Below are 209,518 nucleotides of genomic sequence, written 5' to 3'. Positions count from 1 at the left end.
CCTTGATGTTTTTTTTCTCCAAAATTTTTGTCCCGTTTTGTAAAATATTAATACAGTCTTGTATTCTAATCCTAAAATCACGTCAACTTGTGACACTATTCAGCTCGTCAATACAGCGTTTATGTGTCCAATGTCCGATGTTACTGTTGACAACTCAATTTCAGTCCGGCCTGGAATTCATTTGCCGACAAGAATATCGGACACTGTACCCACAATGCATCGTGTTTACAAGGTACATCATTTGCATATTAGCATATACTTCAGTCAGTTGAATCAAACAACATACCTGTGTTCTAGGACCAAAATGACAATAGCATGATCAAAATTTACAGCTATTTTGTCGGGGACAGACATTCGGACTCTCAAACTTTTACAATTCTCTTCTGATATACTACATGTGGGGGTTCATTTTAAAGCTCTTGGTGAAAGAAAACTTTACACCGGCTTAGTTTTTCCCCATAGAGTTAACACAGGGATGGCGGCCATTTCGAACTTCTAATATCGGTAAATCTTGGTTAAATTGTTTCTCTGGTACCAAAATTTGCACGATGACCCCTTATTTTTATTCTTGATTTTGAAAGAGAATGATTGAAAGATTCCTTGAGGAAATTTAGAGCAAAAGTTTAAGTCTTTCACCTTCGAGGTGCATACTACCTTAAATATAAAAGTCAATGCTGTATTTAGTATAAGGAAAATTTGCAATGGTTACGGTGAAATTCATGAACAAGAAATACAATATTTTGCATCAGGAGACGAAAAGTAATTGTAGCTTTCTGGAACAAAATAGGGAAAATATTTATCAAGTTACAAGTGTTGTCCCTTTAATCTGTGTGTGAGATGGTTCTTCAACGCAAACAGCGAAGAGTGTGTTTTTTTTGGTGCCTGGTTAACCCCGACCCAATTATCAAAGTCCAACCGACTATAGGAGTACATATACTGGCCCAGTAGAGTCAGCTTCAGCGAGCACTAGTGTTTACGTCGTTCACTTGATTGGGCTAAATTTGTTTGCACCTCAAGGTCAGTAATTTACTTGTTTACACTGAAACTTGTTTCTGTTTTCTGTCAAAGGCGTCCGTCACAAGTGCTAAGAGATGAGAAACACGAGATGCTATGTTTCTTCCCGTTTTTTCTGACTTATCGCCCGTTTGCTTTATTTTTGAACAATTTCACTGAGACTACTGTTTTACGAAGAATGAAATTTGACCAATCAAGAGAAGGCACGATCACTTCCCCCTCGGAGACTACCTTTTGTTCGGTTATCTGTTCTTGTATGCATTTTTGCCCCCGATAAACCCCTATCCCACCGCTCGTTCAAAATGTCAAACCCACCGGTTTCAGTTCCATCAACGTGCACTTCACATGACCCGCCACTGCACGGCGGAGAGGAGATCGAATACACTCTCTGAACTCCCTCACCAAAAAAATAGTGCAGGTGACAAAAGGAATGTGTCTGCGACACCCTAGAAGCAAGAACATGTATCTATTCGAGTGGGAAGGATGGAAGAAAATTTTCTCCGAAATAGGAGAAGTGAAAGCTAGTTACAAAATAAAGTATTATGCATTTAAACCAGTAAATGTCCGTTTTTCGTCCGCAGAAAGATGGACACAAAAATGTAGTGTTTTGCAATGTTTCAATTAAGCTTCCTCAAAACCACAAGTAGCCAAATACAACTATGTTTGTGGACATGTTTTGATTATTCTCTGCGAGGTGTTTACTCAACATCTAGTTTACCGCTGGCGGCGCTGTTGTTGTTGTTAGAAACCACTTGATTGATTATCAATGAAATATTTCTACTGAAATTACAGGTTGTAATTTTGAAATTCGGACTTCTGCTTCCCTGTCGAATTTTAACCAAGGATGAAATAAACTTCTCGCATAGAGGGGACAAGGACATGTAAACTGTGTGACCGCCTGCTAGCTTTATGGTACACCCTCCTATGGAGGTGATTCTACCATGCGTATGATTGACGTAGCACTAGTCCAGAGCGGTTAAAACTTCAAATTTGCTCTGAAATTGTGAAAAGAAATTTTGCAGCAATTAACATTAAAAGATTTACGGTAAAATGGAAAAACTGTCACAAATAGAATGAAGATAATTTACATCATTCCTGGTACAAATTCTTGAACAATGCTCGTTGCAATGGAAACGAGAAAAAATATGTTGTCGAATTTCAACAAGAATGAGTGAATGTAGGACTTCCTGTACTGTCGGTAAAATTAGCCCGGACAATTTAATGATTTAAATATTGCATAGAATAAACGACGATAATTAGGTTGACTTTATCATAGAAAAAAACGCGCTTCACTTGTCAACAAACTGATGAACTAGGCCCTAGGCCAACAAAGAACTGGTAGAATCTCGGTTACTCGGGCAGTGATAGCTTTTGCACGGAAAATCGATTCGAGACCTGATTGATAAAACTGCGAGAAGTTTACTTCCAAATGTTGTCGGCGATCTCTTGACCGCTATGCCCACTAACGCTGTTCGATGTCTTTGCCATTTTACATCATTTCAGTGGGACTGATTTCTGATGACGTCACAGTTTATGCCAGGGCAAAAATAAATATTTGGAAGGAAAATTCTGACGAGACTTTAGAAAGTTTACAGTAATGGCGAATGGGTGCTTATAGATCGATTTTATGATTGAAACTAAAGTGACATCTACAGGGTTTTGACAACTTTTACCAAACACACATGCGCAAAATGCCCCAATTTGTCCGAATATGATATCGCGCGTGATGCATGCTCTATAGTAACCACAGTAAAGCGCAGCATAGATGCCGTATAAATCGCCAGAAAAACAAAATCCCCACAAAGGCACCAAAGTCTGCGGCTACTTGTTTTACAGAAAGCTACCGGTACTCGCTCGTTCCACTTTTTTTTGTTTATTTTTTTGAAAAAAAAATCAATACAGTTAGTTTCGGATCTGTTGATTGGCTGCACCGATGAATGGAAGTGAGCATTAGACAGACAGGTTGCGAGAGCACGGACTGCTTGTGGCAAAATTTGGGCTTTCATCGTCGACATATATTGCGTTTTCGCGTATATTTTGCTTTCTTGTAAAGTGCATAGTATAATCGTTTTCTGTATTGTTGCAATGTTGTCGTCGGCGAGTTGTCGGCCAACTGGCGAAATCTGAACACGTTGGCCCCTGGCACACACATACACATGGCTTCTGCGATGTTATATTGACCCGCAAGTGTACATACAGTCGCCCGGGATGCTCACCTGTAAATTTATAGCCCGAAGGTCACTTTGAACTTATAGCCCGAAGTTCAAAGTGACCCAGTTCAAACGGAACAGTTATTTATATATAATGGGACATACATGTACTTCCACTCATTGTATACGGCTGCATTTGAATGCCTATGCTATTATAATAAACGGAGCCAAACTGCCCATTCGCAAGTAGCTGCATGTCTGGAATCGTACCCTAGATTGTCGACCGTCTAACCGTACCCAACCAGGCCAGGCCACCGTGCCTGGATTCACTCGGGGACAAGCCTGACACTGCACAGCGGACACGGTTGGATAGAAGAACCCACTTAAACTATCAAGCACGCAAGACTCTATTATTTGCTCGCAGCGCAATTTTGATGCTAATGTTGTTTGTTGGAAACAGCGACGTGCACTGCATGCCAACGGCGAACACAGCCCCTGACCCCGAACGAAAATAAAAAACCCACCCCGGCAGACAGGAACAACCGCAGTTTAGGTGACTCACACATTCTAATGATCGGGTACCACTCCACCAGTAGAACCATTTGCGAACGAGGTTATCTTGGGGGTATTTCGGGAGAATCAATGCTAAAACGACGGCGCGGAAGACACGTTTTTAGCATGGGGGAACTAATAACACGAATAGCAATACTGACACATCTAAAGAGAACTGAATGCTCTACGGTTGGGGACTTCCCCGAACGCAACCCGGAAGTCACGCGCCGGGTAATGGTACAGTGCGCCACCAACCACCAAGTGCTTGCTTTACAGCGGTCACATGTTGAATGGGCCGTGTATATAGTTTACGCCAAGTTTCACTTTTACCAATGCCTGAGTACCGCGCCTCTCCGATTTCGTTCCCATGCAAGAGCCGACGGTCGAAGTACCCGACGACACCCCCGGAACGACGACCCATGTTTCCCGAGAAACTCTCGTCTCCAGTCGCCCCGATAATTCACGGCCCTCCGCTGCTGCTGTCGCCCGGGCCACCGCCAACACCAACCGCTGAGCCGAACTCGTGAGTAAACAATAGCCATTGGATATACTTACAAACTCCTATGTTCATAAGCATCACGCTGTAACCTCATACAGACCTGAAGGGTCAATATACTGGCAGAAATGTTTTCCGCATATTATTTAATGTTACATCAGTTGGTTGAATTTTTTGAGTGGTCAAATTTTTATTTTAAACCATAGTTTCAGCGATTCGCACTGCATTTGGACACTTGCTACGGGCACCGTAAGGGGTCATTATAGGTGCATGAAATTTTACAAGGAACTTTGATACCGACACGAGGTCAGTTTTGAAATGTCTTTTAGTATCAATCTTACAACGGTCAACCCATGACAATGTGCGAATTTTGCCTTGTATCAGCGGTTTTGAGGACAACAAATTTCTGCGCAACATAAATCATGAACGTGGTCAGCGATTTTTTATTTCCGTGTACGGTTGGTGAACCCTGTACGTTTTTTCTGACCGGGCAAATAGGAGATCAAGTCAAAATTGGACTCTGTCAATGGTCACGGTATCCCCTGTGCGAAATCAAGGCTTGTTCGCCTAAAGTTGCTGCTTGACGATACGGGTGAATCTGTCGTCGCCGACGGCGTTGCGCGCCGCTTCTTTCGCAGGCTTACACATGCATATAGTTGAGTCGCGGCGAGAACCACTCTACAGGTGAAAGCGTCATTTTGCACGCACAGTAGGCCTACATGTCAGCGTTCTGTATACCTTAGTGGGCGTACCACTACCAGCCGAGTACTCAAGCGCGACAGTCGTGAAAATTAAAAAACAAGGCGAAAGAAAATGACAACAACGTAGAACAAAATCCACCGAGCACAAGGATATTTTGGCTCAATGACATCAACACTAGCCGGAATAGACGATTCAAAACTTACATCAGCGTGGTATCGGGGTTTCAGTTACATGGTCTCGTTGTTTGCGGAACTCACTCGCTCAAGCTGAACTTACGAAACGGGAATTGAAATTAATACCTTCCATACCGGAGAAAAGAAATGACACAATTTTCAGCGATTAAATAAATTAATAATTAAAGAGCATTGTTTACAGCGTGTGCGTCCCATATCTATGGGCTGCATGTCGTCTGCTGGGCGCGTGGCTGCGTCAAGGTCAAGTTTATATCCATTGAAGGCGTTTGAATTCGAGGGGAAAATCGGTTTTTAATCACCGTGTTTTTTTGCTTTTTTAAATATATTCCAGCAAAGTTTGTTCACATTAATTTTCAGTCACGTGATTCATGTGTGGGCTCAGCAGTGAAGACTTGTTATAGCGCAGACGACTACTGACCACAACCACGGTACAACAGACTTGTCGTCTGCGGTGAAATGCCCCTGCATACGTATCGGCTTTTTTTACCATATTGCTGAGTCACGCCCACTACTATCACTCACGCGGCAGAACTTCGCCGCTTTCGGGAACATCTGAAAACTTTTTCGACGACCTCGTCGTAAACTTTGCCTTCCGTCACAGTGCTGATATGTCGCTGATTTAAGTAAACCCCCTGCCGTGTCTTAAACGTTTATCGGGTTCACTGCGGGAAGTAAAGCGCATTTAATCTATGTGCGATCGTTTTTAATGATAGCAACAGTAAATGAAATATAATTGCCTCAATGATCCACCATATTTCGTCGAGTATCTCCTGCGCACACGTACCCTTTAATTCCGTGACGGGTTGTGTAGACGATGCGAGTATATTCAATTTCCTGTCCTCTCGATACGTATGGAAAGACAGTAGCGTACAGAAATACCTCGATCAGAGGAGTTGTTTTGTTTTCAGTCGCTATAGGATATGCGCCATCTCGAATGCTAAATCACAAACAAGTAAACAAATCAAATGCGTGATCACAAGTATTGCCCTTGAGTGAACCGAGAAAGATCCTTCAAACAGCGAAAGCACAGCAACGTTGATTGAATTTAATTTAAATATACGGTGCAGACTTTTCCAGATGATATATTCCTGTTTTAAACTCATCTAATCCTGTCAGTCCGACATTAAACTTCAAAAAAGTCTCCAACGTTTATTGTGCGTAAATTTGTTGGATATTTTTGCAGACCAAAAAAGAGTATCGGTTGAAAATGCATGCTGCCTTTTCAATCACTTTTCTCTTGTACGCCAGCCAACACATGCATGTTCTGATGAATGGCAGCCATCTTGTGACAAATTTGAGAAGTGTTGTTTTGTATTACAGGCACCGCAAAATACTTATTTATCGGTCATTAAAACTTATTTGGTTTTGTTTATTCATGCTGTACATTCTCCGATCGTAATATATCTAGTGAACCAGAGATATGAGTTGACGCGCTCGCGTCGAAAACGAAACTGTTTTACTTCTGCTTATACACTTTGCCCCCCTGCCCCCCAAAAACTAAAAAAAAAAAACACAAAAAACCCAAAAAACAAAAAAACCTTAAAACATATTCTCTTCACGGTCAAGGTTAAACCATCCGGGGACGCTATACAAAGTTTTTGATTATAGAAGCGAGTGTCACCAAATTTACTTGTATTTTGATTCGGGACGAGCTGTGCATGCTCTCTCCATGTTACATTTTTTGAAAAAGTTTTAAGTTTTCAAGAATAAGAATACACTTCAGTGTCTGTTTTTACCTCTACAATTTCAAAGCGAGTCCACTTATAATATAGTAAACCCAGAAAAGAATTTTAAACTTTTGACAGTCCGATTGTCTGTCTTCGAAACGCTTTTTTACCCACTACACCGGTATACGCGGTATGATCACAGCTCGAGTTTAACGTCGGCGTTCATGTCAGCCCAATCATTATATCATCCATGTGTTGATAGAAAATTTGTCAGATGACAGGAATAAATCAACTTAATGCAGAGGGAATGCTAATCCACTTCTGTTTTCAAACGGGGATGGGTGGGTTGGGGAGGTGGAGCCATTTTCTGAGACTTGCAACCGATAAATGAGAACATTCCGGTTCCCACGCGGAAAGAGTAAACATACCCCTCGGGTGTACGAGAAAGATAACCAGACGTAATGTCACGGTAGCGTCGTCTTCGCCACCTCACTCCTCACTGAAAAATCAAACAAATACGCTCACGGGAAAAATAACCCCAGACTGCTCTTTTGGACATCCGAAAAGCTTAAGTGGCCACTACAAGTACACATTTGATTCACTAATAATCACCTTTAGTCAATTTTAGAGCCCAAAATCAAAATTTCTATACTCGATGCCGAGGACTCCGAAGGACGGTGATCGGCGATTCGACCCACGCGGCGTGCTACCCGTATGGCTGGCCCCACAGATTCGCCTCAATACTGCGAGCGACCTTTCAGTCCCGTTGGAGCGTGATGTGATAGATTTGAAGACTAATTTTACTGTCAAAATAACAATGAGGCAATATTAAGTGTTAGGAATTGGCAATAAATCATAAACTGTCATTGTCAAGCGACGGTTCTCCAATCGCATAATTCTCTCTTCAGGAGTGCCCCAAATTTATCACTTATGACAACCCATTCCCACTATCACTAAGATGTCCCCGTCGCACAGAGATAAACTGTTTATATTATTTAGTTTCGATGGGCACAGCTTCCTGCCTAAGTTTTAATAATCAGACATCTATCGTAATTTTATGGAAGTTTCAATGATCTTTGATTACATGAGGTTTTAGAAAGTGAAACTTTTCAGAAAAGTAGTTGTAAGTGATCACCACCGTGACATCGACAGAATTTGATATTACGCTAGAATGCACCTCGGGGACAGATATTCAAAATCTAAATTTTGTACAATACATTTCTGATCTGCCACTTGTGGGGACTCATTTTAAACTTCTTTGAGTGAAATTTTTCTCACCCTATTGGTTTTTAGTTATTTCCAAAATCGATAATTTTATTCCCCCATTGATTTAACACAGGGATGGCGGCCATTTTGAATTTCAAATATCGGTAAACTTTGAGTAATTTGTTTCTCTAGTAGTAGTCTCATACTGTGCACGGTGACCCCTGACTTTTATCCTTGATGTGGTCAGAGGCTGAAAGTCTCACATAAGAAAATTTTGGCCAAAGTTTAAGTCTTTAACTTTGCAGGCCAATACTGCCTGAGCGGATGGTTCTCGCTGATTTACTGATGTGTAAAAATGCCACAAAAGGTTATAAACTTACGCAATAAAAAAGTGCGTGAAAGCTCCGATTTGATCCCATGCTGCCATTTTTGCGCAATATATAAGCCCCAAAAAACAGTGCCAAATAAATATTTGAAAATCAAAGAATTTTATTTAAGGTTGAACGCGCCTCAAAATTGAAAGATCTTCAACTATTGTTCAAACTTTCCGTAACCAAGAGTATAATTCCGGGGTCACCGTGCAAAAATTGGCGCTAGAGAAACAAATTACCCAATATTTACCGACACATGAAACTCACAACGGCCACCATCCCTGTGATGACTCTCCGGGGGTTGAAAATTTTCGATTTTCTCAAAAATAAGCCGGTGAACGCTGTATTAACTCCATGATCTTCAAAATGAGCCCAAACAAGTGGTAGACTGAAACAGTAAAACTTTGAGAGTCCGAATGCTCACCCCGAGAAGCATTTTACCTTAAGATCAAAAGAGACTTTGTTACCACATACAGCTGGAAACACATCAGCGCGCCTCTGGGACGCGCCGCCGACCCCAGAGTCTGCTCTCTGACTCAAAGGCACATTCAACACTCTTCATGCATTGGTTTAGAAATTACTCAAGTTAATTTCAAGAAAATCGTAAATTGACTCAAAAGAAGTCAACCTTCTTAAAGCTTAGAGGTGGGATTTACTGACAATATGGTCATAGTGCGAACGCATATCACTGGCCTTGCCTTGGAAATAAGAACATTCCAATGGTTGCCGGGTTCTGTAAAGCCAAGCTAGAGCTGTTTGATAATTTCTTATATCATTTAACGTAATGCAGAACCGAATAAACTGTAATGCGTTCCCTATAACACAACAGACAATAGATTATTTTGTGGAAGTGCCTTTTTCTTTTTTTTATAGTGCTTGAACCGAAACAGGGTTTGTTTACCACCACAAAATTTCTCATTGATTCAATTTTATGCGAATTGTTTATTAAACGACTTGCGCGGAACCAGTTCTAACTTTTGATGACCCTTTTTGACGTTTGGTTCCTTGTTAAATCCGCAGACTTTTTGATCTCGGGTCTGTAGAAAGCTCCCCACTCTCTCATCCAGTGAAGATAGCATGTATTTGTGAGGTTTGCAATGAAACTGTTGATAAACTGCTTCCCTTACATTCGGGACTTATTGGCATTCTGTAAATCCACCATACACTCAGATGTCGCATCATGGTAGGATGCGACCCTGTTTCAGATATGCGGACTGCCAAACCTGTACAATACGCGTTTGGTATACCATTTGTAGGGGCTCATTTTGAAGCTCATGGGGAAAAAGAAAGTTCTCACCGACTTATTTTTGTTAAAAATTGAAAATTCAATTTTCCCGAAAGGGTTAACCCAGGAATGACGGCCATTTTGAATCATGTCAAATCTCGTTAAATATTTGGCAATTTTTGTTCCCGCCTTTTATTCATGTGAAAGCGAATGCTTTAAAAGTTTTTTTACGGAAAAGTTTTAGTAAAGGTTTTTAAGTTCTTATATTTCGAGGAGAGTATTTCATTAATCGTTGATTATATTCTTTGTCGTAGCTATTTTTCGAACTTGGAAATGTAAATGAATAAGTAAATAAATAAATAAACGGCAGTAGACAGCTCACTGAAGGTATTTAGCGCTGGGAAGACTGGCAAGGAGTTAAGTAAAGAGCAAGCAATATATGTAAACGGAAATTGTGTATGAATAAAATAACTTTATGTTGAATCCCTCGCACGCAAAATTTCAGCAGAAAAAGTGCTAAGGGATTTGGCGATGTAAAATAAGCTCTTTCCAGTTTTCACTCGTAAAAAAGGAAACAAAAAAATGTAAGGGAATAATGGGATTTGACTCAACGGTTTCTGTGAAATCTTAATCTGGAGCGAAATGGTTTCCCAGGGTCCAAAAAGTTAACAGTTTGAGGAAGGAAGCTTGGTACTTATCGTCTGCTGGCAGAGATTTTTTTTGTTTTAAGTTTCAACTCTTGAGGCTAGGTCGGTCATTGTGAACTTCAAGCTCATTTCGCCAGTCATTCTCTAAATACAGTCTGGTCCAAATCAACCACACTGTCAGTGTTTCTTAGAAAAAAAAGAGATTTGCATGACATAAGGACGCTTTTGGCAGACACGAGAATTTCCGAGAATATACAAAAGCTTCGTTTCGCGCGCTTACAAAGTGTCAGGCGATCTTTCGTTTCTCAGAAAGATTGTAAATCTTCAGGGAGAGATTGCAATCTTTTGTGAAAGACTTGAGTTTCGTTTGCGTTTATGAACTGGACAGAGAAACCAAGTCTGTTAATTGATTGATTGATTGAAGTATGAAAACAGTGGAATCTTGTTCGGTTTACGGTTACTGTTCGAGTGTTTGGTTAAATTTACGCTGTCGTCCTGAACATAAAGCACAGTTTGTAGTGAGCGTTTTTTACTGCACATTGAAACTGTAAGCGCTATTTAATTTTTTAGTACAAAACCTCCCATTAGGCAGTGATTAAAGGCCCTTCACTTTCAGAGGGATTGTAAATAACAGCTTGCAAAAGTGTGATTCTCATGACCCCCAGTTATTAAGTTTTATTTTTATCGGTGAGCTCCATGGTTTTTCCGTCGGAGCTGCTGATCTGACAAGCTTGGTTCTGTTGGCTGTGAAATGCACAGAAACACTTTAGACATGGCGGTCTCTTCAGTTAATGTGTTTACAACGTTCAGGTATCCGGTTTTTACATCCGACTTCCGGGTCTGACACCGACATTTTAATATTTTACAGTATGCTAACTGCAGTGCAGGGGCGGGCAGGCATCTTCAAACCGCCAGGCTGGCAGTCTGAACCCGGACCCCTGTGACGTCACTGTCATTCGATGAATCGAAACCCACGCGTTAGGGACACCATTCAATAAAGGCTGTGAATTGTAAACAGCTAAGGAGGAACTCGTAAAACATTTTAAAACAGAGAAACGGAGACATGATAATAATCGTGTGGAAGTAGATTTCACAGTTGAAACTCCGGTAAACAAACAAAACGGCGAGAACTCTCTCATACAAATATACCATTTCAACATAGTTTACATAGTACATGCTTGAGTTTCATGGCGAATATTTCATTGCTCCAATTATATGTCTCGCTGTAATGAGGTCAGACAGAAGTTGGTCTAAATTTCAACACCATATTTCATTTTCATACAGACCTACTTTTGGACGCAGGATCTGTATGCACGTAGCTCAGACACGTACACGAAATTTATTTCGAAGCTGAAATATTGACGAATTGCAGTCTCCACCATTCTAAATGACTGAAATTGGAACTTGCAGTGCCATATTTTATGATAAGGTCGGGCAGTGTTTACAATACTTGTGGAGTGAACGAGCGAATCAAAGGTCAAAGTCGGCCAAACTGTCGAGATATTTGAACTTTGAACTTTTTTACACCAGCAGGGGTCACGATTCAGTGGTACAACCGCTGTGGTTGGAGCAATGTCAAAATTTTGGTCAAGTCTGTAAAATGGTAAATTTGTAGATTGTCCCCTGCTATATATGTCGTTTTGTGGCCAGTGTGTGGGAGAGTTAATTAGATATTTTGAATCGGATTGGCTATGGCCTTAATTAGAGAAGAGATTATTTTTCGGAGCAAAATTGTCGCGTTGGGATTTCTGTTGAAAGAATCCATTTTACGATGAATTATTACAGACTACTAGCGCACACACTTTTTTCGGCATTACAGTGTACCACTTCTATATCGCACACCCAGGCCATTCAAATCAGCGGCCATAGAGAGCACTGTTTTGAACGTGTGGTCGCTTTCTGATCTTTGCTCCCAATGGCAGACGATGATTGTTTTGCCGTATTTCTAGCTACACAAGTCAGAAATCCATTTAAACTCAGCAAATATGGCGATCACTCAGGTTCACTTCTCACTGGAACTGGTTCATAAATATCCCATAAATCCCATGATTGGGGATCTTTCCTCGTCAATAAGTACCCCCCAAATCATATATATGTGATTTAAAGATGTTGTGTTTAAGCGTCTGAAAGTAGAATTTGTAAAGTCGATGGGACAATTCGGTCAAATGTCGGTATACCTTTGCACAAGGGCGGTACCTTTTCCAAGGTTCAGAAGGACAACCCGAAAAATGATGATGAAAATTACTCCGGGTGGATATGTTCACGAGAGTTGGCTATGTGTCAAATAGGCGTCTTTTCAGTGTCATGGAGTAGCCTGTTTTTATCAGAAAAAAGAAAGGAGGCGATGGCTTTCAAATCAATGTTGATACTGTACAGCTTGTGTCTATAGAAGTAAATAGGCAACTTGACATGAAGGGTCGCAGACGACAACCGACCTGTCGTAGCATTGTCAACTGAAAATTGTAGTCCATTTTCTTCTCTTGACAACCCTCGACAGATTTGTATCTCGTGAAACGCCCCGTGCCTTATACGAAGTTAAAATATACAGAAGTACAAAATCCTTGAGTAGTTTTAAAAATTTGTTGTGGCTTGCTCCCGCCGAAACATGAGACTGAGGTTGTAACCTGACGCGCCCACCTGTTAGATTCACAATATGGCCGCGCGAGCTCCACAAATTTTTCTCAGACCATTGCAGGACGACTTACCTACAGATGCAAATGGAAAAAAAACACTCATAAAATGGACCCACATTTGGTCGCTTTTTATTCCATTTGCTTAATTTTGCAGTGCCAGTGTGACAAAAGCATGCAGCTACTAGAAATTTTCTCGATTTCTGGAAACGACAAGACGGAAAAGGGTAGACCAGTCAAGCATGCCTCAAGCTGTTACTGTGATGTAGGTAAACAGTAACTCGAGACAGAATTTACAGCGTGGAGAACAGATTATCGTAAATAAAACTCGCAGTCTACATAGTAATTCCATCAAATATTTCTAAAATCAAAGAATCAACAAGGAAAGGAACACGTGTACACACGTAAACACGAAATACCGTCCTCGTAAGTTGAGTCATATGGGCTCGTAGGCCAATCCCCACGGAGCTGGCTCACATTCTTTATTCGATCCGAAGGGGGATTCGAAACATTCCGCAGAACGAGAATCTATAGTTGCTGTAGAGCTCTTTTCACCGCAGTAAGTGTTACCAGCTACTGGATGCTGGGCCATCTACTTCAAACTTTTCGCATCGTCGCAACGTCAACGATTTCAAACAAGGCCGGTAGAAATGTGTGTGTTTGCAACATGTGTGCAAAAAGGCCGTAAGTTCCCGCCATATGGGTGGTGTGTTGCTTTCTTGACGTCTATGATATTCATTGGCGTTAAAGCAGAGCTTATAGTATATTAGGCAAGTTTACATCTCAGAACCATCTCAAAAACACATTTCTAAGGTTCGGGAACCGGCTATTCTGGCTTCCACCTTTGTGTAGGTAGCTATTCAGTCGAGTTGTTTACATCGACGACATCAATAATGAACATACTTCAGAACCCGACCTTATCGAATTTGAAGTCCGCCACACCTATCCCAAAGACGTGCCGGTTACCAGACAGTTTTGTTTGTGCGAATCATTTGATACCCCAATGTGGGTTCGCAGTAGCCTCGCTGCCGATACAATTACGCTACGCCCCTTTCATTTCGCTCTGAATTTTCGCGCCATTTGTTCAAGCTTTTCCCCGAAAAGAACCCGCCATTCCCCGCCAAAGTTACTGCAAGAAAATCTGAATATCTAAAAATCTGATTAAAATCACCTTTATAAAAGCAACGCACTTAAACCACATTTGCATTAGTATTTTATTCACATAAATTCCTCAATCATCCGTTTTTTCGGAGAAGTTTTATCCTGAAAATTTTGCGCGAAGCCCTTGACGCTTTAATGCTCTTACAATGAAATGGGTATAAAGTACTTTTTGACAAGTTGAACGATGTAAATTATACCCATGTAAGTTGATCAGATACGAGGACAAGAACGCCAAATTGGAGCTGACAAGGTAGCCTGGGGCATGAGATCTTGGGTTTGTAAACAACCAAAACTAATAGGCAGTTGTAAACCCCTCCGTGATGTTTACATTAAAGTATTGATCGATCTTTAGGTACATATAATTTTTACAGTGAGTCATTTTTAGCGATTTATACATTGGACTTTTCCAACTTTTGCTAACTGCTTACACTTGTCCGGTCCTTTTGCTACATTCTTAATTGTAAATGATAAAAAACGCGTTTTGAAACAGCAAAATGAGTGTTTACCGAGAATGATGAAAGATACATTTGATCATTTTATGACTCATTTTTCGATAACCAATCATGTATCTGATCATTGCTTGTCATGGAGGTTCCATGCAAGCTTTCGGTACAACTGTCACGTGCTTATCACCCGATATTCCGTTGTGACGCGTAATGATTTGAACTCAATGGTGGCGGTCCACACTCGTTGAAACGTGGAGCAAATCGTTCTCAGCCCTTTTACACGGACGCATCAGGCGGGAAAATAGAACTGCCTTTTCAGGGTTTTTTTGGGAGATGATGGTCTGAACTTTGTGAGTACAGGATTTTAACCACTTGTATTTTGGAATACTTCCAAATATTTGGCTCCGTTGTGACTGCCATACAATGGCGTGACGTCACTTGCTTGAAGAGGACACTGCTGACATTAGCTCATTGAGAATCCTCGCTGTTCGTGACGATGATGTCATTATGACCGTTCCGTGTATATGCTCGGACATTATCTATTCGCTACTTCCAAGTTCTGCTGTATAGTCCTTTTAAAAATCTCGTATTAATGGAACGCAAAATGCAAATTTCGGTGCAATTAAAGTATATAGCCAACCGTATTTCTACATCGAACGTAAGCGGTAAGGTTTGAATGGATTTTTAGTTCGGTTTGTCGACATTTCCCACAAAATGGGACATTGGATACCGATTCGTCGCAAAAAAGTTTGATCTATCCTGATGCGCGGTAACATAACATAACAGAAATGACAAGCAGCGCATCGCTTCATATTGTCCAATCAGCGCTGTTCAAACGATATCTGCAGATACTTGTTGGACACGACAAGGAAAGCTAACCTCTGCTGACTGACTGAGATATGTAAAGTGGTTCGCGTGACTGGCGTGGTTCGCTTGGCACGACCTCTTGGATACTTGGTATCTAGGGTAGGAGACATTCGGGAGGGGCTTTTGAAATGCTGAAAGTAAAATTCATGATAAATTAGCTTCTCGCCGATAAAATGTGAATTATGGGAGGGGAAACAGTGCTAAATTCGAAACAAGCACGAGATTGTTACTCAACTCTAGGCATCTCGTGTAATCATACCGAGGATAATAGATACTGATTGTCTCGGTGAACGGCGCGGTATGTGATGAGCGGCACGCAACAGATCGTTCTGTCAACTTACGCCTTTGCGCAGTCTCAGAAAAGTCAGCGAAAGTAATGGATGGTGTCGACAGTCCGGAATGCAGACAAATAGAGCACTCAAGAGCTCAGGTAAACTCTCTTCGGCAGAGATGGTTTGGATAGATGCAGATAAAATGGACGGCCAAGTAGCTTCAGACATACCGCCGCACACACAAAAAGACACACATACGCAGACAAATAACGACAGAGCAGAGAGAATAAAATACAAATATAGATCATGATGAATATTGTAATATAATTGTTTTGTAATATAATTAACACCAATGGGACAAGTGCTTTTTAATCAGTTATTCTGACGAGTCACTTTGACTGTCAAGTTCACAGAGGTAAACTGCATCTTTCGTACAGCTCGGTCCTGATGAGTAGCTTTGACTGATGGATGGTAAGCCAGTCTATTTTCTGTCAACTATTCATTCACCTGAGTCGGAGGACAATGGTGTGCCAGTGACTGTATATATCAGTATGAGATGACATATTGGGACCATGTAGATGCTCCTGTTTTTTGTCTCTGGGAGTATGAGAAAACTATGAACATTTTTTCCCATTTTTAAACGAGCAATATCTGTACATAGACGTGTGATAATTGATATAGATCTACTTGGTAAGAATAGAGTGGTTACAAGTACACATGGGTACAAGAAATTTGAATTAAGAATTTCACCAAAAATGTTGGCACACTATAGATGTAAGCCTATGAGAAAACAATGAACATTGTTTTTCCAATATAATACTGGCAACATCTATGCATTTATGATTGATATAAATGTACTTGGTAAGAATAGTGTGGTTACAAATGCATATATATACAAGAAATTTGATTTAGGAATTACATTGAAATGTTGATTCACTATACATTGTATTGTATGAGGAAACTATGAACAATATTTTTCCAACATAATATAACACTAGGTAAATCTGTGTAATTTTTAGATGCTTGATTATTGATCGTAATGTACTTGATAAGACTAGCGTGGTTACAAGTACGTGTGTGCAAGAAATTTGATTTTGGAATTTCGCCGAAATGTTGATTCACATTTTAGTCTATGAGGAAACTATTAATAATTTTTTAGCAACACAAAACTAGCTAAATGTTTGACAATAAATATCAATGTACATGATGAGAATAGGGTATTTAAAAGAGCAGATGTGAATAACAAATGAGATATTGGAATTTTACTCGTGGTTATTTGTAATAATCAAAAAGTATTCTTTGAAAATTCAAAGGTCACATGAGAAATTATTTTTCAATTAAGATGTTATTGATATGGACTCTGACAAGCAGGGGGAGGGTCACTGTTTTTTGCGAATGAAAATTGGAGAGGGGTCAGTCACTCTATTTATTGCAAACACTTTTGAAAGGTCACTAGTTTTCACCCCGGGGCCTAAGAGTGCGAAGGGTTAATCAATCAAATCAGATGAAAATTTGGGGTTCACATCTTACGATTGATGAAAGGGAGGGGGTGTCAAATTTTAGCAATTTAGTTTGGAGGGGGTTGCTCTTTGCATTTCATTTGCAGCTTCAATTCCACCCTCCCCGTATAAGACGATTGCTCCCTAAAAGGGGTGTCGTCTGTTTTTCGTGAAAACGAGAACACAGAAAATGCAGTGATGTTATATATATCAACTTTAATTGGACGCAAATGGATTCGCTTTAATCTCTGTCTTAAGTATTGAATAAAGTAAAAAGGGCAGACGTTATTAGAATGTGAAGGCCCTCAAGTAAGGGGAACACTACTTGTCTAAGTTGGGACGATAATTGCTTTGAGAATGTGACTAAAGGCAAACCGTTTAGGCCTAAATGGCGACTTTGCGACACTCGTTTTCGACCGAGGTCGAAGTATTACTTTTAGCCGCGGGACAAGTGGACAATAAACATTTGTGACTTTGTCACCAAGATTGGTGACACATAAAAAGAGGAAAGTATAGTACATTGCTGTCAAGAGGTCACATCAATTTGTTGTAAGTCATTGTGTTGTTAAAGCATTATGGGATGCGGAGCTGTACACGTCAAAGTTCACACGGCGCGCATCTTCCTTGTATGCATCAATGTACTGTCGTCAAACGCTGGTACCCCGGATGTACCGAAAACGATGAAATCATCCCAGGCAATTGATTTGTATTTTGTCCCAGATTTCTCACAAAAATGTCGTGGTGGCGTCATTTGTTCTGTTATTTTAAGTTTTTAGCTCTAAAGATACAACAACGAACTTTAAAAAAGGAACAGGAATGTTTACGCACAGGGGTCATTCTCAGACAGGCAGCAAGTTGGCGCCGATAAGTTCATAACTGAACGACGGCACGGTGCGCATACGTCTGAGTGAACCTACGATAGTGACACGCACGTCTTCAGCTGTGCGCTGCGCACTGCCAGTTTTTCGTTTATTTTTTTTCTCGACTTGTGCGAGCGTCAGCAAAACCCTTTTCACTTTTTACCTTCATACGGATTCTGAGCGTGAACGTTGCCTATGTAGTTACAAATCAGTGACAGTGGTACTAGGTACGGAGTGAGTCACACACATCACTGACCAGGGCATGCGGGCAGTCGTGTATCATGGACAAGAAAAGGAACATAGGTCACGCCGGTGGTATAGAAAAAAATCAGTCCCACAGATACCAGGAATTACATTCTCCATAGCAGGCTGTATTGTCTCGTTTTGTGAAGGGTCGCGTTGATCCGTCATATATCTACCAAAACAGTTATTTTCGAGTTAAGGTCGACCTCTGACCTCAAGGGAACACCTTATGGCCTCCTCTACTACCAAGACTCGAATTCTATTGTATGGTTGTTTTTCTCTACAGAATGGTGATTCTGTTAGAGCTCAGACCAGATAATGAGCTAGGGTTGGACCATTTCACTCGTCGGGGTGTGTGTGTGTGTGTGTGTGAACGCTCCTTCTGAAAGTAGTAACAGAGCCATTAGAGACTTGTATGGGAGGCTGTCGCTAAACACGAATGTGTTTTCAATGGAAAGGTTTAGAAATGTGTGAAACATGGGACGAAAAGAGTCTTTGTGTAGAACAGAAATTTTCGATGGGAATACGCCATGTCAGAAGATTGGAGGTGTCGAAAGCTTAGCGGGAGAAAAATTCAAGGAAATTCATTTAGCTCTGACGCTTTGAGCAGCAGGTTATTTTTCTCTCTCGACTAATGAGTCTGTCACCCATGACGTCATAGAGGCGTGGCGTCGTAGTATTGTTGGGTGAACACTTCATCTGCGAGATGATTCATTTCATATTTGACACCTGGATTTTACTAAGCCGATATAATTGGCCATTTCTTCTCGGTGGTTCCGGAGGAAGGCAGTAAAGACTTAAGCTATTATTTCCTTGTTCTGATATTTTTAAAACTAAATTGTCAAAGAATATTCTCGGCAAGTTCGAGAGAGGCGAGAATGGCCCTCGCACGTTGCAATAACGATAACTGAGATAACTGATGTAACTTCTGATAGATATTTTTCATTATTTTTTCTAGAAAATAAAGGCATTCTTATTTTTCCACCCTCATTTGGCATCAGCCGTGTGTGCTCAACATTGCGAATTCTTGTCCGAATTAAAGGTATACAGTCACCTGTAATCTAAATATGCCCGTATATGTTCAAAATGCCCATGTGAGGGCGCTGTTTTTAAAAAGCGGCCACCCGCTTAAAATCTGATTGGTTAGATTTTCTCTTTCCATGGTAACTGTGGCAAAGTTGGAACAGGTGACAGTATACGTATACCTTTATATATATCTGGTCAGCACTAACACCGTGCATTACATGCAATTTCCGCGTGAATTTAGCAGTAGGACAAGAAAGTATTTTTCACAAACAAACAAAAAACCCAAAGTGAATGCATCAAAATTCAAAGCATTGAACGAAAATGTTTCAAATTAAACTCCCGCCAAAAATATTGTAGTGACGCTATATCCTTTCTGTATAAACGTGCACAATTATTCGATTATCGATTATTTGGTTGACAGGAAGACGCATGTCCACTCTCGCGCGAGGGGAACTTTCTTTCACGAAACATATAATGCCTTCTTTTGCGCTTTGACACTGTAAAAGGACTCGTCTTTCACGTCAATAAAAGAGAAATCACAACTTAATCAGGCATGTCAAACTTCGCCTAACGGTTACCTGAAATTTCATCTTACAGGGGTCAAAGGTCGCAACTTGCCACATGAATTTTTGGGGACTATAAAACAAGGCAGACGACTGGTATTGGGTACTGACAAGTACTATCAAAATTCTAACCACGTGACCTGTCGCATGTATTCGTTACCGCTCGACCACAATCGTGTGGTGGAATGCTGCGTGTTTCATCGAGCCGACATTTATATTGACCCTAATCTAACACCAGTACCGTAAAATATGAGGAAACAGTTGGTGTCCCCAACTTCCAACAATCGACAATCTATAAGGTCGACCAAACCAAACAACAACATGACCTATCAGAACAAAATGTGCAGATACTGATGAGTAGTCATGCAATATTTTCTTCAAAAACGAAACGATTAGACAAAAAGTAACAAGGCGAAATACATTTTATGCACAGATTTCTCCTAGTGATATGTTTACCAGGGCTATTAGGAAGAGAGCAATTTCCAAAGATATGGCAGTAAATTTTAGCACTAATCGGTCAAGCTGGTATTTATACCGCTTGTTTTGGGAGAACTATGTCGAGAGGAGCTTCAACTAATCGTACCACGCACAGGATATCCAATACAATATGTTGAAAATTTTAAATATAGTTTTCCGATTTCCTTGTGAGCATAGTTCTGATTCAAGAGTCGTGTTGAGACTCAGAAAATGTGTCGTTAGCATCAATCTCAAGCTCAAAATGCAAATGGTGCACACTGGCTGACGCACAGAAACACGCTCACGATCACGGCACAGTCGACCGTCAAGTCCCATCTGGCGCAAACTGCCTCCAACAATAACAATTTTACGGCCTCGCGGAGTTCATAGTACATAACAGTATCTACCTTTAGATCTGACATTTTGATTTTGGATTAAGGAAATTCCTGATTCGAAATGATTCAGTGCTATTTATGCTGCCGCAGAACTGCGCTTCAAACATTGGTATTCTGGTCACATTATGTTGGGTCTTTGAATCTTCGTTTCCTCCCTTTTATAAAACATGCGTTAAACTCATTGTACCACACACCAGTTACTGTTGTTACCTATGATTGGACAAAATTGAACAAAATTGAACGCAAAACCCCCAAATAAACAAATAAAACAGACAAAAAATGAGCTATAAAGGCATCTTGAAAAAGGGGAATGGCCGCTACATGCAGTCACTTATTGGTAATTTCAAAACAAAGACCCGCAATGATATTGCAGAACGTAGAATTTTGTTTACGGACAGAGCGAAAGAACGAAACCTGGACATTGCCAGTGGCACTTCTATGGCCTTGATGCAAGTTAAGCCCTTGAGTGCTTAATTGTTCCCGCCAAAATTTTAGTGCAACATTTTTAGCAATTTTTATGAATTTTCCTGTATATTTTCTAAAGATGACGAAAATTTACTTTGGTGCTCAAAGGGTTAAAATGAAACGGCAACGTTGGGAACTCGTGGGGCGGTATTTCACGTTGCGATTACGTGCAGATTGTGAGCAATCTGGGCTAAACAATGGAGTCTTTCGTAGGAAAAATTTGTCATGCGTAGAGTCCAGGGAAGTTTTATTTCAGAAGAACGTTTGTTACCAAGTACCTCGATCTCGAACTTGGATAGGGTGCCTGGACGTGTCCGAACCACTCACAAGGTCTTTCCGAATCTGTGAAAGGAGCAAAAAAAAACCACACAAACCCGCTAACAAATAAAATAGTGACGAATTTGCTGATTCTAGCGGAACAAGAACCAGGAAGAAATATGAATGATTGATTTATTTTCCAAAGTGACACATTTGTTATTGGTTTCTTTCCGGGCCGAAAGGCATTTTTATAAACTTTCCTGTACATTCACAGATATACCTGGGCTTTAGGACCTTATAAATTTCTCATCTCAGAGAACTGTCTTTTCATCTGCTGGTGCATAAATACACTTTCATATACTTTCATATAGATGTCCTTTAACGTACATGCCAAGAAAATAGAAACAATATTTGAAGTCATGTTTCTCAAATTTCAACCAAAACTGTGGAAGATTATCATTGTAAACCGTAATCAAGTCGCCTTTAATTACCACTTCGATGATATATTGTTACGGGTACCACAAGGAAATTTGCACTGGAACGCCCTCCAGACGTAGTGACTCACTTTTCCCTTTTTCATGGAAAGGTCTTTGTCCTTGGAAGTATTTTCCATTATGCTTCCCAGTTTCCGCTGTGTGAAAATTGACCAACTTCCCTGATTAGCCAGCAGCGTTAGCACCATGGGCCATTGACTGGGTGCAGCGTATACCAAGGTCACTCAAGGTCATACGTGGTTGAGTCATGCTTATGAAGTTACATATTCTGAGATCGAGACAACACAAAGAAATCTGTGGAGCTTAGTTCTCCTTTTGTCAATATCTGCTAGATCGCTGAAAGTTGTCGTTTGCGGGCTAATATTTCTTGCACGTAGCCAAACAATAAATTTGCGAAAAAAACAAGCATAAATTCTGTGACAAGTTTCGATGGGGAAGAAATGCCGAATTCCAAACATTGTTCATCTCCTTTGTCAAGGAAAAGGAGAAATTATTACGACCCCGGAACAAACTTCCTTGTATGGAATTCAATTTGCACATCTTGCTAGGTCCTGTACAATTCATTTAAACACAGATCAACTCGTATCACTGTAGTCCATATAGATTTTAAAGGGCCAGGAATATACCTAAACCCATGGTTTTAGTATAATCTGCTTTCGCCGTAAGGATACTCATTCTCGCCGATCCCCAATATGAATTACTGGAGTAAACAGTGCCGTAAACAAATACATGATGCATGTCTTCGTCCTGCGCATTGCTGATAACGATGATTACATCAACATCTACCAAGTTCTTCGAAACTTGACATTGTCATGTATGAAATTAATGGTTCCTGTTATCTTCGAACAAATGAGTAGGCCCTCAAACGAAGGTATAAATAGTATAGACACGCACCGAAACGGCATAAAAACAGCCTTCCCGCCCAGACGACAGCGTTAAGACTGCGGCTGGTATTTTCCCGGCCCAAATAACAAAATTCTGTCTCCGGACGAAGGGGAAAGACTCGTTGCAATGTATTGATGTGTTTTTAAATTAGAGCGTTGTGAATCAGTCGACGAACGAGTCGGAAATCTGAGCCACCAAATCTGAAATTAACCGATTTTTTGGGTTAGCGATTAAAAATAAGAGGGAAGTGTAATGATTTCCCACGAATAAAACTTCGAATTGTCTGGCGGGCCTAGTGAGATACCAGCTCATCGACTCCGTTGAACAAGGAAGTGACGCGAAGACACGACTTTTGGCTGACTTACCGTCAATGCTATCCATTCGACATTGAGTCTGGACAAAACATCGCGAAGGCAAAACGAAATTGACTGCCAGTGACTCTTTTTGATGCCATCCGAAAATACGCCATGGGCAAAGGAAAAACACAAGGAACTGTCAATATAAAGGTTTAATCATGTAAATTTACCTAAGTTCAGAAGACCTGCAGAGAGAAAAGGTTCAGACGTTAAAAATGTCAAGAATTTAATTTTTCAATAGAGTCTGCTTGCGTTTACTTATCCGATGTTATTGTTTACAACTGCATTAACAACGGGACAAGAATTTATTCGTGAACAGTAAGGCTGCATTCACAAACACCACTGGAGGGGGAGGGAGTGGGGGAGATTCCAAAAAAGAGTTCTCAGATTTTTTCAAATACCCCTCCTAACAAACTCGCAATGTGTTCAAGTCCCCCTTCTGACTTGCTACAATTTTGAAGCCCCCTTAAAGGAAGGCAAAATGTGGCCGATATAGTGCCTCGCCCAAAAATATCAAATCGTAAAACATAGGAGTCTATCGGGCAAACTACTAACATTTTCCCCATAACAACACGCTATATCTCTACATTTATATGTGTGTGATCATTCATGTAAATGTACTTTGCTTGAAATTGTGGGTAAAAAGTGAATGTGTGTAAAAAAATTGGATTTTCGGATTTCCTCGATAATGTTGATTCACTATACATGGTAGTCTATGATGAAACTATGAACGTGCTTTTTCCGATCTAAAACTAGCAAAATCTATTCATCTATAGACCTTTAATAAAGAAATAACGGGCGACGCGCAAGCCGAGCCCGTTAATTCTGGCTTTCCTCGAGCCCGCGCCCATAAATAAACGTTAATGGTCAGAGCGGAGTCTGTTATTTCCATTATATTATCAACGAATCCAAGAAAACCGTCAAAATTTGGGAAAATTTCCATAGCGAACGACACCTGGGCCCCGAACTGAGCAATATGCGACGCAATGTCACTCGCGCTGTAAAAATTTGGCAAATCAGGAGATGTTTTCAGAAAAAAGTATCTCAACTTGGCGCACAAGTGCTCCATTTTATTTTGTGATTGATTATGATTTACGTTTCAGCTGTAAAGTTACGATACTTTGAGTTGTTAATCTTATTATTCATATTCACGGGCATGTAAACAAACCATTAATGTGTATTTGTGGTCAGTCTTGTGGTTCAGCTCGACCAATCAAAATGCGACCGGCAGGGCATCGTAATATCATAACTGATATAAATGTATCTGATTAGTATGGGTTGTTCACAACTGCACATGTGTACAAGAAATTTTATTTTGGAATCTCGCCGAACATGTTGATCCAAAATGACAAAACTGTGAATAATTTTTTCCCAATTTAAAACTTGCAATATTTGTGCATATATGGACCCTGAATAATTGACATAATTGTATTTGATTAGAAGAAAGTAGTTACATGAGCATATGTGTGCAAGGAAGTTGATTTTGGAATTTCCCCGAAAATGTTGATCCACTATAATATGATTGGGAGTCTATCACAAAACTAAGAATTATTTTTTTACAATACAAAACTCGGTAAATATGTGTATTTATGTATGCTTGATTATTGATATTAATTGATATTGATATTATTGATTAGACTAGGGTAGTTACAAGTCCATGTGTGTGCATGAAATTTTATTTTGAAATTTCACCGAAATGTTGATCCACTATTGAAGTCTATGAGGAAACTATGGATATTTTTTACGATACAAAACTAGCTTAATCTTTGTATTTACAGACGTTTGATATTTGATATTAATGCACTCGATTAGAATAAGGTGGTTACAAATGCATGTGTGTACAAGAAATTTGATTTTGGAATTTCACTGATAATGTCGATTCACTATACATTGTAGGCTATGAGGAAACTACAAATAACACATAGGTTATCATCTCCCAAATTGTTATTCAAAGGTTGTTTGACCTGAAGCTTCCAGTTGTTATTGATGACACTATGCACTATTCTAAATATTTTTTATTCTATACCTCAAACAAACAGAAATGTACATACGGCGACATGAACGTTTGACATTGACCAAGATCCAGTGTATTGTCAAATTGAGAATGTTATCAAATAAGTTATCTCCCAAATTGCTATTGAAAGGTAAAGTTGAAATGTGTAGTCATTATAGAAGAAAGTTTTTCACAACCGAGGAGATAGGTAAGTAGAAACCATGACAACCTAAATCCTTTGCCTCAAGGTGGCTGTTTGGATCATCAATAAATAGTTTAACATATCCTAAAACTTGCGCCCAAAGGGCGCGCCAAAAATGGAAATATCAGGAACGAAAGTGTGCCAGAAGGTATTTGAAAAGGAATTTGATATTCAATAAATTTTCAAGTCCTCCATTTGTAATGTCAGTTTCTTTTCCAGATCGCCCTGGTATGCTGTAATTTTTTTCAAGCCCCCCCCCCCTCTGAAATCTCCCCCTCCAAAGGCGTTTGTGAATGCAGCCTAACATTGCAAATTTTGTTGACAATGAATCGTGTTGGCAAAGCGAATACTGTTTGTATTTCAACATACTAAGTATTCGTTACGCAGAACAAAAATTGAAAATATCATTAAAAGTTCAAGCCATCATTTCCGTTTATAAACCCAGAATCATATTCATAGTTGACCAATATGAGGCAGAATCCTCACCATTTTCTTTAATTGACGAACAAAAATTATGGACAAACTTAAGCTTATTAGGTTTTCCTTTGCACGGCAGTTGTCTGTCTTGTGAGTGAGATATTTTGATATGTCAGCGTCAAATCGTATTTCGAAGAATAATATACATGTAGTCTTAAAGGAACAATAGCTGCAACTCCCGATAATATCTTCATTATTTTTGACCTGGAAAGCAAAGGAATTTTGCTCCACGTCTTCCCAAAGTATGAACTTCTCCGAAAAAACTACAAACACAGCGAATTGTATTCGATATGCAATGTCACTTTTAGCAATCTAAATTTAGTCCGGACAGTGTCATCGAGTATTACAGACATTCAGGTTGTATAGTTTTAAAGACATTTTGACAAAACGCTGTATTTCACAAGCAGAACAAAGTTAATGGAAACTATGTCAAAAGTTACAACCAATGAATCTTTAAGAAACAGTGAAAGTGATGACGTCATAACCGTTTGCGCGGGACGATGGTCCTATTACCTGGTGTCACCTATTGTCACAGAAAGAAAAAGTTCCAAAGGTTTTGAACCAGGAACTAGAGCCGGACGTCTTTTTATGTCAAAACAAGTACAAAGAAGACCACGGCTTCTCTATTTCCTTGTTCGGATCACCGGTTTTTTGACCTGAAATAGGTGCATTACAAGGATTTGCATAACTAATTGGGCTGCTTGGTTGGAAAAAAGCAGAAGGCGCCAGAAACTCCGCGAAGTCTTTTTTTTGTTAAAATTACTCGAAATTGACAAGCGGGAAGAAGATATCGGCAGATGCCACACGATATCATTGTCACGATGGTTTATTTTTACCTGTTGACGTGGAAGTTGGAGAACACTTCTGAGGTGAATTGCTATCGTGACTCGAGTACTCGACACCACTGACCTCGGACGAACGCAATAATAATTATTATTTAAATTAGTTTTTATAAACGATCACCACGTGAGCTGCACGTAACGAGTACAGAAGTGGAACAAAGTAGAAAAAAAAATGAATTAAGATACGAAAACATGCAAATTTCAGCTAAACAGACACAACACAACTCGGCTGCGAACGAGTTTATATAAACGATACAAAAAAGTGAGGGTCGAAGATACCGCAATGGCCTGTGGGAACCTGAATGACCGCTAGCCTTACGTAATATACACCTTGAAGACGGATGTTTAAAAGACAAATTCCTCTGCTTTGTATCATTTCTGCCATATTTAAACTCTTAGGGCTGCATTCGAAAATGTAAAGGAACAAAGATGGGCCGACCACGAACACCGATTTTCGGCCATCTTGAATTTCAATCCAAGAGTTAAGTTAAATCTTATCCAAAACTTTTGCATGGCTACCCCTCATTTGGGACATGATAGCACAGCACACTCTCCTTCATAGAACTTAGCAGTGTAACATTTACCCTCAGAGAGCTCAGGGGTCGTGGGTTTGTAAAACAACAGCATTGCACCCATTGCGCTTGACCTCGCACTCAACCTCCTCCCCTGTAGTGAACGCCAAAAGTTTGAAAGTGCGAAAGAATCCTATGAAAAAATGACGATTTTAACTCCCCATTTTTTCAGTATCGTGAACAAGGCAGGCGACCGAAACAAAAAGGGACAGTGCCAGCGACACGCATGTGCTGTTCAACAAACGTAGCGGCTTACCACATGCAGTTTCAAGGCGGCCCGCTTGGACCAGCTATCACGTGATTCCTCGCAGCCATTTTGTGGAAGCCACTCGCAGACAACACCGAGTAATATATCAACAGTGGACAATATTGATTTGTGCAATGTCAAAGATCATCATTTCATTATCTCTCAATAAAAGAGTCAATATGTACTACAACAAATATGGGAAGTCCTTCTTTCCCCACATCACGATATTCGCTGCGTTGCTATTTTCGTAATTGTTCGCCTATTCAACGCTCAAGATGGTTTCAATGATAGGAGACAGCTTGTGATTTTATAATGAGCTGTTCGGTGGAACTAAACGTCAAAATTCTATGAACCGTGGAACAACCTGACATGTTTTATTTGCTGCTATTGATAAATCATGAACTGGTCCAATAAAGACACCAACTTCACTATTTTCAAAAGCTAAAAATATCAGTGACGACGCGTCCGATTTGCAGGTATCAAAGCACTAATAAATTATACGGATAGTTAATTTTAAATTTGTTGTGAAATAATATCAAAATTTTCTTCGGAATCACTGCTGACCCGGACATACACAGAAACGTATGTATATATGATAACGCAGCAGCTTGGGTTTTCGTTGGTGTTGTATTTATCGAATTGTGAGTGACTGTGACGCTATTTTGACAAGGCGAAGAACCGTGCTGGATGGTTGTAGCGGCTAATGCATCAACACTTTTTCGGAAAGAGTACTCGTTTAAGAAGAGACAGCGATGGCAAGCTCTTACTAAATTGTTTCAAACACAAATGTTCGGGCGAAATGCACGTGACACAAGCTCACGAGTCCCGTGACTACAATCGCGCTCGGCTTCAATGATGGCTATGGCCAACTCGGCCATACCAAGTTGTTTTTATTTCTGCTTTTTTATGGGTAACCGGAGCCCGAATTTATCCCACTTGCACGACATAGGGTTAGTTTTGGACCAAAATCGTCCCAATGGAATGCCATAGAATTTCAACAAGGGACGCACGTGAGATTATGTTCAAAATTACCACCCATCTCACAAACGCCAACGAGGCCGCTGATCGAGTTCCTTTTGCACCGTGTGAGGGGAGAGGGTCACTTTGGAATGGTGGACGATATTTGATCATTGTCACCAATATTTCAATTTAAAAAGAAATCATAGCATATAAGCTTTGAGAACTATCATTTTTCGAAAGAGCCACACATCATTTGTGCATTACAACGGTCTCCCCATACAAAATTTGGTGGGCGGCAACACCGGTACCGTATACCGTATTCTGTTCAATTTAACCATGGTAGTGTTCTAAAGAGTTACAGTGCCATTGATGAAAACGCTGACTTTCATAATAAAGGGACAACAGCTTTGAAGGTTTTAGAATGCTTTCATCATTTTTAGCCCAGAACACAAGAAGTATCTTGAAATACCAATGCATTCGCCTCGCAAACACAGTTTGTGTACAATTGTTTCATATTCTTGATGGCAAACCAAACCAAAATTCAGAGGGTCACATTGGGCCATAGTAGTCGTCTTTTTATGTCATTTTAACTATTTTCGTATTATTGTTAAGGTCAGATCATCGATCAGCAAACTAGAAAAGTTGAAAAAATATCTTAAACTCGACTAGTTGAAAAAAAATCAAAATAAGCGATGACAATTTCTAGTCTGCACTGACCACAGTTTTAGCAAAGAGAAAGTTTTTGATTATAAAAAAAGTGATGTTATAACATATAGTCGACAATCATTGAATTCGTAGCTGGTTTTTAAAGACCAACATTTCACACCCAGAGCATTCGGCCATACATTCAGTTTGTCTGAGTGGATTATCATCAGTGCGACTCAGCTTTGTATACTGCTTCGTAGCGATTGTGTTGACCTATGACCACATATGTTGATACGTGACCAAATTGCAGAGACATTGTAGCCTTTAAACACATAATTCACTTTATTAAAGTTGCTGTGCCGTGTCTTCAAGGTGACCACATAGGTACACACAGTATTCGGTCGTGTCTACATATATCATAAAATACATTGACATAGGATCACACAGTCAAAATCCACACTGTGGTATGTTGCTCGTGCAAACAAATATTTTCCCATAATGCCCTTCACGCGGGACACTTTCCTGTTGAAGGTGTATAGATGTTTCTCTTCATAACATAATACAAATAAAACTTATTACATGTAACATAAAAGTACGTTTCAATTGGGAAAAACTGATTAAATTGAGTGACAGTATTGACGTATTCGGGTCGGTAGAACTACGGACCGTGGAGTAAAGTAGGTCGGTGCGACCGGTCAGTCGTTTCAGGACAAGGCCTCTCTGCTTAATACAAGCTACGCAGGGTTTAACACCTCGACAGACGGACCAAAACGAATGTGGCGATGCTGCACAGGTAGACCAAATCTGTCGGATGCCGTGTGAAAGCAAATAATACCGACTGGGCGGTAACGATGGCGGTGTGACGGGAAAGTGACCAGGAGTTTGCCAACCCAGTCATGTGAAAACAGCGTTTGTTTGAAGAAGGGGGCCGACGACAAACAAGGGGAGTGAAACATTAATGAAACTGTCAGGAATCGTAGAAATGAGGCCGACAGGTGTTGAAGTGGGTTCTGTACACAGAATAAGTGGGGAGGGTGCCCACTATATGTGTCCTTACGAAACAGCGCCACCAATGTATGACATAGGTTATCAGATTTTAATTGCTTTAATTGCTAACATAAGAGTTCGGCGTTTCACATCCTGAGGTGTCAGTCACATGTCCCGGTGGTATTTTGAAAGAACATCATTAGGATTTCATCGCCAAAATAAATAGATAGAGAAAGTTTGCTGCCGTTATTTGATCAGATGAGAGAGAGAGAGAGAGAGAGAGAGAGAGAGAGAGAGAGAGAGAGAGAGAGAGAGAGAGAGAGAGAGAGAGAGAGAGAGACTAATCAGGCGTCACATTTATTGGCTAAAATTTTTATTTCTTCTAAAAGCAAAGGAAACGGGTCACGCTGCAATGAACGATTTTTCAAAAAAATCGGACAGCGTGCATAAAGGACGACTGCAGTTCAAAAATACCAGCCAGTGTTCGACATATACGCACGTTTTCACCGGAACCCGCCCACTTGTGGTACACGTGATTTTGACGGCCAATTTGTGACACTGCAACATTCGTCTAGCATTCGATTCCTTTACACTGTCATTTATAACGTACTGCCTGCCATATTTCAAGGCCACACAAAACTGCGTCAAAAACCCCTCTGCAGATAATCTCCCTAATACATGAATGCAAACAAGAAATAGTCACGGACTCAAATTATTAATTTTCATGAATGACCGTCTTGGGCATGCAATTAATATATACAAAGGTACATATTCGCATGCCCATGGCCACGCTTTCCCCCCAATAAGTGGAAACGATTCGCTCTTGGCGTTTATACATTTCAAAGTCATCCTTCCTGTAATGTGTAAATACTGGGTCACACGTTCGTAACTCGATTGTCATCGATAATCAGAATGTAATTGGTGTTCTGAAATGATGTAAGCTTATGTGTTTGCTTATACCACAATTCCAGTACCATGTCCACTGCTCATTCAGGACGTGACTGAAGATCACACTAAAAGTAAAACAAACGATTTGATCAAGAGATAGTTAAGAAGCGTTCCGTGTATTAGTTTTGTAACTGTGTTTTACAGCGGGATGGCACTGATCTTTGTCCAGCCCTATCTAAAAACCCATTCAGTGATTACATGGAGTGTGAATTTAGACAAGTCCTATGATAAAAGAGCGTTATATGACCCTCGGAGTTTATCGTTTTCATGTTTACTTTATTTCTACATAAGTACATAAATGGATAGACATTTAGTATTAAGCTACTAATTAGATTAAAATTACAAAAAAAAAAAACGGCGTCAGCTTGGGTAAAAAGTTGGAATTTCGCAGTTAACTCGATGTCTAAAATAGAAACGCGGCGCTGTCTTGGCGAAATATCTCATTAAATATCAGTGGAATATATTCACTGGCCAGCGAGAAAATGCATTTTATTCTGTCAAGCAACTTCATTCTATCAAGGTGTATTCAGTGCCAGGGGAAAGAAGGCCGACGAACTGTTAGAAGTACTTGGCGTGTATACTTTACAACCTCCCGTGGGCGGACGTCTTGGATCTGGACGAAAGGGTCTTATTGATTAAAACGAAAGGAAAAGAGACGCATCGTTTTTTGTCACCCACCCACGCACGCACTGCAACAGCAAACCCGTGTGCGCATTCAGATGAACGCCAAGAGTTTAGTTTATTTTCAAACTATGTCTAAGGAAAACAGGCTTAACTGAAAACTCTGCCATGTCTGAAGTAAAAATGAGAAATGATAGGAAGCTGTTGTGTACCTCGTTTCATTACAGAATCGTCGCGCGCACGTCAATGGCGTAGATGGCGCTGTTCGCCCTGCACCTTTGTTGCACACTGGACTCATTACTGAGCGTACGACTCAACAAGTTTTACCACAATTTGAACTGTATACACGTCTCAATATATTCGTGTTTGAGACTTATACATATCCATACTTTTCTCAAACAAAAAGAACAAGCCAATGCTGCCAGCTCCTGCCAATTCTAGAATATAAATTTTCACGGAGGAAATCCTAACGTAAATGATAATGGTCAGCCTCAACTTCTCACAATATTGATAACAAGTAATGCAAAACAGAAACCTACCTTGACCATGGGGGTATCTATGGGGGTGAAGAGTACTGTTTTTCTTTGTTACGGGCCACATTGGAAATGCCAGTTCCGACACTATGCCGTCCATCCATTGCCGGGGTACAAAAGTATCTGTCTGTCACAGTGTCAGGGGTGAACACCTTTTCACACGAACAGCTGCATTGGCTGCCCCTGAGAGTGTTTGTTTATCTGTCAGTCCCATCTTTCTGAATATTTCGATTTTGCTTTGAACATAAAGAAAATACTAGTACATTGTGGGTGTAATGCTTTCCTATTAGGGTATTTCTCCCTGTGTACTAGATGACGTCATTCCTTCCAGGATTACAATTATTCCTTCCAGCTTCACCGTGTATAGGCTTTTTCTACCTATACCAGTCTCCGTAAAGACAATCTGTAAAATTTCCATCTTGCGATTTACCGATTTGAGGCAGTTTTCCCGCCAAATTCCTACTTTAAATCATAGAAAGCGATATATTATCTTTTCAAAGAGACAGTTATTTCATTGAACTTCACGGAAACATAACTCCTATCAAACTCTCATTAAAGTAGGCTTTTTTAAGATCCTGAACACAACCCAACTATGATTAACCATCCTCTTCATTTCTTTAAAGGGAAGCGGTCGTCGGAACTGCGCATGTTCAACTTTCTTGTTCACAACATTTCATGCACTATATATCTAGATGCATCATGTCAAAATAGCAGCAACATTTAAATTTTACAATGTACATTTAAGACAAACATGTTTTAACTTTCATCAATCGCCAACGTAGCTTGGATACAGTACTTTTGGTCGTAGGGGTCCCTAGCGACTTTTGAGCGCCGTTCCGACGACCACCGCCCTTTAAGGGATTAACTTTTATCATAATTGTAGTAAGTTCAAACAAATGCGTACCTTTGCTTTTTTTGACAGAATCGAGGCGCTGTGGCGTGGCGAGTTCAACAGACTCTTCATCAACTTTTCCCCACACGCCTGGTACATTTCGCCGACGGCCAGGCAGCCCAGTCCCAAGTGGCGACGGTTCAAAGACAGTGCCAAAGTCAGATTTTGCTGCCAGGTAAGGTCAAAGGTCACATCACCCACCATTCCCGTCATATAGCGAAATGTAAAGTGTTTTGACGAAAGAGATTAAGCACACCTGTCAATACTAGGTGATCATGAAGCAAACAGAATCACCAATGTAACAGTCAGAAATAATCAGTACAACTATGATCCTACGTGTCTGCCTCTCTGTATTTAACAGCTCCATCAGTGGTGACTCTTGGTGTCTTTTACATTACTTTTGTTTTGTCTTCAAAATAGTCTCTTGTTCTTCTTCCCAAATCACGTCGAAATGACCGAAATGACTAGATTAAAATGACTCCTATATTTGAGTATTATTCAATCTTGTCGTCGATAAGGGAATGCTAGTCCAAAATTCTTTCGCTTTGGACAATATTATTGCCTATTCTTGATTCAATACACGTCGCGAATTGAATTAGTTGTTCAAACACCGTGCAGCAAAAAAGAAGGCTGGATCTGTCGAGATTTCTTCCCTAGATTTACTCCAGTACGAAATGTTTCAATAAGTGCGCAGACTTGAACAAGTCTAAGGCTGACCGTTACTCTTTTGACGCTGTTTCCTTCACAGACGTGTGGCCATGGCTGGACGTCCATGAAAGGCCGGATCGTCTTCTGGTTCCACTTCAACCACTCGGTCGGCGAGGGCTTCTTGCAGTTTAAGCTCTACGGGCAGCAGTGCCAGCGATGCAAGACGGGGAACTATGAGTTCGCCATGTGGTACCCGGAGGAGGTGCAGAAAGTGCTCACAAACGTCTATAACAGAGTTGGACAGGTTGGTATCTCATACAATAGAATTTGCACCTACTTTTAATCGGGATGTCGGACACACCTTCAAAAATGGCACAGACCTTCAATTCTTAAAGACTAGTTTCGGTTTCGGGGATCCAGTGGTTTGTAGGCGATATGACTATCAACATGATGTATCAGTTTTCTCTTTTTCGAATTGCGATGCAGTAAGCTAATTGTTTCATATAATTAAAACTGTCAATCTTCTTCATGGAAAACTCAAAACACTTAGATTAAAGTTCTGTGCAGAAATTCCCTCTATTACGGTGTCTGCGAGAAGGATAAAAGAAGCGCAGCTTTCAGCCGGCCAGGATTACAACTAAGTAACAAAAGCAAGGGCAATACGAAACTGTCAGGGCCGAACCCCAAATCTATAGTTTTTTGTCACTCAGATCTTCCGACCGCTGTGTCTTCGTAACAGAGTGAGCGTTATTGAAATTTGCTCACTCTAACGATATTCATTTACAGTAAATGCCAAACATTACATTTGCCATGTACGAGGCTGTCGTATTCTTGCACCTAACGAAAGGCAAAATCAAACACAGAGAGGTCTTGTTCCTTTGAACCGAACGCTAACATCTTTATTCAGTAACGCCACTCGAACAGCACAGAGTATAGTCTATATTACCCAGACTGCACTTGGGCGACCGGAAGAGAGCCCCCAAGTGCGGGCCGGGTAACCGAGACTTCACATGGTACGTAATTATTTACATACCCATATGCTAGTGATGAAGTCACTGTGTACCATGAATGAACAAAACTAGATGCTTACATGGTGCAAAACAATGTTGTCCAACAATTTCATCACAGAAACACTTATATTATCCTTAATTTTGTACCCTTATTTGCACACACAGGCGTACTACGGCTTCATGCAGCAACCATACCGACTGGATCGACGAATAGGCAAGCCAAGGAAACAGCACAATGCCGACCTTTGCCAAGCATGCAAAGATGGCGAATGCGACAACTTCCGGGCCGTAAGAACATGAAGGAGTGAAAGGAAGGTCACTTCCGGTTAAGGGCTGTGAAGCACAACGGTTGAACTTTTTAAAGCGCACGTTAGAGGGTACCATTCGAGGCATGCGCAACTGAGTTTGAAAATTGAAAAAAAAAACTTTGTCTTGTGGCATGAAACTTATATCTTTCTCAAATGCAGAGTCGAAGGCTTTATCTGCTGTCGATTTAAAAATGGTCAAGCGATTGATAATGTATCATGACTTTCTTTCTGAGTCTCTGTGATGTTTTCACTTCATAAAGTCTGAGTTTGTAAATATAATGAACCAGTTAGAAAGCGCCCTCTGGACCATATTTATGGTAATTTCCTTTTTTTAGAATGTCACGATACATATTTAAAATTTGATAGCGCATTTACGAAAGGCCATGTGAGTTTGTCTTTCGACATCTCTGATATGCGGCAAACATGTCGAAGTTCAAAGAACCAGTAGATACTCGGCCTGCAAAGCAGGATGTGTCTTTCTGGTGACCTTTGAACTCAAGATTTAAATCTGTCACTCTGTCCTTAGCAACAGCCGACACAGTCGGTTTCCGGTCGAGACCGGTGAATCCTGCCTACGCCGCCGTACTTGTGTGCAATCTAATCTATTGTGACGTCATTTTTTAAATTGGCAGACGATCGACGCCGTTCGACATAAGGGTATTTTTCTCTGCAAATTTGATATTTGCATTTACAATGAACTTTTCCCGTCTACTCTGTACTTCATCCCGTGTGCTGCTTCGTCACAAACCTTGAAAACGCTAATGCATGTCGTAGAATTTTAACACGATTTGTTCACATGAGTGTATTTGTTGGCCATTTTTTTTGCGCATATATTAGCATATTTTACGCCTATTTTGTAATATTCTTAAATGTTCTTACTTTTGGCACATCTCTTTTGTATGGAAGACCGGTCACGACATGCGACATGCGACCTGCGACTTCAAAACTGCGACCTGCGTCCCGCGAGTTTGAAACATGCGACCTGCGACTTCGGCATTTAGACCTACGTGTAACCTGCGACTTCACAACAGCGACCTGCGTGTTTGTCAAACTGCGACCTGCGACTTCACAACTGCGACATGCGACAACAACACGTAACGTTTCATGGTGTTTTCCTCAGTATTAGATTGGAGGCGTCTTGCGTGAACTTTAATCCTTTGAGCGCCAAAGTCTATTTTTGTCCCCTTTATATAATAAACCCCTGTCAATTTTTCTCCAATTTTTGCAAAAAAATTGGGAAAAACCTGTAGCCAATGAAATGTGATGTCGATTTGGTCCAAAATTATCAAAAAATTACAGAAAAATCATACAATTGGAAAATTTTGCACTAAAATTTTGGTGGGAGAAAATTACAGCGCTCAAAGGGTAAAACGTGGAAAGGAGATTTAACGTTCAACATCGATCAATTAATAAGCCATTGCTTTCGCTTTGGTAAATCGTTCACCAAGTCTGGCAAAACTCAATTCATGTACACACCAGTACACTCATTTTCATCTGGAGAGATAATTTTATGACGGAAATGTTGACAGTCCGTGTTAATGCATGGAAAATAATATGCTACGTGATAGGCATTTATAAGTTTATATTATAATTTCAAATTATTTTAGATATTCTTCGTCTGCCTTACCTCGCTTCTTTCCTTATGTTATCGACAAACTTTTTGATTTTTAGAAATCTCTGGTATTTATCCTCATTTCACTGTGGTATAACCATCTAGCTGTCTGTTTAATTCATCAGTTGTCCCCCCTGTATCATATACTGCGTCAGTGTCATTGCAAACATTCGAATTTTCAGTTATTGTCGTTCATTTTCTAACATTTCCAGTTTTGTTCCAATTCTCTAGTGATTGATCATCGGATGTTGCCATCTTTTCGTCTAATTTCATTTTTACTTTTCCTCAAAAAATCGAATTGATCCAACTTTTGTTCAGTAATTGGAAAAATAAAATATTCTTACTGGTTAACTTCGGACTACATTTGTCTACACAAATAACATATGCAAAGTAAAGCAGTTAAAATAATACTGATATTGACAGAAGTGCAAACATATTTGCTAACCATGAATAGCCAGAGACCGACTCAAGTTCTTTATAGATAACGCGAGTTAAAACTGTAAAACAGGACATAATTAAACCCTCCTACAATCCTATTTTCAGTCTTTAAGCCTAATATGTACTACTATAATATGTACATATTATTTTTTGTGTGTATATAATATTTTAGATCATGTAGGCAGAAAAGTTCCAGAAACTATTAAACACTGATGTAGACGTTTAAAACCCTATTGCTATTGCATTATTTCAGATCGGTTTGCCTTTCGTAAGAAGGAGAATAAATTTGTGCTCTTCGTTTGTGGAATTCTCTACCGTCACAGCTTCATGCACTTCTATCGCTGGTTGAATTCTTTCGCTGGCCGATTTTTGCGTAGGCCGGCGGTGCGAAAATAATGCTCTGGTCGCGAGAATGCGGTAAACCGGCTGTTTTAATATAGTGCAATGGTGTCCCTCGTGTTTTTCAGGCTCGTGTTCAGAGCAATGGTGCGAACAAATCAAGACTGATATCGCAGTTTGACAAACACGCAGGATGCAGGTCGCTGTTGTGAAGTCGCAGGTTAGGCCTACACCTTGGTCTAAATGCCGAAGTCGCAGGTCGTATGTTTCAAACTCGCAGGACGCAGGTCGCAGTTTTGAAGTCGCAGGTCGCATGTCGCATGTCGTGACCGGTCTTCCATACTTTCGGGTCAACGACATCCCTCCATGATAAGTAACCATTTGAACACAGAGGGCGCCAATGTCGTGGCTGTCGACTTCCCAAACGTAGCAAATGTCCGCCTACTCACAATCGACGCTACAGGGTGACTTATCCCACCATAGTATTTACCTTTTCATCCGCCTTGATATAAATGCCTGGCTTGAAATATGAACTTTTTAAACGTTTGGTGTAGTTGTTTTCTCGCGAGAAGTATGCTTTTTCATGAAAAACGCTCCAGATTTCTATTTCTTACATGAAAATGGTTATTACATCAAAATCACCATGTGAAATTTCTTTTAAATTAATTTCTAGAAGCACATTTTCCAAAGAATGTTTCCTTTGAGTTTTCAACAATACCGTTCGACGTTAGATAAATGTGATCTCTCTCATCCCTTGAAAGCTTAAAAACAAGTACCATCTGTTCGATTTCTCTCGACCGACATATTTCTCCTTCTTCGATAAAAGATTCAAATTTGGCGGTACGCGCATCTTGAAGTGACAAATATGACTTGCTTTCACGTGACCAGTGCATGACTACCGTACGCTGGTGTTCACAAGTTGTTGCCATAGATTTTTATGTAAATAATATTATTGTCATGGAGATGTGTCCGTGCTGTAATCTAATTGGTGTGAATCATCGCTATTATGCATATATTAAGTACAAAATATCTTTCAAACTCGGTCAAACCGAGTGCACACACCTTAATAAACGCTAGGCCAATCTTACAGTTATAATTTTTGCATGTCTAGGGGCGCTTTTCGTAGCGAAGAAATACAAAGGTATCCCTAAGATAGTGTTAAATCGAACTGTAACGAAGCATGGGCCTACTGTTCTTTAAACTTCTCCCAAATTCTCCAGTTTGATATCGCTATGATTATTTTACTCAATGTCAGGTGTTTAAATTAAGAAATGTTTTTTTCTTTCTTAATAGTGTCATTTCAGTTTCCTTGATTTTTTGATCCTTCGATTTGTTGTTTTGCTTTAAATGGTTTTGAGAGATTCTTAACTGAATTCTATACATACACAACTTTTGAAAATGTGAGTATAAAAGTGATTTTTTCCAAAATTGTACATCTCTATTATAGTAATATTCGTTCATCTTCAGTACATTCTCATAGTTATCGTTTTGTTGAGATATTGTTTGCAGAAAATTAAAAATAATACCATTTTCCTCTTATCGTAAGCTCTTTTGCTTAAGTATAATGCCATTTTTGAATGCAAAAGTACTTTTTGTTTTCCCGGGAATTTGAAATTAAAAACCCGGTGAAAAAGATAAAGAAAAGAATGAATTTGAGAATTAACATTATTATTGAAGAGATTTTAATCAAATTAAAATCAAATCAATTATGTATTTTATTTACCTAACATTTGCAATTGTAATAAAGGTTTGAGTAAAAGATACCCACTGCTGATTATTTTTCCCGCCTTTTCTAGTGTCGTTTCGGCGCTTGCGTGGGCCGGGCGTGAGTGATAGTGTGAGGGCGTGTGTCGAGCTTGTCTGTAGTGTTCATCGGTGTGACTCTTTCCCCGCGGGCCTACCATGACCACTGCCTGTGTTTCAACTCGTTGTCGTTGACTTGAGTACAGAAAAACCGGAAAACGCTGGTTTGATGTTGCAAAACTCTCTAATTTTGGTCGGAAAGAAACTTGGCGAGAGAAACCTCATTGATAATAGCATTCACAAAACAGGTGCTACATTGATTTTAAGGCAAAACTAACAATATTTCTGTCTTTAAAACAACCTTATACAGAAAGATCCGTCGCTCGAGGGCGCTCTCTACGCTCCCCTCATAGGAGGTGGGGGCGTAGAATGCACCCCCGAGCGACGGATTCTTCAGTCTAATATAACCTCTGTTAGGAAAAATCCAAACTCAAAAGAACTTTTACAATTTTAGGTGTAGTATGATTTCGAATCTGCACACCTGTGCCAGAAACGCACTTTGTATTTTGACGATTTTGAAATCATTTTTGAAGCGATATTAAGTAATCCCTGACGATGGGAAATTATGGCGTTCCCATCTTATTAAACCCCATCCTTCTTTCAAGATTAAGATTTCGTAAAGTAATATATATGCTAGTTTAGAATAAACGTCATTAACCGATTTTTCATAAACCAAAGACTACGAATAAAACAACAAAACAAAGCAACACAAAATATAATGGCGTTAAATGATAATAAATGTATTGGTGTATAGAAGTTACATACAAAGATACCTGCAAGCATAAACAATAGTTGTCCTTCCTGCATGCTTCATGCACACAGCCACGCCTCAATATGCCTGTATAGAGGTTAAATCAAATTCAAAACTCCTAAATTAATCTAAATATTGAATACTCTCAGAACAAGTAATAATCACCCTTTTCTATATCAGGAATGATAAAGAAAGTATGTTTTTCATGAGATAAACGCAAAAAGGTTTTAATTGCCTGAAAGGTATACAGTCACCTGTAATTTAAATATGCCCATATATGATCAAAGGGGCGTTCCTTGGTATTCAAAATGCCCATGTGAGGGCGCTGTTTTTAAAAAGCGGCCACCCGCTTAAAATCTGTGATTGGTTAGATTTTAGCTTTCCATGGCAACTGTGGCAAAGTTGGAACAGGTGACAGTATACCGTTAAATTAAAGTACAGTCGAAGTGAGATTTCAGCCTCACATGTAACTGAGTAAGTAATAATTGTTTCTCATAATGTTATTCTTTTTCGGGATATTATGATACTTAGTTAACTCTCTTGTTAATTTCACTGTTTAAAAAATTGCAATCTATACAGTGGCCTATTTCATCACCAATGACTTCAAACATGGCAGCGCTTTCGTCCATATTCGGTGTCACCAACCGTCAGAAATCTGAAACAGCAATAGACAATGTGAAGACAACATTCTCACGCACATCTATCACCCGAGGGCTGGGTCTATATGCCATTTGCATAACAGATGTAAGTGATTTTGCATTCAAGGAGTAATGCGCAGAATCCTTATAATCTTCATGTTCACATTTTTAAATATTTCTGAGGTATATAATCTATGCTTTTCTGCAAACACAGTTATACCGGTTGCAATGACCGGGCTGCAGATATAAGGGGCATGATAAGGAAGCTTGACATTCCGTCAGTCTTTCACTCTTACGTGACATCGACGTCCTCCAGGGTACCAGTACTACCACAGGAGACGAACTCTCTCAGTTAAAACTCGACATATACTCCTTGGCTGCATGCCCTTTATATTTTAAATGTTCTACACATCAAATGCATAAATATGCCTGTCCGACGATGGTCAGAAATGATCTGGTGACGCAAGCAAAAAAAAAACTGCTTTTAAATACGAACGGTTTAGCTGGTTGCCCCTACACTCTTTACAGGAACAGAATCGAACGAAGGATTGCATTTAATCATTTTCATCAATTTTCATCTTAAAAGAAACACTGGACATGAATTGCAGGCCGAGTAAAAAAGATGACGTCATTACCTATTCGTTCACTTCGCAGCCGTATACTTCAACACGCAAGAAGGCTCTGATGTAATAGGACGTTACATGGAAACGTATGGCTCTCATGATTGGTGGAAAGGCCAGTACGTGCTTCTGGACAATATTGCCGCCACTGTTTGAGAATGTCTGGGGACAAACACAAACATATATTAGTTGAAGATACGTATGTTCAAAATTAAAAATAAAATGGATTGTACCTAAACTTGTTTCTTTTATTTATTTTTATTTTATTTACACTTTTACTGAGCGACCGAGCTACTCAAGGAGTAATTTTCGTCGGGGCTCAAATATAGAGCAAAAATCTCAAAAAAAGAACAAAACTTATTACTATTTACAGAGGAACATTTCCTTTTATGAATTGTTTCACTTTCACCTTAAACATTGTTATATTTGGAGCATGTCTTAATGCACTGGGTGAAGAATTCCATACTTGCGATGAACGATATTTAAAACTTCTCTGACCCTTTCTCAAGTCTATACATCAAACGAGCGACTTTGGTATATAATAGCTGTTCTTGACCTCTCCAGCTCGATAAATTAAAGAACAATCAAATGACTTTAATTTCAAATTTTTACCAACAATCTCTCACCTCAACAGAAACTGTATATTCGTGTCCTATGATAACAGCCAGCTACTCGCAGAATACAACCATGTGGGGGCGCTCTTTTCCACCGCACAGGCCGGCACATTTACAGATTGAGGCCCCTTAATGCAACAAGCTCTTGACAATTCTACCGAAAGAAACCCAAAGGGCAAACACTGTGTCGTCGAGACAATATTATGTGTAAACTTTTCAAGGGAGAAGTAAAAGGTTTTGTGTTAATATCTATGTCGTGAAATGCTCTCCCAAAATCAGCCATAACGAGGACAACATTGACAAGGCGAGAAATGACATCTATATTCGACTTTATAGAGTGCGTGCACTACAGTTTGAAGCATCTGGCCGCAGTCGTTAGTTTGCATAAAGTTCGGGTAGATATGAAAGCACTGTCGTTTCCTTTATTAGGTCTTCCGTCATATTTTCTGCTTGTTTTAAATAACTTCAAAAAATTTATCAAAATGTACAAAAATAAATCTAAAGGACGGCAACGTGAAAAAAAAACATTGCAATTTTCTTTCAGTCTAAATCCCTCAACGATCAAATATATGGATTAAATAAACGAATGATTTATTAAATAAATGAACTAATAGCTGGCATTTAAATAAATTACTGTAAACAGGAAAGATACAATGATGAGTTTTATAAGCTAGGAAATGGAATGGTTGTGTTACCCATAGACAGTAGAGAAACTAAATAACTTACCCTAATTGCAAAGTATTCTGTATAAACTATGAATTGGTGGCCATCACTGCTGTAGTAAAGTCTGAAACGACGGACTCCGTAGGAACCATATGTGTTACCCTGCGTCGCGACAGCAAAAACTTTGTATGGCTCTGGAAAGGAAATCTGCAGGTAGGCACCATTTCCAGTTCCACGCCAGGCGCTGTAGTTGTTCAGACGTCCGTACCGAGGATGGTAGCTGGAGTAGGTAGTGTCCGGTGAACTGGGAATCGTCGATTATAGATCGGTTGGAGAGACCAATCGGATTGTCTACACAATCTGCAGGTGGAAACATAGGTGTAGTCTTTGTAAGTCTCGGTTACCAAGACTGCTTTGCGGGGCTCTCCTCCGATCGCCCCTACTCAGCCGAGGGAAGAGAGCCCGCAGAGAAGTCTAGGTACCCGGGACTACCAGTAAATCCCCGTTACATGCTATTTTAGGATTCATACTCCCTGCGAAGGAACCTCAGGACGTGATTTTACAACGCGGGAAAAGCATTCGGCATTTTCACTGTACGTTATCCCACCACGTGCACTGTTTTTGTCCAGAAAGTTGTTTTCTTTTATCAAAATAATTAATAACCAATAATTACAATGCAGTTAATGAGAAAGCGTAATATTAATGGGTGAAAGTTGTGTGCAGACGAGGAAGAAGGATTCTGCAATTTCAACAACAGCATCGTAAATAGATGATATTCAGTCTATCGCAAGGTAGCAGATCAGAAATCTGCTGTTGCGTGGTTCACTTGTTGAATAAACAATTTACAACATTGCGGTGTTTGTCTCAGTGTTATTTCGACTAGTATTGAAATTTGTTTACGTCACAGTTGAAAATTGAGTGGTGGGACGAAGATGAGCGCTTTTGCTTGGATTGCGACGAATCTTGAAGCTTTGAACACGTCAAAATTCCCACCCTGTAGGCCTAAAGCGTTGGAGTCTCATCGCCAATGTTATGAAGAACAAAACAAGAACACATTCTGAGTCAGACTGCAGCTGCACAATACACTACTATTTTCAATACGTTTTCGCGCCTTTCTCTGCAACAAACTGAAATAGCCAAATAAACGTTGGGTTCGTGAAATCCCTGACATTTCAGCCCTGTGAGGTTCCAAGCTGACAAATGTGACATCCAGGCCGAAATCAGAACTTCATGACACGCGACTTGCATATGTGCTTCAAATTTGTGAAAATCATATTTTCAGATGATTTCGATGAATATTTTGGCTGGCGTAAAAATTGACATTTTTCTGTCGATCACAGATTTGACACTACATGTAACCAAAAGACCGTGTTGTACAGGTTTTTGAAGATTACTCTTATCTCATACTGTTTTGCTTTTACTTACCCTAATGTGGAAACAAATATCGTGTAACTTGGTAGGGCATGTAATTTCAAAACAAACCGATTGAGTAGACTTACAAATCTCACAGCGATCACCTCCGTAAGTCGATGGACAATCACAGTTCATCGAGGAGTATGGACCGTCATTGATTGTTGAACAGTTTCCATCATTCATACAGTAGCTGTCATCGGAGCACCCTATTGGCCAGGCTTGGAGTAGAAAGAAAAAAACCCAGTGAGCAATATTTGAATAGACCAATCAGAATTCTGCATTAACAGAACTGACCTATCAGAATTCTGCATTAACAGATATTTGCTACTGTCAATATAGGCTGGTTGTAATTGTACGCCTGATTTACGGTATAACCAATGCCTGCAAGGGGTCCAACAGCTCATTCGATACACTTTTCATTCTCCATGGCAAGGTGGCTGAATGAAATTTACAGTGGATTTTTGCTCTAGGATTCTTTGATAAAAATAAGAACGAAACGAGGCTAAACTCTGAGTGTGCCTTGATTTAGTGAACGCTTCGAAACTGAAAGATTTAAAACTTTCGCTAAAACTCTCCCCGGCCCCGAGAAACTTACAAAGAATTCTCTTTCAAAATCTAGAATAAAAACAAAGAGTCACAGCTAAAGAATAACACACGCTAGCAAGGGCAAGATACCGACTTGTTGCCTGCATAAGGGATGGTGCTTATAACGGTAACGTTGACAATGACCGAGACGAAGAGGTCATCATCGATAAAAGGACTTAAGACAAACTGAAGAAAAAATATCCCATGGTTGCATCTGATGTGAGAATTGGCACCTGTAGGGTCGTCATCCTTGCCGATGGTCTGTTCCTGATCAGTCTTGTTGCTCAGAAATGGCCCTGAAGTAAAATACGTAAAAAGTAACAGCATGCGGATTCGATACGTTATAAAGTACATAATATTAGGGGCTATTGGAAATGTACTCTTTCCATCTTACAGCGCCCTCTAGGCGTAATCAAAAGGTCGTACAAGACCCATACGACCAACGTAAACACTGTATCCAAGGTACAATGGTGATTGATGAAAATTAAAACACGTCTGTCATAATCTACATCGGATAATTTAAATGTTGCAACTATGACGACGAGGTTGCGGCTAGATATCGTGCACGAAATACATTGTTTGTAAACAAGAAATATGCACAGGCGCAGTTTCGACCGTTTCCCTTTAATCATTTTGTACTGACTCGAGACAGATAAATGAACGCGTATGTTTTATGGAACAAAAGAATTGAACATATAACCGTAAGTTACAGTTAAATTTTATCAATTTCCGAATTAATCGTCCCTACCTCTAATGTCCAGGCTAAAGGCGGCGTCCGCATACTTTCCGTGCTGGTCTAAAGCTCGGATACCGAAGGAAAACGAAGCATCGATGGAGGGCGCTACTCCGTACAGCCTGCCGGAGTTCGTGTCCAAGGTGACCCCGTCGGGAAAACTGCCAGATATCTTACTGTAAGTGACACTCCCACCGTCAGGGTCCTGAATAAATAAAGTACAACTGTCTGGGGGATATCCATTGCACAATGACAATGTGAAACCCTGCGCGTTGGAAACAATATCAGGGGTAGCCGACCATTCCGTTTCAAGACAAGAACGGTGGTGTTTCATATGTAAATAGGTATTTTGCATACAATCTGCTGCTGTTTCCATCTCCCCACCAGAAAGCCCTTTGCTTACCCTCTTCAATTAAAAAGCCTACTCGCTGCCCTCTCCTATTACAACAGCTCCAACGAGCGCCTTTCCCCTTATGGTTTTCACTTACCATTGACAAACCCCACAAATAACTGAATTCCACTCCCTGTCCAACCGTCTGGCTTTTTACAAAGTTATCTCCCGAAATAAATAATGAATATTCCTCCATCTCAAGAGATGGTATTTGTCAGTCTATTCTTTCCCCGTTGGTTGACGTGAGAAAGAAATTAGCCACCAGAGAAGTCAACAAGTTAGTGCTTGAAAACGTTTATTGTTTACCAAAATGCTTTGTTGGCAGCCCCTGTGGCCCTGTAGAGTAATATGCCCCTCGAAACTGAAATATTTGAACTTTTTTCAAACTTTCTCAAATGAAACTTTCAACTTTTATCCAACAAAGTAAAATCTAGGTACACCGCGAAAAGTTGGGTATCAGTGAACTAGAAAACAAGAAAAATATTGCAAAAATTTGAGAGTCCGAATATCTGTCCCCGAGGCACATTCGACTTTATGTCTCCACTCCACGGAGCTGATTCGCTTACACTCATCACGTGATATTCACGCACCACAACTTAGGACATTGACAGCGAGATAGACCTGATGTAGCAAAAACTATTCCAATTACTGTTAGAAGTTTACTCGGTAGCCTAACTCGTGGAGGAGTGGACAAACGAAAGAATATTTTGATTGGCAAATTAACAAGTATTACCCTTGCGTTGATGTAGAGTGATATGGTAGATCCAGCCGGATAGGTACCCAGGTTGCCATGGTTACCCTCCTCTGCCCATACCGGTGGCGCACTGAGGGCGATGTCTTCAAGTCTCTGAAGCCGTTCATTGATGAGGGTGAAGTTCTGTGATGAAAAAGGCAGCGAATAAAGGCATCATGATCATGATCATCACCATGATCATCATGATTATCATCACGTAGTTATGATGACTATTGCATATCATACGGGGTTGTAAGGGACATTGGATACGATGAACAAAACGTCATCGTAAATTGTGTGAATATGGAGAGAGAGAGAGAGAGAGAGAGAGAGAGAGAGAGAGAGAGAGAGGCAGACAGACATGGCAGAAAGACAGAGACAGATAGACAGACACAGAGACAGGACACAGAGAAGCACAGAAAGATAGAGACTGACAGACAGGTGCAGGGAGGGAGAAAGGGAGAGACGGTGACAGAGAGGGACAGAGAGACGGAGACAGACAGACAGACTGACAGAGACCGAGACAGTAAATAAAAAACAGTTCGTTTACCTGAAAGATTTCCTCTTGCCGATGCAGTAATTGGAAGAAATCGTAGTGTCCAAGTTTTAGTTCACCACTCCTTCCAGCCTTGTTAAAGAATGATGAATTTTAGAACCAATAATCCACCATAACTAACGATAAAATGGTTTGTTTAAGCAAAGCATAAATAATATTATTTTATTATTACCTATCTCTAAGTAGCCGTCGGTGTATATGAAAAATATTTATTATCGCTGGCCTGTATCGTCCACATCGTATCTGCTGTTCGAAACACAAGCATTTCAGTATAGAGCAGAGACAATCTCACTTACAAAGAAAATCTACGATTCAATTCAAATCGCACTCTCAGAATTAAAACGTCCCTCTGTGGTGACGCTCCTTTTCTGTGTTTATAACACCGTGCAATATGTGAAGAGCTCGCAACATCACTCTTTTACGGCACGTGATTGTTACCTTTCCGCAAGAATACCTACATTGCTGCCTTTCAAATATTTTACTTAAATGATGCTATACAAGTTACAACGACTTGCATCAAGCTTGTATGGAGAAATAATGCAAGATTGGACGTACACCTAGCCTTTCAAAATATCCCAGTCGCTCAAAGTCATCCCCATATCGGTGTTAGCAATTTTCTGGATGGAAAGAAGGAGCGATTTTCATTTCCAGATGATCATAGCCCGTTGAAATCCCTTTTCTATAATTGTCTATGTTAAATATCCATGCTACTTTTCACCAAAAACGTCACCACTATTGGACATTGGTACAGCCTAATACTGCAAACGCAATATCGAAAGATGATGTATATTCACCCGAAAGACCAAGTTCATGTTGTTCGGTGAGGACACATAGATGTTGTCACCGTCACAGCTGATTATTTGAGAGCGGGGTATCAACGCTGCACCGCATTGGTAGTACAAAGTTCCATCAGCCCTGTAGAAGTGAGAAAGATTACATTGATGTTTTCTGTTTGTTTTCGGGGACGAGAGAGAGAGAGAGAGAGAGAGAGAGAGAGAGAGAGAGAGAGAGAGAGAGAGAGAGAGAGAGAGGAGAGAGAGAGAGAGAGAGAGAGAGAGAGAGAGAGAGAAACAGAGAGAGAGAGAAACAGAGAGAGAGAGAGAGAGAGAGAGAGAGAGAGGGGGGGGGAAGAGAGAGGAAGCGAGAGAATTGAGGAAACTACAGACGGATATACAAGCTAACAAATGAACGAGCAAACAAATAAAAACGACATGGAAAACACAATAAACAGATATGGGAGATCACGCAGAAGAGGAAGGATAAATTATGAGAGGAAGAGGGTTAATTAAGGTTACGGATTAACCAAAAGGGGTACTGGTACTAATGGACAGTAGTATAGTGACGTCGAGGGAAGACACAGCGGACGTGAAGGCAAAGTGCACGTGTGAAAAAGACAATACACATTTAACGAAGAGGGGATTTATAAACGCTTGGGAAATTCGTGCAAAAAATGAAAGTTGTGGTTTAGCGATAAAGCAAGGCGTGCCTGGACACTTGACAAAGCTTAGCAGTGGCCGAGATTGCTTTCAGCGACGTTTGCACTTACCTGACCGTAAAAACGAGTGTTGAGAAGAGGAACACCAACTTTGTCAACATTCCTGTCTGTAACATGTTGCACGACAGCGAGACAGTCAGTGGTTACTCAACGCAGCTAGTCAGTGTCGAAATGGTACTCAGGGTGTGTGATGCAGGGCCTTTTATACTTTAGTTTCTCGACCTCGATTTGCATCGAATGACACAAACAAATGCAGGGAATATCAAACAGAGAAAAGCACTGGGTGTGCTCAGTGATTATAATAGTGAGAGAAGCTGACAGTGTTTTTGTTTAACATCACTTTTGCTTTCGGCGAAAGTGAATTGACTCCACGAATATTTCTAACGGATATTGAAGTGTAACAAAATAGTACAGCTGTTGCCTTTGTAGGTTTCTCGGTCAGTACACTCTGCGAACAGTTATTGAGTTGTCATTTCTATAATTTGGACATCCTCTCTATTACAACAATCAGAAATACTTCAAAGTAAGCACCTGGCTGAAATCAATCTTTAGAAATTGTGGCGCACACTGTAAAGCTCAAATCGACAGCATCACCTTCATATTTTGTGTATTTGAAACTTTGTCCTCTTTTCCCTCTACACATCAGCTCAGTACTTCTAAAAATTGTCGTTTTTATAATGTGTATTCTAAAGCCATTACACAGTAAAACTCAGATACGGACATCGGTATGCTGGGAAGTTTTTGCTATTCGAACAGGCAATTAATTCATACAGAGTGAGCGATAATGCCATTTAAAGAGTTTTTAAGTAAATAAATAAATAAATAAATAAATAAATAAATAAATAAATAAATAAATAAAGTGATCTTTAATGTATATCGTCGGCATATCGCTGTCAGGTCTGTGAGTAAAAACGAAAGAAGACATATAAACGGGGAAGTCTTGCTGTCTTCCTGGAAGGCAGCATTGTTCTGATCAAGGACAAGCTGTCCGTTGACCTGATGTCTCTTGAACATTGTCTCGAATTATCCATCGGCCCTGGCACTGCGGGGTCAGCGAATCACAGCGGAATTTAATTTCCTTTATATCAGATGATATGGTATGTGCGGGTCGGTGCGTGAGATTGCGGGTGCGCGCGCGTGCAATAATGAAGTATTTACGCGTGTTTGTCTGTTGGGAACATATAACCGTGATTGATCAAACAGAGCAGAGATTACAACAGTCCAGGGAGCAGGCCGAGCTTTCTTCAACTGAACGATTCTTCCGTGTCATATTTAATGCGATGATGAGGAAATGTGATTTGTCATCGACATATAAAAATTTGCCGCCAATCTTTTTTGCTGCAGCGTAACTTACGTATGCATGTATGTATGAATGAACGTAAAATCAGCGATGGCTGTATGATGGATGATATTTCATACCGGTCGACAACGTTAGAACGGGAAAATGTCTGTCTGTTTACGAAAGCATAGTTTGGTTTCATGACTTGGTTTTTCTTCGCCATATAGCAGATGTATTCGCGTGTCTGTCTGTCTATCTGACAAGTCTGTCTGTCGACGTCTGTCTAGACCTCAAGAACGGCTTATTGGATCGGGATTAACTGTCGTACATCGAGTCTGTTTGGTAATGATCAAAACTGATTAGTTTTTGGAGGTTGCAGCTTGCATAATTAAAAGTAATACTAACTTGATATTTTCAAGACGCCATGACTGAACTAGACTTGATGAGTCTTGGTGCACACAGATATTGATCATAGAAACACATGACAATTTTCAAGGTCATTAAGCAGCTTCTGTTAGTGATAACGTCTCTTTGCATATTTAATGAACTTCTACAATTAAGGATGTACTCGAAGAATTTTACCAAAGTTATTGAATTTTTTAAAAATGCCGGTGACAAACAGATATGACAGCAGTGGAGTTAGTATAGCACTTCCATGTCAACTTTTCACTAATTTGCATATCTAATAGAATCTTTACTGAAGCTATGTATCACCACTATTAGATTTGCAAATTGGTGGAAAAGTTGACATTTTAAGATCAGAGGACCACAGGCCATTTATTTAACGGTCCTCAGTATATCGTTGGATGATGATGACAGGAAATGAAACGCGAGACGTCGCTATCGGTAAAACAACTTTACTTCAAGTTCTAATAAGTCAAACTACATATTTTTGCCCAAAAACTGGTAAGTAGCAGTGTTGCGGCCAGGAATTTTAGATCAGGGGACACTGTGTCCCACTACCATTTATTTTTGGGGACATTTTGTTCATTTTGGGGACAACAAGCAGTTGTCAATCAAATTTTGCATTATTTCGTAACACATTAGTTTCACTGAACAAAATTCAAGCTACCGGGACCGCATCGCTATGCTTGAATTTCAGGCAATTGAAGCAGTATACCATATCTGCCGCAAATCAGAGCTCAGACGGACTACAGTCAAGCAAATTGATATCAAGTGCAGCGTTTTAATTACTTTTTATCATATAGCTAGCTCCGAAAGTACGTTATGTAAGCCTCACAATAATTATGCAAGACAAAGATCATCCTCAGTAACAGATATTTCTTGTAGACTAAACCCATTACAGTCGTCTCAAACGAGTGCGCCCGAGGAGACCGGCAGTACGCAAGAGTGCGGGACAACGGGTTCCGTTTTGGGGACATCGTCGCAAGGGCGCGTCCTGGCGGCAACACTGAAGTAGATAATCTCTACTATAACTGCGCAGAACAAAACGAATTTTCAATTTTCACAAAAAACTCACAAACAAAACAAAAAACCAAAACAACAACAACAACAAGACGCACGGCGAAAACTTCGTTTGCCCTGCACGATCAATGGGCTTACGCAACTTTACTACCAGCAAAGACATGTGAATTTCGGTCCGAAACTGCGCATGCGTCCCGGTAAACAATATGCCCTCGAATAACACTATATGTATACATGATAACACAAATTACTTCAAGTACAAAGTAATAATATTTGTTACTTAAGTTTAATGCATCCTACAATCTTCAGACAGGAGTGAAACGATTCTTAGCAACACTCTCATTTATGTAATAGATAACCACCAACACCGAGGAGTTTCGAAATAGAATCGCCGAGGCCGTAGGCCGAGGCGATTCTATTTCCGAAACTCCGAGGGGGCGGTGGTTATCTGACTTAAACCACGCGGTCACTTTTCATTCAAACCACAGTAACTGTTCGCTCAATCACTGTCACTACATACCTAAATGAACAATGGTCGATACCAAAGGGTTCTGGATAACTGACCGCTCTTTGTTTTCGAAGTGAAATTTTGAATACGAAAATCGATGATAATTTACATATTAACTTGTCCACCTGGTCGAACTTCTCACCTGGTCACCACCAGTGTATTGGCAAACATTCAGCGTTTCATTGGCTGATGAGGTAAATTGCACTGATTTGAATTGCTAATGTGATATAAAATACACAGAAGCACAAAATTAATTTCATTCTCGCCACGAGTGTCTGACCGTAAAATATGGCAAGTGACAGCGATAGCGACTCAATCTTTATCACACAAAATAAGGTCAGAGAAGCTTCCTCAGACAATGCTAGCTGTAGTGAATTTGAGTTTGACGCTGAAGAATTTCTGGCAAAATTTCCAGTGGTAGGACAGCAGAAAAATGTAAGTGACGGCAAACGACTAGGTGATATCAAAAGCGACGAGGAGATAGCAAATTTGATAAAAAGTAATATACCCCCGAATACAAGAAGAAAGATGACTTGGGCTTACAATACATTCGAAACTTGGAGAAATATGAGGAATGATTATTGTAGTAAAAATGAAATTTCGAGTCTCAGTTAATTGGGCCTCAGTTACTCGAAATGTCCAATGACGAGTTATTACGCGCTTTCTCGTATCGTACATGAAGTAAAGAAAACGGATGGTACCGACTATCCCGCAAACACCTTGTTTGAAATAATTTGCAGTCTCCAAAAGCAATTGCACGACAATGGTCGTGTTGTGAGCTTATTGAAAGATGATAAATCTTCAGAGAATTGCAAGGTAGCTTAGATGCCGTCATGAAACTAAGGAATAAGGCCGGGCTAGGTTTAGTAAAAAAACAAGCGCAAATTATAACACTGGATGAAGAAAAAATTCTTTGGGAAAAAGGTATACTAGGAAAACAAAATGGTCAGAGACTCGTGGATTCTATCATGGTATATTTAATTGGAATGAACTTTGCGTTGAGGAGAGGCCAGGAACATCGAAACATTAGATGGTCAAATTCACAAATATCTTTAAAAGTGTGTAGTAGTGGTCGCCGTTATTTGGAATATGTAGAAGATGTAAGCAAGTGTAATCAGGGTGGCTTGAAAAACCGTCATATTAAGCCGAAAACAACCCGGGCGTACGAAAATACTGACGACCCAAGTCGATGTGTTGTCGCTTATTTCGAATTCTACAATTCTAAATGGTAAGTGCAGTTTTTTTTTCGTTCTGTCACCAGCACATTGATGTGCATTTTTGTGTACACATAATGAACAAGACGTCCTTCACCATTGCCATGTATTGTTAACGGTGTCTCATTCACATTTGCAGTCCTCCTGATAGACCAGATGACGCTTTCTATCTGTACCCCTTGAAAATCCAACGAATGACGTATGGTTTTCATCGAGGATAATCGGGCACAACCAACTCAACACCGTTGTTGTAAGAAATGTGTGCGGAGGCAGGATTCGAGGGATTTCGGTCTAACCACTCTCTACGTGCCACAGCTGCGACAAGATTGTATGCAAGTGGTGTCGACGAGCAACTGATCCAAGAGAAAACTGGCCATAGAAGTCTAGCCGTAAGGAACTACAAAAGGACAGCTGACGTACAGAAAGAATATGTAAGCAACATCGTGCAAGGTACATACTTTTTCAAATGGCATGCGTGTGCTTGCAACATGCATCCGTAAGATGCGGTTTTCAAGTGATATATATTCAAAACATTCGGCTGACTCGCAGCGTGTTTGCAAGGTTATATCTGATTGGTCGATTGTCACTATTCACAGCAACTTAGGGAGTTTATTTGTATTGTTTTGATTATATTGGTAAGATTTAGCCAACCAATAGGATAACAGCTTCGAAATCGCTGCAAGTCGGCCCAAAACATTTTCAGCTCTGTTAAAATGACGTATACTTTAATCAAGGCGAGTCAAATGTAATTATCAGGCAGCATATACAGACAGTTTTAAAATATCTCAAAAAATGCTCCATAATTTTGCAATTGTTCAGAGGCGACTTTATTTAGCGGGACTAACAGGTACAATTTGCCTTATTTTGCAGGAAGAGATGGTCAGCAAAACACCAAGAAGATCAAACTTGGAGGTGGTTGCACGAATTCGGTTGAACCAAAAAAAAATGAAAATATTGATGCAGTACCAGGAATACCAGGAATTCATATAAATATTAACATTATAGAATAAATTGATGTGTATTTCGTAAAATAAAGATTAGACTGAAAGAAGTCAAGTACAATAAATATGCAAATGTTAACCTGTTTTGTGTCTCAATTGAGCTAATTACTACCAGGTGTTGAGGATTCTGTCAGAATCGCCTGGCGGTTCTGTCAGAATCGCCTGGCGGTTCTGTCAGGACCAGGTAGTTCGTTAAAATAAGTACCGCATAGAACAATAGTGTGACGTCAGAAGCGTGGTTTAAATGTTTGGAACGTACCACTCTATTTGTAGATGGTACGTTCCAAACATATAAAATGAGAGTGTTGCTTAGTATCCTTTAACTTCTGTCTGAAGATTGCACGATGATATGCATGAAACTTAAGTAAGAGCTATTGTTACTTTGTACTTGAAGTAATTTGTGTTATTATTTATTACGCTCTGCTTTCCTCATCGAAACACCATCGAAAATTTTTTTTAAACCAAACAATGCGAATAAAACAAAAAAAGACAAGACAAAAATATAAATCGGGTGAGATCATAGTATATAGTATATTTATTGACTGTTTGTGTATAAAAGATACAAACATAGCAGCAAGCATAAACAACGTGTTTCCCTCGCGCATGCTCGATGTACATGCCCATGGCTCAATATGCCTGTTCAGCTGTCAAATCATATTCGGAACTCCTAAACTTAAATTTGAATGTCGAATACTCTCTGAACATGTCATAATCACCCTTTTCTATGTCAGAAATGACAAGGAAACGAGATAAGCATAAAAAATTAATGGCCTTAAATCCCAGTACAATCGAATGTGTGATTTCAATTTCACGGATGACTGAGTAAGTAATAGTTGTTTCCTATGATTGTAATTATTTTCGTACTCTTGAGATACTCTCTTTACTCTGAATAAATTTCACTATTTATAGTAAAAAAAATGTAATCTATACGTTGGACTACTTCATCACTCAGGGCGACTTCAAACATGACAGTGATTTCGTCCATATTCGTCGTCACCAACCATAAGAAATCTGAAATAGCAATAGACAATGTGAAGACAATATTTACAGGCACATCTGTCGTCCGAGGGTTGGGTTATCATGTCATTTGCACAGCAGGTGTAAAATAATTTAACATTCAAGGAGTAATATGTGCCATCTTGATCTTCATTTACACATTTTGTTGACCATTTCTCAGGTATGTAGTCTAAGGTTTTCTGCAAACACCGTTCCACTTGTTGTAAAAACCGGGCTACAGATATAAGGGGAGATCATAAGACTCGACATTCCGTCAGTCTTTCCCTCTTACGTTGACGTCCTTTCAAAGTACCGGTACTGCCACATGAGACAAAGTCTTTCAGACATACTCCCTACCCGCACGCTTTTATTTTTTTCTGCAGAGCAAATACAGAAAATATGGGGCAGACTCGCAGCGATTTCGAAGCTGTTATCCAATTGGTTGGCAGAATCGTACCGTTATAATGAAATAATACAAATAAACTCCCTAAGTTGCTGTGAATAGTGACAATCGACCAATCAGATATAACCTTGCAAACACGCTGCGAGTCAGCCGAAAATATGCCCGTGCGCTGATGGTCAGAAATGGATTGCTGACAGGAACAAAAATATGTCGGCTGTCTGCCGAGAACTTTAAAACCGCTTGTAAATATTATGTTAAGCGGAATAGCATAATTGGTAGCCCCTGCACTCTCAACTGGACCAGAATCGAACGAAAGATTTCATTTTATCGCTTTTATGACTGACCGTCTTTAAATACTAAACACGAACAGATGGACGAATTCGAAAGATGATATTATTACCTATTCGTTCACTTTGCAGCCGTAGACTTCGACACGCAAGGTGGCTCTGATAACGTTGCTCACTACATAGAAACGTATGGCTCTCATGATTGGTGGAAAGGCTAGTGTGTTCTTCTTGACAACATTGCCACCTGTGTTTATGAATGTCTAGAGAAAAACAGGAAAAAAAAGATGTTACGAAGCTTATGTTCCAAAATTAAAAACAAAATAAATTGTACAAGTTATGTGAACATGCTTGTCATTCATTATATCAAAATAGCGATTAGGGTATGCAGCTACATTTCTTTCTTCATGAAATTTTCTTAAGCTCTCAGCTCTAAATATCAAAGAACAAAATATAGCTGCAAGCAGCAATGACTTGGCCAAAGCAATCTAAGTGTATCAAAAAAGTCAAACTTCGTCATGGAAGTCAAAGGTTATCTTGGCCATAGGACTATTTGGCAGAATCTTTGCTTCCATAGTTATACTTGTCCACTAAAAATCAGATCTTTAGCTCTATTGCCTACCCTCAAATTAAATATGCACATAATTAATAAGTTTAAGGATGTGACATCATAATGTCCTCTAATCAACCTAAATATGAAGTGTATAAAACTTGTGGTTACTGATTTATTAGCTTATTTGTGAAATCTAGGTCAAACGTCATCCTGGTCATTTGAGATTTCAGCAAAATAATTTGCCTCCGTACTTATGCTCATGTATCAAAAATCATACCTCCAGCTCCATTTGTTAGCCTAGAATTAATGAGGTAGAGGATTTGGTGTCATGAGCTCCCCCATCCTACCAAATATGAGACCGTGCGGTGGCTAATTTAGAGGCATATTAAAGTATATTTGAGGACAAAGGTCATTGAGGTCACGCGACATTTAATAAAACAAAATTGCTCCCATAGTTATCCCGGCCTGTGTACCAAACATCGGACCTCTAGCTTTATTCGCTAGCCCTGAATTAGATATGTGCACATTTAATGAGGCATTGGACGTGCTGGTCATGTGACATTTTGGTAACCACGCATGGTTACCAAAATGTTCCCATATATCTAGGCTTTAAGAAAATGTATAATTTACGGGAGTTCTGAGCTTATTATACCATCAGAGAATCGTTAGATTAAAAAGGTCAATTTCTTGTCTTGGAACCTTAAATAACTTTCAAAACTTATCAATATTTACAAAAATGTTAATCCTTAACACAGCCCCTCGTGTCCTAAAGGTGTGCAACACAAGCAAAACATTGTAGATTTTCTTCCGTCAAAACCCCATTATCTACCTTCTCTACAAAGTATTCTGTATAAACTGTGAATTGGTCGCCATCACTGCTGAAGTAAAGTTTGAAATGACGGACTCCATATGAACTATATAGGCCATCACCCTGCGTCGCGACAGCGAAAACTTTGTACAGATCTTGGAAGGAAATCTGTAGGTAGGCACCCCGTCCAGTTCCACGCCATGCGTTGTTGTTGTGCAGGCGTCCGTACCACGGATAGTACTGATAGTTGGAGTAGGTGGATTGTCCGTACCACGGATAGTACTGATAGTTGGAGTAGGTGGATTGTCCGGTGAACTGGGAATCGTTGAATTTAGAACGGTCGGAGAGACCAATCGGATTGTCTACACAATCTGCAGGTGGAAACATAGGTGTAGTCTTTGTAGGTCTCGGTTACCCAGACTGCTCTGCGGGGCTGTCTTCCGGCCACCCCTCCATAGCATCCGGAAGACAACCCGTAGAGCAGTCTGGGTACCAGGCACCACTAGTAAGCCTTTGTGAGACAGGGGTTGGTTAGCTGGACGTCATGCTATTTTCGGATTTGTATTCGCTTATGATGAATGAATCTCAGGACGTGATTTCGCAAAGACGCCGAAAGTGGTTCGCCATATTTTCACTTTACATTACCCTACCACATGATTTGTTCTTGTTCAAAACGTCACTTTCTTTTGTCAAAAGAATTAATAATCAATAATTACAATGGAGTTAATAAGAAAACTTAGCACTAGGGATGACATTTTTATTCAAATGAGATAGACAGATTCTATTATTATTTTACTAAAAAAAGAGTATTATACACAGATGATCTTCAGTCTTTCACATAGTATCAATCAGAAGTCTGCTGTTGCGTTATTCGTTTGTGTTGACTTTCTTGCGCGTGTATTCAAGAATTCATACCCAATCTTGCTGTGTTTGTCAATTATTTCGACTCGTATAATCGAATGCACCGCATTTGAAAAGTACAAGGGACGAAAATAGCGTTTTGCCTAGGTTTTGATGAAACTGACAGCTGTCAAAACTCCCACCCAGTCAAGCGTTGGGATCTCATCACTAATGGTCTTGAGAAACGAACAATAATGCATTCTGAATCAGACTGCTGCTGCTACAACGATTTCCAATGCGTTTCGGCGCGTTTCTTGTCAACGAACTAAAATGGCCAAGACTTAAGGTTAATGAAATTCTTGACATTTTAGCCTTGTCAGGCCTTCTCAGCCGACACGTATGACATCCAGGCCGTAATCAGACCGCTTGACAAACAACTTCATATGTTTCAAACTAGCAATATCTGTTCATCTATAGGCGTTTGATAATGTACTTGGTTGGCATGGGGTGTTCACATGGGCACACGTGTACAAGACATTTGATTTTTGAATTTCACTGAAACTTTTGATTCACTATACACGGTAGTCTATGACAGACAAACTGAATAATTTTTTCCTATACAAGACTTACTATAGTTGTGCGTATCTAGACCCTGGTTAACTGATATAAATGTACTTGATTAGAAGAGGGTGGTTACAAGGGCATATGTGTGCAAGAAAATTGATTTTGGAATTTGGCTGAAATGTTGATCCACTATGTATGAGCGTGTATGACAAAACTGTCAACATTTTCCCCAAATATTAAATTTACAATATTTGTGCATATATAGAAACTGGATAATTGGCATAATTGTACTTGATTAGACTGGGGTGGTTACAAGTGCATATGTGTGCACGAAATTTGATTGTGGAATTTTACAGAAATGTTAAAGTTCCATTAGCTGTATCTTCTTGCGATTTTTCCGTTAGTTTTGATTGAAATGATCACTGGCTCATGTTGAATAGCCTGTCAAATAACAGAGAATCGCACATTATTCGGAAACATTACGTGCCCTACAACTAAATAACATGTGATTTTACAACGAAAATTTCAATTTTTGTCCGGACAGAAATACAAACTCTGTTGACACGCGGATTGCAACGTAGGCATTCTTCTGCACCTGCGCGAGCCATTTACAGCAATTTCAAAATAAGTATTCATTACTTATGCCCGGCACTTACGTCGTAGTCCATTGTCCGAGCTCGTTGCGTAGCCAGATGTCTGGCAATCCTCGACGCAATGTTGTTTTGATCCCGCAATAAACGTGAACTTGTACATCTGGCGTGATCGCGGCGTCACCATATCTGCGTTCTCCCCAGCACGCTGAGCATGCCAGACGTCAACAAATGAGTTCGGAAGTGCAACACGTTTGAACAAAAATTAGCAGTTTTATGTGGCTATAACATCCCTAATCATGTTTGTTTCTCCGTAAAACAACATTTTGCAACAAATATGAGCCTCCAACATGGAATTTTCCGAGGTAAAAAATGGTCAAAAGTTACAAATAATGGCCCTTTAATACACTATACATTGTAGTCTATGAGGAAACCATGAATAAGGTTTTTTAGAATACAAAACTAGCTAATCTGTGTATTTATAGACGTTTGATGATTGATATTAAAGGGACAAAGTCGGTCATTTTTCATGAATTTTGTTTGATACGAGATACTACTTATATTGTTTGACATGTTGAAATATACTGAATGAATGGGTGACCATGCATATATTCGACTCCGGTTTTAGACACGATACATGAAACCATCGCGTAAATGAATTAATGGTCATGACCATTGAATTGAAAGGATATTGAAAGATTAATTTGAAACTTTTAGTCATCATAGAGGACAGTTTTGCACAACAGAGGGATTGGGTAAGTAGAAGTCATGATAACCTAAATCTAAATCTTTTGCCTCAAGGTGACTCCTTGACTCGTCAATAAATTGTCTAATATGCCCTAAAACTTTCGCCGAAAATGGAAATGGCAGGAGATGAAAGTGCCAGAAGGTATTTGGAAAGTAATTTGGTATTCAACACATTTTCAAGTGAATTTTTTTCAGATCCCCTGGAATTTTGTATATTTTTTCAAGTCCTCCCCTAAAATCTCCCGCACTCTCTAGAAGTGATTGTGAACAGCCTAATGTGGACAGCATTATCATATAATTTGGAAGGGTATGTAATTTCAAAACTAATTGATTGAGAAGACTTACAAATCGCACAGCGGTCACCTCCATAAGCCGATGGACAATCACAGTTCATCGAGGAGTATGGACCGTCACTTATTGCTGAACAGTTTCCTTCATTCATACAGTAGCTATCATCGGAGCACCCATGTGACCAGACTGGGAGGAGAAAAACATAATATTTAAATTGACCAATTATAATTCTGTATTAATTATTAAAATTGACCAATCAGAATTCTGCATTAACGGATATTTGCTACTGACAACAAATGATGGTTGTACGCCTGATTCACGTATATATTCAGTAGCTGCGAGAACTCTGATGTTTTTCCGATACACTGTTCCTTCTTCATGGCCAGGTGGCTGACAAACGTCATGATAAAGGCAGCATTAAAAAAATACAGGGATGCTAAAACACAGACCCTCGGGTTTTAGCGAGGCCCTGTAGATGAAATAAAATCGAAACGAGGCTGAACTACGCCTTGGTTTTGCTAAAACTTTCCCGAAGAAAACTTTAAAACATTTTCTTTCAAAATCAAGAACAAATATCAGAAGACACTGTTAAATTATAACACACACTAGCAAGGGACAAGATAACGATTTATTGTCCACCCGGTACCCAAGAGATGGCGCTCGTGACGGTGCGGTAACATTGATGATACCCGAGCCAAAGGCGTTATCAACGATAACAAAGACTCGACATTCGATTTCGTTTGGTTGCATCTGGTGTCAGAAATGATACTTATATACCTGTAGGCCCGTCATCTGCCATTGTGGACTGTTCTAGATCAGTGTTGTTGCTCAAAGCAGGCCCTGAAGTGAAACACGTAAACATAAAAACATGCGCATTGGGTATGTCATAAAGCACAATCATACTAATTAATGATAATAGTAAATGCATTTCTTGCATCTTGCAGGGTCCCCCAGAGGTATCCACTATATTACGGTATACAGAGACAATGGATTTAATTTCAACTATTAAGAACCGTGACGTTCAATTTGTCACTTATATTGATCAGTTTGAAATATCTGGATGCTACTTGTAGGTTTTTACGTAACATAAACAAACGAACACACAAACAAACAAGAAACAAACAAGCCAAAGTTAATACACAACTGAAGGAAACGAAAACAGCATGGAGGTATCAAAGATGTTAGTTGCAGAATTAAAAAAAAGACCAAAATAAATTGTGTAATTTCCAATTTGTCATGAATATTTCAGGCGTCCCCATGCACTAATTTTCTTAAAATGTAATGCTCATTTACAGCTATTCGATGTATCTTCCGGTTCTGTCTGTAAGATACAGATACCACGTTCTCCTCTCTATATGATGTGTAAATACTCGGTATTTATATCGTCGATAAAGAGTATAGGTGTTTCCCATGCTATGGAAGTTCTAAAATAATAGGATTCATTCGACAACATTACCGCATATTTTACGCAATGTGTCGTCTTGGAAAGGCTTTAAACCTCTCAGATTTAAACATTCTGTACGGGCTCAAGACGAATACGTGAACTTATTTGTCTTATGGAACAAAAGCAATGGTACATATAAAGTTTATTGGTTTCTGAAATTATTATCGCTACCTCTGATGTCCAGGCTAAAGGCAGCGTCTGCATACTTTCCGTGCTGGTCCAAAACTCGGATACCGAAGGAAAACGAAGCGTCGATGGAGGTCGCTAATCCGTATAGTCTGCCAGAGTTCGTATCCAAGGTGACCCCGTCGGGCAAACTGCCAAATATCTTACTGTAAGTGACGCTCCCACCATCAGGGTCCTGAATAAATAAAGTACAACTGTCTTGGGGATATCCATTGCACACTGGCAATGCGAAATCCTGCGTGTTGGGAACTATATCAGGGCTCGCCGGCCCTTCGATTTCAAGAAACAGCTGCCGGTAGTGTTTCACAAGTAAAGTAAGTAGTATTATGAGTTATTAAAGAAAAATATAAATGTTCGCTACCGCTTTCCCACTTTTAATTCGAAAAATCACCCCCTTCATCTGCTATTGTTTCCATCTCCCCACCAGACGACCTCTAGCTAACCGTCTTCAATTAAAGAACCTTCCCGCTGCCCTCTTCTGTACTGTAACAACTGCTCCAACCTGCCCGTTTCTTCCTTATGATTTCTTTCCTTCCCATGGACAAACCCAACAAATAACTGAATTCCATTCGCTGACCAATGTATTGACTTTTTCAGAGTTGTCTTCTGAAAAATAAATCATTAACATTCCTCCATCCGAAGAGATAACACTCGCCAGTCCATTCTTTCCGTGCTCTCTGACATGAGAAATAGCCCAGCCCGAGCATAGAACGATTGCTTAAAATCATCTTTCCAAAGTGTGCTTTGTTTTGCCCTTGGCGTGCTCAGTATCACCAATGTATTAAAGTAGCATGCATCTCGAAACTGAAATAGTTCAACTGTTTTTTTAAAAACTCCCCGCAATGAAATTTTCAACCACTCTCTCACCAAATCAACAATTTTGGTAATCGTAAAACAAATTACCAAAGATTTATCGATATGAAATTCAAAACTGCCGCCATCCCTGTGTTAACTCTATGAAAAAAAACAGATTACAAAACTATGGCGCTGAACACTTAAAGTACTGCAGCAAGATCTTCAAAATGAGCCCCCACTCGCGGTAGACAAGAAAAAAATTGTAAAACTTAGAAAGTCCACATATCAGTCATCGAGGCGCATTTGACTTCATATCAACTAGCTGGCTGGTTGGTACCCACACCAAGGAGCTTATTCACTTACACTCATCATGTGATCTTCATGCATCACAACTGAAGACGGAAGGAGCGAGATTGACCTGATGTAGGAAAAGCTAGTCGAAATGCAGAAGTTTATTCGGTAGTCTAACTCATGAAGAAGAGCATAAACTACAAAATAAACAACGTAAGTAAATTGAAGTCGTAAAATAACAAATATTACCCTTGCATTGATGTAGAGTGATATGGTAGATCCAGCCGGATAGGTACCCAGGTTGCCATGGTTACCCTCCTCTGCCCATACCGGTGGCGCGCTGAGGGCGATGTCTTCAAGTCTCTGCAGCCGTTCATTGATGAGAGTGAAATTCTGTGATTGCAAAGACAGTTTAACTTAATATCATCATCATCATCATCATCATCATCGATAAGTAACGATGATCCTTGCGTAAGGATCTCATCAGCCTGTCTCTCTCCCTCCCTCCATCCCTCCCCCTTCACACAATTACGTATACAGTGATGTTTCGTTCAACAAATCTGATGTAATTTGCAACTCCACATGACAGACAGACAGACAGACAGACAAACAAAGACAGTCAAAGTCAGAGAATGACAAAATAGAAACATTCTCTGTACCTGCAGGATTTCCTCTTGTTGATGCAGTAATTGGTAGAAATCGTTGTTGCCTAGTTTGAGTTCACCATCCCTGCCAGCCTGGTTAAAAAACGATGACAAAAATACTTCGTTTAAGTAATGAAAATCAAAACATAACTGACATTATTTCATTTTTACCTATTGATACTCTTCTAGTATCGTTGCTATAGGCCTGTATGAAAAAATTAATTAAACACTAGCCGGTATCGTGCCCTCTGCGCTTTTTAAACGCCAGCGTAATATTGGTACAGCGTAATACTGCAAACGAGTACCGAAAGATTATGTATATTCACCCGGAAGACCAGATTCATGTTGTTCGGTGAGGACACATAGATGTTGTCACCGTCACAGCTGATTATTTGAGAGCGGGGTATCAACGCTGCACCGCATTGGTAGTACAAAGTTCCATCAGCCCTGTAGAAGTGAGAAAGATTACATTGATGTTTTCTGTTTGTTTTCGGGGACGAGAGAGAGAGAGAGAGAGAGAGAGAGAGAGAGAGAGAGAGAGAGAGAGAGAGAGAGAGAGAGAGAGAGAGAGAGAGAGAGAGAATTGGGGAACAGACAGACAAATACAAATACACAAACGACATAGAAATATGTTGAGAGAGGGGAGATCACGCGCAAGAGGAAGGGAAATTTGTGAAAGAGAAGTTAGTTCATTAAGGTAAGGGATTTGCGAAAAGCGGTGAACTAGATAGTAGTGGTAACATTAGGGACGAGACAGTGGACGGGAAGGCAAAGTGTGAAAAAGAAAGTATGCATTAAACGAAAAAGGAACTTACAAACGCTCGGGAAAGTCGTGCAAAATGAAAGCTGAAGTTTAGCAAAAAGCAAGGCGTGACGGGAGACTTGACACTTGACACAGTTTAGCAGTTGACCAGATTGCTTTCAGCTATACGTTTGCACCTACCTGACCGTAAAAACGAGTGTGAGAAGACCAACACAAACTTCGCCAACATGCCTGTCTGTACCATGTTGCACGGCAGAGAGACAATTTCTCGTTACTCAACAGAGCTGGTCAGTGTGTAAATGGCTCTGTGTCGACGGCTACAGGGTGTCTGATGCAGGGCCTTTTATACTAAGTTCCTCGACCTCAATTTGCATCGAATGATACAAACAAATACGGAGAATTTTCAAAATTGAAAGGCACTGGGTGTGCTCAGTAATTATAATAGTGAGAGAAATTGACTGTGTTTTCGTTTAACATCACTTTTGCTTTCGGTGAAAGTGAATTGTTTCCACAAATATTTCTAACGGATGTTGAAGTATAACAAAGCAGCGCAGCTTTTTGCCTTGTAGGTTCCTTGGTCAACACACTTGGCCGAAAAAAATTAACATGGTAAAATGAGTATGTGTTTAGAAAGCATAGATTTGGTTTCATGACTGTCGTCTTTCTTTGCCATATAGCAGACGTACTCGCATGTCTCTCAGTTTCTTAGGGAGCGTTCAGTTATTATGGCCGGGGGTGGGCCGGCAAAATCCAGGGGGGGGGAAGTCACCTCAAATTTGAAAACTGCAAAGGGGAGGGGGGGGGGTCATGTGTTTTTCAAACAGCTCAGAGGGGGGTCTCTTAATTCTCTTAAGTATCCGTCCCGTCAAAAAGCAGTTTCAGTGCTCATTAATATTCTGGGAGATAAAATGATTCGTTGCATGGTTTCATTCTCTGCAGTTATTCACCTGTAAATCTGAACAAAAGTATAATTATCTGTCACATGTACATCTTGGCTTGACAACTCTGAGGCTTGTCTTATTGTAAATCAAGCTCACTGAGGGCAATGAACAATTCCTATTACTTACATATTAGAGATATAGCAAGTTTTGTCAGGGAAATTATTTAACAGTTACCTGTACTGAGACTACTAGTACTATGAAAAGTTAAATAATACTTTTAGGTGAAATTCCAATATCATAATTGTTGTCCACATCTGAACTTTTAAATACCCTATTTGGATCAAGTACATTTGCATCAATTATCAAACACCTATAAAAGCACATATTAATTTAGTTTAGCATTTTAAAAAATTATTCTTAGTTTTTTCATAGACTCCAAGGTATAGTGAATCAACATTCGATGAAATTCCAAAATCCAATTTCTTGCACACATATCAACCTTTAACCATCCTAGGCTAACTAAGTACTTTAAAATGAATTATCAAATGTCTCTAAATACACAGATTTTGATAGTTTTGTATTGGAAAAAAATTATTCATATTTTCCTCATAGACTCCCATGTACAGTGAATCTACATTTTGGTATAATTCCAAAATCCAATTTCTGGCAAACACATCCATTTGTTACCACCCTAATCTAATCTAATCTTGTACATTGATATCAATAATCGAGAGTACATAAATACATTGGTTTACCTATTTTTGTATTGGAAAAAAATTATTCATACTTTCCTCATAGACTCCCATGTATAGTGGATGAACATTTTCAGTGAAATTCCATAATCAGATTTCTTGTACACATAATATGCACATTTAACCATCATATTCTAATCAAGTACAATTATGTTAATTATTGAACGTCTGTATATGCACAAGTATACCAAGTTTTTCATGGAAAAAAAAATTATTCACAATTTTATCATTAACTCCCATGTATAGTGGATGAACATTTTTGGTGAAATTCTAAGGTCAAACTTTTTGTCCACATGCCAGTTGTAACAACCCTATTTCATTTAAGTACATTTATGTAAATTATCAAATATCTATAAATGCATAGATATAGTTTTGCATTGAAAAAGTACTACATAGATTTCTCATACATGTATGAGAAAATATATGTATACCATGTATAGTGAATCAACATTATCAACAGCTGATTTTTAATTAAATCCAAATATCAAAATTTTGTACACACATGCTTGCGCAAAAATATTGCGTTCCTCCTCCAGTAATTTCTGTCCAACCCCTTTGAGGGGTAATTTTAAAATTATAAGCAAGCCAGAAGGGGAAATCTGAGCATCAACACCTTTTGAGTTTGTAAGGAAGGTCATTTGAAAAAATCTAAGCTCTTTTTTGGGGATTCTATCGCTCCATACCCCCGAGGTGTTTGTGTGTGCAGCTTTACTCAAGCAATGTGGGGGGGGGGGGGTCATGAAATTTTTGTCATCTTGAAAGGGGGGTCATCAATTTTTTGGTACAATGGGTAGGGGGTTCACTTATTTTGACTGATGCGCAGGAAGAATTTGCCGGCCCACCCCGGCCATAACAACTGAACCCTCCCTTAGTTTTTCTGTCTGTTGTCTGTCTGTCTGTCTGTCTGTCTCAGAGATCTTATGAATGGCTCATTTGATCGGGATACACTATTACATTGAGTCTGTTTGGTAATGACAAGAACTGATTAGTTTTTGGAGGTTGTGACTTGCATAGTAATACCAACTTGCATAATTAATCATCAAGATGCCACCAATTTTCAGAAAAACTACAGCATACCTGATGAATCCTGGTACATAGAGATATTGGCCATGGAAACATATGGCAGTTTTCAAGGTCATTAAGCAGCTTCGTGTCAGTGATAACGCCAGTTTGCATATTTAAGGAACTTTAACAATCATGGATATTCTTGAAAGAGTTTACCAAAGTTAATGAAGCTTTTTAAATATGTCGATGGTAAACAGTTACAACAGCAGTGAAAGACATTTAGCACTTCCATGCCGACTGTTCACTAATTTGCATATCTGATACATGTAGAGTCTTTACCGAAGCCATGTAGCCATGATAATATACCAAAGTTTATGAAATGGCGTACAGACCTGAAATTGATCTAATACGGCACGATATGTGTAAAGTTAAAGGCATAGAACCATTTTATATGGAATAATTGGATGTTTATCAAGCTTTCAAAATTTTATGATAACATTGCAGATTGCCATATTCGATTAATTTTGCTTGTGATGTTGTTCATAAAAAGACTTGGTAACTTTGTCTGAGAAAGCGAATGTCAGAGTGCAGGAAGCTGCGAACACCTCTTTAGCTGAAACTCGGGAGCATTTTTCGTTTACATTATTTGTTTGACTTCAAGTTGTTGCCACTCGCTTTCGCATTTCCTTGCCAAATCTACAGAGATCTTTTATTGGTCAGCGCAGTACAGCTAGCAATCTGCCAATCTCGCGATCCGCTAGTCACTTTGCCTTTAGATGGCATATGAGTGATGTCAAAATGGCCAAGCTACGTAAGTAACAATAAAGTACTCGTCTTGGTTTTTTTGTTACATACGCGATCATTCGGACTCAATACACCGAATGATTCACGAAACCACGGGAATATATCACAGTCTTATTTTTAGTAAATTAATCTGATTCTACAATATGTGGTATGATTGCAGATGTAAATTCATTTTTTCCTATCGGGTAGGATATATGTTCTAAGGTGAGGAATACAAATATGTCCATGGTAACCGAATCTTCTCTGTAAGACTTTTTTCGCTAATAGCCATACATTTCTTTCATTAAATATACATTATATATGATAGTGAGCATGCGTGCGTGAGTGCTTCACGAACTCTACAACGTGTCCGTCAGAAAAATGTAACAACTAGCCGGCTATTGAACCACTCTTTTTTGGGAGTGGAGATTTAGCCGAGCGGTTCTCTCTGTGGCCTCTCCGCTAGGCTACTGATGCCGTATGTTGTGGGTTCGAACCCGATTGAAAACTAGCCGTATTTTCTATCCTGGGTTGGTAACTCTGCTGGTGGACAGAATTGTCCCCGAGGTTATCGTTCGCCCAGTTAAAGCGATGAAATTCGTTTCTTCGCCTCGATAAAGTTTGAATGTGCGATGTATGATAGTGAGCATGCGTGCGTGAGTGCTTCACGAACTCTACAACGTGTGGAGCGGTCTCAGTCAGAAAAATGTAACAACTTAGCCGGCTATTGAACCACTCTTTTTTGGGAGTGGAGATTTAGCCGAGCGGTTCTCTCTGTGGCATCTCCGCTAGGCGACTGATGCCGTATGTTGTGAGTTCAAACCTGATTGAAAACTAGCCGTATATTACATTCTCTGTTCCACATTTGAATTGCATTTGTATTCGTTAAGAAGTCTTCTAACAACAATTTATAGACAATTTTTGTTGAAAGTTTTGAAATGTCGATTTCTTCACACTTCCTTTACTAAAAATAAAAGTATGCAATATGTGATATACTACTGGTACAAAAAGTCTATATAAGGAATTCCACAACAGTGTCTTTGTGTTATCTCTTTTGCATTTCGATCTCATGTTAAACCATACTTTCAGACAATCGGTATAAAACCCAGACAACATGTTAGTGATCTCATGAGGCAAATTATTAGGATCAATATATGATCTCAATATACTCTCATTGCAATTTGGTTGTAAAAAGAAGGAAAACAGTATTTTCCACGCTGCTTTGTTGTCATCAAAAATTTTCTAAACCACGTAAATTTTAAAGCAAGTGTAAGCTCGTAGAAACTTGGAATATTTAAACCTCCCTTTTCTATAGGTGACAATAAAACGCCCTTTTTTATTTTATATTTGGAACAATCGATGAAATCAAAAACTAATTGGTCAACTTTTTTGACAACTTTTGGAGGAACATCTAATACTGCTGCTAAGTATAAAAGATTAGATAAACCAAGACTCTTCGTAATTAAAACTTTACCATGTGGAGTTAAGTTTCTCATTTTCCAGGAATTCAAAGTGCTCTCTAATTTTTCGAGCTTTGGCTGCCAATTTAACTCATCGCATTTCTGTTTTTGGACCCAACATATACCCAGGTACTTTTACAGGTTCAGTTGTCCACTTTAACTTCCCACATACTTTCTTTGAATCTTTCAAACTCCCCAGCCAAACAGCGTCAGTTTTGTCTTTATTGATTTTTAAACCAGGTACTTTCTGAAATTGATTCATGATATCCAAAACTCTATTAATAGATTTCTCGTTTCTGACAAAAACGGTAGTGTCATCTGCTAATTGAGCAATACGAGCTTGTTTTTCTTCTACTTCACTCGGTAATTGAACACCACCGATCTCTTTACATTGTCTAATTCTACACGCTAATATTTCTACACATAAAATGAACAACTGGGCACTCAGTGGACATCCTTGTCGCATTCCCCTTTTTAAATTTACAAATTCTGTCATCCAACCATTATTTACACTACTATAAATGTCACTGTACATTACATTAAACCACTTGATAACTTTTTTCGCCAAAATTGAAAACATTTAACACTTCTTCTTTATATTTTCAGTTAACAGAATCAAAAGCTTTTTCAAAGTCAATAAAAAGGACAGCACCTTGTATTTTGTATCTGTAAGTGTAATCAAACATATCTTGTATCAATCTCAAAACTTCTCCAGCTTGTCTACCTTTAATGTAGCCAACTTGATCACAGCTGATCACTGTTGATAGCACTGTTTTTAATCTATTTGCCAAAACTTGTGCCAATATTTTATAATCGGTGCAAAGAAGACTAATGGGTCTCCAATTCTTTAAAAGCTCAGACTTGCTTTTCTTGTGTAATAATGTGATAATTCCTCTTTTCTGTGAAACTGAAAGCATGCCCTCTCGAAAACACTCATTATAGCATTGAAGCAGTAATGGACTTATAAGAGGCCAGCATTTGTTATAAAATTCAATTGTCAATCAATCATACCCGGGTGATTTATTTTTCTTCATATTCTTCAACCATTAAAACACTCTCTATTTGTTACTGGTCTATCACAGAACTTTTTCAGGTTTTCGTCTAACGTAGGAACGACTGAGTCTTGTAAAAGTCCCTAAGAGAAATGTCTCTGTATCTTTTCTCCGTACGATTCTGCATAAAAACTTTTAATTTCTTCTTGAATTTCCCACTGACTGGTAATATAATTTCCATTTGCTTTTTGTAATTTTCTAATAGTTTTATTTCTTCCGTTCCTTTTTTTCGAAACTTAAAAATACTTTGTGTTTTTTTCTCCATGCTCAATCCATCTTGCTCTCGAGCGCATTTGTTTACCTTCACATCGGCCATGTGTAACTCCTCAAATTTCTGTTTTAAGGTATTTAACTTATCATATAAAGCTTTAGATGGTGAACTAGATACATTTTTTTTCGTTTCTACCAGCTCATCATATATTTCGTTTATGGTATTTCTGTTTCTTTTCGCTTTTTCAATGCTGTACTTTATGGTCATCCGTTTAATATCAAGTTTCCATAGATCCCATTTCATTCTCTCTGATTCACACTTATATTTATCAATCAAATTATCAATCAAAATAGCCAGCTTGTTTAAAATACAAGCTATCCTCTAATAGGCTATTGTTAAATTTCCAGAAACCCCTTCCCCTAATCGAGGAATGCAAATTTAATTTCATGACAACTGCGTGATGGTCAGACCTAATTGACGGAACAATTTGGACATCCTGTACATTTTGTATAATCGAGTTATTTATAAGGTGATAATCTAATCTACATTGTACAAATGGTATTGCTCTACGCCATGTAAAACTTTTTTCGTGTGGATGCAAACTCCTCCAAACATCAATCAAATTAATTCGAGACATAAATTGGTTGACATATTTTCTTACGTGCAATTTTCCTCGTTTCCGACAACCCCTTCACTCCCCTTATCTTTATCGAGCTTTAAGTCAAAGGGGATATTGAAATCTCCTGAAATAATAATATCTTCAACAAAACCTTATTATTACAACATACATCATTTACTGACTTAAAGAAGCTCTGTTTTGCTGTTGGTGTATTTGGTGCATAAATATTCATCAGCCAAAATTTCTCTCTTCTTCTATATTTACCATGGCGGTTGCAATGCGGCCATTGCCATCTATGTACGTATCATTTCGCTATATCAAACTTTTTCCAAATAATATGGCTACACCACAGCTATAATTCGTCCCAGGACTCCAAACAATTTTCCCATCCTATTCTTTTTCCCATTTCTTTTCATCTGATTTTAAGCCATAGGTTTCTTGTAAAAGTATAATATCGAAAGCATTTCTTTTACACATGTTAAATACCAATTTTCATTTGAGCTAGCCACGAAGACCTTTTACATTTAGCGTTATAATTGATAGCGCAGACATATTGTTGTAACAAATACAAATTAAAATAATTTCTTATTTTTCTCTATATATCTATATCTAGAAGGACTTATTTGCTGAACTATGTACAGTCAATGGTGGTGATACCACTTCACATAGTCTCTTTTCTCGGCCATGTTCCATAGGCGATGGCGGTGACCTCAACTTTGCGGTCTCGTCCTTCTGTCTTAGTATGCCACTAACGCTAAAATATTTTCTCAGTCCCTTCTTTTTTCCTTCCATTTCCTTCTCTACATCTTGCTGCTTTATGTCTCTTACCTCTTTACGTTGAGTGTTCGTATTTGTTTCTTGTGATACCGATTCCGTTGTCTGTTGCGAGTCTGGAACCGAGTGCACTTCAACTTGCGTCGTGATAACCCTCTGCGGTGATGGAGACATACTTCTATTCATGGCGTTCTCAATCATGTCTTGCGCTTCTCTTGCTTTCATTGAAAAAGATTCAACAAAGCGGTCGACTAACTCAATGTCAACTTGAGGGCAAACTGGCTATATGGCAGCTTTGGTTACACTTGTAGCAAAGCTGCTTCTTGCACTCTTGACTTCGGTGACCAACTTCCTTACAGATGAAACACATCAGCGGTGGCTTTTTCGGACAATCTACTGGTTTGTGACCGCATTCTCGGCATATAGAGCACTCTCTGTCTTGTCCAGAGTAGAAAATTCTGAAATTATAGATTCGTTGCCGTCTATTTTCAATGTACTTTAGTTGAGCAAAGTTCAGGATAGGTACTTTGACACTGGACACAAGACAGTATCTGTTTCCGTTGAAATAAGACCCACCGTCTTCCGGGTCGGTGACCGTATACACTTGACGACTGGCTGCACTCTGTCACAGTTAGCATCTAAGAAATTTGCCACGACTTTATCAGGAATATTTAATGGAAGATCATGCATTGATATTCTAATGCCATTGTCCTCGGGTAGTACAGAGTTCAATGCCATATGTGTACCTGCGATGTCGATGCCTGACACTAGCAGTTTTCTTTTACAAGCAGCATTCTTTGCAAGACTGAAAGATTCAGTCGTTTACGGGCGCTCCGGCGCACTGCATATATAGGGAGGGCGCTGCACAGTAGCTGCCCACATTGGCACATCGCTCCTGTTCTTGTTTCTACTGTTTTCGACATGTCTATGTGTATTGTAGTGATTCTGTTGTGTAAATGATTCATGAACATGGGTGGATACTGGTTGACATGGTTCCTGGTATTATCTTACTGTCCATCACTAACAATCAAGCGAATTTATGCTGTGGAGTTCCAGCATAGAAGACACAGTAAAGATGGTGGTTCTAGCTTCTACAGCTACGGGCGTGAAGAGCTCATTAGCGTAAGAGATTCTATGATCATACAAAAACAACCTGTTTTGGATCTCTCATTCCATTGTAAATCCCAGGGGAAAGGTCAACATTATAGAGGGAGAAGAGCTGGAATCCGAATTAAATCAAGGAAATGGAAAGATAAGCCATTTATCCCATCTGTGACCTTTGGTAATGTTTTTATAAACTTACGTCATGCTACGTTTAACAGTATAACAAATAGATTACTTACAAAAATCTATACCAATGCCAATTCCTGCCACAATACACTAACTGGACAGATATACAACAAACAATCAATAACAAGGTCTATAGAAAGGTAACAGAACAAACTCACTGAACACCGCACTGGGCAAGAACAATATAAATAGTGCGACACATGTCGCACCACAACTGTGTATAACTCCGCCTGACTACAGTTTTTATAAACTTACGTCATGCTACGTTTAACAGTATAACAAATAGATTTTTTATTACTTACAAAATTCTATAACAATGCCAAATTGTAGGAGAATTGCAAGTTACACCTTTTTGTGTGTAATTTGCTAGATGTGGTACCTGGTGAAAATGATAAGCGCTGAATAAGCCCCTACGTTGGTTTATTCATGTTTTAAAACATCCTTCGTATAAGAGTCCTTAACTCTAGAATGGACATAATGATCCATGAAGACAGACCTAGTTTTCCAGCGGCCTAACTTCATAACAATATCTGGATCACAGTCTGTATCAATAGCCACTATAGCTCCTGTCGGCCTGAAATCTTTGGCTGTATAACCCTTCCCCCCACCCAAGGCCAGCTAATGTGATAGCCTCATCCATGATTTTGGAGACAGTGGGTGCTGTGATTGCCTTAAATGGGGGAATAAGTGAAAAAATACAGGTTTATCAAGTGTGGGGCTATCCCTTTGGGTTTTTTGTATGTACATATGCAGTGTTCGCACTGGATCTTTTTTTTTGCTCTACACGACTGGGTATAGTGACCTCAAAACCACTTCTCGAAGTGTCATTTTTGATACCATAAAATGTAACCGTTAATTTGTCATCTTCCGCAAAAGTGAGATTATCGGTAGAAAACACAACTGGTTTTGAAGTATTAGACACTGCATCAAAATACACACTCTTAGGAGCAATGTCTGATGGACGCAACATTAAAGTCAACGCAAGTATAGTTATTGCCTTTAAGCGCAAGTCCTTGAGTGACAATTCATAATTGTTCGGCCAGCCCATGAATAGTCTCCGAAATGGGGCAATGGGCATTACCTTTGAGTGTTTCATAGGTTCTGAAAGAGTTGATTTCACAAGACTCGAAACAAGAAATTGTAATTCTGGGTCACTTGTCAACCATGCGTGACCTAATGCATTACTAAGACAAGATATCGTTGCCTTTGCACATTTAAGCTGTAAATGCGGCTTACTAGATGAATCAGCAATGTGACACAAAAACTCGGCCCAAACTGCAGTAGACTTAGGGGGAAAAGGAGCACCCTTGTCCAAACAAAACTTATGCAATTTTCGCAACAAATTATTGTACAGAGAAAGTGTTGAAGGTGCCCAAGCAAAATGAATTTGGGTTGGTGCCCTCTCTGACCATCCTAATGACTGCAATCTTGATTTCCAGCTATTCTCCAGGCATACAAACGCCAGTGACGATTCTTCAGTGGTTCTGGTCGTGGCCCCTGTGCCCATATTGGCCTTGGGGAATTTGGCAAAGGCATCGGTGGAGCAACTGACATTTGCTTTAACTGATGAAGCCATGTCTGCGCTGGCCAGTACGGTGCAATCACCGTGGCTTGTGCCACTTCACCACTTCTAGTACTCTTGGTATTAAGTGAAACGGAGCATTGACGAAGTTGTTTTGTTGGTTCCAATCCTGTTGACTTAGAGCATCTATTCCGCTTGACATTGGGTCGAAGAACTGACTGTTGTACACTTTCCACTGGCTGTTGTGCATACTGGCGAATCTGTCTACAGTATGTGGTCCCCATATGCGGTTGATATACCGAAATAGGCCTGGGTGTAACTGCCATTCGTATTTTGAGTACACTCGAGACAACCTGTCTGCATGCTATTGTCTATTCCAGCCAAATATTTCGCAGTCAGTGTTATATTTAACTCGAATGCTTCTAGCCACACTGCTGTTGCTAGTTGAGTAAGTTGGGGACTTGGCCCACCTAAGTAATTCACATAGGCGGTTGCTGTAATGTTGTCTGTCAACACCTGCACAGTCTTTCCTTTCAGCAGTGTGCCAACGACTTCAGAGCTAGTAGAATTGCCATTAGCTCTCTGTAATTTGATGGCGTCAAACTCATGCGACGGTTCCAAAGTCCTGACGCGTCCTTGCCGTTGTAAGCTGCTCCCCAGCCTGTTTGTGAGGCGTCCGTTTCTACTTGTGCCTCTATTGGTTTGGTGTGTATTGCTCGTCCATTCCATGAGTTTAGAGCGTTCAGCCACCATTCCAGGTCGAGGCCGGTTGCTTTGTCTATGGTCATCATATCTTTCCATGAGATCTCCTTGCAAGCTGTCGATACAGGTTGCGTAGTAGTAGTTTTCCCGGTGGAATGGCCATTGCAACACACTCTCCTGCTATTCTCGCCAATACTCTGGCTGTAACAGTACCTTTGTTGAGTGTTCTCTTTATGTCGTGTTTCAACTTTTGTACTCTGTCTGATGGAATTTTTATCATTGGGTATCCATCTGGGCCCAGTGAACATACTTTGTACCCGATAAAGTCTTTTGTCTGACTGGGAACCAATGAAGACTTTTCCCAGTTGACAACCCAGCCTAATGCTGTTAGTGTCTGTATTACCATTTCTTTGTACGTTTCGACGCATTCTGGTAGTGCCATCACTAAAATGTCATCAACATATATAACTAACCTCACACCCTTATCTCTGAGGTATTGTACTACTGGCGCAAGGTCTTGTAAAAGAAGTAGGGACTGGCACTAAGTCCAAATGGCAACACTCTCCACGTAAAATATTGACCTTTCCAGTAAAACCCCAGTAATGTCTGTGCTCATGGTGTACTGGAATATGGTGGAAACCATTCTTAATATCCAAGGTTACCAAACAATCATTTGGTTTGATAATCTTTATAACAGTGTTAATGTCTTCATACTGAAACTTTGCTGGATTACAATAAGAGTTCAGGTGGCGTAAGTCAACAATTAATCGCAATTTTCCTCCCTTTTTGGGTACACACCCAATGCGGGATATACACTTTGGTTTATACGAACACTGTTCAATGGCACCTGAATTCAATAACTCTCCTATCTCTTCTGAAACAAACGTGTTTCATGTGTCTCAGAAAGGGGACGATTGTTTAACTCAAAAACTGGTGCTTCGGTAACAAGAGGTAGTTTTACTCCTTCATCTATCCAGTCGGTAATCACTTGTGAAGTTCCTATCTCTTTTCAACATCACCGAATACAGAAATACTTGCTGCTTTAAATTTACTGAAGCAGCACATACTATGAAATTGTGAACAGTCAAATCAAACGACGTCCGTCTAAGATTGTTGACATTCGACTAGTCACCATAGGATCCACTATTTGGCTGGTTTCTCTGTGGTGAATTTCCATGTTGACGTTCTTGAGGCCACTGTGTGGGCATCGTCGATTAGCAACTGTTGATATACATCACCGTTGTTATAATTGTATCGTGAACGATTTCGTCTATAATCTTGGCGATAGCCTTGATTAGAGTTAGACTGCTGTTGGTTTCTTGACGTTGAACCAGCAGCTGCAAGCTGTGTGGCTGTACGCAAACTTGCTAAGGCCTCTGGAGTTAGGCCGGATGTGTGACTTTGAAGTGATCTGAAAATACGTGATGTATTTCTGCAGGGTTCGACATTCGTGTATCCCGCAGGACCAGTAAAATGTTTAATTCAATGGTCCTGCAAAAGATTTGGTAGTCCCGTCTGAAAGTCTCATGACATAACTAGGCAATAACTTGTTGTTCGAAAAATGTTTTATTTCACATTAAAGCAAAACTCTCAGCACTTACAGAACATATCATTTACATTTAGGAGTCAACTGTTACTGACTAGTATCCTAGCCACTGAAGAAAGTCAATGTCAAACATGGTAGAACTGTGGTTTCCACAGTACTGTTCACTAGTCATCACATAGAAATTTGCTGAAACATTGCATATGCTTTCTGTGCATGGTTAAGTCTGTAATTAATGGAAGCATCATCTGATTCATCAGAGTAGAAATCCTCTTCTGCACCAGAATCCTGAGCATCATCATCATCACTATCAGTCATCTTCTGCTGCTGAGATTCACAAGGTTTGCTCATGGCTACACATTCCAATGATTGGTCTTGCTCCTCTCCCGCTCCAGCTGCATCGCTAACCAAAGTGAGACTGTCTTTGGGCTTTGTTTTATTACATTCATTAAAGCAAGGTCGTCTACTCTTTTTGCGCCAAATGTTTATTGGGTCATGTGGATCAAAAGTTTCAATACTCGGACTGTCAAGCTGCACCATCATGAGATCTGACAGACTCGAGTCTGTCAACCGGCTCCTCCAGTCAGTTTTCACAATCTTCATTTGAGAAAAACCTCTTTCGGCTTCAGCTGAACTGGCAGGTAATGATAGGATAAGGTCAATCAATGCCAAAATATTGGGACATTCCCAACCAAAGCAGAGTTGATCTGTGCCCATGTAACTGCAGACACATTGTTGAATCTGTAAAAAGTAAAATTCAAATTGAACAAAAATCAGTGATTTTGATGTATGTGAAACAATTTCAGTGATAATCAAGATTTTGCATTCAAAGTAAATGCTGTAAGTTTGGTAAAAGTTACATGTATGTAATAATGATTTGACAAGACTAACATACCTGGCATACAGAAGGTGTTTAAATCTGATCCATTCTGGATACAAACTCTCAGTATTCTCCTGTTGCAATGCAGGTCCAAACTGTTTAGTCAGCAGAGTCAAGGAATGATTACCAAAGTCTACAAGAAAAGTACCAAAAATTATTTTGCAATATATAATTGAATAATATTACTATATTAACCACACAAATAAAATTGTATCACAGTCTCAGCTGACCGAGGAAATTGAAAATCTTGAAAGTTGCTGAGGAGTATTATTTGAAGAACATAGAACATTATTAAATAATGTAACAAATATAGAGCACAAGGTCAACAGCTCATATTAAAACATTTGTTATGTGAACTCTCAAAACAGTGCTTTAACTTTTTTTCATGTTTCCACACTATTTTAAGTGACTACAATGTAGACATATTTCAGTTGTACAGAATAAACCACACTGTTGGCCTCTGTAACTGACAAGAGACATTGCCCATGTGCCAAATTGCTTACTTATAAATAACTATATTAGTATTGATAACAAAATTTACTAAAAACAGTGATGAGTAAGAACACAACTAAAATTCCATGCAGTGCCATGCCATGCAAATCTACACCAATGCATTGACACATTACCTGGCTCATCTTGAAGGGATGGAGGCCATGCATTTAAGTTAGCAATTGAAGTTGCATTTAGGATTTCTTCATCTACCTCAAACCGATCAGCGAGACAATCTATCAACTTTGTAAGCAGACTTTTCCTAGCACTTGTGAAACTAACTACGTTCCCTGAAAGCATCTGGCCACAAAACATATCACTACCTATGACCTGCATAAGTTTGGGACCATCACTAGGAAAAGAAATGGTAAAATTGAACAATTTTATATCTAATGTACATCAACAGTCACTACGCCCACTGATCTAAGGAAATCTGGGACATGTTTATTTATAAGTAAAAAAGCTTGTTTCTAATCGCACTTCATCACTAGATGCCAATAGTTCAGATCAGAGTGGTTAACGAAATTTCAGGATAATCTGCAGTGGCATTTCACATTTGGTTTTCATTGTTCTGCTGAACTATGCAACTATCAAGCTACAGCATGTGTCCTTAGTAAAACAATGCTATAGCTAAGGAATTACCCACCTTTCCTTGTAAGATTCCAAAATTGCCTGAGCTGATTTCACTTCCCCTAGGATAGATGCAACTGTTGTATGATAATGTTGACAGGCACCTCGATATGTCCCATAATAGAAATAGAAAGTATACTCCATTTTTACTTGTCAGCAATTGAAGAAAATTCCTAGCTTTAGCAGCCGAGTCTTTCCTGCTGGCAGCGTCACTGGTATTCTGTATCTGAAATTTTTTTTAAAGGAAAGTGATTTAGTTGTTTACAGGGGCTGTGGCCTTACATGTAAATATAAATTGTGATATTTTACAAATGATAAATGAAAGGAATAAAAGCAGTACCAGTAGCAAGCCAAATGTACAGTACTACTTCATACAAACAGGCCATATTTGCATGCCAAGACTTGACATAATGTGACAAGATTCACATACAGAATATGGACATGTTGTAATTACAGCTAACTATAGAAATGCATTAATTAGCATGTTATAAATTACAGATCAATTATTAATTTATTTATATTTGAAATGAATTTAAGCTTGTTGTTTTTCATGAAAGGAAACATAGACACAACTTATAAAACCTTACATTTTCTTGTACACATTCAATAATTGTCATCAAAAAACCATGCTGATATATTTTTATTGATGATGCTCATATATTTTCACAGTGGATTGTAAACATTGAGCAATAGAAATTTACTAACCTGTTGAAGATGTGTTACAATAGGTAGGTATCCATCAATGAGGTTCCGTATTGCTCTCTTCGTGTGGGGTAACCATCGCGTACCGGACACTCGAGTTGGCATCAAGGGTTTCATTCCATGTGCATGAAAGGACATTATCAGATTGCTCCTGTTTAAGCTGCTGTTTCGGTAGTAGTAGTATAGATAAGACCATCAATTTTGGAATACAAAGGAGTCGATTTACATGCATCCTTATAAGCCAGTTCAAGTCGGTGAGCAGAACAATGAACACCAAGTATGTAAGGCCTCTGCAAATTATCTTGGAATTTCTTCACCACGCCACCTTTCTTCCCTACCATGACACTTGCCCCATCGGATCCAAAGCCTATGACTTTTTCCTTCCAGGAAGTAGACTCATCTCCCAATGTGGATGATAATAAGGTAGATAAAGCATTTGAAATACCATCGGCATCAGCTTTTGGTACATTCTTCACACCAATAAATTTGGTAGACGAAACACCCAAATGACATGACCTAACATAGCAAATTTCCGCCTCCCTGTGCGAGCTATCGGTAGCACCGTCCGAAATAATGGACAACCATCTCGCTTGATTAATCATAGAAGATAGTTTGTTCCGCTCACAATCGGCTATAGCAGAAACAAATTCTCGTGCCCTTTTGTCATTTCTATACGTAGACCCGACATTCAAACCTTTTGCTTCATCTACGTCACACGACCAAGGAAAATCGGACAATAGTCTGCCATGTTTAGCGAGAGCATGTGACGTTTTGAAGAGAACAACCAGTCTGCTGACAACCTCTTTATTCAAGGATAGAATAATTTTATCGGCCCGAGTCTCGCCAGGTTTCGCCTGCTTGGCTTCCAGCTTACCAACATTCCTGCTATGAGTAACTGAGATGGCATGTGCCTTAACAGAATCTAGTTTAAAATTCGAACATCCCGTCACAAAGGTGCCCACAGCGTCAAATTTTCGACAAACCTCGCAGTACATTTTCCCCTTACCATTACTGACAAAATAGGACAGCCAAGTGTATTTCGTTTTCCAAGCCTCCTGAAATTCACGTACCCGGACGTTATCATCGTAGCACTTGTTTCTTCGACGTACCTCTACTGTAGATCGTGCTTTTTTGGCAGCCGGGGGAGTATAGCCAACCAAAAAACGTTCCATCATTAGTAAAAAATCAGAGCTGAAAATAGATCGTGCGAGTAGTTGCGAGCAAACGGCATGGACGACGCCATTGAACTATGCGCATTGCAAAGTGCGCACCCCATACAGCGCCACCGGACACTATCTGCGTGAAAACACCGGCGCAGTAGTTTTTCAATGGCCGCGCACTTCGAAGTTGCTGACGATCAGTAGATCGTGTTTATTTGCAGTTTAAACCAAAAGCTACTTATCGAAAAGTCACTATCCCATCGGACTTGCAACAAAATAATTTTACTAGTCCTTAAAAAAAGTTACTAGACTCGGGATAGTGGGCCAGCGTGAATGTCGAACCCTGTTTCTGTTGTACTGTCCCTGCACCACTAAAGCTGCTTACTCATCTTGCAAGTATTTAAGATGGGCTAACTGGATTGTAAACAAATCCAGCAGATCATCCTCTTTTATAGTCTGAGCTGTAACCGTGCTCAGAAGTCTGAATGAGGTTTCTAAATATCTCGCTGACTTACTTACAATATTGTAAGTTGGTTGGTCTTCAAGCCTAATACCACGTTTACTGTCCGCCAATTTCAACTCTGATGGTAGGCGTACTTTCTGCAACGAGTCCTTCAGGGTGTTAAATTCCCCTTGTACATCCCCAGAGGCGTAGTTTGTAGCTACGGGGCTGGAGTTCCCTTGCGGATTTTCTCTTTTGCTGAAGGCAGCTGACTTGTCTGATCCTGCTGATCCTGAACGCGAATGCTAGCTACACGTGCGTCACTCGTTCCAGTAGTCCTGTTTCATAAGTCAGGTCCATGACATATGTACCAACATCAGTGATTGGTTCATCTGCTAATTTAAGGTCCATTTGCGTTACGCTGATTGGTGGGACCTCATGCGTTAGGTCTTATTACTATGTATTATTCAGTTTACAGCTCCCTGATTGGTTAATTTGTAGGTCCGGTCCTCCAGTGTTCACTGCCTCATTATGCAATGTCCCACGTGCTTGCTGGCTACCGCTGAAGTAATACGTTTTTCGTGATGTTCACGGATCGGCCGAAAGTTACAACGAAAAATGCCCGACAAACCTTCATGCGTTAAATTTCCATGTTTTTACTTATCCCTGTCCCTTTATGCATTACAGGCATGTTGGCTCGTTGTTTTCCAATTGTTGGTTACGTACAAAGTTCACGCTTTTAATTTTCATTTTGATTTGACGGGGGGGGGGGGGGGGGGCATTGGCCGCATCGACAACAGTGAGGCCTGTGAATGACAAGAGGAAACAATAGAGCTTCAAGGCATTACGTAACAAAAATTACGTCACGGTTTCAAGCGTCAGTAGCTCCACTACCTCCATGTTTCAACCAACTACCACAGGGAAAAGGACAAAATTTCTCCTGGCAATATTTAATTCATGTATAATTCACAGTATCACATAAAATGCCATGAATAGTGAAGGAACTCTCGAACAAGGTCAAATCTAGATATTTTGACAAATATTCGGCATGAGTACCTTTCTTATACTGGGATCGAGCTGCGACCACGTGCAGGCGTCATCAAAAAGTACAGGGACATTGCATAATGAGGCAGTGAACGCTGAAGGACTGGACCTACACATTAACCAATCAGGAAGCTGTAATTGAATAATACATAATAATGAGACCTAACACATGAGGTCCCTCCAATGACTGCTCCGAAAGTGGACCTTAGAGAAGCGGTTTAACCAATTAGAGCATGCAGTACATGTGTGTAGGACATGTAATGTAGGTCATTTTGAAACAGGACTAGTATGGCAGGAAACGCCACTATCGCTACTAGTTACACCCAAATGTTGGTGTCAGAAAGTTTGATCTTGTAACTGAAATTTTTCTTCCATCGAATCAGTATGTCTGCTCATACGATCATTGCCACTCTCGATGTTGTTTAGTCTGACTCAAATTTCTTCTAAAACAGTCTTAATTTGGCTGAAATCGGACTCATAGGTCATCGTGTCTCCGTCCAGCGTAAGCGCACTGGGCAAGAACAATATAAATAGTGCGACACATGTCGCACCACAACTGTGTATAACTCCGCCTGACTACAGTTAGATCTCTCGTCAACAAAATTGATGAACTGCGGGCAAACTGTAGATTCCTGTATGAATATCGAGAGTCATGTATTCTGGGCATAACAGGAAGTTGGCTTGAAAGTTCGATCCCCGATAGTGCTGTTGATGTTACTGGTTTCCATCTCGTGAGAAGCAATAGATCAGCTGAATCAGGGAAAAGTAGGGGCGGTTGATTGGCCCTCTACATAAATGAACGTTGGTGCAACAATATATCGGTTAAAATCAGCTTATGTACTGCAGATGTTGAAATTTTATCAGTTTCCGTAAGGAGGTACGCTACCATTCCAAAAAATGTTGGGACATTCTTGAAGTTGACTTTTCTGAAATAATCTTTATGTGTACATTGCAAAGATATGAAAAAATATGGGTTACCCTTGCAAAATTTTTGAAAAAACACATGCCAAAATTGACAGGAAACCACTAAATCTCCCATTATGCGAAATTTGCACTTACCAGCAGAATCTTTATTTTATTGCAAACGATTAACGGATCCCAGTGTGCATACCACATTTTTGCATTGCCAGGACAGCTGCATTAGGACAATCAACTAAATTTGTGATGTCTTGTCTTAAAAATTAAATATTAGACCCTAAATTTATCATTAAATGTAAAATTAGTCTTTTCTAAAAATATAAACTTCATATAAATGCACGAAATAATTTTCAAAATGTTAAAAAGTACAGCAATATCTATCGAACAGACAGTGTTCTTTGATTTAGAAGCAAAAAAGTTGGGGTCACCGCGCAAATTTTCTTACTAAACAGCAAAAGTGACGAAAAAAGGTGATTTTGTTAAACATGAGATTTGACCCTCTAGCTTACAGATATTATGTCAGAGCTACAATTGTTAATTATTCTCTACTGATCTTTCAAAATAAAAATAACTGTCAATTTTTCAGTGCAAAAATATAATTTCGGTTGTTTTGATTCATATAAACTTCTGAAAGAAATATTATAAGGTCACTAGCATGATTTTTTGCCATTTTGTCCTGTTATTCACGCTCACCAGGTTAGGTAGTCTAAAAGGAACATGTACATCTTCTGGACAAAAGAGGGCGCTCTCCTATATAGAATGGTAGCGTACTACCTTAAGACCATTGTACCTGCCTAGAGAATTCACCAATATCTTTATAACACTGGTATGTATTCCACCGGATACAAACAGAAATGCTGCCGTGAAAACTGTCTATGATGTGGTTACGTCAAGTTCGAACAGTAAGCCGGACAGTCTACATATCCTATTTGGTGATGTCAATCACTGTTTGGATGACTTGAAGCGTGAACTTTCTGGTTTTGAACAGTGTGTCACTTGCAGCACACGTAAGGATGCATTCTTAGACCCTTTATTTTGCAACGTTAAAAAGTCCTATAAATGTAAACAGCTACCTCCGCTGAAAAATAGCGACCATAATATGCTTCACATGATGCCAAAGTGCAAGTCTAAATTGAAACGTTTTAAACCTACAGTATTTGCGAAAGTGATTATGGATGAGTCTAATATTGACAGAATGAATGCGTGTTTCGAGTTAACGGATTGGAATTATTTATTGCGGATGCTGCAGGTGATGTGAATATTTTAGTCGATGTTGTCACTTTTTACGTAAGTTTCTGTAGTAATTTGCATTTTCAGACTAAACATGTCAAATGTTTTCCAAAAATAAGCCATGGGTCACACCAGATCTAAGACGGGCAATACTTGATAAGCAAAATTCATTCGGCAAAGAAGATTATCATCAGAAACAGGTTCAGTTGAACAGAAAAATACGTAAAGCTAAACGGGATTATAAAAATAAAGTTGAAGATCTTTTCAGAACAAATGATTCTAAACAAGCCTGGAAAGACCTAAAGGTTCTTACTGGTATACGGACAAGAACGTAAAAATCATGTTATCTTGTCCGACCCAGGTGCGGCAGACCGTCTGAATAGATTCTATGCTCGTTTTGATCGTGTAGATTTTAGTCATGAACACCGAAACATCAGAGGAAGTTTACAAAGTTCTTTGCAGGACGACTTCACGTTCTCTGAGAGCCTGTTCGTAAAGCTTTAAGTAGAATCAGAGAGAATAAAGCACCTGGTCCGGACAAAATCAGTGGTAGGCTCCTTAAACACTGCAAAGATAGTCTACTTTATATTCTTCATTATGTGTTTGAGTTGTCCTTATCTACAGGTATTTTTCCTTCACCGTGGAAAGTCGGGGAGATAATACCAGTCCCCAAAAAACAACTACCACGGGTAGACAATGATTTCCGTCCTGTCACTTTAACGTCTATTATCTCCAAATGTTTAGAACGAGTTGGTTTAGAATTGCTTATGCCACATATACAGAACCATTTCGATCCTTTGCAATTTGCGTACATATTTGGCCGCTCGACTGACGATGCAATCTGCACACTAGTCCATCGTGCAATAAAGCATTTAGATGCGAAAGCGTCAAATACAGTTAGAGTCTTGTTCATTGATTATTTGTCAGCATTCAATACGATTCAACCCCACCTAATGCTAAACAAATTGAATGTTTTCAATGTTCCTAACCGTTTACAACTTTGGATTTTAGATTATCTGACTGGTAGGTCTCAGTATGTTCGCACCAGCTTTGAAACATCAAGTACAATTCCAATTAATACAGGAGCACCTCAGGACTGTGTGTTGTCACATGTTCTTTTTGTTTTGTATACAAATGATTTAGCTTGGGACACTGATGGGGCAATGATTGAGAAGTATGCAGATGACACAGGGGTTGTGGGGTTTATTTCGAGCGATGACGATCAGGAATATTTTGAGTGTATCGACTTTGTTAACACCTGGTGTAATGACAACTATTTAGATCTTAATGTGTCAAAGACGAAAGAGCTTGTTCTGGACTTTAGAAGGAAACAAAATGAAACAGTCAGTTGTGATAAATAATATGAGGGTAGAAAGAGTGTCAGCATATCCATACTTAGGCTGTATGATCGACTGTAAACTGTCATTCTCACAACATGTAGAAAATCAACTGAGAAAGGTAAACAAACGAATGTATTATGTAAGATCGATGAGAAAGTTAAATGTAAGTTCAAGTGTAATTGCTCTTTTTTTCAACTCAACAATATCATCTATTATTAACTATGCTAGCACCGCTTTCTACGATCTGCTATCAAATCATCTCAAAGAAGACCTCAATCGACCTACAAAAATCTGTAAAAAGCTGCTTGATGATAACCGGGATAAACTTGCGCAGAACTCAGAGGTATACAAAGATAAAGGTATTAAGATGGCAAAGAAAATATTGAAAGATCCGAATCATCCACTCCATACAGAATATGAATACCTTCCAAGGGGTCGTCGCCTTAGGGTTCCACGTTCTCGTACAAATAGATTATAGAAATAACGGACGATGCGCTGACCATTAACGTTTATTTGTGGGCATGCGCATGGGCGAGAGGAAAGCCAAAAATTAAAGCCTCGCCCGCGCCCACAATAAATGTTAATGGTCAGAGCGGAGTCTGTTATTTCCGAAAATTTCAGGAGCGAACGACAACTGGGCCCCGGAAACTGAGCAATACGCGACGCACTGTCACGCGCGCTGTAAAAATTGGCAAATCCGGAGATGTTTTCAGAAAAAAAGTATCTCAACTTGACCTACAAGTGCTCCATTTTATTTTGATTGATTATGATTTACGTTTGAGCTGTAAAGTTACAATACTTTGAGTTGTTAATCTTATTATTCATATTCACGGGCATGTAAACAAACCATTACTGTGTATTTGTGGTCAGTCACGTGGTTCAGTTCGACCAATCAAGATGCGACGGGCAGGGCATGGTAATATAATTAAGCATAGCTTTGTACCAAGGTCAATCAGTCTATGGAATCAGTTGTAACCTGATGCGTGTCTGTGTACATGTATGTATAGGTATTATTATAAGTATATTTAGTCTTTATGCATTATATTAATTTTTTCTTTTTGTCTTCTGCCAATGTACACAAAATTTCGTGTAACTATTACATGACAAATAAAGAATGAATGAATGAATGAATGAATGAATGAATGAATGAATGATATATTAACCATTGTCTACCTTTTGGTAGGAATTGGACTCCAACTACCATTTTTCCAACCACCTGTTTCGCGCTTCTTATTACATCAAAATCTCTCAAACCTTGAAAATTTTGACCAAAGGCTTTGAAACTTACCCTTAGATCTTCATCTTTTCTTCTAATTCTGCCCTTTTTACTTGACCTGCTCCATCTTCTCTATCCATCCTTCTAGAGGTCTTGTCCTCACTCTCATTCTTTGCGCTTTCTCGCCTGTCCTTCGACTGATTCTTCGATCTACGTTGCTTTCGGTTCGGCATTTTCACCACTCAATCACTAACTCCAAAAATTGGCAAAAACGACACCTTTACAGCTGAAATCTTGTAAAGGCAGTACTCCCTTGATCGAGGTGTAACTAGAACACCACACAATGACGACAACGGAGTAAAAATCTCTTTTTGCAAGAGGAAAAAGAAGAAAATTGCGAGAACGAAATGACTGTGCTGTGTCCTCAACACTGTCATCGGCAGAATTCGCCAATATGTTGGCTATTAGGATATTTTTGTATCAGAGAATCTTCTATAAAGGTTGCTTGTTCGATTGGTAAGAATTTTGGTATTTGTAACTGTATCTGGTTCGTTGCATGAGATTGAAAACAATTTCATGGAAGTTATCGAAATTATTTCACACAGATTCAAAACGGACCAAAGTGAAAAACTGAGCTGTTATATTGTTTCATGATTGCTCCCTCTGAACTACGCCGCGCAGTAAGTTCAAAAATAGTTGGTTTGGGTTCGGGAAAGTCGCATGGTTATCGTTTGACCCTGTCAGGGTCTAGCTAACTTAGTACAAACTTTACTACTCCATCTACATCTGATCTATGGATCAATACAACATACAAGACAGAGTCAACAACAACAATAAGGAATGAAGAATGGCAGCACACTGTAACACAATCATCACAATACACTGTATTGACAACAATATGAATCACGGGACGACAGTCTTATCATTTGACATTTGATTCGTTGAGATTTTAATTCTTTCTTATAAAAATGACAACACTCTCCAAATACAAATACTGTATACTAAATACGTTTGATTTATTTTGCAATAAGGTGGTATGCGCCTCGAACTTGTTCAAACTTTCCTCGATACAACTTTTAACCATTCTCTTACTATTAGAATAAAAGGGGTGACCGAGCAAAATTTGGTTCTACAGAGAACAATTACCTAAGATTTTCCGATATTTGTAATTAAAATGGTCGCCACCCTGTGTTAATTCTACGACGGTGGGGAGATAACATTTTCGATTGTCGATAAACTAAGACTGAAAAGTTTTCCTACACCAAGAGCTTTCAAATGAGTCCTCACAATTGGTAGATCAGAGTAGAATTAGTGAAATTTGAAAGCCAAAAGATGTGTCCCCGAGGTGCGTTCTACCTTAAAATCAATTTAAGTGAAGATCGTTCAGCTATTAAAACATAATACAGCTCAATTTAATAATTTGACATTATTAGAGTTGATGTTGTAGAGAAAATAACAACATATAAAATCTCACTATGGGTATGATGTTTACTATTCACTTAATATTAATCTAAATTTATCAATTATAAAACACTTGGGCACCATAAATTTGCATGCATGTCTATATCCTCATGTCTGTGGCATGGTCACTAATGCCTACTCATGTAAGAGATATTTCCAATTTGTGTGAAATGTCATCTGAATTGCCATGACGTCATCGTTGATATTGAGACTGTTGACAATAAAACCAAAAATTCATTTATGTTTACAGGTCACTTCAGACCTAAGCAGCAACATGCAAGGGATTTTGCACTTTGATGAGAATAGTCTTCAGTTTGTAGATAAAGTGAATGGTCTACATTATCTGAAGGAAAAAGACAGTCTGCGCCAATGCAGAAAAAATGTCCCCTTTAAAACACGTTTACTTGTGTTCACCGTACACATATACACTAATGAAAACATGCAAATCAAAGACAGCACGGTAGATACAGTTGTTTAAGCGAACTTTCTTGAATGGTGCTGATGTAAAAATCAACTTTTGGCTAATGTAAAATTAATTCGTTCAACAGAATCGCTTTAAATAAAATGAAAATACAATACCAACACAACCAATTTTGTGACGTCAATCACAAATTCGGCTAATTTGTCAAATTGATTCATGATTCGATAACAAAAATTGACATATTATCACATGCTGTTACAATACTAATTCACTTGGAATTTCTGCGTATAAACGGTAGTATGTGCCCGATTTATCTGTAGTTGACGACCGAAATTTCATCCTCCAGTTCGTCCTTATTTTCCGGCATCATACATCAAAAGCTGAAATGATAACAAAAACAGAGAAAAGACGTTTAGACAGTGTTAGGCTAGACAGAGTTTCAAATATTTTTTATTTTCCAACGAATGAATTGAATGTCATATTTCTGTAAAGATAAAAGATGCATTGTTCATATGAGCTGTCTCAATAACGTAAAATCTTAGCTAAGGCAAAGAAAAAAAAAGTTTGTTTCTCATTCTAGACATCCTAAAGTTGCAAAAATGATGCGCTGACGCCGTTTCTTTCTCTTCTCAATATTTTTGTTTATTCTTCAACCAACAAGAATGCGCAAAAAACAAAAGCAAAACAAACATGAAAACAACATAGGAAAGTACGCAGAGATAAATGCACTGCAGTGTTGCTTTATTATTTTTGTATAGCAACAGTTCTGGTTTGACTTTTAGTGCAGCAATGAACATTTTTGACAGCTTAATATAACAGTGACATATGTGTATAGTTCCTAATACATTGTTAGTGTCAGTTATTTTGTTTACAGTTCTGTTTTATACAGCACTGTGTTATGCACTATCGTCGCGTATTTTTGCGTTTGTTTTTTCCTCATTGAGCAGAAAAAAGGTTAACGTGGCGAGTGTGAATTGATGCGCGCGAGGATGAGAGACAAACCTTTTATTTTTCTTGGCTCATTCTTATTTGCTCCCTTGTCTGGCCTTTGGATTTTGAGATATTTTAAAAAGTTAAACTCTGTTTCATATGTTTCTCAAGGAAATTAATTTTTCAACCAGTGTCTTTCATAACCAAGTGACCTTCTCAACGGAGTGATCACTGAGTTACAGCGTGACCACATACTGTGACAGACTGCATACGAATAAAACGTCACGATTTCGAACTTTACCGGCTCTGTTGTTAAGTTGACTTCAAAACTACAGACCTACATCTACCCATAGCACAGCAGGATACACGACGGAATTCAAACATGACGTCATTACATAGGGGCGTTACCTATTCGTTCACTTTGCAGCCGTAAACTTCGGCACGCAGGGAAACACAGCCATTGTGGGACAATACGTAGAACCGTATGGCTCTCATGGTTGTTGGAGAGGCCAGTGTGTTCATCTTGACGATGTTGCCTCCCGTGTTGGAGAATGTCTGCGAATAGAAGGAGGAGATAAAATCGAGACGAGATGACAACATATCTGCATATCGCGATTCGAAAAAGGCGTACAATTTAACTTCAGGGTCACATAAATTAACACGACTTTATATGAATAGCACAGACCTGAAAAAAATCACATTTTTACAGTAATTATTACCATAGTCAGTATCTCAGGAAATATAATTGGTTCAACTTATCTAATAGGCGGAGGAGTTCAGCAGACTACCAAACAAGTACACGTTATCTCACTTTATACGCGTGAAAGTCTGAAACTTTTGCTCAAACTCTCCTCAATGAAACTTTCAACAATTCTTTCATAACATCTAGGGTGAAAATTAGGGTCACCGTGCAAAGTTTGGTACGTGAGGAACAAACGCGAATTCAGCAATATTTTAAATTCAAATGGTCACCATCCCTGCATTAACGCTATGGGGAAAAGAACAATAATCCGTGTTTTTGACTAATTAAGACTATGAAAATGTTTTATTTTTTACTCCAACAGATTTAAAATAAGCCCCCTCAAATGTTATCAGAAAATAAATTGTACAAATTTGAGAGTCCTCCAGGCGCATTATACCTTAAGACATCTTGGCAGTCGGAGAAGAGGCGAGAATGCCGGCATTTACCACATGCATATGACGTATTCACAAAAACGCATATGTTTTGGTGATCCAACATTTCTTGTCACAAACTGTACATCGTCACAAAAAAGAGCATAAACCACCGTACGTTTTCTAACACCACCCGAAGGACCTGTTTACCGAAAGTAATACAAAACACGCTTAATTACCTTAGCCATGTTATTCTCTGTGTAATATACGAAGGCGTTACCATCCAAGCTGTAGTACAGTCTGAAGTTCCGGACTCCATAGAATCCGTATGAATCTCCCTGCGTCGCGACTGCGAACACTTTGTACAGGCCTTCGAATTGAATCTGTAGGTAGGCATAATTTTCCGTTCCACGCCAGGTGTTGCTGTTGTACAGACGTCCATTCCGCGGAGAGTAGCCGCTTAAGGTCTTTTACCGGTGAACTGGGAAGTCTCTGACCACAGAACGATTGGAAAGACCAATCGCATTGTCAACACATGCTGAAGATGGAAAAAGGAAAGCGTCAGCATATACTAGTTAAACACACTGAGTTACGTATCCTGTCCACCTCATCCACTCTTGGATGTCATATCAGGACGACAGTAATTCAGTGTTTTCGTGCTACACAGTGCTGACGCACACACCAAATATACTGGTTCAAAATTTCACTACCTCTTCTTCGAAAAATTAATATTAAGTAATTTTCAGGTAGGCAATTGATAATTATCCACGGAAGCAAATCAAATTTTATTGCTAAAGATGAGGTTATTGTCTTATTAAGGCAACTTCATGAGTATTCTTTTTTATTTTCATCAATCATAACTGTCGAATACTTTGTTTTTCTCAATGAATTCTAAATCAATTATTTATTACAGTTTGTGAACCCGTCAGAGACGCTCTATAGCTCTGTACAGTCTTGTTGCTGTACACATCAAAAACAAACTGTATCAGACTACAGATGCAAAAATGGCCTCGCCAGGCCTTCGCCAGTCAGCAAAACGATGTCACAAAGACAAAAGCAGATTTTAGAACAAACGTGTTGTAGCATACATTACAACTGTACGTTGTCATGATTCGGTTATTTATAAGCTCTTACGTAATGTTCTGTAATCTGTTTTTAAGCCAATTTACTCTTTTGTAAACTTTATCAATGTGATTTGAAATAGTCGAACTCCTGTCTCAAATATCACTTTTGTACAACACATCTCACCAAATTTCAATTGAAACATTTGAGTCGATGCCTCAAAATGTAGGCAAACGTCCTTCTTTGTAAAAACATTTGCAATACCAAATTTTACTTTCCAGTTGTGACAATTTAATCAACTCACAAATTTCACAGCGTTGTCCTCCATACCGAGATGGACAATCACATGACTTCAAGGAGTATGGATAGTCATCGATAGTTGAACAATTTCCACCATTCAGACAGTAGTCGTCATCTTCGCACCCTACTGTCAAGTCTAAAGGGCACAAAACATCAAAATTATCCGATCAGAATTTCAGGCAGAGTAATATTTATAATTCATCTGGCTGTATTCATATTTTAATCAGTAGCTGTGAATCTGAAATGAATGCACCTAGGAGAGAAATTTAAGGACGTTCGACTTTTTACAATACTTCGTACTCTTCTGAGCTGAGGTGTAAATGAAGTATCGTTTTTGTTAATGTCCACATAATGTTTACACAGGGAATAGCGGCCATTTTGAAATTTGTGTCTCTAATTAGAAACTTCGTAAAGTGACTCTTGATTCGCGTGGGACTTATAATAACTTAAGAAACTCAAAGGAATGTTAAAATTAACATGAAATAAAGTAATATGTATATACAACAATTACAAAGAGCAATTTGTTACTCCTAAATATTAATGAAGCCTGTATTTATCTCTGAATGTGCCATTAAGAAACAAAGGTTGAACGAGAACGTACGAAAATTTACAGAAATACCAATGGAAAAGTTCATGTCCCTTTCCATTTGACACCGTATCAGCCATTTCTAAAATGTTTTAAATAACTACTTTAAACTAGACATCTCAAAAAAAGCGAAACACAAAGAAGAACCAAACAAAGCGTTAACGATGTAGGCACATGATTATGATCACATGAGTGTGATCGCATGATTAGGATCACATGCGCTTTGTTTCAAAGATAAACACTCTCAGAGTAGGCAGGCATGAATCTAATTTGAGGTAGGTCGCACCTCGAAAGTGAAAAACTTAAACTTTTGCTCAAACTTTCCTCAGGGAAACTTTCAACCATTCTCTTTCAAAAATCAAGAATAAAAATCAGGGGTCAGAGTGCAAAGTTTGGAACTAGAGCGACAAATTAACCAATTTTCACAGAAAACTTGAAATTCCAAATGGCTGCTATTCCAGTGTGGACTCTATGGGGGAAATTGGATTTTCACAAAAGTAAGGTGGTGAAAACTTCAATTGCTCCTTGAACCTCCACAAGTGATAGGCTGAAAAAATACTGTAAAAGTTTGAGAGTCCAAATATTTGTCCCGCAGCGCATTCCATCACAAGGGTAACACAAATAATTAAAAAATCACTGTTTCATTATGTTACTGTTGACGACTGAATGCTTAAATTCAGGTGTAAACAACGTATAACTTTATATTTATCTATGACAAGTTGAGCACCAATGACATTTTAAAATGATTTTCAGATTAGAATAAGAAACTGAATTTTACAAAGGGAATGAAAACAGATGGAATGTACTCAAAAGGTTGCAGTAAAGAAGCTGCAACTTTATTTCGATTAAATTGTCACTACCTCTGATGTCCAGGCTAAAGGCGGCGTCCGCATACTTTCCGTGTTGGTCCAATGCTCGGATACCGAAGGAAAACGAAGCGTCGATTGAGGGCGTTATTCCATACAGCCTGCCCGAGTTTGTATCCAAGGTGACCCCGTCGGGCAAACTGCCAGATATCTTACTGTAAGTGACACTCCCACCGTCAGGGTCCTGAATAAGAGAGGTAAAGCTGTCAATGAACCTTGACCTGCATGTCACAGACAGTATTTTAACTTTCCGATGGGTTTTCTGTAGAGTATTATGGCACCTTTCTCTGTTGAGTTTATTCGCGCACATACACGTTATCACAGTGAGAAGGGTGGGTCGTAAGTCAGTACTCTCTTCGAAAATGAAAGACTTAAACTTTGCCTAAACTTTCCTTCAACCATTCTCTTTGAAAATCAAGAATACAATATGAGATCACCGTGCAAATTTTGGTACTAGAGAAACAAGTACCCTAAGATTTACCGATATTTACAATTCAAAATGGTCGCCATCCCTGTGTTAACTCAATGGAGAAAAAAAAATCGAAGAATTTCGAAAAACTAAGCTTTCTTAAACCAACAGGTTTAACATTAACCCCAAAAGTGGTGTCAGAAAAGAACTGTAAAAGTTTGAGAGTCCGAATATCTGTCCCTAGGCACGTTCTCTTTTGGAAAAGTGTTGGTGTTCAACGCTCTTTAAGGAGATTTTTCATGGTAAAAAAGAACATTGGCGGAAGAGCATTGAAATTGTAAAAAAACCCAAGTATTATTACCCTTGCGTTGATGTAGAGTGATATGGTAGATCCAGCCGGATAGGTTCCCAGGTTGCCATGGTTACCCTCCTCTGCCCATACTGGTGGCGCACTGAGCGCGATGTCTTCAAGTCTCTGCAGCCGTTCATTGATGAGGGTGAAGTTCTGTTATGCAAAAGAAAACGCGTAAAAATTATAGCTGAATAAAACCGAATACCTTCTATCTCACTGTGACCTCTGACATTACGTGGACATTATGAAGAACAGTGTTTGAATTAAAATAGGTTAATCACTGTGTATTAAAGAATGTCTAGACTAGTACATACTGCAGTGGACACTTTGAAGTCAGAACATGGAGAGAGAGAGAGAGAGAGAGAGAGAGAGAGAGAGAGAGAGAGAGAGAGAGAGAGAGAGAGAGAACGAGAGCATAAAGAAAAAAGAGAGATGCAGAAAAATCAACATACCTGTAGGATTTCTTGCTGTTTATTGAGTAATTGGTAGAAATCAAAGTCGCCTAGCTTGAGTTCTCCATTTCTTCCAGCCTGGTGGAATGAAGCAAACGATTTTTCAATTTATCATCGTGTCACACTATGATTGATGTATGAAGATGATGGAAGCACAACATTCACATTCAACATTTGTTCAAAGTCAGCTGAGTGTAGCATGCTAAAATATGGAAGGTGAGTACTTCAAGTTGTCGTTTTGAAGAAATTTTCACTTTTTTGATTCCACGTATACAGTACAAGGTGGACTGGTTGTTAAGATGTGACGTTCTGGATATGGACGTGATCTTAAATGTAACTTTTTCATTTTATCCAAGAACGCCATATGCATGACGTCATCAATTTGTCATTATATATTATAACCCATTTAAAATCGGATAATGGTAAAGGTCTACTAACAATTACAATACACTTGTTTGCATACGCACCCGAAAGACCAAGCTCATGTTGTTCGGTGAGGACACATAGATGTTGTCACCGTCACAGCTGATTATCTGAGAGCGGGGTATCAACGCTGCACCGCATTGGTAGTGCAAAGTTCCATCAGCCCTGTAGAAGTGAGAAAGATTACATTGATGTTTTCTGTCTGTTTTCAGGGACGAGAGAGAGAGAGAGAGAGAGAGAGAGAGAGAGAGGGGGGGGAAAGGTACTAGTACGCAGATAGGGAGGCTATACAATGAGAAAGTTGGAACTGCAGGAATGAGGGTGGCTTAGAGAGGGTTTGTGAAAGAGCGGTTACTTGGGCCGTTTCGAGACAGTAAATAAGAAAATAAATAAGCTTAACGCGATCGTGGGAAGGGGAATACAAAGGAAAAGTAAACTCGCTCGAAAATGTTCACGAAAAGGGAATTATAAAATACTAGAGGCTAAACGGAGAATGAAGACGACTGCTTTTAACAACGTTTGTACTGACCTGACCGTCAGGGCGAATGCCGAGAAGAAGAAAACCAGCTTCATTAATATTCTGTTTGTATCATGTTGGACGACGGCGAGACAGTCAGCGGTTTAATACGCAACCAAGATGGTCAGTTCGGAAGCAAATCCTTCTTGGCAACTAACGGGTTTCTGATATAGGGTCTTTTACACGTACCACCCAGGCCCCTATTGGCTATCAATAACACGAATTAATATGGAGAATAGCCGAATTAATATTGAAATTTAACATAGGATGTTCTCAGTAATTTTATTCTTTAAGGAAGTAGGGAAGTGTATTAAACTCACTTTTGCTTTCGACGAAAGATAATTTAATGGACTTGGATGTAGATGTCACATTGAGTGCAGCTTTGTCTTTGTATTTCTCGGTCAACACACTTTGAGGACAGTAACCGATAGGTCATTTCTGCAATCATTTGGTCATGATCTCTGTAAAAGCTGAAAATTGCGGTAGATTTTGAGAGATTGTGGTACAATTTTCCACTAAAAATGACGATATTACCTTCACAATTGCGTACTTGCAACATTTTTCTTCCTATCCACACAATTTTATTGCATCTTTAGGTTTAATAATAAGCTATGACTTCTCAAAATTAAATAACTAAACAAACAAACAAATAAATAAATAAGAAACCAGATATGAACTGAATATGCTCACGTGTTTTACAACAGGTTCATTAATAGTAGTACGCTTCACAGAACAATGAGATATATGTTATCACTATATGTAGCAGGATTTTTCAACTTCGCACAGTACTCTCAGAGTTTAATCACTAATTACAAAAGTTTATTTAATATGCAATGAGCTGTTAATTAATTTGACACTGCTCAATGCTTTATGGGACAATTAGATATCCATCAGATCAACATTTGTAGCACGTTTTATTTAATTTAATGCTGTAATTTTAGAGTAATGTCACTAATTACAAAGTTCATTAAAATGTGCAAATAATCCCTAAATTAACTTGACACTGTTCAATGATTCATAGCACAATTAAATATTTATCAAATCAATATCTGCAGCACATTTCACAAAATTTTGGTGCCGAAATTTCAGAGTTATATACCTAATTACAAAGTTTATTAAATATGCAAATGAACCCTTAATTAACTTTACACTACTAAATGCTTTACAACACAGTTAGATATCTGTCGTATCAGTATGTGCAGCAGTTTTCATCACATTTGATGCAGCTATTTCGGAGTTATATGACTAATTATAAGACTTCATGAAATATGCAAATGAGCTAATTATTAACTTGACACTGCTCAATGCTTCTCAGTACAATTGGATATTTATCAGATCAACATCTGTAGCAAGTTTCATCAAATTTAACACTGTAATTTTGGAGTAATATCACTAATTACAAAGTTCATTAAATATGCAAATGAACCCTTAATTAACTTCACACAACTAAATGCTTTACACCACAATTAGATATCTATCGGATCAGTATCTGCAGCAGATTTCATTGCATTTGGTGCAGTTATTTTTGAGTCATATGACTAATTACAAAACTTCATAAAGTATGCAAATGACCTATTTGTTAACTTGACACTGCCAAATGCTTCTCAGTACAATTAGATATTTATCAAAACAATATCTGTACCCAATGTCACTGACTTGGGTGCCGTAATTTTAGAGTTACATACCTAATTACAAAGTCCGTTAAATATGCAAATGAACCCTTAATTAATGTCACACTACTAAATGCTTTGCACTACAGATAGATATCAGTCGCGTCAGTATTTGCAGCAGATTTCATCACATTTGGTGAAGTTATATCGGAGTTATATGACTAATTACAAACCTTCATAAAATATGCAAATGAGCTATTTGTTAACTTGATACTGCCTAATGCTTCTAAGTATAATTAGATATATATCAGATCAATATTTGTTGCAAGTATCATCAAGTTTGGTGCCGGAATTTCAGAGTTATCTCACTAATAACAAAAGTTCATTAAATATGCAAATGAGAAGATAATTGACATGACACTCACAGTATCATCATAATGTTCTTAGATTGTCATCTGTGAAAAGTTTCAAGAAATTTTGTGCAGTATTTCTTGATATATGTCTACACTGTCATTACCGTCTCCATAGGCAAACCATTGTACGGAAAAAAACGATATTGCATAACTTCATTAATATGCAAGCCACACTAACCAAAATCTAATCAGTTCTTGCAAGTAGCATATGGTACCTGTGTACCAAATCTGACTTGACATTAGCCCACGTGTTTACACACGTGAGCTAAAAATGACATGGTGGTACACATGTATAATGTAGGCGTACAATGTTCAAATCTAATACAGTAAAAATTTAAGAGGTAATCTCAATGAGGAAGTCTAGCTCTCTTCCTGGAAGGCAGTGCCATTGTGATCAAATCCTGTTACCTGATATCTCTTGATACTTATATCACGTGATTCAAAGATCCTGGAGATACAGCGTCCTTGAATTATAACAGAAATTCATTCAACATACATTGTCTACCAGTAATTATTATTTGCTTGTATGTATGTATGTATGTATGTATGTATGTATGTATGTATGATGTATGTATGTATGTATGTATGTATGCGATATGTGTGTATGTACGTATGTATGCGGTATGTATGTATGTATGTATGTATGTATGTATGTATGTATGTATGTATGTATGTATGTAGGTAGGTAGGTATATATGTATATCTTTGTGTGTGTATGTATGTATGTATGTATGTATGTATGTATGTATGTATGTATGTATGTATGTATGTATGTATGTATCTACCAATTTTTCAAATGTTTAAAATCAAGAGACATGCTTGTGTTCAATTAAACAACCCTTAGGGAACAAAGTTAATCGAATTGGATATGTTGACGTCACATTGAGTGTAGCTTTTTCTTTGTATTTCTCGGTCATCACACTTTGAGGACGGTACCCGATATGTCATTTCTGCAATCATTTTGTTACGATTTCTGTAAAAGCTGAAAATCGCGGTCGATTTTGAGAGATCATGGTACAATTTTACAATCAAAATGACAATACTACCTACACAATTGTGTACTTGGAACGTTTTTCTTCCTATCCACACCATTTTAATGCATCTTTAGGTTTAATCATATGCTTCGACTTCTAAAAAATAAATAAATAAACAAACAAACAAACAAATAAATAAGAGAAAATGGCATGATGGAAAACATGCATATGTATAACGTTGGCATACAAATGTCAAATCTAATACAGTAAAAACGAAAGAAGTAATCTCAACGAGGAAGTCTAGCTCTCTTCCTGGAAGACGGTACCATTGTGATCAAATCCTGTGACCTGATATCTCTTGATACTTATATCACGTGATTCATAGATCCTGGAGATACAGCGTTCTTGAATTACAACAGAAATTCATTCATCATACATTGTTACCAGTAATTATTATTTGCTTGTATGTATGTATATATGTATGTATGTATGTATGTATGTATGTATGTATGTATGTATGTATGTATGTATGTATGTATGTATGTATGTATGTATGTATGTATGTATGTATGTATGTATGTATGTATGTATGTATTTAGTATATGTGTGTGTGTGTGTATGTATGTATGTGTGTGTATGTATGTATGTATGTATGTGTGAGTGTGTATGTATGTGTGTGTGTGTGGTGGTGGTGTGTGTGTGTGTATGTGTGTATGTAGAAATCAGATATTAGGTTGAAAATCACTTTTTCAGTTTTATGAATTTTTTTTGAGGGGGACATGTGAATTTTATCCTTGCGAAATTTCACAATTGAATTCAAGCTGGAAATTGGAGAAAAGTGTTTACAAAACTTACATACGCATATAGTGCCTATCAGGCTGCCCTGCAAATACAGGAAATTCCTATTGAGAAATACCATCACTTTAGCATTCACAAAATGAAAACTAAATTGGATGCACATTGATTCATTTTATGCAAATATATTTAAAATACTCTTGACACAATATTTAAAATAAAAAGACTATCAAAATGCACAAATTTAATTAACTGCTCCTGTAACATCGAGAGATTTCATCTTTGTCTTTTAAGACAACTTTGAAACACAGACAAAAGTGAGTTGTAGCTTTGTCGCTTTGTCAGTATTCATTTAATAAATTATTACAAAAATATCACTTTGGAGTACACATAATAAGTAAAAATCTCATATCAGTCTCCCAACTAATGCAAGATGTGGGGAGATTAGTATTTAATTATGCAAATGATATTAATGAGCATTTTTGAAATATTAAAATCTGATGATAATGAGTCATTCAATGGTGAATATTCATTTACATCAATCTTGCACTGCATACAGTCTCCAGTCCCTTAACAAACCTTTTCTTAAATCTGGAGCAAAGTATATTTTCTTACCACAGATGTTGAAATGATACTTTGTGAAGTGAAGTACTGATTTTGCAGACCAGCATTCAAGTTTTGCTCAAGTGTTTGTAAGACCAATAGAACAAATGATGATGAATCTAAAATATATGAGAGATAAACACCATACTTATTACATCACCATAGCATCATGTAATTTTGATTAGCTGTACAAAATTGTACAAAGTCTGACACTTTTTCAATGCCCTTTGCCCTTCAAAATTCTTACGAAAATTGGTGGTTCACTGGGTTATTTTTTGCGGAAAGATACATTACAGAAAGTATTACCTATATTTGGATTTGTTGGCTAATAAATAATAATTAACATGTAGGGAAATTTGCTTAGTTGCTGAAAATGTCACTAGGATGGAAAACAATACCTGCACAATTACTTAAGATTTTGAAAAATGAAAAGTCACAAAACATTCACCTGCAATCTTATTTACCTTGTGATATTGTCCATACAAGCACTATGAACCAAAGAAGGTACATATTACACTAGCATAAATATGAAAACACCAACTTAACTTTTTGCTCTTGGACACACACTTGTAAAGTCCAAACAATAAAGCGTAAATATTTGTCTGGTAAAAAAACAGTATAATTTTTAAATTTTGAAGCTGGTACATATTTTACGGATCTACGTATATTTTTCTGTTTTTCTAATAAGAGTCCAGATTAATGTCTACGAGACTTTTTCAATGACTTCATGTGTTGCTTCCCAATTGCAGCAGATGATGATCCATGCTGATCAGTAATGGCTGGTGAAATATCACACTCTATAGCAAGCAATATAGTCTGTCTTCATCTCTAAAAGCTGAATTTCTTCTTCATGCGTTCCCATTGTCTCTGTACATTCTTGGATTTTCTTTGGTGATCAAAGGCATGCTGACATGATTTCTTGTAGAAGTGCTGTGCTGCTGATGCTTCTTTTTTGTGTTCTGCCAAATGTTTCTTTAGACTTTCCACAACTAGTTTCACTCTTTTCAGCTCACTGTCTTCTGCATCTCCAGATTCCCTCATTCTTTGTACTGTTGTTGATTTTGTTAAGATTTCTTTGCTGACCTCTTTGCAGGTGTTACAATAGTTAGACTTGTGTGGTTGAATTGAATGGCGTGGTCTGTGTTGTGATAACCAGCCCTCTGCTGCTCTTCTGCTCACTGTCTCTCTTCCTAACTGTTGTTGAGTTTGGTTAAATACACCCAAAACAGACTGTAGCAATTTTTTACCTTCTCGTGTCTATTTATAGACAGAGAAGGTATTAGAGTTGAAAACCAGTATGCTGGTGTCAACTTCTTCCGTCTGTCAAGACTTCCGTCTGTCAAGATCCGTTGACGTCATGCTATCGTGAAGGGTCCTATCGCTATGACTCATTCCGGAAACACAGTGAGTACTGCTAGTCTGTGATTTGCCAAAACATAGCTGTCTTGCAGGTTGATTGTCTTAAACATTATCACATACTAAGTAGAAAGAGGACAAGAAACTAATCAAATTGATGTATAATATTCACCCTGAGTGCCTATATATATAACTATTTTATACATCAAGCTGTTAGGTATATATTTATCACTCTTCATGGGCCAAAGCACACTGAGAAGCCAGTGTCATCACAGCCAGTCTGTGTATGTCAGTCTGTCCGTATGTCCATGCATTCACCAGTCTTTCTGTAGACCAAGTTTGTGGAGCTCATAACTGAATAATTTCCATATTAAATGTGGCCAACTTTGGAATGCTTAGATGGTTATCTATAATCCGATGGAATCTTGTAGGTGTTGATAAAAGAATAAGAAAAAAACGTGAGTTTTTCATTATCTGCAATTTATGTTGATAAGAGAGTGATTACTTTATTATTTGGTCCGTATGATAGGAGGAACAATGTATGCAATAGTTTGATTGAGAAGCATAAAATTCATATATATGTATTTTTGAATTTTTTACCGAAATTTTTGTCAAAAGTCTTGTTTTTGAGAGTCACATGTCAGATACCAGGTATCAAATTTGGATTTTAAGTTCTAAGGATCATATGATTACCATATATCAAAATATTGATGAAATTTGTATAAGTAAATATGAGCGAATTGGAAGACAGAAGTTTGCAGTGCAGCTGACACACTGTTTTACAAACAAATTAGCATAGAGCTATCAATATGTTGTGTTTAAAAGAAGTTTTTATTTTTTCAAAAATGCTAAATATGATATTCTTGAAGTCCCTGGTGTAATTGCAAAAGATTGAGAATTGCTGCACATTTTACCTGTATTTGTGGTAGATACATGTACATGCTCAACTGTAAAATAGTATTTGTTCAAACGAAGTCAGGGTTATTAAAATGCTACTGGGCAACAAATGTAAAAACTTGGTGAACAAGTCATCGTTGATGACACAGTCCCCACTTGTTAATGGGTACTTTGATTGCAGGTCCTCAGAGAGGATAGAGTCTTCTTCATAAGGTCAGTGATAAAAATATTTCTGAATAAATTCGCTTGATACATGTCTGAGCTGTAGTTCAGGACATGAAAAAATCATAATAAAATGGCCACATGGCGGCCTTATTGGATCACAAAACAAATCAATGTGCATATGTATGACATAGGTCAATGTCCTTGTACCAACTTTCAATATATCGGTTGAGATATGTCTGAGTTATGGCTCTGTACATGAAAAAATTGTAACAAAATGGTCGCACAGTGGCCATATTGGATCGTATCACAAAACAAATTGATGTGCATAGCTATGACATTGGTCAATGTCCTTGTACCAACTTTGAATAAAATCTGTTGAAACATGTCTGAGTTATAGCTCTGTACATGAAAAAATCGTAATAAAATGGCTGCCTAGCGGCCATATTGGATCGTATCACAAACAAATTGACGTGCATATGTAAGACATAGGTCAATGTCCTTGTAACAAGTTTGAATACAATCAGTTGAGATATGCCTGAGTTATGGCTCTGTACATGAAAAAAAATCAAAACAAAATGGCCGCCAGGCGGCCATATTGGATTGTATCACAAAACAAATTGGTGTGCATATCTATGTCATTGGTCAATGTCCTTGTACCAACTTTGAATAAAATCGGTTGAAACATGCCTGAGTAATGGCTATATACATGAAAAAATCGTAATAAAATGGCCACACGGCAGCCATATTGGATCGTATCACAAAACAAATCGACATGCATCTGTATGACATATGAAGTAATCCTTGTAACAAGTTTGAATGAAATCGCTCCAGCATCCCTGAGATATCTACGTGAACGGATGGACACACGTATGCACACACGCACGCACGGATCCACGTACGGAAATGACCAAACTTATAAGTCCCCCAGATGGTGTCCGTGGGGACTAAAACCATCTGCACAAAGTTTCATCAGATTTGGTACAGTTGTACCAGAAACAGCGCTCTAATCTCGAATTATGCAAATTAGACCTAATTATGCATGCCACACCAATATAAATGGACCTGCATATGTATGCCACAGTGTAGTATCCTTGTACCAAGTTTAAAAAGAATTGGCACAGGAATATCTCAGATATCTGCATTCATGAGCCCCTATGCATGGACACAGCATTAATATTAATTTCATCCTGGAATGCCTGTGGATCATACCTGGGGACCCTGTGGATGGATATCAAATACAGGAAAGAAAACGGCCGTCACACAGCCATTTATGATCGAATCATTACAAAAATTAGCGTGCATATATATGTGATAGGATTAATATAGGTACCAACTTTCAATGCAATCGCGCCCGGCATCGCTGAGAAATTAACGTGAACGAACGCACAGTCGTAAAATATAGGAAACAAAATGGCCGCCATGCAGCCATTTTAGACCAGATCAAAACAAAAATAGTGACAACATCACTGTTCGCTCCCATATAGTTATCAAAACAAGTCAACAATTGTATGAAACATGGACATACATATACAGACAGACTGACATACACAGACTGGCACAGAGTGATGACATTGACCCCAAGTGTGCCTTGGCCCATGGAGAGTGATAAAGATATAACAAACAGCTGAATGTAATGATAAAATAGTTAAGTATAGGCCTATAGAGGCACTGAGAGTGAATATGTTACAGCAATTTGATTAGTTTCTTTTCCTTTTCTACCTCTGTGATAATCTTTAAGACAATCAATTTGCAAGGCAGTATAAGTATTGACAAATATTACAAGCACACAGTAAACTGTTCTTGATTTTCATTTACAATATTTGACATAGACTGAAATACATAACATGCAACCAATGTTTACACTTTGCCCATACACCAGATACATGGAGAAACATCCGTGGTTTACTAAACTAAATTTTTTTTGGTCCCTCTCGCGGTAAATCCATCATGTCAATAACGAAACCCATACTTTTCAATCGGAAGACGGCAGATAACCTTCAAAAGGTGATACAATTCGTTTGTTAAATAATGTATTAAAAGTTTAATTAACGTTTGAGTAAAAAATCACGGTCCTTCCGAAGCTTTGCATAATGACATGGTAAAATGCGTGCGGCGGGAAATCGTAGCGCTTAGCATAAAACTATTAAAATAAAGCCGAAGTCAAAATTTAGTTATTTACCTGGAATATTCTTCTATGATTCTAGTTGTTACAGCGGAAATAACTTTGTTTATTGAGCTATGTAAATGGCAGTCCTCTGGTCAGTCACCGATAAACATTCTAAGGGATGGACCATTTGATACCCTGGGGGATCTTGAAGATTTTCGAGAAACAAAATTCCCAGCAGATACTAGGGGAAAAAAATTCTGCCTTAGATGACTTATGAAAAAAAAAACTGGGAAGCTAATGTGGAAGAAAAAAAAATATCACAGTATCAGCAAGAACCTTTTGGGATGTAACTTTTTCATTTCCGTGCACCCTTCTTGTCTTTCCAAAAGCCTCTTGAAATTAATTTTCAGTTACATTTGGCTTTGTGAATTGTTCACTGATTCTAGATAAGTGAATACACTCTGTATATACATGCATATTGTTATGTAGGTCATTTCCCCCACACTCATCATGACCTGAGTTCAATTAGTCTAGAACATTCTCAAGGTCACTGCCCTTGATGACCTCACAACCTTGAATTCAATTAGTCATGTTTGGAATGTTCTGGAAAGTTGATTAGTTGTGTAAGGGAGATAATTTTAGAACAGTACTTAGCATGTCAATAAAAGTTCTAGATTGTTCTTATATGCCTTTATAAAAGGGACGTGCACAGCTTCCAGTCAGACTTTTGGGATCGTGTCTCTTGTGTGTTACTAAACTCCAGCAGTAGTCATTCTCAAGACTTTTCAAGACCTTCACTGCCAACGCTGGATTTATACTGTGGACTTTGTGCAGCTTCAAGCCTGCAAGGACTGTTCATTCATCCAACTGACTGTTACAACTCTGAGACTGGAGCTTTGCCGTCCCAGCTGAGATAAGTAGTCTGTACACTTTTAAAGCTTGTACTCTATCCCTGACTTAGCAATTAGTTTTATTTTCGTAATAAATTTTGTTTAAACGGAAACTGCTGAGTTCACCCTTTTGTTCGTTTTCTCTGCACGTAACAAATTGGGGGCTCGTCCGGGATACGAATATTTTGAGCCGTTTGACAACATTTTGCCTACCTTTTCAAAACTGCTTTACACTGTGAACTCAGCGAAATTTAATCATGGCGGAATTCAAGCCAGACGAATTTATGGAGGACCTTGATCAGGACACATTTAATTCCCTCAGAAAAGACAACCTCATAGCACTGGCAAATTTCCTTAAAGTAGATGTCAAAAGATCTATGCGCAAGCGAGAAATACAGTTCAAGATTGCAAAACATTTAGTTAATTCAGGCCATTTTGAGGAGTCTGCCCTAAAAGATTATGAACCTGAGTCTTCCTTTGAACTCAGAAAATTAGAGTTAGAAATACAGGCAGATTTGGCACGTGAAAAGTTAGCAATGGAAGAAAGACAGAAAGAAAAAGAATTACAAATGAAAGAAAAAGAATTGCAAATGAAAGAAAAAGAAAGGCAGGAAAGATTAGAAATGGAAGAAAGACAGAGAGAAAAAGAATTGCGATTAGAAGAACAGCGATTGCAGGTAGAAATAAAACGTTTAGAGCTTGGACAGTCAGGAAAATTCTTCCCTTCAGACAAGTTTGACATCACTAAGCATTTCAGTTAGTTCCCCCTTTCCAAGAAAAGGATGTTGATAAATATTTCCTTCATTTTGAGAAAATTGCTCAGAGTCTGAATTGGCCTAAGGAGTCCTGGTCTATGCTTTTACAGAGTGCTTTGGTGGGTAAAGCCAGAGAAATTTACATTCAGTTGTCAGTAGAGCAGGCTTCAAATTATGATTCTGTGAAGGAATTAATTCTCAAGGGCTATGAATTGGTGCCTGAAGCTTACCGTCAGAAATTTAGGGATTGTGAGAAGGTGAAGGATCAAACTTATGTTGAATTTGCTTGAACAAAAGAACAACTGTTTGATCGTTGGTGTTCTTCTGAAAAGGTCAGTCAGAATTATGACAAATTACGACAGCTCGTTTTGATTGAGGAATTTAAAAGGTGCATTCGGAGTGACATCAAGACGTTTATCAATGAACAAAAGGCAGATACATTGGAGGTTGCTGCACGTTTGGCCGATGATTATTCATTGACCCACAAATCTTCATTTCCCAGCAAACCATCCCAGTCCTTTTCCTACAGAAACAATGCAGGTAAATTTAACTCCTCCTTTTCATCCAAGAATTTCTCAAAGGAAAGTAGGAAATCAAATGACAACAGTTCACAAATTTAAGTAACACTCACACATCATCAGATCCCAAGTCTCAATCTCCTTCTGACAAACAGTTCGGTACACTTTCTTGTAATTATTGTAAGAAAGACGGCCATTTAATGTCAGATTGTTTCAAATTGAAAAGAAAACGTGAAGGTCAAAGTGGTCAAAGTGGATCTAAGCCAACCGGCTTTATTTCTTCATCAACTCGATTAGAGTCTATAATGTGTGCAACACATTTTCTGAGGTTAAACCCCTCTCATCCCCAATTAATGAGGTCAAGGTCAATTCTTCTCAAGATAGCATTATGGGTATTTTCGAACCATTTATTCATAATGGTTTTATATCACTTTCTAGTGATTTCTCTTCCGCTACCCTGTCAAAATTTTAAGAGATACCGGGGCTTCCCAGTCTCTTTTGTTGCAGATACCCTGCCGTTTTCTGAAAAGTCATTTTCAGGTTCTAAAGTTCTTATTAAGGGGGTAGATTGCAATGACTTTATTCCTGTTCCTCTCCATAATGTCTATTTGTCTTCGGACTTTGTTTCTGGACCTGTGACTTTAGGTATTAGGCCTTTTTTGCCTTTTGAAGGGATTCACCTTCTTCTTGGAAACGACCTTGCGGGGGACAAGGTCATTACTAATCCACTTGTGACTGATAATCCTAGTTTAGATCAGGATCCAGAGCCAATTGAACAAGAGATACCCGATTTATTTCCTTCATGTGCCATTACTCGAGCCATGTCAAAGAAAACTTCCGAGAATCAAAATACTCTCAAAAATAATGTCACAGATGTTGACTTAAATGACACTTTTCTCAGTCAGGTGTTTACACGGATCATTCCGTTATCCCTCGTGGATTTGAAACTTCCAGTAAAACTTCTGCTGACCAAAGTCAGACATTTTCTAGATCAAATCTCATTGCAGAACAACACAAAGACCCAGATATTTTGTCTTTGTTTGACAGGGTAGATGATGAAGGTAAAACTTCAGATAGCTCTGTTTCCTATTATACAAAATCTGGTATTCTCATGCGTAAATGGAGACCTCCAGATGTTTTGGTTGATGACGATTGGGCTATAAAACATCAAATTGTGGTTCCAAAGCCCTACCATGCTGATATATTGCGCCTGGCCCATGAACCCCCTGGGCTGGTCACTTAGGAGTCAGGAAAACTTATCATAAAATTCTCAGTCACTTTTATTGGCCTAATCTCAGGCAGGATGTAGCACATTTCTGTAAAACTTGTCACACATGTCAAATGGTAGGAAAGCCAAATCAGACCATTCCAAAGGCCCCTTTACAGCCAATTCCTGCATTTCAAGAACCATTTAGTAGGATGCTAATAGACTGTGTTGGGCCCCTACCAAAAACAAGATCAGGAAATGAGTACATGCTGACAATAATGTGTACATCAACTCGGTTCCCAGAAGCCATACCACTGAGAAACATAAAGACAAAGACTATAGTGAGAGCTTTAGTCAAATTTTTCACTTTATTTGGCCTCCCTAAATGTGTCCAGTCCGATCAAGGCTCCAACTTTATGTCTGGAATTTTTCAACAAGTAATGGATCAGCTAGGCATTAAACAGTATAGGTCATCCGCCTATCATCCAGAAAGTCAGGGTGCTCTTGAGCGATTTCATCAAACTTTGAAAAACATGATTAGGACCTACTGTTTTGACACAGAGAAGCAGTGGGATGAAGGAATTCATTTTTGCTCTTTGCTGTTAGAGAGTCAATTCAAGAGTCTCTTGGTTTTAGCCCATTTGAGCTTGTATTTGGACATACAGTCCGTGGCCCACTTAAGCTCGTTAAAGAGAAATTCCTATCAGACAATGATGATTGTCTGAATATTTTGCAATATGTGTCAGATTTTCGTACAAAACTCTCTAAAGCATGTGAATTAGCCAGAGAAAATCTTGAGTCATCTCAGCAGTCAATGAAAACCAAATATGATAAAAGCACCTCAAAACGGAAGTTTGAACCCGGTCAAAAGGTTCTTGTTCTACTTCCAATTCCTGGAAAACCACTCCATGCTCGTTACTTTGGGCCATATCTAATTGATAAGAAATTGAGTGATTTAAATTACATCATAATAACACCTGACAGGCGAAAACAAAAACAGCTATGTCACATAAATATGCTTAGCCATATTTGGATAGGGATAATCCTACTATAACTCAGCCTGTCAGTGCAGTCAGTTCAAGCCATTATGAAGATAGTGATACTGAAACTGACTTGAGTGAAAATACTCTAAACTCAAAGCTGGGCTCGGTCAAGCTTCAGAACTCAGAAATCCTGGAGAAGCTGGAGTCTACAAAGTTGGCACACCTCCAGCCAGAACAACAACAACAGGTGAAAGAACTGCTCCACGAATATAAACACCTGTTTCAAGATGTTCCAACGAGGACGAACGTCATCTATCACGACGTTGATGTTGGGGACAGTAAGCCTGTAAAAAATAAGACAGATAAGCCTGTAAAACAAAACAATCCATACAGACTGAATCCAAAAAAGCAAAATATCTCCAGGAAGAAGTCAAATACCTGCTGGACAATGACTTTATTGAACCCAGTAAAAGTAACTGGAGTTCGCCGTGCATACTTGTTCCCAAATCAGATCACAGTTATCATATGTGCACGGACTTTGGGAAGGTCAACACTTTAACAAAGACAGACACTTTCCCAATACCGAGGATTGATGACTGCGTCGACCGAGTGGGAAAAGCCAAGTACGTGACGAAATTTGACCTACTGAAGGGATTTTGGCAAGTCCCTCTGACGGATCGTGCTCGTGAAATATCCGCCTTTGTTACACCAGACGGATTGTTCCAGTACAAGGTGATGCCATTTGGAATGAAGAACTCTCCGGCAACGTTCCAACGGATGATCAACGACGTCATATCCGGGCTAGACGGGTGTGCAGCTTACGTTGACGACGTCGTCCTGTATAGTGACACCTGGGAGGAACACATCAAGCTCATGCGGAAGTTCTTTGAGAGACTGAGCAAAGCAATGTTGACTGTCAACCTTGCCAAATCTGAGTTTGGTTGGGCAAGGGTAACTTACCTCGGACATACTGTAGGACAGGGTGAGGTAAAACCTGTTGATGCTAAAATCAGTGCCATTTCAAGTTTTCCCATACCAAACTGCAAACGACAACTGATGCGCTTTCTCGGTATGGCTGGTTACTACAGAAAATTCTGTCCAATTTCTCCACAATTACTGAGCCTTTGACTAACTTACTTAAAAAGAAAGTAAAGTTTGTTTGGTCAGAGCAATGCCAACAGGCATTTGATACACTTAAAGCCATACTTCAAAGTGCTCCAGTGTTGTCTGCACCAGATTTCACTTTGCCATTCAAATTAGCTGTGGATGCTAGTGATACGGCTGCTGGTGCTGTTTTATTGCAAGAGGATAGTCATGGTGTAGATCATCCTGTTTGCTATTTTTCACGCAAATTTAACAAATCTCAGAGAAACTACTCTACAATTGAAAAAGAGTGTTTATCTTTGATATTAGCTTTACAGCATTTTGAAGTTTATGTTACTTCTTCAAATCAGCCAATAGTGGTTTATATTGATCACAACCCTCTTGTTTTTCTGCAGAAATTTAAAGGCAAAAATCAGAGATTGCTAAGATGGAGTTTAATGTTACAGGAGTTTAATCTTGATATTAGACATATCAAAGGCAGAGACAATTTAATTGCAGACTGTCTCTCTCGTATTTAGAGTTTATTGTTGTTCACTTTCAAGAAATTTTACTTTAGAGTACAACAAAATTTGAGTACTTAAATCCTTTTCAAGATTACATTGTAAAAGAAAGATTTTTCATTGAAAAATTTTCTTTTTTGAAGAGGGGGTGTGTTATGTAGGTCATTTCCCCCACACTCATCATGACCTGAGTTCAATTAGTCTAGAACATTCTCAAGGTCACTGCCCTTGATGACCTCACAACCTTGAATTCAATTAGTCATGTTTGGAATGTTCTGGAAAGTTGATTAGTTGTGTAAGGGAGATAATTTTAGAACAGTAATTAGCATGTCAATAAAAGTTCTAGATTGTTCTTATATGCCTTTATAAAAGGGACGTGCACAGCTTCCAGTCAGACTTTTGGGATCGTGTCTCTTGTGTGTTACTAAACTCCAGCAGTAGTCATTCTCAAGACTTTTCAAGACCTTCACTGCCAACGCTGGATTTATACTGTGGACTTTGTGCAGCTTCAAGCCTGCAAGGACTGTTCATTCATCAACTGACTGTTACAACTCTGAGACTGGAGCTTTGCCGTCCCAGCTGAGATAAGTAGTCTGTACACTTTTAAAGCTTGTACTCTATCCCTGACTTAGCAATTAGTTTTATTTTCGTAATAAATTTTGTTTAAACGGAAACTGCTGAGTTCACCCTTTTGTTCGTTTTCTCTGCACGTAACAATATCATCTCTTGTGTGTTGACCAATAAATAATATTGTTCTCTGTATGGTTGTGACATGGACGGATTGCACTGACAAGTCAAATGACAGCATTGCAGACGATTTTAAATCAAAACTGTCATCGTCAAGTAATATAATCCGGGGCACATTTTGGCCAACTAATAAACCGATTTACATTTTCAAAAAAGAAAATAAAATGGAACTAATTTTCAATTTTCAAATGGTTTTATCATCTTGATTATTAACTTTTATGCCTATTTCTAAATTTAAAATCTTTGGGCTGAGATTGAAATATAGGAAACAGGTATGTATGCTGTATATGTATAGGTGTATATACTGAGGATGGCACTTCGTGACCATTCAAGTTTCTCTCTGACAAACTCTATTTCCCACAATGCACATTTCCATGTTTTCAATGTCCAGTATTATACCAAATGTCCAATTTTGCCATTTCATTTGGGACGTGGCCCAGTATCTTTTCATTACTATGGCTGAAATAACTGTATCGCATTGGAATTAAGGAGTAACATTTATCTCAGTGTGACCAAATATACTGAGGGAGGGTTTGGTTATGATAGTTCGCACAAGATGCTTTTAAAAGTTATGGGAATGAGGGACTGGTCAGTTTCTTCGGCCTAGGGGGCCGGTGGATTCATGGGGTCACCCTCTTTTTACTTTGGTGATGGGGTCACTTATTTTGAAATGCCCAATTGGGGGTAAGTGTGTTTTTAAATTTCGACGCGGGCTCATATTTGCCTGAAATGCATTTTGCGCATCAAATGCATCGTGCTAGCCATGAATTTTATCATTCAGTTTCATACCCTGTTTTTGACTTTGGTGATAGGGGGTCAACATGTTTTTGAAATGCTCAATATGGCGGGTCAGTGTGTTTTTGAATTTCGACAAGGCTCATACTTGCACAAAATGCATTGTGCCAGCCACAAATTTCATTATTCAGTTGCATTTTTCGGCGCTCCCTTCGGGCGCGTAACTTTAATGATAATAAGGCCAGGAGAAAAAATCAATTGTTCATTGGAATCGCCGCTTCTACTTTGGCATATTGGAAATTTTTTTTTTGATGGCGGCAACTTTTACTTCCGCATTACAAATATGTTTAGTACTGCCGCTGGTGGCGCCCTACACTTTGTCGGGTTTTCGCGGGCACGGGATTTTTAATGAGACTTCCTACGTGTTTGTACGGACTTCGTTGACCGCCAACACGTTGTTGTGACGTCTGAATTTGGCGAATCACGACGCAAAGTGGGTCGATTAGGTTAGGTTAGTACATGTCATATCATGAGTATTAATTTGATCGCCAACATTTGACGTGATGGCCAACAGTAAGTTCTAAAGACGCTATTCAGTGTTTGTCCTGATATTACGTTTGGCGATTTGTTCAACACGATCGTGACAGCAGATGGACGGTGCATCCGAATGAATGAAAATTGCATCGAAAGTATAAAAAATTACGGCAATGACAAAACATCTGGTTGCATCGATGTTAAAGTACGATTTGAATGATGACTATATAACTTCACTCCGATCACAGTACAGTGTTGTTAGACCATTGTGTAAAATATGTAGAGACAGTGGTAAAGAGGTCAAAACATGGGGCCAAAGTAAAATGAAAAAAACTCAGATGCTACTTCCCACCGGGACAATATTAAAGGACAATACTGAATTGTTGGCTTTCAGTGATTTGCTGTACATTTCAGTTTTATTCTGAGAGAATGTTGAAATACTAACTGTGAATGTAATGGCCTATGTTATTGTTGGGAAATATAGTCTTGAATTCAGTTACCAGTATCAGTGTTTCTTGTCTGAGATATTTCTGTTAAAAAGGGAAACAATTATCTTGCCTTGTCTGCATCTGTGCAAAAATGCCAGAGAACCGTGTTTACCTTCGGCCTAAAAAAAAAAAAAAAAAAAAAAAAAAAAAAAAAAAAAAAAAATCGCTCGCCGCTCCTGGAACTTGGTCCAAAAAATCCGATGAACAAGATTTTTTTTTTCTCTGGCCTAAGACATATTTTTAGAGCCCTGTCCTAGTGCAAAACTATGATATGTCAGAAATACATATATCTGAGATATCTGTATGTTTAAAATTTTTCGACGCGCCCTTCGGGCGCATTTCTTTAAAATATTAATTATATTATATCATGCTACCATGCGCCATTCTGATTGGACGAGAGCTCATTCCACCGATGCTAAAATACTGTTTTAGCACTGCTAGCAGTGCTAAAACGGGCCCCTAAACCAGCATTTTCGAAAACTGCCTGGTCTGTGCATTTGAACGTACCTATCAACCATAGACCCTCGAGAAAGACCGAAACAGTCCACTTTGTTTCAAAGACCGAAGACCGAATTTTGATACACAGATAAAGTGTGGGTCTGTAACTCACCTCTTGGCGTAAATAAGTTGGGATCGGTGATGAAAGACATCTCTGAAGCAGCACGTTTGGGGTATGATGCACACAAATATTAGGGAGACTGCTCACCGTGCACTTTGCTTGATATTGCGGGAGTCGAGACGCGATATATCTAGTACCGCTCTTTAAAATGAAGATAGTATTCGTTCATACACAAATACAGCGCTTGTCTTTTTAGTGTGGAGTTTCAGGGTTTGGCACACACGGGTTTCTTGACTGTAACGTACAAGTTGTTGTACTCCGACACACAAACATCAAAGGATGCGTCGATTGCCGCACGTTCTCTTATCATGCAGAATGTTACGGAGCTATAACACTGTAGCAGAACTTTTACCTAAGAGTGACAGTAATCTTTCCCGATACAGGCGTATGATTGGTTCAAACCTTCGCAGTCTCGGTCAAACACACCGGAAGACTATTCCATTTAACATCAAGGGATGTGATTTGCACTAAAAGGGAGTGATTTTTACCGGGAATATTAAAATAAATGCAAAAATTGAAGCTATTTGTTATGAAATTGACTAAACTTTATTTGTATTGTACCCTGAAGGGTAACACTCACTCGGTGTAGCCAGGTTTGACTTCCATAACGGAAACCACCTGTGTATTCAGTGTTCATCAAAACTTGCACATGAAAACTTGTTCCCGCCAACTTTGCTCTCTGAGAGCAGCGGCGCAGATAGGCAGGCACAGATTGAACTCATTGCAATAAACAAGCATGAGTCTAGTACCAAGTCCAAGTCCAATACAGGGGAAAACGCAGACAATTTTACACAACCCTTTTGGACTCGTACCACGAGTCCTAATTAACAGACGTTTGCATGGATGTGGCTAAGAAGTTTGTGCACTGGCATCTCTGCTACACAAATAAAGTGCGCCGCGTACCGGAGTTCAAATCCAAACCGTGCGGGTAAATTTGACATATATGTTTTGGTTATTTTTCATCCGGGGAGGGGGGTCATCAAATTTTTTCGTTTGACAAAGGGGGGGGGGGGTCATCTTTTTTCACGAAAAATGCAGGGGGGTCTATATTTTTTTGAACACCGGCGACAAGATTTTGCCGGCCCCCAAGGCCGTAAAAACTGAACGGTCCTTAACGGAGGGCTTCTCAGATTTGATGGCTTCTATGAACTCAACTTCAACGTCCAGGAACACTCTTTGTCGACCACGGCGATAGTTTCTAGGGGGATTTACTGAACCGGTCTTGCAAAAATGTACCCAAATCTTCTTTTAATACGGTCGTTGCTGCCAATCGCAATTTCTTCGCTGTTTGTACATATGATCCACGAGGTACAAAACCAGTCGCCTTATCACCACCTATCTCCTCTATTTCGCGAACTACTTATTGCCGGAGATCACTGCTGGTTGCCTTTCCACGGGTAAGGGTGTAGGTTCTTCCCCGTGTATTTTGCATTATTTCGATAGATTACTCCAAGGCGATAGCTCCGGGCGATAGCTATACGAAGATACGACGATCAAACGTGGGTCCTTTTCTGTTCAGACCGACAGTTGTGACCGTCTAAAACAACTCGCTTAAATTTGCATGCAACAACACTGCACTGTGCGGCATTCTCAGACGAAGACAGAAATGAAAACGTGTCGTCTGTCTTGGATAAAATGTTGCATTTCCGTCTGGTATTTCTTTGTGTCGAACTGTAAACCTTGGCTGTGCCAAACAAAAAATCCGTGTATGCCAAACCCTGAAACTCCACACTAAAATGACAAGCGCTGTAAATTGATACTTCCTCACAGTAACGGTATGTCAGATATTATTTACCAAAGTTTGGGCTAAAACAGATCGGGATGTCCTAACGATGTAGACCAAGAAGTTCAAAATAACAATGGGATGACTCCTGGCGACTGCGATGATATTTGACATCAAATGCAACGAGCAGTGTCAGCGTCCAGCTCTCCCTGCATCGGGCAACACACTCAGAATCTGCACAACTGTTCATCACAGTTGCAGTCATCGCAAGTCTGGATTATTTTAAAACTGCTTGTTTTCTGGTACAATTAACGTCCAAATTATCCATCAAATATAGATCCTGTAACTTCACTGTGTCACCACTGAATGTCGCGACGGTATGCAGTACAGAATGAGACAAATCTATTTTTAGTATGCCAAAAGGCCAGGACTATTATCTTATGTAAATTTACGAAAAAAATAGTTACTTTTTTCTTTTGATTTGAACTCTTGACCCATTTTCTGTGTGAGTGCAGCAGGTATTTTGACAAGTATAGTGTTCGTGTTGCATGCGAATAAAATGCAATGTCGATATGGACGTAATGCGTATTTATCGTAGGATACTGTGTGCCTGTACGGAATCCCAACTTATAAAAATGCTCGGTCTAGGGCGAAGAATTTCCGACATTAGATCTCTCAGACGTCCGTTTTCTGCATTTATCGCATAGAGTGATGAAAATACCCAAGTAAGAGAACAAATACACGCAAGTCGATATAATATAATAGCAATAACCCCCTTCGCAGTCGGGTATACACTCGATTTTGGTACAATTCCTCCATATAGCACTAGCCTATCGGCTCGTGCTATATGTCGCGCATTGTACCAAATCTCGTGTATACCCTCCTGCGGCGGGGGTTATTGCTTAAACAATATCTTTCAGCATGCCCTTCAGCTACATGACTTTCATATATCAGATATATGTATATATATCAGAGATATCTTGATGTTTAATATTTTTCGGCGCGCCCTTTGTGCGCAGTAAATTAACATATCAGAGATATATTAATATATACAAAGTATACTAATCATTATGAAATCTGCAGTTCATATGAAAAGCATGACAAGTTCCTGACTCTTTTTGTTTCCTCTATGAGAATTCAGCATTAGAAAGCAACAGGCACTAATATTTCACAATCACATTTTGCTTACAACAGTTCTGGACACATCTTGTTGTGCATAAAAAGAGTGGAGTACATTCAGAGCTCATTCAAAATACTGTATTCAAACGTTAGAATTGACACTTTTAAGTTCCTATCTTACAACTGACATGACAACAATATCATTAAAACACACACACACACACACACACACACACACACACACACACACACACACACACATATATATATATATATATATATATATATATATATATATATATATGAATTATTCAATTAGTATTTCACTTTTTGCTTTACCTTTGTCGCGCGCAGGGGGGGGGGGGGTCACCCTGCTTTCGAAAGTTCGAAACATCGCGGCATTAAAAAAATTATTTGAAGGAATAATCCAAAAAAAAAAATTTGCCAGGATTCACAAGGGGAAAAAATACATCCAGTAGAACATGTGCCCCCCCAAATCTTCAAGACCCCCCAGGATATCAAATGGTCCACCCCTAATTTCGCGCGTACTTTGTTCGTGCACGTTATTTGCACAACAATAGTTATCGATTAATGATTTCTACTTGCGTGCGACCCATATGCATGAAGATAGCAAGTTCAGCAATATTCACAATTGTATCATACACTCTCGTGTATAGTGGATGAACAATTTGGTGAAATTCCAAAGTCAAATTGTTTGTACAAATACTGGTTGTAACAACCCTATTCCGATGTGGTACATTTATGTCAATTATCAAATATCTATAAATGCATAGATATTGCTAGTTTTGTATTAAAAAAGTATTACATAGTTTTCTCATAGACTACCATGTATAGTGAATCAACATTATCAACAGCTGATTATCAATTAAATCCAAATATCAAAATTTTGTACACACACGCTTGCGCAAAAATATTGCGATCAACCTGTAATTTCTGTCCAATCCCTTTGAGGGGTAATTTCAAAATTATAGCAAGCCAGAAGGGGAAATTTGAACATTAACACCTTGTGAGTTTGTGAGGGGGGGGGGGGTCATTTAAAAAAAATCTGAGAATTTCCTTTTGGGTTCTACCCCTTCCAGAGGTGTTTGTGTGTGCAGCTTTACTCAAGCAATGTGGGGGGAGGGGGTCATGAAGTTTTTGTCATCTTAAAAGGTGGGGGTCATCAATTTTTTGATGCAATGGGTACATTTTCCCTATCGGTAACCAATAGAATGTAGAATATAGAAAGCAGACGTTTCTCATGAATGATCAGGCAAGTATATCAATCTTTAATTAGGAATACTGAAAAATGTACTCAGTACTAGCCTCCAACATAAGGCTTCCCACATTGAATATAGCTGACCATTCTCGTCTGAATTCGAAGATCACAATAACGTGAAACACATAACGTAATGAGGTTTTATTTTCTACTTGAAAAATCCGTGGCATTATTAGGCCAACCGAATTTGAAGTCGAAATCAAAGAAGGAATTCTGAAATATCGTCATGTTTCTTTCTGTGATTGTCGTTTTAGCGTTGGCATTTCCAACATCGGATTTTACATGTAACGCCGTGCATTACGCGGCCAGCTTATATATGATAATGATATTAGAGAACGAAACGCGTATTAGCTCGAAATCCAGCACATATGCACTGTTCGCACGAAACAAGTGAGAAGATGTAAAGACCATTGCTTTGCAATATGCTAGGTATAAATCGATTATCGAAATTTGATGTAGAACAGGAAGTTAATTCGTTTGTCATTGTTTCATTTGTAAAGGCGGGGCCTCCTTTTAAAAGGGCGCAAAGCCGTGGTTGAGTTCATTGTGTAAGTGGACACCAAATAGGCAACACGCGGGCACACGCTCCAGAAGCTGCCACTTTTTAGTTTATTCCGGCCGCAACAGGGCAGAAAACTGCCAAGCGGTCAGCGCGCAGCTGCTGCCGATCGAACTCTGTGGTTGTATTCAAATTCTAACGCGACTGGAAGATGATTTTTAGGGGCGACGTCAAAAGTTCAATGAAGGATAAAAAACTTAATTCTTTTAGTTTGGGGTGGGGGTTTTTGACCTGAAAAAGTTTCTATCCTACACAATCGATTTAAGGTAAAAATTGCCAGGGGAATGAATATTTTGAAAAAATAGAGCATAAATGCACACTTTCGTGTTGAAGCCAGCGGAGGGAGTTGTTTTAACACGGTGCAGAGCTGCACCTGGCCTTGTTAGTGTAAACAATGCAGGCTTTGGCCTCTGTTGCACCATAGACGGTAGTTTCTCTACTGTCTATATGGTTGCACTCGGAATTTATAATTGTATTTTGCTACATTTCTGGTGCACGTGTAGTCCGCCTGAATGGAGTAGTGTGAACTGAGTTGTTACAACCACCAGGACAGTTGAGATAGTTTTTATACCTCTGGAAGGAGAAACCTGGACTTTATTGTTGTTGTTCTTGTTCATTCATTGATAAACTTCAAGTTTGTTAGTATGTTGTATTTACATTTGATGAAACACAAAGTGTGTTCCCAATCTTAAGCCCCGCTAGCTTTATCTTTTAGCATTATTTTTATGATTTTACTTTCAAACTAAAATAAGTTGGTGACAATGTAGTCATTTAGGTCTGTGTACACACTTATAACTACCTGCCGGGGCTATATATGCAATTTTGAACAAGATAAAGATTACACTGCGATTAAATGTTTGCCCAAACATTATATCACAGCCCCATGCAGAAAAGCTAAAACCCTTGATACTATGCATATCTGCATTGAAATCTTCATATAAACTGCACAGAGTAGTCCAATGTAATGCATAAGGGTGAATGTTTTCAACTATGACATTGTATGTTCTGATTCCTTTTTAATATTACCAATTTTTGAAAATGCCAGGAAATCAAAATGACCATTAAAATTTTATTATATTACCATGCCCTGCCCGTCGCATTTTGATTGGTCGAGCTGAACCACGTGACTGACCACAAATACACAGTAATGGTTTGTTTACATGCCCGTGAATATGAATAATAAGATTAACAACTCAAAGTATCGTAACTCTACAGCTCAAACGTAAGTCATAATCAATCACAAAATAAAATGGAGCACTTGTAGGTCAAGTTGAGATACTTTTTTCTGAAAATATCTCCGGATTTGCCAATTTTTTACAACGCGCGTGACAGTGCGTCGCGTATTGCTCAGTTTCTGGGGCCCAGTTGTCGTTCGCTCCGGAAATTTTCTGAAATTTAGACGGTTTTCTTGGGTTCGCTGATAATATAATGGAAATAACAGACTCCGCTCTGACCATTAACGTTTATTTATGGGCGCGGGCTCGAGGAAAGCCAAATGAACGGGCTCGGCAAGCCTCGCCCGTTAATTTTGGCTTTCCTCTCGCCCTTGCCCACAAATAAACGTTAATGGTCAGCGCGTCGCCTGTTATTTCTATAATTTACATGTGAAATGTTTCTGAAAGGAATGGTTTCCTAATGCAGTAAAGTTCATATCTCTTCAGAGGGTAGATTTCAGAAAGGAGAGAATAGGTAGATAATTTGAGGTCAACAAATTTCAAGAGTTACAGCTAGTTGGGCTTTAACGATGATGCATTACTTTATTTCACCCCTAAATTGACTGATCCTTAGCTTTGCTTTACATAGAAAGAGCCTGGCAACAGGTTCAATATAAGTCAATTAAGTTTCTCGGGGGGTGGGGGGGGGTTTGGGGAGAAACTAAGGGAATTAAGTTTTTTATCCTACATTGAACTTTTGACGTCGCCCCTTAGGAAATTCGAGCGTTGGTGTTGGGGAATCAATGACCATTGGCGATTTGAACGGACTGTCAATCAAACGCTAACCTTGTATAAATTCTGTTTGCAGGATTAGCAAAAGAAGCCAAAAGGTTGAGATCAGTTTGTGTAATTAATGGTTATAGAAATCAAACATCATACTGGCCAAGTGTTTGACTTGGAGGAGAACTCCACTAATGCGAGAACCTGGGATTGAAAATTGCGGCTTTAATGTTGACTTTGACCTGGCGTCGCAAGTCGGACGGCTATGCCAAACATAATAAGTTTCACATTAAATGAAAGTTTCAGTCAGGCATATTTAATTACAAACGAGTTACTCTGCTTTGTTTCCGAAACAGACGGCACAACATGGTCACCATGCTCTCCCCCCCCCCCCCCCCCATCCCAATAGAGCTGTTATTGAGATGCGTTTGCCAGAGTGGACAAAGTTTCAGGGTACCTACTTTTCGGCTATATGCGTTCCTTATTCAGAATAAATGGGGGTTTAAAACACGTAATTAATTTGCAGTTCTCTACTGCTCGGTATCTTTTCATACTTTCTGTTTTCACTTTTCCCGGGATCAACTTGAAGAAGTGCCTTTATGTAACTATCATCGACTGACAGCCGTTCTAGATCCATAGCAGTCCTTGTGCCAGACTTTCAGATCAGTCTCAGGCTGAATTAACTGCGGCTCAGCATAGACACTAACTTTACAGTTTTATTATTACATGTAGACACCAGCTACTGAGGAAACGGTCGACAGTATAGGCGCGGATGGATGTTTTGTCTAAATGTATCAGTCTCAGAGAGACGGGATTATCACTAAAAATGTAACATTGTCCGGTCCAAACCAATATCGAAAATCGCATATCTGAAATAAGGGGCAGCGTATCAAATTGCAATATTCGATTTTGTTTCACGCATAAGACAGAACACGTCGCACAAGAGCAACTACTTCATGCGCAATATTGCTAGTCAACACTCGTAAATATCAATTTAAAGCCGATTCCACACAAATGTTTTTCTCTTTCAAAACTAGAAAGATGCCTGGCCGCCAAATGTATCGCTCACCTCGCGTAATTTAAATTTTCGAATTCGTTCACAAAATCGCAGCGGTTTATGTAAAATTAGCTTGTAAACGTCATTTCCTTGCGTCTGAAATCTGTGACAGAATGTAATTTTGACATAATTTATCATGTCTTTCTCTGACTTCCACATCGAAATATGGTTGGCCTAATAATGCCACGGATTTTGAAACCACCTGTATTATGGATATATATATATATATATATATATATATATATATATATATATATATATATATATATATATATTATATGTGTGAGTGTGTGTGTGTACATATACCGGGTATGAACATACATATCTCAAGGATACATATTGCTGTTTTTTACTATTATTGTTGTATTAATTCATAACTTCACTAAATGCTTCATAACATATCAAAAAAATTGATAAGCCCTCCTTCTTGTTCTTCAGTTTTGAGCAAACCCAATCAATCCGTGGCATTATTAGGCCAACCGAATTTGAATGTCGAAATCGAAGAAGGAATTCTGAAATATCGTCATATTTGTTTCTGTGATTGTCGTTATAGAGTTGGCATTTCCAACATCGGATTTTACATGTAACGCCGTGCATTACGCGGCCAGCTTACATATGATGATGATATTAGAGAACGAAACGCGTATTAGCTCGAAATCCAGCACATATGTAATGTTCGCACGAAACAAGTGAGAAGATGTAAAGACCATCGCTTTGCAATATGCTAGGAATAAATCGAATATCGAAATTTGTGTAGAGCAGGACGTTAATTCGTTTGTCATTGTTTCTTTTGTAAAGGCGGAGCCTCCTTTTAAAAGGGCGCGAAGCCGTGGTTGCGTTCACTGTGTAAGTGGACACCAAATAGGCAACACGCGGGCACACGCTCCAGAAACTGCCACTTTTTAGTTTTTTTTCCGGCCGCTACAGGGCAGAAACTGCCAAGCAGTCAGCGCGAAGCTGCTGCCGATCGAACTCTGTCTTTACATTCAAATTCTAACGCGACTGGAAGATGATTTTTAGGAAATTCGAACGTTGGTGTTGGGGAATCAATGACCATTAGCGATTTGAACGGACTGTCAATCAAACGCTAACCTTGTACACTCTGTTTGCAGGATTAGCAAAAGAAGCCAAAAGGTTGAGATCAGTTTGTGTAATTAATGGTATAGAAATCAAACATCATACTGGCCAAGTGTTTGACTGGGAGGAGAACTCCACTATTGCGAGACCTGGGATTGAAAATTGAGGCTTTAATGTTGACCTTGACCTGGCGTGGCAAGTCGGACGGCTATGCCAAACATAATAAGTTTCACATTAAATGAAAGTTTCAGTCAGGCATATTTAATTACAAACCAGTTACTCTGCTTTGTTTCCGAAACAGACGGCACATGGTCACCATGCTCTCCCCCCCCCCCCCCCTCAATCCCAGTAGAGCTGTTATTGAGTTGCGTTTGCCAGAGTGGACAAAGTTTCAGGGTACCTACTTTTCGGCTAGATGCGTTCCTTATTCAGAATAAAATAATTGATGGGGGTTTGTAAACACGTAATTAATTTGCAGTTCTCTACAGCTCGATATCTTTTCTTACTTTCTTTTTTTTCATTTTTCCCGGGATCAACTTGAAGAAGTGCCTTTATGTAACTATCATCGACTGACAGCCGTTCTAGATCCATAGCTGTCCTTGTGCCAGACTTCCAGATCAGCCTCAGGCTGAGTTAACAGCGGCTCAGCATAGACACTAACTTTGCAGTTTTATCAGAAAGTATCACAAGGGCAGGAAGGAGCACGCTTTTTACATGTAGACACCAGCTATTTAGGAAACCGTCGACAGTATAGGCGCGGATGGATGTTTTGTCTAAAATGTATCAGTCTGAGTGAGACGGGATTATCACTAAAAATGTAACATGTCGGGTCCAAACCAATATCGAAAATCGCATATCCGAAATAAGGGGCAGTGTATCAAATTGCAATATTCGATTTTGTTTCACGCATAAGACAGAACACGTCGCACAAGAGCAACTACTTCATGTGCAATATTGGTAGTCAACACTCGTAAATATCAATTTAAAGCCGATTCCACACAAATGTTTTTCTCTTTCAAACCTAGAAAGATGCCTGGCCGCCAAATGTATCGCGCACCTCGCGCATTTAAATTTTCGAATTCGTTGACAAAATCGCAGCGGTTAATGTAAAATTAGCTTGTAAACGTCATTTCCCTGGGTCTGAAATCCGTGACAAAATGCACTTTAGACATAATTTATCATGTCTTTCTCTGATTTCCACATCGAAATATGGTTGGCCTAATAATGCCACGGATTAAACCCCCCTTGTAGCTTTCGATTTTTTGAGTGACCCCCACAGATTCCTCCGATCCCTCCAGGCCGTAAATAATGACGGCTCCCTAGATATCATGCATGAAATACATTGTTTGTAAACAAGAAACTCGCACAGACGCAGTTCCGACTGTTTCCCTCTAAACATTCTGTAAGAACTCGGGACAGATAGGTGAACTCATATGTTTTATGAACAAAAATAATGAACATATAACCGTATGTGACAGTAAAATTTTATCTATTTCTGAATTAACTGTCCCTACCCCTGATGTCCAAACTGAAGGTGGCGTCTTCACACTACTTTCCGTGCTGGTCCAAAGCTCGGATACCGAAGGAAAAAGAGGCGTCTATAGAGGGCGCTATTCCATACAGCCTGCCGGAGCTAGGGTCCAAGCTGACCCCGTCGGATAAAATGCCAGATATCTTACTGTAAGTGACACTCCCACCGTCAGGGTCCTGAATAAATAAAGTACAACTGTCTGGGGGATATCAATTGCACAATGACAATGTGAAACCCTGCGCGTTGGAAACAATATCAGGGGTAGCCGACCATTCCCTTTCAAGACAAGAACGGTGGTGTTTCATATGTAAATAGGTATTTTGCATACAATCTGCCGCCGTTTCCATCTCCCCATCAGACGGATCTTTGCTTACCCTCTTCAATTAAAAAAAACCCTTCTCGCTGCGCTCTCCTATTAAAACAGATCCAACGTCTACCTTTCTCCTTGTGATTTTCACTTACCATTGACAAACCCTCCACATAAATCAATTCCACTCCCTGTCCAACCGTCTAGCGTTTTACAAAGTTGTCTCCCGAAATAAATCATGATATTCGTCCATATCAAGAGATGGCACCTGACAATCTATTATTTCCCCGTTGGTTGACATGAGAAAGAAATTAGCCACCAGAGAAGTCAACAAGTTAGTACTTCAAAACATTGTTTTCCAAAACTACTTTGTTGGCTACCCCGGTAGTACTCTATCTTTCAAATTGATTAAGTAATATGCCCCTCGAAACTGAAATATTTGAGCATTTTACAAACTTTCCTAAATGAAACTTTCAACCTTTATCTACAAAGTAAAATCTAGAAACAACCCTGAAAAGTTAGGTATCAGTGAAACAAAAATTACTTGACATTTACCGACATTTGAATTCAAAATGGCCGCCATCTCTGTTAACTGTATGACAAAGAACAAGATTTTTTTTTGAAAAAATGAGACGGTGATCAAGCTCCCGGCGGTGGCAGTCTCTGGATGGGTGGGTACCCACGCTCGTTAGCAGAGTTTGAAATGTACCCCTTTTCCCAGAATTTTTCTCTGAAAAACACCCCCTTTTTGGGGAAAATCTGGGAGAAAATCACTGCGAAAAACACCCCCTTTTTTCCGATATCTGGGAGATTTTACCTAAATGTTTGCGAAGACATTTGAATACCATAATTTACCAATTTCAAAGCAAGTGTGCTGACTCTTGGTGAAAAAGGAACACATAATACACTAGCTTAGCATGGGTTGACTTTGTTTGATGTGCACAGTAACAGACTGCCTTGTTCAATGTATGCTTAGTAACATAATGAAAACTTGAAATACAGTGATCGTTCAATGTTTTGTCTTCACCATATGTTCATCAGTCACACTCATATACAATCACTTTTCTGATCCGTTTTGATCTTGTATTAGTTGATGGCTCTTGAGTTATTAGACATCATCCGTCATCTGTAGCTGCAAAAACAAAAAACAAAAAAAATCCTTTTGTAGAAAAATCACTTGTAGCTAAGGGAAATTTGCCACCAGCAACAACCATTTTTTTCACAGAATTTCAGCAAAGATAAATAGTACTCTCCTGCTTTCAGGTAACTATCTATCTACTACAGTCTCAACTGTTAATACAACTACATGTACTACAAAACACTACATGTAAATGTCAGTACAACAAACCGGGGTACAATCTACTGAATGACAGTTAATTCAACTAGAAATACTTCTTAGTACAAAACACCACATGCAACTTTTATTACAATAACCTGAACAGATAATCTACCAAATAAATGACAACCAACCCAACGAGAAATACTACAACTACATAACACCTCATGCAAGTGTTAGTACAATCTATAAAATGACAACTGATTCAACTAGAAATAACTGTAGGCATTATCATGTTGATTCGCTGACTTGAGTTGACCAGCGATGCCTTACAACTTGTAAGCTAGTAGCTATGGACCAAGCTGTGATATCGCAGCGGTGTTGTGGCGTCTATCGAACGCGCTCGGGTCAAGGGTCATCGCCACAGACCTTGACCCGAGCGCATTCGATAGACGCCACAGCACCGCTGCGATATCACAGCCACTATGGACCAAACAGCACAGCTAGCTACATTTTTTGCTGCGGATTCGTAGCCCTACCACTCCCTTTGCTAGTTGTGTTTGGGGAGTCCCCAACACAACCAGCAAAGAGAGTGGTAGGGCTACGGATCAAATACAATGGATCCGTAGCCCTACCACTCCCTTTGCTGGTTGTGTTTGGGGAGTCCCCAACACAACCAGCAAAGAGAGTGGTAGGGCTACGGATCAAATACAATGGATCCGTAGCCCTACCACTCCCTTTGCTGGTTGTGTTTGGGGAGTCCCCAACACAACCAGCAAAGAGAGTGGTAGGGCTACGGATCCGCAGCAAGCTACATTTATTAATTTATGAGTTTCGCTAAGTTTTTGAAAAGACTTACTTGACTCGGAGAACTCACTTTCCAACATTTGAATCACTTCTGGAATCACTGTGTGTACTCCAGGTACACATCCACAATAACCGCATCTCAAACTTTCATTTTCACTGACAAATTCCATGCATTCTGCACAGGTTTGCATCTCCCGCCAAGAACCACCTCTACCATCGACTGCCATATTGCTAGTCATACAGGAAGTTGTTGTTGAATGTTGAATTAGCTATCTCCCCCCCCCCCCCCGTAATACAGCGTATCAATTCATAAAACACAAGAACAAAGTTTACCATCACAGGGACGGTCACTAGATTTCTAAACAGCCAGAACATACTAAATTTTAATCGAACTGATTTGAGGGGTGGGCACGTAGGTACAATCACCTTCACGATGTGATGTACGGTTCTCCCGGGACGGTTCTGGATCATGGCTTAGGGGGACCGCTGCTGGGTTTTACTCTCTCGAGTGAGAAAGCGTCTTGGGAGAAGAACCAGACCTATTCTCGGAGGGTGATCTGAAAAAGTACCCCTTTTTCTCGATTTCACGGACCTAGATGTCTCCGTGATGTCCGACTAAAATTCGACCCCTTTTCCGCGAAATTTCTAACGAGCGTGCGTACCCGGCTGCTCCGAGACTGCCACCACCGGGTGATAGCTTTACGCACTGCACGAGCTTCAAAAGGAGCCTCAGAAGCGGTAGACAAGAAAAATGTTACAAAAATTTGAGTCCGAATATTTGTCCCGAGGCACGTTCGGCTTAATGTCTCTACTCCACGGAGCTTGTTCGCTTACACTCATCACGTGATGTTCACGCACCACAACTGAGGACGTTGGCAGCCAGATAGACCTGATGAAGCAAAAGTCAAATTATTGGTAGACGTTTATCCGGTAGCCAAACTCGTGAAGGAGTAGACAAACGAAAGAATATTTTGATTGGCAAATTAAAAAGTATTACCCTTGCGTTGATGTAGAGTGATATGGTAGATCCAGCCGGATAGGTACCCAGGTTGCCATGGTTACCCTCCTCTGCCCATACCGATGGCGCACTGAGGCGATGTCTTCAAGTGTTTGAAGCCGTTCATTGATGAGGGTGAAGTTCTGTCATTAAAAAGGCAGCGAATAAATGCATCATCATCATGATGATCACATAGCAATGATGACTTTTGCATAAGAATCTCATTATAGTGTGGGGTTGTAAATGACACAGGATACGATGAACAAAACGTCAACGCAATTGTGTGAATATGAGAGAGAGAGAGAGAGAGAGAGAGAGAGAGAGGAGAGAGAGAGAGAGAGAGGAGAGAGAGAGAGAGAGAGAAGAGAGTGGGGGGGGCAGAGAGACATTTAGAGACACAGAAAGCTAAAGAGACACAGGGAGACAGAGACAGAGACAGACAGAGACAGACAGATAGACAGTTAGTTTACCTGAAAGATTTCCTCTTGCCGATGCAGTAATTTGTAGAAATCGGAGAGTCCAAATTTTAGTTCACCATTCCTGCCAGCCTGGTTAAAGAATGGTTAATTTTAGAACTGAAAATCCCACATAAAAATATAGTGAAAGTAATGAAAATCAAAGCATAAATGATATTATTTCATTTTTACCTATCTGAAAGTAACATCGGTGTATATGAAAAAATATATTTATTATCGCTGGCCCTTATCGTCCACAGCGTGACTGCTTTTCCAAATACAAGCGTGTCAGTATATATTATAGACAATCTCACTTACATAGAAAATCTACGATTCTATTCATATCGCAATCTCAGAAATTTCACGTTCACCTGAGATGGCGCCCTTTTTTGTCTATGTAAACTGTGAAACTGTGGACTTGTCAGTAGGTAACCAGCTTGCAACACCACTCTCTCACGGCACATGATTGGTACCTTTGCACACGTACACCTACATTGTGGCCTTTCAAATATTTCAACTCTAAAGTTACGACGACTTGCATGAAGCTTGCATGGAGAAATAATGCAAGATTCGACGTGCATCTGGCCTTCAAAACATCCCAGTCGCTCAAAGCTATTCCCATTTCGGTGTTGGCAACTTTCTGGATGGAAAGAAGGAGCGATTTTTGTTTGTGTCGGAAGTGTAGTTCATGAACAACGAGAAACGATGACATTTAACTCGCCTATGTAGATGTAGACCGTCGAAATCCCTTTACTATAATCATGCTACTTTTCACCAAAAACGTCGCCAGTATTCGACATTGGTGAAGCCTAATACCACAAACACAATACCGAAAGATGATGTATATTCACCCGAAAGACCAAGTTCATGTTGTTCGGAGAGGAAACATAGATGTTGTCACCGTCGCAGTTGATTATTTGAGAGTGGGGTACCAACGCTGCACCGCATTGGTAGTACAAAGTTCCATCAGCCCTGTAGAAGTGAGAAAGATTACATTCATGTTTTCTGTTTGTTTTCGGGGACGAGAGAGAGAGAGAGGAGAGAGAGAGAGAGAGAGAGAGAGAGAGAGAGAGAGAAGAGAGAGAGAGAGAGAGAGAGAGAGAGAGAGAGAGAGGAGAGAGGGGGGGGGAGGGAGGCCTGGAAGAGAGTTAGAGAGAGAATGAGGAAACTACTGACGGAAATATAACCAACAAATAAACAAGCAAGCCAACCAAAGTAACCGAAATAGAAAACACACTAGACAGGTACGGGAGATCACTCGGCAGAGGGATAAATTGGGGGAGGATGAGGGTTAATTAAAGTTAGGGATCAACCAAAAGGGGTACTGATACTACTGGATAGTAGTGGTGACATTTAGGGAGGAGACAGCGGACGGGAAGGCAAAGTGTGAAAATAGACAACATCCATTTAACGAAGAGGGATTTACAAACGCTCGGGAAATTCGTGCAAAAATAAAAGTTGACGTTTAGCGAACGTGCCTGGACACTTGACAAAGTTTATCAGTGGCTGACATTGCTTTCAGCGACGTTTTCACTTACCTGACCGTAAAAACGAGTGTTGAGAAGAGGAACACCAACTTTGTCAACATTCCTGTCTGTAACTTGTTGCACGACAGCGAGACAATCTCTTGGTTGCTCAGTGTGTACATGGCGCTCTGTTGACGGCTACAGGGTGTCTGATGCAGGGCCTTTTATACTTTAGTTTCTCGACCTCGATTTGCATCGAATGACACAAACAAATGTAGAGAATACCAACAGTGAAAAGCACTGGGTGTGCTCAGTAATACTATCGCAAGAGAAGTCAATATTTTTTTTTGTTGAAAATCACTTTTGCTTTCGGCGAAAGTGAATTGACTCCACGAATATTTCTAACGGATGCTGAAGTGTAACAAAATAGCGCAGCTTTTGCCTTTGTAGGTTTCTCGGTCAACACACTCCGTGAACAGTAATTGAGTTGTCATTTCTATAATCTGGTCACCCTCTCTATTACAACAATCAGAACTTTTTCAAAGTAAGTACCTGGCTGATATCAATCTTTAGAAATTGTGGCGCACACGGTAAAACTCAAATCGACAGCATCACCTTCGTATTAGTGTTTTTGAAAAGTTGTCATGTTTTCACACTACAAATCAGTTCAATACTTTAAACATTGTTTTTTATAATGTTTATTATAAAGGCACTACACCAAATACGGACATTGGTATGCTGGGAAGCTTTTGCTATTCGAAGACTGGCAATTCATTCATACAGAGTGAGCGATATCGCCATTTAAAGAGTTTTAAGATAATAATAAATAAATAAATAAATAAATAAATAAATTAATAATTAATTATAAATAAATAAATTAATTAATAATGTGATCTTTAATGTATATCGTCGGGATATCGCTGTCAGTTCTGTCAGGTGCAGCCAACGAACAATGTACTTTTAAAGGGGTCCTTACTATGATAATATATAATGTGCATGACAAGTAATGTGAACTGACTAATTTTAAGTCATGAGGGTAATTAATTAGCTGTTCATAATTTGCCCTCCCACTGAAAATTTTTCGACTTACCCTGCCGCACTCAAACTTCATTTTTACCCGCTCCTCACATATTTTTGCCTGTTTCCCCTCCCCACTGTGAATGTTTGAAGCTCCCCTGTCCCGTGGCGAAATACAAAACTTGCCGTGGAAAAAATTCCCCTCAAAATTTTGTCATTCCATTTCCCCTGCAGACATGAAGCTACCCTACCCTGTGATGAAAAAAACTGTCGATTTTCCCCTACCCTGAGAAAAAAATTCCCGTGAAAATTAACATTCCCATGCAAACACATACTGCAGTGGCCTTGTATTTGGTTTTTCTCGCAGTACATAGAGTGAGATGTGAGGTCAATCGATATGCAAAGTAGTCTGGGTAACCTTTAAAAGGTATAAGTACTTGCACTGTGTCCCCATTCCTGGGAACACCATGGCTGAAATTCCCCTGTCCCCGTTTTAAAAGTAGCTGGCCGTCTCCTCGTTTTTCGCCCAAGCCCTGTCCCCTAAGACAATCAACCAATATCTGCCCTGCCCGACAAAAAAACTAAATTTGCTCCCCTGCCACCTAAAAATATGTCCCTGCGCTAGCAAAATTAAATTTTCCCCTGCCCTCAAAATTGCTTCCGGAATAGCTCTTTCGATGAATAGCTCCGTTGGCTGCACCTGTTCTGTGAGTAAAACGAAAGAAGAAGTATGAACGGTGAAGTCTCGCTGTCTTCCTTGAAGGCAGCATTGTTCTGATCAAGGACAAGCTGTCTGTTGACCTGATGTCTCCTGAACATTGTCAATTATCCATCGGCCCTGGCACTGAAGGGTCCGCCAAATACAGTGGAATTGGATTTCCCTTATATCAGATGATATGGTATGTTCAGGTCGGTGCGTGTGTTTGTGGGTGCGCGCTCGTGCATGAATGAAGAATTTACGCGTGTTTGTCTGTTGGGAACATATAACCGTGATCGTTTGATCACACGAAGCAGATATTACAACAGTCCAGGGAGCAGGCCGAGCTTTCTTCACTGAACGAGTCTTCCGTGTCATATTTAATTGCGATGATAAGGAAATGTGATTTGTCATCGATATTTAAAAATTTGCCTAAGATCTTTTTGGCTGCAGAGTATCTAACGTATGCATGTATGTATGAATGAACGTTAAACCAGCGATGACTGTGTGATAATGATATTTCATCCCGGCCAAAAATGTCTGGTTCTTTACGAAAGCATTGATCTGGTTTCATGAATTTCTTTTTCTTCGTCATATAGCAGACGTACTCGCGTGTCTATCTGTCTGTCGACGTCTGGCTACTGTCTAGACCTTTAGAACGGCTTTATAACCGTTGTACGTCGAGTCTGTTTGGTAATGATCAACCTGATTTGTCTTTGGAGTTAGCAGCTTTCATAATTAAAAGTAATACTAACTTGAAGAACATATTTTCAAGACGTCATGACTGAACTAGACTTGATGAGTCTTGGCACAGACAGTGTTAATCATAGAAACATATGGCAATTTTCAAGGCCATTAAGCAGCTTACTATCAGTGATAACGTCAATTTGCATATTTAATGAACTTCTACAATTAAGGATGTACTTGAAGAATTTTACCAAAGTTAATGAATTTTTTAATATGCCTGTGACAAAAAGGCATAACAACAATGGACGATATTAAGCATTTCCATGTCAACTTTTCAATAATTTGCATATCTACTCAAGCTATATAGCACCACGATCAGAGGACCACGGGCGATTTGACGGTCCTCAGTATATCATTGGATGATGATGACAAGAAATGAAACGATTCTTAGTAACACTCTCATTTATATGTTTGGGACGAAGTATTCTATTTGTAGGTGATACGTCCCAAACATATAAATGAGAGTGTCGCTTAGTATCGTTTAACTTCTGTCTGAAGATTGCAAGATGCATGAAACTTAAGTAAGAGATATTGTTACTTTGTATACTTGAAGTAATTTGTGTTATTATTTATAACGCTCTGCTTTCCGCATCGAAACACCATCGAAAGATATTTCATAAACCAAACAATACCAATAAAACAAAACAAGACAAGACAAAAATATAAATCGGGTGAAATCATAGTATATTATTGACTGTTTGTGTATAAGAGTTGCAAACAAGCAGCAAGCAAAAACAACGTGTTTCCCTCGCGCATGCTCGATGTACATGCCCGTGGCTCAATATGCCTGTTCAGCTGTCAAATCATATTCGGAACTCCTAAACTTAAATTTGAATGTCGAATACTCTCTGAACATGCCATAACCACCCTTTTCTATGTCAGAAATGACAAGGAAACGAGATAAGCATAAAAATTTAATGGCCTTAAATCCCAGTACAATCGAAGGTGTGATTTCAATTTCACGGATGACTGAGTAAGTAATAATTGTTTCCTATGATTTTAATTATTTTCGTGATCTTGGGGTACTATGTTTACTCCGAATGTAAATTTCACTATTTCAAAAAAAAATGTAATCTATACGTTGGACTACTTCATCACTCCGGGCGACTTCAAACATGACAGTGATTTCGTCCATATTCGTTGTCACCAACCATTAGAAATCTGAAATAGCAATAGACAATGTGAAGAAAATATTCGAAGGCACAACTGTTATCCGAGGGTTGGGTCTACATGTCATTTGCACAGCAGTTGTAAAATAATTTGTGCCATCCTGATCTTCATTTACACATTCTGTTGACCATTTCTCAGGTATGCAGTCTCAGCTTTTCTGCAAACACCGTTCCACTTGTTGCAATAACAGGGCTACAGATATAAGGGGACATCATAAGACTCGACATTCCGTCTTACGTTGACGTCCTTTCAAGGTACCTGTACTGCCACAGGAGACAAACTCTTTCAGTAAACCTCGAGACATACTCTCCACCCGTACGCTTTTTATTTGGTTTTGTTTTTTCTGCAGAGCAAATACATAAAATATGCCCCTCCGCTGATGGTCAGAAATGGATTGTTGACACGAGAAAACATATGTGGGCTGTCTGTGGAGAACTTGAAACCGCTAGTAAATATTCTGTTAAGCGGAATAGCATAATTGGTAGCCCCTGCACTCTCAACTGGACCATGTTATGTAGGTCATTTCCCCCACACTCATCATGACCTGAGTTCAATTAGTCTAGAACATTCTCAAGGTCACTGCCCTTGATGACCTCACAACCTTGAATTCAATTAGTCATGTTTGGAATGTTCTGGAAAGTTGATTAGTTGTGTAAGGGAGATAATTTTAGAACAGTAATTAGCATGTCAATAAAAGTTCTAGATTGTTCTTATATGCCTTTATAAAAGGGACGTGCACAGCTTCCAGGCAGACTTTTGGGATCGTGTCTCTTGTGTGTTACTAAACTCCAGCAGTAGTCATTCTCAAGACTTTTCAAGACCTTCACTGCCAACGCTGGATTTATACTGTGGACTTTGTGCAGCTTCAAGCCTGCAAGGACTGTTCATTCATCCAACTGACTGTTACAACTCTGAGACTGGAGCTTTGCCGTCCCAGCTGAGATAAGTAGTCTGTACACTTTTAAAGCTTGTACTCTATCCCTAACTTAGCAATTAGTTTTATTTTTGTAATAAATTTTGTTTAAACGTTAACTGCTGAGTTCACCCTTTTGTTCGTTTTCTCTGCACGTAACAAATTGGGGGCTTGTCCGGGATACGAATATTTTGAGCCGTTTGACAACATTTTGCCTACCTTTTCAAACATACTTACACTGTGAACTCAGCGGAAATTTAATCATGGCGGAATTCAAGCCAGACGAATTTATGGAGGACCTTGATCAGGACACATTTAATTCCCTCAGAAAAGACAACCTCATAGCACTGGCAAATTTCCTTAATGTAGAAGTCAAAAGATCTATGCGCAAGCGAGAGATACAGTTCAAGATTGCAAAACATTTAGTTAATTCAGGCCATTTTGAGGAGTCTGCCCTAAAAGATTATGAACCTGAGTCTTCCTTTGAACTCAGAAAATTAGAGTTAGAAATACAGGCAGATTTGGCACGTGAAAAGTTAGCAATGGAAGAAAGACAGAAAGAAAAAGAATTACAAATGAAAGAAAAGAATTACAAATGAAAGAAAAGAAAGGCAGGAAAGATTAGAAATGGAAGAAAGACAGAGAGAAAAAGAATTGCGATTAGAAGAACAACGATTGCAGGTAGAAATAAAACGTTTAGAGCTTGGACAGTCAGGAAAATTCTTCCCTTCAGACAAGTTTGACATCACTAAGCATTTCAGGTTAGTTCCCCCTTTCCAAGAAAAGGATGTTGATAAATATTTCCTTCATTTTGAGAAAATTGCTCAGAGTCTGAACTGGCCTAAGGAGTCCTGGTCTATGCTTTTGCAGAGTGCTTTGGTGGGTAAAGCCAGAGAAATTTACATTCAGTTGTCAGTAGAGCAGGCTTCAAATTATGATTCTGTGAAGGAATTAATTCTCAAGGGCTATGAGTTGGTGCCTGAAGCTTACCGTCAGAAATTTAGGGATTGTGAGAAGGTGAAGGATCAAACTTATGTTGAATTTGCTCGAACAAAAGAACAACTGTTTGATCGTTGGTGTTCTTCTGAAAAGGTCAGTCAGAATTATGACAAATTACGACAACTTGTTTTGATTGAGGAATTTAAAAGGTGCATCCGGAGTGACATCAAGACGTTTATCAATGAACAAAAGGCAGATACATTGGAGGTGCTGCACGTTTGGCCGATGATTATTCATTGACCCACAAATCTTCATTTCTCAGCAAACCATCCCAGTCCTTTTCATACAGAAACAATGCAGGTAAATTTAACTCCTCCTTTTCATCCAAGAATTTCGCAAAGGACAGTAGAAAATCAAATGACAACAGTTCACAAAATTCAGTAACACTTCCACATCATCAGATCCCAAGTCTCAATCTCCTTCTGACAAACAGTTCGGTACACTTTCTTGTAATTATTGCAAGAAAGACGGCCATTTAATGTCAGAGTGTTTCAAATTGAAAAGAAAACGTGAAGGTCAAAGTGGTCAAAGTGGATCTAAGCCCACCGGCTTTATTTCTTCATCAACTCAATTAGAGTCTAATAATGTGTGCAACACATTTTCTGAGGTTAAACCCCTCTTATCCCCAATTAATGAGGTCAAGGTCAATTCTTCTCAAGATAGCATTATGGGTATTTTCGAGCCATTTATTCATAATGGTTTTATATCACTTTCTAGTGATTTTTCTTCCGCTACCCCTGTCAAAATTTTAAGAGATACCGGGGCTTCCCAGTCTCTTTTGTTGGCAGATACCCTGCCGTTTTCTGAAAAGTCATTTTCAGGTTCTAAAGTTCTTATTAAGGGGGTAGATTGTAATGACTACATTCCTGTTCCTCTCCATAATGTCTATTTGTCTTCGGACTTTGTTTCTGGACCTGTGACTTTAGGTATTAGGCCTTTTTTGCCTTTTGAAGGAGTTCACCTTCTCCTTGGAAACGACCTTGCTGGGGACAAGGTCATTACTAATCCACTTGTGACTGATAATCCTAGTTTAGATCAAAATCCAGAGCCAATAGAGGAAGAAGTTCCCGGCTTTTCCCTTCATGTGCTATTTCTCGAGCCATGACAAAAAAACTTCCGAGAATAAAAATATTCTCAAAAATAATGTCACAGATGTTGACTTAAATGACACCTTTCTCAGTCAGGTGTTTGACACGGATCATTCCGTTATCCCTCGAGGATTTGAAACTTCCAGTAAAACTTCTGCTGACCAAAGTCAGACATTTTCTAGATCAAATCTCATTGCAGAACAACACAAAGACCCAGATATTTTGTCTTTGTTTGACAGGGTAGATGATGAAGGTAAAACTTCAGATAGCTCTGTTTCCTATTATACAAAATCTGGTATTCTCATGCGTAAATGGAGACCTCCAGATGTTTTGGTTGATGACGATTGGGCTATAAAACATCAAATTGTGGTTCCAAAGCCCTACCGTGCTGAAATATTGCGCCTGGCCCATGAAACGCCCTGGGCTGGTCATTTGGGAGTCAGGAAAACTTATCATAAAATTCTCAGTCACTTTTATTGGCCTAATCTCAGGCAGGATGTAGCACATTTCTGTAAAACTTGTCACACATGTCAATGGTAGGAAAGCCAAATCAGACCATTCCAAAGGCCCCTTTACAGCCAATTCCTGCATTTCAAGAACCATTTAGTAGGATACTAATAGACTGTGTTGGGCCCCTACCAAAAACAAGATCAGGAAATGAGTACATGTTGACAATAATGTGTACATCAACTCGGTTCCCCGAAGCCATACCACTGAGAAATATAAAGACAAAGACTATAGTGAAAGCTTTAGTCAAATTTTTCACTTTATTTGGCCTCCCTAAATGTGTCCAGTCCGATCAAGGCTCAAACTTTATGTCTGGAATTTTTCAACAAGTAATGGATCAGCTAGGCATTAAACAGTATAGGTCATCCGCCTATCATCCAGAAAGTCAGGGTGCTCTTGAGCGATTTCATCAAACTTTGAAAAACATGATTAGGACCTACTGTTTTGACACAGAGAAGCAGTGGGATGGAGGAATTCATTTTCTGCTCTTTGCTGTTAGAGAGTCAATTCAAGAGTCTCTTGGTTTTAGCCCATTTGAGCTTGTATTTGGACATACAGTCCGTGGCCCACTTAAGCTCTTTAAAGAGAAATTCCTATCATACGACGATGATTGTCTGAATATTATACAATATGTGTCAGATTTTCGTACAAAACTCTCTAAAGCATGTGAATTAGCCAGAGAAAATCTTGAGTCATCTCAGCAGTCAATGAAAACCAAATATGATAAAAACACCTCAAAACGGAAGTTTGAACCAGGTCAAAAAGTTCTTGTTCTACTTCCGGTTCCTGGCAAACCACTCCATGCTCGTTACTTTGGGCCATACCTAATTGATAAGAAATTGAGTGATTTAAATTACATCATAATAACACCTGACAGGCGAAAACAAAAACAGCTATGTCACATAAATATGCTTAAGCCATATTTGGATAGGGATAATCCTACTAAAACCAGCCTGTCAGTACAGTCAGTTCTGGCCATTATGAAGATAGTGATACTGAAACTGACTTGAGTGAAAATACTCTAAACTCAAAGCTGGGCTCGGTCAAGCTTCAGAACTCAGAAATCCTGGAGAAGCTGGAGTCTACAAAGTTGGCACACCTCCAGCCAGAACAACAACAACAGGTGAAAGAACTGCTCCATGAATATAACACCTGTTTCAAGATGTTCCAACGAGGACAAACGTCATCTATCACGACGTTGATGTTGGGGACAGTAAGCCTGTAAAACAACATCCATACAGACTGAATCCAACAAAAGCGAAATATCTCCAGGAAGAAGTCAAATACCTGCTGGACAATGACTTTATTGAACCCAGTAAAAGTAACTGGAGTTCGCCGTGTATACTTGTTCCCAAATCAGATCACAGTTATCGTATGTGCACGGACTTTAGGAAGGTCAACACTTTAACAAAGACAGACACTTTCCCAATCCCGAGGATTGATGACTGCGTCGACCGAGTGGGAAAAGCCAAGTACGTGACGAAATTTGACCTACTGAAGGGATTTTGGCAAGTCCCTCTGACGGATCGTGCTCGTGAAATATCCGCCTTTGTTACACCAGAACGGATTGTTCCAGTACAAGGTGATGCCATTCGGAATGAAGAACTCTCCGGCAACGTTCCAACGGATGATCAACGACGTCATATCCGGGCTAGACGGGTGTGCAGCCTACGTTGACGACGTCGTCCTGTATAGTGACACCTGGGAGGAACACATCAAGCTCATGCGGAAGTTCTTTGAGAGACTGAGCAAAGCAATGTTGACTGTCAACCTTGCCAAATCTGAGTTTGGTTGGGCGAGGGTAACTTACCTCGGACATACTGTAGGACAGGGTGAGGTAAAACCTGTTGATGCCAAAATCAGTGCCATTTCAAGTTTTCCCATACCAAACTGCAAACGACAACTGATGCGCTTTCTCGGTATGGCTGGTTACTACAGAAAATTCTGTCCAAATTTCTCCACAATTACTGAGCCTTTGACTAACTTACTTAAAAAGAAAGTAAAGTTTGTTTGGTCAGAGCAATGCCAACAGGCATTTGATACACTTAAAGCCATACTGCAAAGTGCCCCAGTGTTGTCTGCACCAGATTTCACTTTGCCATTCAAATTAGCTGGGGATGCTAGTGATACGGCTGCTGGTGCTGTTTTATTGCAAGAGGATGGTCATGGTATAGATCATCCTGTTTGCTATTTTTCACGCAAATTTAACAAATCCCAGAGAAACTACTCTACAATTGAAAAAGAGTGTTTATCTTTGATATTAGCTTTACAGCATTTTGAAGTTTATGTTACTTCTTCAAATCAGCCAATAGTGGTTTATATTGATCACAACCCTCTGTTTTTCTGCAGAAATTTAAAGGCAAAAATCAGAGATTGCTAAGATGGAGTTTAATGTTACAGGAGTTTAATCTTGACATTAGACATATCAAAGGCAGAGATAATTTAATTGCAGACTGTCTCTCTCGTATTTAGAGTTTATTGTTGTTCACTTTCAAGAAATTTTACTTTAGAGTAAAAAAAAAAAAAAAAAAAAAAAAAAAAAAAAAATTGAGCACTTAAATCTTTTCAAGATTACATTTGTAAAAGAAAGATTTTTCTTCGAAAAATTTTCTTTTTTTGAAGAGGGGGTGTGTTATGTAGGTCATTTCCCCCACACTCATCATGACCTGAGTTCAATTAGTCTAGAACATTCTCAAGGTCACTGCCCTTGATGACCTCACAACCTTGAATTCAATTAGTCATGTTTGGAATGTTCTGGAAAGTTGATTAGTTGTGTAAGGGAGATAATTTTAGAACAGTAATTAGCATGTCAATAAAAGTTCTAGATTGTTCTTATATGCCTTTATAAAAGGGACGTGCACAGCTTCCAGGCAGACTTTTGGGATCGTGTCTCTTGTGTGTTACTAAACTCCAGCAGTAGTCATTCTCTAGACTTTTCAAGACCTTCACTGCCAACGCTGGATTTATACTGTGGACTTTGTGCAGCTTCAAGCCTGCAAGGACTGTTCATTCATCCAACTGACTGTTACAACTCTGAGACTGGAGCTTTGCCGTCCCAGCTGAGATAAGTAGTCTGTACACTTTTAAAGCTTGTACTCTATCCCTAACTTAGCAATTAGTTTTATTTTCGTAATAAATTTTGTTTAAACGTTAACTGCTGAGTTCACCCTTTTGTCGTTTTCTCTGCACGTAACAACCAGAATCAAACGAAAGATTTCATTTTATTGCTTTTATTACTTTCCGTCTTTAAATACTGAACACGAACAGTTGGATGAATTCGAAAGGTGACGTCATTACCTATTCGTTCACTTTGCAGCCGTAGACTTCGACACGCAAGGTGGCTCTGATAACGTTGCTCACTACATAGAAACGTATGGCTCTCATGATTGGTGGAAAGGCTAGTGTGTTCTTCTTGACAACATTGCCACCTGTGTTTATGAATGTCTGGAGAAAGACAGGGGAAAAAAACGCTAAGTGAAGAAGCGTATGTTCCGAAATTAAAAACAAAATGGATTGTAAAAGTTATGTGAACATGCTTGACAATCTAAATATCAAAATAACGATTCGGGTATGCAGCTAAATTTCTTTCTTCATGAAATTTTCCTAATCTCTCAGCTCTAAAAATCAAAGAACAAATTATAGCTGCAAGCAGCAATGACTTGGCCAAAGCAATCTAAGTGTATCAAAACATCAAACTTCGTCATAGAAGTCAAAGGTTATCTTGGCCATCGGACTATTTGGCAGAATCTTTGCTTCCATTGTCATACTTTTCCACTAAAAATAAGATCTCTAGCTCTAATGCCTACCCTCAAATTAAATATGCACATAATTAATAAGTTTAAGGATGTGACAGCATAAGGTCCCCAATCAACCTAAATATGAAGTGTATAAAACTTGTGGTTACTGATTTATTAGCTTATTTGTGAAATCTAGGTCAAACGTCATCCTGGTCATTTGAGATTTCAGCAAAATAATTTGCCTCCGTACTTATGCTCATGTATCAAAAATCAGACCTCCAGCTCCATTTGTTAGCCTAGAATTAATGAGGTATAGGATTTGGTGTCATGAGCTCCCCCATCCTACCAAATATGAGACCGTGCGGTGGCTAATTTAGAGGCATATTAAAGTATATTTGAGGACAAAGGTCATTGAGGTCATGCGACATTTTGTCAAAAAAAATTGCTCCCATAATTATCCCTGTGTACCAAAAATCAGACCTCTAGCTCTATTCGCTAGTCCTGAATTAGATATGTGCACAATTAATGAGGCATTGGACGTGCTGGTAATGTGACATTTTTGGTAACCACTCGTGGTTACCAAAATGTTCCCCTATATCTAGGCTTTCAGAATATGTATAATTTACGGGGTTCTGAGCTTATTAACCATCAGAGAATGGTTAGATTAAAAAGGTCAATTTCTTGTCTTGGAACCTAAAATAACTTTCAAAACTTATCAATATTTTACAAAAATCGTAATCCTTAACACGGCCCCCCGTGTCCTAAAGGACTGCAACGCAAGCAAAACATTGTAGTTTTCCTTCCGTCAAAATCCTTAAAGATTATCTACCTTCTCTTCAAAGTATTCTGTATAAACTGTGAATTGGTCGCCATCACTGCTGTAGTAAAGTTTGAAATGACGGACTCCATAGGAACTATAAAGACCATCACCCTGCGTCGCGACAGCGAAAACTTTGTACAGATCTTGGAAGGAAATCTGCAGGTAGGCACCACGTCCAGTTCCACGCCATGCGTTGTTGTTGTGCAGGCGTCCGTACCACGGATAGTACCGGTAGTTGGAGTAGGTGGATTGTCCGGTGAACTGGGAATCGTTGAATTTAGAACGGTCGGAGAGACCAATCGGATTGTCTAAACAATCTGCAGGTGGAAACAAAGGTGTAGTCTTTGTTAGTCTCAGTTACCCAGACTGCTCTGCGGAGCTGTCTTCCGGCCGCCCCTACACAGCGTCCAGAAGACAGCTCGCAGAGCAGTCTAGGTACCCGGGACTACTGGCAAGTCTTTGTGAGACAGGGGTTGGACAACCGGACGTTATGCTATTTTCGGATTCGTATTCGCTGCGAATGAATCTCGTGTCGTGATTTCGCAAAGACGCCGAAAGTAGTTCGCCATTTTCACTCTACATTATCCTACCACGTGATTTGTGCTTGTTCAAAACGTCACTTCCTTTTATCAAAAGAATTTATAATCAATAATTACAATGGAGTTAATAAGAAAACTTAGCACTAAGGATGCCATTTTTGTTCAAATGAGATAGACAGATTCTGTTATTTCACTAACAGTATTATACACAGATGATCTTCAGTCTTTCACAAAGTATCAATCAGAAGTCTGCTATTGTGTTGTTCGTTTGTTGACTTTCTTGCGCCTATATTCAAGAATTCAATAATAATTTACAATCTTGCGGTGGTTGTCTGTTATTTCGACTCGTATCAAATTTTGTGTACGCCGCTTTTGAAAAGTACAAGGGACGAAGAATAGCGTTTTGCCTAGGTTGTGATGAAACTGACAGCGTCGAACATGTCAAACTCCCACCCAGTCAAGCGTTGGGATCTCATCACCAATGGTCTTGAGAAACGAACAATAATGCATTCTGAATCAGACTGCAGCTGCTACAACGATTTCCAATGCGTTTCGGCGCGTTTCTTGTCAACGAACTAAAATGGCCAAGACTTTAGGTTCATGAAATCCTTGACAGTTTAGCCCTGTCAGGCCTTCTCAGCTGACACGTATGACATCCAGGCCGTAATCAGACTGCTTTACAAACAACTTCATATGTTTCAAACTAGCAATATCTGTTCATCTATATACGTTTGATAAGTGATATAAATGTACTTGGTTGGCATGGGGTGTTCACATGGGCACATGTGTACAAGAAATTTAATTTTTGAATTTCACTGAAACTGTTGATTCATTATACACGGTAGTCTATGACAAACTGTGAATATTTTTTTCCTATACAAAACTTACTATACTTGTGCATATCTAGACCCTGGATAACTGATATAAATGTACTTGATTAGAAGAGGGTGGTTACAAGGGCATATGTGTACAAGAAAATTGATTTTGGAATTTGGCTGAAATGTTTATCCGCTATGCACAGGCGTGTATGACAAAACTGTTAACATTTTTCCCCAATATGAAATTTACAATACTTGTGCATATATAGAAACTGGCTAATTGACATAATTGTACTTGATTAGACTAGGGTTGTTACAAGTTCATATGTGTGCACGAAATTTGATTGTGGAATTTTACAGAAATGTTGATACACTATACATTGTAGTCTGTGAGGAAACTATGAATAAGGTTTGTTAGAATACAAAACTAGCTAATCTGTGCATTTATAGACGTTTGGTAATTGAAAAAAAAAAGTCGACCATTGTCCATGAATTTGTTTGATACGAGATACTACTTATATTATTTGACATGTTGAAAGATACTGAATGAATGGATGACCATGCATATATTCGACCCCGGTATTAGACACGATACATGAACCATCGCGTTAATGAATTAATGGTCATGACCATTGAATTGAAAGGTTATTGAAAGGTTAATTTGAAACTTTTAGTCATCATAGAGGACAGTTTTGCACAACAGAGGGGTTTGGTAAGTAGAAATCATGATAACCTAAATATTTTGCCTCAAGATGACTCCTTGACTCGTCAATAAATTGTCTAGTATGCCCTAAAACTTTCGCCGAAAATGGAAATGGCATGAGATGAAAGTGTCAGAAGGTATTTGGAAAGTAATTTGACATTCAATAAATTTTCAACTCTTCTCTTTGCAACGTCAATTTTTTCAGATCCCCTGGCATTTTGTAATTTTTTTCAAGTCCCCCCTGGAATCTCCCGCCCCCTCTAGAAGTATTTGTGAATACAACCCAATGTGGACAGAAATATCTTGTAACTTTGAAGGGTATGTAATTTCAAAAACTAATTGATTGAGTAGACTTACAAATCTCACAGCGGTCACCTCCATAAGCCGATGGACAATCACAGTTCATCGAGGAGTATGGACCGTCACTTATTGCTGAACAGTTTCCTTCATTCATACAGTAGCTATCATCGAAGCATTCATGTGACCAGACTGGGAGTAGAAAAAACACAATATTTGAATTTACCAATCAATGTTCTGTGTTAATTATCAAAATTGACTCATCACAATTCTGCATTAACGGATATTTGCTACTGACAACAAATGATGGTTGTACGCCTGATTCACGTATATATTCAGTAGCTGCGAGAGCTCTGATGTTTTTCCGATACACTGTTCCTTCTTCATGGCCAGTTGGCTGACAAACTTCATGATAAAGTCAGCATTAAAAAATACAGGAATGCTAAAACACAGACCCTCGGGTTTTCGCGAGGCCCTGTAGATGAAATAAAATCGAAACGAGGCTAAACTACGCCTTGGTCTAGCTCATGCTTCGAAACCGAAAGATTGAAACTTTTGCTAAAACTTTCCTCAAGAAAACTTTAAAACATTCTCTTTCAAAATCAAGAACAAATATCAGAAGACACAGTTAAATTATAACACACATTAGCAAGGGGCAAGATAACGATTTATTGTCCACCCGGTACCCAAGAGATGGCGCTCGTGACGCGTACTGCGGTAACATTGATGATGCCCGAGCCGAAGGCGTTATCAACGATAAGAAAGACTCGACATTCGATTCCGTTTGGTTGCATCTGGTGTGAGAAATGATACTTATATACCTGTAGGCCCGTCATCTGCCATTGTGGACTGTTCTAGATCAGTGTTGTTGCTCAAAGCAGGCCCTGAAGTGAAACACGTAAAAATAAAAACATTCGCATTGGGTATGTCATAAAGCACAATCATGTTAATTAATGACAACAGTGAATGCATTTCTTGCATCTTGCAGCCTCCCTCCCCCAAGAAGTATCCACTATATTACGGTATACAGAGACAAGGGATTGAATTTCAACTGTTAAGAACCGTGACGTTCAATTTTTCACTATTATTGATCAGTTTGAAATATCTGGATGCTACTTGTAGGTTCTTACGTAACATAAACAAACGAACACACAAACAAACAAGAAACAAGCAAGCCAAAGTTAATACACAACTGAAGGAAACGAAAACAGCATGGAGGTATCAAAGATGTTAGTTGCAGAATTAAAAAAAAGACCAAAATAAATTGTGTAATTTCCATTATTGTCATGAATATTTCAAGCGTCCCCATGCACTAACTTTCTTAAAATGTAAAGTTCATTTACAGCTTTTCGATGTATCTTCCGGTTCTGTCTGTAAGATACAGATACTACTTTTTATTTATTTTATTTTATTTTTATTTTTTTATTTTATATTATTTGATACACAGATCAACGAGCAAACCCACTAACAGATCTGCGAAACAAAAAATGTCACACCATCACAAGACAAATGTACAAGACAACCATAAAAGTAACACGTTACATTAAATTTAAAAGAAACATACACGAATCACAAAAGAGAACTGTTAAAATGACTGGATAAAATAGTTTTAAAACTACACAGGGCAGGAAAAATATCTATATTACATTTAAAAGAGATATCATTAAAAACAGACATGCATCTAGGCACTGTCGAGAATTTTCTGCAATTAACAGAACACAAGTTTGGTTTAAAAAGGGTTGCGTAAATTTCTACTGGGGGCATAAAAGCAGATTTGATTTAGAACATTTGGTGAATCATAATGTTAATGGATTATTTTGTATAAAAAATCACATGTCAAGGGTAAGTCTTCTATTGTATAACTTTGGAATATTCAGAATTCTGCAATAAAATGGGTAGCTGGATTTACTGCAGTGAACAAAAAATTTTATATCGTCGATAAAGAGTGTAGATGTTTCCCATGCTATGGAAGTCCTAAAATAATAGGATTCATTTGACAACATTACCGCATATTTTACGCAATGTGTCGTCTTGGAAAGGCTTTAAACCTCTCAGATTTAAACATTCTGTACTGGCTCAAGACGAATAAGTGAACTTATTTTTGTTGTGGAACAAAAGAAATGGTACATATAAAGTTTATTGGTTTCTGAAATTATTATCGCTACCTCTGATGTCCAGGCTAAAGGCAGCGTCTGCATACTTTCCGTGCTGGTCCAAAGCTCGGATACCGAAGGAAAACGAAGCGTCGATGGAGGGCGCTATTCCGTATAGTCTGCCAGAGTTCGTATCCAAGGTGACCCCGTCGGGCAAACTGCCAGATATCTTACTGTAAGTGACACTCCCATCGTCAGGGTCCTGAACGAATAAAGTACAACTGTCTGGGGAATATCACACTGGCAATGCGAAATCCTGCTCGATTAAAACGATATCAGAGCTTGCTGGCCATTCGATTACAAAATCCAGCTGCCGGTGGTGTTTCAAAAGTAAACTAACTAGTATTATAAGTTATTTAAAGCAAAATTTAAATATTCGCTACCGCTTTCCCACTTTTAATTCAAAAAATCACCCCCTCATCTGCTATTGTTTCCATCTCCCAACCAGACGACCTCTAGCTAACCATCTTCAATTAAAAAACCTTCCCGCTGTCCTCTCCTTTACTGTAACAACAGCTCCAGCCCGCCTGTTTCTGCCTTATGATTTCCCTCCTTCCCATGGACAAACCCACAAATAACTGAATTCCATTCGCCGACCAATGGATTGACTTTTTCAAAGTTGTCTTCTGGAAAAAAAAATCAATAACATTCCTCCATCCAAAGAGATAACACTCTCCAGTCCATTCTTTCCGCGCTCTCTGACATGAGAAATAGACCAACCCGAGCATAGAACGATTGCTTAAAATCATCTTTCCAAAGTTTGCTTTGTTTTGCCTTGGCGTGCTCAGTATCACCAATGTATTAAAGTAGCATGCATCTCGAAACTGAAATAGTTCAACTGTTTTTTTAAAAACTCCCCGCAATGAAATTTTCAACCATTCTGTCACCAAATCAACAGTTTTGGTAATCGTTAAGCAAATTACCAAAGATTTATTGATATGAAATTCAAAACTGCCGCCATCCCTGTGTTAACTCTATGAAAAAAAAACAGATTACAAAACTATGGCGCTGAACACTTAAAGTACTGCAGCAAGATCTTCAAAATGAGCCCCCACTCGCGGTAGACAAGAAAAAAATTGTAAAACTTAGAAAGTCCACATATCAGTCATCGAGGCGCATTTGACTTCATATCAACTAGCTGGCTGGTTGGTACCCACACCAAGGAGCTTATTCACTTACACTCATCATGTGATCTTCATGCACCACAACTGAAGACGGAAGGAGTGAGATTGACCTGATGTAGGAAAAGCTAGTCGAAATGCAGAAGTTTATGCGGTAGCAAACCCATGAAGAAGCGCATAAACGACAAAATCAACAACGTAAGTGCATTGAAGTCGTAAAAAAACAAGTATTACCCTTGCGTTGATGTAGAGTGATATGGTAGATCCAGCCGGATAGGTACCCAGGTTGCCATGGTTACCCGCCTCTGCCCATACCGGTGGCGCACTGAGGGCGATGTCTTCAAGTCTCTGCAGCCGTTCATTGATGAGGGTGAAGTTCTGTGATTGCAAAGACAGTTAGTAGCATCCACATCATCATCATCATCATCATCATCATCATCAATAAGTAACGATGATCATTGCGTAAGGATCTCATCAGCCTGTCTCTCCCTCCCTCCCTCCCCCTCTCTCTCCCATTCACACAATTACGTATACAGTGATGTTTCATTCAACAAATCCGATGTAATTTGCAACTCCACATGACAGACAGACAAACAGACAGACAAACAAGGACAGACAAAGTCAGAGAATGACAAAATAGAAAAAGTGCCTGTACCTGCAAGATTTCCTCTTGTTGATGCAGTAATTGGAAGAAATCAGAGTGGCCTAGTTTGAATTCACCATCCCTGCCAGCCTGGTTAAAAAATGATCAAAAAAATAAAAATCAAAGCATAAATGACACTATTTCATTTTTACCTATTGATACTCTACTAGTATCGTTGCTATAGGCCTATATGAAAAAAATAATTAAACACTAGCCGGTATCGTGCCCTCTGCGGTTTTAAACGCCAGCGTAATATTTGTACAGCGTAATACTGCAAACGAGTACCAAAAGATGATGTATATTCACCCGGAAGACCAGATTCATGTTGTTCGGTGAGGACACATAGATGTTGTCACCGTCACAGCTGATTATTTGAGAGCGGGGTATCAACGCTGCACCGCATTGGTAGTACAAAGTTCCATCAGCCCTGTAAAAGTGAGAAAGATTACATTGATTTTTTTGTTTGTTTTCGGGGACGAGAGAGAGAGACAGACAGACAAATACAAATACACAAACGACATAGAAATATGTTGAGAGAGGGGAGATCACGCGCAAGAGGAAGGGAAATTTGTGAAAGAGAAGTTAGTTCATTAAGGTAAGGGATTTGCGAAAAGCGGTGAACTAGATAGTAGTGGTAACATTAGGGACGAGACAGTGGACGGGAAGGCACAGTGTGAAAAAGAAAGTATGCATTAAACGAAAAAGGAACTTACAAACGCTCGGGAAAGTCGTGCAAAATGAAAGCTGAAGTTTAGCGAAAAGCAAGGCGTGACGGGAGACTTGACACAGTTTAGCAGTTGACCAGACTGCTTTCAGCTATACGTTTGCACCTACCTGACCGTAAAAACGAGTGTTGAGAAGACGAACACAAACTTCGCCAACATTCCTGTCTGTAACATGTTGCACGGCAGAGAGACAATTTCTCGTTACTCAACAGAGCTGGTCAGTGTGTAAATGGCGCTGTGTCGACGGCTACAGGGTGTCTGATGCCAGGGCCTTTTATACTAAGTTCCTCGACCTCAATTTGCATCGAATGATACAAACAAATGTGGAGAATTTTCAAGATTGAAAGGCAACGGGTGTGCTCAGTGATTATAATAGTGAGAGAAGTTGACTGTGTTTTTGTTTAACATCACTTTTGCTTTCGGCGAAAGTGAATTGACTCCACGAATATTTCTAACGGATGTTGAAGTGTAACAAAACAGCGCAGCTTTTGCCTTTGTAGGTTCCTCGGTCAATACACTTGGCCGACAAAAATTAAAATGGTAAAATGAGTGTGTGTTTACGAAAGCATAGAGATTTGGTTTTACGTCTGTCGTCTTTCTTCGCCATATAGCAGACGTACTCGCGTGTCTCTCAGTTTCTTAGTTTTTCTGTCTGTTGTCTGTCTGTCTGTCTGTCTGTCTGTCTGTCTGTCTGTCTGTCTGTCGTCTGTCTATCTGTCCCAGAGATCTTAAGAACGGCTCATTGGATCGGGGTCAACTGCCCCATTAAGTCTGTTTGGTAATGACAAGGACCGATTAGTTTTTGGAAGTTGTGACTTGCATAATTAATACCAACGTGCATAATTAATTATCAAGATGCCAACTATTTTCAGAAAGACTGCATGAGACCTGATGAATCTTGGTACAGACAGATATTGATCAAAGAAACATGTTACAGTTTTCAAGGTCATTAAGCAGCGTCGTGTCAGTGATAACGCCAATTTACATTTTTAATGAACTTTAACAATCATGGATATTCTTGAAAGAGTTTACCAAAATTAATGACGCTATTTAAATGTGTCGTTGGTAACAGTTACAACAGCAGTGAAGGACCATGCCCTTCCATGCCGACTGTTCGCTAATTTACATATCTGATACATGTAGTATCTTTACCAACGCATGTATCCATGGTAACATACCAAATTTTATGAAATGGTTAAGATATCTGATATTGATCTGATACGGCATGATATGTGTAAACTGAAAGGCAAAGAACCATTGTATATGGACTAATTGCCGATTTGAATGTTTATCGAGCTTTTAAACTTTTATGACTTTGGAGGTTGCCACGTTGGATGAGTTTTGCTTGTGATGATTTTCATAACAAGACTTAGCAACTTTGTCTGAGAATGCGAACGTCAGAGTAATGGAAGCTGCGAACTACTTTAACTGAAACTCGGGAGCATTTTGCGTTCACACTTTTCGTTTTCCTTCAAGTTGTTGCCTATCGCTTTCGCATTTCTGTGCGGAATCCACAGAGATCTTTTATCGGTCACCTAGCAATCTGCCAAACTAGCTGTCTGCTTGCCACTTTGTCTTTAGATGTCACATGAGTGACGTCAAAAAGGCCAAGATACGTAATTAACAATAAAGTGCTCGTCTTGATTTTTTGTTACATACGAGATCATTCGGACTCAGTATACCGAATGATTGACCGAGACCACGGGAATATATCACAGTCTTATTTTTAGTAAATTAATCTAATACTACAATATGTGGTATGTTTGCAGGTGTAAATTCATTTTTTTCTATCGGGGTAGAATATATGTTCTAAGGTGAGGAATACAAATATGTCCATCGTCATGGTGAATTATTAAAATTATATGTTCATATTCTTTTGGATGTTCATGTCAAATTCAGTCAAACAATATGATAATATTAATATTTTGGCTTTTAGGATATTTCTGTATCAGAGAATCTTCTTTAAAGGTTGCTTGTTAGATTGGTAAGAATTTCGGTTATCTGTTTCCTTGCGTGAGAATGAAAACAATTTCATGGAAGTTTTCGAAATTATTTCGCAGAGATTCAAAAAGGAACAAAAGGGAAAAATGAGCTGTGATATTGTATTCATGATTGTTCCCTGTGAACTACGCCGCGCAGTAAGTTCAAAAATAGTTGTTGGAGTTCAAGAAAGTTGCATAGTTATTCTTTGACCCTGTCAGGGTCTTGCTAACTTATTTTTTAGTACAAACTTTATAACTCAATCTACATCTGATCCATGGATCAATACAACGTACAAGACATAGAGTCAACAACAACAACAATAAGGAATGAAGAACGGCAGCACAATGTACAACAATTATCACACGATTGGAACTAATTTTGGATAATTGGATTTTGATATTTTTCAAATTTCTCAAATTATTTGGTGTTTCGCAGCTGAATGTTGCAGTATTACCAATTACTCATTAAAACAAGTGTTTAACTCTAAAAGAAATGCAGATGAGGTTACATTTGCAGATTAAACCGACATTACTTCACCATCCAATTATCCCAAATTAGTTCCAATCGTGTTCACAATACACTGTATTGACAACAACATGAATCACAGCACGACAGTCTTATCATTTGACATTTGATAATTTAATTTTTAATTCTGTCTTATAAAAATGACAGCACTCTCTAAATACACACATTTGATTTATTTTGCAATAAGCTGTATGCGCGTCGAACTTGTTCAAACTTTCCTCGATAAAACTTTTGACCATTCTCTTACACATCAAGAATAAAAATAAGGTGTGACCTTGCAAAATTTGGCACTAGAGAGAAAAATTACCTAAATTTCCCATTATTTGAAATTAAAATGGCCACCACCCTGTGTTAATTCTACGACGGTGGGGAGATAACATTTTCGATTGTCGATAAACTAAGACTGAAAAGTTTTCCTACACCAAGAGCTTTCAAATGAGTCCTCACAATTGGTAGATCAGAGTAGAATTAGTGAAATTTGAAAGCCAAAAGATGTGTCCCCGAGGTGCGTTCTACCTTAAAATCAATTAAGTGAAGATCGTTCAGCTAAACAAAATGCAGTTCAATGTAAAAAATTGACATTATTAGATACGATGTTGTAGAGAAAATATAAAAGATAAAAATCTCACAAGGGGTATTATGTTTACTATTCACTTAATATTAATCTAAATTTATCAATTATAAAACACTTGGGCACCATAAATTTGCATGCATGTCTATATCCTCATGTCTGTGGCATGGTCACTAATCCTATTCATGTAAGAGATATTTCCAATTTGTGTGAAATGTCATCTGAATTGCCATGACGTCATCGTTGATATTGAGACTGTTGAAAAAAAACCAATAATGTATTTGTACAGGTCCCTTCAGACCTCAGCAGCAACAGGCAAGATGTTTTGCACCTTGACAAGAATAATCTTCATTTGTAGATAAAGTGACTGGTCTACATTATCTGAAGGAAAAAGACAGTCTGCGCCAATGCAGAAAAAATGTCCCCTTTAAAACACGTTTACTTGTGTTCACCGTACACATATACACTAATGAAACATGCAAATCAAAGACAGCACGGTAGATACAGTTGTTTAAGCGAACTTTCTTGAATGGTGCTGATGTAAAAATCAACTTTTGGCTAATGTAAAATTAATTCGTTCAACAGAATCGCTTTAAATAAAATGAAAATACAATACCAACACAACCAATTTGTGACGTCAATCACAAATTCGGCTAATTTGTCAAATTGATTCATGATTCGATAACAAACAATAACATATTATCATGTGCTGTTACACTACTAATTCACTTGGAATTTCTATGTATAAACGGTACTATATGTCCGATTTATCTGTAGTTGCCGACCGAGATTTCATCCTCCATTTCGTCTTTATTTTCCGCCATCAAATAAAAAAAAACTGAAATAATAACAAAAACAGAGAAAAGATGTTTACATAGTGTTAGACACAGGTTCAAATAATTTTCCACTTTCTAACGAATGAATTGAATTTCAGGATACACGACGGAATATCAAACATGACGTCATAACATAGGGGCGTTTACCTATTCGTTCACTTCGCAGCCATAGACTTCGGTGCGCAGGGAAGCCCTGCCACTGAAGGTTACTACGTAGAACCGTACGGCTCTCATGGTTGTTGGAGAGGCCAGCGTGTTCCTCGTGACGTAGTTGCCTCCCGTGTTGGAGAATGTCTGCGAATAGAAGGAGGAGATAAATCGAGACGAGATGGCCACATATCTGCATATCGCGATTCGAAAAAAAGGCGTACAATTTAACTTCAGAGTCACATCAAATTAACACGACTCTAAATGAATAGCACAAACGAGAATCAAACCACATTTTACAATAATTATTACCGTAGTCAGTATCTCAGGGAATAGAATTAGTTAAACTTATCTAATATGCGGAAGAGTTCAGCAGACTACCTAAAAGTACACGTTATTTCAGGTTATGCACGTGAAAGTCTGAAACTTTTGGTCAAACTTTCCTCAATGAAACTTTCAACAATTCTTTCACAAAATCTAGGATGAAAATCAGGGTCACCGCGCAAAGTTTGGTACCTGAGAAACAAACGCGAATTCAGCAATATTTTAAATTCAAAATGGTCGCCATCCCAGTATTAACGCTATGGGGAAAAGAACAAAAATCCGATTTTCCGACAAACTAAGACTGTGAAAGTGTTTCGTTTTTTACTCCAAGAGATTTAAAATGAGCCCCCACAAGTAAATTGTACAAATATGAGAGTCCCAGAGGCGCATTTTACGTTAAGGCATCAAGTTGGCAGTCGGAGAAAAAGCGAGAGTGCGGGCATTAACCACATGCATATGATGTATTCACCAAAACACGTACTTTGGGAAAAACCTTTGTTTTGGGATCCAACATTACTTATTACAAACTGTGCATCGTCACAAAAAGAGCATAAAGCACTAACACCACCCAAAGGACCTGTTTACCGAAAGTAACACAAACACGCTTAATTACCTTAGCCATGTTATACTCTGTAATATACGAAGACGTTACCATCCAAGCTGTAGTACAGTCTGAAGTTCCGGACTCCATAGGATCCGTATGAATCTCCCTGCGTCGCGACTGCGAACACTTTGTACAAGCCTTCGAATAGAATCTGTAGGTAGGCAGTGTTTCCCGTTCCACGCCAGTAGCCGCTGTTGTACAGACGTCCATTCCACGGAAGGTAGTTGGAGTAGGTACGGTAAGCGGTGAACTGGGAGTCTCTGACCACAGAACGATTGGAAAGACCAATCTCATTGTCAACACATGCTGAAGATGGAAAACGGAAGGCGTCAGCATATACTAGTTACACACATTGAGTTACGTATCCTGTCCACCTCATCCACTCTTGAAAGTCAAATCAGGACGACAGTAATTCACTGTTTTCGTTCTACACAGTGCTGAAGCACACACCATGTATACTGGTTCAAATCTCACTACCTCTTCTTGGAAAAAAATAATATTAAGTAATTTTCAGGTAGGCAATTGATAATTATCCACGGAAGCAAATCAAATTTTATTGCTAAAGATGAGGTTATTGTCTTATTAAGGCAACTTCATGAGTATTCTTTTTTATTTTTATCAATCATAACTGTCGAATACTTGTTTTTCTCAATGAATTCTAAATCAATTATTTATTACAGTTTGTGAACCCGTCAGAGACGCTCTATAGCTCTGTACAATCTCCTTGCTGTACACATCAAAAACAAACTGTAACAGACTACAGATGCAAAAAGGCCTCGCCAGACCTTCGCCAGTCAGCAAAACGATGTCAAAGACATAAGCAAATATTAGGACAAACGTGTTGTAGCATACATTACAAAACTGTACATTTTTTATGATTCGCTTATTTATAAGTTCCTTCTCATCTTATATAATGTACTATAATCTGTTTTTAGGCCTATTTCCTCTATTTGTAAACTTTAGTACTTTGATTTTTAATAGTCTAACTCCTGTCTCAAATATCACTTTTGTACAACATATCTCACCAAGTTTCAGTTCAAAAATTTGTGTCGCTGCCTCAAAATGTAGTCACAAATTCCTTCTTTGCAGTAAACGTTTGCAATACCAAATTTTACATTCCACTTATAACAATACAATCAACTCACAAATTTCACAGCGTTGTCCTCCATAAGGTGATGGACAGTCACATGACTTCCAGGAGTGTGGACTGTCATCGGTAGTTGAACAATTTCCTCCGTTCAGACAGTAGTCGTCATCCTCGCACCCTACTGTCCAGTCTAAAGGGCACAAAACATCAAAATTATCCGATCAGAGTTTCAGACAGATTAATATTTATTATCATCTGGCTGTATTCATATTTTAGTCAGTAGCTGTGAATCTGAAAGGAATGCACCTAGGAGATATATTTAAGGACGCTCAACGTTCTACAATACTTCGTTACTCTTCTCCTGCCCTGAGGTGTAAATGAAGTACCGTTTTTGTTAATTTCCACATAATGTTTACACAAGGAATAGCGGCCATTTTGAAATTTGTCTCTAATTAGAAACTTGGTAAACGGACTCTTGATTCACGTAGGACTTATGACAACTTAAGAAACTCATAGGAATGTTAAAATTAACATAAAAATAAAGTAGTATGTACATACAACGATTACAAAGAACAAATTGATACTCCAAAATATTAATGATGCCTATAATTATCCCTTGATGATACATTAAAGGAACAAAAGCTGTAAGTTGTGGCAAGTTTTTCAGTATTCTGCTCCTCTATATCAACTACCGTGTCTGACCCTAATCCGTTTGTCATACTGACATTTAGAGAATTCTTTTTGTCAACACAGCTTTTATGTGTGTAGTGATCATCGATTATTGTTTACAAATGAATTCTAGTCCAGACAAGTTGAAAACAATTTTCAGCGATAACAATGGAGATTATACTCATATAGGTTGTGTTGACATGCATAATACTTGGCATTAAATTACAGTTTAGGGATTCAATACACAAAGTGTAGGGAAACCACAAAAGAAAAGTTCTGAAAAAATAGCCAAAAGATACTATAACAGCTTATGGAGCTGTAAGAAACATAGGATCAACGAGAACATACGCAAATTTACAGGAATACCGACAGAAAAGGTACATGTCCCTTTCCATTTGTTACCGTATCAGAATCTGTTTTAAATTGCTATTTTCAACATAACATCTCGAAGAAAGCGAAACACAAAGAAGAACCAAACAAAGCGTTAACGATGTAGGCACATGATTATGATCACATGAGTGTGATCGCATGATTAGGATCACATGCGCTTTGTTTCAAAGATAAACACTCTCAGAGTAGGCAGGCATGAATCTAATTTGAGGTAGGTCGCACCTCGGGTAACAGAAATGATAATAAAAATTACTGTTTCATTATGTTATTGTTGACGATTAAATCCTAAAATTCAGGTGTAAAGGACGTATGACATGCTTCTATGACAAGTTCAGTACAAGGACATTTTGAAATGGTTTTTCAGGTTAGAATAAGAAACTGAATTTTACAAAGGGAATGAAAACAGATGGAATGTACACAAAAAGTTGCAGTAAAGAAGCTGCAAACTTGATTTCGATTAAATTGTCCCTACCTCTGATGTCCAGGCTAAAGGCGGCGTCCGCATACTTTCCGTGCTGGTCCAAAGCTCGGATACCGAAGGAAAACGAAGCGTCGACGGAGGGCGCTATTCCATACAACCTGCCAGAGTTTGTATCCAAGGTGACCCCGTCGGGCAAACTGCCAGATATCTTACTGTAAGTGACACTCCCACCATCGGGGTCCTGAATAAGAGAGGTAAAGCTGTCGGTGAACCTTGACCTGCATGTCACAGACAGTATTTTACCTTACCAATGGGTTATCTGTTGTGTTGGCACCTTTCTCTGTTGAGTTTATTCGCGCACATACACACACACACACACACACACACACACACACACACACACACACACACACACACACACACACACATACACGTTATCACAGTGAGAAGGGTGGGTCGTAAGTCAGTACTCTCTTCGAAAATGAAAGAGTTAAACTTTGCTCAAACTTTCCTAAAGGAATCTTTCAACCATTCTCTTTCAAAATCCAGAATAAAAATAGGGGATCACCGTCCAAAGTTTGGTACTACATAAAGAAATATCCCAAGATTTACCGATATTTAAAATTCAAAATGGCCGTCATCCCTGTGTTAACTCTATGGAGAAAAAATAATCGAAGAATTTCGAAAAACTAAGCCGGTGAAAAGTTTTCTTACACCAACAGCTTTAACATTAAACCCCAAAAGTGGTATCAGAAAAGAACTGTAAAAGTTTGAGAGTCTGAATATCTGTCTACTTAAATGCACTTAGATCTTCACTTTTGGAAAAGTGTTGGAGTTCAAAGCGATGTTTTCATAGTCAAAAAGAACATAGGCGTAAGAGTATTGAAATTATAAAAAAACAAGTATTACCCTTGCGTTGATGTAGAGAGATATGGTAGATCCAGCCGGATAGGTACCCAGGTTGCCATGGTTACCCTCCTCTGCCCATACTGGTGGCGCACTGAGGGCGATGTCTTCAAGTCTCTGCAGCCGTTCATTGATGAGGGTGAAGTTCTGTCATGAAAAAAGCGACGCGTAAAAAATATCGCTAAAACTCTGAATTTAAAGCCGGCTACCTATGACCTCACTGTGACCTCTGATATTACACATTATAAGAAAATAGAAACGGCAGGAATGAGAGGGACTTAGAGAGGGTTTGTGGAAGAGGGGTTACTTGGACCGTTTCGAGACAGTAAATAAGAAAGTAAATAAGCTTAACGCGATCGTGGGAAGGGGAATCCAAATGGAAAAGTAAACTCGCTCGAAAATGTTCACGAAAAGGGAATTATAAAATGCTCGAGGCCTAAACGGAGAATGTAGACGACTGCTTTTAACAATTAACGTTTGTACTCACCTGACTGTCAGGGCGAATGCCGAGAGGAAGAAAACTAGCTTCAGTAATATTCCAGTTTGTATCATGTTGAAAGACGGCGAGACAGCGGTTTAATACTCAACCGAGATGGTCAGTTCGGAAGCAAATCCTTCTAGGCAACTAACGGGTTTCTGATGTAGGGTCTTTTATACGTACCACCCAGGCCCCTGTTTGCTATCAATGACACGAATTAATATGGAGAATATCCAGCGAATTAATATTGAAATTTAACAATAGGGTGTTTCTCAGTAATTTTATTCTTGAAGGAAGTAGGGAACTGTATGCAACTCACTATTGCTTTAGACGAAAGAGAATTTAATTGACTTTGATGTTGATGTCACATAGAGTGCAGCTTTGTCTTTGTATTTCTCGGTCAACACACTTTGAGGACGGTACCCGATAGGTCATTTCTGCAATCATTTTGTCACGATTTCTGTAAAAGCTGAAAATCGCGGTAGATTTTGAGGGATTATAGTACAATTTTACACTCAAAATGACGATATTATTACAAACAAATAAATAATAAATAGAAAAATGACATGGTGGAATACATCTATAACGTAGGCGTACAATTGTCAATTATAATATGCTTAGCTGGAATCCGGCAATCTGATTGGCTGGAGCCGGGGTTTATATTCTCTACAAGAAAACCTGCGCGCTGCGTAACATTTTTGAGCTCGCGCAAATTTCGAACGCCAACTTGAGAGCTCAACGCGCCATATTATCATATACCTATGCCCTGTATTGTGTCTGTACTGAGTTCAGTGACATGATTTATCATGTTGATTTGCATGTCAATAAAGTGATACGCCTTGTTGATTTGCATATGAAAAGAATGATCAGCGCGTCTTTCTTTCATTCAATTGAATATTTGCATATGAAAAAGTGATACGACCTGTTGATTTACATAACAAAGCCTGATACGGCCTGTTGATTTGCATACCGGACTACTTACATGGTGGCGCCCTAATCAAAACAAACCATGGTGCCCGTCTATGATTTTGACTTTGACTACGATATCATGTCCGATCTCCAAAAGTGGCAGGGTTTTGAAGCATAGGGAAATGCGGGGTAACTAAATAAAACACATGTGTCGATATCGGATTAACCTGCTAGTAGTGCTACTAATTTGAACAAATTAAAGAGCAGAGCATCACACCGTACGGGCACTGATCGATGACAGACCAGGTGTTCCGTCCGTGCATAGACGTACGTGCAGACGACAAGCAAAAGTGCTATCGGACATATCGGAGGACCGGCAAATTCAAAAGCACAACTTTCAAAAATATCATGTATTCATGGTAAATGCGTTCTGGAAAATACAACCCTTTTCAGAATTAGAGCGCGAAGCCACTGCAGTGAACTGCAATAAAACTGCTCACACTAATTAGTTTCAGCTGTAGCCAGCTGGCAAAGTCGACAACATTGTATGTCCCATGCAGACAGTTTGTCTGGGAAAGTTGAAATAAAAAAAGATTTGTACATGGACCAGTGCATGGTAATGTTACATTGTATCTTAATCTTGAACACAGGGTGCCAATCGTAAACTCTCATTTACAACTCGAGCCTCAGACAGAGCTAGTTTTGCCTTTGTACAAGCAGACTTTTTGGTCTTTATCAAGTAGCCTTGTTCAACACCAAAGTGGCCACGGCTACAGCTGAAACTAATTAGTGTAAACAGTTTTATTGCAGTTCACTGCAGTGGCTTCGCGCTCTAATTCTGAAAAGGGTTGTAATACCAAACACAACATTTGCATGTACCGTACCGATTCGGTAGATATCCTACATGTTTAATGACAGAGTTCAACCATTTCTCTGCTCAACATGCTCAACCGTAAAATAATTGTCAATGAGACAGCTGATAGATTACGTCAGACGCTAGTATATCAATCCGCCTTAGCAAGATGACGCAAATAAATGTAGTCCATCAAGAAAAACCACAGTGAAACGTATAATATTTTAATATACGAGATTTATTCATTCAATAACGTAGGCATAGGTATATGATAAAGAGATTATCCCTCGATATCACCTCTTGGTAGGGTCGTATTGCTGCTCGTGTGGTTGTGGGCCGCATCACACTCGTCTTCGACTCGTGTGATGCGGCCCACAACCGCACTCGCAGCAATACGACCCCACCAAGAGGTGATATCGAGGGATAACCTCATAATGTCGAACAAGTCTATGGCTTGAGATTGATTTTGACAGTTAATTAGTCTAGTGCAGCTTGACGAACCAACAAATGAAGAGTTTCTGTAGGAAAGGAGGCTGTGTAACAACAACATAATTTTTTAGTTTTTTTGAGCTTTTTTTGAAGTAAAATTCTTCAAGTTCGATGTCTAATCGCGATATCGATGCGTTGCGTAACCGTATTTTATGAATTCAACTGTGCACGCGCGCGCGTTCTGAAACGTTCTTTTTTAGAGTTTGTTTGCTGGGCGCTCCTGAACTCTTGTTCCAACTCAAGCCCCACATTAGGACATTGTCCATTTGTTTTTAACTTTAGCATATTATAATGAGGTTATAAACGGTGCGCTCGGGTATTTGGTAGCGGATATAAGACCTCTGGGTTGAAAATTAGCATATTTGGGTGAAATAATCACCTCGCTTCGCTCGGTGATTATTTCCCGCCAAATATGCTAATTTTCACCCCAGAGGTCTTATATCCGCAACCAAATACCCTCGCTTGCCGTTCATAACCTCTAAATCTAATATAGTAAAAAATAAAGAGGTAATCTCAACAAGAAGTCTTATTCTTTTCCTGGAAGGCAGTGCCATTGTGATCAAATCCTGTGACCTGATATCTCTTGATACTTATATCACGTGATTCATAGACGCTGGCGATACGGCGTCCTTGAATACCAACAGAAATTAATTAACCATACATTGTCTACGCATAATTAAGCTTATTGTTTGCTTGTATGTATGTATGTATGTATGTATGTATGTATGTATGTATGTATGTATGTATGTATGTATGTATGTATGTATGTATGTATGTATGTATGTATGTATGTATGTATGTATGTATGTATGTATGTATGTATGTATGTATGTATGTATGTATGTATGTATGTATGTATGTATGTATGGATGTTGTATGTATGTATGTATGTATGTATCTACCTATCTATCTATGTTTAAAATCAAGAGACATGCTTGTGGGCTAGTTGTCTGCTTGATCGATCGATCGATCGATCGTCTGCTCGATCACCGATCGCGAGATCGTTGCACTGTCCTCTGCCACTTTTATAGCAAGGACTTGTTGGGAGTGGCGGTGCATGGTAGAGCGACGAGTATGCGATCGAGCGGACGATCGATCGGTCAAGCAGACTACCCAACCAACGTGCGCCCTTGATATCAGCATTGATGATGTCGCCAGGGTCAATAAGAACATGTCGACGTTATCGTTATTTTTTCGAAATCCACAAGAATTTATCGCTGGAGAAATACATAATCATGCAGAGTTGTTGAAAATGATCAGTAGCTTCTGAGAACCCCAATCAAATTTTAGTCTGGATTTGCAATAAAGTTAGCCTTTCACAGTATTTCAAGACCCGTTCGAGGTTTGTTTAAAGGACGTCATTATGATGATCCTGCCCCCTATAAAGCCTCTGCTGAAAATGTCTCCTGTAAGAAATTTGCGGTATTTAAATTTGCGGTTATTTAAAACCTTGTAATGGCTCAAGAATTACCTACAGTTATAGGATTGGGTCGAGGATTTGGGTCGCGTATCCGCAATCCAATCCATTTGCCAATCCAATCCATTAAAAGGCCCCCGACAAGTCAAGTTCTCCTCCAAATCCTCAAGAAAAACTCCAAAATTAGCATTCTATATTAAGTCACTCTCACCTTAACACGCGGACGTTCAAATGCAAGAATGAACACAAGGTAATACATTTAGTACAAGTAGTACATTTATTATTCGTCTTTATTCCAGAAGTAAAAGCGCTCTTTCATTTTTTTTAACGATTATGACACACTCACAAAGGTGTGTTCTAAATATGTACAAATCAAAACGTGTTGAAAACATACCACAATGCTTATCAAAGAAAATCCCAATTATTCGTTCAAAATTTCAAATATGTTAAATCCCTGTTCCCCTCTGACACTTTCCCCCTTAGCCTCTCGCGTGTTCTCCCCCGTACTTTAAAATTCTGCCCAGTCAGATATCTTAGTGAAAACCCTGTCATGATACCCATTCAAATTAAACAATAATCTAGCAGGGTTCACCAGGATTTGAAAGGTCTTTACTATTGCTATATTTTTGTAAATATTACAAATACATGTATTGACATTTAACTTTTCTAAGAGGGAGGTCAGTCAAAATTTCTGTGTTTAGAGAGGGGGGTACTCTGTGTTAGAGAGGGGGGGTACTCAAATTCATCATGGTTGGCAGGGAAATTACTCGAAATTTCGGAGTTTTCGATGCTATTCCTCCGACCTCCCGCCCCGGTCGTGAGTAATGACGGCTCCCCTAACGGGCGTCATTCTGACGGTTGTTACATTACTAGCTAGCTACAAAATGGTCACATGGCAACTTATGTGGGCGGTATCCATTGCGTGTCGGTGTGAGCACGACTCCAAATCCCCTTTGTTTGCAATTTTGGTAACACTACACGCTATCGGCGGAATGACACCTACGCATCCGGGTTGTGGGAAAGAGGAAACGAGTTTCGCCTTCCTTGTGTAGGTTTGATTATTGGCCATGGCTATCTTATCCCAAATATCACCGGGACGCATAGCATCCGATAATGAAAGTTTCCTAGAAGGTTTATCTGCCAAACTATGTTCAGACTTTAATAACGTGTAACAGATTCAAGCGAGTATTACACCTTAAGGTACAATGCGCCTCAGGGACAGATATTTTGACTCTCAAACTTTTCAAATTCTTTTTCCGATCTACCGCTTTCGTACACCAAGAGCTTTAAAATGAATCCCACAAGTGGAAGGTTAGAAAAAAAAATCGTAAAAAGTCCGAGAGTCCGAATGTCCTGTCCCCGAGGAGCTTCTTCCCTTACATACAACGGTATGACTTTCTTGACGCCACCTAAAAATGTTGCATTTCCTAAAACCAGGATGTCCATTCGTCTCGAAGAAGCCCTTTAACACGTACTTAATTCTTTGCAGAAGTCTGCAGCTTTGACACGGCGAGGGCGACCCGTCCTACATTTAAGCGTGCACACGGGATCGCCAACGAAAATGAAACACACTTGCTCATGTTTTCTTGTAAAAGGGCGAGTGGAACAGTCGGTTTCGATAGGGCAAAATTAACCACCTCCGGGAGACGCGTTTTTCATGATCGGGAATGATAAAAGCCTGATTTTCCGTATTTACAGTCATATCTAATATTATTATACATCTACCATCGAGAACAATAGAATTTTGCGTGCGCTAACAAAGCCATACTGAACGCCCGTTCCGTAACACGAACGGTTTCCTGGCGCCCGATCCCCTGCGGCTGTATTTGCGCGTCATTGTTGAACGGTTTCAAGGGACCCATCGAACATGTCTCGTGCGCCTCTGTACCGTACGTACGTGTGTAGTGCACACACTCCAAAACTCGGCGCGATAAAATTGGAAGGAAAATTGTTGACATATCATGAAAACGCGCGGTCACTAATCTGAAAATTCGATGCCGCTGTCAGGAATGTAAGATGTATAATAATAAGGTTATCACGAAAATACCGCAAAGGATGCACTCGGACATTGGCGCCGCGCATCACCCAACGCGAACGCTGCGCCAATGTCCGAATGCATCCTTTGCGGCAATCTGATTAAAATCAGATGTAGAGTACAGCGACGTCTTCTTGTGCGTACGCGGTATTCTCTCGCTGTCGCCTCTGTAGTGAGAGGCGACAGCGAGAGAATACCGCGTACGCATAAGAAGACGTCGCCGTACTCTTACATCTGATTTTAATCAGATTGCCTTTGCGGTATTTTCGTGATAACCTCATAGTATCAGTGACCGGCGGACAGGATGCAGGACACTTTTTCTCTGAAGAGATGAAATATCCCGTCTTTATACATAAACTAAGGAGAACTTGAATGAGAGCAACAGCTTCCGAGAACTCACGGCCAGTCCACTTATTGGCTCTATATGATACAATAGCAGGAAATCTCAGAGGGCACCATCCTGTCATCAATATACTGCAAACACGGAACATCCGGCATACTGGCGTAACTAGTCACACTATAACCAATTGTGTGGTAGACGAAGGCAGACAATTTTCCACCCCTAGAGCAAAGTGTTATGTACATATCAACGACCAGCCCACTTCAAACCAAAATACCCCCCTTCCCCCTTGATCAAAACATGGTCTCATAACACTTTTGTAATCACACTTAACCCTTATTTGATATACCTGGAAACTTGGTTATAAACAATTTCGTTGTATCTTTTCTTTTTTCTGTTGATGTATAATTATTTACTTTGTATTAATTTGTTGCTTTCTTGACGAGGGCTCTGATGTAAATTAAAATTCATTTGTAACTCAGATTACCTTCTATAAATAAAACAATTCGGACGATGTGCTACCTATCTCCACCTGGGTTAACAACGATGCGATGTCAATCAATACAACAAAGACAAAGAGTATGATTGTAGCGTCAAACCCAAAGGTCAAAATTGAAAAGTAAAATGCGATAATCAATGTATGCATAAACCAACTGTAAGATTTCAAATATTTTCAGTCACAACCTTCTCGATATTGAGATTGACAGTACTCTAAGTTGGGATAATCATGTAAATAAGTTGTGTAAGAAATTATATAGTCTTGCAAAGGCTGCGTCCTTTAACTCCTTATAGTGTCCTTATTTTAGTTTACAATGCCACTTTTCTTTCTGTTTTCGATTATTGCTGTACTGTATGGGGAAACGCCACACAGAGTAATTTACAAAGAATTTACAGGCTTCAAAAGAGAGCGGCCAGGGTTATTTTAGGTGTTGACATTACAGTTTCTACACGTACACTTTTCTTTCGCCTTCATTGGCTACCAATTGACTTTCGAATGATTTTTTCATTGCTGTAATGACTTTTAAAATCTTGAATGGGCTTGCACCTGATTACTTAAACCAAAATTCCGTTATATCTCTGACATGAGTAATATTAATACCCGTAGTTCTAGTGACAGGAATTTATACACTCCAATTTTTAAAACAGCTACTGGACAGAAATCATTCATTCATCGAGCCACAACGATTAGGAATAATATTCCTATTTCCATCCGAAGTGTTGAAAGACTATCACAGTTCAAATCTCAGTTGCGAATTTCTTTTTCAAAAATTCATTAATGAGGGTTCATCACTGGATTAGATGCTTTCGTTGTATCTTTTCTTTTTTTCTTTTGATGTATAATTAATTCTCTGTATTGATTTGTTGCCATGTTGACGAGGGCTCTGATGTAAATTACAATTCATTTGTAACTCAGATTACCCTCTATAAATAAAGAGTAATAATAATAATAATAATAATAATAAATAATAATAATAATTATCCGTATATTCAGAAACAGCATATCTATGAACATGCGTTGCTTTTGGGGCTCTACCTCTGTTGTCTTAACAATGTACGGCTGGTCTCTCCAAAGCTTATCAAGCACTGAGATAGCTCCAATTTTTCAGACTGTCCGCTGTGGTTTTTGGTATAAATTCTCAGTTATTGAAAGCCACAATCATGTATTGTAAATTTGACTTGGTATAAATGGAAAGAAGGAATTGAATGTGGTCACCCCCATCCACTTGCAATAGGGCCTGTGCAGCAAAGCAACGTGCGTGAACAGCAAGAATGGCGGAAGGTATGATCTCACTAGGTTGGCCATTCACTAAGAGTTGCACTCTTGCGATGTGTAGCTTCCCACCCTCAACCCACATAGGCCGTGGGGTCTATGCAACCCCGGCTCATAGGATAACAAACCTGTCTTTTTCAAAAGGCTTTGGAAACCTAGAATACGAAATGGAATTAACAGGAAAATGTAGGGATAGCTGTTACGGACATGTTTTGAACGGTAACGTATAATCGCGATTTTGCGACCCTCTGGCATTTTAGTCAAGTCTGCCCTCTTGTAAGTCCTCTGTTGAGCTTACAACCAATTGCATTTTAGTGTATCGAAAAAATGATAAGAACAATATTAATTTCCATGTGGTACAACAGTAAAATCGATGTGGTTATAAACTTTTTTTTAAATTACATTTTATGAGGAAAGACTGTATAGGACTAAACTGTTAGGATCAGTTATCAGCTAGGCGGTAATAGATGAATCAACTCAATCTGAAGAGTTGGAAATCTGAGAGATTTCGCGGCCAAACAGTCGAGGGCAATATTATAGCAAATCGAACATGTTTTATATCTTTTTTGGAATGTCACGTTGCGGAGTTTTAGCCAATCACGAGATCAGTACTTGTCACGTTGCGGAGTTTTAGCCAATCACGAGATCAGTACACAGGTGAGGTGTAATAAATAAATCTATTCGGCTAAAAACGAAATACTGAATACATGTTATCATTTCACGCATTTATACTGTACCGTTCAAACATGTCCATAACAGGTATTGCATCCCTTCATTTTTCCCGTTAAATTCCATTTCTAATAGACATACCAACTTAGGTTGATTGCTAAAGTGCCATTTTCCTTTCTATCAAGTACGTGAAAACGGCGCACTTTTACAACTTACATAATGCTATTCCTTTTCGTCACACACAATGCTGCTATTCAATAATTTATTCATTCGGTTTGAATTTGATGACTGCGAATGTCATTTAGTCGAGACATGTGATTTAAATGAAGTGATAGCATTCAAAAAAGTTATAAAACATGGTTCGATTTGCTATTGCCCTCGACTCTTGCCCGCTACACGCTAGCCGTTCGAATGCAAGTTTAACTTCGTTCACATGTGCGAGACCATGGTCGAATCTTGCCCGGGCTTGGTGTGGTTCTTTTTTAAAGATTCAAATGAATCATTCAAATTCAGAAAATTCAGGGATCACAGCATACCTACACGACCCACTAATTTTTTCTTCGCTCAATATACACCGTTCCCATTATAACTCCCTTCGCTTTGAAATGAAATTAGTTTTACTTGATTATAATATCTGACTTTTAAAGTCAATTTTCAGGAACAGCATGACAGGTCTACACAATGTACAAACTTAAATTCGAGGGTTTAAAGGTTATGGGAACAAATATCTCTGTAAGACAGTATCACTCTCGATAACAGTCCCGTTTAGACTATCACCAAATGTATTCATCATACTTATTGGTGATTCAGACACGCGGCGCCTTGAGTTTAGCAACCCTTTGTTCGTCGTTTGTGACATTGTTATGTCGTATCTCGTTGGTAAGGTGAGTGTACACGCTGTTGAGAGGTACGTCGAGATCTTTGACAGAATAGAGAATCACAAACTGGTTGGATGTCAACTGATGGTGGTTTATTACTGAAGTGTAAAGTTTACACATCAGAGATGCCCAGCTACCTCCGACTGAAGATAGTGGGTGATGATCCTTTTTTAAAAAAAGAAATCATAGCATCCTAATTAGATTAAATTAGATAATCCTCCAATCACTAATCAACTAGTATTTCTTAAATTGGATAAAATAATTAAAACATTCGTCCCTTCAAGAAATACATTACTAAACTTTCTCTGATTGGGCATCGATCATATAAAATTTTACATGATCTGCATAAGTGACATCATCGGTATACAACATTTCCCTTATGTAATCGTCCCATGATTCTGTCTGGAATTTAGGTATTGATTACACGAATTCACTCTACTGCCTTGACAATAGATGTCATTAATACAAGTTTCTACCTGTATCCTTGATATTTAGGTATCGATGACGTAAACACATTGAATGTTCCTGACAACGGAGTTTTCACCAAGATGAAAGAAAATTCGTAATGATCATTAACCCTTACACAGAAAGTTTAGCCGTCTCGTTCACAATACCAATAAGCCATAGAAGTTTTAGTCTGTAACAAGATCCTCGAGAGCCATGTCCCTGTTCGTATCTTCAACGTCTCCATTCGCCGGAGTAACGCTCTTCCGTTCCTCCGCAATGATGACAATCAGTCGGTAGCTTTGCAACATCAACATCACCGTGTTCTTACACGTGAAGAACAGCATCATGTTGCTGACAACTTCGTAGTGAATCAAAAGTACCAGCCTAACAATCAAGAATGGCGCGTCTTGCATGAACGACGTGATGAGAATTTCCCTGATTTCTGCATTCCAGGGGCAACACCTCTTAGTCTTGATATCGTTCCGTTCGCCGCTCGCTGTCAGGACTACCGCAAACTGCAGCATACTGACCGACCAAATGCTCAAAATGACGTACACGAGGGTCGCGTGGCATTCACCTCCGGTTCCTTGAGTCCCTCCCGTACAAACTCCAGGATGTCGGAAGCTATGCCGATGTACACCAAGAGCAAAGTTGACAGCTGCTCTCGTGTCATGTCGCCCTTGGGTAGGAACCAGCGACCAACGATTATCATGCACACAAAAATTGTTCCAGAGCGAGGACCCAATAGTCGTCTCTCAGTGATAATGGGATTCGTAACTGAAACACAAATCACAGAGAGATCTGGTATCAGAAAAAGAATCTTTCCCGAAAACTTCCGATAATTTTAAAGGATCGTTCATCAATACTTTTGATTGAATATACGCATTTAGAACACTCTTCATTATAATTAAGACACTTTATAAAATATACTTACTCCATGAATGTCGGATAATCGTGTTGAATTCGTGTGTACATCTCCACTCTCAACGTCACATGAAGTTAAGTTATTGGTCTCTTTATAATCTATTCTCTGATTCATCAGTTCTATTTCCAATATGTATATCGCTGAAACGCTTGTAGCTAGGCAAGAAATACACTTGGGCAAAACCTATGGAAATTGACAAGGATGAAAAGAGCCGAGAATTAATGCAGGGCAGACAAAAAGGGTTACTTTCATCTCAAGGTTTTGGACTAAAATTAGCTTCTGTTATCGAAATCTTCGCTACTGCAAAAAAAAATCCGGGTCAACGATTACATGTATGAGTTTACCCATGCTGTCGCGCGGAAATCAAGCAAAAGCGGTTGAACGTGGAAACAGTTCACTGTAAAAATCACCCATTCGCATAATATGGATAGCGAAACAGCAGCTAGCACGTGCACGATTGGTAACCTTGCACTGTTTGTGATATCGTTCATATTGTTCTGCATCTCGAAACTTGCTGGAAAAGTGGTCGAACAGACACCTCGTATGCTTCTGAACAGAACGTACACAGAGGTGAAAAAGGATGACGAAACGTTAGGTGTCTACAAGAAATATACATTATGATAGTGAGGGTGTTGACCTCTCCTGGCATAACCACAGACCATTGTGAAAAGCGCAGTGAGGTTAATATGACCCTCATTATGTTTTGAAGCGAACCTTTTTTAGTCAAATTACTTTAAAAAGGGAAGTTTATTTTCTTGACACTACTTGCTGAGAATAAATTTATATCTTCATTGCTGACAGGGTTGTACCCTTTACATTAGCACGTCCATAAGCCCTAGTAAGTGTGATAGCCGTCACAATTTCTATCTGTGAAAAGGTCAATGATGTCAGCGATATACAGCTGTCTCGAAGAAATAACACCCTCAATGCATACTTTTCATCTTATATTTTTTGGGCCTTGCGATTGATGTATTTAGGTAGTAAGCTTATACGCCTCAAAACTGTAACACCCAAACGTTTTTTTTCAAACCTCCCCCTAGGAAACTTTAAATATTGCTCTTACGTAAGCAAAACTAAAATCAGGGATCACCGTGCAAGTTTTAGTACCAGAAAAAAAATTGCCCGGCATTAACCAATATTTGACATTAAAAATGAACGCAATCCTGTGTTAACTTTATGGGGACAGACAATTCAATTTCGATTTTCACAAAACTAGGACTGTGAAAACTTTAGTTTGTCCGAAACCTTCAAAATAATCCGCCGCAAGCGGTGAACCAGAACAATACCGTAAATTCTTCTGGTCCAAGTATCTGTCTCTGACCGCATTCTGCCTTAAAACTGCAAAATTACCCTAGTAGTAAATTCTTCTTTTTCAGTCAGCTCCTTTAGCTGTAACTTCATGTATCCTCAAGCAGTCGGTTCTCTCTGTTTTTGCTCTGTATTCTCAAAATCATGTTGCGACACCTGGCGTACAGCTTTCCAACACAGCCTGTGACTATATGTGTGTGATCATGTGTGCTCAAAATAGTTGAATGAACTTTAGTCCAGCTAGAATTCATTTAGAGCCATGATCACTTTTTGAGTTTTTATCATAATATTATACTATGACGCAAGGCACTGAACGTTGTGACCGATGGTACGGAGATCAAGTTTGCTGAATGAATTGAGAGAGAAAAACATATATGAATAAAAATTCAACACTTCACCATTGTAATCATTGAACTAGTCGTTTCTTCCATTATGGAGTATAATGAAAATTTCGTTTAAAATAAATGACGGGACTGATTCTGCTCCGTCTACTCAAACGAAGTTTTGTGTACGGCCAGGCTACGCTGCAGGCAACACAGCCTATCAAGTGCGCATATCGTTGCCGTACGGCGTAATTGAAAACGCTCAGAAAGGAAAAATTATATCTTGAATGCAGTACAAAAGTCTTACTTATTAAATTTAAAAGTATTTCAAAATAATATCGATCGTAACGGGTATCTAATCCTCACAAGGAGTACAATAGTACAACAAGTATCGGCTAGCTGCGAGCGCGGATGGACTCCAGCCATTGTAAGCTTAGAAGTTCGAACACAAGAGAGATCCCGGCCTCACTGCAAAGTCGTCCCCTGCGCACCCGGCCCGACAGCAAACTAACCTCCTGGTTTGATTCTGTTGTTTGTATATTTTTTTTATAAAATTCATGATACATCTCTGACTTTCACAACTGTACAATTTGCTCAGGACCGTGAGTTTGGCTGTAGTCTACAGACGATCGGAGGGAGCTAAGGCTAATTTAACTTATAAAAATAAATAAACAATATTGAAAAGGGTGGAACATTGCCAGCAACTGCACTATTTCAAAGACAAACTGAGAAACTAAGAAAAATATAACCAGCTCTCGCTAAAAAGGACAGTAGCTTTTTCTTTTGATAGTTTTCCAGTATCTTTGTTCTTTATATCAAATATTTTTTCTCATTCTAATTTTCAAAGTATGTTAAAACATTAAAATTTGTCAGGCTGCATTAGGTAAAACACATGACTGTAAGTCCGGACTGAAATTCATGCTGGCGACAGGATTACACATTTTGTGTGCTTACACTACAGCGTGTCTATGTGTGATTCTTGAAATCTTAACAAGTCATCACATCAAAGACAGTACGACAAACGCTGTGAGCTTTAATACTGAAAAATTCATCGACCATTTCATCATTCGTACTATCCGTCTCTGTAATAGGCCTATTACTGTTTACCATAGTTTCTTCGAGTCCGTGTATTCAATGTCATGGCTTACACTAGCATTTCCGCTGCCAGCAGTACTCATACTGATACTGAATTCGTCTGCACTATTCAACACAGCCGTCAACACTCATCGATAGAAAGATATTTAGTGCAATGTCCACGAAATAATCAAGGCAAGGCGTTTTGTCCAGAACTAATAACAGAGTCGATTTTTTAGGTGATAATACCTGCCTCTGTTAGACTCATTGGAGAAATACGGCGCTCAATGCTGACGGCGACAACGTCGACTGTACCACGATTGCACATTCAAAATGGCGGCTAAAGTACAGCGTTGTTAACATACCTTGTTCTAAGAGGTCATATGATTACCCAAAAGTCATCTGAGTTGGCAAAATACGGGATAAATTGCATTAGACACCGCAACGCATGAATGGAAATTAGTAGTTTTCAAGCGGGAACTTTAAACGCGTATTTTGTAAATGAAAGGGCTGCATATTGTGCCGCGCATTATGACTCGAAAGCTAATACTTTTGCATTTCCAAGATATCTTAGTGATAACCATAATTAAAAGTATTCGTTTAATGGAACAAAAATAATTACAGTTTTTGAAAGAAAAAAACCAGGTTTCTCGTTTTCTGCTCGATTGCATATACGATTTACCAGTCTGTACAATCTACTATAACATAACAATACCGCTCTGCTGTTCGGTGAGTTTGATTGACATTTCAGAGGTGTGCAGGATGTAATGCTTTTCTAGTTCGCGCCTCGAAAGTAAAAGACTTAAACTTTTGCTCAAACTTTCCTTAAAGGGACATTATCGCTCTCTTTTGACCCCCTTTTCACCAATATTGTTGCAAACGAGCAGTTGCTTATGTTGTTTCGACTTATTGAAAGATGTCTAAAAAATAGTCGATCATAGACAACTTCCATCCCATCTTGCCTACACTGTGTAGAAAAACCTCGGGTCAGGGGTTTTAGGTGGACTACCTAAAAGTTACAAATAGTCACAATCTATCAAAGCTATGCTCTCTTGCTCTCTATTTTTCCTGGTTTTATCTTTTCTTAAATTTAAAAACGGTATTTCTCTTTTCTCTCCCTTGACTACTAGACTAACCCATCTGCCTTCCTTTTGATATGACCAAACACCGTCTTACGCTTATATATATATATATATATATATATATATATATATATATATATATATATATATATATATATATATATATATATATATATAAATTGATGTCCATGCTTCTAACATTCTATCGTCCGAAGAGAAGACGGCCTTGAACCCGTATTTAATCACGTGATGGTAAAAGAAAGAAATTATTCGTTCTTTATTCTTACATATAGCAATCGATAACTTGAACAAAATCAGACAAAGTTATGACAATCGATCTCGATTTCGGTAATCGGTATACACTTGATGTCGATAATCGATGTATATAGTTTGTTGACTTAAAGGAACCAATTAAGTCACTTTGTTTAATTCATTTTTTTTCTTCTTTGGGTTGTCAAGGGAACAAAACAAAATACAGCTTTAACTCAATCTTTGACTCCAATAAGATTTATTAAATCTTGTACAATCATAGGGGATCGCTTATATGTCCGTCGCCGGGGTGGGGGCGGGGATAGAGGTGTCTTGGTCTCAGCACAGGTTTCTTCTTGAAATTGTTTATTTCATTTTAATACGTTTGACTATGATATGTATTGCCAATAAAGAATACTGCCAAACTTTGGTGTCTTAGTCTTATGTTAGCACTAGTTTTGTAATGATTTCTTTTTTTCCTTCCCTGTGCCTTGTATTTGTCCTTTGACAATTCTACGCGAAGTTTTGTCACAGTGTTGCGTCTATTATCTAATGTGTTTGATTGCCTAATGCGCCAAAGCAAGCAAGGGTAAATTACTAATCTGAACGCACCAGCAGGATGCGAAAGGGGAGAAACTTTCAAAAGCCGTGTCCACAGAAACCTTCTTCATAATAGACACTTCCCAATTTTACGAACGCTAGCAGTTTCTAACATGATGAAATGGGGACAGTTCAATTTATGGGTTCGTCGGTTGCTTCTTGGGGCTGCAGAACGCTGTTCGAAGCCAAGGAGTCAGTGACCTGATGTGGTCCGTCAGACCGGAAGCCGACCTTCAGATTGTTTAATTTAAGCTCACATGATCGATACGGGTAAACAAAATACCTAAGTTGCTTTTAGATATGTGATTCGGGGGTCAAGCTCTTTAAAAACACGGATGTAACAATCTATGTCCTTTTGACGACAGTCGGTCAACGTTTGCGGGAAGAAACTTCGCCGCTCGTTGCACAAGAACTGGCAAGTCGGCAAAAGTTTTCATCTTCAATATTCCATCCTAATTTGACCAATATAAGCCTACTATGCTAACTTAACATTATTCGTTTCTGACTTACAATTAACATGCAAGACGAGACGTTTTGGGACGATGTTGATGTCAGTCTTTTCGAACGAAAACGGGGATGTTTAGGCGATAGCAAAGACGATAAATCAGTCACTTGAATAAACAAAATCAGTAAGACAAGGAGAAATAGAAAATTTTCCAAATATGTCTTATCAAAATTATTTTATAGAAAAATATTTAAAAAGTAAATGTATAAAAATAGACAATTATCAACAGTCTATTTATTTTAAAAGAAAATGACAATATGACTTTGTAGGCGCGTTTTCAAGCCTTCTTATTAAAGCTGTGCATTAGATCATTGCATACCAATAAAATGCTCATTCATGATATACCAGTATAACAAAACTTGCAAGGTTAGTGAATACAGACAATACTGCATGGTAAGTACCCGATTTCGACATTTATTTTCCTCTTCAGCAATTGGAATTAGTAAATAACATCCATTAATCTGTTTGATTTGCATCATTGGAAGGTAACCATAGTTATAATATTTTCTTCCGGCTAAAAATACTGATTTACCAGAAAAAATCGATTTAAAGTTATCCAAAACTATGACGTCATATTTTTTACTAAAAACTTATTCATTTTAGAAAGAATGGTATCTAAGCTTTCTAAAACTATAAGGTTTATGGCATTTCAAGCCAGTTTACTTCATCAAGGAAAGAATGTTGTACCCCTACCCCTAGCTTTTGCATACCCCATACAGATACACTCAATTCAAATTGACTACAGAGAAGTAGTGTATTGTTAAATATCTAATGTTAACACTTTGGTTCTTGTTTAATATGTCGCAATAAATAATTTAAGCACAAAAAGCTGTCAAAATTTTGCTTAATAAAAGTAAATCACAATATATACATGGTATTTGGGTTAAACAATTTCAAAATTGTCAAAAAAAATCATTTTAAAGTCGTCCTATTCTATGTACACAAATTTATTTTGCTAAAGTTGGTGTTTCTCAGAAAGAGCAGTATCTTAAATTTCCCAAAATGTAAGGTTTTGGCTATTTCAAGCCAGTTTACTTAATGTAGAGGAGGATATAGTACCCATACCCCTACCCATTTTTCGCCATTTTTCGCGGTACACGCAAATCAAAAAACGCCCAGAGAGGTAGTACATCCCAGAATATCCAATGTTAACATCTTTTTTCTAGTTCAGCTGATCCTAAACAACAAAAACAATACCAATGTAGTAGGTCTATGGGAGTGCACGGTGGGCCCCTCCAGCCCACGGACTATTTCAATTTATTTTGCACTCAAGAAAATTGTTTGAAAATCACATTAGACACTGTATTTTTATGACATTTTTGCATGATCAGTGTTTGAGTCACAATATTCAACAACCAAACAATGACAATACATGTTGTAAAAAACAATTCTCAGTTTGCCAGAGATTGAAGACCAAAGAATATACAGAAATGGAAAATCTGTGACCTTCTTGTGTCATTTCTCCAGCTGCAAGCTTCCAATGAAAACCTGAAGTCAATTAAAATATGTTTCTATGATAATAAATGATGAATTCACAACAGTTCAGTTTTGTCCTAGAGCCAATGAAAAATGTTTCGTAAGTGATGAGTGCAATGGTGTAGTCTGGAACACTGTGAGGGGCGATTTCAATTTGGGGTGTCCTACTAAAGACCATCCGAAGGGGAGAGCACGAGAGGGTGTGTCCTCCTGTTGCGTCGAAATTTTGAGAAACTGATGCGTACAATGGTGCACTTTGAGAGGTGTCTTGATTTATTTTGCACCAAAAGTTGAGTAACCCCACTTCTTCCTCTCCAAATTTTTAGCACCCCTTTGAAGTTTTCAATTTTTTGAGTGACGCCCCTCACATTCATCTGACTCCCCAGGCCGTAAATAATGACGACTCCCTTAGTTCTTAAACCTGCTAAAAACATTCCGCGACACTAATCGATTATGTCTACTCGCGGAGCCTGACTGCGACCCTTCACTGACCCTTGTTTGATGCGTTAGGTAGTTGAGTATAAGGATTGATAGATTAATGTATCAAAATATACACAGATTCACGCCACTGAATTATCATGTTGGTGGTAGCTCACTGACGTTTATTGCCGAGAGGGCGAAAGTCTCAGGCCTAAGGGATCACAAGCATGTATGCAGTACATTGCATGCTTTCTGAGAAAGAAAAGCCGGTTTCCTAGCTACCACGCAATATCGGGCTTAGACTAATGTTCGCGTCTTGTTTCCGAGAATTACATCCGGGCTAGCGTAGCTTAGTAATGTTGAGGTCAAGATATCCGAATCGTTCGTGTTCGAAATGATTCTTGATTTGCAGAGAATACTCGACTCTCCTTTTTTGTTTTAACTTAGCACAGGGTCAATTGAAAATTCAAAGTAAAATACCACGGTGTATAAAATCTGCAGGCACGGTCGCAGTCACCAACCGACAACCCCGCTTGTATTGTAGAGCACACAACGGAACAGTAATGATATATCGCTCTAAAACTTGCATCGTATGTAAAACATGTCTTGTTTCGTTATTGAAAAAAAAAACTATTACGAAATACACATTTCAAGAACGCAGTTGCAAGTTGGACCAACGTGGTTTTTGCCGGGCCAGCATAAGAAGAGTATATAAGAAGAGTATAAACACACCTCCGAAACGTGACCAAGGTGTGTTGAACACGTACCACGTATTCATGGGAAGGCCACCTTTCCGACCTGTTCGTTTACAAATGAAAATTCAAGTTTAATTTGCCTTCTGTTTAGTTTCGAATACTTGAATATAAAGTGTCCACCAGTTTCACGGATCACCTCTGAACGCGGCTTTTGAGAGTTTCTCCCCTTTCTTCTGTTATACCTTGCTGGTGCGTTTGACACCCCTAACCCTGGCGACGGACATTTCTACGAGCCCCTGCGCTCAAAATCGAGGACTTACTTGCTTCTCAGCTCCGCTCACACACTGCCCTTTCAAAGTGACATTCGTCTGATAAGACACGATTAGCAGTACTGTTGGGATGTTTCAACGAATTGAAATGTAACGGAAAATATAGCAATGCGAAATTGTATTGGATAAGTAGCGGCACAATTACACACATGGAACAATGGTTGCACCACAACGATCAGGCCTTCGAAGACCGTAGTATGACATGAAAGTTATTTTAAATTTTCCACTTTTACGTCAAGAAAGAGGATTACGATCTCTGTCACTGTACGCTGTGAAGGGAACGATGTTCTAGCTGTAGGACACATTCACTTCCAATGAAACATCGCATTCGTTGCACTCTTTTCTCGGTCAGATAAATGAGAAAGCTTTTGCACATACCATTTCCATTCTCCTTTAGTTTTGTTGACGGCCACTGTGATGACCATTTCTATAGGTAATAGTAAGACGGGCACAGTTGCCAGCCAATAGGTGGGGTCACTCTTCACGTCGGTCAGTCTCCACACACAGAGGAATCCGTGGACTGTATAGAGAGTCCTGGCGAAGATTCCCTTCAGAGGACAGCTAGTGACGGCAGGACGATCGCTGCTACTGACGGCATCTCGAAATACGCTGATCACGAGATACTGATGAAGACACGTACTGAAGTCAGTTCGCCGGGTAGTGTGGACAAGTTGGGTGTTGGTTGGGTGTCCTACTGCGCCGGCAAGGCTTACAGAGAACAGCCGACATCACCACTTTCGGGACCGGTATGACGGTGTTTGCTAATTTAGCGTGTTCCAGATAAATTGTTTTTTTTTTGTTGAGGCGGAGTCAGACAAATGGATTTAACAGCGCAAAAGATTGAAGATACTCAATATTGACCCAGTCGTTATAGTTAAGAAACGCCCCCACAGGGACTGTTGCAAAGTGTTGGGTTGTTGAACATGTGAATTATGTCTATTCAGTCATCGCCTATTTTAAGGTTAATAGGATCGGTGTCATTCTTAGAAGAGTAAAAAATGACGTAAACCTACTATGCCTTGCATCCACGTCACTCACTCTCCCTAAATAGTTCAATAAACGTTAACTTTTAAATCTTGAATGGGTTTGTACCTGATTACTTAAACCAGTTCCGTTAGATCTCTGACGTGAGTAATATTAATACCCGTAGTGCGTAGTAACAGGAATTTTCAAAACAGCTACTGGACAGAGATCGGTCATTTATCGAGCCACAACGATTTGGAATAATTTTCCTATTTCCATCCGAAGACTATCGCAGTTCAAATCTCAATTGCGCAATTTTCTTTTTAAAAATTCATTAATGAGGGTTCATCACTGGATTAGATGCTTTCGTTTTATCTTTTCTTTTTTCTGTTGATGTATAATTATTTACTTTCTATTAATTTGTTGCTTTCTTTACGAGGGTACTGATGTAAATTACAATTCATTTGTAACTCAGATTACCCTCTATAAATAGAGAGTAATAATAACAATAATTGATATAAGTATTATATAAAATAATATCGCGAATAATAATAGGTTAAATTTCCGTGCAAATTTCACCATAAGGGTATGTAGGGTCGAAAAGACCAATATGATATCGATTTCACTGCCCCATGTTTCCATGGTAACCATTTTAGGGGTTGAAAATTTCAGTTTTTTTAATATCCCATGAAAAGTTACTTTACTTTGATTGATATGAACATTATCTAGTGGGGGAGTTCGGGTCAGAGAACCCAAAAACCAGACTTATTTTAATGTTTCAAGTTGCCATGGTAACTATTTTGGGATTTAAAATGTTACTTTTTCCCTAATTCCTATTAAAGAACTATTGATTGACATAAAAAATTGATCATAAGGGTTTTTCTGGTTGGCATATCAAAATAAATCACACTCATTTTAATGTGGGATGTTTCCATGGCAACCATTCAGGAGTAAAAATTACCAGTTTTCAAAGATTCCACCTAAATTCCAGTGATCAACAGAATGTTTTATATCAAAGGGATATTTTGGGTTGGAAAGACAAAATTTCCAGTGTAAAAATCCAGCAATCCTCAGAATATTACACTAAAGAGTTATTTTGGCTTAGAAAGACAAAATATGATATCCATTTTACTGCCCTGTGTTTCCATAGTAACCTATTTGTGTTTTAAAATTTCAATTTTTTTCCACATTCTATTAAAAGTAACCCCAGTTACTATGCAAATGCTCTCCTAAGTGTATTCATCAGAGCACGAACTCCATGTTCATTTTTTGTTTTATGTTGCTATGGTAACCATTTTGGTAACCACAGGTTTTTTATTGAAAACATAATTCAGTTTTTTTTTATACTATTGATTTTTAAGTAACAAATTTTAATATTTGTTCTATAATAATATTTGTAATTTCTTTGCCTCCAGCTAGGAAGAATAATAAAGATAATGTAAATTGGGGCCATTCTGGTCAAAATTATGTTTTCCATTAATTTTAGTGTGTTAGAATTAATTTTATATAGACCAGAAATAATTTTTTTAGCATTTTCAATTTTCTTTCATTCGGTCATCCCAAATAAGTGTTATATAGTATAATACTAACTTATTATGCATTCATCGAATTAAGTTTATGCCTTCAAATTAATTTTATGTGCTAAAATTAATTCTACTTGTATCTCAAATTAATTTTATGAACCCAATGTACCATTATTTATCACAAGCAGTAACAGTAGCGCACAGTTTTTTTATTTAAAGCATGATTCACTGGTACTTATTTATTTTATGGATTTATAATTAACGACGTATTAATTTAACTAAAGTAAAATTATGACCATGTAGTGGTGCATTATTACTTGTGTGACCTGGCGTGACCCCATAAACTCTTTAATTAGCCAGATCTCCCCTTTCCATGGTAGGAACGGCTAAATTTTAACATGGTCAGGGGTACCTAAGAAAGTGTAGCTTTTGAATGAAAACGATAGCTTTGACACCGTGCAGGATAGCTTTGGTAGGGAAACGATAGTTGGTGGAATAGAATCCGTAAGTTTGGCCATCTAAAACGATAGCTTTGAACATATTTTGATGTTAATGGCGTAAAACAAAATGGCTGACAGCAAAGCAGTGGTAGCGGCGGTAAGTATTTTACCCGTTTTCTCAACAAAATCACCAAAGTCTGTTGTGTAAGATGCCGCGTTCAGTGAGGTTCAGGCTCGATTACACTTCTGTAAAGTTTCTGCGCCCATTTTACAAAGCAGAGAAATCCCCGTTCCCGTTTTCGAAGTGAACAGGCTATCAGGACGCCCTATTCTAATACATGTACAGGGAAGAGAATGTATATGATAGTGTAAAGACATAGTCGTTAGTGTTGGCAATGTCTGTTTTCCAGAGTTAAGACTTACCAAGATTTCAAAGTCTAAGCTTTAGATAAGATGAATACTTATCTTCTCTACCTTCAATGTATGCACGAGCACTTTTTTATACACTATCACACACACAATCCATTTACATAATAATTTAAATGTTGCAGCTATGATGATGGGGTGCACCTAGATATTGTGTACGAAATACATTGTTTGTAAACAAGAAACTCGCACAGGCGCAGTTCCGACTACTGGTTCCCTTTGATAATATGCATTCAGTATTTCGGTATTTCTGTTTTCAGTCTAATACTAGATTTATCTATTGCTAGATTGTCGCTTTCGATTTGGTGGGGATTTGACAGAGGGGTGCAGAGGGCTAAATTTATTGCCAGGTGATTTGCTGACATAGTGGCAACATATAAGAATAGAAGAAAAAATGTCGACAAATGTCAAAGTATTGAGGATTCATACAATCTTATATAACTAGAGCCTTCTTGATGGCGGCATCTTATTTTGTTCGAATTCGTTCGTCATTTGCAGTTTCTCTGTGGTTTTAGGCCTACTTCAAGCTATTTTCAAGTGTCGACCATGTAAAACTTAGTTTGGAAAAGGAAATTTGACGACGACTGTGAAGTTCGTGATGTAAACTAGCTCAGGATAATATTTCATTAGTCATTAAAATGAGGGCTACTAATTTTGTTTGCTCGAGAAATATGCCATGCGTCGCTTGCCCCTTTTCCCTTCCCTCTAACTCTGAGCCTACATTGACCATTTTGCAAACACCCTTGCTCGTAAAAAGTAGCACAGTCTTGAGGGAACGACATCGTGTCAATTAAGGCAAATGGCATGGTAGCAGAGACGCTATGACTTGCACAAGAGGAAGTAGCAAATCTCACTGACGATACAGTACTTTAGGCGTATGGCTGTCGTCATCGGAATGTGATGTGGTTGACATGTGTACGATTTGTTGAGTATCAACGGAAGGTTTCCAATATGAAAATAATGATGACAACATCATTAATCTTACTTTATCTACTTAAAATAAAACTGTCTTCAGCCGCGTTTTTGGGAGCCTTCAGTTTCGCAGATATCATTATTTTCAAGGGACACTGTCTAGATCTTTATTTAAATAATTGGCATTGGTCCAATAGCGATATATGAGAAACTTAAAGTTAGAATCGAATATTCCTCAATGCAACATGTGATAGAAAATCACATTTCCCAGATTACTTTAAATATAAATTATTATGTTTAATATTCCAAAAACCGAATGGGCGCCACATGTACCGCAAATGATGCTTTAAATTCTAAAACGTTACATCGACGGAGTTCAGTTTGCAAAAAGGAAGCACATGGCGATAAAGATTGTCCCATATGTCAAACGTCATGCGAGATATCAATATACGTCAGCATATGCAGGGATTGACCGAAAATGCAAGTGTGAAGATCAAATAGGAAATTAGCTTATTGCCGAAATACAGATATTTAGATATACCTAAGTTCAACTAGATATATCGTTTTGTCGAAAAATATCACGAATTGTAAATATTCCTATTTCTCATATTTTGTGTAGACTTCATCCATCCCTATTTGATGTGGTCTCAAGTTTCAAGACAATCAGATGAAAATGATACAGAAAAGAGAGAAACAATTACGTCTGCTGCCATAGGATTACATCAGATTGATAGAAAACTCTGTTCTTCCATTGCAATTTTTATGAAACTTGGCACACTGGCCAGTCAAAACAGATCAGATTTCATTATGTTAGATATTCAGATACACCCCAGGCAAAGGTTTAAAATGTTACGTGAAAAAAAGGCTTACCCGGCATTGTGTTATGTTATTGACAAAATTAAGGACCTTAATGAGGCTATATTTTTAAAACTAGAGCGGTGACCTATTGTACATTCTCAAAAACAAATATTTATACATATGTATACATATTTTCTTACCATTTCAAAGTTGCTGTCTTCACCTTCATCAACCTAAAGTGTTCCACGTCCTCTGATCATGCTGATGTCAAGTTTACATGCTGATATACCACATGATTTTAAAATGCTTATTTGACCCATAGACCCTCGAGTTTTTCTCGAGGGTCATTGCATTATATTCAACGGACATACGACTACGGTGCCGCCCCTTTAACAGAGTCATTTTTCGATTCATTATCGGGTCAAGAGAAGGAAAATGATACTTTTCCCGCATTTGATAAAATCAGATCATGTAGAGTACGGCGACGTCTTCTTATGCGTACGCGGTATCCTCTCGCTGTCACCTCTCCCGTAGCCTGTAGGGATCGTGATATTACAATGTCTCCTTCCCAGGGTCTCCTTGTGAGTTTCAAACACTTTGTAGCACTTCTGTCTTGGTTTTTTACGTTAATACTTCGGTTGTGCGCGTCCAAAACTCGTGTTACCGTGGTATTGTTGGTCCCGTAATTCTAGATCAATGACGTCTTGATATGACATCATTGACCTCGCCTGACATATTACAAAAGAATGGCATTGCTAATATTCATGCGCCTTTATTGTGCAAAGTCAGCGGTGGCAGTGGTGAAAGCGGGAGCAGAAGTGAAACGGAAGTGAAAACGCCGCCACTGTTTGGAGTGTATGGCAAGGACTCTCCACAGTCGCTAGCGCTGTGCCGTGTTTTGTGCGCGCCCACGGTGGAACTGCATTCGAAGGCTACGCTGTGCATGTGAGCACGCACTGCCAGACACAGCGACTGTCGATTTTTGCAAGATATGAATATTCATTAGGGTAGTGACGTCAAAAAGACACCCATCTGACTCGGCAGAGAGAATACTAGTATACTAGCTGGTAGACCCATAGTATACGCGGTATGTTTTTATTTTTCATTTTTAATTTTATTTGGCGATGGTAGTTGTCATTTCTTTTTTATTAACGGATGTGTGCATTTCTGTAAAGTACCGGGGTCAGGCTGAAAATCCGACCGGTCGCTTGCAAGAACGTCCAGACCCTGGGAATCGCGTTGCGTCAATACCTGCTGGTATCGCTTAACTGCTAAGTGTCACTTTTCCGACAAGCATTACCTCTTGGCTTAATGATATCCCCCTCTCTCCGTATATTATGATGCATAATTCGGCGCTGCACATACGACAAGTCACCCTATTGACAAAATTAAAGTAAACAACACCTCTTTTACAGAATTCCTACAGCTTCAATGAGTCTTTATTAGATTTCTATACAATACTTATAGCCCCTAAACTTGTAATAATAATAATAATAATAATAATAATAATAATAATAATAATTAATATAAGTATTATATAGAAATAATAACGCGAATAATAATAGGTTCAATTTCCGTGAAAATTTCACCATAAGGGTATTTTGGGTCGAAAAGACCAAATATGATATCGATTTCACTGCCCTATGTTTCCATGGTAACCATTTTAGGGGTTGAAAATTTCAGTTTTTCTAATATCCCATGAAAAGTTACTTTGATTGATATGAAAATTATCTAGTGGGGGAGTTCGGGTCAGAGAACCCAAAAACCAGACTTATTTTAATGTTTTCAAGTTGCCATGGTAACTATTTTGGGGTTTAAAATGTTACTTTTTCCCTAATTCCTATTAAAGAACTATTGATTGACATAAAAAATTGATCATAAGGGTTTTTTCTGGTTGGCATATCAAAATAAATCACACTCATTTTAATGTGGGATGTTTCCATGGCAACCATTCAGGAGTAAAAATTACCAGTTTTTCAAAGATTCCGCCTAAATTCCAGTGATCAACAGAATGTTTTATATCAAAGGGATATTTTGGGTTGGAAAGACAAAATTTCCAGTGTAAAAATCCTGCAATCCTCAGAATATTACACTAAAGAGTTATTTTGGCTTAGAAAGACAAAATATGATATCCTGCCCTGTGTTTCCATAGTAACCTATTTGTGTTTTAAAATTTCAATTTTTTTCCACATTCTATTAAAAGTAACCCCAGTTACTATGCAAATGCTCTCCTAAGTGTATTCATCAGAGCACGAACTCCATGTTCATTTTTGTTTTATGTTGCTATGGTAACCATTTTGGTAACCACAGGTTTTTTATTGAAAACATAATTCAGTTTTTATTTATACTATTGATTTTTAAGTAACAAATTTTAATATTTGTTCTATAATAATATTTGTAATTTCTTTGCCTCCAGCTAGGAAGAATAATAAAGATAATGTAAATTGGGGCCATTCTGGTCAAAATTATGTTTTCCATTAATTTTAGTGTGTTAGAATTAATTTTATATAGACCAGAAATAATTTTTTAGCATTTTCAATTTTCTTTCATTCGGTCATCCCAAATAAGTGTTATATAGTATAATACTAACTTATTATGCATTCATCGAATTAAGTTTATGCCTTCAAATTAATTTTATGTGCTAAAATTAATTCTACTTGTATCTCAAATTATTTTATGAACCCAATGTACCATTATTTATCACAAGCAGTAACAGTAGCGCACACTTTTTTTTTTTTAAAGCATGATTCACTGGTACTATTTATTTTATGGATTTATAATTAACGACGTATTAATTTAACTAAAGTAAAATTATGACCATGTAGTGGTGCATTATTACTTGTGTGACCTGGCGTGACCCAATAAACTCTATATTTAGCCAGATCTCCCTTTCCATGGTAGGAACGGCTAAATTTTAACATGGTCAGGGGTACCTAAGAAAGTATAGCTTTTGAATGAAAACAACAGCTTTGACACCGTGCATGATAGCTTCGGTAGGGAAACGATAGTTGCTGAAATTGATTCCGTAAGTTTCAAAAAGTTAGCTTTGAACATATTTTTGATGTTAATGGCGTAAAACAAGATGGCTGACAGCAATAGCAGTGGATGCGGCAGTAAGTATTTTACCCATTTTCTCAACACAATCACCAATTCTGTTGTGTAAGATGGCGTGTTCAGTGAGGTTCAGGTTCGATTACACTTCTGTAAAGTTTCTGCCCCCATTTTACAAAACTTGCAGAGAAATCACCGTTCCCGTTTTCGAAGTGAACAGGCTATCAGGACGCCCTATTCTAATACATGTACAGGGAAGAGAATGTATATGATAGTGTAAAGACATAGTCGTTAGTGTTGGCAATGTCTGTTTTCCAGAGTTAAGACTTACCAAGATTTCAAAGTCTAAGCTTTAGATAAGATGAATACTTATCTTCTCTACCTTCAATGTATGCACGAGCACTTTTTTATACACTATCACACACACAATCCATTTACATAATAATTTAAATGTTGCAGCTATGATGATGGGGTGCACCTAGATATTGTGTACGAAATACATTGTTTGTAAACAAGAAACTCGCACAGGCGCAGTTCCGACTACTGGTTCCCTTTGATAATATTCATTCAGTATTTCGGTATTTCTGTTTTCAGTCTAATACTAGATTTATCTATTGCTAGATTGTCGCTTTCGATTTGGTGGGGATTTGACAGAGGGGTGCAGAGGGCTAAATTTATTGCCAGGTGATTTGCTGACATAGTGGCAACATATAAGAATAGAAGAAAAAATGTCGACAAATGTCAAAGTATTGAGGATTCATACAATCTTATATAACTAGAGCCTTCTTGATGGCGGCATCTTATTTGTTCGAATTCGTTTCGTCATTTGCAGTTTCTCTGTGGTTTTAGGCCTACTTCAAGCTATTTTCAAGTGTCGACCATGTAAAACTTAGTTTGGAAAAGGAAATTTGACGACGACTGTGAAGTTCGTGATGTAAACTAGCTCAGGATAATATTTCATTAGTCATTAAAAATGAGGGCTACTAATTTTGTTTGCTCGAGAAATATGCCATGCGTCGCTTGCCCCTTTTCCCTTCCCTCTAACTCTGAGCCTACATTGACCATTTTGCAAACACCCTTGCTCGTAAAAAGTAGCACAGTCTTGAGGGAACGACATCGTGTCAATTAAGGCAAATGGCATGGTAGCAGAGACGCTATGACTTGCACAAGAGGAAGTAGCAAATCTCACTGACGATACAGTACTTTAGGCGTATGGCTGTCGTCATCGGAATGTGATGTGGTTGACATGTGTACGATTTGTTGAGTATCAACGGAAGGTTTCCAATATGAAAATAATGATGACAACATCATTAATCTTTATCTACTTAAAATAAACTGTCTTCAGCCGCGTTTTTGGGAGCCTTCAGTTTCGCAGATATCATTATTTTCAAGGGACACTGTCTAGATCTTTATTTAAATAATTGGCATTGGTCCAATAGCGATATATGAGAAACTTAAAGTTAGAATCGAATATTCCTCAATGCAACATGTGATAGAAAATCACATTCCCAGATTACTTTAAATATAAATTATTATGTTTAATATTCCAAAAACCGAATGGGCGCCACATGTACCGCAAATGCTTTAAATTCTAAAACGTTACATTGACGGAGTTTAGTTTGCAAAAAGGAAGCACATGGCGATCAAGATTGTCCCATATGTAAATCGTCATGCGAGATATCAATACATCAATATATGCAGGGATTGGCCGAAAAATGCAAGTCTGGAAATCAAATAGGAAATTAGCTTATTGCCGAAATACCGATATGTCGATATACCGATTTCAACTAGATATATCGATTTGCCGCAAAATATCACGAATTGCGAATATTCCTATTTCTCATCTTTGTATAGACTTCATCCATCCTTGTTGGATGTGGTCTCAAGTTACAAGACAATCAGATGAAAATGATACAGAAAAGAGAGTAACAATTACGTCTGCTGTCATAGGATTACGTTAGATGAGAGAAAACTCTGTTCTTCCATTGTAATTTTCATGAAACTTGGCACACTGGCCAGTCAAAACAGATCAGATTTCATTATGTTAGATATTCAGATACACCCCAGGCAAAGGTTTAAAATGTTACGTAAAAAAAAGGCTTACCCGGCATTGTGTTATGTTATTGACAAAATTAAGGACCTTAATGAGGCTATATTTTTAAAACTAGAGCGGTGACCTATTGTACATTCTCAAAAACAAATATTTATACATATGTATACATATTTTCTTGCCATTTCAAAGTTGCTGTCTTCACCTTCATCAACCTAAAGTGTTCCACGTCCTCTGATCATGCTGATGTCAAGTTTAAATGCTGATATACCACATGATTTTAAAATGCTTATTTGACCCATAGACCCTCGAGTTTTTCTCGAGGGTCATTGCATTATATTCAACGGACATACGACTACGGTGCCGCCCCTTTAACAGAGTCATTTTTTCGATTCATTATCGGTGTCAAGAGAAGGAAAATGATACTTTTCCCGCATTTGATTAAAATCAGATCATGTAGAGTACGGCGACGTCTTCTTATGCGTACGCGGTATCCTCTCGCTGTCACCTCTCCCGTAGCCTGTAGGGATCGTGATATTACAATGTCTCCTTCCCAGGGTCTCCTTGTGAGTTTCAAACACTTTGTAGCACTTCTGTCTTGGTTTTTACGTTAATACTTCGGTTGTGCGCGTCCAAAACTCGTGTTACCGTGGTATTGTTGGTCCCGTAATTCTAGATCAATGACGTCTTGATATGACATCATTGACCTCGCCTGACATATTACAAAAGAATGGCATTGCTAATATTCATGCGCCTTTATTGTGCAAAGTCAGCGGTGGCGTGGCAGTGGTGAAAGCGGGAGCAGAAGTGAAACGGAAGTGAAAACGCCGCCACTGTTTGGAGTGTATGGCAAGGACTCTCCACAGTCGCTAGCGCTGTGCCGTGTTTTGTGCGCGCCCACGGTGGAACTGCATTCGAAGGCTACGCTGTGCATGTGAGCACGCACTGCCAGACACAGCGACTGTCGATTTTTGCAAGATATGAATATTCATTAGGGTAGTGACGTCAAAAAAGACACCCATCTGACTCGGCAGAGAGAATACTAGTATACTAGCTGTAGACCCATAGTATACGCGGTATGTTTTTATTTTTCATTTTTAATTTTATTTGGCGATGGTAGTTGTCATTTCTTTTTTATTAACGGATGTGTGCATTTCTGTAAAGTACCGGGGTCAGGCTGAAAATCCGACCGGTCGCTTGCAAGAACGTCCAGACCCTGGGAATCGCGTTGCGTCAATACCTGCTGGTATCGCTTAAACTGCTAAGTGTCACTTTTCCGACAAGCATTACCTCTTGGCTTAATGATATCCCCCTCTCTCCGTATATTATGATGCATAATTCGGCGCTGCACATACGACAAGTCACCCCTATTGACAAAATTAAAGTAAACAACACCTCTTTTACAGAATTCCTACAGCTTCAATGAGTCTTTATTAGATTTCTATACAATACTTATAGCCCCTAAACTTGTAATAATAATAATAATAATAATAATAATAATAATAATAATAATAATTAATATAAGTATTATATAGAAATAATAACGCGAATAATAATAGGTTCAATTTCCGTGAAAATTTCACCATAAGGGTATTTTGGGTCGAAAAGACCAAATATGATATCGATTTCACTGCCCCATGTTTCCATTGTAACCATTTTAGGGGTTGAAAATTCCAGTTTTTCTAATATCCCATGAAAAGTTACTTTGATTGATATGAAAATTATCTAGTGGGGGAGTTCGGGTCAGAGAACACAAAAAGCAGACTTATTTTAATGTTTTGAGTTGCCATGGTAACTATTTTGGGATTGAAAATGTTGCTTTTTTCCCTAATTCCCATTAAAGAACTATTGATTGATGTAAAGAAATCGATAAGGGTTTTTCTGGTTAGCACACTAAGACAAACACACACTCATTTTAATGTGAGATGTTTCCATGGCAACCATTCAGGTGTAAAAATATCAGTTGTTTAAAGATTCCACCTAAAATCCAGTAATCAACAGAATGTGTTATATCAAAGGAATATTTTGGGTTAGGAAGACCAAATATCCAGTGTAAAAATCCCAGTAATCAACAGAAATATTATACCAAAGCGTTATTTTGGGTTAGAAAGACAAAATATGATATCCATTTTTACTGCCCTGTGTTTCCATAGTAACCTTTCTGTGTTTTAAAATTTCAATTTTTTTTCACATTCCATTGAAAGTAATCCCTGTAACTATGCAAATGCTCTCCTAAGTGTATTTATCACAGAATGAACTCCCATGTTCATTTTTGTTCTATGTTGCCATGGTAACCATTTTGGTAACCACGGTTTTTTTTAAATTTAAAACCATAGACCCTTGAGAGGGTCTATGTTAATCATAATGCATTAAACATAAATACACTTAGGAGAGCATTCACTGTTTTTATTTATTCTACTGATTTCTAAGTAACAACTTTAACAACTTTTAACATTTGTTCTATAATAATAATCATTTCTTTGCCTTCATTCTGGGAAGAATAATAAAGATAATGTATACTGAGGGCCATTCTGGTCCAAATTGATTTTCGTTAATTTTAGTGTGTTAGAATTAATTTTATATAGACCAGAAATAATTTTTCAAGCATTTTTAATTTTGTTTCATGCAGTCATCCCAAATGAGTGTTATACAGTATAGTACTAACCTATTATGCATTCATCGAATTAATTTTATGCCTTAAAATTAATTTTATGTGCTAAAATTCATCGAATCAATTTAATGCCTTAAAATTAATTTTATGTGCTAAAATTAATTCTACTAGTATCCAAAATTAATTTTATGAACCCAATTCCCCTTATCATCTAATGTACCATTATTAATCACAAGCAGTAACTGTAACACAGTTCTTTTTGTTTTATTTAAAACATAATTCACTGGTACTTATTTATTTTATGGATTTATAATTAACGACCTTTTTAATGTTCATTTTTAGCTCACGTGTGTAAACACGTGGGCTAATGTCATAGCGATGTCTGTCTGTCCGTGTGTGTCGTGTGTGTGTGTGTGTGTGTGTGTGTGTGTGTGTGTGTGTGTGTGTGGTGTTTGTGTGGTGTGTGTGTGTTGTGTGCTGTCTGTCTTGTCTGTTTACACGATAACTCAAAAACGCCTGAACGGATTCAAGTCAGATTTGGTATACAGGTCCCATATGCTAACTGCAAGAACTGATTAGATTTTGGTTAGTGTTGCTTGCATATTAATGAAGTTATGCAATATCAGTTTTTTTCCTTACAATGGTTTCCCTATGGAGACGGTAATGACAGTGTTGACATATGTATCAAGAAATACTGCACAAAATTTTCACAGATGACAATCTAAGAATATTATGATGATACTGTGAGTGTCATGTCAATAATCTTCTCATTTGCATATTTAATGAACTTTTGTTATTCGTGAGATAACTCTGAAATTCCTGCACCAAACTTGATGATACTTGCAACAAATATTGATCTGATATATATCTAATTACACTTAGAAGCATTAGGCAGTGTCAAGTTAATAAATAGCTCATTTGCATATTTTATGAAGGTTTGTAATTAGTCATATAACTCCGATATAACTTCACCAAATGTGATGAAATCTGCTGCAGATACTGATCCGATTGATATCTAACTGTAGTGTAAAGCATTTAGTAGTGTGAAATTAATTAAGGGTTCATTTGCATATTTAATGAACTTCGTAATTAGGTATATAACTCTCAAATTACGGCAATCAAGTCAGTGAAATCTTGTACAGATATTGATCTGATAAATATCTAATTGTACGGACAAGCATTTGGCCGTGTCACGTTAGCAAATAGCTCATTTGCATATTTTATGAAGTTTTGTAATTAGTCATATAACTCCGAAATAACTGGACCAAATGTGACGAAATCTGCTGCAGATACTGATCCGACGGATAGCTATTTGTAGTGTAAAGCATTTAGCTGATTGGAGTTAAGTAAGGGTTGATTTGCATATTTAATGAACTTTGTAATTAGTGATATTACTCCAAAATTACAGCATTATATTTGATGAAACTTGCTACAGATATTGATCTGATAAATATTTAATTGTACTGAGAAGCATTTGGCGTGTCAAGTTAATAATTAGCTCATTTACATATTAAATAAAGTTTTGTAATTAGTGATTTAACTCTGAGAGTACTGTGCGAAAATTGCTGAAACCTGCTACATATAATGATATAACAGATATCTGATTGTTCTTATTACACGCCTCACACGGGTGTCGATTATATTGGTATGAATTGGGTTTATTGACAGGAATATTGAAAAACATAATACAATAAATCCTCATCAGAGATAGTTACTCTGGCAGTAGACCGTATACACATCTAGTCTTATCAGAAGTCTGTCTGCCGGGTCGTTTGCTCGATTGAATGCTCTGAGAATATACAATGTCTGTCTTTGTTCTTGTGTTTTGGTTAGTGATTATCCTGAGGTCTGCAAATGTTGCATAACATCTCTTTGCTCGTTGAGACAGGTTAAAGGTGTCTGATAAATGTAGGTTATCGCCCTTGAAACATAAACAACGAGGCGGAGCCATTTTGACAGATTCAGGCTATAAGTGTAGGTTATCGCCCGCTTGAACCGTAAAACAACTCGGTGTCAGAGATAGCTACTCTGGCAGTAGACAGTATACACATCTAGTCTTATCAGAAGTCTGTCTTCCGGGTCGTTTGCTCAATTGAACTGCTCTGAGAATATACAATGTCTGTCTTTGTTCTTGTGTTTTCGTTAGTGATTATCCTGAGGTCTGCAAATGTTGCGTAACAGTCAATTTCAATGCTTGATAAATAAGTTTGTAATTTTGTCAAACTCAAAGTCATTTCTTCCATTCAAGGGTCACATTAGTATGTCAAGTTGTTCTGTAAGTATGCTAACATTTTCTAGTCTGTTTACTGACTATTAATGAACCTATTGTGAAACACGTGAGCATATTCAGTTCATATCTGGTTTTATAATTTATTTTGATTTCTTTGCCTCATTCCAGGAAGAATAATGAAGAGAACTTATTTCTGATTGTTTAACTAAAGTAAAATTATGGCCATGCATTATTTTTGTGTGACCTGGCGTGACCCCATAAACTCTATGATTAGCTAGATCTCCACTTTCCATGGTAGCAATGGCTAAATTTGAACATGGTGCCTGTATACCTTTAAACATTTTTTTAACCCTGCAGGACAAGACAAGGGGGAAATATTACAAGTTAAATGTTTCATGTTTAATACTGCCCAGGGCTTACTTTTTTCTCTGGTAGTCCACTTAGGCTACAATTTTCTGAAGTTGGTAGCCCACGCCCGCCCAGTTACAGTGGCTGGTAGCCCATGCATATTATAGATCAGGGGTATCTTTTTCCGTGAACCAGACAAGAAAGGCTATTTTACAAGATTATACCCATGAAGTGAATTTTCTGGTCTTTCGATGTGTATACTTGCACACCTTTAATACCCAAGGAAACAGGTATAATTAACGACAGTGGGACTCAAAAGTTTTGTGACCTATGAACAACCCGTTTCACTCTCAGAGTTGTATACAAATTTTAGGGACTGGTCAGTTTCTTCGCTGCGGGCTGGGGGGGGGCGGTGGATTATTTTTTGCCGACGTCAAAAAGTGGCTAACCCCCCCTATTCCAAATTTTGAAAACAGGGTGACCCCCCCTATTCCAAAGTTTGAAAACAGGGTGACCCCCCCCCCCTGCACGCGATAACTGTAATATGTAATAATATACCGGTAATACTGTAATACACACACACACACACACACACACACACACACAACACACACACACACATATATATATATATATATATATATATATATATATATATATAATATACATATACCGCATATATTATATTTTACATACATTTATATTTTAACAGTCATTAAGTGTTTTAATGAAATTGTTGGCATGTCAGTTGTAAGATAGGAATTTCAAAGTGTCAATCTTAAAGTTTGAATACAGTACATTTTGAATGAGCTGTGAATGTATTTCACACTTTCTATGCTTAACGAGATGTCCTGAACTGTTGTACAGAAATGGATGTCAATCATTAATATCAAACAGGAAAAAGCTGTAAATCAAAAATTTTGATGGGTGTTAAGACTTGCCAGCCATCCAATTAAATCTCCTGAGGAGCCATAGACAGGCATTTTAGCCAAATCTGATGTGTGCAGAGTCTGAGATGACCTTTTCTTGTAACATTGATATTTGTGCATGTTGCTTTCTCATACTGAATTCTCATAGAGAGAACAGAAAAGTATCAGGAATTTGTCATGCTTTTCATATGAAATGGAGATTTCATAATAGTACACTTTCACTTAGCAAACATCAAGATATCTCTGGTATATATCTCTGATATATTAAAGTAAGGCGCCCGAAGGACGCGGAGAAAAATATGAAACATCCTGATATCTCTGATATATACATGTATGTCTTGTATATTAAAGTAATGCACAGGAAGGGTGTGCTGAAAAATGTCTGATATTATATTAAAGTAATGCGCTCGAAGAGCACGCTGAAAAATATCGAACATACATATATCTCTGATATATGTATGCCTGATATGTTAAAGTTTGGCGTGCTGAAAAATATGTCTGATTATTAAAGTTACGCGCCCGAAGGGCGCGCCGAAAAATGCAACTGGATGAAATTTGTGGCTGACATGATGCATTTTAGGCAATGATGAGCCTGTGTCGAAATTCAAAAACACACTGACCCCCCCTATTGGGCATTTCAAAAACATGGTGACCCCCCCTATCACCAAAGTCAAAAACAGGGTGACCCCCCCCCCCATGAATCCACCGGCCCCCCCCAGGCCGAAGAAACTGACCAGTCCCTTAGAAGTCGCCATGACAGCACGACAACAATATGGCCTTTTCAGCACTAAGACATACTGTAGCAGGGCTAAAAATAGACCATGGCCCTTCTGTTGGGAGGAGACATAATTTCCGTGTCATTGTGATTGATACATTATTATCAAAATGCAACGAGAATGCGTTTTTATTGGCCATCGTTTCCTGTGCCTGTCATTCAAGTACGTCAGTTCAGATATTGAAACTTTGTTTCAAAGTTCCACCGGGGGGGGGGGGGCGGTCGTCTCCATGGCAAATTTCTATGCCCAGCTAGCTAGCTGGGTTTGACTGCATTTATCCATTGTATCTAGCTCGCCCCAAAGTGACGGACGCATCTTTCAACCTTTCAGCTTGGTGAAAAACGCAAATATTGTTTGCCAAAGGCCTGTGGATTCTCTTATTTTAGCACAAATGCTACATGGACATAGGAAAAAGTTGTTGAATACTCACTATTTCAGTGAATCCGCCATGATGAGAGTTCTCGAATCAAAAACTGTTGCCGTGCTTGAATACAAATGTCTTCTCATTAAATTACGTCATTGTTATACAAGAGTTAGCATTCCAAAGTCTGTCACCCTGTTTTTCAAAGTTTGGAGAAGGCCGGCATTTCCATCTGAATGATTGAACGACGTGAAACGCAAAATTCCATCGCATATTATCCGGCAATATGTACACTGTACAGTAGAAATACTGTATACGCTCCAGGTACGTATAACTATAAGCTTATACTCCACAAAATGGCCACAGGCGGCGTGAACTTTCTGAAAGGATTTCTTAAACGTCCTACTTGTTACCTTAGAGACTCACATGTGATGTCCTGAAAAGTATTCTCTGCAGTAATTCCAGTTTCTGTCAACATGCAAAGCTGAATGACATGATTATAGCACGAGACGTAGTGTACAGACTACACATTCACGCACACGTTCACTCAATTGCGCGTGCTCATATTGGCAGACTACACTGAGCAAAAGAGTGCGCATGCGTGAAGTTATATTTGTAGCACAGATCTCGCGGAAACTCATGCCTTTGCTCTGTTTCAATCCGAAAACTTCCTTGATTGCTAACAGTTAATGCACATGAACAAAATAAAACCAACAACGTCAGCATAGGGGAGGGTTTATGGTTTTTGTTTTCGCCACAACTACAAATGCCATGCTGAAGATACGTTTACAAGGCCAATTACACTAGCATAGACTCTCCACAGTTGCTGTGCCTTGCTTTGTGCACGCCCACGACTGCCACGATGGGCCTGCATTCGAAGGCTACGCTGTGCAGCTCAGCAGCTGTGAGCATGCGCTGCCAGACACAGCGACTGTCGGCTTTTGCAAGTATATGAATATTCATAAGGGTAGTGATGTCAAAGGAACAACTACTGGGCGGAGAGAATATACGTACGACAATTAGAAGTCACCCCTATTGACAAAATTAAAATAAACAACACCTCTTTTTCAGAATTCCCACAGCTTCAATGAACTGTTATTAGATTTCTATATAATACTTATAGCCCCTAAACTTGTAATAATAATTAATATAAGTATTATATAGAAATAATAACGCGAATAATAATAGGTTCAATTTCCGTGAAAATTTCACTATAAAGGTATTTTGGGTCGAAAAGACCAAATATGATATCGATTTCAGTGCCCCATGTTTCCATGGTAACCATTTGAGGGGTTGAAAATTTCAGTTTTTCTAATATCCCATGAAAAGTTACTTTGATTGATATGAAAATTACCTAGTGGGGGAGTTCGGGTCAGAGAACACAAAAACAAGACTTATCTTAATGTTTCGAGTTGCCATGGTAACTATTTTGGGATTGAAAATGTTACGTTTTCCCTCATTCCTATTAAAGAACTATTGATTGATGTCATAAATTGATAATAAGGGTTTTTCTTGTTAGCACACCAAAAAAATCACACTCCTTTTAATGTGAGATGTTTCCATGGTAACCATTCAGGAGTAAAAATTAGCAGTTTTTCAAAGGTTCCACCTAAAATCCAGTAACAACAGAATATGTTATATCAAATCAAAGGGATATTTTGGGTTAGAAAGACCAAATATTCAGTGTAAAAATCCAGTAATCAACAGAAATATTATACTAAGGGTTATTTTGGGTTAGAAAGACAAAACATGATATCCATTTTTACTGCCCTGTGTTTACATAGTAACCTATTTGCATTTTAAAATTTCAAAGTTTTTCCAAATTCCATTAAAAGTAATCCCAGTTACTATGCAAATGCTCTCCTAAGTGTATTTATGATGAACTCCATGTTAATTTTTGTTTCATGTTGCCATGGTAACCATTAAGTAACCACAGTTTTTTTATTTAAAACCATGCGTATTTTAGATCAGGGGTATCTGTTTTCGTTAACCAGACAAGAAAAGGCTACTTTACGATATTCTGCCCATGAAGTGAATTTTCTAGTCTTTTGATGTGTATACTTGCACACCTTTAATACCCAAGGAAACAGGTATAATGAACGACAGTGGGACTCAAAAGTTCTGTGACCTATTAACAACCCGTTTCACTCTCAGAGTTGTATGCAAATTTTAAAGTCGCCATGACAACCTGACAACAACATGGCCTTTTCAGCACTGAGACATACTGTAGCAGGGCTAAAAATTGGCCATGGCCCTTCTGCCGAGAGGAGGCATAATTTCTGTGTCATTGTGATTGATACATTATTATCAAAATGCAACGAGAATGCGTTTTTATTGGCCATCGTTTCCTGTGCCTGTCATTCAAGTACGTCAGTTCAGATATTGAAACTTTGTTGCAAAGTTCAACCGCACGGCCGGTCGTCTTCGTAATTTCCAGAACAAACACTGCATGAAAACCCAATAATTCAGATAAATTCACATTAATGAGTTGCCTGTATTATAGTATAATACACGTGAATTCACATGAATCCACATGAATACAGGCTTACTGAATACAAAAAATGGATTATTGACTGTATTCGTCTTTATATGCACTCTTCAGCTAAAATACAGGCAATAATCCATGTTAATACACTAAGTATTATAAGGTTTTTATGCAGTGAAAGTCACATTATGTGCCCAGCTGGGTTTGACTGCATTTATCTACCTCGTCCCAAAGTGACGGACAGATCTTTCAACCTTTCAGCTTGGTGAAAAACGCATTTATTGATTCGCCAAAGGCCTGTGGATTCGCTTATTTTTGCACAAGTGCTACATGGACATAGGAAAAAGTTCGACTCACCCTTGCCCTCTCGATTGTTGAATACAACCACGGTCCATCATGATGAGAGTTCTCGAATCAAAAACTGTAGCCGTGCTCGAATACAAATGTCTTCTCATTAAATTACGTCATTCTTGATATACAATTGTAAGCATTCCAAATCTTTCACCCTGTTTTTTTCAAAGTTTGGAGAAGGGCATCTGAATGATTGAACGACGTGAAACGCAAAGTTCCATCGCATATTATCCGGCAATATGTACACTGTACAGTAGAAATACTGTATACGCTCCAGGTATGTATAACTATAAGCTTATACTCCACAAAATGGCCACAGGCGGCGTGAACTTTCTGAAAAGATTTCCTAAACGTCCTACTTGTTACCTTAGAGACTCACATGTGATGTCCTGAAAAGTATTCTCCAGTTTCTGTCAACATGCAAAGCTGAATGACACGAGACGTAGTAGTGTGCAGACTACACATTCACGAGCACGTTCACTCAATTGCGCATGCTCATATTGGCAGATTACACTGGCAAAAGATGTGCGCACGCGTAAAGTTATATTTGTAGCACAGATCTCATGGAAGCTCATGCCTTTGCTCTATTTCCATCCCAAAACTTCCTTGATTGCTTACAGTTAATGCACATGAACAAAATAAAACCAACAACGTCAGCATAGGGAGAGGGTTTATGGTTTTCGCCACAACTACAAATGCCACGCTGAAGGTACGTTTACAAGGCCAATTACACTGGCATAGACTCTCCACAGTCGCTGTGCCTTGTTTTCTACATGCCCACGACTGCCACGATGGGCCTGCATTCGAAGCCTACGCTGTGCAGCTCAGCAGCTGTGAGCAGGCGCTGCCAGACACAGCGACTGTCAGTTTTTGCAAGTATATGAATATTCATAAGGGTAGTGATGTCAAAAGGAACACCTAACTGGGCGGAGAGAATATACGTACGACAATTAGAAGTCACCCCTATTGACAAAATTAAAATAAACAACACCTCTTTTTCTGAATTCCCACAGCTTCAATGAACTGTTATTAGATTTCTATATAATACTTATAGCCCCTAAACTTGTAATAATAATAATAATAATAATAATAATAATAATAATAATAATAATAATAATAACTGCAATAGGTCGTGAGGGTCACTTTCGACTTCACATTCCTTCGGGATTCTTGATCATATTCGTATTGTGTATATGTAACAAAATCTTGAATCTTCTCATCGTTTCACTGGCAACGCCATTTCTTGTTTTGTAGTCACTGAAGCGCGCCAACATGTTTCATCGGGTGTTAATTAACAGTATTATGTTGACATAACTTATATATATATATATATATATATATATATATATATATATATATATATATATATATATATATATATATATATATATATATGATAGATAGATAGATAGATAGATAGATAGATAGATAGATAGATAGAAAGAAAGAGATCTTTGTGTAGCCTTGTAGGTTTTAATGTACGACAGTTAACACTTATTGCGAATCTTGGCATTAACCTTCCCTTCCTTCAAACTGAAGCAAATATCAAAATTTAATTTCATCAAAAGCCTGCATGTTTTAATTGGAGCTTTATCAGACAGCTTGTTGGCTGCCCTTAATTTAAAATAAAAGTTTTTACTAATTTCATTCTTAATGTTTTCATACTTGAATGGGTTTTGTATGGATTGCGATTATGTTGTATATATCTAGCACAGGTGGTAACTATTATATTAGGGGCGCTCAACTTCACAGGGACCTGTGTTTATCGTATACGCTCTGCTTTTGATGGGCTTGGCTTGCGAACTTAATAATAATCAATCCTAGTTTGCATAATAAGGACTGAAAGCAAGCATTTCCATTCAGCTAATTATCATTTTTACACTTGAACAATATTTTCAATTGAAGCTTTAGTCGATGAATATTGCTTGTGGTGAAGCTACAAACTCACATAAGTAATGCCAGAACGCTGCATTCACAAACACCTCTGGAGGGGAATCAGAAATAACAGGGAGGATTTGAAAATATCAAAGGTATGTTTGGTTGGATTTGAAAGGATTTGGGGACTTAATTGTCGAAATTGTCTCTGATTGATATGCAGTTTGCGTTGGGATGACTCTTAAATAAAAAGTAAACAAAATATTTGTTCATGGAAAACACATTCTCTGTTGTGTTTTTATTGTTAAGAACACATACACAAACATACAGGTACTTTCCACACCCGTAGGTATCAATCCAGATTACATTGAACTGCTCCAGCCTCTTTGTTCTGTTTATCAACAGAAACATTAATTTTGTTTTCGTAGGGCTGTGCAAAGATTACAGTTAGCCACTTATTCCAGTGCACTATATTTAAGATTTATGGAACAGCCAATCAACAACTTTTGCAACGTTCTTTAGCAGAAATAGGGAACCACATTTTTGAGTTTTAAGTTGTAAGACTAAAAGAAACAACTTTAATGAGACCCCATTCCACACATTGGCACCGGAACAGTGGAAGTCACGCCGCGTCACTTTGAATAGGACACAAATGGAACAGAATACACAATTGACTGTCTTTCCGTAACAACTCAGAGTTATGGGTGACAACAGGTCATTGACATGACCCTAGAATGACATTACATCCTGCTATTCCTGTCAGTATTGCATCATTCAGCAATCAACATTTCTCCCTTTTGTAACAAAGAAAGCAGATTTTGTGTTCAAGAAGTTGTTAAAAATTGAATGGTATGGTTGACTATTGCAGAGTTTGAATTCAAAATTGCAAATCCGTACCAACAAAAAATGACAGAATGTAATGTTCTCATTGGGATCATGATAGTGCATTAAATACAGATTATTGCACTGTGTATTCAATGTAAAAGGATGGCCACCCGCAACTTGCTTTTCCCTGAAACACACAAGAAACAGAAATGAACAAACGGCAGGTTCTCTAAAATCAAAACGCATTGATCGATCATGGCTAACGTTCACTAGAAATTCCGACCGACGGTAGGTTGTGGAAAGTAACACCTACTGGGTAAGACCCATTCTCTCTCAGTTTTTCGTTGAGGTATTGCTACTTCCTAACCTATTAGGGTCTCAGTAATAGTTTTCTTGCCTGTCCGCCTGTTTTGTAATCTGTGCTCGTATCACATTGGAGTAATTTCACCCGTTCACATGCACTTTCACATACACGACTCGTTGCCATATGCATGTGACCAAGTCGCAAAACATTCCTAGTGTGCCAATAAGTAGTAAAGAATAGTTCCTATCCAGAATAAGAATTTTTACACCATTTATTTGAAAAGAGTATTGTAATTGTGGCCCTCTGAGGCCATTATGGCCCACGAGGGCGCCCTCTAAGGGGTAAATAGTTGCTGCGGTGGGCGCCGGCCCGGGGCTCATACCTCACCGGGACGATGCGCTGCATGCTTATCTTCAGTTGAGGCTACATAGGTTTACTTTCACCAAAGGTGCCAACGAATTCAAAACAATCATTACTTGTAAAATTTTGGGAAGTAACTTTACTATATTCTGATTCACCGACTGCAGGGATTTCCCAAAGTGCATCTATGTATTCATGGCATGTATGCAGATAATGGCGTTCTGCTGGGCAAAAAATTGATTTTTCTTGTTCTTGTCTTTACCCTTACATATCTACGGTACCTACTGACCTACCTAAATACTCAGCGATAAAAAGCACTCGGCTAGACACTAAATTCGAAAAAGATGGCTCAATGACAGAGGTTAAATGTAGCAATCTATTTTCGTCATCTTTTTATTGGCAATTTCAAATCAATGCTACAAAAAAGAAAACTCGTCTCACGTAACCAGTGTAACTGGGATATCAGCTAGGCATGGCCTTATGAACAGACATGTGTCATATCATCATGACTATCATAGCAAACACGAAGATAACAAACAGCAACGATGATAACAAAAACAACAACATGAGTGTCAACATAATTTTTAATATATTTGGTAATAAAGTCAATGATACCAATAAATATTTGGTTAGGTTGACGCTGATGAAATGTGATTCTCTTTCTGCATCTTCCTCATGTCAGGAGCCGGATGATTTCGGCGCCCAGCCTTCTACACCGTAGTTCTACTTGCTCCCAAGTTCTGTCGATTTCAAAGGCGGACGCTCTCGGTCGATCGGGAATCACGCCTTCTATTGATAATTAATGACTCATTTTGTTTCATCGGTTCCTAGTAGCATTGCACATGTTGATCTCGGCCAGGATTTTGAATTAATCAGCGGCAATATTTTCTGACTATCCCTAAAGATGTCATCTTTGAATCAATACCGCAGGTTTTGAGCTGCAACGCCACCAAACAACGGTGCCCACGACTAAGTTTACTTCCACAATTACATTGTCTTATCGTGTATGTTTTTCGACAGCTGGAGTCGTCGATTCGGAGGCAAGACTTGATATCTTCTTTCGACTTTTGTGCAGGTATTTGGTTATCGCTCGGAGATGGCACGTTTTCGGCCGTACATACATTATCTTCAAGAAGTTTGCTTCTGATTTCGTGTAAGTAAATACTTTGCTGTCACCGTTTGTAGAACTCGATATGTTGGAGAACGTTGTCGACAACTGTGGTTCGTTCTCACAAATGTCTATTACTGGCTGTCAGGGACCCTATTTTCTCTACTTACATCAAGCTGATGATAGTCGACGAAATCGCGAAACAGAGAACAAGAGGGAGGGAGTGGTGTGAGTAATACATCGAATCGACCGTCTGTTTTGCTGTTTGTCGGATTTATTTTTTATTCTATATATTTCAGTTTCTTATTTCTATATAATGTATGAATTTATTTTTCGGTTTCTTTATTTCTTCATTTCGCAATTTTGCCATTTCGCCGTTTCGCAATTTCGTCGATTATAATTAGCCCTTATAGTAGATACTTTACGCTATTGATTCAGAGACTCAAGTCATCGATGCAATTTCACAAGAAGCAATACCTTTCAAGTGAAATTCTAAGATGCGTCTTCTCGTCAGAAATGATGGCAGAACACTGCGCTGTAGTATGGTGGAGATGTGTATTCCCAGTGTGTATTGTGCATTCTGTTGTACAATGGAACAACTTTCAACTTTACCACCCAGACTATTGTTGTAACCATGATCTTTATTACAGTTTGTTTATTGCATTTCAAGGCCTCCGGCCCATCTGCAGAGGAGTTACACGTCAAAAAATGTAAATAAATTAAAACTTTCAAATTTACAATACAAAAATAAACCAATCCGTAATTAACAATTTCTATATCAAGGATTGTCTACATTTAACTTACAAAGTAATTCTTTTCGCAACTGACAAGCTTTAAACAGAAAAATACCAAGCTTACGCAATACACGTTCATCGGTAGAACGTAATAAACGCTGAAACTTACATATATTTGGATGAATACAGATATCTTCAGGTAAGTACAATGATCTGATATTATGATAAGTGGGACATTCCAACAAAAAATGAAACTCATCTTCGACTTTGTTAGAATGACACATTTCACAAAATCTTTCAGTTGAAACTAAACCCACATGTCTACCTTTTTCTATATTTAAAGGAAGGCATGAACAACGGAAGCATCTTTATTACCATGTACCACGTCATTGAATTTCCGTGTTGTTGAACTGTTCTCGTCACCAAGATTTAAGTTGAAATCTCCAGTGATGTAGAGATTACACAACGACATGTGGCATATTTCAAGAGAGGTACTTAACTCAATCAAGAACCGTGACACAGTGAATTTGTTCTTAAGTGACGGTGGTGGACGATAGACAAGGATCATTTCAGGGAGAGTTTCTGGTGCAGAATCGAAATTGTTGCTTCCACAGCCTCGAAAGATTTCACAGAATAAATAGGTTTCCAAGATGTCAGTTTCAGTGATTGCTCATAAATAATAGCTAGACCACCACCTGTCTTGCCGAATCTAGGTTGTTGCTTGAAAATATAACCTGATGGTGTACACTCAGCAACTTTATGTTCATTAGCAGTGTCTCTTAACCATGTTTCGGTCAATACAAGAATGTCAATATCCTTATCTGTGATGTAATCTGCAATGTGAAGTGATATATATCTCACTGAACGCACTTTCTAAGTAGTGAGTAGAAGTTTACTTGTATTCTTGACAGTTTTAGAACAGCTATTTTCTGATGATGGATATGTTTGAATCTGAACGATGTTGTTGAAATTAACTCCTGCAGAAAATTAGGCACAACATATAGCACTGTTCGAACTGATAACTCTGATTTTTCTCTCTTTCTTCACACCTGCTCTGGTTCCTCTACTTGTTGTATGCTTGCGTGGTAATTTCAGTGACTTTATGACATTCCACACTGGAATTAGTATAAGCTTATTTACATAACAATTAGTATAATTGTTCTGTAAGTTACGGACAGAAATTACGGGGGGGGGTGGCGTTTTTGGAGGGAAGGGTTGCATTTTATCACGCAAGCATTTTGAAGGGTCATGTATTTGCGGGAGGGTCACCGTATTTTGTACAGGTATAAGAAGGCAAGGTGTGGCTGATATAGAACTTCACCCAAACTATCAAATCTTGATACATGGGATTTTCCCCATACAACAAGCTATATCTATACATTTATGCATGTTTGATAATATATGTAAATGTACTTTGCTTTACGTGGGAAGTAAACCATGCATGTGTACAAGACATTGGACTTTTGGATTTCATTGAAAATGTTGATTTACTATACATGGAAGTCTATAGGGAAACTATGAATAATTTTATTCTTATACGAAACTTGGTAAATCTGTGTATTTGTGTATGTTTGATTATTGATATTAATATATTTGATTAGACCAGGATGGTTACAAATGGACATGTGTGTATGAATTGGATTTTTGATTTCACCGAAATGTTGATTCACTATACATGGTAGTCTATGAGAGAACTGTGATCAATTTTTCGACAATTTAAAACATATAATTGACAATATCTGTGCATTTATAGACATTTGACAATTTAAATACACTTTGCCATCTGTCCTATATGTTTTTGTATCTTGTCTTTCTTCAGCTTTAACTGTTTAAAGTGTTTAATATAGGATATGCATCTTCTTTGCTTATGAAGCTTGTTGATAATGTGCAACGTATTTAAAAGAACCAATGTATTTCCTATTCAGGAAATATCAAGTGGACATTTAAAGGTTTAGACGTAAAATCTTCGTCTGTTAAAAGTGATCCTCACCCGTGACCCTCCCCTCTGGACAGTTTTCTAAAAAATGACTCTCCCCAAAATCCCCCAGCCCACCCCATGTAATTACTGAAGGCTCCCTTATATCTTCAGAAATATTTGGTGTTTGAGTTCAAAACTTCACAAGTATATTCTCCTGTAGCTTATGCACAAGTAGCTCAAAATTTGAAGGTAAATATGTTGAAACGCGCGAGTAAATCAATTGGCAGGAGCTCAAACAGGGGGGTGCCAAATGGCGCACACTATATATTATCTTTGCAAACACTTTATATACCATGTTTTCAAAATTTTGAGCTATTTTCTCAGTGTTCAAAGTGTTATAACATTTCATTGTGAAAATGAATTTCCAGCAGCACCCCCTCCCGTAAAAACGAATGCTCCTTATCATGTGCATATTGAAAACGGATTACGCCATGAGTTTAGGCATAACACACAAACTTTATACCTTGCTTTACAGGGCGAAAGACAGCCTCGGGGACAACCAGCAGAGCTATCAACCCAGAGTTGAAAATTCAGAACTCACAATATACGGCACCCAGTCACCTAGCTGAGACATCACAGTCAAAACAGCTCGGCCAAATCCTCACCCTTTAAAAGAGTGGTTTAATGATTTAATAGGAGACCCGCGTGTATATTTTTCTCGTTATTGTTCGTTATTGGCTCGTGTTTGTAGTTCTAGCTCGTTGTTGACTGTATATGAGCACTTTCATCGAGCAAAGCTGCACAGACATGCACCTCGGGGGGGGGGGGCAATAGAATATCCAACAAAGATTTAGATTTTTTCAAATGACTCTCCTTACAAACTCACAAGGTGTTAATGTTCAAATTTCCCCTTCTGACTTGCTATAATTTTGAAATTACCCCTCAAAGGGATTGGACAGAAATTACAGGTGGATTGCAATATTTTTGCGCAAGCGTGTGTGTACAAAATTTTGATATTTGGATTTAATTGATAATCAGCTGTTGATAATGTTGATTCACTATACATAGTAGTCTATGAGAAAACTATGTAATACTTTTTCAATACATGGGTAACGAGAGACTTGACACAGTTTAGCAGTCGACCAGATTTCTTTCAGCTATACGTTTGCACTTACCTGACCATAAAAACGAGTGTTGAGAAGACGAACACCAACTTCGCCAACATTCCTGTCTGTAACATGTTGCACGACAGCGAGACAATCTCTGGTTACTCAACAGAGCTTTCAATGTGTAAATGGCGCTGTGTCGACGGCTACAGGGTGTCTGATACAGGCCCGTTTTTACTAAGCTCCTCGACCTCAATTTGCATTGAATGATACATACAAATGTGGAGAATTTTCAAGATTGAAAGGCACTGGGTGTGCTCAGTAACTATACTTGTAAAAGAATCTGACTGTGTGTTTGTTTAACATCACCTTTACTTTCGGCCAAAGAGAATTAACTCCACGAATATTTCTAACGGATGTTGAAGTGTAACAAAACAGCGCAGCTTTTGCCTTTGTAGGTTCCTCGGTCAATACACTCGGCTGACAAAATTAAAGTGGTAAAATGAGTGTTTGTTTAGAAAGCTTAGAGATTTGGTTTCACGACTGTCGTCTTTCTTCGCCATATAGGAGACGTACTCGCGTGTCTCTCAGTATCTTAGTTTTTCTGTCTGTTGTTGTCTGTCTGTCTGTCTGTCTGTCTCAGAGATCTTATGAACGGCTCATTTGATGGGGATACACTATTACATTGAGTCTGTTCGGTAATGAAAGAACTGATTAGTTTTTGGAGGTTGTGACTTGCATAATTAATACCAACTTGCATAATTAATTATCAAGATGCCAACTATTTTCAGAAAAACTGCAGCAGACCTGATGAATCTTGGTACATACAGATATTGATCATGGAAACTACGACAGTTTTCCAGGTCATTAAGCAGCGTCGTGTCAGTGATAACACCAGTTGGCATATTTAATGAACTGTAACAAGTAAGGATATTCTTGAAAGAGTTTACCAAAGTTAATGAAGCTATTTAAATGCGTCGATGGTAAACAATTACAACAGCAGTGAAGGACCGTGAGGTTTAACACTTCCATGCCGACTGTTCGCCAATTTGCATATCTGATACATGTTGTATCTTTACCGAAGTCATGTATCCATTGTAACATACCAAATTTTATGAAATGGTTAAGATATCTGATATTGATCTGATACGGCATGATATGTGTAAACTGAAAGGCATAGAACCATTGTATATGGACTAATTGTCAATTTGAATGTTTATCGAGCTTTTAAACTTTTATGACTTTGGAGGTTGCCACGTTCGATGAGTTTTGCTTGTGATGATTTTCATGACAAGACTTAGCAACTTTGTCTGAGAACGCGAACGTCAGAGTAATGGAAGCTGCGAACACTACTTTAACTGAAACTCGGGAGCATTTTTCGTTCACACTTTTCGTTTTCCTTCAAGTTGTTGCCTATCGCTTTCGCATTTCTGTGCCAAATCTACAGAGATCTTTTATCGGTCAGCGCAGTACAGCTAGTAATCTGCCAATCTCGCGATCTGCTAGTCACTTTGTCTTTAGATGGCACTTGAGTGACGTCAAAATGGCCAAGCTACGTAATTAACAATAAAGTACTCGTCTTGCTTTCTTTGTTACATACGAGATCACTAGGACTCAATATACCGAATGGTTCACCGAGACCACGGGAATATATCACAGTCTTATTTTAAGTAAATGAATGTAATACTACAATATGTGGTATGTTTGCAGGTGTAAATTCATTTTTTTTCTATCGGGGTAGAATATATGTTTTAAGGTGAGGAATACAAATATGTCCATGGTAACGAATCTTCATATTCTTTTGGATGTTCATATCAAATAAGGTCAAACAATATGATAATATTTAGCTGTTAGGATATTTCAGTATCAGAGAATCTTCTTTAAAAGCTGCTTGTTAGATTGGTAAGAATTTCGGTTATCTGTTTCCTTGCGTGAGAATGAAAACAATTTCATGGAAGTTTTCGAAATTATTTCGCAGAGATTCAAAAAGGAACAAAAGGGAAAAATGAGCTGTGATATTGTATTCATGATTGTTCCCTGTGAACTACGCCGCGCAGTAAGTTCAAAAATAGTTGTTGGAGTTCAAGAAAGTTGCATAGTTATTCTTTGACCCTGTCAGGGTCTTGCTAACTTAATACAAACTGTACAACATGGATCAATTCAACGTACAAGACACAGAGTCAAGAACAACAACAACAATAAGGAATGAAGAATGGCAGCACACTGTAACACAATTATCACAATACACTGTATTGACAACAATATGAATCACGGCACGACAGTCTTGTCATTTGACATTTGATTCCTTGAATTTTTAATTCTTATAAAAATGACATAAGAACTCTCTAAATACACACATTTGATATATTTTGCATTAAGATGGTATGCCCCTCGAACTTGTTCAAACTGTCCTCGATAAAATTTTTGACCATTCTCTTACTAAATCAAGAATAAAAATTTGGCACTAGAGAAAAAAATTACCTAAAACTTCCCATTATTTGAAATTAAAATGGCCACCATTCCCGTGTTTTTTCTACGGTAGGGGGAGATAAAGTTTTCGATTGTCGATAAACTAAGAGCAGAATTACTGAAATCTGAAAGCCTAAATATCTGTCCCCGAGGTGCGTTCTACCTTAAAATCCATTTGAGAGAAGATCGTTCAGCTAAACATAATGCAGTTCAATGTAAGATTTGACATTATTAGATATAATGTTGTAGAGAATATTAAAAGATAAAAATCTCACAAGGGGTATTATGTTTACTATTCACATAATAGTTAATCTAAATTTATCAATTATAAAAACATTAATTACTTGGGCACCGTTAATTTGCATACATGTCTATATCCTTTTGTGGATGTGGCATTATCGCTGGTGCTTGCTCATATAATATTTAAATAATATTTGGTTCTTATATAGCGCACATATCCACAAGTAGATGTGATCAAGGCGCTTTACAATTATTATTACCCCTGGTCACTGGACCTAATATGATACCTCTCAACTCCCTGGGGAGCAGACAACAGCTCACATGTGCAGCCAATAAGCGCAGCAGAGCTAAACGCACACATAACAACCTCTGTCCTACCAGGTACCCCATCACTCCTGGGTGAGGAGAAGCAAGAGAAGAACGATAAAGTGCCTTGCCCAAGGCACAACCGCAACACACACCACAGCCATGCCGGGGCTCGAACTCACCATCCTTTGATCGTGAGTCCACTGCTCTTGCCACTGGCCCATGATGCCTCCTCATATAAGAGATATTTCTAATTTGTGTAAAATATCATCTGAATTGCCATGATGTCATCATTGATATTGAGACTGTTAACAAAAACCCGAATTAATGTACTTTTACAGGCCACTTGAGACCTCAGCAGCAACATGCAGGATGTTTTGCACTTTGACAAGAATAATCTTCATTTTGTAGATAAAGTGACTGTTCAAAGGTATCTGAAGGACAAAAAGATCGTCTGCGCTAATGCAGAAATTGTCCCTTTTAAAATACGTTTACTTGTGCTTACCGTACACAAATACACCGTGCAAATCTAAGGCAGCACGGTAAATACAGTTGTAGAAACAGACTTTCCTGAATGGGGCTTATGTAAAATCAAGGTTTTAACAGAATCCTATACACAAAATGAAAATACAATATTAACACAACTAAATTTTATGACGTCAATCACAAATTTTTACTTGGAATTTCTACGTATAAACGGTTTAATGTGCCCGATAATCGATTTATCTGTAGTTGCCGACCGAGATTTCATCCTCCGTTTCGTCTCTATTTTCTGCCATCAAATATAAAAAAACCCTGAAATAATAACAAAAACAAAGAAAAGATGTTTAGATAGTGTTAGACACAGGTTCAAATAACTTTATATTTCCAAACGAATGAATTGAATGTCACATTGCTGTAAAGATATAAAGATGCATTTTTCATATGAGCTGCCACAATGACGTAAAATCTTAGCTTAGGCCAAGAAAATATGAAAGTTTGTTTCTTATCCTAGACATCTTCAAGTTGTAAAAATGATGCGGTAAATCGGTTTTTCCTTCTCAATTTTTTTATTCTTCAGCCAACAAGAGTGCGTAAAAAGCAAAACAAAAAAACATGAAAACAACATAGGAATGCACGCAGACATAAATGCACAGCAGTGTTGCTTAGTATTTTTGTTTAGCAACAGTTCTGTGGCTTGACATTCAGTGCAGCAATGCATAGTTTTGACATGATAACTGTGACATATGTGTACAGTTCTGAATGGAATGTTTATGGAGTTGAATGCCTGCCAAAATTAAGCTATGCCATTTGTAATTACGACATGCCTTTCGCAATTACGACATGCCATGATGAGATGCAAAATGCGAATATTTGGACATGCAGACTTGACATTCGTAATTACGACATGCCATGATGAGTGTCCAAAATGCGAAAATTTGGACATGCGGACTTGACATTCGTAAAACGACATGCCATGATGAGGTTCAAAATGCGAATATTTGGACATGCAGACTTGACATTCGTAATTACGGCATGCCATGATGAGGTACAAAATGCGAATATTTGGACATGCAGACTTGACATTCATAATTATGAAATGCCATGATGAGGTACAAAATGCGAATATTTGGACATGCAGACTTGACATTCGTAAAACGACATGCCATGATGAGGTACAAAATGCGAATATTTGGACATGCAGACTTGACATTCATAATTATGAAATGCCATGATGAGGTACAAAATGCGAAAATTTGGACATGCGAACTTGACATTCGTAATTACGATATGCCATGATGAAGTACAAAATGCGAATATTAGGACATGCAGACTTGACATTCATAATTACGACATGCCATGATGAGGTACAAAATGCGAAAATTTGGACATGCGGACTTGACATTCTCACGTCCCAAGTGCGCTTGGAGTGTGAGAACACCAGTGTGAGATCATTTGTTCTCACACTCTGTATTGTTGCGCGAACGAACACCTCGTATGTGAAACGTATGTTGATTGGTGGATTTTGCTCAGGGCCAGTTCTCTGCACGAATTATTTGACGAATAAAACGTCGCGTAATGTACAACTGGCACTATAGCTGACAGACGACTGAACCGCAGAGTGAACAGGTTGTTCTAGATTTGAGTACGGCCAGCGTCGGCAACAAATACACGGAGGATGACCGCTTTTATGTTGTAACGGGAGAATTCAGGCCATTACAAACCTTTCGGCTGTGTACGCCGTCGACATATTTTCTGGAGAAGAACTGACTTGACAGCGATACAGTTAGCGAAAGACTTCGATGAGCGAGCCATCTGCACACGAGGCTGTAGCAGACGACAGCAATCACGCAATGTCATCAACTGAAGGCCACTAGAGCTGTTTCGCAACATTTTCCTCGGATGACCTGGAGAATTTTGTGGCTGACCAACAAAACAAAATTGCCATATCGGTAATATACATGTTAACGTGTTTGATATGCACATCAATG

General features: G+C 38.7%; 5 protein-coding genes and 3 long non-coding RNA genes across 10 annotated transcripts; 1 reads left to right on the top strand and 7 right to left on the bottom strand.

Annotated features, from left to right (window-relative positions):
- The first annotated feature begins 3,992 nt into the window (after nucleotides 1–3,992).
- LOC139136996 (receptor-transporting protein 3-like) lies at nucleotides 3,993–35,724 on the top strand. The gene is made up of 4 exons (XM_070704875.1): nucleotides 3,993–4,239; nucleotides 33,050–33,194; nucleotides 33,768–33,971; nucleotides 34,843–35,724. The coding sequence occupies exons 1-4, from the start codon at nucleotides 4,007–4,009 to the stop codon at nucleotides 34,975–34,977; spliced, it is 717 nt and encodes a 238-aa protein (XP_070560976.1). The 5' UTR covers nucleotides 3,993–4,006; the 3' UTR covers nucleotides 34,978–35,724.
- A 4,172-nt stretch (nucleotides 35,725–39,896) lies between these two features.
- Nucleotides 39,897–64,268, bottom strand: LOC139136997 (uncharacterized). The gene is made up of 10 exons (XM_070704877.1): nucleotides 64,176–64,268; nucleotides 63,559–63,679; nucleotides 63,248–63,325; nucleotides 46,319–46,462; nucleotides 45,210–45,399; nucleotides 44,695–44,757; nucleotides 43,963–44,094; nucleotides 42,527–42,823; nucleotides 41,202–41,348; nucleotides 39,897–40,583 (listed from the first exon to the last, which is right to left on the bottom strand). The coding sequence occupies exons 2-8, from the start codon at nucleotides 63,574–63,576 to the stop codon at nucleotides 42,621–42,623; spliced, it is 828 nt and encodes a 275-aa protein (XP_070560978.1). The 5' UTR covers nucleotides 63,577–63,679; nucleotides 64,176–64,268; the 3' UTR covers nucleotides 39,897–40,583; nucleotides 41,202–41,348; nucleotides 42,527–42,620.
- Nucleotides 54,307–63,238, bottom strand: LOC139137748 (EGF-like repeat and discoidin I-like domain-containing protein 3). Its single transcript, XM_070706013.1, has 8 exons — nucleotides 63,200–63,238; nucleotides 62,838–62,981; nucleotides 61,488–61,677; nucleotides 60,650–60,712; nucleotides 59,927–60,058; nucleotides 56,862–57,211; nucleotides 55,596–55,742; nucleotides 54,307–54,807 (listed from the first exon to the last, which is right to left on the bottom strand). The coding sequence occupies exons 1-7, from the start codon at nucleotides 63,236–63,238 to the stop codon at nucleotides 55,596–55,598; spliced, it is 1,065 nt and encodes a 354-aa protein (XP_070562114.1). The 3' UTR covers nucleotides 54,307–54,807.
- Nucleotides 64,269–76,779: 12,511 nt separating the features above from the next.
- Nucleotides 76,780–80,790, bottom strand: LOC139136991 (uncharacterized). Its single transcript, XR_011553284.1, has 4 exons — nucleotides 79,294–80,790; nucleotides 78,605–78,814; nucleotides 77,485–77,602; nucleotides 76,780–77,330 (listed from the first exon to the last, which is right to left on the bottom strand). It is a non-coding gene; the product is annotated as an uncharacterized lncRNA (long non-coding RNA).
- A 6,717-nt stretch (nucleotides 80,791–87,507) lies between these two features.
- On the bottom strand, nucleotides 87,508–129,336 carry LOC139136994 (uncharacterized). The gene is made up of 15 exons (XM_070704874.1): nucleotides 129,192–129,336; nucleotides 128,505–128,625; nucleotides 127,669–127,746; nucleotides 127,199–127,341; nucleotides 123,795–123,987; nucleotides 95,853–96,002; nucleotides 95,545–95,739; nucleotides 95,060–95,180; nucleotides 94,593–94,670; nucleotides 94,150–94,293; nucleotides 93,374–93,563; nucleotides 91,932–92,063; nucleotides 90,805–91,103; nucleotides 89,861–90,007; nucleotides 87,508–88,902 (listed from the first exon to the last, which is right to left on the bottom strand). Exons 7-13 carry the CDS (start codon nucleotides 95,586–95,588, stop codon nucleotides 91,036–91,038), a joined length of 777 nt encoding a protein of 258 aa, XP_070560975.1. The 5' UTR covers nucleotides 95,589–95,739; nucleotides 95,853–96,002; nucleotides 123,795–123,987; nucleotides 127,199–127,341; nucleotides 127,669–127,746; nucleotides 128,505–128,625; nucleotides 129,192–129,336; the 3' UTR covers nucleotides 87,508–88,902; nucleotides 89,861–90,007; nucleotides 90,805–91,035.
- LOC139136166 (uncharacterized) lies at nucleotides 125,031–126,409 on the bottom strand. The gene is made up of 2 exons (XR_011553134.1): nucleotides 126,254–126,409; nucleotides 125,031–125,250 (listed from the first exon to the last, which is right to left on the bottom strand). It is a non-coding gene; the product is annotated as an uncharacterized lncRNA (long non-coding RNA).
- Nucleotides 129,337–132,235: 2,899 nt separating the features above from the next.
- LOC139136993 (uncharacterized) lies at nucleotides 132,236–156,845 on the bottom strand. 3 transcript variants are annotated; one of them, XR_011553285.1, is made up of 10 exons: nucleotides 147,923–148,233; nucleotides 147,395–147,515; nucleotides 147,101–147,178; nucleotides 146,680–146,823; nucleotides 145,337–145,526; nucleotides 143,993–144,055; nucleotides 143,232–143,363; nucleotides 140,824–141,131; nucleotides 139,447–139,701; nucleotides 132,236–133,250 (listed from the first exon to the last, which is right to left on the bottom strand). XR_011553285.1 is itself a non-coding variant. In XM_070704873.1 (10 exons), the coding sequence occupies exons 1-9, from the start codon at nucleotides 156,826–156,828 to the stop codon at nucleotides 139,555–139,557; spliced, it is 1,248 nt and encodes a 415-aa protein (XP_070560974.1). In that variant the 5' UTR covers nucleotides 156,829–156,845; the 3' UTR covers nucleotides 132,239–132,741. The 3 variants fall into 3 exon arrangements, 2 of the variants coding, with proteins under 2 accessions (XP_070560974.1, XP_070560973.1); XM_070704873.1 differs by lacking the exon at nucleotides 147,923–148,233 and adding an exon at nucleotides 156,764–156,845 and having other exon boundaries at nucleotides 132,239–132,741; nucleotides 139,555–139,701; XM_070704872.1 differs by having other exon boundaries at nucleotides 132,241–132,741; nucleotides 139,555–139,701; nucleotides 147,923–148,150.
- Nucleotides 156,846–166,206: 9,361 nt separating this feature from the next.
- On the bottom strand, nucleotides 166,207–176,088 carry LOC139136165 (uncharacterized). The gene is made up of 3 exons (XR_011553133.1): nucleotides 175,927–176,088; nucleotides 167,497–167,670; nucleotides 166,207–167,339 (listed from the first exon to the last, which is right to left on the bottom strand). It is a non-coding gene; the product is annotated as an uncharacterized lncRNA (long non-coding RNA).
- Nucleotides 176,089–209,518: the final 33,430 nt, after the last annotated feature.

Source organism: Ptychodera flava, chromosome 7, assembly GCF_041260155.1.
Source record: "Ptychodera flava strain L36383 chromosome 7, AS_Pfla_20210202, whole genome shotgun sequence".
Classification (NCBI taxonomy): Eukaryota; Metazoa; Hemichordata; class Enteropneusta; family Ptychoderidae; genus Ptychodera; species Ptychodera flava.
The sequence above is the reverse complement of the archived record's forward strand: the minus strand, read 5'-3'. Positions and strand labels throughout refer to the sequence as shown.

What these genes read in the sequence shown, in the direction of transcription:
- LOC139136996 (XM_070704875.1), top strand. Translation starts at nt 4,007, where the DNA reads ATGGGCCGTGTATATAGTTTACGCCAAGTTTCACTTTTACCAATGCCT. An exon ending in AAGTCAGATTTTGCTGCCAG is followed by an intron (nt 33,195 to 33,767) that starts GTAAGGTCAAAG and finishes TTTCCTTCACAG; the next exon opens with ACGTGTGGCCATGGCTGGAC. An exon ending in TCTATAACAGAGTTGGACAG is followed by an intron (nt 33,972 to 34,842) that starts GTTGGTATCTCA and finishes TTGCACACACAG; the next exon opens with GCGTACTACGGCTTCATGCA.
- LOC139137748 (XM_070706013.1), bottom strand. Translation starts at nt 63,238, where the DNA reads ATGTTTCTATTTTGTCATTCTCTGACTTTGACTGTCTTT. An exon ending in CACTCTACATCAATGCAAGG is followed by an intron (nt 61,678 to 62,837) that starts GTAATATTTGTT and finishes TTATTTATTCAG; the next exon opens with GACCCTGATGGTGGGAGCGT. An exon ending in CTTTAGCCTGGACATCAGAG is followed by an intron (nt 60,713 to 61,487) that starts GTAGCGATAATA and finishes GTTTCACTTCAG; the next exon opens with GGCCTGCTTTGAGCAACAAC.
- LOC139136997 (XM_070704877.1), bottom strand. An exon ending in AACAAGAGGAAATCCTGCAG is followed by an intron (nt 46,463 to 63,247) that starts GTACAGAGAATG and finishes TTTTCATCACAG; the next exon opens with AACTTCACCCTCATCAATGA. An exon ending in AGGTGATCGCTGTGAGATTT is followed by an intron (nt 42,824 to 43,962) that starts GTAAGTCTACTC and finishes TTCCACCTGCAG; the next exon opens with ATTGTGTAGACAATCCGATT.
- LOC139136994 (XM_070704874.1), bottom strand. Translation starts at nt 95,588, where the DNA reads ATGAAGCTGGTTTTCTTCTTCTCGGCATTCGCCCTGACGGTCAG. An exon ending in ACATGAGCTTGGTCTTTCGG is followed by an intron (nt 94,671 to 95,059) that starts GTGCGTATGCAA and finishes TCATTCCACCAG; the next exon opens with GCTGGAAGAAATGGAGAACT. An exon ending in AGGACAACGCTGTGAAATTT is followed by an intron (nt 91,104 to 91,931) that starts GTGAGTTGATTA and finishes TTCCATCTTCAG; the next exon opens with CATGTGTTGACAATGCGATT.
- LOC139136993 (XM_070704873.1), bottom strand. Translation starts at nt 156,828, where the DNA reads ATGATACAAACTGGAATATTACTGAAGCTAGTTTTCTTCCTCTCGGCA. An exon ending in CACTCTACATCAACGCAAGG is followed by an intron (nt 145,527 to 146,679) that starts GTAATACTTGTT and finishes TTATTCGTTCAG; the next exon opens with GACCCTGACGATGGGAGTGT. An exon ending in AGGTGACCGCTGTGAGATTT is followed by an intron (nt 141,132 to 143,231) that starts GTAAGTCTACTC and finishes TTCCACCTGCAG; the next exon opens with ATTGTTTAGACAATCCGATT.